We start from the raw sequence: 240,279 nt of genomic DNA, 5'->3' as shown, positions 1-240,279 counted from the left end.
ATCCCGGTGCCGCTTCAGCCGGACTCTTTGCCGCGCGGCGGCGGCTGTGGTGGCGGATCGCCCCCTCCCCGCGCGCTGCTTGGCGGAGGGAGACGGCGCGTGGTGCCGGTCTCCATGGCAGTGGGCTGCGTGGGCGGAGTGGTCGGGGCTGCAGCGCGGCGGTGAGCGAGCACGCGAGGGAGGGAGGGAGCGCGCGCCCCCAGCCCTCCCCCGCCCCTTGGTGTTTGTGTCAGGCTGCTGGCGGCAGCGGCGGAGCGGCCCCGGCCCGGCCGAGGGGCGCCGACTCAGCCCGCCGCTGAGGCCAAGAGCCCCGCTCCTGCCCCCGCTCCGCGCCGCTCCCGCCATGGGCGGCTCGTAGAGGAGCGGGGCTCGGCGGCTGGTGCGGTGCCTGTGCGGCGGCGGCCATGGCGGTGGAGACGCGGCCGGAGCTGGTGGGGAAGCGGTTCCTGTGCGTCGGCGGTGAGGAGCCGCCGGAGAGTGGGCGCTGGCGGGCCGGGATCATCCGCGCCGTCTCCCAGCGGGACTCCCACAGCCCGGACCTGGCGGTAAGAGCCGCGTCCCGGGCCGGGGTGGGGGAAGGGGGACTGCGGCGGGGCCTGCGGCGGCGGGGGGCAGCGGGGCGCCCCGAGCGGGCCCGGCGTGACACAGCCCTTCGCCTGGGGAGGCGGCGGGTGCGGCGCGGGGAGAGGTGGGGAAGTGCGTGTCAGCGCCCGGGCGGCGGGGCCGGCTGACGTGGAGCCCGCACCGCCGCCGGGGGTCGAGGCCGGGCCGAGGCGCGTTTCCCCGCGGCGAAGTGGGGGGGGAACCTGAGGCGGCGGCCCCCTGCCCGCCTCTGGCGCGGCCGCGGCTCCCGGCCGTGCAGCCGCCGGCTGAGACGGTGGGAGAGGGCCAATACCTGGCCCGGCCGGCGAGGGGAAAGCGGTCCGCTCCCGGAGCGGCGCAGCTCGGGCTGGGGGCGGCTGCGCCTGTTCCAGGGAAACGCAGAAACTGTCGTCATGTAGCGCTGACCGGCGGGGGTCTAACGTACCGGACCGCGGTAGCGAGCGCTGTTATTAAAAGAATGTCATTGTTTCCCTTCCTTTTATGTCCCCTGTCAGTGTTTTCCTAAGGGGTGTAGGAATGTGCGTGGAGGCTGTAGCGAAGGAGCCAGGATATGCTCTGTTGTGCTCAGGCAGGCTCTCGCGGGGGAGGGAGGGTGAGGGGGCGGGGGGGGGACCCGACCGGGAGGATTTCCTTGGGTTAGTAGCGTTCTGAATGCGTGATCAGGAAAAATGGAATTTTATTGCGCTCCTGGGGGCTCGCTGGTTATTTCGCGTGTGAATTCTGGTGGCCCGATCGAGCCTCTCAGCGTGTTGCTCGTGGTTGCCTCTTACCGCGTTCTTACGGCATTTGGTGCTCCCGAAAGCACGTTTTAGAAATATCACGGCTATGTAAATGGGCATTACGTAGGCTGAAGGAAAAAAAGGAATCACCGAGCTGCGCTGGGCAGTCTATATTGCTTTTAGTAAGCGGGAGGCGTTCGCAGCCAAACGCGGTTTCGGGGTGGAATGCTGCTTTTTTAACAAACTCGTCAGGCAAACAATTGCCTGCTTTGAAGAGATTATTGGTCTCCTGGTGCGAGAAGTGTGATTCACAGAAATTTAGAATTCTTACTTACATGTGTCCCGGGCTTTGAGCTTGATTTTAGAAGCAGAATGTATGCGACATTAGAAATGCTACTTTTACTATATTGCGGGTTGTGTGTGAGTTGTGTGTGTGTCCACAGGCTCTCTAGTATAATTTAAGTAGTGTGTTTTTCATGCCCTTCTTTCTGAAACGGCCTGCCTTTTCAACCTTCGGTTGTATGTGAGAATTGTCTAGAATGCTTTATTTTTAGAACCTATTTTGGATGTTCTTCTTGCAGGGTAGTATTCTTTAGAATCTATATATAATTATGGAAACACTGAGTAACGTTTAGGGAGATGTGTTTACTAACATTTACAAGTCAGAACCGTAATTTGTAAACTCCAGGGGCAGAGCTGACGCAGAGGGAGAGAAAGAGTGCTAAATCGATGCTTTCCAGAGGTGGTATCTTTCTTGGTAAATGGATAATGTGTGCTGCCTGTTGTAAGTACTTGCTCCTCTTATTAACTTTACGTGAGTACGTTTCTCTTCAGATGCTCTTGCGTTACAGTTCTTGGTTATTTAAGGAAGGACTGTCCTGTTATGGCTGGGCTTGTGAGGCAGGATGACTAAGGGTATGCCTGTGTGTCGTAGTGAAGCACCATTTGGATAGGTGTAAACTACCTGAGAAGCAGGGTGGACACTCTGGCCTGTGCTTCAGCCTGGGTGCAGTGCTGACATGGACGTACTCTTTCTGGTGTTCAGGCGAGCTGTGCAGCATTGTGTTACGCCCTGTAGCTAGATACTCCTAGTCACCAAGGAGTGCTGGAAGCTTGGGAAGGTTTTGGAAATACTGTCTAGGTCTAACGACTCTGAGACTAGTATTTAGCTACTGGAGCATTGTTGTCCCCTCCGAGGGCAATGTTTGGTCTTCGTGTTACCTGTTCTATGTCCTCAAGGCACGAACAGATATAAATCACAAGGGGAGCCAGTAGGGGAAGAAAGGATAAGGTTTCTGTTAGTGTAGCAACAGGTAGTTTGTGTGGGTTAGACTCTCCTTTTGCATTTGTCATTAACGTTAACCTCTCATCAGTTGATATTTACTAACATGAGTATCCTTTTTCGCTGTGGCTAGTGAAGGACAAGGGCATTTTTCTGTTAGCCCTGGTTCTGCACTATTACGTCTTATCCTAGACAGAGCGAGTGCTGCTCTTATTCTTCCGTGGCTTTTGTTTTGAGATGGCCATCCCTATGAATAGATCCAGACCCTTCTGCTACTTGTCAGTGGAGTGAAATGGTAATTCTTGTTGACGCTTTCATTGCTACTCACAGGCTGCAGCTTAAGAATTGACTTTTTGTCAATGTTGTGTGTTCCTGGTTCTTCTGAGGGGATGGACTTGCAGCAAAACAGAAGATGCCCAAGTCCCCAGGACGGGAGGAGGGGAGCAGTGGGTATTTTCATATTTTCATTCTGTGAAAGCTGATGTCTGAGTGGGACAGGAGAGCCCTCCTCCCCAAAAAACATTAGGGCAAGGTGGTGGTGGCATTTTGTGTGGTAGTCCTGAAAGTGAAGAGGAAGTCTCCAGCTGGCCAGCCAGCATGCACTGAGCTTCAAACCAGCTACAGCATATGCTGCCTCTTTTTTAGGACCATATAGCGATAGGTAGGTGATGGGGGATGGAGCTGATGGTATGTGAAGGTGGGTTTAAGGGCACCAGAAAGGCTCCGAGCATGAACAAAATCCTGGGACCAAGCATGAGTGTTTAGATGTAGACAAATGGAGAGTTCTATGATGTGAAGGATCTCAGGGAGACATGGGCAAACGTAGAGGGAACTGACATAATTAATGTTTAAGTGACAACAGGCTGGTAGGAGCAAATCCACAGGAAACTGAGCTTCATTAGTTCTGCTGTAAACAGAACTGCTCATTAAACCAGGAATGCCAGACCTGAAGGCTGGACTAGCTGCTCTTCACTGGTGATGAAGCAAACGAAGACTCCAGTTCTCTTATGCTGCTAAGTTTGTTTCATGATTATGGTTTCATAATGAAATTAATGAAAAATGTTGGAGTTGATATTACTGTCCTGGCAAGAAAATGAAGAAAATAACTCAGTTGTCCAGTTCTTCCCAATATATATCTCTCTTTCTCCATGAAAGAATGTTTAATGACTCTTGCCTTACACTTTTCATGACTGCAACATAGCTGATACATAGTTTTTCCTAAAAATTTGTTTGTTTGTGGTTGTTAGGTGTTTGGTTTTTTTTTTTTTTTTTTTAACAAATATAACAGTATCCAAGTGTCCTTTTTCTTTGACTTCTTCGTGGAGGTTTTGCTTTCCTCAGCTTTCCTATTAATTTACGCTAGTGGTGAGTAGTTGAGAACAAATGGCGTTGGTTGTGAATGCTGCTGGTCTTCTGTGAGATGATTGCTCTTGCCATTACATGCAGACCCCTCTTGCCAGGGTTTGGAACCCATGCCTCTTTTAGTCAGCCTGTAATGTTTAAAAATGCCTGCTATACAGGTAAAATGTGTACAATTTATGCAGTTTAATTTAGGAGGTTTCTTGCTGATTGTTGTGGTTTGAGTCACAGCTTGATAGTTAGACCTCTTGATCTTTAATTCCTGAACATTCTTATTGCACAGAAAGCATTTATTTAAAACCAAAAAGTTTATATACATATGTGTGTTTCACTAGTCTTTGAGAGAATCCTTAACTATTTTTCTGCTTAAGTAACAGTGGGTATTACTAGAGTAATCTGGGAACTCTACTTTTCCTTACTGCTGACTGCCTGGAAGAGCCTGCATGCTGCTCTGATTGTAGTGGTAACTGTGGGCAAAAAAGAAAGAAGCTACCAAGAGGAAAGAGGTGGAGTCTCACCACCATACAATCTCCCTGGTCTTTGTTGTTCTGTAAGAATTGCTTGCTGGGCCACAGTTGCAAAATGCCTGTGTGATCACTACCAAGAAGAATTGGCATGGTGATGGCAGAAGTGCTTTCCTATATTGTGCTTAAAAAGTAATTATTCAGAGGAGTAAATTTTAAAAAATGTAAATCAAATTATTAAAATCCCTTTTCTAACTGGAAGTGCTCCAGAGTTCAGTGACTTTTCATGTTCCTACAGTTGTATATTGAATATAGTCACATACTCAGCTGTATATTTTCTCCACGTGAAAGAAAATGGAAATAAGCTTTTAAACACACAATGTGCAAACCCTTAATAAAAAAGTATGGTTGTTAGTTGCAGTAATTTGTAGCTGCATATTTATTGATGCATGAGTTCTGCTGCCGTGATGTCCGTGGATTGGAATACAAAATCAAGAACTCAGTACTTTGTTAGTCTCTAACGAACATTTAGTATTTGTGCATAGGGAAATGCATAGTGGCCATAAATCACCATGTTAGATACCCTTCCTGAAAACCTTACATATATTAGTGGTATTTTGAAGTAGTTGCTTGATTTTTATTTACAGTAAAATTAGTAAGATAGTGGGGTTATAATGTATTCATAGTTTTTGTAAATTCTGCTTAGTACCTCACCCTTAGTAATTTGTAGCTGTTAAAAATTCACTGTCTGGTAGAACCATTTGAAGAGAACAGCGGTAGGCTTTGTGTGTCTGCTTTAACTGAATTTGCCCTTGCTTAACAGCAAAATGGAAGTTCATGGAATGTTATGGCATCTTACCAGTACTGTGTTAGAGGTAACATGAAAACAATTTGAAATAATTCCTGATAATGTGAAAATAAAAGATATTTTGGAGGAGTGCTCTATACAGTTTCTTGATAACAAATAAAGTGACGTTTGCCTTTGCTTGTAATTGTTTTCATCTTCCTCCTCCTACATTCCCAAACATTCTGAATGTGGTATGATTTTGTCATACAGCACAGAATTGCACTTCTGTAGGTTACGTTTGTGTAGTGATTTTTAGCACGGTGGTGTTTTCACTGCCCTGTGTTTTCCTTTCCCTAAACTAGTATTTAAGGAGAAGCTGAGTCTATTAATTGTTTGAACACATTTGAGCTGATCTGTTTAGAAGTGAAATAGATTTTTTCCATTCCTTATTTCAGAAGTGCATGCTCTGCAGCTTTTCCTTGTTAATCCTCAAATAAGCTGTAAGGCGCGGAAATATGCTTTAAACTAGTTGTGTGTAGCTTGTTGGTGGTTAATGGAATTGAAAAGTATGACATATTTTTGTACTAGCATCTGGATTAAAAACAAAGAGCAAGTTCTTGGTGAGAAGCCCATCATGTTATTTACTCCAGCTGTTGGAGATGATGCTAAAAACATGCCAGACTTTATTATGTCACTGCTACCTCCTGATTCAGACAAGGACTCTTGTTGTGGGATATGTTTTGTGTATGTTCTGAAGTTGGTTTCAGAGGAGTGAGAGAAGCTTGAAGGGCAACAGGCGTTTAGACGTTTTCTAGTTGTTTCCACTGCTCTCTTTCAGTGTTGAAGCCAACAAGAGTCTTGTAAGTTTTGGTGAGTATCAGCTGGGTAATCTTTCCTTGGCTCAGCAGTAAAGAAAACTTCCTATTCCCTTTTCATATTTCTAATGAGGTTGGCCATCCATGCCTGTGAATGTCATCTCATCTGTCTTCCAGAGTTAGTTCAGTTTATGTTCAGGAAGGAGTGTCTCTTTCATAGACCAAAAGATCAAAAGCAAGAGTGTTCCTGTGGAATTGACTACAAGGATTCACTGCTTTATACTCTGTCCTTCCCTCCTTTTTGCTTTTGTACTAATAGAAACCTGAATGTGTTGTAGATCAAGGAGAAAATACTGCTTACACTGATGGATTTTGAGGAAGATTTGTTTGAATGTCAAGACTGCAAACGTATTTTAGGTGTTCCAAACTAGGGATTGGCCAGTTCATTAATTTGCTGCATAGTTGGAAAGTATGGAGCAGTGAATAAAATATAGAAAAAGAAGGTTTGCGCCTATACCTAAATCTTTTGGGAAGCTTTAAGGAAGATGTATAACGTATTTTCTTTAAAAAGCATTCACTTTTGCCTTTTAGATGCCATGCCAACAAATAATGTATTACTCCACATTTGCATTACATGAATTTTTTTTTTCTCATTCTAGAACTTTCTGTGACACTTTGGAGTTGTCTCAAAACCAAGAAATAGCCATCTTAAAGTGTTTTGAAGAATGAACAGTCATTTTGTAAGAAGCTATTCTTTGTGTGCACGCACCAAGGTCTCAAAACCTGCTTGAGAACAGCAGAACTTCCTTTAATGTCAGATGGAGTGAAGTTTTAAAATGGTACTTTGAAAATTTGGCTAAAAATAAGCTCAACCTTCTTCTGATCCTACTGTCAGTGAATAGTAGAAACCTTTAGTTTCATCAGTGATCTTGCATCTCTGCTGGGATCAGACATGACCTTGTCTTTCAGCAGGACTCAGTAAGCTGCTTCTGCTTTTGCGGGGAAAAAAGGAAGTATTGATCATCTGAGAGGCAACACCTGATGTTGGCAACAAGGTTTTTTCTGGGAGGAGACATGGCTGTGATGTGCTGTTGCAGCACTTTGGGCACGGACATCCAGTGTTGCTGCAGGGGTGGTTGCTGTCCTAGCCTTACCGGGTAGCGACTGAGTCCTGCTCTGCTTGCAACCAGCTTGTTCTTTGAAGCTGATGGAGTATTCTTAGCTAATCGAGTGCTGTGTTGCTTCATTATATTGATTCCTCTGGGAAGTTACTGTTGTTAATTGATGGTATTCTCATGTACCACTAACATATTAGTGGTACGTTCAAGTGAGATCTGGGGAACCAGAAGAACCTCAAGGATTTTTGCTGTATTTTGCTTTCTGGTTGTTTTCTTAAAAATATTTTCATTGATTTTTGTAAATAATTTTACTTTAAACAGCTGTTACTGTTTTTCAGAATTAAGTGGAATGGAGCAACTTGATGTGCTCATGAGGAAGCTGCTGCCCATGTATGGATAGAAACAGGGTTTAAGCTAGTTCAGGTACTGTGTTCAGCGCTTCACTGGTGTCAAAGATGCAGGGAAAGCCTGAAGGTTTTTAGCTTGACCCTCCTATGGCAATATTTTTACAAGTTGTGGAGACTGTGGTTCCACAGTCGTTTCTCTTGGTGGCACTGCTGGCTTAATTTTTTTAACCCTGAGCAGTTTCCTGATCGGTTGATCATATGGCACTCCAAGCAGTTGTGCTGAGGAGGTGGAATGGGATGGGATCGATCGGAGGCAAATGACTGAGGGTAGGAGCAGCTCAAGTTAGCACTATTTCTGGGAGAAATGTCTCTGGACCATGGCCTGAATAAGGTAGTTGAAAACCAGCTTAAATGTCTTTGTGAGCGTTGCTGTAACTAGAAACTGTGTCCTAACCTACTCAGCTGTAATCAGGGATTTTGTACTGCAAGTTGAATAAACAGACATTTATCCACTGGGTATGAATAATCAATTCTTTCACTTCGAATAAGGAAATGTATGGTCAAAATAACACATAACGTGATCATTTGGCTCTTTACTTATTTGCAAAGACAAGTTTTGGAAGAAAAAAATGTGAAATGGAGTGCTTTGAGGGAAACTGAACCATCTGTATGTCAAAACGGATGCAACTCTGATGCCTCCATAAAATGTCGCACATAATATTTCTGCATAAATACAGTGATGTTTGTGAGCATTCGTTCAGCGCTGTAATTAATGTAGATGTTGAAATGACTGCAGTTAGGCTTCACTGCAAGTCACTTGCTGCTGTGTCTGACAACTCAAGCAGACACTGCTTGCTTAGTAGTTAAGATGACTCACTGGGGTTTTACTTTTTGCTAAGGCAACAAGGCTTCTTAATGAAAAGATGGTTTAAAATCTGGAGTATGGTTGCGCTGTGAAAGAACGAGCATTTGGTGAGTGGGCCAAGTCAAACCTCTTCAGTCCTGTGTGTCTGGCTAGAGGAGGGACTAGAAAGCTGTATTTTGGAGGAGTGTTGGCAGAGACTGCTCATTATCAAACAGTACTCCAGCTTCTTATTTCCTTATTTATTTGCTCTTCTTGCTGCTTCTCTTTCCGGAAACACAGAATATAGATTTAGTACCTTTCAAAAACAAACAGAACCACCAAAAAGCTGATATCAACCAATAAAATCGTTCCAGTGTCATAGGAAATACTTGCTTCAAATTGGTCAATTAGGATGGAAGATCTTGCAGAGTGAGAGGAAATTAGTAGTAAAGCCTTAGACTGGAGTTTACCATCAATCCGTAGTTTTTCTTGCATCCTAATGCTTCCTAAAGCAAAAATTGAAAGACTTTAATTGTGCAGCCTTGCTCATCATCAGAGACAGGAGCAAATGCTTGCAAGGAAGGCACGATGCGAGAAGCTTTTAGGGGTTAATGGCTTTTGGGCTACAGACCCACAGTGACATTGAATGAATTGGGAGTTAACCGTGGTCTTAGTGCCAGTGTTTGTCCAAGTTACAGAGGCTGGTGTGCTTGAAGACCAAATGTGAATGAGGTACTGTGGTCTTAGGAGCTGCTGTGTGATATTTAGCTATCCTAACACCACCATTCTGGCACGTGGCTACACCTCTGCAGTGTTTCCTCGGGGGATTGAGAGCTCAGGGAGCTCATTCTGCAGAGGGCTTTGGGGTTTGTAGCCCTGGCTGGATTTTTCCTGAATGAATTTGTAGGAAACCTTTTTGAGTCCCTGTGAACTTTTCAACATCCTGTGGCAAAGAGAGGTAAGGCTTTAAGTCGGGATTGCTTGCTGGGGTTTCAGGTGTGCTTTGGTCTCTCTGTTGTAAGGTACAAGCCAATAGTCACCCCTTGTTTGTCATTTAGATGCCGCTTGTGGTTTTTATTAGTGCTGCTGTACTGCTGTACTGCTTCATAGTCTCTCTCTCTTCATAGTCACTCTCTTGGAGTGTATAGACGTGGCAGTTTTCCTTTACTATTTCTTAACCCAAGAGGCTTGGAGGTACCTGTTCTGTCTGTCAATCCCTACCAACGCTGTCCAAAGAAATATCTCTTTGAACCAGATCATTCCAAAGACTGTGCAGTCTGTTTGCGTATCCTAAATGGCTCTCTACACTGACATGGGTATCTTCGCATTATTTCCTTTCTGCAGGTTGTTGGGAATAGATTTGATTTAATACTGTCCAGTTGAGGTTGTTTTGTTGTCTTTTTTTCTTTTTTAAACATTTGTCTCCATCAGAGTATATTGATGATTCTTTTTTATATGCCATGATAATCAAATTGTCTATTACAGGTCCATTTGCACTTGATCAAATCTCAGTGATGATCTATTTAATAAGTTAAATGGTGAGTGAAGTTCTTCATGAAAAAAAAAAAAACGCAGGGGGTGGTAATGAAAGGGTTCTTGCTTGCTAACTGTTATTAATCCAGGTGAGGTGTCCTATATACATACAATTCTTCTGTATACTGTCATATTCTAACATTTTTATGTGGGTCAGAATGTGATGTGACCGTTTTTAGACAATATCATGACCACTTCTTAATTTGATGGGTAACTTTTCAGTATAATGGGGTACTTGCTGCCTCTTGCACCATCTTTTAAATGAGTTAATAATTTTTTGACTCATTAACAGAAATTTCAGTATCTTTGTATAAGCTTGTTTGTTACTTTGTAGCATATTTTTCCTTTAGAAATTTGTAGTCTGGATTAAGTAGTACATTTTGTTACCTATAGTCTGGTACAAAATTTCAATTTAGGCCTAAGACTACATAAAGTTAAAAATCTCATTTGATACATTATTCATTGACTAACTTACTTTGTAATTCCATCAGATGGTTTCTTTTGAAACTGAATGTTTATAGCAACATTGAGCATTATAAAGATTTTTACATTTTAAAATGTAAATCCGTATCTTTTTGTTGACACTTGGAAAAATGGCTTGCTGACACTACCTATATATTTTTTTAAAATTTCTTTATTAATGCTTTGTCCAGGTAAAGTGAGATGTGTGTATAGGCTTTGGCATACTTTTTTTCCTCTGTCAAAATTTTCTTACATTGAGTGGGTTTTCTTTTATCTACTTTTGATTTTTCTTTTAAATGATTATAGCTTTCAGATACATTTGAGCACGGTTCATGTTTCACTAATATGGCATGTTGATCACTGCTCAGTGGCTGGTTTCAAATGTGATAAAGAGAATACAAATGAATTCTTAAGTTTGCCCACCCATATGGTTGTTTCCTGCTGAAGTAACGAGCAATGAAGAGCTAAGTAATGGAAGAACTTAATAGGGCTCTTCGGTTGGTACCTTTGAAGTGAAGGAACAGGGTTCTTAGGTTTGCTGGCTGAAGAAAAGGGATGGCATTTACTACCTTTCTGTATTTTTTTGTAAGTTGTGTTTTGTGTTACCATAGTCTACCCATTTCTAGGGACTCGGAACTTGTGAGTTTAGGGACATTTACTCGTATATTTGAAAGAGTTTAGTTCTTCATTGGAAATGAATGATTAGTTCTACGTATGTTTTGCTTTCCTTTCTTACAGAAGTATGGTTCTAGTCTGGAGTTTAGCATGCATGAGCTGTAAGCAGTATGTCTGAAGTGGAGAAGGTGACAGTGTGAAGACCTGCAGAATGGGCCTTAGGGATCTTGGTACAGAGTTGGACAGTATTTGCAGGAGGGAAAGAATGGAGAAGAACATTTTTTTGTTTTAATTAATTTTGGGTTTTGTTTGTTTTATAGACCTTTTGATTAGTTCTTAAGCTTTCTTTGGACTGTGCTTCTTAAGGAAAGATGGGTCAGGTACATAGAGGAGCAAGTGTACATGTCAGTCAGCAGGGAAGGCAAAGAAGACAGGACCATGATGGTTTAGTCAGCATCCCTTCCTTTGAGGCTGCTGGCTTCGGAAGGAGTGGGTTCATTCTTGACAACAAGGTATGGAAAAACAAAATCTTAAAAAGCATTGATTATTTGAAGTCAGAGCAGGGCTAAAGCTGGTATTGCTGTTTCATTAATCATAGCATGGGCCGTGGGCAGTTCTTGTTCCTAAGGCTGTTGGTCTGGCATTTCTGAGGGTTGGTTTTGTTTTGTTTTTGTGTCTCTTCTCAATTGCTTTTTTTCCTTCTTTTCCCAGGACTTCCCTGCATCTACTAATTACTTGCGAGATTTTCGCTGTAAGGGAGGGACTTGTTTGTAATCTGGCAGGCCTATGTGGCTCTTCCATGGGACTGCATGCATGGGACAGAGCCTGAATGTCAACCTTACTTTCTGGCAAGGTAGCTGGGGTAGGTAACTGTAGGCTGGTAACCTAGGGCTTACCAACTACTTCACTGATACATACTGTGGTGGAAGGAGATGTTGTGTAAAGCTGTGGTAACATAGTCAAGTTGCTGTGGAATTTGGTTGGCTGTCCTTACAGCTGATTTTTAACTAGGGCTGCTTTTGAATTCTCTTAGTTATGAGAGCTCAAACAGGCACGTAACCTTGATGGGAATTAGTTTATCAGGTGTCTAGTAAAGTGCAGACTGTGACTGCAGCTTTATCCACCCTTGGGCTATTCAAACTCTCTGCAGTGTGAGGTTATTGTCTGGACCAATGGAGCTGTGGAATTAACCTTTTCCTTCAGTGTGGAGGGTGTGTGGTTTTCCTTCAGAGCTTAGAAGACAATGATGTCTAACATAAATGAGTGAGTGTGTCACCAAAAGCTACTTTTAATTAAAACCAGGTGGTTTCTTCATTGCATCAGCGTTGGCTTTGCTGGTGTCCCACACCTTTCTTTATTGGACCTGTCAGCTGGGCAGCGGCAGTGCAAGCTTTGGAACTGCAGGCGTGCTCATTAGGCACAGCAAAGTGTATGGGTTTGCAAGGCACTTGCTTTGCAAGCCTCTTGTAAGGAATTCATGTATGGACAGAAAAACCCACATCTTCTGAACTTTGGCAGTAGCTTCAAGTTAATAAGGAATTCTTGACCAGAAAACAAGATTGGGCAAAAAAACCCCAAACCTTGAAATAGTAGTAGAAAGTAAAAAAAAAAGTGTGCTAATGAGCTAGTGTCTACTAGTATTGGCATTTATGGTGATAAAACCTAAAAATATTTATTAAGAAGCTGAATGTATCCTGTTTGCCACAGAACTTGAAAATTGTTGCTGTAGTATTTGTGCTGTGGAGTATGCAGGACTTTCCCTCTGCTATGTTGGTGTTGTTGCTTGGGGCAACAGAGCTAGGATTGTGGGCTCTGTGGTGCGCAGCACTTGTTGTAATGGCCAAGGCTGTTACGCTGAGTGCTGTGATGTTGTCCTTCGAAGTATTTTTCAGTTTCGTTATTGGTTGCTTCCTCATAGTCCTTTTAGGTGTTCCCCAATATTTAATTATTTCAAATAGAAAATATTTGCTAAAATAATCTAATGGAAGACGTTAACAGTCTGGAAGGAAGTCCTGCTTTAGCAGAGCCATGCCAGATGGTCTAACAGTTTGAAGGATGGTTAGCCTGTGACGTTGGGTCAGACTTGCAGTGGCTTATAACTTAAGCATGAATTATGGGAAATGTATATCTCTGGATAAAGATACAACAGAATTTCTTCTACAGGTTTTAATGTGTAAAAATAAATTACAAAGGCATCTTAAACGTTTTCATGGACCAGTTAATATCATTGCCATTCCAACTAAAAGGCACTGTGGAGGTGATTTGGCAGGAGTGCTGTGATGGAACACCCCCACACAGCTTGCTGTGCACTCTTTTTTTTCTTACCTTCTAATGTTAGAAATATCAAACCTCCACAGTAGCCAGAGTGAGAAAATTGGCAGTGGTGTTATGCAAGGAGAACATGTCTTACTGTCATCTAAGTATAAATAGAAGATTAGACTGTGTTCTTTCTGGATGTGTGAGTCAAAATTATTGACACTGCTTTTAATCTTCTCTCGTCCCGTAAAAGACGCTCCATCTGATGTTGTCCTAGTCCTGTTTGGCATTTCCTGTTCCCCACCTACCCCACTGATGAGCTATATTTTAATTTCTTCTTGGATCACATCTCTTGCATCTTTCTGTGACCAGAGTACTTCAGGCTTCTCATAAGCATCTTGTCCTGTCTTAACAGTTGGAAGACTTATCAGAAGCCTCCCCTCTCTCGGACAATAAGATATTGTTAGCTAATAATTTCGATTTTTAATGTGACACTCAAACCTACTGAAACTACTGATCGCTCATCTTAAAGACATCCAGGCTGCTTCTGTTAGGAGTACATGGTTACACAGGTCTGTTGGCTCTTTGGTTCTGCGGGTAATAAACAGGGCAAAGATTTATCAGTGGTGTGTTTTTGCTGAAATCTGAAACATTGGGGTGGTTAACTTTAAAAAACGATTTGTGTCCATATGATTTTGTTTGTCTGAAGGTAAGACTGAGATGTTCTAGTGTAAACAGACTGTGAACTGCAAGATAGACTTCTGCCAAGTCTCAGTGCTGCAACTGCTGAGATTACCATTTCTGTGTCCACGAACTCTCTTTACTTTATAAGACACTCTTTGACCAAGACCTCACTGTGTTAGGTGCTGTACAAACACAGAGCTAAAATTGTCTCTGCCTCACACTTTATGAAATCCAGAAGGACAAGGAGCTGAAATGAGGTTATAATGATGTGGTGTTTGTGTACAGCAGCCTAACCTTTGGGAAATCTTGTGACAGAGGAGAGATAGGAGAGGTTTTTGAGGAGTATAACCAAGTAGCTCTGCCAGTGTTTCTTGGTTGTGCCTGTCAAATGTGATGCCAGGGATAAAACTTAAAGGTGGCTGTCGTGGCAAATTGAGATGTTTTATGTTTTTAAAGGAAAAAAAAATTAAACAATTCTTTTTAATTTTATTTTTTTTAAAGAAGCCAGTGACAGAGCGTTTTATTAAGCATGTATCAGAAGCCAAACTTGGCTTATTTTAGACTCAGCTATAAGACTTTGAAACCAAACCCCAATAAGTTATGTTGATGGAGAAAGCAGGTGGTACGCTGTAGACAAGACATGCTGTTGTGACGTAGTAGAATGATTGTTGTGTAGCAGCATTGTGAGAGGATGTGTGTGGAGCAGAGTTCTGTGAAGTCCAAAGGAAAAAGAAGTGATGTTAGAAGTGAGGTGAAGACCTAGGTAAGAATTAAATAGAGGTCTGAGAGTAAGGATGCTAGAAGAGTTGATAGGAACCCTAGAAACAGTGTTGGGTTAAACACAAAAAGCTCCTTTTTAGCCATGGTGCACTTGTGGGTGGAAGCTATGCAAGTCAGTGAGTTTAAATGTATTTGTGACCATAACCACAGGGTTGTGCTAAGTAGTCTTGATTCAGCTCCTATTTTAAGTACCTTCTGGATTTCCACACCCCCTCCCAGCACAGAGAATGTATTTTTCATTTCCATCACACGTGCTCTGTTTGTTGTGGTGTGAACTCAGGAAATAGTTTCTGAAATGGATTACCCTGCGTCCAGACCATTCCTGATCTAGGAAACTTAAGTGCTGAGTGGAACCAGGGTGCCCTAAATGTTCACTTGAAATACAAACGTGAATACTGATCTCACAGTTAGAACGCTAACAATAGCTTTTTAGTGTTAAAGGCGTTGCAATCACTTCATTTTAATGTATTTCTGATGATTTAGTAGGCCGTAGTCATTGACATTGTGATGACGAGGCTTGGTGGCAACTTGAGTTGCCAGCAGACTTTTTCATATTATCACTTGTGAGTTGTTTTTAGTATTGTAGATGTGGCAAAGACCTCTTGGTTTTCATGTTATTGTAGAGATTTAAATAATTGGGAGTGGCAGAGGAGTTGAGTAATAATAAAATTAACCTGGGTTGCCTAAACATGTAATAGTTGATATCCTTCTTCTGTGAGGAACTGAGTAGTTTGTCAAGATGTCAAATTGGTCACAAGCCAAGCTAATCACTTCTGTGAGTTGCATCAAGAAAGACAGAAGAAATGCTCCATATGTTCTGATTTGTATTCATTCAGTTTTGCCTAACAAAATTTTAGGTGTTAAGTAGGGTTTGTGACAAGTTCTTGTTTTAACATCTCCAACCTGTGAAAGTGGTGAAACTTGATGAAAACTGGACAGCTCTATCATTAAATGCCCTCGTGATTTAGTTATGAATCCTTCCATGGGAGGACAACCATACAGAACTGTTGGGAAAGTGAAAGCGTGGATATGTTCACAGTCCTCTGAGGTTTTATGCTTCTTGAATTGAGAGGGAATAATTACCCTAATTTGATAGATTTGGAGCTACTATGAATATTTTATATTGACCAAGTTATTGGAACACTTAACTGTGCGAACATATTGGTTTAGTTTAATGGGGAAGAGGAGGTGGAGGTGTCTGGGGAAAATAGGCAGGAATAGAAAGAATTTTGTGTCTTGGCAGAGAATTTGAGTGCTGCTAAGCCAGTGACTCCCTCATCCTTTGGTTGTTTTTTTTCTTTGCTTTTTTTTGGGGGGGGCTCTTTGTTTTTAATTAAGCATACAGTACTGGTGTTCAGAAGAATCAAAGCTGGATATGTAAATTATTTTCCATGTTTTCAACTCCCACTCAGAAGAGTAGGTTGTAATAATTCAAGGATTCAGACTAAGATGTAGGAGTCCTGAAAATGGGTGTGCCTGAAAAATTGAGATAGCCTTAAGTATCATCACAAGATGTTAAAATAGACATTCTCTAGACTTCTCTTTCTTTTTCTCTTCTCAGTGTTCAAATCAAAATAGGAAGTCAGTTTGGTCCCAAGTTCCTAAAATGGTCATATGAATTATTGAAGTTGGTAAAGAAGGTAGACCCACTAGGTGATGTGTACTTCTGATGGTTATCATGGGGTTTTGGCAGAGAGCAGGATCAGAGGAATTGGATGTATGGATAGGTTCTGTTGCAGCAGCTGGGTCCCTGGAGGCGGATGTGCTGAACCGTGAGTGGGAGTGAAAGCTAGTTCTGTAACTAATCCTAAATTCTGCTTTTCTTCTCTTAATTCACTGTTGAGAGCCTTGGTGAGGTTTTTCTGCCTTACCCTGCTATGATGGGAGGGAATTCGCCTTTGTAAGGAGAATCTTTTTATGAACCAGATTGGTGGCAGCTATTGGATCCTCTGTTTATGGTGTGTGCATGTATAGTAGGCTGTCAATTTAAAGGGCATCTGAGAAGGAGATAATCTAGATTTGGCCAACATGTGAGGAAAAAATATGAGCCCTTGGAAGATGGACATTATTGTTTGACTGTATTAGAGTGTAGGCAAACCAAGTTTCAAAGGTAGTGAAACTATTGTTAAATGCTTGGGTGTAGGTGAGTGGGTGAACTAGACAAGCTTTTCTGCATCCAAGTCTTTGTATTTGAAATGGAAGCAATGAGGATGAGGGGATGGGAAGAGGGAGTGAAAGAAGTGCTGGAATAAGTTTGTCTTCCAGGGAAAGAAAAACAATGTAGTTTGTTTGGAACATGAAGTTGAATGGAAGGGGTGAAATTACTGGGTTTACGGCACTTTATATCTACTGAGTTCATGGTTTTGGTATTCAATGAGATTTGCTTCCAGGCTCATTTTTTCAAAGGTGTTTTGTAGGTTTCCCTTGTGGATCAGGGCACAGAGTAGAGAGATGATTATTTTCTGAGTGATGTCCCACTCCAGCAGCTGGATATTTCTGTCCTTTGTAAATGTCTCTTTAATGAGCTCCACTGTCACAGTGACTGCTTAGCTTCCATTAGGCACTACTGCACTGGACGAGGAATGTTACATTCTGAAAAATGCAGGTGCAAGATCCCGAGATTGTGATGTCTGTGTTGTAGAATGTGTTTATTGTGGTGGCATTAGATGTGCTGGCAAGTTGCTGCCTGCTGCTAATGTAGCTGCTAAGTGTTGGGACTGGAGCCAGGTTAATATTTTGTGCAGAAGAGGGCCCTCAAAAACAAAAATGTCAACTGATTTTATGATCTTTTGTGCTAAGCAATAATCTGTTTATTCACCATCAGTACTGCTTAAAATTTCACAGTTGTCATGCACTGACTGAGAACTTTGACAAACTGTACGTAGGTTGCAGTAACTTGGGGGTTTGAGTGCTCAGGTGCTGCTTGTAGTCCTGTTAGCAGATCGCCCTAATTCCTTTCTAATGTTTTCTTAGCTGGTTTTGCCTACCATTGTTCCAGGGATGGTTTTGCTAAGGTGACACTCTAGGCTAATAAATTTGATGCCAGTTAGGTACCAAAATCTGGAGTTTACGTAGGCAAATGAACTGCTGCACTGCAGATGCAAGGCAGCTGCGGATCACGTGTAATTGACACTTGCTGGTGTCTTCTGGTTTATTGATAAAACCAATCATAAAAAGGAAAATCCAGGTTTCTTGTCAGTGCAGTATGTAGTGCAGTGAAATCTTGCTCCATCATTAGTGTTCAGCACTCTTGGCAATAAAAGTAATCCATTTAGATGGTCTGGTAATAATGATCTGTTGAATAACTGAGGCTGTGAGACTTTATTGTAGGTTGTCTTGCTGGGTTTTTGAAATACATTTAACGCAAGCATGTTTTATGGAAAATACATTTAAATTTGATTTGAAGGTTCTGAATAGTGAATCCATCTTGCTTTGTTAGTGATTAATCATTGTTGTTAAAATAGCGTTGTATTTCCTATTGAGAAGCACAACAGAGTGAATTTCAAGTCCTGTGATTTCCCCTCTCGCTGCTCTGCTGCCTGCTACCAAGCCTCTGTCTAACGTCATTGTGAGTCTCCCTTTTAGTACTTGAGCAAAAGCCTTGTGATTTACAGATTGAAAAGTCTGTGAGATCTTGGAGTCCTCCAGCGCTGTCCAGAGGCAGGCTTTCAGCACAAAAGAGATGAAGTTGAGACTTAAAGTGAATAACCTTTTGTTAAAGCACAGGGCTTTTTGAAAGAAACAAGGCATCAATGATCATTGCTAGTGCTTGGCTTGGTTTTCTAATTCAGCTGTGCCTAGTGCAGCTGAGAACTAATGGAACAGATCTGCAGCCTGTTAGAAAGAAGCTCAGTTCCTCAGGTCATCTGGTAGTGTCTTCCCCAAACCGGAGCTCTTATTGGGGCAAAACATCTTTATGAAAATTGACTGTACACATTTGCAGCGAGACTTCTGTTGCCTGGAGTCTTCAGAATTAATTACCTGAGGATATCAATTCATTAGCGTTCTGCTAATGAAAAGCTGTCTGATGTGGCATTAGGTTGTTGTCATGCAGAGATACTTTTTGGAAAAAAATCTCAGATCCTGGCAGCTCAGACAGTGTTATCACATGTCTTCTCAGAAGATGATTTGTTTGGATCATGCAAATCTACCTGGCTTTCACAAACAGCAAAGAAAAGAATCACATACCTATGTTTTATCAGACTTCAGTGTCTGTATATACTACTGATTGTGCAGACGTTTTAATGCTCATAAGAAATAAAGCCTCCTTGTATAGGTTTAGGGTTTTTTGTGTTAAAAAAAAAAGTAGAAACTTGAAAGGACCCCCAGTCACGACTTTGTTACAGTAGCCTATTATTAACTGGTGCTTTCCTGTTAAGTATTGCCTGGTAATATTTACAAGTCAGAGTCACTTTTCTCTTTGTTAGTAATCTGACTATCTGGCACTAAATGGATTTTCCTTGCCTGGGTAACTTTTCAACACTCTTCTTCATCCTCCTCCATTCTTTGTCATGTTTTTCAAAATGTGGATATCTCTGATGGGTGCAGTACTTTAAGCTTCAGTCTCAAAATGTATGTGGTATAAAAATAATTTTGGTTTCTGATGTTTCCCAAAGTTTTGTTAATTTGGCATTGCATTACTTGGAGTGCTGCATTCAGCTGTGTGGCTCGTGATCAGAAATGATTTATCCACTCCCAACATCAGTTTTTCCTGGTTTTATTTTTTTTTTGTAAATGATCTCCTGTACTCTGGATATACCACCTTTCTTGTCTTCAGACGGGTGAATGTCCTTCTCCATTATGGGTATGTTACACTTTAGAGAAACAATCAATCAGTCCCTGAATGTGAAGGGCCAGACATCAGATTTGATCCTCCTGGTGAGAGCCTGCAAGCTCTGATACAACAAATTCAGTGTTTCAGCAAACACTGGCTTGTGAGCAGCAGATCGTATCTTTTAGTGGAAACAGCTCTTGGATCCCGATTTAAACTGAGCCTCTCAACGTGCTTGTGCACCCACTGTTAGTCAGCTGCAAGGACAGAAAAATGCCACCTGGCTTCTGCCGAACCCCAGACCTGCAGAGTTCAGAGCTAGGAGTAGGTATCTGCTGTCTCTTGCTACAGGGAGATGCTGTAAATCATTGATGTCTTCTGGTGTCCTGTGTCTCTGAAAATTGGGGTATGGGCTCCTGACAAGTTCTGAACTCAGCCAGAATGGGAAGGCGGGAGGAAAAAAAGGTTACCAGCATGCTTACCTTGAAATGTAAGGGGAAATAAGTAATACTGTCCCAAACACTTCGAGAAGTGGCCGGCTTCTGTTGTAGAAAAGGAAATGAAACAGTGAGCTGTGATGGTTTCTGAGGCCTGAGAAAAAAGTGGTGTGAGTGTTTTTAGTTTGGGTTTTGGGTTTTTTTGGAGGGGGGTTGTGATAGTTGATTTTTTTTTTTTAATTTAGATTTGTTAATGTTTACATTTTTAGCAGGGTTTTTACTTTTAGTCCTGGAGGTGGTGAGTTGCTACATTCAAATCTCCAAGTAAAATTAAATGGCAGAAAGAAGCAAGTTAACACTTAAGCACATGCAGGATTTTTTTTTGTGGTTGTGACTCCAGATTTATTATCTATCTTGTTCCACCCCTGTTCTAGTAAGTGGACAACCCTCTTACTGTCTGTATTTTTTTTTTTTTTTTCTTGTAGAACTGTCCTCATTGGCCTTCTACCCTGTGATATTTCTTGATTTGGCTCTGGACACTGTTATAAACAGTTCTCTTCATGTGTCTTACTGCTTCATCTCCAATGTATTTCTTCTGTGGGTTACTTTGAAGCTGTGTTGTTAATTTGTAAATTTACAAACTTAAGAATGTCACTAAAAAATCTTGTGTTAATAGTTATTTCCCTTGCCATGTTCTGTCTTTATGCAACTCCTATTTGTGTGAGCAGCCTTCCCTACTCTGAGAGGCTTGATAGACAAGGACAAGCTGTGATAAAATACGCACTCCTTATAAGATACATTCCAAACTACCAGACCCATTCGCTTGAGAAAGGAGAGCATGTAACTGGTGAGGCTCAGCACTAGGGCTGGAGTCTTTAGTTCCTCCTTGCTCCTATGAGTGGGGCGGCAGTGGAGGAACAGGACTTGACACCACCAGCAAGACCGTGGTGAGGAGAGAGAGGGCTGAGGCAGCTGTAGCTCTGCTTCCCGTAGCATCCCCGATTTGCCTTTGGCACTGGCATCCTCATCCTGATTTGCTTAGCATTCATCTCGCAGTGCTGAGACACCAGGCATTGCCCGTCATATATTCTGACAATAGGGCCAGTGTGCTCCAGCCCTTCTCCCTGCAGACAGTCTCCCCCGTTTTCCTTCATCCCTTTGTCTTTCTGTCATTCTGGAAAGCAGATAGCAGTAACTCAAGGAGGAGTGCACCTGAAAGGGCAGATCAATACTCTTTGAAATGTCTGTCCAGGGAATGGAAGAGAAGTGGGATCAGCTAAATTGATCTGCTCAGATGTGAAGAGAGGGCTCCACGTAGGCCTAGTGTACTGAACATAAAAAAAACCAACTCTGAAATACCCAACCCCCGCCCCCATCTGGTACTCAGCAGATTTCTCTGCCATGCCTTGTTTATTAATGCAGTATTAAGTGCTTACTAATTACTGGTTTTCTGAAGTGAGATGGAAAGAAGCTGGAACCACTGTCTTGGCAGAAGAGGCTGGCTTTCACAGGACTCTTTCCAGAGAAAACTTATTCATCATTTCTTCCTAGTGAAGAAATGTCGTTAGTTATGCATGACGTGGATTTTCTCTCCCTCCCTGATGTTACTGCAGGCCGAGTATGATCTGCACTTGAGTTTTATTGAGTATTGTCTGTAAATTGTTTGGCATAAAACATCCTGTCTCAGAAGGACCTACTTTTCAAATGAATGTTTAACTGGAAGGAGTCGTCTTGAATTTTCAAACAGCTCTCATCATAGTAGCTCTGTGTTGCTGGGAAGATGTGTAATGTGCTCTTCATAGATGTGTGTGAATTTCTCACAAAGTGAGATTTCAAGGTAAGGATTTTGAATAGTGGAGCTATTGCTGCTGTTACCGTAGTATAATGGTGTCATACATGGTTGTGATTTAGTAAGCTGTACCAGATTTCAAGCTGTCTGCATTGCAGCCTTTTTGTTATTAATAGTTAATGATACTCTTCTCTTGCTGTAAGCAGATCCTTGCTTTCAACCTTCCCTCCCTCCCCCTAGTCCTTAGGCTCATATGTTTTGTCCTCTTAACTGGTGTGTGTGTGTGGGGGGGGGGAGAGATAGGTACAATTGCTTTCAGAGCTGTTTTGTAGATGGTCTGGACAGATTTTGCTTGAGAACAATGCGAGCTGCCCTCTCAGGTCTGTTAGGCTTGCCTTAGTTGCAATGCTGGCTCGTAGGCATGCGTATCATCCAAACACTGATCATCTTGCATGGCAGCACAGCGTGCTGGCTTTAGCCTGCTGATGACCCTGGATTATGTTCTTGTTCATGACATGTCTGCAGTGAGTGCAAGGTTCCAATTATATTTGCCTTCAGGCGGTTCTCAAGAGATGGTGGGGGAAGGAGAAGGCAGGGAAGAAGAGAAATCATTTGTGTAACTGAAAGCCTTTGGAAAGGCTGTTTCAGGGAAGAAATCTTGAGTTTCTAGTGTAATTCTTCTCAGACACGTAAACCACAAAAATGCATAACATGAAATTACCTCTTGGGTTTTTTGTCATTATTTTTTATCTTCACAAAAGGAACACTGCCATCTTGATCTGGTTTTGCTTTAAAGATAGCTTAAGGAAAGACTGCACCCCTGAAAAAAGACAATTGTAATGTCTTGTGCTTTAGAAACGGGCAAGCAAGACAACAGTACACGGAACAGGATAGTGGAAGATGCTTTGGTCTGCCCCAGTTTGTTCCTTCTCTTTTTTTTTTTTTTTTTTAACCGATTGAACACTATCACCAAAACTGACTGGCCAGTACCTTTTTCTTTACTTCTGCCCTTGCCTGTTCTCTCTTCAGTTTCAATTTACTTCAGCCTTGCTACTGCTTTTACTGGTAAGCAATCTCTTTCAAGGCCTGGGGGCAGAGGCAGCCAAACTCTTCACAAAGCAGTGAATGGGTGATTTTGTCATGCCGAATGCATGACAACATAAACCATAATTGAGCGATCAGTAAGACTTGGGAAATGACTATTCATAGCTTGTCCTGCAAACAGATATTAAAGAGGAAGAGACATTTTGTTTGGAACCAGTTGGTCCTAACTTTCATAATGTTTTTCAGGTGATGTGTGTAGTCCCTTATTCGCATTTTGGAAAGAAGAGATTTGCTTTAATATTTTTTCCCAGGTATTTTCATTCTTATATGTAGAAGCAATGAAAAGTAGAATTTTCAGAAGTTCTTGTCCTTGCTGCTGCTGAATTAACGATGCAGTCGTCGCTGTTTGCAGATAGCTTTTGCGGGGAAGGTTTGGTAAGGTTTCACTGATAAGAGCCATAAAGGATTGTATGAGGAGCCTTCATGTCATCCTGCTACTCACAAGGACGTAAAGGACATTTTAAACTGTCTGTACATTCTACAGTGCCCGCGCAGAGGATTAGAGTGAAGTCCTTGTGCCCTCTATCTGGAGGGCTTGTTCCTGGAAACAGTGTGGCTACAGCAAGCGTGGTTTCTGCATGTAGTTTTATGTGAATGACTAGAAAGAAGCAGCCTTCTAGTCTGTGTGGCACTGCACTGGTTTAGCATACTCTGTTGAGAAGAGAGATATTTGTGCCACTGGTGGGCCCCAAGAAAGCAGCAAGATGTCCGCAAAACTTCATTTTCTCTCTATTTGAAAAATAATCTAATTTTGATTAAAGTGCTCTGTGGAAGACATACTGCATGCTGCCAATGGTCCAGAACATTTGGGAGCTACTTATAACAGATAATAAATAATTAGACCTAGCCAGTTCCCTCAGTGAGATATTATAGACTCTTCCATCTCAGATGGAACAGAGCTGGCATATGTGCTAGCCAAACCCCTTTCCATGATCTATCAGCAATCCTGGAAGGCTGGGGAAGTTCCACTCGACTGGAGGCTGGCAGATGTTACACCCATATTCAAGAAGGGCCGGAAGGAAGATTGGGGGAACTACAGGCCTTTCAGTCTGACCTCAGTCCTGGGGAAGATCATGGAAAGGGTCATCTTGGGAACTATCATGCAGCACATGCGTGATGGCCAGGGGATCAGGCCCAGCCAACATGGGTTTACAAAAGGTAGATCCTGTCAAACTAACTTGATCGCCTTCTGTGACAAGGTGACCCGTGTAATGGACAAGGGGAAGGCTGTGGATGTGGTCTACCTGGACTTCAGTAAAGCCTTTGACACGGTTTCTCACAGCATTCTGACTGAGAAACTGGCTGCCACTGGCCTGAACAGGTGCACCCTCAGCTGGGTTAAAAACTGGTTGGATGGCTGGGCCCGAAGGGTGGTGGTAAATGGAACAAAATCCAGCTGGGGGCTGGTCATGAGACCTTATCACCACCTACAATTACCTGACAGGAGGGTGTAGAGAGGTGGGCGAGGGTCTCTTCGGCCAGGTGATGGGTAATAGGACAAGGGGAAATGGCCTCAAGCTGTGCCAGGGCAGCATCAGACCAGATGTTAGGAAAAAGTTCTTCCCTGAAAGAGTTGTCAGGGCCTGGAAGAGGCTGCCTAAGGAGGGGCTGAGTCACCATCCCTGAGTGTGTTTACCAGACAAGTAAATGAGGTACTTAGGGATATGGTTAGCATAGGATGGGAATGGTTGGACTTGATGATCTCTAAGGTCTTTTCCAACCTTGTTATTCTGTGTTCTCTGTTTCAGAATACTCAGAGACAGATTTCTAAGGGTTCTCATGCAGGAGGCAAGCAAGTTTTGTGTAGAAAGCTACCTCAGAGGTGGGAATGAAAGAATTCTGATTTAGAGAGTCATAGAAAGCATATTTAACTCGAATCCAGGTATCTAGAACAGCATGCCCGTTCCAGCTCAGTGGATTACAGGGGCTTTCAGAAGCTTCAAGATGTTTTGTAGAAAGGGTGCTGTGACTGATGATTTGATTGCTTTCCTGGATGCCATTCACGATCAGCGTACTGTAATCAAGGATTCCATTTGCTTTAGAGAGACAGTCTTCAGTGTTACGATTTTTTCCCAAGGGCAAAGGAAGAACAGACCTATTAATTGCAAGTTGCATCTTGCATTGGCTAAGGTAAAGAAAACCTGATCCTCTCATGAATGTTTGCGTATGCTGTGATGTTGCAAACAGTACTACAGTCATTGTGTATTTGGAATCTCCAGCAAGAGCGCTTACTCCTTATTTGCAGTGAATTAACTTGTGATGTGCTATAATCTAAACCAACTTCATTCAGCAACAGGACATGCAGTTACTTTTTACTTTAAGCAGCTTTATATTGGTACCACAGCACTCAGTACCTTATAATTGGTGTGTGGCAAAAATGTAGTCTGCTTTTGTGGGTTTGATTCTATAGCGGTGCTCTTGTTAGCTTTCAGGCACAGCAGAGTCTGAGCCTAGTGATCTTTGCTGACTGTGGGTTTGTGCCTTGGGGGAAACATGTGGCAGGAGAAAGTCTGGGAAATTAATTTTCATGCAGTTAGTATGGAAGAGGGATGAGATGGCAAAGGCGCTTTGTATCTGTGCACTAAAGACAGACTAATTAAAAGGGATGCAAAAAATGGTAACTTGAAGGATACGATGCTGTGCCTCAGTGCAATACTTGAGGAAGAACTGGGCAGCTAAGTGACTGAACTTAAGAGTATACCTTTTGTTGATATCTTTATTTTCCTTGATGCTCTTTTTAGGAAAGGAGGTTCTTTAAATGCCTGGGTCTTGACTAGTCTTCTGACTGTGGCTACCAAAGCACGGTTTTTTCTTGTTCCCTAAAAGCTGACTGGGCAGCCAAGACTTGATTCATTTGTTCTCAGCTGTGGCCCAGTAAGAGGAGTGATATCAGTGAAACAAAACCAGTGGTTCATCAAAGTTGTTTCATAGCTTTGTCCTGACAGAGATCTCAATATGGAGATGGCCCCTGTGCTAGCTTGGTAACTTTAGAGGACTTTCAAGAGCTATTATAAAGAGCCAAGAGTCTTTATGTTCTCCTAGATACGGTGCAATTCTCCCTGCGGTAGTAGACATCGACCCAAATAACGTATCTGTATTTTTCAATTGGCTGCTTAAAATAGACTGGTTTTACCAGGCAAGTTGATATTTTAAAGCCTGCCAAAGATCTGTGGGCCACATTATCTTCTGTTTCCACATCATTGCACCACGCTAACCGCATAAATTGGATACCTTCCAAGGGGTTTGCGTATCTTTACGGTACTCTGCAATTCTTTCTAGCAGTCATGGCAATTAGAAATTAAAACAACACTGCATAAAAGAAGTTTGATAGTTTGATGTCCTAGGCAGATGAATGTAAGTAAGTTGTGGGGGTTTTTTCCTTTTGTGTCATGTCCTCCCTGTCCACCCCCCCATTTTCCAGGCAGAACAGTTTATTATTAAGCTGTACTGTCAGAATTCACTGGGGAAACAATCACTGATTCCTCTGTCAAACCACCAGGGAGCTTGATAGCAAACTTGGCCAGATTGTTCTGGGTAACTGTTAATAGTCAGAGCAATGCTTCAGTCTCTTGGTGTGGCAGGTACTGGTATTATTACACAATAGATTCCCCATCAGCAGTATTTTGTGATTCCCCAAGAGATACTAGGTGATAATGCAATAACTCTTGTTTGAACAGTCTTTATGTAATGCAAACCCAGGTAAAACTCTGGTATGGTTTAAAGTCTCAGATACTTGACTCATTGTAGATCTTTGTGGTTAAGCAGCTCACAAAATTTATGAGCTAGCTGTTGGTAGCAAAGTCTGTAGGTATAGTTATCCATTGACATGAAGGTGCCTGATCTGCCTCTCCTCAGAAGAGGCATTTGTGACTTGTTTTCCCCAGAAACCTGCAGGTCAGTGCTAAAAGGTCAAACCTGGCGTCCCAGGCTGTGTAACTTCCTGCAGTGGTTTCAGGGTTCCAGAGTCTGAAAGGTTTCGGACAAGTTGCATTTAATATGCAAAGCCATCTGTTGTTAAGCCAGTCAGCAATAGGTAGATGTCATTGCATGCCTTCGAGTGCGGACATACTTGAAACTACTTGCAAGTGTTGCATTGATGAACTGGCCAGTTTTAAGAAAAAGTAACTGTAAGACAGTTTGTTTTTAATGTTAAAGGGGAAAAAATAGTCTTGGAAATGTATTCAGTCTTCCACTGTCTGTCAATCAGTTGTTCAGCGATTGTTACATTTCACATGAGCTTTTGTGGAAACAATGAACCAGTTGCAAATGTGAAGATCCTTCTGTCTGAATCTGTGTGGAGTGGTTGAGTAGGATCAGTGTTACATGGATAGGGAGGTAAGTAACTTGTCCAAAGCGGTCTGTGGATGGGAATGCTTGATTGTAAGGCTGAAACATTCGCAGCTGTGGAGAGACTAACAAAGTAGGTGACTTTGTGATAGAGCCTCTGGTTCGTAAAAGAAGTCTCTACGACAGTCTGTTCTGAGCTTGGTGCCCCTCGACTAAGTAACCTCTCAAGTAGATGTGCTATGTCTGTGGAGACGTGTACCGTGGCAGGGCAGAAGAGGCAGTGTTGCCTGCAGATCCTAGTTTGGTGGGTGTTTTCTTTTACAGGGCTGTTGAAGGTCCAGGTAATCTCAGTAGTTCTGGAACAGACTTGCTAGTTCTGTTTATCAGACCCTGTACAAGATATCCATGGTTGTAGTGTTAATTTTTTTGATGCTTAAGGTTTCCCAAATTATCCAAGGACCAATCTTCATTCCAGTGTGCATGTCTGCTGCTTATCAGACTGAAACAAAATGATTGATTATTTGAAATGCTCTGTTTGTATAGAAAAAGAATTCTTTGCTTAATGCCTAGATTGTGTTGTTTCTTTTGGTTGTAGGAAGAGTTTTTTGCACGTGCCACTAAAGTGGATTACAGATTGAGGCATAGCAACAGACAACACCAACAAATGCTTCACTGCATATTGGAAGTTGTTCAGCGAAGTCTCAGACCGCCTTCATAGCTTGTATTTCAGTGAGGTCCCTGTGACGAGGGGCTGGAGAGAGGCTACGTGGTCTTCATGTAGGCACTAAGCAAACAATGTGCTGATGGAAGCACTGAGAACAGATGCAGTGAGAGTTAGCTCTCTGATCTTTCAGCTGAATTTCTAGCTCCCATCTCCTACACGACCAAGCTGCTAAGTGAGAGTCACATGCACGGATACTTGAGCAAAAAGCTGTTACTTAATATAACTATTGTACTCAGAAATGTTCTGTACTTGTCGATCCTGCAGCTTGCCCTCTGCTCATGCAGCTCGGGTTTATTTGCTCTGGGGCCCATGTGGCCGTGTGGGTTGCCTTGACCCTTCTGTGCTTGAGCCTGGGAGTGCGAGGGCAGGGAAGAGTGCTTGTCTGACCCCTGACAGAGCCTGCTGCGGAGAATCTCCCGAGCTTAGGTCGAATGGTGACATTTGTTATGAGTAGGAACCGTATCTGTAAAATAACCTGGACTGTGGTTACCACTTTAGCGTATCTTTGAAATAATTATTCTGTGATATAGATGGTTTTGGTAGAGATGAAGCAGAAACAAATGTTTAGTTGAGTAGATTTCCTGAAATGGCACAATTGTTGTCACATTTTCATGAAAGTAAAAAAAAAAAATCCTAGAATATGAATTCAATACAAATATACCTGAAGAAGCCTGTTAGAGTTGATACCTTTTACTAGAGTAAAATAATTGTTTCTCACTTTTAAATTATATAATTTAAGAAGTTTAAGCTGACTTTGATAAAGAAATATGGTCTAGTCCCTGGAAGTTATTTAGTAGATACGTAAGGCGATTCTGTTTACGTTGTATATCAAACATTCACAAATTTCTATTGGTAGGGAACTAAAAAACCAAATAAGCCTTAAACTGTAGTTGTTTTTATTGTTATCCACTTCCAGGTTCCTGTTTTCCCACCTTCTTAATATGTGAGCAAGCATTTTCAAAAGCAAATATCAAGTCTTCATCATCAAGTTCTTTCCACTTGCATTTGGATGTACGGTGTTGCAGAAATACATGATTTAAGTGTAGTGGATTTACTTTCTTTACTGGTTTAAATTTATTATTGCTTTTCACATCCAAAACCTGGGCATGTTTACTGATTCCTTACTCTGTCTTCTAGCATGGACTTTCCAAATCATGTTTAAATCTTTCTGCTTAAGAATTCACAGATACGTTCCTAGTCACATAGGCATATATTTTGTTCCTGTTGACTGCAATCGCATGCTTGCCTTGATTCCTAGCTGCAGGAAGATCAAACTACCAGGAAACTCCTTGTAGACTTTGCTTTCAGCTCTCAGTAAGGTAGTCTGCACGCTAAGGCAGTGATGACCCTTTAAAACGCTAGCTTCATCTAATAATAAATTCCATTTCTTCATCATAAACCTATTGCTATTATGGATATTTTTGTTCCCAGGGAGAAAGTTGATCAGTAGTTTGTCTGACCCATTTGATTGTTGGAAGAAATCTGATGCCTGGCTTTTGCCATTTTGGCAGCCTCACAAAAGGGCTAAATTATTCTGCGAGTCCTGACTTGCCAGATGTATGAAAATACCTCTCTGCACAGATAAATCAACAAGCTAGTGCAGTATTTTTGGATCTAGCATTGCTGGGCAGGTACAGTATTCCTAGGTAAAGAACCCTATGTCTTTTTCAGAAGGAAACTTGCCAGGCTGTTACCAGGCTTGTTTTTTTCTTACCTCCTGAATTTCTGTTTATCTCAGACAGCATCATAACCCATTTCAAAATGGTTTAGAGTGCTGTGTTGGAAGGAGGAAGTGACTTGTTTTGTCATATCTACATCTAGCTCTATACATATATACACACACAGATGCATACACGTATATGTGGGGTGACCTAGTAGCAGCTAGCTGTTTGATGTTTTTGACAAGGAGCAATGTGTTTTAGATGCTACAAGATGTCCTTTTTTTCCTAAAAGGCTGTAAAAGACATTGTAGCTGCAGAAGTTCAAGTTTTGTTTTACTTGGTTTCGTTTTTTCTTTTCTGAGAAAAGCGTTTAAATCATTACTTTCATTGTGCTCCGTATTTTTTTCTTGGCAGTATGTCAGAATGACTGACCACTTAAAAATGCCTGGCTCCCTCTATCACCACGTCAGTGATGGCACAGCACACGGAGGCTGTTGATTCCAGCTGACCTCCAGCTGCTGTCACTCCCCATGCTGCCCTTGCATTGATGTATCACTCACATTCTTTGTGGGATCACAGTATCTGTTGGTTGACAAACCTTTTTGCCTGCTTGAAAGGTCATAACTTGAATTTTATGGGTTAGAGGAGCCCATGAGAAGCTGGGGAAGATGCTCTGAATGCTGCTTATGCCTTTGTGTAGGCTTTGATGTTCTACAATGCTTCGATTATACCTCAAAGATGAATATTTCCAGTGAGTTTGTGGCTTTCCTGCCAAGCAAAATCACCTATCCAGAAGTTCTGATCCTGTTTTTCCAATGTATTTTCTTGTGCTACTGCTGTTCAGACATTCCTCTTAAAACGATTAATTAGATTAACTGTATCCATACTCTTCGGGATTAGAAAATGTGGAGAGACTTTTTTTCCCCTTCAGTTGGCAGAAGCAGAATTTTGAAGGTCTGCTTGCTAAAAGTATTTGGGTGTCTGACCAGGAGTTTGTGAAGAATGCAGAGAAACTCCGTTCTTCCCTGCTCTCTAAATTTTTACATAGGTGGGAGGCAGCTACTAGGTAGTAGATATACGGCCCTGAAAAACAGTTGTATAGTAGAAGAAAAGGATTTAGACCTATTATGCTGAGTTTTTTCACTTTCATCTGTTTTTACTGACATCTCAATTTGTACTAGCATGGTTTGAAGTCAAGATGGCATAACTGGGGAACATTCTAGACTTCATTGGAAAGAAAAAAAACCCCAACATGTACTTGAAGAACCTCACTGCTGTGCACGTGTTTTCCTACATAACATTCCCTCTTTTCTGTAACATTTAGGCTCGCTTTCTCTGTGTCTTCTCCAACTGTTCCAGCTTCTCTTGCTAGCTGTTTTGAAGGTAGGAATGTCTCCCCATGTTCTCTAAGGGCAAAGTTCTCCAGCAGTTTGTCTCATTACATTTAATTATTTTATGTTTGTGTTCTTTCATTTTTTTCTTTTAGCCCTGTGTTAGTTCAGATGCAAAGAAGATTGGGAGCAGGGGTGGAGAACCTTAAGCATTTCAATGTCCCTTCTCACTGATATTTGAATCTCTTGGCCATTTTCTATTAAATATACAGTCCATGAAACTATGATAACTCAAGACAACTTTTTTCACACAGAATTCAATGAAAATTAATATTTGGGGAAGCGGATGGGAATCCAAATTAATGCTTTGCTCAGAAAGGCACAGGAGACTCGAAGCAGGTGATGATTTTATTTGGTCACAAACCAGTTGTGCAGTGTCATGCATGTGCTTAAGCCACAGCCTGTGGCAACATATCACCAGCAGTCCAAGCTGAGTGAAACCATTAAAGTTGTGTTGGAGGTAAGCTCACAGGGAGAGAGGGTAAAGCACTTGGGGATTTGACCTGTCCTACGGGAGGGAACTCAATTGTGTAGTTCTGAAGGGAATTCAGAGTAATATGTTGAGAGTATTTTTTTGGAAAACCACATGCTTATCTTCTGCTTCTAGGGAAAAAAAAAAGTGACTTCTTTTTTAAAAAAAATAATTGTAAGAAAGCAGTGAGTAATGTGGAAGGTGTGTCCTATATAAGCCACTCTTAATCAATCAAAAATTCAGAAAGATCTAATCTCTCAAGGGGTTTATGTACGTGATCTGGAGAGTGCAATAGAGATTTTAAAAAATTTTAGTACCTGCACCCAAGAAACATGGTTCAAAATTGCACTGCCACAATTTTTATCTATACTGGTGTCAACTTGGGTTTTTCTGTTGAAATATCATGAGACACTTCAGGATATGCAATAACATCAGAATTACAGACTTTCAGAAATCTGTTCATCCTTCAGGAAGTCTCAGCTGTCAGGTGGTGACTAAATGGCATTTCAAATTACAGCAGCATAAACTGAAATAACACTAAATAAATATTAAGTTAGCACAGTGTCCCCCCTATACAGAGTATTGTTTCTGTTAGGTCTTTGATGCTTTTTCTTGCAGGTAGAAGGAAAATTTAAATATGTAATTGGATTTCTGTAAGAATTTAATACTTGGAATATGTCCACACTGCTTGTTGGGCTTGAGTTAAGTGCAAACACGAGCCAGGCAAACCTGCCAAGGTAGCGTCCATTGTTGTCTATGGTATACCTTAGTGTTTGCATCCATGCCTTCGTCTGTTAAGTGTTGAATGTTAAAATTTGGGAAGGTGGACTTCAAAACATCAGAGTAAAGCTCCCTAGAAAAAGCTGTATTAATTCTGGGACTTGTTTATCCTCCTCCACCACCACCGCACACACCCCCCCCTCTCCCCCCGCCCCCAATTCAGCAGACCACATGATGCTTTTTTTTGTCTTGGCTCATTTCTTCTGTGAGATTGTCATGGCAGGCCAGCCAATGAATTAAACAAGAAAGCTGATGATCACAGTTTGTAGGTTTATATGTGATGCTACTCTGAGAAATAAGTGAACGCTACCTGGGTATTTAATGAAATACAGAAAGGTGCTAATTCTGGGAGGGAAGAATACAGTGAGTGTTCTTGTCAGATTTGGTAATTGGAATGCCTTTGCCTGTCTATCAAGCAATCCTGAATATGCTTGCGTTTCTAGACTGAAGGCCTTGTCACAACACCAACAGCCAAGAGATGCTTCATAGGTACAGGATGACCTGCAGCGATTGAAGAACTACTGCATATTGGGGAAAGGGGAAAAAAAAAAGGGAAAACAGCAGGCTGTCTTGGAACTGTTTGAGTCTTTCCCCTCTACTTTCTGCTGATGAAATACTTGAGTGGAAGAACCTACGCAGCTGTAAAAGGATGTAGCTGTTGCCATGTGGACGTTTGCTTTATTAGGCTGTGAGACTCTGGCTTTGATATTGGCAATTTCCTTCAGCCTTTGGGTTGCAAGCAGTAGATCTCTAATTCTCAGAGTTGGTCTCCAATAAGTTAAAAGTATTGTTGGGTGTAACAAGTATAATAATAATAATACAAGAAATACCTTTAAGATAGGAATGTTCTTAGTTATGCTGTAGCCATTGCTAGATGGTATGTGAGCTGTGTGTAACCTCTCAGGTGTGGGTAACTTGTCACCTGAATGAGGTGTTGCTAATTGGTCTAGCAGGGTCTGTGAATTAATTATTGTCAGATAACAATGACAGTACATTGATGAGCTTTGGCATTTGCAAGCTTGGTCATGGTAAAACCTTTTCCTAGCATTTCATGGGTTTATTCCATTTGTAAGGATATATTCTTTGTGCTGTAGGAGTATTACAAAGTGGTAATTTATCTTCCTCCTCTGTGCGAGCAGAAGATGTTACATCAATCCATCCTGTCCTGTCTCCAGTGAAGTAAGAGGCAGTGTGCATATGAGGGCAGTTCTGGTTGTGCCGGTTGGTGCTAACAGTGCAAATGCAGGTTCTCCTTTCTGGGTTCTGCCCGGCTGCTGGACATGCAATGTAGTCTTTCTTTTAGTTCCCTTGGCATTTTGGGGACACTGGGTTTGGGGCTTTTTTTCTTGTTTCCCATTCTGCTTTTTTATCTTCTGATGGAGTAAATTGTTACATTATATGGCCTGCTTGATTAACTTTTACAGGCTCCTGCCCTTGCTGATAATTTGAGTAGAAATATAACTGTTTGTACACTCATGGATTAAAGTACAGTTAGGCTTTCTAAATGGATTTATTTTTGATATTTAAGCTTTCCTATAATGGAGTACTCATGTCTGTTGCAGTTGTGTGAGGCTGTGCTGCTGAGACGGTTTCTTTCAGCAGCAGTTAGTTTTCTGCCAGCCTAAACTATAAACAATGAGCAATTCATGGCCAAAGTCGCAGTCCGAGAGATAGTCGAGCGCCTCTGAGAATCACATATAGGAGAAAACAACCCAGAAGCAGCTGCATTTTGCCACCAGAGAAGTGAGTGAGAAGATGTAACGAGCTGTGCAGACACCAAGGCTGGGAAAGGGCGGGGGAGGAGGTGGCCCAGGTGCTGGAGAGAAAGATGCCCCTGCAGCCCATGGATAAACCCATGGAAAAGGCTGAGACCCCACCTGCAGCACGTGGAGGGGCTCCACACTGGATGGAGCAGGTACAGACATAGAAGAGATGCTGTGACCCGCGTTGGAGCAAGCCCCTGCCAGCACTTGCAGCCATGAGGAGAAAGAGAGACAGACATGAGTGAGAGAGAGATTTGCACTGGAACCGGTTTGCTGGGGGAGGCTGGTGACCCCACAGAGGACTGGGACTGAGAGACTTTGTGATGTATGACTGCCTGCCATAGCAGTGACCCACGCCAGGGCAGCTGGTGAATAGATAAAGCCCTGGGGAAAGGATTCATGTTGGAGAAGTTTGTACACCACAGTGCAGCAGGGGAGGGTGTGGAATGAATGCCTCCCCCCCCCCCCCCCCCCCCCCCCGGGCCGAGAAGGAAACCAACTTGCATGGGACTGACCGAAGCCCCCATCTCCTAGTCCCTGCCCCCCTGTGCTGTGATTGGGGGGAAGAAGGGAGTGAAATCATGACTAGAGTGAAGTCTGCTAAGAAGGGAGTGGTGGGGGGAAAGTGTCTGTTTTAAGATCTGGTCATGCTCTCAACTCCGGTTTCTTCACTGTTCTTTGTAGTGTAGTGTAATAAAGTAGGTAGTTTCTCTCTTCTTCACTTTGTGTTGAGTCTGTTTTGCCCACATTGATGATGACAGAGTGATCTCTCCCTGTCCTTATTTTGACTCCTGAGTCTCTTAATATATATTTTCTCCCCTGTTCAACTAAGAAGGGGAGTAATAGACTGACTTTGGGCGTCTGGCCTCCAGCCAGGGCTAAACCACCACAATGTCCTTGCAGATGGGGAAAGGAGGGAGTATTGGAAGTGCTGCGTGCAAGAATAATGAAACAAACCCCATGAAATGAGCTGACTGCGTTCATATGCTTCCCAAAAGTGTTGGAAAAGGTATGAAATTGAAGTGCAAAAAAACCCTGCAAGCATCTCTGAGATAAAAACATCTTGGCAGCTCCAGTTCAGAGCATCGTTTATGTGATTTCATATTGTCTAGTATTCTTTGTTATTCTAGTGCAAAATGTAACTAAAGGTAAAGGCTGCAAAACGAAGCACTAAACTGTCAGGAAATAGTAATGTATCAACCGACCTGAATAATCCTACCTGCTGCGTTTGTAGCTGGCATTGCAGCAAAATCTTACGGACTAGTAAGTTAAGGTACAAAATTTGATCGGTAGTTTAGGATGCTGGGAGAATGTAATCATTGCCCAAAGAACTAGAGTAGTAAAACCAGAAACTTCAGACAGACTGCTGGATAGCACATTTTAACATAGAATTCCAAGGACAGTAGAATTGGCTGTGTCTGTGGTGAAAGCCTGCGTTGACCTGGCTTTGCCAGTTGTGGTAAGCGTATTTAGTAACATGTTTTAAACTTCTAATGGTCATTTTGTGTGTCCATGCCCCGCCCCCTCTTCCCCCAGTAAAATGCTGCTTTGTTTCTAAGTTAGTGACTTGACCCAGCCTTTATGTAGTTCTCTTCTGGCAATTTCTTTGGCTTGACCCATCTTTCACACTCAGATGTAGACAGTGTTCTTACCCAGCTCATACAAAAGGAAATCCCTCAAGAGTGATTCCATGTTAAATAAAGTAGACTTTTAACAATTGGAAGGGTCAGACTGACTGGCATGTGATAGCTGTTTTATGCGTTCTGGAGCTACAAAGCAACTGGGGAATGCAGAGCTGGTTTAGACAGATTTACAGCTGCTTCCCCTCACTGACTTGGGGCAACAGGACCTGCAGTTTCTTTTCATTCTCAGTGTCTTGTGAACTCCTGAATTTTATCATTTCCTTTTTTTCACACTTTGAATTCGTTATCTGTTTCCTCCTCTTGTGTATCCATCTTGTTGGCCAATTCAGATGCAGCAGGTTTAACGATGTGTAGGACTGCGATTGATTAATTTTTAGAGAAAGGATCCTAGAAGTGTGTTTCCCTTCATTGTGTCTGCAACTTCTCATTTTTCAGTCTGATTGAAGCCACAACTGCCTGAACAAAGATGGCCACTACTTGCCTTCTGTTTTTGCTACTGGGAATGAAGCCAATTGCCCCCAGGGGAGGAAGTGGCTTCCTATCTATAGGGATATAGATGATGACTTTGAGAAAGGATAAAAAGGAGGTAACAGTTATTCTTTGCTGAGAGGCAGCCTGTGGCATCCATCCTTCTGAGAGTGTAAGTAAATGGCAGCTGTTGTGGAAAAAGGGCAATTGTTTTCAGAGGTTTTCTGGAGAACATTATTCTTCATTCTCTTAAGAGCCACAGGAGAAAATTGCTGCTAAATCTAAATTTCTTCTCCATTGCATGAAATAAACTATAAGATATTAATCTTAAATACCTGTGTGTGGAGTTGATTTGGGGAGCAATTCTGGTAGCATACACTTAAAGAGCATTTAACATCCTTTGAACCAGTGAACTTTTGAGAAAGCTAAAAAAAAATAATATTCCATTCAGCACAGAATCAATAAGTGTCATGATTCTGTACGGGCTGTCTGTAGTTATGAGTGACAGGAAGCTTTACATCTGAGGTTTAAGTGAACTGAAGTTCCTAATGATTTGAAGCTAGGATAGGGTCTAATGGTGGCCCAGTCATGGAAACGCTTCTTGGGTTAGCCATGCGCTCTAGAGTTCTCTTGGCAGCAGTTTTTAGGGAGCTTTTTTCTCTCTTCCCTCTGCTCAGTGAGCAAATTTGTGACTTCCCTAGTGCAGTTCACTCGCTGGTACAAGGTGACGTAGCCACTCAGGTATGTTTCTGAGGGTTACTACTGGTGACTTAAGGAAGTTGCCTCTTGGTTGAACAACGTAAAAGCAGAGCGACTGACCCAAGTTACTGAATAAAGCTGAGGAAGCTGACAAGTCTCTGGATGTGCGCTGTGGTGCAGAGCAGATGCACTTGAGCTGGGTTTAAGCTCTCGTAGCCATGATAACATGGAGTTCCAAGTAAATGCTTTGGCAGTTGGCCTGTGTTCATAAAACTGGTCCTTACAGATTTTCTAGCTTGCTTCTAGCATCTCTCTAACTCCTTTGTTGGCTAACATCCAAGCTTGCACTAAATCAATAATGGTGGTGTAGGTGCACTCGGTGTGTGCAGCTTCTGTGTATCAGGCATTGTAGGCACTTGCTGTCTTAACTTGCTGCTTTGTGGGGTTAATATGCTATTAAAACCCCTCTGGAAACTGGCAGTAATGGCTTAAAACCTCTCAAAAGTAGAGGTGGGATCTGCATGTATTGGAAAGCTGGAGAAATTAACCCCGTGTGGGATCTCTTCTGAAAATGAATGTGCTGGCTGTTCATAATTAGTTCCACCTCAGTGCCGAGAGTGTGATACTTGCCTTTGTCCACCCTTCTGTAAATGTGAGTAGTAGGAATGGCTGGCCAGTGCTCTGTCACAAGCCTATGTAGGGATGGAAGCAGTTGGGGCTCTTGCATGGTCTGTATTCCCATCTGGCCAGGCTGCCACTTGAGTGCCATTATACTGTACTCAAATATGTTCGTGCAATTGGTAATGTTTGCATATAAAAGCACCCAAATTCAGCGAGCCATCACTGTTACAGGGTGTTACTGATCTATGATCTTTATACTGAATTGCCATTGAAGTGTATGTTGTTAGGTTATGCTGCTTCTAGTGTACTTCGAGGTAACCCCTTTGGAAGGGCGAGTTGTACAGACATTCTGGGAGAAAACCATAGAGCCTGGTAGGAAGTTCTTTTGGTCATCACACCCTTCCCCAAAGCATTTTATACAGATGTTTTTTCATATTCTTGGCTCCTCTTGAATGGAGAGGGTTGAATGACTGAAAATTAGGAGACAGCTGGATGCTGATGGGTCTTTCTGGGGCTGCCTTGTGTTTTATTTTTTTCTAAAAGTGTGACAACTCCATACCCCAAAGTGTCCCACTAAACTGGGATCAGCCCAACCACTGGCAGCTAGATGAGGCAATAAACACTCGTGGAAAAAAGTGTCTCGAAGCTCAAGGCATTTTTCAGAGTTTAAGCAGAACTAGTACGGAGAAATAACTGTCTCCTCAAAATAACCCATAGTCCTGTTGCTACTCAGCTATAATAAAATAAATGGAAGAGTCTTTTCCTTGAGAGTCATTTAGATTCAATTTTAGTAACTTTATTTTTGTTTCTCAGATAATACCAAGTTTTATCATGCCATTAAAACCTTTTGGGTAGGTATTTGTAGAAGCAGCCTGTGCTTTTGTTTTGCTGTTAAATGTCATGAAATGCCACTTTCCAGCGAGCCTGGTGGTCTTGCTGGGGAGTACTGGTCCCTCCTCCCATGATGTGTTGTATGTTCAGTCCTCTCACGTGTGGTACGACCTTCTTTGACACACTGGTAGTTCTGCTCTGATTTGTCACAGAATTGGTGTCTCTTTGGGAGGAGCAGCAACAAAATCATAAAACAAGCTTAAAGCTGTAGTTTGAAGATTGTTTAGGGATGCACAACTAGAGAAAAAAAATTGCCCAAATTCCATCAGACTGCTTTGTTGTTGGTCCTTCTCTCTGTGTGCAGAAGGCTTTTCTTGTCAATGAATACTAGTTTATCCCTATATAAAATAATGTTTTATCTGTAAAACAGAACAAGCTCAACTTTCTAGCAGCAGCAGAATCAATCGTTTATTTCTTCTGTGTAGGTTCTTGCTAAAGCACTGGGTTTTATATTTCAGCAGTTTATCACATGCCACAGAGTATGTTGTTTTTAGCAGAGGCTAACAGTTCCCTAATCTGCCTGGATATTTGGATTATATTTCTGAGGTTGCTTAGTAAGGATTTTAGGACAGAATTTGATGATTTCAGGCTGGTTTTTAACTCTAAAATCTGTTTTTTAAACTCAGTAGGTGTGGTTTTTTTTTTAAAGTCACTGAGTTGAAGCAAAGGAACCAAATGTGTAAATATTCAGTTTTTCAAACGATGCTTTAATGCTGATTAACATTTAAATACCCCTCCCCCCGCCTTTTGTTAAACTAAATACACGTTAATTCTTTTCCTCTGTAACGTTTTCTCTGTATGTGGTATTGGCCACATACTATTTAACAATGCAGAAAAATGGCTGGAAAGCAACAGCAGACTTAAATCCCAACAGCCAGGGCCAGGTAGACAAGAGCTATATGGTGATGAGAGCGAAGACTTCACCGGTTTTGGAAGATTTCAGCCTGGGTTTCTTTGCTTATGTAAAACAGTGGTCTTTGTTTGGCACTTCCAATGGCGCTGGGAGTGTTGTGTAGCCTCATTGATTGGTTTCATGCAGTGGAAATCTGACCTTTAGCAGATGTTTGAGAAATTGCCAGCGTTCAGCGTGATCAGCAGACTAGACAGTTTTTTCCTTGTTATGGCGATGAGAACTTCCATTAGATTAGTAACGTGCATGACAGTGTTAAGCTTTTAAATGATTAGTAAACTTTCTGAAACAAGGCAGATTTCCCTGCAGTGTGGAGCTGCATTGAGTAATTTATTTTCTTAGATGCGTAGTCTTGCTAATTGGTTAGCTAATACAAATATTTTGATAATTTAAGTGTTGGATTGTGTGGTGGTTGTGTGTGCTTTTGTTTTTGGTTTGTTTTTTTTTTTGTAGAGAAGACGTTTAGATTTTAAGTTTTTAATTTGTAGTTTTTTGTAAAAGGTCAGTTTTAGCATGCTGTTACAGCGTCAATTTGGGATAAATGCTTTCAAAGAAAAAAGAACAAGCTTAAATAGGCTGGGGAGGGGGAGGCAGCAGTGAAACATATCCCATCTGGAGCATTTGGCTTGGAACAGGATGTTGCATGACTCCATGTGAAGTCTGCTCTCACGAACAGTATCCTAAGTAATGTAGGAGATTCAGCTGCTTAGTGGTGGGAGTTCAGCATGAAACAAGCTCTGTTTTCTCAAACTCCAACGGTTAGAACTACAGGAAAGAGGTGGGACTTAGTAAGAGATTTATGTGATGAATAACTCAACAACACCAGCAGTTGCCAGATAAAACCCTTTCCTGCAGGTGCTGGCTTTCCTCGGAGCTCCACAATTGTTTTTCAGTATGTTGCATGTGGGAAGCAAAATTATTTAAAGGATTAGAGGTTTAATATGAAAAAATATAATTACTAAGTCCATATTTCTGTTTTTAAACTTAAAAATCAAATTGCAAAAGGATTCGTCTTCTCTTGGCATTAGATATCTTGTGCACTTTTTTGGGGGGTGGATGCAACTTTTTCTTTTTTAAACATGTCAAGAAACCAGACTCAACTAAAAGCAAGTCTTAATTGAACAACTAGTCTTGCTGTTGTGGACTTGAGCAAAATATATCCTGTGAACATACCAGAGTTTTTAATCAAGGGTAGAAAGGAGGAGAAGCCTGAAACATTATAAAGCCTTAAAATCTTTGCCCTTTCCTCCCAGTGCTCAAGAACACTTAATTTTTCCAGCACTATGGAACTTGTCAGGTATGTTTCTTCATTTTTATGATTCCCATGAATTTATGCCAAAATTCCTTGGCAGCTCATTTTGGAATCTAATAATCTATGTACCAAATCATATTAAGGTTTTTTTTATATGTACAATATTCTGATCCAATCTTAGGAGCAAAACTAGAAAAGCTCTCCTTGCCTGTGTGTAACATTACTTCTGAACCTTGTCTGTTCAGCTGCCTTCTCCTGATCTAAACGTTGGGAGAGAGAAACAACTCTTACTGATTTGCTGAGTGGGCTAGATGTTTGTTTCTGTCTGGTTCATGGCTGATCTCCTTCCCACCCTCAGACAGACTTGGGAACGGGTTTGAGCTGTGATATTCCACCCTCCCTCTTTTTTTCCACGCAGACTTTTTTTCATGCAGAGGGAAATAAAGCATCTTGGCCTTGCTGGTTTTGTGGGGAGTGAAACGCATGGGAGGAAACCATGGCTTGGCTTTGCTGCTTTTTTTTCCTCTCTTTTTTCCCCCCCCTTCATTCTTTTTTCCTCCAGGCAGTTAGTTTTCATACATACCCAGAATCAAAATACTGGTATATGTTTTGTCTGCAATGTTGAGAACTACTATCTAGTCACAGTATATTGTAGTTGCATGATTGCAGGCCTTCCCTGCGTTTAGTGCTCTCAAAAGATTACAGTGTGTGAGGTATTTGTATCACTGTGAAACAAATGTATGACAATGTGTGAGACAGCAAACAATGACCATTATTTTGGAAGTGTTCATTGCAAATTCTTTCAGTTTATTGTAGTGTTAATGTTTGTTGAGAGTAGCAGACAGACTCCTCTGTCTTGCCTTTTTGCCTTGGATGGAAGTGAAGTTTCACGTGAATACAAATTGTCCCTTTCCACCACAAGCTCACTGCAGCACAAGGTGTAGCATAATTCCCATGGTTAAGGAGGAAAAGGTTAGCGACCTACTTGGCCAGTTAGACACTAACAAGTCAATGGGACCTGATGGGATTCACCCAAGGGTGCTGAGAGAGCTGTCAGATGTGCTTGCCAAACCCCTTTCCATCATCTACCAGAAATCCTGGCAGACTGGGGAAGTTCCACTCGACTAGAGGCTGGCAGATGTGACACCCATATTCAAGAAGGGCCGGAAGGAGGATCTGGGGAACTACAGGCCTGTCAGTCTGACCTCCGTCCTGGGGATGTTCATGGAGAGGGTCATCTTGGGAGCTATCATGCAGCACATGTGTGATGGCCAGGGCATCAGGCCTAGTCAACATGGGTTTACAAAAGGTAGATCCTGTCAAACTAACCTGATGACCTTCTATGACAAGGTGACCCGCGTAATGGACAAGGGGAAGGCTGTGGATGTGCTCTACCTGGACTTCAGTAAAGCCTTTGACACGGTTTGTCACAGCATTCTGATTGAGAAACTGGCTGCCACTGGCCTGGACAGGTGGACCCTCAGCTGGGTTAAAAACTGGCTGGATGGCCGGGCCCAAAGGGTGGTGGTGAATGGAACAAAATCCAGCTGGAGGCCGGTCACGAGTAGCGTCCCCCAGGGCTCAGTGCTGGGTCCAGTCGCATTCAACATGTTTATCAATGAGCTCGATGAAGGGATTGCAGATGACACTAAGCTGGGAGGAAGTGTTCATCTGCCTGAGGGTAGGGAGGCTCTTCAGAGGGATCTGAACAGACTGGACCTGTGGGCTGAGACCAACGGGATGAAGTTTAACATGGCCAAGTGTAGAGTGCTGCACATGGGACATAACCCCATGCAGCACTACAGGCTTGGGGGAGGTTGGCTGGAGAGCTGTCAGGAAGAGAAGGACCTGGGGGTGTTGGTTGACTGCAGGCTGAATATGAGCCAGCAGTGTGCCTGGGTGGCCAAAGAAGGCCAATGGCATCTTGGCTTGTATCAAAAACAGTGTGGCCAATAGGTCTGGGGAGGTAATTGTGCCCCTGTACTAGGCCTTGGTAAGGCCACACCTGGAGTACTGTGTGCAGTTCTGGGCTCCCCACCATAAAAAGGACCTCGAGGTCCTGGAGCATGTCCAGAGAAGGGCAACCAGGCTGGGGAAGGGGCTGGAGGACAAATCCTATGAGGAACGGCTGAGGGAGCTGGGGATGTTCAGCCTGGAGAAGAGGAGGCTGAGGGGAGACCTTACCACCACCTACAACTACCTGAAGGGAGGTTGTAGAGAGGTGGGCGATGGTCTCTTCAGCCAGGTGACAGAACATAGAACAAGAGGAAATGGCATGAAGCTGTGCCAGGGCAGGTTTAGATTGGATATTAGAAAAAAAAATTTTTACTGAAAGAGTTGTCAGGGCCTGGAACAGGCTGCCCAGGGAGGTGGCTGAGTCACCTTCCCTGGATGTGTTTAAAAAAAGGGTAGACGAGGTACATAGGGATATGGTTTAGCATAGGATAGGAATGGTTGGACTCGGTGATCTTCAAAGGTCTCTTCCAACCTTGTGATTCTGTGTATTATACGTCCAGTTCACAAGGAAGGGAGGCTGGTTGTTAGGAACAGCATCCAGTTTTTAAGCAGTCCGTACAGTGAAGCAGACGGCATCTGGTACAACAAGGTAGACATGTTTTGAAAATATATTCACTTCTTCACTAACGAATACTTCAGTTACATGACATCACATTGCTAGGAGTTCTGCAGCTGGTGACTCCTGCGGTCAAAAATATCTTCTTTACGGTGTGTTCCTTTTCCTGACAGGAACATTTGTGTCCCTTAACTTAAACAGCAATTTCACTGCTGTTTCGCAAGGGGAATGAGGACAAGTATGATGTGGGTGTGCTGTATCTTCTCTTGCATCCGTTTGTCATAATGCAATGGAATTGTCAAATGACAGCTCACTCAGGGAAGGCTGTGGTTGCCTCTGGAGTTACCTCGGGAGGTCACAAAGACCTTACTTAGTTACATGGATTTTTTTCTGGAAGTCACGTCTGTATTATCTGCTGTGCAACAGCAGATGCACAGTCTATTGCAGTTCCTGGGGTTTTTTGTTTGCTTTCAAGATGTTTCTTCATTTGGAAAACTTGAAGTAGATCAGGTGTGTTAATATTTGTTACCAAGAAAACCAAACAAACTTGGTTATGTTGATACATTTCTTTAAAGATTTTGATTAAAGCCTGAGTGTAAGTGATGATCAGAATTACAAGGAGCTCCTCAGAAGAACTTGCAAATACAGGATGAGTGCTAAAAAACTGACACAAGTTGTTCTGTGTTTTTTTGGCGTATAGTAACGGTTGAATCGGGAGATACTTAAAACTGTATCATAATTTTAAATCACCAAGATGATAATGTAGAAATAAAGGGAAGAAAGGAGATGAAGAGTATCAATCCTTGTATTTGTACTTCAGGCATCACATTTTAATTGCTTGATCCTATAAAGGATTTAAATAGCTTTTACAAATAGGTACACATCATAAGTATCATTGCTAGCAGTAAAAGCTGCCTTGGACTTGCAAACCTTGGGGTTTGTGTGTTGGGACTGGGTTTTTTTTGGTTGTGTGGGGTGCTTTTGTGTTCCAGAAACTTGCACAGATGGTGAGCAAATTATGTACACTTTGGAATTAATGCCTTTTTATTCTCTTCTCTGCCACATGCATTTTGAATGGCAGGGAGAAGGTTGTTTGGGTGTTTTTAATTCTAGTAACAGCCCTTATTGTTAAACCATTGTGCGTGAACAAACTTGTTTTAATTTAAAATTCCATTTGTTCACAAATACTATCATTGCTGCTGGTCTAGAGAATGTCTGAGATTTACACTAGTAAGTTATCCAAAGATAGATATGCTGTAATTAAGGTTATTCATCTGGCTCATTAGGCAATTTTTGATGTATACTCATTGCCAGAGTTCTTATCTCTTTACTTCTGGGATTAAGCATCAAGGATTTGATTGTGCTATCTGTTGGACCTATTGTTCTCTTGCTGTTATCAATGGATCTAGTGTTCTTCCTTAAAAAGAGCTTCCCAGAACATTCCTAGGAAAGCAGAAAGTGTGTAACATTGTGTTGCCTTCATTTATTTGTCTGTGTTGTGGTATGTTGAAGACTTCTAGGATAATTTATAATTGAAAAAAAAGAAAAATAATAAGTTTAAAAAAATTATGCAATTCATGAAGAAACTTTGTAAACATTTCTCTGTAGTTTGGATAATTGTGGTACTCAAAGTAGTTAATACTTAGGACATAAGGTTGAGTGACCTTCCTCATATCTGAGAATTTTTGGTGCAGGACAAAAAATACTGCTAGATGAGAGAGCAAAAGTATATTTTCTGAAGAACACTAGTAGGCAAACATGTTGAGAGAGTTTTCATGGGTGTAGCATGAATGATTTCTGTAAAGCTGAAGTGCTTACCAGCTCTTATTGCTGGAGTTCTGTACATCACTAATTCTATCTGAAGCAGAACTTTCTGTACTGTGCAGCCTGAGCAGCAGCAACAAAGGGGGGGATTGTTCAGAGGAACTGGTCATCTTTATTTCTGTGATCCAGCGTGGTTTGTATTGTCACACTTCAGTCGCACCTGAAAACCCACTGATGTTAGAGCTCCATCACATTTAGCATCACGTAAACGGATCATGTCAGTTCCAAAGAATTTATGGTCAAAACAGGCAATGCTGGGTTGAAGGGATTGTGTTCCAGTCTTAGAATATGGGTACTAAGGCACAGAGATATTGCGACTTAACCTGCTGCTTTAAAATGAATGCAGAAACTCCCAATTCAGTATCAGTGTCTTTCGTTAGGTTTTTCTGCACACAACAATGAGCAACAGCTAGAAGATTTCTGAAATATATTGAGAGAAGATGAACATAGACTCATAAACTGGTTTGGGTAGGAAGGGACCTCAAGGCCCATCCAGTTCCAACCCCCTGCCACGGGCAAGGACACAGCTCAGGTTGCCCAAAGCCTCATCCAGCCTGGCCTTGAACCCTGCCAGGGATCCAGGGGCAGCCACAGCTTCTCTGGGCAACTAATGTAAATCTCTTCTCCTTCATCGTAAGGTAGAAATTTCAGGTATCGGTGACTGAGACGTGACCGTTACAGCAACGAAGAGTTTGATGATGTGGATTAAGATAGTCAGAAAACCTAGGAAGCTGTGGTTCTGTTCCTCTTTCTGCTCCCAAAATGGTGCTTCATTTTGGCAGGATGTTTCCTGATGCTTTGTTGGCTTGCATGTGCCAGCCCCCACCCTCTCAGGCTTAATCTCCTCTGACCTTTTAGTAATACTTAAAGATACCTCGGTTCAGACTTAGAATGAACCTTGATCCCACTTTGTTGACATTTACGCTGTGGTGTACTACGAACTGTGATGACCCAGTTCTTCTCTATAAAGTCTAGCCTTGCAATTTGTTATCAAACAGAAAAATAAAGGAATGTCAGAGACATCTGAGAAGTTTTAATCCTTTAAAGTTTCAGGCTGTGAGTACAGATTCTATTTTTCTTACCTGATGCTTCAGTGAATCCACAGGAAAGAAGCAGACTTCTGTAAGTTTGGTTTATGAATCCTTTGTTACAAGTGTCTTCAAGCTTTTAGCTACATCAGGAAGATGATATGAGAACATCTTTGAATGAGTTACTACTCTCCAATATGAAGGACTAGACAAAGATAAACAGTGATAAGGAAATAGAGATGTTGCTTTGAAGGATGATTTGCAGAGATCAAAGCCCAAAGGGTAGAATGGTAACAAGAAGTTGTCTCTAACTGAAACAAGAACAGAGCAATTTAGCTTTCGAGGTAGCACTGAGTACAACCACAACACTGAAGGAGAAGACTTTAAGGAGAAGGCTTTAAGAGTTCAGATTTTGAAAAATAAAAATTGAACAAAACAGCAGAAGAAAAATACCTCTGCATTTTAGCCAGGAAGAACTTAGAACTGTCTTTACACTGCTCGGAGGTGATTTAGGGCTGGAAGATATGATGTGCTGGCTGGTTATAGATAGCCCATAAAGTAGAGGAAAGAGGACAGCAGGTTACTGTTAAGACAGTAAAATGTTCTTCTGTGATAAGAGATAAAGCTTTAAAGTAATTGATATGGTACATAGCTACCCTACTCGAACATTGTAGTCCTCTTATGAAGGAAAAAAAATCTGGAAAATATCCTCCAACATTTTAGTGGATAATTGGTGATAGATATTTCACTAAATTTCTTTTTACCTTCCGGGATTCTTGTCTTAAAGCTTTTTATTTTTTGAATTTTTAAATTTTTTTTCATCTACTCATTGAGGTTTGTTTGGCTTGTGGCTTAAGATTGATAGCCTTGCTTATAAGGGCAAATATTGTGTTGTCAGTGGAACTCAGAAAATTGCCATTTTCTAGTTAATAATTTACAAAAATACAATACACTGTTTCTTTTTGGTAGATGAGCCTTTCTCTTGGTTTTCCCGTTAGTGTTTAGTAGTTCTCCATAGTTCTCTTAATTTTGTAAGCTGACTGAAGAACAAGGCTTGTTGTATTCCTGCTGTTAGTGTGAACAGTCCTTGATAAAATGCCTCTGACCAGCTTCCTCCAGTCTTGTCTGTCACTGTGGTCAGGCTTTGAAGTCTTTTTGGTATCACTGACTTTATCTGATGAAAAGGAAATGGTTTGTGAGCCCACTCTTGGCTTGCTTGGCCTGCTCCCTGGAGAACGATTGTCTTGGTAGAAATGGCCTGTGCTTTAGGCACTTTAATTGATTCCCTGCAGCAGTGGGTCAGGCTTGGGCTATTCGGATGGCATGGAACATCATCGCAGCTTTCTGCCTAGGTCGTGGTCATCTCCTTAAGTTCCAGCTCTGTCCGTTCAGACTGTCACAGGAGGACTGAAGTTGTCCAGTTTCCCAGTGAGTGGCTTTACCTTCTTATCTGAGGCTACAACCACAGGAAGTTTCCTGTCTGGGGAGGTAGATTTCTGTTTGTAGGATTTTGGAGATGAGGAACAATAGCAAATCATGGTTTCTATCTAGGGAGTAACCTATTCCTTTCACCGCATGTTTTAATTCGGCCTACTGTCATGCTTTGTGTCCACTGACAACCCTCTAGACCAACTTAAATCTTTACTAAGCCTGTAAAATTGACTGAAAGCCTTTAACATTTCACAATTAATAATCAGTATTTAAAAATCTCCATTCAGTTGGGTTTTTTAGTCGGATCTTCAGATACAGGATATGTGCAGTTGAAAAACACTGTGATCTTTTTTGAATGTAGATGTAATGGTTCCTTATGAAATAACAGGTGAGGGTATTTTTAGTGTGACATTAGAAATGTATGTTTATACACATACAAATTGCTTTTAGCTAGCCATCTAATTAGCCAAATAGATAATTTTCTTAACTTTTTAGCTCACTTTCTCTAAGTTCACAAGTGTCTGATTTGAACACAAAATTCTTTCTAATTTTGAATTTAATACATAGGCTTTCTTATAGTATGGGTGCTTCCTAACAATTGCTTTTAGAAATTAGCATTTAGAAACTTAGATCTAGTAAGTGTGATGATGAATTTGCAAAAGCTTCTTGGTCCTTCAGGCTTGAAAATGTTTTTACCTAATGTCTATATTTTAACTAGTTGTTGCCATGATTTAATAATTTATGCTTTCTTAAGACACTTCTGTTTCTCATTTTGGATGAATAATTCAGTGTATTTTTGGCATCTAAACCATTTTTAAAAGGGGGCTACTTCACATTGGTTTCTTTGTAAAGCCCGGTACAGTCCTGGTTTAATTTCTGGTGTGCGTGTCACTGCACTTCACTATGACGATCTCAATTTGGGGGAAAAAATCATTCTAAATAGTTATAATAAATATTTTTCAATACATGTGTCTCAGCCTTTAAAATAAATTTGGCAACCCTGCAGAATATCTTTTTATCAGGCACAAGCCTTCTTGGAGCAACTCATGTAAAACACTCACTTGCATAAAAGACGTATGGGGGTTGATTGGGTTTTTTTTTCTCCCTTGCCATTCAGTGCAGTTCTTATTTTCTCCTTTTAGCTTTCTTTTTAGAATATGCATTTTAAAAAGAGGGCTAAAAGACTTGTGTGTTAGAAATGTTTTTCTTTATTTTTCAAGATGGTTTTGGGGCATCTGAGTAGGATGCATTGGGCTTTTTTTATTCTGTTGTCTTCCCCGCAACCTTACTTTGTACTGTGCGTGCTGTGCTGGTTGCTTAGCAATCCAGGCTACAGACTGCAGCAGGCTGTTGCAATAGTACTGGTATTTTTCTTCTGTTTTACAACCTTTTTCTTTTTTTTCTGCAAAAGCTATTTTATTGTCAGTGTTCAAGCCGGGAGTGCAGAATTAGGGTTTCAAATGTAATCGTGAACTGTACGTGGTCACAATTTCTGTGTTTGTTCTCTCATAATGTATCCTCAGACGACTGTTTGCTTGAAATAAAAGCTGTTTTTATTTGAGTGCCTCACTGTGCTTGTGGGATTTTTATGCTTCGAAGCTTGATAGAAGGAAGCTACCTTGAAAATTCCTGTTTACCGAAGCATGTATTTGCTACATCTGGGCCTGCTCCCTCCTGCGCATGGCATATAGACTTGACATGTCTTCCAGCAAGTGTGTATCTCCGGCTTATTCAGAAGCCTGGAGAGAGAGCAGGGTTGGCTTCCTTGTTCCTCAGTGGATGAAATGTCTTGAGCGATGTTGGCAGTTAGAGTATGGCCTCAGCTTGAGTGTGTCTGTCACTGTGTGTCTCGTGCAAGCGTGCAGGCTCCTCTCTCCAGCTTTGTCAATGTTGAGCACGTGATCCTGAGGCTGCGGGTTTTATTCTTCCCTCAGCAGTAAGTAGTGGCTTTGGAGGGCCTGTCTCTTTGTATCTCAGAGGGGCTGTGGCCACATGCTGTCATGTGGGGTCTCACAGTGGTTTACTCTCTCCAGCATTCCTGCTGGAGACACCCAGAACCATCGTGGGCCCCCCCCACAAAAGGACACTTCTAGGCAGTTCTGAAACAACAGAGGCTTGTTACCCTGCAGATAATGAACTGGCCTCTGTACGCTTCAGCTTCCCGGGTTATAAGCAAGGACTGCTGCTGGGATAATATGCCTCTTCCTATTCTCTTTGAATAAACAGAGTATGTCAGAATAATGAGTGTTACATTACATGGTAGTAGGGTGTGTCAAAGGGGATTTAATCCCTTAATTTAATTTGAGGAGTTGTCCTCTTGCTTTCCACAGCTCATCTGAAAGTAGCAGGGCTTTCTCTTTCCGTTTAAATCACAGAAATCACAGAACTGTAGGGGTTGGAATGGATGCCGAGAGATCATTGGGTCCAACCCCCCTGCCAAAGCAGCTCCCTAGCTCATATTGCACAGATAGGCATCCAGACGGGTCTTGAATATCTCCAGAGAAGGAGACTCCACCACCCCCCTGGGCAGCCTATTCCAGGGCTCTGTCGCCCTCACTGTGAAAAAGTTCTTCCGCATGTTGGTGTAGAACTTCCTGTGCTCCAACTTGCAGCCATTGCCCCTTGTCCTGTCTCCACAGACCACTGAGAAGGGGCTGGCCAATTCCCCCTGTATCCCATACTTAAGATGTTGATAAACATTAATAAGGTCCCCCCTTAGTCTTCTCAAGACTGAAGAGTCCCAGCTTACTCAGCCTCTCCTCATAGGGGAGATGTTCCAGGCCCTTAATTATCTTCGTACCCCTTCTTTGGACTCTCTCCAGAAGATTCCTGTCTTTTTTATACCAGGGAGCCCAGAACTGGACACAGTACTCCAGGTGGGGCCTGACCAGGGCAGAGTAGAGGGGGAGGATCACCTCCTTTGACCAGCTGGCCATACTCATACACCCCAGGATCCTGTTGGCTCTCTTAGCCACCAGGGCCCACTGCTGGCTCATGGCCAACCTGTCATCCACCAGGACCCCCAGGTCCTTCTCCACAGAGCTGTTCTCCAGTAGGTCATCCCCCAGCCTGTACTGAAACGAACGGTTGTTCCTTCCCAGGTGCAAGACTTTACACTTGCTTTTATTGAATCTCATCTGGTTTCTCCCTGCCCAGCTCTATTACCAGTACTATTGCAACAGCCTGCCCAGGTCTCACTGAATGGCAGTGCAGTGTTCCTGCTTATCAGCCACTCCTCCCAGCTTTATATCATTGGTGTACTTGCTGAGGGTGGATGCTATTCCCTCATCAAGGTCGTCAGTGAAGCTATTAAACAGAACTGGACCCAACACCGAGCCCTGGGGAACACCGCTAGTCACAGGTCTCCACCGGACTCTGCTCCACTGATCACCACCCTTCTGGGCTCGGTCCAACAGCCAATTCTCAACCCACCTCACTGTCCACTCATTGATCCCATACTCTCTCAGCTTTGCTATCAGGATGTCATGGGAGACAGTATCGAAAGCCTTGCTGAAGTCAAGGTAGATGACATCCACTGCTCTCCCTCCATCTACCCAGCTGGTGATGAGATCATAGAAGGCTATGAGATTGGTCGAGCATGATCTCCCCTTGGTGAATCCATGCTGACTACTCCTCATGACCTTCTTCTCTTCCAATTGCTTGGAGATGGCATCCAGAACAAGCTGTTCTATCACCTTTCCAGGGGCGGAAGTGAGGCTGACTGGGATCCTCCTTCTTGCCCTTTTTAAAGACTGGAGTGACATTGGCTATCCTCCAGTCTCCAGGCACTTCTCCTGTTTTCCAAGACCTGTCAAAGATGATAGAGAGCGGCTCAGCAATCATTTCTGCCAGCTTCCTCAGCACACAATCCATCTGGGCCCATGGATTTATGTACATTAATCCCTTTGAGATGCTCCTGGACCACCCCCACCTCAACCAGAGGGAAGCTCTTCATTTCCCAAACATTACTTTTTTCATCCAGTGTCTGTGGGTCCTGAGGGGCCTTTGAAGTGAAGACCAAAGCAAAGATGGCATTCAGTATCTCCGCCTTCTCAGCATCCCCTGTTACCAGGACACCCGCCTTGTTCAGCAAGGGACCCACATTATCCCTGGTCATCCTCTTACTATTCGCATATCTAAAACCTCCCTTTTTATTATCCTTTATGTCCCTTGCCAGTTCCATTTCCCAGTGGGCTTTAGCCTTCCTAGTTGCATCCCTACAGGCCCTGACAACATTCCTATATTCTTCCCAGGTGCTCAGACCCTTTTTCCACAGCTCATAGACCTTCTGCTTCCCTTTGAGTTTACTCATGAGCTCCCTGCTCAGGTTTTCTGCCTCTCTTTCCCAATTTTTTGCTCAAAGGGATACACCGGTCCTGGGCTTGGAAGAAGCGCTGTTTAAATGCTGCCCAGCTCTCACAGGCTCCCTTACCTTCTAACAGTGTAGCCCACGGGATAGCTCTATTATATTTCGGAGGAGATCCAAGTTAGCTCTTCCAAAATTTAGGGTAACTATCCTACTTTTTGGCTTGCTTCTTCCACTCAGGATCTGGAACTCAACCATTTCATGGTCTCTTTGTCCTAAGCTGCCCCTGACCTTCACTTCCTAACAACCTTGTTAGTAAAAACAAGGTCCAGTACCCACCCTCCCCTAGTAGGTTCCTGCACCATCTGTAGCAAGAAATTGTCTTTCACATACCGCAGAAATTGTCTGGACTGCATATGACTGGTAATTGAAGTCCCCCATAAGGACCAGCGCCTGGGATCTTAAGGCTACTTCTAACTGCTTATAGAATGCACTATCAACCCGTTCCTCTTGATCAGGGGGCCTATAGTACACACCAACAACAATGTCACACATACTAGCCTGCCCCTTGATTCTTACCCACAAGCACTCGATGGATGGTTCATCCTTTCCCAGGTGGAGCTCAATACATTCTAGCTGCTCTCTCACATAAAGAGCAACTCCTGCACCTCGCATCTCTAGCCTATCTTATCTAAAAAGCACGTAGCCATCCATGACAGTGTGCCAGTCATCCAGGCTGTCCCACCCCGTCTCTGTGATTGCAGTGAGATCGTGGCCCTGCGACCGCACAAAGATCTCTAATTCTTCTTGTTTGTTCCCCATGCTACGTGCATTCGTATAAAGGCATTTTAGTGGGGCAGCAGATGCAGGTATCCTCAACAGACCACACCAAGATTTCCGATAGGGGACGGGGAAAAGTGGCTCCACTGAGGAGTCCTCAGGGCAATCCACAGAATTTTCAATACTCTCATGTGGAGCAACATCCCCAAATCTGCCATTGTGCTGTTGGCATTTACCTTTTTTCGTCATCAGCTCATGTTGTGACTCCCAGAGCACTTGCCTGATCCCAGCAACCTTTGCAATATCCTCTTCCCCCTTTCTAACTAGTTTAAAGCCCGATCAATGAGCCCTGCTGTCTCCTGGGCAAGGATCCGCTTTCCTCTATGGGACAGGTGAGCCCCATCAGCAGTACTCATGCCAGAGGCATAGTACATCATCCCCTGGTCAAAAACCCCAAAGTTCTTGTGCAGGCACCAGCCGTTCAGCCACATGTTCAACTCATGGGTTCTCCTAACCTGCTCCGAACCCCTCTTCCCACAAGTGGGGATAGATGAAAATATTTTTTGGGCTCCCCACCCCCCAACAAAGTGCCCTAGGTCCTGGAATTCCCTTTTGATAGTTCGAAGGGTACAGTTTGTGATTGCATCCCTGCCTGCTTAACTTTCAATTATGGGTAGTAGTCAGAGGATCTTACCAGCCCTGGGAGCCTTCTGGTAATATCCCTGACCTGGGCTCCAGGGAGGCAGCACATTTCCTTACTGGTAGGGTCTGGCCTGCATATGGGGCCCTCTGTTCCCTTGAGAAGAGCATCTGTCTTTCCTAGTGGAGGCAGTCTTGAGGCGTGGAGTTGACTTCCTCACTCTTGGTCTCCTATTAGGATGATTGTCCCCCACCTCCCCATTTGCCTCCTCTTCAACTCCCAAATTAAATCTTTTGCCGTTAAATTTTTGTTACCACTTGCAAGCTCCACAAATAATCAGAACAGATGTGCAGATCTGAACACTTGTCCAAACAATTTTGTTTCCTTTTTTTTTTCTTTAAGTGCTGAAATAGCATAAAATAACCAACGCCAGTAATTTGTCCTGACTTCTAAGGAGCTTCTTTCTTGTAAAACATATACCTGATTCTTTCCCCAGTGTTGAGAGTTAGATGCAGAGCTCTTGCACTTTTGAAATAAGCTATTACGTTCCTTAAATGGGTGAAGGATTGTAAAAGTCCCATTAATAAACATATGCCAGGTATGTCAAGAGCGCTTTCAGGTATTCTAAAGACTTACAGTGGCATTGTGGGTGTCTACTTGCCCCTGCTAAAAATACACAATACAGTTAGTATTTCTTTGTTGAATGTGAATACTTTCTTGTCTGCAAATGTGAGTGAAATTTTTGTACTTAAGAATTAGTATGTCTGATTTGCAGTAAAAATGTGGGCTATTTTTAAGAATGTGTGGAGGCAACAAACCACATCTTTTTATCCTAAAGAATTTGGTAGTTTAAAACCAACGTATTACCATTATTCCAGCTGCTTTGGGTGGTTTTAGGTGTAAGGAGTGATGGAAATGCATTTTCAAGTAACCTTTTTTTGTTTCTTCTGTAAAGTTTTGCTTGAAGAGTTTGTAAAATGCAAATGTATAGCATTTAAATATATAAAGGAAAGGGTTCATTCTTTTATGAGTTCTTTTTAATGTGGAGTGACTATGAAATGCTAACGTGAAGGATTGTGGAAATGTTGCTAGCCTAGAACAACATGGCATTAAACAAAAACCCTTACTGCTGCCTTTGGTTGCTATTTCACCACTTATCCGTGCGGAAATGGTTAGCACTTGTATAACACAGTAATAATTTTACTGTGTTAAGCTGTTTTGCTTTATAGTAAATTGTGCTTTGATTGCATTTGATTAGTTAAAGATATATTTAGAAAGACTTGACTGCTGGGTAATGCCATTTCCATCAAAGAAATAATCTCTAAAAATCTGAGAAGGCAAGAGTATTGGGAACAGGATGGGAAGATTAAGTTTTATAAAAACACTTGTATTGGCTCCATTCCCTGTGTACTTATAACTAGCTTTAGTTTATACCAGCTAGATATTTGGTAATCACATCCATCTCAGTAAGTAGATGGAGAAGTTTTTTGGAACCTTGTGGACTTCATTTTAATTTTCAACTGCATACAGCGCTAAAAAAGCCCATCACAGCTAAGCAAGCTGTCAGAGTTGTGTGGGGTTCAGACCTCTGGAAACCTCCCTGACGGTGTCAAACCCACATCATGGCTGGGTTTGGGATACCCAGACTTGCCACCCCTCGCTGCAGCAGGGGGAGGCACTGGCTGCTCGCTTGGATCCTTGGATTTTCTTTCTTGAAGGGAGATTTTTCTCCCCAAACCAGGAAACTCCCAGTACCCTCTTTACTGGGCTGAAAATAAACAGTTGTTAAACATCCTGTAAAACGTTTGTCCCCCAGAATGAAAGTTTTCAGGTTGCAGTTAACACTGGAGAATACTTGGAGGGAAGAGTGAGCTTGGACTTGCATTTTGATGTGCTAATTCAGGAATTTCATCCTGACATCTTGTAACTGGTTCTCTTACTAACTATCTGTAAGTTGGAGGCATCAAACATGAAATTTTTTTCTGCCCTTTGATGGTACCGTGGGTTTTAAAAACAAAACACACCTACCCCCTTCCAACTTGTGCCAGATTTATTCTCACTGAAATATGCTGGGTTTATATTTGCGTATTTTTCAATCAAATTTCTGCTAAATTACACACAAGGGTTACGCTTTTGTATTTACCTATCCGTGCATCACAAGATGGGAAAATGGACTCCAACAACTAGTTTTTGATACCTGGTCACGTGCCGAGAGTTTGAGGTCTGTCTTTTAACTTGTGTAACTGAGATTTTTGAATACCACTGATAATTTTTAGCACCCAAGTTTTGAAAGTTCTCAACTGCCATAAATTGAGTATAAAGTATATGTGCATTATAATTGCACATGGTGTAAGAGTCTATCTCTTAATTAAAAAAAAAAAAAAGTCACTAATGAAACCTGGTGGGATGTGCTCTGGGACTTACCTCGAGGTCAGTAGCCAAACTTGTGTTGATGAAAGGCTCTTTGATGTGGTACAAAAGTACAGGTGTTTTCTTTGCCTTATTAAAAACCATTTAAGAAAGATTGCTTGATATTTTTTCTTTTTCCTTGAAATAAACATTTTGCTAACAGTCTTTGGGTGGAGACTGTAGAAGAGAGAAAGTAGAACTTGCTTTCTGTTAAATACAAATCAGGTCCATGGATCAATTTGTAGCACACTGGGTTGGAAGCTTGGTGAATAAATTCTGTACAGCACTCTATTTCCCTGTTACTAGAGATTACTTCACTTTAAAATGATGCAAGTTTTTAGTGATTCTTGCAGCTGTGTTGCCTGGAGCTCTTACTGGGGCAAACGTGACCTGAAGTCGGCCTTCAGGTTGTTCATGGAGTGGTTGTCTTCAACACTCGCCCAGCCCTGGGCAACACATACACTGCTATAATGTGGGGGAGTTACAAGCATCAGCCACCCACTCAGGTGGTCTCAAGGAAGAGCATGGTGTGTGGATTGTGCTTTTTAGCACTCATTAGAAGCCAGATTTGCTGGAAGCTAACATTGCCTTCGTGACAGTTTAAAGCGTTTCAGGCATATTTATTTGGAGCAGAAGTGACTCCAAAACTGGATCACAGTGCTGCATGTACAGAAATTCACCGTGCTTGTTGTGTTTTGGCTTGGAAACAGCAATATTTGTTGCAATTGTTTGGCTGACTCCATTGGAAATTAGTTTGTTGTCTTGCTTTACTTGGAAAAGCATGCTAAAAGCTTATGCTGCTTCCTGTTGGAAAATAGTAGTGAGTTACAAAATTAGCACATTCATGCCAATTATAATATCATCCCAGTGGGAATTTCTCCTTTTTATGCAAGTGAATGCATCCATGGTGAGAATACTGCAGCCGTTCTGGGAACACGAACTTCAGTATAGCTGACAAGGCAAGGAGGCAAAATCTGGCTGGAAAACAATCTCCAAATGAACACGCGTTCTTGGGGAGGCAAATGTTATAGAGTTTCTCGCCATACAGAATTTTGCCAGTGAAGCAAGAAAGATTAAATATTTTCAGCCTTTGCACTCCTTGGGGGGATGGGGGGTGTCTGACTTTGGCTCTATGTTTTATTTTGTTGGCGTAGATTGCTGGATTGCTTCCTTTTCTCCTCCTCTCCCCTTTTTATTTTTTCAGAAATTGTGTGGCTTGGGATACTGCTTTTCTCCCTGCGGTAGGTCAGTGTGCAGGAAAGAGGAAGCCTGTGTTCTTTGGAGGCTTTACTATCGCCTTGGAAAAATTCATAATGGATTTTCCTGGTTTAAGTATATCCTAACAAAAAAGAGAATGGGTGAAGGGTTGAGCTCTGCGTTTTGTCCGTGTTATCTTTGCTTTTCAAAAAATGAACTTTGAAAAGCCAGCAGATAGTTTATAGGCTTGGCATGGAAACCCGACTGGTGGGAGCTGGCAGAAGTAATTCCCAAGTAAGGTTGTGTGTGTATCATACTAGAGGAGGAATATGGTGCCCTGGGCAATGGCAGACTGGCTCTGCGCCATGCTCCATTCTCCACTTTTCTTGGAACTGCTCCTTTGAAGATCTAATTATACGGTGCCAGGAGACTCTGCAGATAGCTCGTCAGTAACTCCTACTGTCGTTGCACCAGATCTCGGTTTATTTGGGGTGCAAAACTTGCACACAAACACTAGATCATATCACAGTTATCCACAAGTTTTGGCCAGTGTCCAGAAGTTACAGTATGTTTTAGTGTGGTGGCTTCTAAACTGCTAACTCCAGTTTTGACTTATCTGTGTTTTCCAAAAACATTTATAACACTTGATTCCCCTTGCCTCCTATTTTTTGTAAATCGCTGCTGTGCGAGGTCTGGTGCTTAAACTCCTAAACCCCGTTGCAGGCTACCACAGTAAAAAGACTTTCCAGATATTAAAATTATTTGACCGGCCCAGACAACCAAGGGAATTTGCAGGAGAAGGGGGCTGGAAGGGAAGTCATTTCAGCAGATGATTTTCAACTGTACTGTCACTGAAGGTTGTCTTGAATCATTTGCAGAAATAAATGTCTCTTTGGAACGGTTCAAAGTAGCTGTAAACACAAAATACTGCTGCCACGATGATTTGTGACACGAGGTGCTTTCCCACCAGTGCTTTAAAGCATTTCTGGTTTTCCCGTCAGCTCTGTATTGATTGGGAAACTATTACTCTGCAACTTTATAGTGTGTTTTATAATAGATACAAATTAAGCTCTTTTTAGCAGAAGGTGTCAGTTCACAGTTCTTAGTTCTGAGGTTTTGCTGCTGTTTTCTACTTGCTTTGTTAGAATACCAGGCAGTAGCTCTCGTGATGAGTGATGCTGATCAGCCAAGGGAAATGAGATGTCGGAGGAGCGGCAGCAAGAAACTCCAGGTGTCTGGGTTGTGAATCCGGAGGCTTCTAGCTCTGTCCTTGGGGAGTGAAGAAGGGACAGTATTTCATGTGGGACAGCTGCCCTGCGCACGCTCCACCTTGCCCTAGTGAATTCAGAGCAGGCAAGAAGGAAAGCGAGTAGTAAGATGAGATGTGAGATAAGAGGTGGAAAGACCAGTTGGCTGTAAATATGATATTGGTGACAAAAGTGTGCACGATGACAGGGACGGTCAGGTGTCAGTGCTTGGTAGAGGAATGGTTGGGAAGGAGTTGGGTGTGCAGTGAGTGATAGCCGTGGTTAGTCAGAGCGCTGATCAGTTGTGGAGGCTGTGGGGAGGGGGGAATGGTGAAATAAATGGATAGACTTGATGAGGAGAAAACTGATATCTACCTTTTTGCTTGGACAAATTTTAGGTGGAGATGTGATAATGGGCTGTCATAGGAAAAAGTTGAACTGCAGTGAAGTACCTTCTTAATCTGATGGATGCGTTACAGAGGGGAGGGAGAAGGGAAGGAGTGTCTAGGAACAGAATGGAAGTAATATGGGTTAAAAAAAGGTGAATGAGGGGCAAAACTGGGATGATGAATTTTGATACAAGAGTGACAAGAGGCTTGGTGCAAATTTAAATTGTGTACACAGAAGGGAGAGGGCCAAGATGGGAGAGAGCACTGTTCAGTATATGTTTTGGAAGTGTGAGACAGGAAGTCTAGATAAGGAACTATGTGGAGGGCCTAAAATTAACTGAAGTTAAAAAGACAGGAATATTCCTCTGACAGTGATTAAGTTCTCAGAAGCAGACAGATGAAGAAACTCCAGTTTCAGTAGTTGTCTTTGGATATTGTTGAGAGCGGAAATTCAGGAGGGTAGCAAAGCATCTTCTCTTCTCTAATTTGTGTGACCGTTTTTTATAACGCCAGCTCATTTTTGCTATGAATTTTGTCATCATTTGGAAGAGAAAACGATCTATTATGTTGGGGTTTTTTTAAAGAAATAATATTTAAAATCAATTCTGTCAGTTTGAAATGTAATGATATTAAAAGACTTAGTGTTTGCAGGTAGCTTTCAGATAGCTTTCTGGCTCAGAGTTCCCTTTGCAAGAGGAGGCAAAAGGTTTGGCCTGTTCAGCGTGGCGAATGCAGCCAAGGGATGGCATGGCTGTTCTCAGAGAATGTCTCTGTGAGAATGGTGTAACCCGCGAAACAGTGGTATGGCACAAGATCAAATAGTCACAAACTGGCTCAAATTTTTGGGTGTTTTTAGGTTTTTTTTGTTTTTTTCCTTTGCCTCCTGCAAAGGAGTGAGGTTCCAGAAGGACAGAAAGAGCAAGAATCTGCGCTGCTTCTGTTAGGTGCTGGGTGTTGGGCTTGCTTGTAGTGGCGGTCCGGCTTGGTTCCGAATGGCTTGTTCTTTTTTTTTCCTCCTTGAAACAGTGTTTCTTTGGCTGGTTTGTATTATATGACAAGTATTTGAACTGTGAAGGAGCAGTATTCTTAAAACTTATTACCAATATGTAAATAGCTGTGTGTATTATTTGATGATACTAGTAAATAATTAGTGTTAAACTTGCCATTCCTGAGAGGAGATATAGCCAATGTTAACAGCAATGTTTTGGCAAATGTAACCCTCGTCTCTTCAGCACACATGCACCACCAAGAGAAACATCTCCTGTGGTGCAGGAACTGATTATGTAATTTCAATACTGTAACAGTCAAATGGGTAATACTAAGCTCTTGCATTCAGCTTTACAACATGTGCTTTCAAGAGCGCATGGAGTTGCACATGTGCTTTATATATGTAATAACGTATGTCTCTTCCTGTTCTTAAATTTCCCCCCAGGTATATGTGGAATTTGATGACCTTGAATGGGAAAAACGAGAATGGGTTAAAGTTTATGAAGATTTTGCAACCTTCTTGGTAGAGTACCAGCTGGTCTGGGCGAAAAGAAAGGACCCAAGCCAGACTCAGGGATCAAAGATCAAACAAATTCAGTGGCCTGCATTGGTAAGATACTTGAGCAATTGCATTTATTAAACTATTTTAATCTCTTTAATTCTGTCCTTCTTAGGAAACTGTCTGAGGTAAGGGGTGGTGGAGAGTGGTGGGCATGTAGGGGGGAGGGAGGAGGGTAAGAAAAGGATAAGAAAATACTAATAAACCATGTTGGTGTTTAAAGGGTGGGAGTGATGTGGTAATAGTCATCTTGCTTTTTGAATCGCCTTACAGCACTCCAGAGCTAATCTCTGAGCGACATAATAGAACTAATGGCACTTTACATAGTCAGAGCATCTCACAGATAGAAACTTATATCTTGCTTCTTTGGAGAATTGAAAGTAAGGTGAAACATAAACCCTTAAGCTTGTGATACACTCAACTCCCACAAACAAGGTATATAGAGTTCAGGACAGAGTTCAGAAAGATGAGAAAAACAAGCAAAGATCAAGAACCTAAGTGGTAATGGCTTGCAGGGTTTATGAGATGATCTTGTGACTCTCATTCTTTCTGAATTGGCACGCAAACATTAAAGCTGCTGAGAACTGCTAGGAGGTTGTGTGCATTTTTGGTATGCCTTTAGATAGGCCTGATGAATCCTAAGGAGCTGATGAGATAAATATAATAAGCAGTAAACATGTAGTCCTTTCTTCTCCAAAGAAATTAGCAGTGCTGTCAACAGCTTTGGAAGAGCCAAACAGATAGGACATTTCAGGAACCTACTTTATGGGATGCTTTTGCTTGGTAGAGTTTGGGAGGATTTCTTACATACTGGCAGGTGAAAGGGAGATCCAAATGAAGGGAAGTCTTAGATATGTTTGATATTAAGCTTAATGTCTGTAGCTTCAGTCTTGGGTTTTTAGAAATGTCTGGTTGTAATGAATTTAGATGACATGGGTGTCCATGCCCTGTCCTGTTGTGTGTCTGTCCCCGTCCGTCTGTCACACAACCCCTTCCCCTGACTCTTTAGCTGTATATGTGTTTCATTCCCTTCATATTCTCTTCTCTGGGCACCTGATGGACTTCCTGAAATGCTGTCGCATGAATATTGTTCTGGAGCAGTGGGTGGAACCGTTCTGCTGGAAGTCATGAAGCAGGCTGTTCAACAGAGTGGTGGAAGAGATGCGTAGATGGTTTAGGATGGATGTACCTAGTCAGTTAATATTCCTTCTTGACTCACCTTGTACGTTTGTGCTAGCGTGCTTGAGTAAAACAAGCTAACTTTCTGGATGTACAGGCTGTTTTGTATACTTGCTTGTGCAGGCAAATATTCTGTTTCATGTTAGTATATCCTTGTGCCAGAATTTTTAGTTTTAGGGAGTCATCATTTGCTCTTTGATGCCACCCATATCTCCTTGATTCAGATAAGTATTTAGAAATCTGTTGGCAACTTAGAACTTTAGCATCTGAGTAATCTGCTATTTTGTTTGCTTTTAATCTCACCCTCTAGAATAGAGTTGCTTCTTAGGTTTAGAGGAGGTGTATTTCTAGAGACTGTCCTAGTCTGGCTGCCGGTCCTGTCCCCAACTCAAAAGTACATCTTTGCTAATGCATGAAAATGTTTTAGTCACCCCTTTCTCTCAGCAGAGGCTTTTTCAAACTTGTGCTGGTCTAGCAGAAGGCAGAACCTTTTTTATCCCCTTCCATCTCCATCTTAGAATTTTTTTTTAGTCTTGTTTTATTGCTTATGTTCTTGAGGTAGCTGATAGGTGTGAGAAGGAAGGTTTGCAAAAGATCCATCTCTTGCTTTTACAATTAAAGCCTGAAAACGCATAGGCCGAAGCAAATAGCTTGTTGGGTCACAGTTAACCAGATCTCAGTATTTTTACTTAGGCTGCCTACACATGTTCTAGCAATTGTTTTCTGAGTAAAACCATCTAGTCATCCATTCCAGAAAACCCGTATTTGAGTGAAAGTACAGATACAGGATATTAAATCTAGTTAGAGCAAAATCCTTCTGTAGAGACCTCCCAAAGTTCTGCTCTGTATCAATCACAGCACTGAGCATGTTGGGCCTTAGGGAATGGGGAGTGCTCAAATTGCCATCATACTTTTGGGCTTTCTTTCCAGACTATCTGACCGCTCTGGTGAAGTGGATGACCTCTGTGAAGGTTTGGGGTTTTTTTTCTGCCTAAACAGGACTTAATAAAAACGGGGAAGCACATGGAAAAGTGGTTAAAAAAATCTGATGTGCCAACAGGAATGTCTGTACTTTTATGTGAAATTCTGAGCATGAAACCTTTTGAAAAAAATCAAGTCTTGCTGTAATTATTAAAGGAAAAGCCTCCATCTTTCCCATGCATGTGAACTATATTGGAGAAGAATCATTCGTGTACTTGACTGTCTTCAGATTATATATAAAAAAGAAAAATTTCTGCTATGACTTTGCTTTAAACTCTAATCTATATGCAGCGAAAGTCTATTTTATGTAGCAGTTCTACAACATCTTGGCCTTTAGTGGACTGAATGGAAAATTCTTGTTTATTTAGATGGTTATCACCACCTGTTCTTCTCTTTCATCAACTTTGTTTACTGTATGGTATTCAAACCTGGTCAGAAGACAAGGTCTGCAGTTACCTGTGGGGTGTTCTGTGGGCAGCCATCAGCCCAGTGTCTGTGTACTTCACAATTACTGATTTCTTTTTTTCCTGAATTGCTTTATAGGTGAAATTGCTAGAATGCAGGTTGGTCACAAATGTTTTCTATTTTTAAATTCCTGAATGCCTTCGGTGTAGCTGCTACTGAAAGCCTCTATTGATATTGTGTAGCTGTGCTCTAAGGTTTTAGGAAAGGAGTTCTGCCTCGTTCTTCTTAGTGAGAAACGTGATAACACAGGAGGGGTGGATTATCCCCTTAGTTCAGTTTCTCTTACAATGAGATTGTCTTTTCTTTTAGTAGAGGTCCTGTCTCATTCCCAATGAAGGTGAAAAGTTGGCCGTAAGTGAGCCTGAAGTCCTGTCAGCAGCAGCATGCATCATCATATCAGGGTTGCTTGGATGATGCTGGCTAGATACCTGTTTATGGGCCACTGTGCATCTCTGTGACAGAGAGCAGATGTATTCCCTCAGTGTGTTCGTGCTGTAATCAAACGCTTATCCTTCTTGTGAGATGATTTTCTGGAACAAGTGGAGAACTACTTGGCTGCCTAGCTGGCTGGGGTAACTGGAAATCACCCAGCATGGGGGGTATTTACAAGCATAGAGGACAAGACTATCAAGAAACAGGAATGGTGATAAGCGTAGATGCAGCTCAGGTATTAAAGAAGAGACTGGTAAATAGTGCCTGTTGCTTACCTCAAGTAATGGAGATACTTTACAGATGTCGATGCAGAAGAAATCTTTGTGGCTGAAGAGGAAGCCTAGGAAAAAATGAAACTATGTGTTTTGAAAACTTAAGAAGTGTAGGTAGTGGAAGGGAGCACTATGTCTTTCCACACTCAGGGGTTAGGAGAAGTAGCCTAGGTAAGGTACTGATATTGAAGGCATTTGCTTCGTTTGGTAAACAGGGGTGTGAGTGTGTCACAGAGGTACAAAAAGAGAAGTGAGGGGCTAGAATTACTTCAACAGTGAGGCAAAACTAATTTTCTAATTCTTCAGGAAACAACTTTGCAGCAATTGAGATGATGGACCAAAAAATTTTTGATCTTGGGGGTGGGGGTAAAAATGGATGTATTTTAGGAGAAGTAAATTAATCTCCCTCATATAGAAAGAGTCTGGGTAATAGGATGTTAGAGATCAGTGATAAAATCATGCCTCTGACAGGTCAGTCCGAAGCCTTAGGAATATGTGGGTATTCCCTCAGCAGCCAAGGGAGATGGAAGTAACTGTGTGGGCAGGGTGACAAATTGGAGCCATGGTTTTAATATGGACAGAATGGAATGCTTCTGTGAGCTGTCAGTTTGAATATAATGACTCTCTTTCTAATTGCATATTAAAACATCTAGAAACAAAGCATAGAGGGGGAGAGAGAGAGAGAGGACTGAAGACAGCAGCTGCTAGAGACATTTTGGAGAATCTAGTAGAATAATGTGGAAGAAAAGTTCAAGGTGACAGAATAAGTATGAGCAGATGCCATGGTAGAAGCTTAGGTAGCAATTAACTTTTTTTTTTTAACAGTGTCAACTTTCTGTGTTTAAGGCATAGGGAAGTATGGAGCAAGTACCTTTTCTTAATAATTTTGATGGGGAAGAGGGTTTTGGAAACTTCAGTAATGTGCTGAAGTGCAAATTTATCATTGAGGGTCTACAGATAGAAATGAAAGAAAGACATTTCAGTTAGGCATTTTGAAGGGGCATGTTCCATCATTTTGGAAAGAAAATAAAGGAAGAAATGTAATTGAAAATGCAATGAAGATTAAAGGAGTTTGAGATGGACAGATTTTGGCAGGTTTGTACTTTCAGGAAAAAGACCTAGGAGAATACACGAGGTTGGAAAGAAAAGGTGTGGAATTGGAGGCAAGGAAAAGTGAATGCGTTGCATGGGAGCATGCATGAGTGACTTCACTTGCAACAAGAAGGGAAGAGACTGTTGTGAAACAGAGGAAGGAAAAGTATCTTATTCTGACCTTTTGCTTTTGGAAGAAACTGTCAGTCTTGTGCAGGGTAGATGCAAATGGAGGAAGCAGATTGATTCAGTTTAATATGATGAAAGTCAGGGCTGGGGAACTGTATGATTACCTGTCAGGGCAGAGCTGCTGCTACGTACATACAGACAGGAACAATGGTCGGGTGTTGTGTGTCCTGCTGGGTCTGGTTGGTTTTGTCAAGTATATGTTGCCTGTTGTTCTAAATGAAACATTGCTGGTGGTGAATTCAGTATGAATTAATATATAATAAATCAGAAGAATCCATACTAACTCTCTGTTGGTTTGAATATGGAGACTCTGCCTTGCTAGCGTCACAGTACCCACCTTGTCAAACCAACGGATTTACCTTATGGTCTCAGCTAACACAATGGTCTGTGGCATGCAGCAACAACTGGTTCTCCTGCAATTCCGTATTTCTGAAGAGTGCGTGTGTATATATATACACACTAGAATATGCTTCATGAGAAGATCCTGGATATGCTTGTGTCCTGAGGTAGGGTAGCTGCAGGAGCAACGTGGTGTCCATGTCCCACCACTCCCCCCAGTAAAAAAAAAAAGTGTGTCTGTTTGCCTCTGTATCTGTCTTGGAACAAGTGAACTCATTGCGAAAACAGTGGCTTGAGAACAATCTTTCCTGGGACTCTGTCCAGGGCTCTGCAAGAATACGGAGCTTTAGCCAGGCTTTTGACAAAACCAGGGACAAAGCGTGGGTCTTTGTTGGCAATGACTAACTCTTTTTCCACTGACAGAATCTGGAGCTGGTTTACAGTGGGCAGTGCTGGTGGCACCTGTGGGACTGTGGGCCTTCAGACTGACCATCTTGCTACTCAGGAGGTCATCTTGCAGGAGAATGAGATGACATTTGTTCTGGGTGGTAGTGGGTGTGCTTCCTCTGGTCAGACATGAATGAGCCTGTATGTGTGACTGCATGTTAGGGTATGTGGTGGTGAAGCATGAAAGTAGAAGTGCTTGATGGACACAGGGATGATAGACTTGTCCTCTGACCTTATGTAGCCTTTTCCTCCCTCCTTCCCTGCCCGTCTGTCCCAGCTGTCAATTGCAGAATCCTTTTGCTTGACCGCATTCTGCTTCAGCTGGCTTGATTGTGTTGGATTATAGAGCAAATGCTTTGAAAGTGCCAGTTTATTGGCATCTGTGTCACGATTAAAGAAGGAAGTGTACAGATTGAACAACGGGCTTCCACAGAGAAGCTTCCAGAGATTCTTGAAACAAATCAAATTCTTTATTTTTGGCATGATGATGGAAAGTAGAACAGGTCCCTTGTTCATTCCTGTTTATACCGTGACGCACTACCACTTTTTCACTGTCTCAGGGATTTTTTTTTTTCTTTTTTCCTTGTCTTGATGGTCTAAAATTAGCATTTTTGAGTAAGTTTCTCATTTTTGTGTTCGTCTCACGGATCAGATTGATCCCCTTCAAAGTCAGGAGTTTCTGTAGGTACTGGTAACATTCCCCCTGTGTATTCAGTTACTTTACTGCAGCCCTTTCCCCTCCCTCTGCACAATGAAAAACAGAGATATACACTGCCAGATACTGTGATTAAATCCTCAGCAGACACTCAAAATACTCCAGCAGTAGAAAGAAATACGTTCACAAAGGATTACTGTGTATATGTAAAGTAAGGCAGAGAGAAGACTCGGTCTCCGGAGTCCTAAAAATATGTAGAAACTTTGAGGGTATTTCAGATGTGAGGGGAGGAAGTGCTGCAGCTTCCAGGGAAAACAATCGAAAACTAACAGTGGATTTTTTTTTCCAGCTTCACTATTCCCTACAACAGAATTCTAGTGCTTTGTATACCTTGCTGATCTGGGGTAAAGATGAAGTATATACAACAGAGGGGAAAATGCTTGGAAACTGTCAGCTTCTTGGAAAAGATTTAAGATACTTTAAGATTTGGAGAAGATAAATTTTAAGTAACTGACTCAGCAGAGCATAAATGACCTGATTTTTGCTGCATTGTGAAAGACAGTAACATGCAGAAACAGCACTTGGAGATGGTTCAAAGATTACTTTGCTGGAGACTGCATTGCTGTAATATTCCCACAGAAAATAAACGTCTCAAGCAGTACCACATCCCTCCTGTGTACTTTGGCACTTGCTTTTTTTAAACTACTGCTTACTGGGAGCCATGGCTCTCCACACAGCCTTAGAAGCAGAGGCTATTACCTTCCCATGACATGCCCCAACTGAACGGCAATAAACTGAAATCTATCTCCCCAGATGCTCCCTGGTGAAATACGAGTGTTGTCCTGTGGTTTTCCATGCTGTAAAGAGTGTTGGAGTCAAACATCTCACTGAGGTGCGGAGCTGTCTGTGGCCTCAGTGCTTTCTGTGCACTTTACCCGGCTGTAGTTCCCTGGGTCTTCCTTGCTCCTCTTCTTATAAATGGGAGTGACGTGACCCTTTTTCCAATCCCCAGGGACCTCGCCCGACAACCACGACTTTTCAAATATGATGGAGAGTGGCTCAGCAACCACATCAGCAGCTCCTTCAGGACCCTGGGATGCATGTCATCTGGCCCCATAGACTTGTAGACACTCAGTCTCATGAGATGGTTTCAGACTTGCTCTGCCCTTACAGTGGGGGGGATTTACTCCCCCAGTTCCCACCTAGAGGTCCAGGGATGTAAGGTTCTGGGACTTGAGAATTATGAGAATCCTGGCTGCCAGAGGAGACTGAGGCAAAGAACTCATTCAGTACCTCAGCCTTCTCCACATCAGTTGCAGCCAATTCTCCTTTCTCATTTACCAAGGGGGGTACGCTCTCCTTGGCCTGTCTCTTCTGGCCAATGTACCTGTAAAATCCCTTCTTGTTGTTTTTAACATCCCTCGCCAAGTTCAGTTCCATCTGTGCCTTGGCTTTCCTGATCCCGTCTCTGCAAGTCTGAACAGCATCCCTTTATTCTTTCCAGGCAACACACCCTTGTTTCCAGAGCTTGTATTTGCCTTTCTTTTCCCTCAGTTTGACCAGCAGGTCCTTGCCTAGCCATGCAGGTCTCCTGCCCCTCCTGCCCACTTTCTTATTCAGAGGGACAGAGAGCTCTTGACCTCTCAGAAAGGCATCCTTAAAGAGTAGCCAACTTTCCTCAACATTTCTGTCTCTAAGGACCACCTCCCAGGAGATCTTGGCCAACAAGTCCTTAAACAGCCTAAAGTTTGCTCTCCTAAAGTTCAGGGTCCTGATCCCACTCTTTGCCAGGCCCACATTCCTTGAGATTGCAAACCCAACTAGGGCATAGTCGCTGCAGCCCAGGCTGTCTCCAACCTTAACACCTTTAATGATCTCCCCCACATTGGTGAGCAGAAAAGATTTAGCTTGCAAAAGCATGCTTCCATAGGTAAAGTACATAAAATGCTTTTTGTTGTTAGGCAGAGTGTTTTCTAGACTTTAGCCTTAAAATAACAGTCAAGCAGAAGTCATTTTGATCATATGGGCCTGGGAGTTGCCATTTTGGCAGCTCCTCTAGAGAAAGTTCCTTTAGTATGTCACAGCATTCTGGAGGTCTCAGTACTTCAGGTTTCTTCCTGCTGATAAAGCACTTCTTGTTCTCCCAAGGATCAGACAAATCAAGAAACTAGATACTGTTCAGCATCCTTCAGCTGCAGCACTAAGCAGTACTCGCAGTCAAGTGTGCTTCTGTCGCTTGCACCTGTTCAGAAGACAGATAGGAATGAAATGCTGCTGGAAAACTGTATGTGTTTCCCTAAAATTTAGACATAAAGCTTCTTGAGGTTCCATATTCAAGGGAGGCAGTTTGAAGCACAGCAGCCATGGTTGCAGGGAGCCCAGTGCAGGATAACTGCTTGCATGTTGATTTTACAACTGATGCCGAAACTGGTACTGGTTCGGTATAGGGTTATGCTCCTGTTGATACCCAATCAGCTAGATCAAAGGTGTACCTGAACTGCATTCATGCTTCCAGCTTCAGCGTTGACGTACTTCACAGCTTCCTCAGGTACAAAAGCAAAGAGCTACGTTGGGTCCTCTGGAATTGACTGGGAAGTCTGAAGTTTTTGGCTTTTTTCATAACATTTATGAGAGCAAATTTCCTTCTGTGCTGAAGGAAATAAATCTATGTGTAGCTCTCAAGATCACCTGAACTTCTCAGTGAACTAGAAGGATCAACTCAACTTTGGAGATAAGTGGTGAGCAGAATACAGGCATGTTGATGCAGTAGGTTATTTTGGCACAGTATTTTTGAAATTCAGCTTCCAGAGCTTGGGCCTTAGGAGAATGACAGAGTGCCTGCAGTGTCTTGTGTGTATCGTCATCAGTCTGGTCACTCACTGTCTGTTTGTTGCTGTTAAATAAATTATGACTTATATTGTAAATCTGTACGTGTTATATATGGGGTATGTTTTTATGGATGTGTGAATATATAGATATACACACAAATATCTTCTTCTCTCTACATTAAAACCATTGAAAAACCCCATCTCCTGACCTGCACCTGTAGAGAGGCTGTACAGTGAGAGAATGATGCCAGCATGGTACTTGTCCTCCTTGTGAACAGTGGCTGTCCAGAGTTGAGGAAAGCTGTGCCAAAAGACTTCCATCCACAAGCTACTGCTTAGTGTTTTTCTAGCAATGGCAGGGAGGAGCAGCTGGGCTTTACACCTGTCAAATCCACTTGGCAGCTAATTTTGAAAGCCACCCACTGTTAAAATCTCCACTGCTGCTTCTCTGCATTAATGACTTGTCAGCTGTGCAGTACTGAAGCACTGCTCTCTTCATGCTGACTTGAGTAAGATGAGTTATGGAAGGTGTAATTAAGAGTTTTATGAGTTTCTTGTTCTCTCTTCCCAGAATTCCAGCAGCTTCTTCTGGGTTTCATCGTGAATCCCGTGAACGTGCCATATGAAGTCTCAATATCCACCTTAAACGTATAGCAGCATGGAGAACCCACCCAAAATGTGAAGCATCTTTTCTGAGTGTATTTCAGTAGTTTGCATGTTATTGATTTGGATACCTATGGCCTTGTGGGAATAGTCTGTTCTCCTGCAGCTGAGACATAGGAGCTTCAGGTGAAAGGAATGTCAGAATGGAGTCAAAATATTGCTGGCTGCCAAACACTCTGTTTTGCTACATTAGGGTAAAAGTACTGAGAATCTGAAGGAAGCTTTTTTGATGGTACTAAGAAAGCATATACTTCAGCTCCACCTGACTCTTGGTTATTGATATATAAACAAGGCAACCATTGCTTCTAAGGTCTCTACAGGGCACTTCTGTCATGTCAGGATATTATTGCAGTGTTTTAGTTTCTTGGACTACTGCAGAACCAGTGCCTTGTGAAACAATACTATCTTGATTCCTGGGAGTTTTTTGTAGTGCTTTACTTTTTTTTTTCCAGCAGTAGCAGCAGGTCTTGTCAGAGATTATGATCTGTCACAATTTGGAGTAAGTGATCAGGGCCGGGGTGGGGGGTGGGGGGATATCTTAAAGTGCTTCTGCATTGCAAACAGGTTAAAACAAAAACCTCGATGTGTTACGGATGTGGCTTCACACTGAATTTAACCAGTCTCTCACCAATGCTGAAAGGGACAGTGCTGCTACCTCCCCTTTTTGGTAATTTGGCTTAAACCCCCTCTCAGTTTGAGTTAGATCTGCAAGCTCCATCCCCATCCCCTAGGCTGTGTACATACTCATCCGCCCCCCGCCCCCCAAATACACAGAAATACTCATGGTTAAAGCTCTTGAGAACTGAGCAGGGATGTATGTGAGAATGATGAACTGTTGTTCATTACTAATAGGCATTGTTTGTACTTGAATAGTATTGATCACTTCTGTTTTATTATGTGTGTTAATTTTGTTCTGTCATTCTTTGGTCTTGGGGCTCAGCACTTGAAAAAGATTTTGAAATGAGGTCTTTGTAGTTAGCTACCATTAACAGAAACTTCTTTAGCTGGCAGATGTTGCAGGCCTTCAGCTACACTAAAACAGACTAAATCAAGTACTTCGAGCAAAAGGTTGTCTTTGTTGCTACAAATGGGCTGTGCGTGTTACATTTATCATGTGCAATCTGTTCTCATGTATGACAGTTCCTTGAGGATCTCAAAAAGTCAAATTTCAGCAACAACCTCTTAGGGTGCTTTTGTTCTAGCAATGATTTAATATTGTACATCTAAAATATTTACCTTTTGAATTAATCTTGACTTCTGAAGAGAAAACTGAATGTAGGGACAAAGTTCAGGAATATCATGTCAGCTTCAGGTATTTTACCTGCATGAGGAGGCTAGCTGGGATAGAATCCATGTTGTATCTTTAGCATATTAAAATTTTTAGTAACTTCATTTTTTGACAAAGTGACTGTCATTCTTGCTTTCTGAAAAACAAACTCTTGAGCAGAAAACCCGGCATGTTCTCTACTGTAATCAGGAAGTTGAGTCAAGGGCCAGAAATGGCAAACAGACTTTCAGAGATTTCTTAAAAGAAAAAGCAGAAACTTCAACTCAAGTTGCTCATGTTTCTCTTTGCAATGCATGTCCTATTAGGATGACGTCAGTGTTAAACAAATGATGAACAACACGGAAATGGCTTCATTTTTTTGAAATTCATCAGGTATTGAGAAACAACCACTTTGTCATATCTGTGTTTCTGCAAAACTTCTGCTTTTCTATCCCCTCCTGCATGGAATCGTCACTTACATGGGGGAATGACATACACTCAAACTCTGTTTTATCCCCCTCATCTTATCTACTCTTTCTTGCAGCAAAGCTTGAGGTTACTTCAACAGTAGTTACTGGTAATTCTTTAAGATATTTATCTTCTTCATCATGCAATGCATGTTCAAAGCATTATTGCATAGAATATCTTTAATACCACTAAGTGAATTGGTGTTAAGAAATGTAAATTTAGGAATAAATAAAGTTTTTGGGAACCAAAACAATTTCAGAAGAACATTCAATAGCCTGATTATGTAGCAATTAAAATAGCCTGCTATTGATTAGGGAATGGGTCTTTGAAAATAATATTATTTAGCAGTAATTAATATTTTACTAGAGAAATATGGCTGACCTCATGTAACTCTGAGGAAGTCTGACTTTGTATTTACAGATAGGTGAATTATTAACAAGGTTAATGATACAGTGTTTGGTTTTTGTCGGCCGCCTGTCATAGGGTCTACACCAGTCATGGACAGAAAAAAGTATTTTATTAAGCTTTTTGGTCTTCTATTGGCTGCTTTTGTTTTCCATCTTGATTACTTTATGGAAAAGACTTGGTCCGTTAGTTAAGCAGTTAGAAATTTACATGAAACCCTCCATATTCAATTCAACTGTTTCAGAAAAAAAATAAACTATTCTTACATATAATGCATCATTTTTAAAAACTCTTAACAGTGTATTTTAATTCAAAATTTCTCATAAATTTGGAGTCTAAGACATTGGGTAAATACCTGATTTCTTTTAATAAATGATGCAGAATTAGTTTTCTGTTCATGGCTTTAGTTTCAGATGTTTTCGAAAAATTCGTACTTATTTCATTGAAGAGTTTTGCTGGGATTTTAAGTGCTTATACCGAATTGCTACAAACTATATTAGTACCCTCACAATGGGAATAAAATACTGATTTATAGTGCTGAATGAAAGGAAGTCTTTGGAATCGCTGAAACATTTGTCTGAATCCTAAAATGAGCTGAAAAGTACTTCTTACTGTTGGTTGATGAATTTAGCTGGTTTGAAAGTATAATAGTAAAGCTATTTATTAATATGAATACAACCAAAATCCATTCACATGTGTTCCAGAACTCTATAACATTAATTCTGTATGTAAGGTTATCCCTGGCATTCTAGAGAGCAACATTCCCATGTGTTTTGGTGTATTTGTCTGGAATAGGCTGTCACTGTTCTGCCCAGGGCTCTAGTGAGGCTCTGGTACCAAGCCGAAGCCTCTTGCAGCTGCTTCCAGTATTTCTAGTTGTCCAGGTGTGGTTTTACTTATAGTACTCTTAGAAATTACAATGAGTTCAGTGCTTGTAGTAGTTTAAGTATTCTAAATGATTCATGAAACTTATTTTAACTGATTTTTAAATTGAAAACAAACTTCTTTTGTGTAAGATGGTTATGTGAAGTACTAAAGAAACGCTAGAATGTATCTTTGTAGCTTGGGGAGAGGATAGCTTAAAGATGCACCAAAACACCCTCCCTTTCGGTGGGTTGTATGGGACTGTAGTGTACGTGAAGGGGTCTCTGTGCCTCTGTAAACTACAGGGTCAGGTCCTTGCTGAAGATACTTATCATTTTAATCCTGAAGACCGAGCAGCTCTTCTGGCTTTCAGAGTGTCTCCTTCTGTAGATTACTTAGGACAGACCTAATTGATACTGGTTTAGCATTTACAAGGTAGTTTGAGAGGTGGTAAAGAATTCACTAATGATCCTTTATTGGCAAGTAAACCGATAGATATTTGTGTGCCTTCATCTTTAACACAGTGCAATTAATTTGTGTGGGGAATGAGAAACATTGGGGACAGTTTATTGATGATTATGGGGGAACTAAGCCAGGTGGATTTTTTTGAACTTTTTAATACTGGAAATAACGTGTAACTAAAATGGAATCTCTGTGTGTGCTGATATTAAGTACTTACGGTTTTATGGATGTCTTCTTATTTCCTAGTAAGATGCTAACTTCAGTCCTGGGAAAAAAGTAGTTGCAGGTCTGAGGTTGCATGAGAACTTGTTTGTAGCAGCCCAACTTCTGTCAGGCGTCCCCCAGGCAGGCAGAACTACATAACCACCGGGCTCGCTGGTGAAGGTAGTTGCAGGCACCTGCTGTGCCTGATGACTCGAGATTGGCGCAGCCCTAGCAGAGCAGTGTGTTTGGCTTGATTTGCAGGCAAGGGATTACAGGTGATTTTTGCAAGCCTCTGATGGGGGTGTGTGGTATATAGAGAACCCATTGTGACTCTCTGCTGCTATTCCTCCCCCTCTGAAATGGTCAGGTAGAAAGGCTGCTCTGCTGTTGTCTGACGTGCAGCAACACGTGTTCCCCTTAGGTGTGCATGCTCTCAGATGAGCTTTTCTGAGGGAAGAACTGATGCAGTTTTCCATGCGCTCTCTATTAACAGCTTTGATCTTCTCTCCATTATATAGATAAAGCGCGTATCGTGGCAGGTAACCCACATATATAAACGCTGTGATATGCGTAGAAGGCTATGCTCGTGGGGGTATTGATGGCATTCTTAATGAGATGTTCATATGATCATATGTTTTGGGGGTTCTATTTTACAACTTGCTTTTTTCCTGTGTTACTATCAAAATCCCCGGTGAGCTGTGATTAATCATGGTTTTGGCACACAGCTCTGAAATGACCACCACTGCCATAGAATGTCAATTTCGACATCTTTGGCTGCTGCAATTGCACAATTTTTAAGGACAGACGTACTTGGAGTTCCTTCAATACAAATGACACTATCAATACACATAAGACTGTATGCTAGAATATTTATTAAAATAACTATGGTACCTTTTTATGGGGCTATTTAAACTCCCCTCTAAATACCTAACCTAAGCTTCCTTTCCAAGTGGCAAAATGACCAATGGTGTGTAGTTAAACGTCACAAATGCATGTACAAAGTACAAAAGAGAGCAGGAAGGGCAACTGTTCCATGCATCCAGGTAAGGGAGGTTAACACTTTTGGATGCCATTTGACTGGTCCTGTATCTGCCCGCCCGTGGTAATATAGTGTAGGACATCCTGCCCGCCAAGAGAATTGTGTAAGCAGTTCCGTACCTGTCCCTGGTCTTTGTGTTATATTAAGTAAATTTTGAATAGTAGAGGGGAGAGAGTGGCTTTCCCCTGCTTTTGCAGCATTCTTAGCTCTTCCTTTTATATGTTAATGGTGTTTTAATGTACTCTTTATTATATATACTTGCACCTTGACACCGATTTATTTTTTAAAAAATCTGAATAATTTAATTGTATAAAGTAAAGACAGGTCTATTACTTAGCTATGGATTTTTCTTGTGCAGTGAGACTATGGAAGATAGTCAATAGCTAGTTACTTTCTGTTGAGGATATACTTTTCTGTAACGTATATGGACCTTACACTATCTAACCGGAGTCTTAGCATATACATTGTGAGTTTAAAGCACTATCTGCACTTTGCTTTCTCAGTACAGTTTCAATATAGTTGTTTTAACTAGTGCAATCCAGACTTTTGTTAGTTGCCGTGCAGAGTTTGTCTCTGAAATGGACTAATAGATCTGTTTATTTTCATAAATGAGAAATGAAGGTGGGAGATAATGAAGTCCTCGCAAGGTTTATAAAACACAGTGTATTGTGAATGCTGTTGTTATGTTGGCCAGCAATAACATTTTGACTATAAGAAATAAATGGAGAAAACCCAGTAGCTGTTTAGATAAATTTCTTAGGGAAAATAAGCCATTAGGCCAGAGCAGATACTTGCTTCTCTCTTGAAATTCTGTTTTCAACCATGATCCAGAACTGCGAGGAGCCAAACAATATTGGTAACCGTGTACACAGGTAAAAACAGAGATGTTCATGTAGCAGAAACTGAAGCTTATTTTCCATTTCCAAGGTAGAAATGAGAATGTGGGTATAAACTACCCAAAAATTAACTGTAGTAAGGCAGGCCAATCAGTTGTGTTTTTTTGAAAGCAGTGTTATCTTCAAACAGTCTCCCCATCAGAGTAGTGGAAATAAGAAGTTAAAAAACCTGTATGTAAAATCTTTTTCAAGCCTGTATGTTTTCAGCTGTTGTAATTTCTGGCCAGTGTTTTTATCACACTCTTGAAGTAATTCACTCTGCACTGATTTATTTTTTTCTTTTCCATACAGTGTTTTGGGTGCCCTGAGTCAGAGACTGTGGCTTGGATCCACCTTCTCCGAATCTCCCCTCACCCTCACCCTTGCTTTGTGGCTTTGATCAGTTCACCAGACCGCCCTTCTGCTCTGCAGACAGAGCTGGTGTTCTTTGTTCTCTGTCTTTGAGTGCTGACTTGCGGGTTAGTCACCCTCAGAGGGACGAGCTTGTAAGTAGGAGCTATTGTCAAGTGGGGGAAATCCTGTAGTTCCTGGCTGAGACTGAGTGATGAAACTGATCAGCAAAGATTTCAAGTTTATGCTGGGTGTGGAGAAAGGCCGGAGTTTCTACTCCATTGCTGTGAGGTTAGTAGTGCTCAGCTCTGAGATTAACGGGGTGCTTGACACACTGCAGTAATTTCTGCAGATTCACGCACGTAGAGATTTGCAGCCTGTTAATTCTAGGCTCAGTTTGCAACCATGGAGGCTGGAAATAAAATTTCATTATTGAGAAGTCATTCTCTTGAGTAGCTTTTGTGGCAGGAGTTGAGTTCAGTTGTGATTTCTTACGATCCCTGGGCATAGAAACAGTAAAGATGAGGTTTTTCCCTCCCCTCCTTTTGTCTGATTTCCCCTTCTGGTAAGATCTTAACAGGCATGCAAACATTTAGCTATATCCTACTCTAGAATTCCTCTTTTGTCTACTGGGATTGCTGCTCAGCTGAGAAAGGAGGATTCAGTCACTTCTTCCTTTGCTTCCAGGATGTGCTGCTTGTTTTCAGATAGCAGGTTGTATCTCAGGGTTTGAAAGGAGATACCGTCAGTAACAGGATAGGCATAAAAGCAGTAGAGTTGTCTACTTGAACTGCTTGCATTTGTTTCCAAGCTGTGACTGGTGCCTACTGTAATTCTCTGCTGCTGTTTGATAACAATGCAAGCAATTTTGTTTCTTCTAGAGCTGAGAGGCTTGTGTTGGGACAGAGGCTGCTGGCAAGGAAAAAAGGGAATTGGGAATTCATCAGGCAAAACCCAAGAAAACTTGGGTGCGAGGGGAACCGGGGGTGAATGCAAACATCACAGTGTAGCTGTGCTGTTTACTGTTTCTTCTGGTGGGTTTGATTGTTTCTCTCCTGTTGCAACGTAAGCTTTTGCTTGTCAAGACGGAATTTGCTAGCACTCAGTCTCCAGGAGCTGCTGGTTCACTCTCTTCCTACCTGTGGCCAGAACGAGGTATATACTAACACATAGCTCTTTCAGGCAGGTGACTGCCAGAATACAAGGTAGGCATCTTCCAGTCAGAGAACTGTTGCAGGAGCTCGCTGGTGTCAAAAGGGGGAGTCTTTGTTCTCCCTGTTCTCTCTGCAAAAAGACACTGAAGGTGATTCCAGTGATTCTGCTTTCACCACAGCACACAGATACTACTTGCTGGGATAAATAGGATGACAGAATATCTAGTGGTAGCTGTTGTCTCCATTTTACTGTTGAAAGAAGGATTGCTGCTGCCACAGAAGATTGCAGATCAGAGCAGTGTGGAGTCCAGTGAGGTTTTCCTTGTGCTGCTTTGTGGTGATGTTGTCACACTGTCACTTTTGCTATTCTTGGAGGAAAGGACGGGAGAGAATCCCTTGCCTTGATTCGAGGTGGAGTGTCTACTGCAAGGCATGTGTGTGTTTGTTTGGGTAAAGTCCCAGGTTGCCAGTGATGTACAGCTTTCAGAGTTCTCAGAAGAAAAACTGAAAGCAGGAAACACCCCATGCTACTCTGCACAGCAAAGCCTAAGGAGTTGGGGTGATGGTCACAGGCAGAGCCATGTCACTGTTTTACAGAGTCTTCACAGTATAATCTAAGTTTGGGGAATCCCTGAGCTCTTCTGCAATGCCTAGGAATTGTGATGCTGGAGGGATACACTGTTTGCCTCAGTTTTCTTCTGCACCCGCAGTTCTCTTCCTCATTTTGCCAGGTCTTGTGCAAAGAGACATTTCACACGACTTAGGACTGTAAGGAGTCCATCTTGGCCAGATTGGAGATGTTCTTCATGTAATACAGAGAAAGCTTTTCATCCCTGGTATTTCCTAACCCCTTAGAAACTGAGCATTGAGCCGCACAACCTCCTCTTAAGTGGTTTTAGAGGAGGCGAACCAGATTTCTGAGGAAATTCACAGATGTATATCACAATCTTGTGATGAGTTTCTTCCTGTGGCCATAAGAAATAAAAGGTCCTCTGGACCACCTTTTTAAATCCTGCGCCCTTAGTGCACTTTGCCAGGGTAGGGCGTACAACATGCTGTTTGAAGTCACGTACAGGGTTTAGAGTACAGCCTCCTCATCCTCTGCCACCTCCTGATCGCTAGAGCTTTGTCTTAAAACCAGTGCTTTCTAAAGCCTCTTCTCCTTAAAAGTTTCTCACTAGCTTCGTCTCTCCCTCCTCTTGTGGAAACTCTGGTTCCACAGTCTGCTGAGAATTCGGCTTCACGAACTTTAATTTTGTAAAGAAACTTGAAACCATGGTAGTCTAGACACACCAAAAAAAAGAGAGCAGACATTAGAAATGCAGACACAACATGTCAGTGTGCCATTTGTTCATTCTCCCTTAGTCCCTTAACAATTCCCAAGTGCCATTTAGTATTTATTCTGTGTCCTGGAGCCATGGTCCCCTTGGGCACTATTCAGCTGTGTTTTCCTGGCACTGGTACCTGCACTGCATGTAGGGTGCGTGCCCCTTGTATGGCTGTGCTTTCCAACTGGGACAGTGGAATGAGCTTTGCCATATCCCTGGAGTACAGATCTGTTAACAACAAACACCTCCTGTGAGGAGCCTTGGTTACACTTGGAGGACAGGACACCTCAGTTGCTCCCCACAGCTCCCTTCTGCATGTTCCCATGTGCACAGTCAGTCACAGTGGTTCTCGGGACACGCAGTGCGCAGCTGCCTCCAGAAGATGCTTTGCTACAGCAATGAAGTGCATGTTTATGTGAAAGCACTGGTGTTCTGGCCCCTGACAAGGGTGCAACCTCTGTGGCTAAAATGCAGGCCCTTCCCGTGGCTGCTGGTGTGCCTGTGTTGCAGCTTTGGCTGGCTGGTAGCAAAGCTGCTGGAGGGCCCTCAGTGGAAGGAAGTGGGTTGTGGCTGTTTGAGCAATTCTCCTAACTATAGCCCTGTCCTTAGGCAGCTGGAGAGGCTGGCAGAGACTCTCGCTTGCTCTGAGTCACAGGTGACTGCGATGCTCTCGGGTGGGGGCTGACTCCTTACAAAATCCCACTCTGGGCTCGTGGTGCAATCATCAGTGTATTGTGCTCTGACATCACAGGAATTAATTATGTCTCTGGGAGGAGCATTCACAGGAACTTCTAAGAGCTTGACTCTTACCACAAAGCCCATCGTGCTCCTGTGATGCCGAACGCAATGTTTAATCCTCTTGTTCATCTTCAGTTCAACAGAGGGAGGGCCATTATTTGGATGGGAGGGGAATAAGTTACTCAATAAGCCACTCAGAAACACTTTATAAAGGTTAAGTTCCTTGGAAGCTACTTTTTCTATGTATTGATCATTTCTCTTTGTGTTTCTAAGAGCAAAAGCATTGCAAATTAATAGTTATTACAGTAAGCAGGCTGTCTTAATTGGACAAAGTTCTTATTCATTGTAAAAACAGAAGGAGGCAGGAAGAGGCTCGGCAAGCTGAATGCTAAAGCAGCATAATGACTTACTGTATCTTGATCTTATGGAGGACAAGTTGGGGAAACAGATTAAGAAAGAAAAAAGCATTAGTAGTATACAGGTTAATATGTAAATGGATATTTCTGTTTATTAAGCCATGGAGTGCTAAAGACCTATAGGTATTGGTCGTGAGGTCGTGAGCTTCCTTTAATGATGACTACTTTTTTTTTGAAAAATTAGTTCTAAATTTATATTCATGGATTATAGTACAGACCTCAAGTATCGCTGGAGTAAACTGATGTAGCATTGTAAACTGTACACACAATTATTTGCTGATTTCCCTGTAAATACCAATCTCAAAATATATTTACTGTCCCGGTGATTTATTGCTTTAACAGGGGAAAAAAAAAAAAAAAGACAAACCACAACTTACATAACTGAAACCCAAAAGTTACAACTCCTTGCTAGTGGTACCTTCAGATTCTAGGCAGTGAGGTCGATTCCTCTAGTTTGAGACTCTTCATTATACCGTAGGAAGGGATTAATTTGTCATACATAAAAATATCAGCAGGTAATAAGACTTGATTTAACTCATGGATTTATTCTTCCTTTAAGGAGAAAATATTAGGGATAAGAAATAATGCTGTCTCTGGACAACAGTGTTCTCCCGAGAATTACTGCAAGTGATAGGTAAGCACGCCGCAGCTATTTTGAGGGGGGTGATGAGCAGTGGAAATTAATACATTTTTCATGACTTGTTTCCAGCGCTGTAGGTTAATGGAGTCGATAGTGTTTCTTTATTGTAGAACCACATCCTGTCTGGTTGAAAAGGATGGGGTTATTAGCCAAGTCTGTCTCTCTCTGACTTTCTTGTCAAGACAGGAACTGCTTCATGCCATGCTGTCTGACAGCATTGCTCAAAAGCTCTTCTGTCACGTGTCCCCCTTTCAGCCAAGGGCACTGGCTCCTTTTCTGAGGGGTCCAGAGGAACGTTAGATTCTGTGAAGTGTAAAGGTGCTTTTTTGGATGTGGTTTTAACTACTTTTGATGTCGCTGCTTTCACTACAGTCTGCTAGTAACAAACAGTTGATGCAAAACACTGGCATCTATTTAACTTCCTTTGGAGTCAGGCACCTCTGATGTTCCTTTCAGGTGCTTTTATGGTCAAACCAACTGTGTATGTTTACTGAAGGTGGTAAATTCATAACATACTTACTGAGGTTGAAAGGCAAGTTGCTATACGCAGAATTACACTAGAGGTTATTTGCATGTAATATTCCAAGAAGAGCAGAGTTAGAATTTACTGTCTGCTAATGTTGATCTGTTCTTTTGATTTTGGCAACGTGCAGGGTATGAATCATATTTAATGGCACAGAGGAGGCACTGCGCTCTGTGAGAGAATGAGGCCGTGCGTATTGCATCTGTTTGAGTCAGCAGCCAGCGCGTTCTGCTGCAGCTCTTGTTGGAACAGTCTGGAGGTTATTTGAGGGTACCGTGAGTCACAGCAGTGCCTTCTCCACTGATCGTTAGTCTACAGAGTGACAGGCATCTCTGCTGCAAACCTCTACTCGTTTGGTTGTAAGAAAACGATTTAAACTCAACAAGAAAAATGCAATGACTTGAAAAAGATTTCTGGTTATAGGTGGGGGGCGGGGGGGGGAACCCTCTGGGGTATAAGTATGTCATATTTCTAGGAAGTGAGCAACTCATTAGTAGGTGGGAAGATTTCGTTAATGTGCCCCAGGTCTCGCCATTCCGTTTCTGAGGAGCTTGCACTTTCTCTATATAAAAAAACCCTGGCTTGTACATCCCTAGTACTGTGTATGAACTTACTGCTTGAGCTGAGCAGGGATTTCTTTAAATGGAGGGTTGGAAGGTTGTAGGAAACACAGGTATGAAGTGAATTGTCTGTTAACTCTGGTTGTGGCCACCTCTCCTGTACAGTTCTGTGAACAACAACGCAAGTATCAATTCATCCCAGTTTCATACAGCCATTATGGGAAAACCGGTGAACGGCTGAAGTGAGAAGTGCCATAATTTCTCTTGCTGAAGCGGTAAGAGTGGTGAAAGCAGAAAGAGGCCAACTGGGACTGACCGTAAAAAAACCCCCAACAACATACTTCCTTTCAGAACTAAAAATAAACCCCGTGAATCCGAGGTACCAAAACTTGCCTACCAAATAATTACAATGCTTCTTAACATAGTCTTTCATCTCCTTCTAGGGGACTGATCTGAACAGTCTTCTGATAAAAACTCTTCCAGCTTCTGTGGTTGCCTTGCAGCACAGGTTTTTAGGCTCCTTAGCTCAAAAGGCATCTGACAAGGTAGGTTGGTTTTGAGCAAGGTCTTCTGCCTTTGCGTTCTGTGGCAGCCTGCCAGAGTTTCTGGTTCATCAGTTACTGGGAGGAACAGAGCTGCTTGACAGTGAAATGCTTGCTATTCAGTTTTGGAAGCTCAGGAAGATCCTCATCTCAGGCTATCCCTTTGTTTTAGAAGAGAGGATCTTTTTGAGCAAGAAGAATACACGTGGCTCAGGGGCCCCCATGACCACTGCTCTTTCAATTCACGTCATTTGGTTAGTAAGTGAAATACAAAAGTTGAAAATTGACATGTGATTTCTCTGGGATCAGTAAACTTCCACATGATGGAGTTTCTGTAATGTTGACTTCCGTTCTGAGTTCAGGAGATCACAGACCAAACTACTCCTACTTTTAAAGCCCTTATTCAGGTTGCAAAGTCAGCTGCTGAAACATTAGAAAACACAAGGCTGGAGGTTTGAGTTGCCTGTGCACATTTTCAGGCCTCTGTTCTTATACTTCAGAAATTTAATTTTTACTCCTGAGTAAAAAATTGCAATTCAAGATGAATATGTAATGAAAGGATGATGGTATCTATCCCTAATGTTCTTTCTTGGTCATCTTTCAAAATCTGTCTGAGAGATGATCCAGTTTTCCTGTCAGCAGGTCCTTTTCTGGGTGATTCACTACGTATTTTCCATCATTCTCAAAGTCTTGAGGATTTTCAAATTTTAAACAGTACAGAGGATGTATCCCCCCAGCTTCTGCCCATTAGCCTGCGTTGGGAGTTGTCCAGAACATGCTTATCACTAAAACCAGAACAGTTTACTTAATAGCTAGGGTGGGGAAGAGGCAGATGAAAATTTCTGTGGGGTTCTGCAGAATACTGTGGTGGAATATAGCAGAGAGCACTGTACAATATTGAATTTAATAACTGTAGCAGCGACACAGTTGATTTACATTCTGTGTTATATGAAATACTTTGGACTGTCTGTCTTCTAGTTGTTTTGCATAAAAGTACTTTTAAATACTAAAAATATTTGGAGTATGGATTCCTGCTATATTTTTGTTGCACTTTATGGCTGAGCAGATAGCATCTTGATACACGGTGTATTAAATGTTAATCAGGAATTGAGTTCTTCCCTTCCATCACTGGTGCTGTAAAAATAGAAATGACCAGGTATCTTTTTAATAAGCATCCCTTGCTTTAAATGTTTACTTTAGGTCAAGAGTTACATAAGTCTTATTCCTAGTACTCCTCAGACATAATTTCTGCTCTACTTTCTAATGCCCAAAATAGTTTAAAAGCATTAATTATGGAGACAGCCGTACCTTGTTTTCCTCCTTCATAAAAATTCATATCCATCATGCTGTGTGTTCAGATGAAACGGCAGTGAGGCCGATGGATTGTTTTGTACCACTACTGCCTAGAATTCAAGTGTGCTTTTAAACTCTGAGCATAAAATAAATATTCTTTTATCTATGCTAAAAGCCGCCATTGGAGAATAAATGGCAGTACCTATGGCTCTCTTTCTGTCCAAAAGGAATTTGTTGATGGATGCTTGGTGGGATGATGTTGAGGTTGGGGATGTACTCTCACAATCTAGAACTGTAGAAATGCTTTCTTTAAATGTTTGGGAAGCATCTTTTCCTTGGCTGAAGCTTATAGGGGTCTTTTATATGATCTTGAAAGTAATATTGGTATATCTTTCTCCTGCTTGGTTTGCATTTTTTACAAGCTGCTTTGTAGGCAAACATCCTTTTGAACAGCCTCAGGAAGTATTCTCATGTCAAGTTCACTCAAGGCAATGATTTAGAATGCTGGTTGGGTGTTTCTGCAGGACACCGAGGTGAGATTTATCAATGCACAGAGACTTTGTGAAGTAAAATAACAAAACTGGGCAAAGTATAGCTTTTTCTCTGGTCAGAGGTATGGATTTCTGATCCTCTGAAGATACTGTATACTTGGAGATTTCCTCCTGAGTAGTCAGTTGGTTGTGTTTTTATAGTCACATCTTTTGAGATGTTCTCTCCCCATAAGCCTTGCCTTGATCATGTTTTTTCTAACATTTTGTCTGTAAGACTATCAAGATTTTACAGTAAAATTAAATAAAGCTTTTGTATGGCAACAGTTATTTCAGGTTTTTAAAAATGCCTAAAATAGATGAACACTTCTAATGCATTTAAGCTATCCTTTTAAATACTGACAGTAACAAGGGAATTAAAACTGTTACTGTAGCCTTCTTTCCTTCCTTCTCAAATAATACAGATCTTTACACATGCAAGCTTGTTTCAGGACCCTTGAATAATGCTGTCAGCTGAAGATGTTTTGTTATTTTTGGCCTGTACCCATCTCCCAAATGAGGCGCACATTGATTTCATACAAGTGTTGACAGTGTCAAGTACTAATGGAAACACAGTGTTCTGGTAGATCAGCTGTTAATCTAAAATAACATTATTTCTCAAATTTTTATGAACTTGGAATTCCATCAAGTGAATAAATTCCTTTGTCAGACTTAGATGGAAGCCTGTCTGTGAAGTGCTCTGTCAGAAATGCATTGATGGCATTTAAAAAAAAATATTTTGGTGTTGAAATGCCTCTGTCCTAAAATAGTTAAGTCCAAATGTGCACTTGATTGTTTACTAAGCGTTTTAGCATCATTCTGTAGAGCAGGTAGTGGTCATGTGCCCTCAATTGACCTTAACTATGGTTTGCTGTTTCCATCTTGGCTTTAGCTCTGGTGATCAGCTGCATACCGGCAAGAGAGTAGGAAGAAGGTCAGAGAAACCCCCAAACTTACATCACTGCAGAAGCTTACAGTGCATGTCTACCTGGTGTAGCGAGTAAAGTCTGCTTACATCGAGGATTGTAGTACACCTGTAAAAGTAAAGAGGAGACAGTCAAAAGAAAACACTGTGTAGGTAATAACCTCTCCTCAGGAGTCCTGTGCTGTCTAGCTTGGAAGGGGGCTGATAGTGGGGGCCAGACTTCTGTGTGGCAATGGATGCTATTGCAATAGCACATCAAGAACTGTTGTGTTGAAGTACCGATGGATGCCCAGAGGAACACTGGAACAGCAGGTTCATAAGGAGCAAAAGGAAGTACTTTATCCACAAAGGGAGTAATAAAGTTATTGCCACATTGCCCTTGCTGCTGAGTGCTGTGCTATGGTGGTAAAAAATGGCTGTGGATATGGCAGACGGTTGTGCTGACTCAAGGAGAGGACGATGAAATAGGATGCAGACTCTGGCTCAGGAAGTCAGTCTGTAAACGGCTGTTTGCCAGTAGCAGCTAGATCATTCTGTGAGCCCCTTTCTGGTTTTGAGGAGGGGAAGGTAAGGGGAAGGGGAGAATTGCTGGAACCAGTGACCTAGTCTGACCTAGCATCACTACTCATGTTCTTGCGAGGGAAGAGACGGGAATAGCAGCAGTTAGCAGTTCATTCTGCTTTTTTATATGCCACTGAGACAAGATTTTGTTGGCTAGCTTCTTTAGAAAGCGTTTCTTTCTTTCCCTTTTAGGCTTCTGATTTTTTTTTCCTTCTTGTAACACCCTTTGATGCGGTTTGGGAAGCTCTATGTGTGGTCAGAGAGGGAATTATGCTGTTCCGTTCTGACATGCCTTTTTCAAGTCTCCTCCTGCCCTCTTGGAAGTTTCTCCTCATGCCTTCTGGTGCCCCTGCAATAAAGTGTGCAGTGATTTCATTCTCCTCAATGAAGACAGGATAGATAATTTTAACGGCACAATGGAATGAGGCTGTAAAGTCAAATTTCTGTGCCTTCCCAGTTTCCTTCCCTTTTGCTTACTAGCATCATAAGTTGATTGTTACCACTGCTGCAGCAGTAAATTCTGATTACCACTGATGGCTTGTAAACTCCCATCGCTCTCCCCAGTCCCTTGAGACTAGCCCAGCTTTAATTCCATAGCATTACTGCTGTGCATGGTTGTGGGCATTTGTCAGCCTGAAGTATTTCTTACCTAAGACTTCAAAGCACTGTATGCATCCCAGAGTGCCATTCTGACATACAAGTTTCATCCAGATCTTATGTGACCTGTTAGAAGTATACTTTACCAGGAGAAAAACCCAACCCATGCCCTAACCTATACAGCAAGACAAAACAGTCTGTCATTTTGAGTTTGTGATTTCCGTGGGTTTTGGCAGGAAATCCATGTAATCCCTATGTTTGGATCCGGTTTATTTGGGGCTTTGGAAATGGAAGGTAACCTTTCTGCTCTAGGATGAATTAGTGTCTGCAAGGAAAATAAAAAACAGTAAACACAAACAATAAAGCCATTATTGAGGTTTAGCTTTGAAGTTGTCATATCTCAGTCTGTGTTGAGGGCTACCACTTACATGTCTGTCAGGCATAGAGATAAAGGCAGTGTTCCATCAGCTCCCTGACAGCCTTGTGTGCAGAGCCTTGTCAGCTGTGGCCACTTGGTATGAAAGAGTCTTTGGTGTGAATGTACAGTTATTTGTTGCTGCTCTGCACACCTTGCAGAGAAAAATGGAGCTCCTTGAAGATGACTTCCTGCCATCAAGGCCTGGTAGTAGATGTGTGCGCTCAGCTACTTTGCAACTGCCAGAAAAAGCAAAAGGTTGGGTGGGGATGCCAGATGAGGAGTCATAGAATCTCCTGAGTTGGAAGGGACCCACGTGGATCATCGAGTCCAGCTCCTGCCTCCAGGAAGAAGGTACCAGGCTAACCTGATCGCTGCATTAGTTGCAACAAAGCCTTGCCAAAAAGAGGGCTTGAAGTCTCGGATGCTGAGAGAATTGGTGTGTGGAAGCAGCTTTTACTTTTGCAAAACATCACAGGTTCAGGGTAGTGCAATAATGTGATAGGCCATAAAGTTTCCTGAGTAAAGTGTTTTGTAAGCTGTTCTCGAGGAATGGTAGTCTGTGATCTTCCTATATGCGCTTGTTGGCAGTCGTCTTCAGCCTTCATCTACCCACCCAGCTGTTCTCAAATAACAGGAGTGGGGATTAAGCTTTTATGTTGTAGGTCAGTATTTTGAAGCCTTAGCTATAGAGCATAAACTGAGATGTAACATCACAGAATCACAGAATCATAGGAGTTGAAAGGGACCTCGAGAGATCATCGGGTCCAACCCCCCTGCCAAAGCAGCTCCCTAGCTCATATTGCCCAGGTCGGCGTCCGGGTGGGTCTTGAATGTCTCCAGAGATGGAGACTCCACACCTCCCTGGGCAGCCTGTCCCAGGGCTCTGTTACCCTCACTGGATAAAAGTTCTTCTCCATGTTGGTGCGTAACTTCCTATGCCCCAACTTGCAGCCATTGCCCCTTGTCCTGTCTCCACAGACCATTGAAAAGGGGCTGGCCATTTCCCCCTGCATCCCATACTTCAGATATTTATAAACATTAATAAGGTCCCCCCCCTTAGTCGTCTTTTCTCTAGACTGAACAGTCCCAGCTCACTCAGCCTTTCCTGATAGGGGAGATGCTCCAGGCCCTTAATCATCTTTGTAGCCCTCCTCTGGACTCTCTCCAGGAGATCCCTGTCTTTTTTAAGACATAAACAGGCCTCAGTTACACTTCCATACTGAAAGAATTCCCACACAAATTTGAGCACTCACGCTGAAGGAATGGAGTACTACACAGCACCAGAATCTTCCCTCTGCATTTAAACACTCTTTATTTAAATGCTCAGACATACCATGAGTTCACTGGTTAGGGTTTTACTTAGGTTATGGTGGAGGGAAACAACATCATCTCAGGTGGGTACAAGTGCAAATCCAGAGGTGTTTAAATAGAGCTCCTCAGGTGAGCACCAAAGGGTCCCCCATGCCAGAAGCTGGGCTGTGTGATTTGTGGGAGTCACCTGCAGGCCACTGCAGTGTGTGCATGGAGATCGTCAGCACTGGAAGAGCTATACCAAGCATTTAAAATCTTGCATGTACAATAAGTAAACATGCACCTGGCATGCTTTGTGTTTTCTGAGAGTAGTGTGAGTGTTTTGATTGCAACTCTGCATGTAGAGACTTGTGATGAAAAGTGGCTTTTTTTCAGCTGTACCCCAGATGGCTTTTTGTCAGTCAGAGTGTTTCTCGTATTTGAGGTTTCTAAGCAGGGACGATTACCCTTGTGGGGCTGGAAGAGGTTTCTCTGAACTAGAGCAGCGTGAAGGGGTGATGCAGGTAGTGCTCTAGTCTGCTACCTTACACCTGCACTTCTGAGGAAGATGAAATCTTTATTTCCTTTAGTAATTCTGATCAGACTTCTCACGTTTGGAAATGAAGGCCTGAAATGTGATGTAAATGTAACATACAGGGACATCTGCTTGCTGCCTCAGAGAAGCAGAAGCAGTAGACTGGGAAGTTACAAGAGGAACCGTATACAACAATAGAAGAGTAAATACTGAAACAGGCATGTTTTCTCAGGGAGCCTTGCCAGCACCACTCCAACAGACCTCTTATAGGGAAAAGCGTGCAGTTTCTTACCAGCCTAGCCCAGGACTTCGTGGCCTTTTGCAATAAGGTCAAGATTTCCTCCCATCAGAAGGGTGCAAGTAAAAAGTATGTGAATTTTTTCTGCTTACAGAGGAGGACTGCTGATACACTTAACATAAAGCCCCATGATGCTGTCTCGGAGCCTGTATGTGAGAAGCACTTCCCCAGACAGCTGCAGGCACCTAGGGTAGGACGTGACCCTGCAGCGATAAGGAGCAGCGTTGGAGGCTGGCTGTAAGGCAGGCTGCGCCTACTGGAGCAGCGTGGCACATGGGCAGGTGCGATGCCCTCACTCTGGGCGTTCTCTTTGCATTGCTGTTGCTTCATCCCGCAGGCAGGAGCTCTGGGGGCAGCCACAGCTCCTCAGGAGCACGCCTGGCATGGATCACTCGGGCCTGTGGTTTGCCTTCCCAGTGCTGAGCAGCGTCAAGCCTGGGGTTTTCTTGGCACCAAACTAGCAGGCTCACGCAGGCGTGACTGCAGTTCCTTCAGCCTGGCTCTAAGGAAATGGGAATACAGGGTCTACATCAATCAGGTGCTTCTGCTACCTTTGTTGTGAGTGACTATAATGTAAATACATGAATTTCATGGCCACACTCTTGCTGATGTATTGCAGTGGTTTTAAATCACTTCCCTTAAGAGTAAGAAAGTGGATAACCTATAGTTAAAGAAAGTAACTGGAAGCAGAAGTTAGTTTCTAATTGCTTATCACACAAATATATCTACATGGTAAGCTGTTTTATGCAGCATGTACAATAACAATCTAATAACTTCTTCCCAGCCCTGTGTTGGTTCAGCTCTCTTATAGAACAGATCTTTTCCATGAATGCTGTACTGAGATGCATCTAATACTTAATGCTCTTCAATATAACCTGTCATATTTTTCTTAATCTGTTATGGAGAAGAAAAAGGTTACTCGCTCACATACATGAGTTTTAGCTACCTAAATTAACACTGGGACACAAGGGACATTTTATTTGAATAAGTATAATATACTTATGTTGCTATATATTAAATAAGCATTTTTTTTCTCACTCTAACCATTAAAACGTTAACATTTACCAGAACTTGCTGGTACCTAGAAGAAAGCATATTATAGGGTAATTTCTTTTTAAAAAATAAACCTAAAGCTTAGTTTAATAAGTTTTGATTGGTCCAACTTCACTCCCTGTTTTTTTGTAAATGCAAGAATTTGAGTATTTAATTAACACACACAAGTGCCTCTGACACTGATGGTCATCCCTGCTCCACTTTTTAGTGTGGGAAAATCTGTAGTAACTTCACATGACCCAATGTGCTAACTGTTGCAAAACAGACTATTCATGGGAAACCCTTTTGCGAAACTTGGTATAAAAATCTCGTTGCTCTGGATTAAACGCTGCCCTTCACTGAGGACTGTGCAGACTTCAGGGTTCATGGCTGATACCCACTAAAATCCAGCACTTTCTGTTGTGGGGAGTAATACTTGTTGTTCTAGTTCATGAGCTTCACACCCCACACACACACACACACCCGCCCCCCAGTCAGCTGTAATAAAACAGTAGAAATAGCTTTTGTTTCTAGCTGAGAAGTCCATTTAAATTAGTAGGCCAAACTGGATTAGACCATCAACCATGTGAGATGGTTGAGGTAGCCACAGGAATGCTGCCCTTCTTGGCAAAACACAGAAGTCTCATGGAAACCTTCACAGGAAGGCTGTTTGGTCAAGCCGTCCCTTTCCCTGCCGGAGGCTGGTTTTGCTGCCAGCACAGGAGGTAGGAGGGAGAGGTTCAGGTTCCTGGTTCAGAGTGGGGAGTGATGAAAACTGCTCTGAAGCAGACGGAAGAGGATCTTGAAACCGGGCTTCCCTTTTCAACTGCTGGCATTCCTCTGCTCTGCTGTCCACTTGTGCAACAGACTGAAAAACTAACAAGTGATTCAGTAAATGTTAGAGACGTGAAAGTTGTCACTAAACAGTACTGATTTCCAGACAGGAATCATTTAGTATATCAGCAGGGGTCTTTTGCTAATATATAAAACCCGTAAGGATTCAGACTGTATAAACGTTCCAGAATACCCTCCCACCACCTCAGGGGATGTGGAGGAGAAGCTCAGGAGCATATGCTTAAATGGCTGGTTTGTATGTAATGTGGAAACTGGTTTGAGTGCTCCTAGGAATCTGTCAGCAAACTGGACTTCGCTTCTTGCCTGTGCTTTTTCATTCCTAAAATGAGAAAATATACTCCAGTATATTTGAGCCGCATCCTTTAGGAAGCATTCATGGAGGTTAATCTTTTGTAGGGAGTGTCCCTCTCTTGAATGTGAGTTTGCTTTCAAAAATGTCTTGGGGTTGGAGGAGGATGGGGTAGAGAAGAAATAAGTTAATTCATTGTGCTTTCACAGCTGCACTGAGTGTGGCCTGGGAGTAGCCACTGCATGCTCCGGTTAGGAGCTGTGGTGCAAGGGGTGCCGGCGCGCCACGGTTACTGTGGTCTGTCTGGCTTCTGCTTTCCAGCTGCACCGCTACAGAGTGGTGTGTGGAAGAATGGCTGTCTTTGCCTCCTGTTGTGCTCCTCCCTCTTGAAAGTCAGGTTATGGTCTACTTTGTGCAGCACAATAACCTCCCCAGCAAGGTTTGCATTAATACAAATATATATATACACACACAAATTTTTTTCTTCTCTTTTTCCCATCCTCCTCAAGCTACTTTGGTCCTCAAAACCTAATTTTTAGCACAGTGTTCGAGTTTGGAAAAGCTAGATCATGCAGCAGAGTGCCAAATACAGTAAAGTCCGCACATTAGATTATTACAACTGTTACAACCTAGAGTTCAGCGGGATGTGTCTGTGCGCTACAGAGAAAGCGTTTTTGGAAAGGGTCTGAGTGTTTACGTGTGAGAAGTAGCGTTGTGAAGTAGTACCAGGCCAGAGAACAAAAAGGAGGGGTTTCACTTTTTCTCTCAAGTGATCATCTCTAAAAGATGGCAGGATGGTTAGCGAGACGGCAGACAGGCATTTCAGTAACTTGCCAATGTTCTGCTCAGTGTTTAAACACCTCGGTAACAGGTCAGCTCTTCTTCAGGGCTGCACTGCCAAATGTTAGGATTGCACACATTTTGCATGCTCTTGGGAATTATGTTTTTTCCAGCCCAATTAATTGTTATGTTCCAGTCTTGTAGCTAATTCAATATTCTTTATACTAATCCTTCTCCCTCACCCCCCACTACATATGTATGAATCAAAGGAGTTTCTAATACCAAGTCCATAATATTCTGCAGAGTACAGCTTTGCTCAGCAAGTTGCATTTTTTACACTTACCTGACCAAGAGGATCTGGTGTTTGGTTAAAATTTTTAAAAATACGAAGTTGGAGGGACCTCAAGGATTATCTGGTCCAACAATACTTGGCAAAAGCACAGTCTAGACAAGATGGCCCAGCACCCCGTCCAGCCAAATCTTAAAAGTGTCCAACACTGGAGAACCCACCACTCCCCTGGGGAGATTTCACCATGAAAACAACCAGCTGTCGGAATAAAATTTTCCTCTAGAGTCTAATAGGAATCTCCCTAGGAAGAAACTTGCACCCATCATCCCACCTCTCTTCCATGTGACTACTTGTAAAAAGGGACTCTTCTTTGTAGCCACCCTTGAAATACTAGAACTTTAAAATACTGAAGGTGATAAACTGTCCCCTAAGCCTTCTTAAGGCTGAAAAAACCCAGATGCTTCAGCCTCTCCTCACATGGAAGGCTTCCCAGTGCTTTCATCATCCTGGTGGCCCTTCTCTGGATAGTCTCCGACCTTTTTTGTACAGCAGGGACCAAAACTGAACACAGTATTCCAGGTGTGGCCTGACAAGTGCTGAGTAGAATGGGATAATGACTTCTTTATCTCTGCTGGTGATGCCCTTGTTGATGCAGCTCAGCATCCCATTGGCTTCCTTTGCTGCAGCAGCACACTGTTCACTATTGAGCTGCTTGTTTACCACTACCCCCAGATCCCTTTCCAGAGAGCTGCTTCCCAGATGGATAGATCCTAGCCTGTGCTGGGCTCCTGGATTATATTTTCCTAGGTGCAAGGCATTACACTTGGCCTTGTTGAGCTTTGTGAGGTTCTTGTTAGCCCACTCTTACAGCCTATCCAGGCCTTCCTACAGGGCATCCTTATTTTCTGTAGTGTCTACTTCCCCACTCATTGGGAATCATCCACAGATTTTTGAGTGCACTTGATTCCATCACCCAGATTGCTTATGAAGACGTTAAACAGTGTTGGGCCCAATGCCGATGATGATGGTTTGAGAAGGAGCTCTGCCCCCATGCTGTGAATGCAGCCTGTCAGCTGGATCCCCACCCACTGCACAGACTGTAACACATCAGTTTCTCTAGGAGGAGGCTGTAGAGAACCACATTGAAAGCCTTGGAAAAATGCAGTTTGACAATGTTGACTGCTCACCCTGTATCAACGGAGCAGGCTACTGCGGCATAGGTGGTGATCAGGTATGTCAAGTGCAGTTGCCCCTTGGTGAATTTCTGCTGGCTTTTCCTAATCATGTGCTTAATTTGACTTGTGGTAGCCCCAGGAGGGTTCGTTCTGTAACTTTCTCCGGGACTGAAGTAAGGCTGATGGGCCTGTAGTTTCCTAGATCCTCCTTTAATCCTTCCTGCGAGAGGAGATCCCCCAAAATGAAAAAGTTGGATGTATTTGGAATGAGACTAGTTTGGATTGGAAGGGACCTCAAAGCCCATCTGGTTCCACCCCCATGCCACGGGCAGGGACATGCTTCACCAGCCCAGGGTGCTCAAAGCCCTATCCGACCAGGGCTTGAACATGTAGAGTTGATGGATATTTTAGATATTAAATAAATGATTTAGGGTCACTGTGATTTCTTAACAAAAACAGACTGGGATCATCTTAGTGACGAAGAAAATGAGATGGCATTAAAGGCAAATATGAAGCAGGAGTAATTTGCACGTTTAGAGCCTACTTAAAAATACTGTGTTTCACTTAGGATCAGTTTTCTAAAGCCTGCTTGGCCAAAAGTAGAGGAGTAATGGAAGTGTAAGAGTTCAGGGAGAGAGGGCGTGTGTGATGGAAGACAAATCCTCGATATTTTTGTGAAATAACAGGTGGAGTAAGGTTTGTGGAAGAGGTAATATATTTTGTGGGATTGACAGATGCAGGAAGAATTAACCTGCTAAGCTTTAATAATGCAAATTCTTCAGTTCTGAAGTAGAAGTATCAGTCTTCATCCTTAGACCTTAATAACTACATCGCTACTAGTATAACAGATATCTGGTGTCATTATAATGTTTTAATTCATTTCTGTTTGAAAGGTCATAAATAAAAAGCTGATAATGGAGTGAATAGCTTTGTCCTTTTAATTTCTTTAAAGATCTAGAACATAACTAGTTAAACTTCACTTACCATTTCGTACACCTCCCATCTTCTACAAGATTAGTTTTGATATTGATGTTATAATTACATTTGATACTCATTGTCATTACGTATAAAGTTCTTTAGCTTCAAATCTCTTTTGCCACCTGTACTCATACTCAAAAGCTTCTGTACCAACATTGAATGAGTTCCTTTGCCCTTCAACTGAAGCACGTTACTATCCTCAAAAGAAAGGTGGGACTTCTAAATATAGAAACCCCATTTAGATTCTGCTGTGGCTAGTGGTCTATTTCTTTTTTGTTATATCTATGAGAGATGTATTTCTGAAGCCCATTGGTAAGTTACTTAAGTCATCTTTTAGCTTGAAGGCAGAGAAGATGTTGCCAGTAAGAGGGAAGACACGGTTCTTGTAAACATTCTTGAGCTGACATCTTCCACAGCCAGACTCTCTCTGTTCTGTCTCCCTGGACTCAATATATATTTTCTTCTGTCGTTCAAGCCACTCCTACAGCCACTTAACACAAAAGCGCCTTTACTCTTGCCGAAACAAAGCTGGGGATGTATTTTTCTTTATTCCCTTTCTTTTCAGGATTAGCAGACTTACAGAGAAACTCAGGTATAACTCAGCCACAGAGAAACTTGGAAACTGTTCCAGAGACTGAATAATGCCTGGGAGAGGGAAATGAAACGCTTTTGTGCAGGTGAATGTTTTCACAAGGAAAAGTACTTCTAAAAGTAGCTGTGCTGCTTTATCTAAAAGTTCTTACCTTTTATATTAATTGGAGAACATCCCCAATTCTTTTTTTTTTTTTTTTTTTTTTTTTTTTTTTTTTGTACCAGAACAGGTTTTGGGGGAAAAATAAAAGGTTACATGTCTTCCTTTTTATAGGCTCTGTGATTCACAGCTGGGATTTTTGACCAGAAATGGGTCATTCGTTTTATAGATTCTCCTGAAGTAATTCAATGTTCGATGTTATAGCGCTATGAAATAGAAAGGGGAGGAGGGGAAGGGGGAAGGAGGGAGGAGAGTGACCTAGACACTTAGTGTCTAACTCCATTTGTGGGTCTTGGTCTGAAAGAGCTCTCTTGGAGAGAAAAATAAAAACCTGCCAGGGAGAGTTACTCTTGTTCCCTCCATACCTAGCTAAAGCAGAGCTTTTTCTTGTTACTTTGGGGGTGGGGAAGAGAGACAAGTTCTTAAAATAATTTTACAGATATAAAGACCTAAGAGGCTTCATTTTTTTAAACCTCTGTTCCTCGCTTTGTGTCTTGAAAAGATATCCTAAAGCTGTGCTTATTAAGTAGGGGAAAAAAAAAAACCCAAACTTTTGAATAGTTCTAGACTGAATGCTGTTATCTGATTTACTGGTAGTTTTGTATCAGTTATGCCTGGGTCAAGAAAGAATATTTTCAGAAGTCAGTTGAAATTAAAAAATGAAGATGATTAGGAGAATTGGGAAAAAAAATTACTACAGGAGCTATGCTAATTCAAAAGGTTAAAAAACCCAAACAAGATGATGTTCCTGATCCTTCCATAAGCATGCTGTGTCTTGCAAATGGTGAGAGTACTCAGAAGTGAGACAGGCCAGGAAGGAGGGCATCGTGTCGAGCAGAGCCTGGTGCGAGTGCAAGGGCAGTTTCTGCTCTGGGAGAGCAGGTAACGCTTTCAGAGATAAAGTACTGCTCCTTCCAGTTGATGTGGGGAACAAGGGATGTCCCTGGAGGAGGCCTGTTGGCAGTGATGGAGAGAAGGCAGTGGAGAGAAGCTTAACTCCTTGGTGTATCATTTAGTACACAAGGACTTTATGGACCGAAGCTGGCTTTTTCACACCAGTTGGGTTGGATTTGTGGCCTGGGCACACACAAGCTATCTCAGTGGAAAACAGAGGAGTACTGCGTGGGGTTTCTAGGTGTGTTTCCAGCATCCAAGGGGGATGTGTGCACAGAGCTTCCTATTCTTGTGAATCTGCTGCCAGCTCTTGTGCCCATTTGCTCGTTTGGGCTCTTCTGGTGGCTCTTTTCCTGCCCTCTGCACGTTCCCCTCAGTTTATGTCTTCCTTTTCCTTCAGAGCTGGGTGCGCCAGCGAAGGGGGACACTTCCTGTTCTCATCTCGGAGGCCATGGCCCTCGCTAGTCAGGAGCAGTGACTGCCAGGAAGGGAAACAGCCCCTTGCTTGCAGGCATTTCTCAGTTAAACATCTGTGAACTCCTTTATTTTTTTTTTTTTTTTAGGCCTCTCGCTGTGCCAATCTGGATAGACTTCCATGGGAATAGCCAAGCAGGCAACTCTGATGGGTCTGGTTTGTTATAAAGCACTGAGCTTCTGGTAGAGGTCAGCAAAGCCAGCGTAGGACCCTTTCCCTGGGGGTTAGGAAGCAAATCTTGTTTCTTGAAGACCAGAGATTTGACTGGAGCTTATGGGCAGCATTTGAGTGTGAGACCAGTTCTTGCTGCTAAGCAGAGCTGAGCTAAACAAAGGCTTGAAGTTCCTTTACACTGAAGGTTTCAGAAGTCAAGTGGCTGGTAAATAGTTGCTGTGTAACTGGTGAGTGTGTCAAGGGAGTTTAGTGTGTGTCCTTTTTTGGAGGCAAGGACTTGAAAGGGATGAGAGTTACTAATCACGGGAGCAGCGGAGGAAACCTGAAAAATGGCATATTTAATAAAGATGACTAAATACAGTGTGCATGAAATCACTAATACAATTCAAAAGTGAAGAGGAAAAAATGGGAGGGAGCCTCAAGATGTGACTGGTGATGAGGCTGGAACTGAAACCAGATCCAAGAATTAAGGGAAGGCTCGGGAATGGCAGACTTCTTGGTGGGACTTTTGATGTGGCCGAATGGGAAGATAAAGAAAAATGAGAAAGCTGAGAAAGATCCTGAAGGGATTTGAGTAGGAGTGGGAAGGGAAGACTCCATCATTACCCTTCATGATAGGATAAACTACAGCAATTTTTCTACCATCGTGAGTTACAGATGTGCATACCATACTGGAGAAGAAATAAAGTAGGTGATCTGATGATCTCAAGTGGAATTACAATCCCTGAAGGAGAGAGCCCTGAGATTGCTCTTGCAGCTAGGCTCTGCCCCCACTAGGCTCTGCCCCCAGGTACCTAGGAAAACCACCCTTAGAGGAGGTGGCTGGTGCAGTGGCTGGGAACTTCAACATAGGGAAAAATGCTTTGACCAGCGTATGCAACTTCCATTCAGGCATCAGCTCTCAGCAGAGAGCTGTCAGGTGAACAGTTGTTCTCAGCATATGGAGAAGTGCCAGTGGGTAGAAGATGAGTACTAATTGAGAAGGAAAAGACCTCCAAGATTAAGGAAAATTATAGTCCGGCATCACAGCTAGGAGAAGGTTTTTGCTGGATAATGAGATGTGGTTACTAAGAAACAAGTGAAATGTTGTGTATACACATTGAGAACCTGGACAGCAAAATGGAGAAATCCAAGCTTCTGATAGAGGTTGCAATATATATCTGAGTTTCAGAAGCGTGGTAGAGTCCTCTTAATAACAGGGCTAAATGTATTTGAAGTGCTTTGTGCTGTTCAGAAATAACTGAACAAAAGCAAAAGTTGTGCAGTGGTAATCTTACAGTAGACAGGGAAAAAAATAACCTGGGTGTGAAAAGGACAGATCAGAATCAGTTTGGCTCAAAATCACTTTGGAGAAAGATGACAGGAGGAGTAAAGAATTTGTTGGTAGCCCCAGGGTTCGACTCAAATAGGGATAGGGCTCTCTGTAATGTTGTTAGATAGATTTGGCTTTTTATGAGGTGGTTTACTTTCCCAGGTAGAGATTAGAGAAGAAATGATAGGGTCGAGGTATTCCTGGATGTGATTGCTGGCAAGTTTCTTTGTTAAACTAGTCACTGAAGCAACAGGAAATCAGTGTTGCTTCAGACTTTGTTTTAAAAAGCAATGAGGATATTGAAGAAAACAATTTTGGATTGAGGCTTCAGTTTCACTTCATACTTAATTCAGCTGCTGAAAGAGCTGGCTTCACTCTGCCCCCATCCAGTTGATCCTGGCAGCCACACAGCCAAGGTGCGAGTTACATCGGCAAGGTGACTCTAGAGTCAGCGGGGGGGGGGGGGGGGGGGGGGTGGGGGCGGCGGGCACCTCTGATGGATCAGGCTGCCAGAGGAGGTAGAGCCGGTGCTTGAGACTGGGGAGGTGTTCAGGACTTTCCCATTCAGTGGCAGTTTACAGTCAATCATGTGAAGTGGAACTTAACTACACGCAATTAGTTGGTAATCATGAGTTGATTCGTTTGAAATAGGTGGGAAAATACAGGAGAGTTGGTTTGGAGTTTAGGTTTTGAGTCCTAGTGGGAAAATGAAATAGGCAGAGCTCATCAGGGGTGTGAGGAGCCTGAGGACTCAATTTCTTGCAGTCACAGATATGTAAAATTTGTCTGGAAACAGAATCCCAGGTAAGGATGAGTTCTCCGGGTCAGCAGACCAAAATGGATGAATAGCCAACCTGAAGATACCCAGTACAGCTGGGGCAGGAATGCTGCAAACGATGAGGGGACGACAGCAACACGCTTAATTCTGATCTGTTTCTTACAGTCACATTTGATCTTGCAAAAGATGTGAAAACAAATAAAAAGGTGGTGGTTTAGTATGGTGGGAAGTGTAGAGAATAGCAATAATACATCACTAAAACACTAAGTACGTTTGGCTTAATTTTCAGTAAGGATGATGATAACAACAGAGGAAAAGGCAAGGTGTGTAATGAGAATAAGAGAATGGAAATTACTATAACCAGAAGGAACTTCAGGATTGTAAAATACTCGGAGCAAGAGAAATTTCCATCTCAGAATTGGGAAAGAATTAATGCTGATTATAACTATTTTAGCTAATCTTTTCTTCAGGGTGGTACCGCTGATTGGAGAAAGTAGTGCCAACATAAAGAGAGGGGAAAGGAAGAATTACACAAGCAATTAAAAGACTGTCAGTCTGCCCTGACAATATGTAAAGCTTTGGAAGGCATTCTGGGGAAAGGAGAAAAAAAGAAAGAAGCCATGAAGTAGGTGATGTTGATCAGAGGAGCTGGGCAGAGAGGCAGATGGCATAATGAAAACAGACTTAAATATAGCATTAATTTGGGTATGTGTTTCTGAGTGCTGTTTTATTTGGGAGAGGCAAGCGACTCCTGGAATCAGAAGACTGAAAAGGACCTTGAGATCATCTAATCTAAATTAAGGCCCTTAAAATTTGTTGTGTCTGCTGTAGAGATTAAGAAATTATTCCTTGCAGCATCCTGTTTTCGTAGCTGGAGACACACCCAGCTCTGTTTTCCCCACCCAGTCTCTCCAGTATGTATTCATCCAAGGTATTTTCCAAAACTCTGCTCATTTCACTGCTCCCTCTGGAGCACATACCTGTCTTGAAGAACAATATCCAAAGCTCTGCTCACTTCGAATACTCCAGCTGAGGCCTTAAGAATGCTCCAGGCAGGGTGTACTAACATTCACGTATCCGAGTATTGTGCTTGCATTTTCACAGCACGATACCATTAACTCACATCAGTTGGTAATTGAATAGCCAGAACCAGGACAGGTTGTCACTTCAATAAACGTGGTCTCTGATCCATCACAGAATCATAGAATGGTCTGGGTTGGAAGGGATCCCAAGGATCACAGAGCTACAACCCCCTGCCACAGGCAGGGACACTAACCTCCAGGCCTGGATCTACACAAGGTTACCCAGGGCCTCATCCATCCTGGCCTTGCACACCTCCAGGGACAGGGCATCCACCACCTCTTTGGGCAGCCTGTTCCAGCACCTCAACACTCTTTCTGTAGAAAACTTCCCCCTAATATCTCACCTAACCCATCCCTCATCAACAGTAAGAGCAGATCCAGTGTAGGTGACTTTGAGAACAACATTCTTTTGGCAGTGAGCTAGTGACGATTTCTGAATGTTTGGTGGGGTTTCTTTGTTTTTGTTTTTGTTTATTCCTTCTTTTTTCTTGATATGCATCCCCGTTAGTTTCACTTGGGTGTAATTTCTTTAGCTTGTGTATATGAGCATCATTGAGGGGGCAGTGTCATTTAAGTCAGGATGTGGATTGGCTTCTTAGCCCGCTCTTCTATTTGTAAGGGAAATTTACTTTGACATTTTTGAATTCATGCTTTTACTCATCATCTTGTTCTCTTTTAAGTGTTTACAACCAGACCAGCTATATCTGCTATGCATTTTCTTAATCATGGGCTATTCTCATCATCAGCATCTCAAAAAGCTATGTGATGGACCCACTTGAACAAAAAGGCTGATTGGCTTTGTTCTGAGGCAAGAAACTGCTAATAATATTGTTCATCTAGACTTTTGAAATGCATTCCACAGTATGTCAAGTGATGGCCAAGCAGTGAAAGATGGAGATCTGTAGTGCGAACAGTAAATTGGATAGGAATTGGCTTGCAGGATGTTAGCTGTGTGGTGGTGAAATAGTGGAGCAATTTAGTGGTGGAATAGGTCTGGCTACCTGATAGTTGTTCACACGTTTTAGGAATGACTTGCTTAGTGTTTTCACTAAAATGTTTCAACTAATTGATTAAATTTGATTAAGTCTGTAGGTGGTACAGAAAAGGAGGAACCCTTAACACAGAGGATGAGGGATTTTTTTATGCGACTAAAATTGAATGTCCTCAAGAAACAGAGGACTAGAAGTGGGATGGAACTTTACTGTGTAAAGCGCGATGTGGATTTGGGAGCAGGTGGCAAACGTAGACGAGAGTTTATCCAGCGGAAGCACTGGCATGGAGAGGGTTCAGGCCTTCTCTCTAGGCAGAGGAGGACCGTCAACCTGACGTGTGATGCTGAGATGTTGGCAGGTGTGACTCAAGGGCGCATGAGACTTACCTTCCTGGAGTAGAGGTGTGCTAGTGTCCCCCAGAGTGCTTTTAAGCTAACATAGCCAGTTTTGGTCAGCCATGCTGGAGAAGGAGAAATGGAAACCAAACAGGATACAGGGGAGGAGGGTGATGATAACCAGGGTGTAGAAGTACAATCTAACATGAGAGACTTAAGTGGGAGTAGATAATGTAGGCTAGTAACATTGCCATGAACGCTAGTATGGGAGGAATGAGGGAGTGTAATTAGTGCTATAAATAGACCTTGGAGGTAAATACCGTGTGATATACTACACAGATGGATCCAGAAGATCCTGAATTCACAATACAGGTCTGAGATGCAAATTTGAAAAAAAAAGCAGGGAGATTCATCGCTGCTTTCTAACAGTGAGTTTGGGCTTGGGAAAGAAATGCATTTCACATGTAGTGGGAAACCTCAAAGTGAGACCTATTTGTGTGACCTTTCAGGGACCCTAGAGAAAGGAGATGAACAAGTTCTGGATCATTTCTATTTTATCTTGAAACTCACAGCTGTCACAGTTTGAAGATGAGTGAATTTATAAAAAGTTATCTCAGAAATACTTTCAACACCATCTGTCCTGTGTTTTCCTGAAAGGGGAGGAAAAGAGTGTTTGTCCCTCAAGGTTGCTACAGGACAAATGTGTAGGAGGGCAGATGTGAAACTAAAAATAACATGGGGGAGGGGGAAATCCATTATCATATCTAGGCTATTTTCTAGTTTGTTTACTAGAAAGACTGATGGTGTTTCAACATCATTCCAGTGTTATCCTGATGCTGGGATGTATTGACTTAAAACCCCGTCTGTTCCAGCAGACTTTTTAGTATCAAGCGTAAACCTTTAACCTTGACCTCTTAGTGGCTTATGATGGTGAGGGTTTTTTTGTCTCGGAGAAGTTCTCCTGAACCTTTCATGCTGTAGAGTCAGGAATCAAAGCAGTCTGTTAGCAACTCCAGTATCTCTGTGCACGAAGTCTGGACAAGTCACACCATGATCATAAAACCTAGAAGGAAACATACAGCTCAGGAAGATTAAAAGATATTTCTGTATACAGCCTGAACCTAGACTGGATCTCTCCCTGCTTATGTGACACCCAAAGGTGAGGTGGACAGCTTGATATTTAAGTTTGAGGGGTATATACTGGTGTGTTGTCTCAATAAGATGGAGCTCTTTACAGATACAATTAAAGCACAGTGCATAGATGGTGCTTAATATTTACGCCTCATGGTTTGGAAAGATGAAAATACTGCTTTTAAGATAAGATACTCCTATGCCTAAAATGTACATGTCTAGGATATAAAAAGGATGTATCGCAAAAAACAGGGACACGTCCAAGTACGACCTTACTCCCAGTGAGCTGGGATCACTGGAGTGCAGAGGCACTGAATCCCAAATGAGTAAGCCTCTCCCGCCCTGAATGAATGGCCTTTCCCTATTAAGGGAATACAGAGATAGCAAGATAGAAGGCCTGCAGAACTGGCAAATGAGTGGGCTTCCTCTTTTTTTTTTTTTTTTTTTTTTTGAGACAGTGGCTAAGTAGAGAAGGAGGAAGGAATAGAAAAGTTCTAGCCCTTTAACTACTCACAAAAAAAAAAAAATCCCCATTCTGAATATATTGCACATTGAATGTGTTTATTCCACCACGCTTGCTCTGCCTGATGCACAGTGAAGTACGCTGCTGTCAGTAAAAAGGAGTAAACATAGAGACTGGAGGAATGGCCTTGAGCAGTCTTTTGCTTCTCAGAAACAGGATCCAAATTTATGTATAAAAACTTCATTCATATGATAATCTGAAGCAGGTATTTCTCTCTCTCAGCTTCTACAGGATGGTGGTGTTCTAAAATACTGCTTTCTGTTCTTGATGGCTTTTCCCCAGGATTTACATACTCCTCCTTTTGTATGTTTTTTAGGCTTTTGTTACTCCACAGAGCCCCAAACAGGAGCTCCTATTTAAAGTACCTTTTTCTTGATCCCAGATCTGTTTCATGAGCCAATTCTGCTCCCCGTGGAGACTTTCAACTTAACCGAGCTGTTACAGCCTACTCAAGTGACCATTTTACAGCATGATGTTAGGAGTATGTTGCATGCCCTGGGTGTGGTGTCAGGCATATGGGAAGCATTTGATATTACAGGAGTTACTTGGATACTGTCGTGGGGCTGTGGGAATGGAAAATACCGGCACGGGGGCATTCTCACCACTGCTGTAACGGAGGAAGTGATGCCTGCAGTGAGGCTGCCTCAGAACCGCACCCTGTTTGGCTTCCGACGGAGCCAGTGGCTTGTTTCCAGGAGGCGGCCCTGGACCGAAGGGCAGGCAGTTCAGGGAGCCTGAGTTGCAGTGGGAAGCAGAGCCTTCTGTGGTGAGATTGTGCCCAAAGTCTTCTGGAGAAAAGCAAACAGGAAAATGCAAACTGAAATACAGCCCATTGGAAGGATGGGACGCTGACTAACCTGGTGAGTAAGATGCCTTAGACAAAGGAAAAAGAGAATGAGTGGCAGGACAGAACTTGGGGAAAAAAGAAAACGGGGTGGGGGAGAAGGGACAAAAGTGCTCTAGAAACCAAAGTCCATAAGGCTGTAGGGAGTGAGATGGAAAACAGTGAGCCAGGTATTTAAGCTCCTGGAAAGGGACACTGTGAATCCTGGTTGATCTGGGTGACTCTCAGGAAGTGTGATGTGCTTCAGAGAGGCAATTGGGAATGTAGTATGAGAGGGCCAGGAAGCAATGGGAGGGTGAAAGGTGGAGTCCTGTTCTGTAATGGACATCACTTAGTGGGAAGTATGGGAGTGAGGCAGGGCGGGATGCTGAATCAGAACCAGAGTGGCAGCAATTCAGTGGCTGTAAGAAGCGTGAAGCTGATGCTCTCAGTCAGGTTGTTTTTCTGGAGTTCAGGCTGGGTAAATAAATGTTATATGCATAAAGTTCAGGGAGAAAAGGATTCAAGAACACCGTAGATGTTGGCAGTAGGTTTGGAAGAGGAGAGGAAAGCCAAAAAATGAGTTGGAGGGAGTTTGGCATTACTGTGAGGGAAACAAGAAGGCACAAGAAGCGTGAATACTGAAAAACATGGATAGCACCCAAGTTAAAAAGGGATTGATGAATATTGCAGAAGGGCTGTGGGTAAGAACATTATGATCTTGAAGCTATTGTGTTTGCTTTGTGGAAGGCAGAATTCAGTCCCAAGGTTAATGACTGTTGTGGCACATCACCATGACACTTGGAAACCCATACACAAGTCCAGGATTTCATTGTGCAATGAGTTGTAAAACAAATGCAGAATGAAAAGGGTTCCTTTCTCCATGGAGTTATAATTTTAGAGGAAGTCAAGGACAGATGACACACAGACAGGTAGATAGGAAATGGGAGGCGTTGCTTATGAGGGAAGATGAGACTTCCACAAAGCAGTGGCCAAGCCATTGTGAAGGTGTCAGAGGTTTTTGGTGAAAATGGGAAGGTGTCAATGAATCGGCTTTGTGCGTGTTGCCAGTAAAAGCTGTTCCTGAGAGTGAGAAACGAATGGTAGCAGGATCTGGAGACGCTGTTTGTGACGGTGCAGTTTGATGTGATGGGGCTGCTGGGGGAAGGAGCGCAGAATGGCCTTCGTGGGCTGGAGGTGTTTGTGACGGTGTTCTGCATGGGTCTGAGAGCACAGGCATTTCTTGAGGCCAGAGAAAAGGAGGCTTCGGTAATGGAAGTGCAGGAGGAGCATACACTGGTGCTCTTCAGCTGTGGGGATGGGGAAAAAACCATGTGTGAGAAAGATCTGCAAGAGTTTCGAGTAACTTGGACCCCAAATGGAGAGAGAACAGCTTACGCTTAAAGATGACACTGATGTTACGGGACTTGAGTGAGTGGCAGGGTCACGGCATTTTTGCTCAGCTGATGAAGGGAGAGGGCATAGGAAAACACAAACCTGTAACAGCCATGCTGGACTTGAGATTATGGACATCCACAAAGAGATGTCTGAGAGACTGCTCAGTATCTCTTCTTTGGACACAAGTCATAAATCTGGAATTGGAACATCCTTCTGTAGGCTCCAAGTACAAGGGTTTGTATCTGTAAATTGCATGCTGCATGGAGAGAAAAACAGCAGTGACTGGCTGGCTGCATGTGGAAACTGCGTTAGGGGAAGGTGTAGACACCCTAGGAAGGAACTAGAGGTGGCAACCATCAAAGTGCTGTTTCAGTAGCTAAGACCTGACATAGTGAGTTGAATCTGTACAGAGGATTGGGGCTTTGTAACCAGAGAAATGAAAGCAACTTTTTCTGAAATTACACTTGAAATTTGTAGTTTCTGAAGTTTGCAGGTCATTTCAAAGCTGGCAGCAACATCCAGCAAATGACAGAACTCATGCAGTACTGTTGCTTACAATGCCGGGGTGGGGTTTTTTTGTTTTCTGGTGGTGGTGTGGTGTTTGCTTTTGTTGTTTTGGGGTGAGGTTTTTTGAATGTCTTGCTTCTGGTTTGGTGTTTTGGGTTTTTTTTTCTTTTACCAAGACCATTGGTCTCTTGTTGTAGCAGGGAGACCAATTTCGTCACAAAAATAGCTCCAAGTTTACTAACAAAGCTTATTCCCAGAGCTGTGATTTACACTACTGGTATGATGAAGTAGATGGGCATGAAGTAATGGGGAAAACTGCACAGTCACGTTGATGCCTGCAGCATTAAAACCTATGGTGTTTGGCCAGGGAAGGACAAAAGTGATTTTCCAAGTTGATTGAAAATACTGCAAAGGTAGGAGCTGTACTTCAAGTTGGATTACTTTGACCTACTGTAAAATCATTTAGCACAGTGAGGCAAGTCTGCATGCTGGATTGTCTCTATACTGTTGTCCTCAGCTTCTCAATTTTGAAAAGCTATGAGTGGTGGCCCGGTGAAGTTTCTTCATGCCTGGATGTCTGGGAGTGAGACCACCTCCATAACCTAAAAGGGGAGTTTAAACCAAGAATTTACCCAGTGAGCTGGCACCTGAATGCCAGTCGCTGTGCTTTACGTGTCTCGCACACATTAATGCCTCTTCTGGACTTTGGCTTCCGCACTCAGCGCACGGTTGGAACTCGGCTGGTTTGCACAGATGCGGCACCAGCCAGTCCCTGTCTCTGCTCTCAGGCGGCTCTTGCTGCGGGGGATCGCTGTGGAGCCGCCCTGCTTGCTAAGCCAATGTAGGGCACCTCGCGCAGGGAGGCGATAAGGAGAAGGAGGGTGATTTAAATGACGGAGGCCGATTTAAATAACTTGTATTTGTTTCCAAGTTTAAATATGCAGTTATTTACCTGCGCTCCTTCCCTTCGCGGGGCCGGGGGGGGGGGCGGCGGGCAGGCAGGGAGGGGGCCGCTGCCCGCAGGGACGGAAGGCGGGGCTGCAGCAGGACCCCCCCCCCTCCTCCCATCCCGCTGGGGGCCGCTTTAGTTTCCCCCCCACGTCCTTGCGGCGTTTCTGGCCGCGCCGTGCCAGTAGCCTTCCCGCAGGGCAGTGACTCACGGCCCGGGCGCTGGCTGGCGGCCAGCCCGCAAGTACAAGGCCTGCAGCTGGCCCCGGCCTCGCCGCGCCAACAAAGGGGCTGCGGGGGGGGGGGTGGGGGGTGGAGCGGCCTCCGCCAGCCCTGTCCGGGCACCGGCCTCCCGGAGAACGCCTCTGCGTCCGGGCGCTCGAGTGAAAACCCTGCCGGTGGTTCAGACGGGGTAAAAAGCAAGAGAACAGAGCGGCTCTGGCAGCACCGTGCCGGCGCTGTCCGGCATGCCCCCCGCGTCACGGCGCGCAGCAACCGAGCGGACCGCCTCCGGCGGGGGAAGGCGAGGCCGTACCCACCAGGAATGGTTCCTGCTGCCTCGATAAACACTAAAGCGTTGCTGCGCCGGGGCTGTGCTGCTCCCGCACGCCGGAGGACCGCTCTGGGACCGCTTTGCCATGGGTGAAGTTAAGACAGCGATTTTAGGAAGGGAACGCTCGCGTTTTCCCATCGCTTTTCCCGATTATCTGTAGCTCTAGCGATTATCTGCAAAACAGGGCACGCTGTGTTACTAGTAAGACATGTATCCTGTGGCAGCCAGCCAAGATGGTAATTGAAGGTCAGGGATTGTTTGCGGAGTGTAGTTCAGTGTGCTGCCTGATCCCGGAGGGGACTGGCAGTGCCAAAGAACAAAGGCAGCTCTGTTCTGCAAGCTTATACCCTGCCTTGTTTGACAGACTTGAGGCCCGACCGTGAGATGAAGCAAACAGTAGTTGGAAACAGCGCTAAAGTAATGCGACTCTTAAATAAGCCGCTTTAAAGTGTATAGTATTTTGCAATGGTCATGACCAAGCTGGGATAGGAACCTTTTCCATTGGCTTTGGGACTCTTCAGGCACTGATTTTTAAAGTTGTCTTTGAAAAAAATCAGTGCTTTTAAATGGCAAGTCTGTGTTTTGTTAAGAAGATACCCATACATACCAAGGTAAACGCAGTAAGCTGTAACAACATAAAGGTTGTTCTATGTCACCTTGGCATACACCATCAGCGAGAGCACCAGTAACAAATTCGCTGGGTTTTTTACACTCTCAAAAGGTGTTTTCCCACTTAAATTCTTTTCGTTTTTTACTGAGAGGGTCTTTAAGCAAAGCCCTCAGAATTTGCTGGAGTAATGTTCCACACATAGCTGGTGCCACTTGAGAATTTTTAGCAAAATCCCTCTGTGGTAAGGAATAGGTGGTGCTGCACTGAGTATTAATATTCTTTGTTACTAAGTCGCAGTCTATTAATAAAGCTTTGTCCAAACGGGGAAACTTGCCTGTCCTCCAGACAGTCTTGTGATTTGTATTTTAACAATGTCTGTCTTGGAGATAATTAAGGGTTGCCCGCTTTGACAGTACCGCTACACGCTGCCCGGTTATCACAGCACTGATGGTTTGATGGTAGCATGAACTATGTTGTGCTCTGTAAAACGCAGAATTTGTTTGTTTGCCCTTCCTGAAATAACTAGTAGTGTTTGGATGCTGACTTGAGAGAAATGATAAAACCAATCCCGGAAACTCTGAGAGAGGTAGGAATGTGGTGGTGGTGGTGGTAGCATGTCTTTGGGATGTTTGGTACTTCTTAGAGGCAATCTAGGATGTGCTTTAAACTTTCCATTGAAGATTATATAGATACCGGTTAAGATTGGAAAAAAAAAGACTTTATTTCCTGACAGCTCAGCACAGACTGAGTTTGGGTTATTTCCTTGCGCCAGCTATTGCTGATAGTCTAAGTTTTATTTCATGGAGGTGGTGAGGCCTCTGAAGAACTCCCCCACTCAGTGCCGGGTGGCCCTGTTGCTGTTTAGGGGCAGGGAATGGGCATGAGCATGCTTCTGCACTGAAGTGGTAAAGGTGATGTAAACTGTGGCCCTGAACATGGAGTAAGGATGGATTTTAATCTCTGCTCCTGCATGGGCTGTCGTGGTACCAGTGAAAGTGGCTGAGGCGTTGTTCGCCCCTACCATGGGGAAATTGGACTGAAGAAGAAGGAATTGGAAAGAGGTCAGGTCAAAACGGTGTCACTAAGTTGTCTAGTATTTTTCTTTGGAAGAGAGGAAGTGCAGCCTCACCATGGCCTGGCTAGGTGCCGTTTCAGGGGAGCAAAGGGGCCTAGTGAGCCCCGTGCTCTGTCGGCAGTAGGAGGAGGCCTCTCTCTGGCTCGTGCTGAGGGCCAGTGGGTCTGTTGATGAGGGGCTGCGCGCAGAGGCAGATGAGAGGAGCAACTGTCCAGCCCGGATGGTCAGGAATAGATGGAGGCTGCTCAGGGCACTGCTGCCTCCCCGCAGCCTTGCTGCCATATAAGGCTGTTCAGCCGCCTGGGGCTCACCAGGCTGGAAGACCATTTAAAAGGGAAAATCAATACAACCAACCGCTCTGCTACTGTCCCTTCATAGCATGATCCTGCAGGTAGCATACAAAACCTGTGTACAGGTAGCCTGGTTCCTGCCGTGCGTGCTGTGCTGTGCTGCAAACTGTTGTGGAAGACAACCGGTTGCTGGAGAAAAATTTGTGGTGGGTAGAGAGCCTTCCACTTCAACTTTAATTTTTAACCATGCTGAAGTATTTTATTATTTCAGAGCTTGGTATTTTATAGCATTCCAGTACACCTTAAAGCTTACATCATTTGGAATAATTCAGGATGAGAACAGAGAGGTAGTCATGCATTGATTTCCCATTATTCTCATAGTTTCTTGGCAAACCACACGCTTTATATTTTTTTCCATGAAGTAGAAAATGTACAGCTGTTTATGTTTAAAGGGTTCAGAGGAAATAAATGCCTCTATCCCAACCTCCCTTGTGATGGGAGGTTTTTTCCCTCTCCTTTTTTTTCCCCTCCTCCTATCCCTGCTTGTGTGTGTGTGAGCTAAACTCAAGGAATGCATTGCAGGCGCTATTGCTAAATTTGTGTTGGGAAACCATTTTTTCATTAGATAGTGCACCGTGCTGGGTTATGGGGCTTGGTTTTTTTTTTTTAAATTGCCCGGGCTATTCAGGTGAATTAATGCTTTTATGTAAACTGTAAACAGCTGGTTGGTTGGCCCATTAACTTCTGCTCCACAGCAGGAAAACACGTTTCACGGCTTTTTTTTTTTTTTTTTTTTGGTGGTGGTGTCATCGAGGAGAAAATGGGCTATAGGCTGGGAATTAGAAAATTGTGCCTCACGACGCTGCGCATCAGTTGATGCTGAGGCTGATCTGAGCGAGGCGTGCTGTGACAGGCGCTGGGTTCCCGGGTGAGCAGCCCCTGTGCCAGGCCCGGCCCGGCAGCGCGGGGGTAGCGGGGCTGCCCGGCGCTCCTGGCTCCTCCCCTGTCTCTGCTCCTCCGGGCCCCGCATCAGGCACCGAGCTCATGCCTGACCCGCCCTTCCTTCTCCTCCTCCTCTGTTTTGTTTTCCCTTGCCTTTTTAGGTGAAGGCGGACCGAGTCGTACCGCCGTTCGCTGGCTTTTAGGAAGCCCACCCGAGGGCGGGATGGGGAACGGCTTTCAAAGGACGCTGGCACCGCGGGGGGCTTTTCCCGGGGAAAAAGGGCTCGGCCCATAAACGCGACTTGAGGTGCCGGGGGGAGCCGAACGGTGGCTGCCCGTGCGGAGCAGGAGGCTCTCGGCCGCCGGGCGCCTCGGCCCCGCTGCCGGGCCGCTGCCACACGTGGCTCGCGGCTCCGCCCCCGCGGGACGTGGCCGCCTCCTCGCACCCCCTCCGCGCCTGCCGAGCGCCGCCTCTTCCCGCCGGCGTGCTCTTCTCGCTCGGTTCCCGGTGGCTCGGTTCCCGGCGTTGCTGCCTGACCCAGCCCGGCTCCTCCCCGCCCCGGCAGAGCGCCGCTATGGCCCGCTTCGCGCACAGCCCGCCCGCCCTTATGTAAGCAGCGGCGACAGCGCGCCAGGACCCAGCAGCGGGGACGCGTCGGGGCCTCCACGGCAGGCCCAGCTGCGCGCTAGCCTGCGCCGGCCCCACAAAGGGCGGGCGGCGAGCCCTCCTCCTCCTTCTCCCCGACGCCACCGCCTCCTCCACCGTCCCCGCCCCCGGCGCGGCCGCCGACCCGGAAGCGGCGCGGCGAGAACCATTTTCCTTGTGAGTTCAAAGGCGGAGGCGGGTGCAAGGGTCTCGCGGGTCGCCGAACGAGGTGCGTACCGAGGGACGCGGAATCCGCCGCCGGGACCGGGAGGGGGAAATGGAGGGTGCCTCCGCGGGACTTTCCTTCTCCCTGCCTAACCCCCCCCCCCCCCCCCGCCCCGAACACGTTAACTTTTTGAGGGGCGGCCGCACGTCTTTGTTTGCCCTCCGGGGCGGCGTGGGTCGTGCCCCCTGCCCGCGGGGGTGCCGCCCGTCCCGCCCCGCCGGTCCCCGCGAAGCCGTGCGGTGGCCGGAACGCGCCCGGAGGGACGCACGTGATGGGCGGCCGCGGGGGGAGCGCGGAGGCGGGCGCGGCTTGCGGCCGGCCGCGGCTTTGTGCGCGACCCGGCGGCGGGGGGGGGAAGCCCCTGACGGGGGCACCGTAAGTACTGGGTAGCTCCCCGCCCCCGGGGGGAGCCGCGCAGGGGTGGCCTTCGGTCTGGCGGGGGGGGGGGAGAGCGTGGTTTAACGATCCCAAGTTCCGCCGTCGTCAGCGGGGTTGAATTTCTTCCGTTAATGCCGGGCGCTGGACCTGCCGTGCTCGGTGTCTGAACGTTAGCGGCCGGGAGCCCCGCCGTTACAGGGCAGCTGCGGCAGTCGTTGCAGCGCGCTGCCATGCGGCACCGTCGCCGGCGGGTAGGCGGTTGGCGGCAGCTCCTTTCTGCGGGGGCGCTTCGCAGCCGCGTCCCGACGGTCACTTCCTTCTGCCGGCCGTCTCCGGCAACCCCACCCCCCTTTACCCCGGCGAAGGGCTGAGGGAATTCCGCCCCGGAATAAGGCCTTCCCTGGAAACGGCCTCTTCCCTAGGGAACGCGGGCAGAGCAGTCTTGTACGTGAGAAAACTCGATGCTCCGTTTTTACGTTTAAATGCGTGTTAATTTACCTCCCTGCTCTTCCCGGCTCGGTAGTTCTGCCTTGGAGCACAAACCATGGCAACAGACGGGTATTGGAAGAGCTAGGGCTATTTCGGAGTTTAATGATTAAGTGTCATAATGAAAAGGTGCCAGTGTTTGCGCTATTGCGCTCGGAGCAGGGAGGCTGAAGGACGACGTGGGGGAAAAAGTTCGCTGAATATACCACGTATAAATTAAAGTTTACGCCATCTTTTATATTTCCGTGGTTTAAAGAGGAGAAAACCCCCCAAAAATCTATAAAACGGCATAAGAATAGCTTTCCAGAACAATTCTTTAGCTTTAAAAAAAAAAAAAAAAAAAGAAAAACCTGTGCTTTTACCGTATCAATTCCTCCGGAGAGATTTTAATTAAAAAAAGGGGCAAAGGCAGCCCTTGTGTCTGGGTAAACGTGGTGCCGGGGAGCTCGGGGCGGCTTCGCAGGCTGTGAGCTTCAGCTAGGCCAGGGGGCGGTTTGTACGTGCGGGCTGGGCCGGGCCGGGCGGCAGCTGCGAGCTCAGCTGTAACCCGAGCGTTCGCGGCGGCCAAGCCGCTTGCGCGTCGCGGCCGAGGTGCGGCGGCTCCCGAGGAGCCGCGGCCGGTGCCAGGGAGCTGCCCTCTCCCACGGTTGGGGGGGGGGGGGAGGTTTACCGCCGCTACAGCTGCTTCATTTGCGTCGGGACGGTAAGAAGAACGCTCCGTGGGGCTTGCTCTGTGCCGCTCGGGCAGGGAAAGCGGGGCCTGGGCCTGCCGGGGGTTGGGTGTATGTGTGGAGAAATGAGAAATAAACAGATGAGTTGTGTTACGGGGGGCGTTGGGGGACACACACACCACACAGTCCGCGAGTAATCTACCGTGTGAGTGCTTTTGGTGAGTTTTGACATTTGTTTGCCGTGAAGCAGTGGTACTTATTATTTCCCAGAAATTTGTTTGGATTTCTGGAAGGCACAAAGTGAACTTGTCCATCTCAGAGCCGTGCCAGATGCTTCCTGCTGGCAGGTTGCTTCTTGTGTGAGCTGGGGTAAAATCGTGGGGAGATGAGGAGGAGGGCAGGGTGAGGAATGCGTTTTATTCAGTTTCAGTATGGGCAGGGCAGCCCAAGTGTGCAGGGGGGTCCAGAGAGCTCCATTTGGCCAAACAGGGAAATTGGGTTGAGTAGCCACTCAGAAGAGTGAGAGTCAGATGTCACTTGAAATTGAGTGCTTGTCTCCTTTGCTTAATTGAGGTCTTCGGGGAGTTGGGTTGATATAGATGGTAAAAGGAAGCTTTATGCGTGTTTGAAAGGGAGATTTCTGTTTAGGGAAGTTAGGTTTTTCCTTGTTTCAGCTGGTATGCCTGATTCTCCCTAGGCTTGCCCTCCACTATGGGAATGGAAGGAAGGGAGCGTCTTCCTCTGAAAACCTGCAAAAGGAGCTCATTGGACCTTCTTGCATCCATTTTCATGTTGTTACATGTCTCGCATGCTTGCATGTAGTAGATGAGTCCTGTCTGCTGTGCTCTTAGTCTGGTTTTCTTTTTGCATGCATGGTGTGAAGTTTGGTCACGTCTTCTGTTTTAAGATTTTTTTTTTTCCAAATCCCTAACCTGCCCTGGTTTGGATATCTCTGTGGTGGCCTGCCTATCCCCTGGAGCTGACGAAGCCTGGACTTTGCTTCCAGGGAAGGCCTGCTTTTTTAAGGGGTGTGGTTTTGTTGTTCTTTGATAGTGGGAATGTTTCCTAACAGCGTCTGCAAAATCTCAAGTTCCGTGCAGCAGAGAGGCCATCCATGTATGAGGTGTGTGACATGGCCATAGATTTGCTTTATTGTGTATTTGTCCTCTGTGCTTGTGGGGTAGCTTACATCCCCCACATGCATGCTTTGGGGGTGTTGACCTGCCTAGAGGCTTAGATCCATGAAAGCAAATGAGAAGGCCTTGCGTTTCTCTTCTCAGAATAATCACGCTTGCAGATCTATATTTGGAACTAGCTTTTTTAGTACCAGCCCAGAGATAAACCGGTGGCTCACACATACCTTAATCTGCAGTGTTGTTTGAATCCCAAATGATAACTGCAAGCTGCATTCCACATGGTTTCGTGTCAGCTGATGATGTGGTATGTCCTGTTTGTAGTCGGAAACAGGTTTCTTGGCCTGGATAATAGCACAGAAAGTGAGGAAGAAGCTAGTGTGGAAAAAGCAGAATGGTGTATGTAAAAAGCCAGGAGGGTGAATTAGGAACTGAAAGCCTGCATGGTCGGCATTGGGTAAGAAAAGCTCTTGTCTGCCTGTGAGTTTATACAGTCAATGCTTTTCGGTTCTGTGATGAGGACTCCACCCTCTCTTACATTAGCAATACAAGATCCATTATAGGAGAGTGATGCAAGAGCAAAGGGCCTGTCTTAACCATTAGAGGTTAAATAATTATTTACTGTTCAGACTCTGTAGTTAGCATATTATCATATTCTCCTGCCCTCCCAGCCCTTTCATCTAGTTACCCTGTTGTTCGGGTGGCTGATTGTCTGATAGCATTGGGTTTTTTTCCCTTGTTTCCTTGCTTGTACGAGAAAAGTGAAGTGAAACCTTAAATAAAATGGAAACAAGAATGCAGTATGGTAAGTGTTTGTAGAGCTGGATGTATTTATTAGAAAGTATTCCATATCTCCAGTGAAGTGTTCTCTCGCTTGTTTAGTAAGTGCCAGAGCTGGAGCTCCAGAGGGATTTGGGTTATATTTAGCCTAATCACGAGGCAACACCTTTGTAAAGTAGGTAATGAAGTCTGATAAAACCTTGAGCACATCTCTTCAGAGCTGCCTGCAGACTGGCTGAGGGCAGGTCACTCACACTGCTGCTGCCCGGCTTAGGTGACTTTTCTCAAGCTGTGGGATGGCTTTGTGCCTCAGTTTCTGCCCCCCGTAAATAGGCACCCCATGATCCTGCCCTACACTCGTGAGTACTCGGGGTCTCTTACTGTGGGTCGTTGCATGTTGCATGTGAGCTGGTGACGTCCTGTTGCGATAGCAGCATCTTAACAGATGCTGGTGTAGCATTTGCACAACACTTCATGTGGTTTGACCTGCCCTTGTTTCTCCTCTTTGTCTTTTCCTCCTGCATTTTAAATTTAGAATCGGTCTCAAAGGGCTTTTTTCTTTTCCTGTTTTCCCTCGTTACTAATTTTTTTGTCCTGCAGAACAACTTTCCTCTATTTTTTTTCTTCTGTCCCTCCTTTACTTTTTCCCCCCTTATATCCTGCATGTTCTCTTTGCTCCTGGTTTCTTTTGTTCACCCGTGCCTTCCTCTTGTTGCTCCTGCCTGTCTTTGGAGCCGTGTTTTCTCTCCCCTCCATCCGCTGGGATTTCCTTTTCACCTGACTCATCCCCACTTAATCATGCTCTCAGTGCGCTTCTGTTCCAGGAATCCCAGCCAGCAGGCAAGGAGATAGCTGGTCTCCCCCAGAGGAGATGAGCAGGCTGAAGTCATGGCTCCCTTCCTCTCTCGCTTGGATGAGGCAGGGGGGTTTGGGGCTGCATGGGGGGCATCCAGGAGCCATCTGGATAATGTATTTTGCCTCCCTCCCCCCCACCCCTCCCTTCTTCATGCTTGGCTTTTGCAGCGGGGCTGGGAGGTTTCCTGCTTCCTCCCACGTGCTGGGGAAAGGACAAGGGCCCCTCATCATCGCTTCTCCCGCACATGGGAGGAAGCAGGAAACCTCCCGGCCCTGCTGCAAAAGGACCAGGACGAGGCCTGGGCTCTGTCGGCTCCGCAGCCGTTGTGCCGGAGCAGCCGGTTGCTGCAGGGAGGAGCAGCTGTGGGGGCGGCAGGCAGCAGAGTCAGAACAGATGCAGAGACGGGCAGGGAAATGAGATGGTTGACTCGAGGCAAGGTGAACAATTTCAGAACAGGAAGGGGGGAGCGATTTCACGTCTGCAGTTGGTTTCCACTTCTGCGTCCTCAGTGTAATTACCACTGTGCTGGCGAGTCCTGCAGGCAGGAGGAGAGGATCTGCGTGCTGAACTGTATGTTTGAGATATAATTGTGCTCCTGTACTTTGAGCTTCTGTGGTAAACACTGTTGTTCAAGCACAGTGAGGGAAAGGAAGAATGGATGGTGTGGTTCCCTTTTCTAGCTGGTTGTCCACCAACGGCACAAAGCAAAATTGACAAAACCCCAAAATTCTCCTTTCTCATATAATTAGTAGTTGTTACTCTCTTAACTTGTTTTGATGGAAGAATTACATCAGTGTTTATACTGTCCTGGGGGTTTGATGTGCTGAGCTCACTTTAATAGGTTAATTTTCCTTTTTTTCCAATAGACATTCAAGCCCTTAGTTGGAAAAAGTGTATACAATTCAATTACTGCAGTCGAATTCCTTGTGGACAAACAGCTGGATTTTATAACTGAAGATAGTGCCTTTCAGCCCTATCAGGTAAGAAATTTGGTTAGTGTATGAATGCTGTCTGTTTAGCTTAGTTACAAAACATATGTTTGTTATCTTTTAAGTGCATTTTACGGTCAAGTTCTGTGTTACAGCAGCAATTTCCTGTCGATTATTGGCAGAGATTGTTGCTGGTGTTGTGAAAGATCATATTGAACGCTGTATCTGATTTTAGTGAATCTGATTGTGCCAAGGAGTTCTGTCCAATGAGTATCATCGAACTATTAATTGTAGGGCACAAAGAAAGATGAGAATATCTGTCCTTCTGACACTAGGCTTTCATTTCTAGGTCTCTGCACTACTACAGTGATACCTGACTGTTTCCTTTGAATAGCGGAAAATGTATTTTTTTTTTTTTATTTTTTGAAAAGAAAACCCGCTTTCTCTTGCTGTTGTTTCCAAGCCTGCTAAATTTTCCAGTACGGTTGATTTTAATGCTACTTCTGTTAACTAGAAAGACATTAATATATTAAGGTGTGTGTATTTAGAGAATAAGAGAAACCATGATTCCAGCCCCCCCAAGAAACGTCTAAAAATCTTCTCTGACAAATAGAAAAACATTTGATACTTCAACTTGCGCTGAACTGATTGCAGTTAAAACAGCCATAAATTCTTCCTTACGGCGGGGATGATACACTGCAGCGATACAGAAATAGTACTTTGAGACTTGGAATAACAGATGGCCCTGAATAAATGCTATGTAATTTTGTCCTGACACCCCTTCTTCCCTCCTGCCTCACGAAGACAGGGGTTTTTTTCCCAATACCAAATATAGAGCTATAAAAAAAGAAGCAACTGAGAGAGAATCCTGGGGAAAAGAGAGGGAGGTTTGGTTTGTGGAAGGGCTGGTGCTTTTGTGTGTGTGTTGGGGAAGACAAATGAGTTCAATGCTTCTCGTCAGGGTGAGGTTGCATGTTATGACTGCTGGAACAGCTCGGCTCTGCCACAGAGGACAATTCCCACTATCAGACCCCACATTAGCGCCTTCAGCCTTCTAAACCAGCACAACCTTGATTTTTCAGAAAGAAGAAGCAGAATGAGGGATGGGAAGCCTGTGATGTTTGTGAGCTGAGCTGGATTATTAGCCCATGGTACAAGCCAGTGCTGTGGCTTCCTCTAGGGAAGGGATCAGGATGACGCAATGCGGAGTGGGATATCCTCCTTTGGCAGCAGCGACCTCTTAAATCAGCTGAGCTGTGAAGTGTAAATTCATCCTCAGAGTCCAGCCGCAATCTCCCAGATTCATTTTACAAAGCAAATACTTGGGCTAGCGCCTGTCCTTTGCCTGAAATCTGTCAAGATCACGTCTCTGATAACGTTCACTCCAGTAACGGTAATCAGTCTCCTCTTGGCAATGGATCATTTCTTACAAGATGAGCTGAGTGAAACAAATTGAATACATGGGAAGGACTGCTTTGTGTAAAACAGCCCAACTGCCAGGCCTGGCTGGCAGTGATGTAGCGCTCCCGTATGCCTTTTTAGGTCCTTTGCTTTGAGGACGATTTACTGATGTGATGATATCAGGCACGGAAGCACCTTCATTTGGGAAGGTGCATACAAACTGAAGGTGTCATTTATAAAAAATGTGTTGTATGACCAGCTGGCTTTATAATAGATAGCTAATACTGTAATTAACAGCACTAGTGACTTCAGTTGCAAAGGAGGTGTTGACCCAAAAACCTGCTGGTACAAAGCAGTAGCTTGTGAAAAATAGTTGGGGATAGAAGCTTGGTCTCCCTAACTCCTGGCCTTCATTTTTTTGACACGTAGAGGGCAATTCTTCTGTGAGAACTTAGATTGTTTCTCTCTCTCCTGGAGCAAACAGCTCCCTATTAAAGCCTGACACAGAGGCTGCTGATTGTTATCAATCATAACTTGTTTGGTGACGAGAGATACCAAAATTGTCTGTTTGTTTTAACATTCCAAGAAAGCTGCAGATGGAGATGCCTTTAAAGTAGTTAAGGCATCCAGAATTTGCACCTTAACTGGCTAGTGCTTAGATCTCAGATGCAGCTACATAAATTGAGCTTTCATCAAATAAATATCTCTTCATTTGAAGGTTTAGGAGATGTTTCAGAAATGACTTGCATAGGCATGTCTCTTCGCAGGGTTAGCAGTGCCTCATTGCCAAGTGTACGAGTTAATTGTACAGATAAGAACTTCAGTAAACGATCATGTTTTCAAGAGAACAGCAACTGTTTTTTAAAAATAACACTAACTGGGCTATGTACCAGTGGCGTGCTAGACAGCAGTACAGAACTTGATCATTATGAGATTGTTTTCTCCCTCCTGGAGTGGGAGGATTGTCTCTGTTCATTTGTTTTGCTTGCTTGTTGTGGTTTTTTTTTTTAACACTGGAAATCACATTCTTAGCCTTCAGCCACTTAATGTAAGGTAGGTTTTTTTACTTGTACCTTTTAATCTGGAATCACAACCTTCCTTTTCTTGGCCTTGAAAACAGGTCCTAGATAAGTCTTTGTAAACTTCCTGGGAAAATTTGGGGCTTTTTGGAAAAAGAAGAGAAACTGGCCCCTTGCACCCTTGCTAGGTCTGGAATTGTGTTAACCTGCTTTTGAGCAGAAGACAGACTGAGGAACCATTCTTTGCAGAGATGAGTTAACTTGGGAGTCTTTCTAAATGTGTTTAGTTTTGGGCTTTAGCTCTCATGGCTGTAGGTTTTCAATAGGAAGTCCTTAGAGACCATGGTGATCTAAACACTGTTTTATTGCATTTTGCTGGTAGTGCCTAAAATTGCAGTACCTTTCAGCCAAAACAAACAGAGTTTGAATCTGTGTGGGAAGAGTCCATTTCACTTCAGATACAATTCTTAACTATTGACTAATTTTTCCCGTCACTGCGTATACTTGTAGTAGTAGCAATGGGCAGCAGGCGAGCATTTGGTAGAAGTTCTGCTCTGATCAAAGAGCACGGTGCTGTGTAACTTAACAGATGGGTTTCACCAGTAAGGTGGTGCTGTCCAGTTTAAAGGTGGGGACTGCTCAAGGCAAACGAAACAGTGCACTTGGCATCCTTTCAGTCTTGGCAGGAAAAACAAAGTTTGAGTAGGCAAAGAACTAAATTACTGTCTTTAGGGAAAGTGGTTCTTCCAGAACAAGAGTAAAGAGACTTTGGCAGAGCTCACCAGGGAATTGTGAACCACGATTCCCATGCCATCTCTGCTCTTTGCATAAATAAACATGTTTCAATTGTTAAGAGATTCAACAGTCTTCATAAGAGCTAGATGAATATCATTATTAAAAGTAGGATATGCAGCTGTGTTGTATTAGCCCTATTCTATTTTTTCATAGCTTCACAAGGTTTTCTCTCCCAAGCATTAATGCTTGTTGGTGGGTTTATTCCTTGGAGCTGGACGTGCTGCACAGTTATTCCTTCCCCTGACGTGTGCTGCCCTTCTCTGTAAAAATTTCCTGGGCTCTGTATGCGTGGTGCCTTAAGCACCACCCTACAACTCGTTTCTTGTGTCTTACGTCTCTGTTGCTTCATTGAGGATATAAACAGTATTATTGTCTACGTGAAACTTGTGTGTGACAGAGCATGACTCATTCATTAATCTGGGATGGTCAGACCATTTAGTCATGTAGCTCTTTTTATGGTGGTGGTGAGGGGATCTTGAAGAGAAAGCAGATAGGAATGTTTGCTGTGCAGCTTGGCCTAGCAGTGACATGAAAATTATGTTCCTTTGAGGCAATAAACATGAGATCAGCAACGTGCTTTTTCAATGTCACACTAGTACCTGTAGGAAATGCGGTCTTGAAATGTGGGGTGCAGGTCATGTCCTTTATACTTTTCCACTTGGCGTTCACAGTGTGTTGCATACGTTTTGTGATGGCAAAAATTGACTAGGTGGGGTCTGTAGATTGGAAATGAACCATGCTTTCAGATATGGTGGCCGTTGAAATACTTCAAGCAAAGGCTATTGTAAGCCTGCACAAACACAAGCATGACCCGAATTAATTAGTACTGAAACACTGTTCTGCAATAAGAAGTTCCTTGCACCGTTCTGTGACAGCTCTGTGTCTCTGCCATACAATACACATAGCGGGTGAAGAGGCACAAAGCCGATCATGCCTTTATTTGTTTAAGCATTGTAGTTTACTTGAAGGGCTATAGATGGGGATGCAAAGCATAAAGCTCAGCATATGGTATGCGTGACCTCATCGGTGTGGTGTTTCTGTCTGGGTGGTGTTCAGCAGTACCCGTCACGGGTACTGTTGGGCTGAAGTGTGCGATTCTGATGTTACTGGCCGAAGCAGCTGGAGTCCACTGTGTTATCCTTGGGACAAGCAAATAAAGAGTAACAACAAGTGATTTATGTCATGCTTTTCTGTCATAATGCTGTTGGGGAGAGATCTGGAAGGGCTCTGCTTCGCCCAGCAGTCACTGCACCTCAGCCTTGTCTGGGTTGGGCAGAACAGGGTGTGTGACACACACCTCTACATGCGCTTTGTGTGTGCGTGATGTACCCAGAGGATTTGTGCGCACACAGCGCTGGAACAAACATGCACAGCTGAGCCAGGGCAAAGAACTCAAGATTCAGTTCCTTTACAATCGTTAAACTTCCTGCTAAGAGGGTGTTTCCCTGCTCAGGGAAGGAAGTGGAAGGTTGTGCACACCTACGGTGTGTCTGGTTGGGGGGGGGGGATTGGTGTGGGGAGGAAGAAAAGAAAAAGCTGTACTAAGGATGAATCAAGAACAGACTTCATGCCTCCTTGGATCAACCCTACTTACTGACACTCTCCTTAAGGCCTGGTGGCCCCGTGTGTCGGAATGGGTAAGGTCTGCCTGCCCCCGCCTCTGTGCTGAAGGTTGCAGATGCAGAGATAGGGCACCCAGAAAGCCCCGGTGGGAGGGAGGCATTACATGCTCTGTGATAGGCCTATGCACTTTACTCTCTGTCTAATTGTGTGTTGCATATCTGAGAGCGAACAGGTCAAATGTCTAACACACCTTAAAGGCTGTTAAAGTAGTGCTAATAAACTTTCTCACTAATCATGAAATAGGTACCTCAGATTTAGGACCTAATACTCTGCTAATCTTACTTGATGTATTACAGATTCAAGTTCCAAATGCTGTGAAGTAAGGCTTGAGAAAAGGACCTTGTGTGTCTCTGATAGTCTCATTTTCTGTTTATTATGGGCAGACATTGAGTATTTTGGGCCTGGATGCTTTTGGGTTTCATGACTTGTTTGCTCATATGAGCAAGCCAATCATGTAGTAAGGTTTGAGTAGTAATAGCATGCACATACAGAGAATTCTTTAAACATCTTGAAACAGGGATAAATAATATTTTTGTCTGCTTTTTAAGCACCCCATAATCACAGAGTGCACTCATCTTTCAGACTTCTCTTACTTTAAACTCCAGGTTTAAAAATAGTCACTGCAGCTGAAAATTGCTTTTCCCATAAGCTTGTGCCTCCTTTGACCAGGCGGGCAGGAGGTTTTGGGTTGATCCCACCCTTTGAGGTTGACAGAAGCAGCTCGGGAACTCGTGGTGCCGACCAGCTGGTGGCTGTGGCAGTCGTGTGCTCGCCTCCTGCTTTCGCTTCCTCCACCGGCGATGGAGGCACATGCAACTTTCTGCATCTTTAACTCTTCTCAGCATCACCTTGAAGAGCCCTCTCGCTGTTCTTCCCCCTGTCTCTGGTGTCTGGACCACCCATAAGCAGTCCAGCTGCCTTTGCTGGCAGCATTGTGAAGAATGATGGTCTTGTTACTGACACATCTATGTTTGAGTGTACGGTTCCAGCGTGAGGGGAAGCAGAAGGCTGCATCCAGCTAGAAGTGGGTCAGATGACTCATACCAGCCCTCGCTCCCTGTTAGCGTGTGGGACAGAAGAGTTTCATCAGAGTGCTTGCAAGGAGAGAGGAACAAGGGAGGAGGGATTGGCACCCTCCGTTTGTACGGTCAGAGGGAGATGTACATTGTGTCTCCTAAGCCTGTATTTCGTGCTTCCCTTTGAAAAAGAGCTGCTTCCCTGAGGACTTAATCTGTCCTCATTCTCAAAATAGGTGAAATAAAATTGCACCGTTCTTTTACCTTGATTTCTTAAGAAATAAGGGCTTTAGTCACCTTTTTGTGTCTCTTAGGGAGGTTTGGCGTGGGAGTGGAGTTCTTCCAGTTCTGACAAGCCTTAGGGAAATCAGCAGCATGGAGGGGAGGTCATCCATCAGTCAGCAGGTGGGTGGTGTAGCAGCCACAAATAGTGTGGCTGCTCCAGGTAGTAGGAGGGAGTTCAGGTGGAGCTGCTGAAGGCTGTGGGAAGGTATGTGAGGAGGAAGGGAAAAAAGCTGTGAGGTCCCCAGGATAAGCTGAGGTTGCTACAGCAGAGGTAGACTTCAAATCTGTAGGAAAACAAGTTTCCTTCCACTGTCCTAGGGAAACTTACTTTATGTTTCCCCAAAATTTCAAAAACGACAAGTGGTTAAATGGTTTGACTTGATTTACTCCAGGAGATTGCATGTAAAAGTTGGGAATTCATGACCAGCAGAACAAAACTTGTTTCTTTGAAGATGAAGATAAAATCCTTTCACTGAGGTAACTTTAATGTTTCTCAAAAGCGGGATTGGGATTGCTGAATTTACAAATCCATCCCGTGTTTCATAAGGAACTTCCTGTGTTCGATCACAAGTGATTACTTCATCAGTAGAAGCCAGAAAATAGCACTTGGTTGTAAGAGAAGGGTGCCTTATCCTCCATTCTGTGTCCTGAACGTTTCCAGTCTTCACATCTGATACATTAAAAATGAAAGTTCAAACTATTTTTCTTAGGTGGTGTTCTTGACCAATGCTATTTTCATAATCCAGACAAAGTCAGCTCCTAGAGAAGTCTCTATTACTTCTTTTATAACCAGATGGTGCTTTACCAGGATGTTCTTGCCTTCCCAGATAGTTGCTGTATGTTGGGATTGGGAATCCTTAGTGCTTCAGGGAGCTCTGGAGCATCGGTGAGGGTGGAGTCCTGCAGTCGTTATATGGGTGTGCTTATCTGGGGTGGGAAAAGAGCAGGCCTTCCTGCATTTTCGGTGCGTGCATGGGAAGCCGAGTTTCATCGAACCGTGTTCCTGCCAGAAGGAAGCTTTAGCTGATGTGATAAACACAGTGGCTCACTTGATGAAGTGCTCGTGGGTTTGTTTGCTCACGTTCCTTCCTCCCATAGAGCATTGCTTTGTTTGGGGCTGCCTTTCTTCAACTTCTCCTTACACAATGTGTGTTTGAAATTGCACCTAACAGAAGTACGAGTTTGCGGGCGAGGGTTAGTGCTTCACAAGAACTCCTTCCCCGCCACCAGCGAGCTGCAGTTAGAGAGCTATAGCAGTTCCAGGTGTGTATATGGAATTCCTTTCCCAGGCCAGACATCTGGGAAGAAAATCAAGTCATTTTATACAAACTGGATTTTTTTTTTTTTTAAATATTGAAACCAACTATGAATAACACTTTTTTTAAACATTGAAATTGCTGTACTAATGAACCAAGAGAGTGCAGTATTTGTTCTGGTGTACAGGGGTTGGTGTACAGTGTTTCCTGCTCCAAGTTAGTTTATCAGTATACTACACAAACAGAGTTTTCAAGTGTTTTTTTCAGTACCACTGTTTGTAAATACTGTTCCCTCCTTCAATGTAGCAAACATTTCCTGTCTTTGAATGGAATTAAAGTTAACTATTCTTGTATTTTTCCCCTTTTCTTCTGAGTGTCTGGCAGCACTACTGAATAGCATTTTAGTACGTTTGCTGAGCAAGTGGGTTTAAGGCACAATAATTTCTGTCTGTCTTATAATTAATCTGTGTTATTTTATTAATAGTGATTTTTAAGCGTATAGTTCAGAAATTACATTTTGACCATAGAGGCTCTTTTTTTTTGTCACCAGTATTAATGTTTTCTTCCTTTCTACCATCTCCTTTTCATCACTCACGCCACTTTGGGTTACAGCAGAAGAACGAACTTAAAGCAGGTTTCACTTGGTGGCTGAAGCAGGGTGCTAGACAGGCTCCCCTCTGCCTCTTGCCACGTAGTGTAGTTCAGTCTTCAATTATGTTTCTAATAGGATTTATTTTTTGTTTTGTTCGCTGTGCCAATAGGTTTATTAATAGAAAAATAATTATGAAATAGATGAGCGTTCTATCAATTTCAACCACTGAATGACTTCCAGCATCAGTTTACCCCATGGAGCTTGTTGCAGCAACAACTGGAACATCCCTGCTTTCTGATTAGCCATTTAATCTTCCCTCTTTGCAAGACCATTACACACGTGTTCTGTGCAAGGCATAGCCACTGCTTTGTTTGGAGTTGCGGAGAGCTGTAGTGTGATATACATCCCAGCTGGTCGGACCTCTGTTATTTGTGGGGGAAATGCCTAAAATGGCTCCAGCGGGTCAGAAAAGAGCTTTTGGCAGGGAAAAAAGCCCGGGCTGATGGCATGCAGTGCTCCTGATCCTGTCTTGGGGCAGAGGAAGCATTTCCATGCTTGCACAGTGAAGGGCTCGCTGCTAAATGCCCAGCTAGGCATTTGCAGAGTCTCTGCGCTCTATCCCTGAGACCAGAGAAGTTCCATCTGAATTAAACTCTACAGGAAAACTTGCTCATTCTTTTCCCAACCTGTATGTGTTGCTTTTGTGCAGTGCTACCTCGCATCCTATTAGAAATTACTTTTGAAAAGTTAATACACTGGTTGGTACTTGTTTAAAGAGTGAGAGAAATGTGTTTTATTCCGAATTACTTTTGTCTCATCAGCATGTTGGCTGATGCTGTAGGGCAGCACTCTTCTGAGAAACATGTTTTCAGACAACCCATGGAAGAAGCACTTGAAAATAAAATCTGAGTGGGCCAAACTCTACTGAAGCTGGCTTTCAAGAACATCTTGAAGATACCTGATGTAGTCTTTCTTATTGGCTGAAAAAACCCCAAACTGAAAGGTGAAGATCTTTCTGTTGCTGGGGAAGGATTCGTATTCTGCCCATCATCCTCACAAGGTGCAGGGGGAAAGGAGCTGGGAGGTTGCATGTTCCCAGAGCTCCTGCATGGTGAATAGGTTTGAGGATGCTTGCAGAAGAGACGGTAGCTGTGTGGCCGCTGGCAGTCGAAGTTGGTGGTAGTTCGAATTACAGAGCGGAGGGTCATGCGCAGGAGTGAGATACTCTGATAACACTTGGATTCTAGAGCTATCCTCAGCCTGCCACGTCCTGGGTAGTTTTACAGTTCTCTTTGGAGATTTCAATTGAGACACCTGCTCTTCAATGCAGTAAGCCCATAGTTACCGGTAGTCCCATCAAATGATACTGTGCTGCTGACTAATGCAATTGATAAAAAAGATTCGATGGAGGTAGCTACCGCGAGATAAGAGATGAACTATCTGGTCTGTCATTATCTGTGGTGGGAGTATACAGATTTCCAACTCTGCTAGTTCAAGCTGCCAGAAGTAACTTCTGCTGTCCTTGATGTGAGTAAGATCTGTCTTCTGTACAACAGTCGGTCTCCGAGCAAGAACTGGTCCCTTGGCTTGATTCCCGGGGGCGGCAGACTGCCTTTCCAGCAGCCCAGTAGTCCAGATCACTGATGATCAACAGAACGTGCTTTCTTTTTTGCTTATAGACCCCCAGTCTGTGCAGCGTGTCCTTCTGCTGATGTGATTGGGGAGTTAGGTTGGGCTGCTAGATACCTTCTGCAATATGTTCACAATTTGTAGGGGGTCTGAATCTCAGCTTAAATTTTAATATCAACGTACAAAAGATTTGTCTTCAATCTAGTCACTCAGCTGCTCTCCTTGTTAGCATCGGCTTCGCTCTGCTAATTGCTTGCTGCAGGGAACTGTCTGCACTCTGAGGTTTCTTCTCCCGTAGTGGTATTGAGATGCTTAGTGAGCAACTGGAAGGCTTGTTCCAGCATTGCCACGTGACTTGGGAGTTACAGGCTGAGTGGGATAGGACCAGAACTCCTTCTCTGTTTCTCTTAGGAGTAGACAAAAATCAAAATGAGGACAAAGCTGCGTGTTGCTGAGATGGGGGTGATAAATGTACGTAGCCTGCGGTGAGGAAGGGGAAAGAGGTGATTTCGGTGGAAAAACAGTAAATGTATGGTGCTGTCAGCAAAGCGAGAGGGAAGATGGGCATGGAGCAGTGCTGTTTGCTTCGCCTTCCGTTCGCTTGGACATGGAGGAGAATGTGAGCGGTATGGATGGGTACTGCAGCGCGCTCAGGGGAAGCCGACAGCCCACCAGGTCTGTGAGTAGGAGCCACTGGGCTGGGGAAGCCGTTAGGTCAGATGCTAAGATACATCTGTCACTCCAGGAGGTTTGGCTTTTCTGACCCAGATTGTTCCAGCTGCTCAAAGAGGAGAGTGACATAACCCGTGAGCAAAGGGTCATCTGCTTCCCCCCCTGTATTTCTTTTTTTAATCTCTTTTATTTTCAAATGCCAAACTCACTGTAGAAGTCACCAGGGCAGTTTTTCGTTTGTGTTTAGGCAATATCTGCCTGGCCTGGGTTTGGTTTTGCTGCTCTGTCGGTGACTGCTTGCTTCCCTCCTGCATGCCTGTTCTGTATGCTGCTCTCATTGCCCTCCAGCCTTTCTGTGCTAGGTTCTCATCTGCAGCTGCAGGAATATTGAGCTGGCTTGGAAAAAGCACCTTTTCCAGCATGCCCGCTTCCTTTGTGACATTGGTAGGTGCCTTGAAGGAAAGCAGGTATCTCTTGTTTATTTTTGTGCTTGTGAGTTAAAATCAGGGAAGAAAACTGACTATGAGTCAGATTTTTTTTTTTCCCCCGTATATTTGTGTTCCTAACTTTAATGTATTTTCCATGGGGGAGAAAAAAATAAATCACAATTCCAGTTTTACAATTTCAAGAGACATTTTCTGGTATTCTTAGGGGCATGAGTTACTCTTCCAGGACTGAACTAATTACTGCAATGATGCTTCCTCAAGCCTGAAATCATGACGTGGCTAAGTGTACGCAGCCCCGCTCCCCCAGTTCTCAAACCTGATAATTAATATTTTAAAATCAGTCTCAGCTCTTTAATTATCGACCAGGGGAAAAATGAGGAAGGGAGTAGGAGTGTGTGGGGAGAAGCATTGGGCACTGGGAAGGAGGAAGAACAAAAGAACATCTCTCAGTGTTTCCTGAGAGATGTTAAGGGTACCAACAGTTGGAAAACTGTGAAATTTTTAGTCCTCATCTTTTTTCCCTGTAGTTTTAGCTTTCTACTTATAGAAACATAATTGTTGTTGTTAGACACTGAAAATAACCCCAGATCTTAAATGCTTGTCATCTGAACTATCTATAAAACGTACGATCTTTTCCAAAGGAGGCATTCAGAGCTCCTTGTTGGGAAAGGATGAGTTATCCCTGTTCCCTGCCTGACCTCTGCCCGAAGCGAGAGCGTCATGGCCCATCCCTGCCTTTTCCCATGCGGCGTGCCTCCGCGCACGTGCAAGTGGGGCTGACCTAAGCTCGACTTTGTTTCTGGTTTAGGGGTCAGGGTTGTGCCTTCAAGCTTGACTTAACTGGTTCAGATGTAGCCCAGCAGCTGCCGGGTTTGAATGAGGTAAATTGTGACCGTGCGCTCAGAACAGCAGAAAATAGGTCAAGTGTGGGTTGGGTTTACATAGAAAGCGCTAGCGTCGCCTGGTAAGCCTAAGCCTCTTCTCTCTGCTCAAAGCTGTTTAAAGTAACCTGGGAAGTTACCATCTCCCCAAAAAAGCTTTCTAGCCTCCTGTAGCCTTGGTGTTGCTGGTAAGGACTGCCCTCTGATAGAAGCCTGGAGAGCAGGAGGCAGGCTGCCTGAGCTGCCAGGCACAAGGCAGGTGGATGCTGTTGCTCTCCCCGCCCCAGCCCAAAGGCATTTCTGTGCTGCTTTGTGAGGAGTAGCACTGCCGTGCTGCCTTGGGTGCGTCTGACCTCCTGCCCGGAAGCTGGTGTCCGTGTCAGAGGGAGCAAGGCACATGCTGCTCACGGGTGATGCGGGGGTAACATGGTCAGAAGGATGGGTGAAGCAACGCAAGGTCTCAGTATTGTAGTCTTGGCTAAATGGGATGGTTTTCCAGTGAGCTTTTGGGGTGGCCATAGCACCGCTTTACCCTGTGATGCCCTCAGGGGGTATCAGTTGCTGCCAGTTCTGCTGTGTTTTAGACAGGCTCTCAAATTTTGTTACCAGAAAAATGTCTTGTAGCAGTTGAAGATGTTGTCAAGATCTTTGGTATTTTGCCTATCCTGATCTTTATGTCACTGTTTTGTGATTCTTCTGTCCTTTGATGTCAGGCAATATTGAGATTGCAGGTTTGTTTAAGAAGTTAGAATCGGTGAGAGAGATTACAGATCAGTGATACAACCAGGTATGTCAGGTGACATGGGGCAAGATAAAAGAGGAAGGAAAAAGAAAAGGATAGCTAGTTACCTAAGCATGAAAATGAGGAGAGACTTGTACAGACCTTTCAAGTGAGGGGTGAAAATACCCATGGAAGTGTTTTGAGGCTGGGTGCAGGTAAGGCATTTACTTTTTAAGAATTTTTTTTTTTTATGGGACAAAAGCATCTTCTAAGAGATGGCATTAGGGGACTTGTGTAACTTCTCAGCAGTCCAGGTTTTAGAACGAGTACTTGTTGGTGCCACTGCTCTCTGAAGGCTGTTGTGGTCATCAGTGGGCAGATGTTGATGTACCTTCTTCCTCGGTTTCAGACCGCAATTTCCAAATTTAATTCCTGGACAGCTGTAAAAATGATTTGGTGAAAAAAGGGGTGGGGGGGGTGGGGGAGAATGGGGGATTTATTTTATAAGATCTGATTTTAGGATACTCATGAAACAGGAAGGAAACCGAATGTTCGAGCTTTTGAGACTTTGCTGTCTGAATTTCTCATTTGCACTGTTTGAATTCAAAGGTGGGCCCTCTGCTGCTAAAGTGGTAACAGAAAGCACAGTGCGTACTGCGTAAACATTGTAAACAGGGCTCTCGAGTTGGTTACGTACTAGTTTTCATTTAATTCATGTCCTAAATTATCAGAAAACCTCTAAGCAGCCAGAGGAAGCTATAGTTAATTAAGCCCACAGATGGTGAGGACTAATGTGGTGTTGACCTTTCTGAGGACTGCAAAATCTACTTAGTCTTTCTCTGCAAAACACTAGCTGAAATGAGTCCTTACTGATACTGAAAAGATGGCTTTGATGAATTGAAGCTGGATGCAGGCATGCTATAGCTAAGGAAGGCGCTTTCCCAAATGCTTGCAAGTTCTAGTGTGCGGCGTGGCTTGAAGCTTGGTCTTCAGGGCTCTGACTTAAGCCTTTTTAGTCCAAAAGCTGCTCTTTTTTCCAGGACTGATTTTCCAGGAGTGTTTATTGTCCGTTTTCCTCCTCTCCTTACTGAAAATGGAGACTTGACAGCTGACTGAAGTTTCTGCACCCTGTGATCAGCATGCAAGTTGGGTGATTGGGGCTGCTTGAGTTCACTTTTACATTGTTGTCTTGTGCTCCAGGGTTTCCTCTCTCACTTCATTTCTGTCCCTTGAGTTTGTGAAGAGTGACTTGGAGAAGTATTTTAAAGCGCTGAGGAAACATCTTGCTTCAATAGTGCAGGTCTTGTTGGGAAGGTAGAGACCTGTGTGCAGCTGTTCCCACCACAGGCGTGTCCAGTGGCCCAAAATGGAAAAGGAGCTTATGGTCTTTTGAGCCTTTCAGAAAGCGCTTTGTGTGGTCTTCAGGCAGTGTGCGGGTTTGGCTCACCTAGGGATGCCTCTTGGTATCTTGGACAGTATTTTGTTTGTGCATGGGGCTGAAGTAGGAGACTTCTGTCTGGATTTTGACTGGGTTTTTTTCTGTGGATGCTGTCTTTGAGGTTTCTGTTTGAATCATGACTTAAAGGAGTTCAGAAGCATTTGAAGTGATCTGCACTTGTCCACCTCTGGCTTTGAATGCTAAATGCTTATCAGAGCAAGCACTCTGCAAACATTTATCTGAACAAAGACTTCTGCTTTCTGGTTAGAGCAGCATGGTATCTTAACCTGATGGTGTGCTCTGTGGTTTCCAATCTGCTCTGTTGTTTTGCACCAGAAGAAAGAAAAGGTACTCAGAAAAATACTGGATCGCTTTGTTGTTTGGAAAAACTATTCTCAGGACTTCTAGGAGTTGAGCACATTGCCAGTGGATGAGAATTTTTACCTTAACTTGCAACCGACTCAGGTATTCTTTGAATAATTAAAGCAGAAAGTCCAGTCCACCAGAAGTTAATTCCTCTTTTGGGTCTGGAAAGAAGGAAGAATAGCAGCAAAGATCTAAAAAACCTGACCTGTGTTGGCAAGCTTCTGATAATCGCCCTGTTTCATTTGACTCTTTCCAGAAGGGCAGGAAGGATTAATCTCGGCCGTATCTTTCTGGCCCATACGCCCTTTGTCGTCTTCCCAGTATTGCACACAGTCATTTGTGGAGCAAGGGGCACTGCTCTATTAAATAGGTAACGATCTTCCTACAGTAGATTTAAAGAAGAAAACTGCAGTCCCATTGATTTGATTTGCGTTCTGATTTGCATTTTGTAAGGATTTCAAACCAGGATTAATGTCATCCTGTGGGTTGTATTCCAGGACTTATGGAAAAACTAGTCAAGGAGAGGGTAGCGTACTTAGTTTTGTGAGTGAAATGACTTTCAAACAAGGAAAAGTCTGGAAGAAAATCCTACAGGGCATTCAGTTCTGCTGTGTGTTAGTCAGTCTTGCTACTTTGACCAAGAAGGAGGGGGAAGCTGAAGGTGGTAATTGTCTGGTTCCAGCCTCTAGACAGAAATGTTGTTTCTTGAGCAATATAAATACAGGGTAAGGAAAAAGACTGGGCACAACAGAGTTGTCTGCTTGTCTCTAGTGCTAAGACAGGGAAGGGACTGCAAGCCACCAGCCTTGCCTGTCGCCCTGTTTTTGTGGTGTGTGCTAAAAGAGTGTGCTTCAGGCCATCACTTACGGTTTAACGCGTAATGCAGTTAATTTCCTGGCTTTTAGATGTTGGGATTGAAGAGGAACAGTGGGAAAAGGTCAGTTCATGGTGCAGACATTTTTTCTACTTAGGTATATATGCAATATGTACATGAACAGAAGTTTTGAGATTGCAGGGACCTTGTTTTAGCACCTTGATACCAAGTTTCAGTTGTCAGTTACAGTTCTGCTTTGCTGTACTGATCTCTGCAGATCACTGTATAGCCTGTTCCTGCCTAGAAGCAAAATGCCCTTCCACCCCACCACCCTGATGATGGTAGACGTGCATTGTGTGCACACATGTATTTAGAAACCCTGGATTGTCTCTGATACCTTCTAACATCCCGGTCAGACCTGTATGCAGTTTGTGTAATGGACCTTTGACCTCACTTGGGCCTTTTGTAGCTTACCTTTGAGATGAGCTCATCTTTTTCCAAGAGGGAGGAAATAAGTACAAAATGGACTTTGCAGTCTCCTTTTTTAAGTCTTCGCACCAGGCACTCCCAGTGAAAGGTACTTATATGTCCTGGATCTGAATAGGAGATGGAACAAAAAAGGTTCAGATGTACTGTCTGTATGACCACCAGTATCATCAGTGTAAAGTTCTAAGGAGGCAGAGATGCTTAGGAAGGATGTGAAACCTGAAACAAGAAAAGCAGCAGTGTGTGTTGCCTTCAGAAAGGCATCAAAAGCGGCTCAAGATGACATAGACTCTGAAAAACTTTGCATAAAGATCCCACCCAAGTAGAATAACCTTAAACATAACAGCTCTCACTTCATGCTACGTAATCAATGTGTATAATCATGAAAGAAAGACTAAAATTTGCATAGATAGGACCGAAGAAATTAATGAAATGTATGGGATGTGCACATTAGCTGCATTTTGAAGTCAGTCAGACTTCTAGTACTGCAGTGCCTCAGTGTGTTGATTAGGTCTGATGCTTGTGGGCCTGAGAGGGGAAGTTCTGGGTCAGGGAATTTCTTGCAGCTGCTGTGAAAGAGAGTGAATGGGAAGGAGGATGGATGAGCGATTGTCACACATCCCAGTTCCAGGGTCTCTTGGGTTCCCCTGGCAAACCATTCCCTCTTTCTGGTGCTTGGGTTGCTCCTCTATAGAGGATCAATGCAAAAATGGGTTTGCACAGGAAAGTCCAACAACCAATACCCTTTTGAGTTTGCCTCAGGAGAGGAAGGATTTTGCTAGTCTGCCATCCTTGAGTCAATTTTGGTGCAGAGCTGCTTGTGCCTTGGATAATTCTAGCAACATACTTGCTATTAGGGGTGTCCTTAACATGGTGGTAGAGGTCATGTTGATCTTCCCCTTTGCTTTGACCATGTTCCTCTTCACTCGTATCAAAAAGATCATCTTGACCATTCCTTTTGGATCTGAGGCCACATCCTTTTCCAAAGCATAAGGTGAGAGAGTAATTTTCTCTAATAACTGAAGCATGGCTGCATTGTCCGTAATGGTGCACAGCAAATCTTCAAGTGTCAGGAAGTGAGTTTTGAATTTGAAATAGACATCCTGTGATCAGTGGGTTAGCAGGAATAATCTCATCCAGATGAATAGAGAGAAATTGCTCGTGTCACTTGAGGGCCTGGCAGCAATGCACGATTCCCCAAGTGTTGCTTGTATCTTTATATTCTATGGCTAGAGCTCTTCATAATAAATTGTGAAACATCAAGGAATTGTTGGAGATCAAGGAAAGAAATGACTTGATCTCAGCTGCAGTACCGATAAAACATTTTACATTTTGTATGTGGAGAATTGCTGTGATAGTTTTAGCTGTCTGAAGTTCTCCCTGCACAAATGAATGTTTCTGCGGCTCACGGCTTTCCTTCTGCATGAGGAGTCACCAGGCTGTGGCACAGCTTCATTTCTCTGACACAGTCTCGGAGGCAGAAATAGCAGGTTTGCTCTGGAATAGAGAGAAATAGGTATTCTGAAAGCAGAGAGACAGATGATGATTTAACCTGTGCTTTCAAGGGTACACAGCAGTTTTTTCCTTGTTAGGAGGACAGTGGCAGTAAATATGCCTTAATTTCCCAGATGGTGTCCTGCTTGGATAGTGAAAAAGAATCTTAAACAGGAGAACTGAACAGAATAAAAATAAAACCAAAACCCAAAGCGGATCTCATTTGAAAGGACCTGAGGCCTAGGTATTTGGAAGTCAGTCGCAATGTTTCTCTCAGCACGTTTGTTTCTCATAAAGCATAGCGCTCTCATGCATTATCTTGGTGGGTTTTATCTCTCTGTTTATGCTCAATGTGTCCATATTACATTTTACAGATACGGAAGACAGGTTCCTTACAATTAATTTAATCGGTATTTAAACGATTCTCTCTGCATACCTGAAAACACTGACGTCTTTAGAGGGTGATTTTAGCTTGTAGTAAGACAGTATTTATGAAGGTGTGATCCTATTAATAGCTTACAAGTCTGGCCACATGTGGGATGGGACACGCCACATTCCCATGAAGAAATAACTTCCAGCAGCGTGTTGCGCTTTGTGTGTTTTTTCTGAACACGGGAGCTCACAGGCAAACCATGAAATGAACGTCAAACTACTCACTGTTGTATTCTAAAATACCTCTAGGAAAAGAAACGGAAATGTTGCGAGTGAACATAACATATGGTTCTTTTTTTAATCTCTACTTTAGGACGACGTAGACAGTCTAAACCCAGTTCTCAGGGATAACCCGCAGTTACATGAGGAGGTAAAAGCCTGGGTAAAGGAGCAAAAGGTTCAGGAGATTTTTATGCAAGGTAACTATGTGGGAATCTGTTATTTTTGTTCTGTTTTAGCTAGTTTGTGGCCATTAGATGTGTGGGACTGTTCCCGTAGTACTTGGGATGTAGTGGAGAATATATTTCTAACTTGTAAGTAATTTTTTGGGAAGCATTTCCAGAAAACAAGCTTATGTAAGCAGTTGTGCATGACTTCTTCAGACTATTCTTAACTTGTTTGATGTCTTGGAGGTAACAGCAGAAGCTGACTATCGTTAGTCTGAGCAGAGATGCTTTGCAAAATGTGTTCTGAATTTCAAGTGTGTGTGAATAGCAACTACACGCCTTTTGGCATGTTAAACTGTTCTGTGCTCTGTGTACTGTTATGTGTTCTTCACAGCTCTGTCACAGATGAAGAACACTTTGAGATCCCCACCCCACACCCTCACCCCCAATTGAAAAGTGCCTTTCAAATCACTTACAGTTTTGTAACTTCGTTCTGATGCTGAAAGGTTGTATCAAATGCATACGTCATTGTTATGCTGTAAAGTCACGTGAAAACCGGTATGAATTAGCAGGAATTACTTGTTTCAATCTATCTGATAACAAAAATACTGTGTGCATTTGCAGTAGTTTCATTAACTTTCTGCAGCACTGTTGTCCAGGCAGCTCCTAGAGGCAGTACTAGCAATGGGGGGCAGAAACCAACCTGTGGGCCTGGGTTAAAATCCCCAGGAGAAGCAGTGAAGCAGTTGGAGGACAAAGAGGCTTAAGCAGTCGTTCTGTAAATTGAAATGGGGAGGGGAGCCTGGTGAGCGCTGATGTTATATACTTGATGTTATAAGGATGGCACTGAGGTTTGCTTGCTGTCTGCTTTCTTTGATAAAACTAACGTTAAAAGACCAAAGGCATGCGGTAAGTATAACACTGAATTTACAGTAAAAAAACTTGTGTCTTCTGTAGAGTTTTTAATTTGACTAGGTGTGATTATTCTTGTGGGCTACAGGGAAAGGATGTTGAGAAAAGCAGCATGCAGAACTGAGTAGATAGTAAGTTGGTATGACAGTGTTAGTCATTGTAGATTTTATCTTAATATCCTCAGATACGACATGAGTTAATAGTCTGTTGACGAAATTTGCAGCCAAAACTGGATTGAGAGGTGATGTGAAATCAAATTAGGGCTTTATGAGAAGGAAACTAAAATTGAGCTTGTTGATTGTATTTCATTAGAGTAACAAGATGATGACGATTATAAGTATCCCCAGCAATACTGAAGTAGTCATCTAAATGAAGCTGCCAGCCCATCATCCATACAGCTCATTTACAGCCCATCACGCCAGGAACTATATTTTTGTCTTATATATATAAAATGTTATATAATTTCTTGAACAGATGTTCGGATGCTTAGAAGGGCACAAATTAGGAGTATTTTAGGTGATGAGACGAATCTAATCCAAACGTCCTTGCAGACTAGCTCTCTTTGTCTAAGGAGAAGCTGCAGTTCAAATCAACTTGCTTCCCTGGTGCGATGCAGCGTGGCCCAAGGAGAAGTGTGCTCCCTCGGGCAGTGCCGTGCCATCTGTGGCTGTTGCAGTGCCACCTCCTCATCCCTGCAGGACAGTGGTCAGTGAGCAGATACTGCTGTCACCTTCTGGGGTATCATCTGCTCCCGGTCACAGAGACTTTGCGTTGGGCAGAAACCCTTCAGTGACATACAGACAGTCCTACAGCAGTGCTAGTTGCTGTAATCTGGCCATGTTATTCTCCCCTCCACCTCCTCCCCTCCCTGCTCTAATTTTCTTCACCTTCTCTGTTATTACCATTTTCCAGTTCCTTGCAATGTAAGCAAGATTTTCAGTTCTGCCTTGTCTAGGCACACCTGTTAAGATTGTTACCATGCTCGCTTAGTTCATCCTCTTCAGCATTTCAGGACCCAGTCCTGTCCTTCTTGTCTGCAATACTGAAGCTGTCATTTCCTATCTTAGTATTTTCTACTTTGACTGTCACCATTAAAATGCATTTCATCCTAAAAAAGAGGAGGATTGGAGAACAACATTACAATCAAGTTCCAAATGTTTGAAGGGAAACATGCCAGTTTGTGGAGGGCAAACCATGGTCAGAACAGGCCCAGTTAGTTACGAGAATGAAACTAAATGGGGAAAAAAAATACTGGCCCCCATGACCTTTTGTCGGGGTGGCAGTCACAGCAAGATGCTTTGCAGGAGAGACTGTAGGTTTGGCAGCAAAGCAGTTTATTCCTTGTTGTTTTTTTTTTTAAAAAAACAAACTCCTCAGCCTGGCCAAGTTAAAAGCATTTGGGACGAATAAAACAAGTTCAAGGAACACAGTAAAGCATCTTTGATTTTAGTATTTTTAACAATTAAAATCTTTGCAATTTTTCTTCCTATTGAATTTTTTTATCACCACGATATCCGAGGCTGTGTGTGCGCATAATAATCCTCTTGAAAACCCTGAGCATGCTTCAGCCCTGAAGATATTTCCTGATAGTGCTGCACAGGCTGTGGAACAATGTCTGGCTGAGCGTGATTCAGCCAGGGGCTGGAGACAAAGCCAGGCTTTTCCTGTAATGGCTGCTTGGGGCTGGGCCGGGCTGGAGCTGAGCTGTCCTCTGTTGTATGACTGCAGTTTAATCTTTTTCCTTCCTCACACCCCAGCAGCAGCACCAGCATGTAAGGGAGGGAAAAAAAAACACCCAACCTCACTGTTTTTAAAGGTAGATGAAGTCTCTTAAAATAGATGGGATACTAGCTGGGATGAAGGGCAGGCACAGGTTAGAACAAGAAGTGAGAGGAAAGAAATGGGTGCTGTGTCAGTGCAGAGGAGCGCAAGGGAAGCTGGGAAGCTGATGAAGAAGGGAGGATGGAGCTTGCAAGCTGTGAGGACTGGGAAAGGCCTTGGAAGCCAGCTCCCTGGAATTGTAAATGCTAAAATGAGACAAGAAGCTGGGGACGGGCGAGAGGCTGGTTCTGGTTATGCGAGTCTGAAAATCATTGTGCAGTTAACGGTTGGATGCGAGAGAGGAAGAGCTGGGCTAGGAAAGTAGAAATGGGAATTTGGCATGAAGAGACGGGAGCAAAACTTTTACTAAGACTGAACAAGGCAGAGCTTTGGGACAGCCATGAGAAGTTTGAGATGGGTTGGGTTGGGTCAGACAGCCAGAAGTATGAGAGCTGAGCCGGAGGCATTTTGCAGGGGCATATGGAGTCAGGGTTGGAGAGAAGCCATCAGGAAATGTGTCCCCACGGGAACCCGTCTGGTCTGAGACCAGGAATGTGAGACATAAGCCTGTAGATTCTTCCTCTCTTTCTGCCTGCACTTAGGGGAGATTGGTAGTACTGGTGCAGTTCTGACCTTTGTCCGCACCCCTGGAAACGTGCTCCAGGGATCAGTTAGTGCTGGTAGGTAGGTAGCTCAGAGGGTTCTCTGGGTCTCAGGATTTCAGCCGTGCAGTGAGTGATGTGGGTGAAAGATGGGCGCTGTTGCAGGGTGCTTTGTCTTTCCTAGCTAGTTTAAAACCTAGATAATCCCACGCAAAAGGTATTTCAAAAGGCCTCGCTAAGATTCCAGAACTAAACCCTAAAAGCTACTTGGAAATGTCTTAAGACTGCTTTTGCACTTCTCTCAAACAGTCCTTGAGATCACACGCTTCCTCGTGCAGCAAGTATAATCGACCAAGTCTGGCTAATTAGGTTTTTTTAGTAGAGAAAGCCACCACCTGCAAAGTCCCTGGCCTGTTTGCTGCAGATGTTTGAACTTGCTTAATGTACTGGGCAGGGGCTGGAAAAAATGATCTTTAGGAAAGACAGGGGAATTCTGGCCTTGCCTGTGCAGTTGAGCAACTGAGCCACTCTTAAATCATTCAAATTAAGCTTTCTGTAGGTTGTCACTGACTGTTTTTGTTTCCGCTGCTGTATTCCTGACCTGGGCTTTGGTTGCAGAAGTAGTGAAACCCACACAGTTGGTGTTGAACTCGGTGGCAGCGTTGCTTGGTCATACAGGATGCTATATAAACCCTCAGTGCAATGAAGCAGAGAGCCCTGGTGATCGAGCGAGGCACCAAACACGGATAAAATTGTTGAGTCTTGGTTTTTGGGGTCTTGAAACAAATTACAAAAGTCCTGCATCATACGTACTGCCTCCCTGTCCCCTCCATGAGGTTTTGGGGGTGAATTAAACTGCTCTTTGCAAAGGGACAATGTCTGGGGTTTCATTGCACTAGATAGATTGGAAATGAAGAGCTAAAGCCTTCGTAGCACGCCTGTGTTTGAACGTTCTGTGTGGCTGTAACAGGGATGGAATCACTTGGCTGCCTTTCTGACTGCTGTAATGGAGAGAAACTCTGTGGTCACTTATGGGAAAGACTTGGCAGATGCAGAGCGTAACCACCAAGATGTAAATCTTTTCGCCAGCAAAGCATCTGGGCATGTGACTAGCCTGTTAAATAGCTTCTGCATAACCTGCTGCTGCCACTTTCTAGCCTTTCAGATTACTTTCCAGTGGTTGCTGTTTGTAGGCAGGAATTTTCCCATCATTTGTCATCATGGCTGCAGAAAGATTGAGTTAGATAAGAAAATTGTATGTTGAAAATGTTAGGATAATTGACCTTAAAGCATACTTTAATGTATCATTTGCATTTCAAAATGTCTTCCTGAAGGAAAGTGAAATCCTCAGGCAGTGCTGTGCCAGAGTTGCCTCTAGTTCACTATCTGTGAAGCTTAAAAAACCCCGGGAAAGCCCACTTAACACGCTTGCATGTGTGTATGTGTGAATTCATGAATGGCTTTTTTCATTTCTTCCCCTGAAGGTCCGTACTCCTTAAACGGTTACAGGGTGCGAGTGTACAGACAGGACTCTGCAACGCAGTGGTTTACCGGCATCATCACTCACCATGATCTCTTCACCCGCACTATGGTGGTCATGAATGACCAGGTGAGTCTTGTACACTACGCTCGAGGAAACAAGCTGCGACTTGGGGGTCCTTACTTTGATTGATTTATCTATTGGTGGCACCCTGAAATACCCTGAGTCATTCAGTTCCAGCAGGATGAGTCTGTTACCGAGCTGAAGCTACATCTAGACTTGGTGTTGAGCTAGCAGTTAAACCCTTCTTGAAGCTGAACCTTAGTGCAGTGATATGATTAATACCAGTTTTGCTTTTCTTCTGCTGTCGCTATTTGACTAGCAAACTCTTTGAAGTGTAGGATCTACTTTTAAGAACTGGTTTTCCCCGTCAGCTCTGTCAAGAATTTCCTCTCTGAGCGCTGAAATCTTCAAGCACTACGGCAGTGATTCCTTCTTCCAAGCAATTGAAATGCTCACTTTACACAATTTATTGAATTCAGTGTTTGCTGCAGCCCTAATTTACAGTCGGTGTGGTGGCTTTTAGTTGTGTTTTTGAAGTTGATGCTAGGAGAAGAATTAACACTGGTATTTTTAGTGGCAGCAATGAATTCTATTTCAGGAGACCAGAGTAATGACTCAACATTAATACACCCAGTGACCCATCTGCCTTGAGATGACTGACAAAGTCATGTGTGGCGATTAAGACTAGTCTAATGCTCAGATACATTATTTCCCTTTTGTTCTAATTAATTTTCCCCAACTACTCCTTTTTTTTCTTCTTTTGCTTTGCGACACGCTAGTGAAAGATGTGGTTAGCATTTCCTCCTTCCTGAAACACCCCTGACTGGTGACGCTCGGCCAGCCTTGTTTGGGGTTCTTGCCTCCAGCCTTTTCAGTTCCTTTTTCTTCAGCAGTTTTGCTTCTGTTGGAAGCGATACTCTAACGTGCTTTTGCAGTGTGCTTTATAGCGTATTACTTTTGCAAAACATATGTATATTATAATTGCTACTGAAGGGTTACTCTGCACAGAGCTCAGTGTCCTGTAATTTTAAATTTGCAGGTCAGCGAAGGGGAAGGAAGTGGCGGTGGGATGCTTTTTCTTTCTTTTTTTTTAAGTTATTCTCACAGTGATACATAAAGACACATTTGCTTTGGTTTTACTCTCTTCCCAGCCTTCGTTGAGAGTCATATGTCAGTTCTGCTATTCAGGATTAAGTAGGCTTTTCTTTGATTAGTCTTTAGCACACAAAATAGATTGGTGAACATTGAGAGAGAAAATGGGGATTGGGCTGTGTCTGAACATCTGCTGATTACTAATTTTTCTTCTTTTTTTTTTTTAATAAACCAGGTGTTAGAACCTCAGAATGTTGATCCTTCTATGGTTCAGATGACCTTTCTAGATGATGTTGTTCACTCTTTGTTGAAAGGTGAAAATATTGGCATCACTTCACGCCGACGGTCTCGTTCCAACCAGAACAGCAACACAGTCCACGTAGATACATTTATCTTTCTACCTAAGTATTTCTGTGTATTGCAAATATTTAACAAGTACACCTTTAAAGTCTCTAGTGAAAATTGCCTTTAAGTCCATTAACCACAGAATTATTTTCAGGGTCATTATACGCGTGCACAAGCGAATAGTCCCAGACCAGCAATGAATACCCAAACCGCAGCACCAAAACAGAATTCTCACCAGCAGCAGAGGAATACTCGGCCAAACAAGAGGAAAGGCTCTGATAGCAGCATGCCCGATGAAGAGAAGATGAAAGAAGAAAGATATGATTATATAGGTCGAGGAGGTAAAAGCAGTTCTTGGAAGGGGAGGGATAGCTTCTTAAAACTGTGTTAGGCTGCAAACGTGTGATACACGTGTGTTTATCTTTTACAGAAAACCCCAAAAACAAAAGCAAACACTTCCTTAGTAAAAGAAGGAAACCTGAAGAGGATGAAAAAAAGTTAAGTATGAAAAGGTTGCGGACAGACAATATCTCAGATTACTCTGAGAGCAGTGACTCCGAAATTTCAAATAAAAGATTAACGGATTCATCCTCGGAGCAAAATTCAGAAAATGAGCTAAAAAGCAAGAACACTTCAAAGATAAATGGAGAAGAAGAAAAATCCCAGACTGGTGAGGGAGTGGAACAGACAGATAGACAGTCTCCGTGGGATGAAATACAGGAGGGTAAAAAACACGAGGAGTCAGAAAGACTGAAATCATCTGGTTTAGATCAGCAGGAAAAATCTTCACTCCATGCAGCAGAGCAGCCAACACCTTACGAGCAGAATGCCAAGGATCCACGCGTTCAGGAGTGCAACGTGGAGTTAAAAAATGAGCAGTTTGTACCCAGGCCTCCTACTCCAAAACGTGGTGTTGACATTACCGGTGAAAACAACACTGAAAAGGAGAGCCAGGATAATGCCGCAAGTACCTTTGGTTTGCAAACAGTTCAGAAAATAGAATCGCACAGCAGTGATATGAAACAGCAGTTTGCAAATGCAAATTTCCTTGAGGCAAGAAAACAGGAAGCTGATCAAAGTTGGGTTAGCAGTGGTGTTAAAACGGATTTGATACAACCTGGGGTTGTAAAAACGTTACCCGTAAATGAACACTTAAATCCTGAAAAAGAAAAAGTCCAGTATGGCTCGTTTATGTCTTCGTTAAATGTAGCTTCTCTAGCAGAAGAGAGTAAACTGCATAAGCAAAGTCCAGTCCCCGATTCTGTGAAGTCAAAACCTAGTGCTTCAGTTGATCATCCTAAAACAAAGTCACCTGATGTTAAGCCTAAATTCACTCAAGCTTCTGATACTGTGAAGTCGAAGGTTAGTTCCCAAAACAGCCATGCTACTGGATTAACAAGGTCAGCCAATAAAACTGATCATGATTTGCCTAGGTCTAGTTTTCATCCAGTTCCAGCTAGAGTTAGTGCTCTAGAAGCCACTAAAAGTCCTCTTATCATTGACAAGAATGAACATTTCACGGTGTATAGGGACCCCACTCTGATTGGACAAGAAACAGGAACTAATCACATTTCACCTTACTTGCATCAGCATAATTATCCTCTGCATTCCTCATCCCACCGAACCTGTTTAAATCCAAACGCTCATCATCCTGCATTAACTGGTTCATCCCATCTGCTAGCTGGGTCTTCGGCTCAGGCTCCCTTGTCCGCTATTAACACTCACCCCCTTAGTACTGCATCTCACCATTCTGTTCATCACCCTCATCTACTTCCTGCAGTGTTACCTGGAGTGCCTGCTGCCTCCTTGCTGAGTGGCCACCCGCGACTAGAGACTGCTCATGCTAGCAGCTTAAGCCATTTGGCATTAGCACACCAGCAGCAGCAACAGATGTTACAACACCAGTCTCCACATCTTCTTGGACAAGCTCATCCTTCTGCTTCCTATAATCAGCTAGGGCTTTATCCAATTATTTGGCAGTATCAAAATGGAACACATGCTTACTCAGGACTTGGTCTGCCTTCCTCCAAATGGGTCCACCCAGAAACTCCTGTTAACACAGAGGCTTCCTTGAGAAGGGTAAGTTGTGCTTGTTTTTTAATGACTTATGAAGCCAGGGCTGGTGTCTCCCAGCAGTGGGTTTCTAGGTTCGGACTCAGTAGTTCGTGTTACACCGAGTCTGCGTTGACCTTGGGCTTTCTTGAGTAGGCACAGAACTAACTGGGAGTGGGAACTCAGTAGTAGATGCTGTCTCATGGTAGACATTTAGTGGGGAGTTCTTCCAGACCTTGGTTTCCTCTGTATTTTCAAGTAAGGCGAAATGTTCAGTTTGAGTTTATGACCAGGTGTGGTCAACCAGCTGGTTTGGGACCCCAAGCCCACTGGTTGAATATTTTCTCCCTCAGAGTATGAAAAGCATTAGGTAAGTTAAATGCTAGGTGAGGTAGGGCAGTCATCCACACAGTGAAATTTTGGGCATGCTTGCTAGCAAATGGAGAAGGGCTGAGACAGGAGGAGTCCTAAATCCAGTGGGAAGTTCTGAAGGGAAATACTCTGGCATTTCCAAATCTTTCTTGGGCTTCACACCTGTTTCTCTTGTCTTTACACGTATCTGTGTACCCTCTCTTGGCATATCTTTTTCTCCCCTTCTGTTCCTGTTGACACACATCCCTGCCTTCCCATCTGCTTTCTCCTCCTCTGTATTCAAGGCAGGGTGACTTCTCTGTGCGCTGCATTTAACTGCTGAAGTCTCCGAAGAAAGGGCTTTGGTTTTTCAGCCTCACGCCCGATGTGGCGGCAGACATGGTGGCAATTTCAGGAGAGGTTTTCTCGGCTCCTGCAGCCTTGGGATACAGCTTGCTCATCGTAGGCAACTCGGTGGAACGCTGTAAGATGAAGCATGTGGTAGCGCAGGCAGAAACTTTGGAGAGCTTTACTGCCAGCTTCAATCAAACCTCCACTGGGCATGTGCTGGTTTTGAGAGGCTTACAACTTGGCCTAATTTGGGCAGATTTTCACAGGGACCACAAAAGGCAAGTCGCTGACACAGGTCTTTGTACCAAATCACAAGCTTTTGCATCAAAGCCCAGAGTTTCTGAATGGTTAGAGGGTTGTGTTTTTTTCTTTTCCATCATGGCGAAAGCTATCCTTCCCCAGGCTCGTTCTTCGGAAAAGCCAAACCACCGTGGCTGAGTTGTTCCCAAACAGCTAGAGTTGCCCTTGTAATACAAAGTCAGTTTGATCTGAGATGCGATAAAAGTCAAATGCAGCAGAAGAGAAAAGCCCAAGAGAAAACTATAGGTGGATTTATCTTTTCGTGTTGCTGCCTGCTCCGCCCCATCCCATGCCCAAGTCCATTTTGAAGAACTTAGGATAGTCTCTGTTTCCACTTTGACTGCCTGCAGTATGCAGCCCCGCATACCGAGGCACGTAGCGCTTTAATTATGTTGATTTGTGCCAGTTGTCTTGTGGTGACTTGCCTTCTGGCTCTCACATTCAAGGCTTTTTTTACATATTAGAAACCCAGAACGGGTGTTTCCAGAGTTGGTTTGCATGGGTGCCGTGATCACGGAAAGGGGTCTGTGTTCCACTGGCCCTCTGCTCAGGGCTGAAGGAAGTGTGCCTCCAAGCTCCCCCACCCCTTTTCCTACCATCCGCAGGCGACTGTGGCAGCACCCACCTTTGGGCCGGGCCACGGCTGCGTGCAGGTGGAGTCACGCAGCTGTTCAGGTTATGCTTGGTGCACAAGCAGATGTTCTCCAGCTCTTCTAAGGAGAAGGTGACAGGCCTTTTTTGCATAATGCTTCAATACAGCTTACAGGCTGTTCGTGGGAACTCAACCATGGCGTGGGAACTCCTGGCCTAGGAGATGAGTGTGCTGAAGCCGCTAGTGCAAACCCAGGCGGTTGCATTAAATATTCACAAGTGTAGAGATCAGAACTTCAAAGTTGTAGCACCTGCAGACCTATTCTGTGCTGCTGGTGTCATGCAAGAGAGCTCTTGGCTCCCCTTCTGCTGCAGCAGCTCTTGGCTGGAAGTTGCCAAGGCTGGGAACAAGGAGAAGGGATGGGCTGGTGAGGAGCAGAGAAGGGTGAGAAGTTCTGGGCAGTGCCAGGAGTGGGGGGTAGAGCAGAGCTGAGACACTTCCGGGATGCTCATGAGAGCTCTGTTTCCTCTTGTCCCAGACCCTTCTTCCAGGCCTGTCCCAAGCACTTGAGCACCCCTTGGCAGGGTGCCCTGCCTTTCCGCTCCTCTGCCCCTGCTCCTTGTAAGCAGCTCTCGGGGGAGATGGAGGTGGGAGGGAGACAGAGAGCCGCTCTTGGTCTGTTCTGCAGAGTTGTTACCCATGTTGCAGAGAAGACAGGAAAAAAGAAACTCTCCTAGGTAGTCAACGTCACTTATATATTGTTTCTTCAATTCAGATTATGATGGTGTGTGTAGATGAGGAGGTTGGGACTGCCCACCTTCTGAGTGTTTAGGTACATGGCACACAGCCCTGCATGCCATGCATTTGCCAAGCTGCGGAGTACAGCAGCTGTGTGTGTTCATGGCTTTAATGGTGTGCTGGTCGTGAAATCACACCAAATAAAAATGTCTGGCAAAAGAAAGCAGATGGGTTAGGATCATCATACCTAATCATTTGATTGGGGGTAAGGGGAGGAGCCATCCAGGGAAGAGATACTTCTGCCCTTTACAGTGAGATTTCTTGCCAAGCTGGAGGTGAAATTGTTTTGCAGAAGTACTGAATGATATTTGCCATGAAAAAAATACTTGTTGCAATTCACTGAAGAGCTGATGGCCCGTTTGCTAGTAACTGAATGTTGGCAGCCTGTCACTGGTTTGCTCATTCTGATAAGGGGTTTGAGATGCTGCTCTAGAAATCAGCTATTCATGCCGAACGCTTGAAAATTATACAGTTCTGTGAATGCTTCTGAAATGGGTAAACTATTTGGCATGCCACAAGTCCAGGGGAACTACAGTCAGATGTCCCATTTGGTCAGAAAGTGACTGAAAAATGTTAAATTCTATTTACTGCATATGATTTGATGCTGAAAGCTTCTGGTCGTTGGTAGGACTTGATAGAGTAAGTCTTGTGGTCCCGTGATTATTCTGAAATCTGATTTTACTTCTTTGTTTTGGTTGGTGTTAACAGAATACTCCCAGCCCGTGGTTACACCAGCCCACCCCAGTGACCTCAGCTGACAGCCTTGGTTTACTGAGTCACATTCCTGTGCGTCCGTCCAGTGCAGATCCCCTCCGACCTCTCAAACTGACAACACATTCCAGCCCGCCGTTGTCCAAAAGCATTGTAGAGCATCACAAAGAGTAAGTCTGCTGTTTAACTCTGTTTCAGCTGTTGAGGTTGTCTTCTAGCCCTTTTAGTTGATCAGTAAAGGTGGGTGTCTCTGGTAGGGAGAAACTGTCAGCGGGCTGCAGAACAGACTCTGCCCTCTTGACTTGGAATGGCACTTGAGTTCCTGAGTCATCTGAAGACTCCTGAAAATCTGTGTTAATAGATAACTTCCGTTCAAAGTATGGGAAGAAAGGTCTTCGGCTTAGCATGTCACACTTCCTTCAGACTAACCTGTGCCTGCTTCACCTTTTTCAAACAGAGAACTGGAGAGGAAAGCGTTCATTGAACCTTTACGTTCCGTTCCAACTGCACCAGTAAAGACGGAGCTAGAGCAAAGCAGAGCGCAGGCAGCAAAGGAGAGCCATATGCACAGACATTTTGCAGATCCAATGTTGAACCAGCTGCCAAGGCCACCGCAGGAGACTGGGGAGCGACTGAGCAAATACAAAGAAGAACACAGACGGATACTGCAAGAAAGTATTGAAGTTGCGCCTTTTACAGCTAAAATAAAGGCACTGGAGGGAGAGAGAGAGAACTACTCCAGGGTAACGTCCTTATCTTCAAGTCCCAAAAGCCATTCAGTAAAATACGACAAAGATGCGGAGCGCTCTGTGTCAGAACTATATAAAATGAAGCACTCTGTTCCCCAGAGCTTGCCACAGAGTAACTATTTCACCACCTTGTCTAACAGCGTAGTAAATGAACCGCCACGATCATACCCATCGAAGGAAGCTTCGGGTGTTTATGTTGATAAGCAAACTAGTTGTCCTTCGACCGCAGCCAGTACCCAATCTCTCCCCTCTTATATTTCCTCTCTTTCAAAACCTCCACCTTTAATTAAGCACCAACCGGAGAACGAAGGCTCTGCGAGCAAGATGCCCGAGCAGCTTTCACAGTCGGTGCAGTCTCACTCAGTGAATTCTTTCAGAAGTGACAGCAGGAGCCCTACCCAGCTGTCCATCTCATCTTCAAATGCACTCCGGAGCATGCCTGCCTTGCACAGAGCCCCTGTCTTTCACCCCCCTGTGCACCAGAACCTGGAGAAGAAGGAAAGCAGCTATAGCAGCCTTTCTCCTCCGACTCTAACCCCTGTTCAGCCTGTTAATGCTGGTGGTGGCAAAATACAGGAGCTGCAGAAGCCCCCAACTTTAGTCCCCGAGCTGAAGGAAGCTCAGGTGGTTTACAAGGGTGCTTCTGAACAGAACTTATCAGAAATGTGGAAGGCCGGTAATGCCCCAAGTAACGAAAAAGTGGACTGGCATGCCGAGAGAATGAGTGGAAAGTCGCAGTCTGCTACAGCGTCTGTTATTGTGCGTCCTTCTTCTAGCACAAAATACGATAGCGTACCAGTAATGCAGCCTGCTTCCAAAGACCGAGCTGGTGAGAGGTCTTCAGCTGTGACAAATCAAGCAGATTGCCCAAAAACAGCGGAAGCCAGGGAGACTGGAAGGAGCGTTCTGCCAAATATGAACTCAGACAGTGCTCGCGCACAGTACGAGAAGAAATTTCCAGCTGTCTCACAAGGCAGCCTCCCTCGTGCTGTCACCCCCACCGCAACTATCATCTGCAGCACCAAAACGGACGTCACCGCCTTGGCGGCGACAACTACCAGCGTGTCAAGCCGGGGTAGCTCAGAAGTGACTTACTCCTTATCGAACACGGTCTTGGCCTGTGCGCCGCTGGAGTGTGCTACCTCGAGAGCGGCAAGTCAGGCTGTGGCGCAGACCCAGGAATGCAAGGTCAGCACTTGCACTCCGGTGACACCTGCCCCTGGCAAGACAGGCAGTGCTGCTCAGCCCAGCTCGGGATTCTCCACCTCCACCGACTTTGTCCATTTGAAAAAGCACAAGGCAGCCTTGGCTGCAGCTCAGTTGAAAAGTAGTAACACCAGTGAGACAGAGTCCAACTCTGTGAAAAATCAGACATTTTCAACCTCTCTCCCCCTAGACAGTGCTATCGCCTGTAATACAATAAACAAAGTGAACTCTGGAGGCAGTGGGCAGGCTTCCCAGATGAGTCAGCCAAACTACCACACTAAACTGAAAAAGGCTTGGTTGACAAGGCATTCGGAGGAAGATAAAAACACTAATAAAAAAGATAATTCAGGGAACAATGTTTCAGAAATTATTAAGCCATGTACTGTCAATTTGATAGCTTCGACGTCGAATGATTTGCAAAATAACATGGATAGTAAAATCTTGGCAGATAAGTTCACGAAGGAAGATAAGCACCCTAGGAGAAAAGCAAAACGAACTTATGAGTCTGGCTCTGACAGCGGAGACTCTGATGAAAGCGAGAGCAAGTCAGAGCAAAGGACTAAACGGCAGCCCAAGCCAACTTACAAAAAGAAACAAAATGATTTGCAGAAAAAAAAGGGTGATCTGGAGGAAGAAGTAAAACCAAACGGCGTTCTTAGCAGGAGTGCCAAAGAAAAAAGCAAGCTGAAGTTACAGAGCGGCAGCAACAGCAGTGAGTATATTAGGCTGGTCTGGAAGCCGCAGACTAACGTCAAGTCTAACCATGTTAATCCTGGAGGGGTTTGTCATGCATGATAGCTGGGAAAAGACTTAAAAAGCACACTCATGTAAATGAGCAGGTCTAGGTTTGTCTGTCTTGAGGCCATTTGAAATATCCCAGTGTAAGAAATAAAGCATTTCTTGCCTGTGTGTCAACAAACTGGTTCTTGGCCTAAAAATAAGCAGTAAGCAGACTGGTTTATGCTGTCTGTCAGAATTCGTCTGACTGGTGCGTGTAGTTGTGCTGCTCATATTGAGATAGATAGGTAGATATAATTTAGTTTTTAAAAGATGTAATGCGTTTATTTTTGGAGTGTTACCGGGGGGAGAGATTCTTGGTTGTTGAACTGTAATTCATCCTTTGATCAGGAAGCCAGAGGCAGTTCCTTGGGAGCCTGATGCCACTCTGTTACAATTTGGTTAATTTAATGAAAGGTCTGAGGGAGAATCATTTTACGCTCCTAACTAGGATGTGTATTACCTGGTGTTAACGTGTCTTTCTTGTTCCGGGAACAAAGGAGGACAGGAAAATACAAATTTCAATTCAAGCGTAATGCCGCAGTAGATTATAACTAGATTTGTCTGAAAAGAGAAACTGGTCTGCCAGTAAGATTTAAGAACTTGGTTTTTCTTACCGCAATTTATTCTGCTTCTCCAAGGACTGTGCTTTTGTCTTTGTTCTGGTGACTGTGAGAAAGTTGTACCATTAAATTACTTTTCGCAAGGGGTTTTTTTTTAAGCACGGGTAGTAATAAAATGAGCACTGCTCCCTGTAATTGGATACTCTGGCTTTACACTGCCCATTGCGTATAGCTTCCCTTTCTGGTATCCCAGAGTACTCAATCCCTGAGTTGTACTGGGCACTGGAAGTGTTGCAGTCTGTCAGAGGTATTCTGGCTTGCATCCAGCCATAGTAGTGTTCCCACCCCCTCCCCCAAAAGGAAGATGGAGGAGAACGTGCCTGTCTCAGTTTCACTTCTTGAAGTGAATCATAAATCTGTACGTGTAACGTGTTACTTCTTTGGGAACTTTGCATTGATACCCAAAATGCCTTGTTGGGGTGTCAGGTGTGGAAGAACTGCTTACCTGGGTTAAGGGATGGCAGCCACCCCTTGTTTTGCCAAGTGTTACCCGCGTGTAGAAACGCTGTGTGATAACACGTTCTCAAACTGGTTCATGGAAATTGGGTCGGAAATGGGTAGGAGCTGGTGTGACGCTCTGTTGTGAGCCCCACAGCCCATGTCCTGCACGTGAACGCAGGTTGGGCCTGTCCCACGGTAGCAGCAGTTTCTGCTTGCTGTCCTCTCTCAAAATCTTTGTAGACCTGGGATCTTTTCATCCATTTCTCCTACTTGACCGTTAAATAAGTCAGTGGTTTTGATACTCCTGTCATTTTATCTTGCGGGAGCTTCATTGTAATTTTTGAGAGCATGCTGGTCAGGGATTTTCTTGTAAAGAAGGACTTTTCCACATAGATTTATACAAAAACACAACCTTGAGGAGCTTCAGGAAAGAACAGGTCCCCATGGGACAGCTGCCTGAACTACCTGTAGGTGGCTGAAGATAACTGTGCTTCAGGATCTGGGAATCGGTGGCAGTGTCACAACGAGGGTGATATCTGGATCCTGCCAGGGTTGAGAACTGCTTTGTCCTGATGCCGTGTTGGAAAGCCCTAGGAGCAGTCCGTGTGCTAGCGCTCACTCAGGAGCCCCAGGCTGCAAGGCTTCCTCCTGCAAAGCAAGGCCTTCTACAGTCCTGTGAGTGGTGGGGGCCTTCCAAGTTCTGGCCACAGAGCTTGAAATCCAGCAGCACCCAGATGGACTCAGTATCTGTGGTTCCAGGCAGGGAACATTGGCTTGGACTAGTGAACCTGTACCTTGGCCTGTTCTACTCTCTGGTTTCAATCCAGTTACTATCACGTTCCTTGGGTGAGTTGGGAGTGCGTTTTGTAGGCCATGAACTATGGCACAGACATCGAAAGTCATCCCTGGCAGAATACAGATCTGAACCCAGGTACCAAGTCCAAAGTTTGCACACCGACCTCTCTATCATCCCTTCCTGGGTCCCTTTTCACAGGATGTGAGCTTCTGAGAGTAGCGGTAGATGAAATGCCAGGTACTCCCATCGATCTGCAGATAAAACTGGTGCCACCTTTGAAAGCCATTAAAATGAAAGCCTGGCTAAATAACAACAGGGCTCAGTTTCAAAACACGTGTATGAAAACTGCACGTTCTACTCAATAGATACACTCCTTGCGTTGCCCCTTGTCACATCTGCTGACTCTCACATTGAAAATCAAAATCAACTGCTCAGCCTTGCAAAGCCAACAAACTTTACAGAGCAAATGGATTCTGTCCTTCCTTATGCCAGATACTTTATGAGTTGCATATGAAAAGAGCTGCTCATCCGTAATCATACCTGTAACCCTCAGCAGGACTTTTCTAAGCTCTGATCTCATTTAAGAACTCGTTGCTCTTTTTTGCGTACATTTTCACTTGAAACAGCAATCAGACCTTTCTTGAGGCATTGTATTTCTTGGCTCCTTTTGCAAGAGTGGGATTCCAAACGTGATTTTAGGGGAATACTTGGTGAACAGTGCACCTAATAGAAGAGAAAGTAGAGTGTCGTGGGTACTCCTGGTACCTCAGCAGGTAGTTACCATGCTTCTGCCTGCATGATCAGTGGCTGTGCTTTCTAAACTTGGTGCTGGCAGGTTAACATGTGGATGTTGTAATGAAGTAATGTCATGGAGGTAGCAAATGTACTTTGGGAAATGTTGAATGCCAGCTGATCTGAGGGGGTTCTGCAAATTTGAGCTGGCAACTCCTCATCTGAATCTCTTTTGCAGCTGGTATCCCTCGCTCAGTGTTAAAAGATTGGCGCAAAGTAAAGAAGCTGAAGCAAACAGGAGAGTCCTTTCTGCAGGATGATTCTTGCTCTGAAATAGGACCAAATTTGCAAAAATGCAGAGAATGTAGGTTAATAAGAAGCAAGAAAGGGGAAGAACCGACTCACTCACCAGTATTTTGTAGATTTTACTACTTTCGGCGGTAAGTACAGCTGTTTTCCTGATAATAATGTGGTGTTTTAACTTCTAAAATAATCCTGACAGAGGACTTTGCATGCTTGCTAGCTTGTCTGATTTTTCTGGCCTGGTCAGTCTGCCTGATAAAAGGCAGCGTCTGATTTGAGGGTATTTACATTTGTATTTTGTCTTTTGGGGTCCACTTTGTTGCTGGTTAGTGCTTTACAGCACAGGCATCAGAGCAGTTGCCCAGTGTACCTTAGGCAAGCAGAAAATAGAGCATGTCACCATTACACAGGTGTCTTGACATTTGGAAGTGGAATTTTCAAAAGGCAAGCTTTGCTTACAAGTTGTGCAACTAGAGTTGCACCTAATTGTAATTATTCTTAACGTCAGTGTATGGCAGGAATGCTGCTCGAGTTTTTCTGTGAGTTTTCTAAGGACAGAGGAGTTGTGACCCCCTTTTTCACAATTAATTGCCAATCAAGGACCATTTCCCAGGCTGTGGTGTAGCGTATGTGGTACAGCACAGCTACCAAGACAGAACGAAGTAGCTTTAATTTGTGTGTGGGCTGCGTTGCCTGTATGTACCCAACTCGTTTTAGTCAGGGAATTGTTCCCTAGATAGGGGGTAATTTTTTTATAGTGGAGCTTTGGTTGGCAGAACGTGGTAGTCCTACAGGAATCATTCCAAGGTTGGACTCTGAATACCTTCTGCCTAAGACTATTTTCTTCCTAATGTGGCAGTGTTGGAGTTCTTGAGGGGTGTTTTTTTCTCCCCTCCTGTGTAAAGGAGAAAGCATCAGTGATAAATTTTTGCCAACATTTTAGAACTCAGTTACAGAGTTTAAAAGATTGGATCTTGTTCAATGACGTTGTTCAATATATTGGGCTGAATTTTACAGCACTGTAACTGTTGACAGTGTTTTCAGATAGAGGGGCTGGAATTACACGTGAAGTTTGCAGTACTGCTGGAAGTTGTTACTGCAGCTGGAAATTCCTAATTTCTTTTTGCATGTGGAATATATCTTTAGGTACAGTTTTTTGGTGCTTAGTTCTGAATTCAGGACTGGTTTACTGATGCTGCTGTAAAATTCCTTAACTGTTACAATTAATGACAGGATAATTAGGTATGTGCATCATGCAAGATGGAATAATTAATTGTTGCTGCTTTAAAATAGGCTGAATATATATAGGCAGGGTTAGTTGGAACAGCATCAGGTTGGTAACAGGAAAGCCTTCAGTTATTTTAATGGCCAGAAGTGAGCAGATGGAAAAACGTTATCTTGTGTTTAGTGATTTTGTTCTGCCTAGAAAGCTGTAAATAAAGCATTCCAACTCATACGTTTTCGGAGTGGGAGAGCAAAAGGATAGAAAGATTTATAAAATATGAGTCAGACTGAATGAGCATAGTCACAGACGCTCCAAAAATTGAAGGTAAGGTATAGATGGAACCAAATTTTGTTTAAAAAAAAAAAAGAGGTAATTTTCTTGTCTGCAATTTTAAAGCAGTACTTACTATGTATTACAGAGAGAGAATGATGAGTAAACTGAATGCAGAAAGTGCCTGAGAAGTTAGTTTTCCTTTTCATGCTTCCGTGCTGTTTTAAAACTATTTTTGGCAGCAGGATTCAGTCTTTCATTAAGATAGATGGCAGGATGCTAAAGAAGGTAAAGATAACTTATTGTAGAAGGTAAAGATAACTTATTGTAAGCAGTGAAGTGTAAGTCACAAGCTATAACAATACTTGCAGTTGAACTATCTCTTTTTACTATCTCTTTTCCTTTTTAGATTATCTTTCAGTAAGAATGGAGTGGTTAGGATAGATGGTTTCTCGTCTCCTGATCAGTATGATGATGAAGCACTGAGTTTATGGACACATGAAAACTACGAAGATGATGAACTGGACCTAGAAACTTCTAAATACATTCTAGATATCATAGGTGACAAATTCTGCCAGTTGGTAACGTCTGAGAAGACAGCCATGTCCTGGGTGAAGAAAGACGGTAAGAACTGGCAGTGTTGCCGTTGTACTCGAGTGCTCGCATTCGTCATGGCCCCATAGCTCCCCTCCAGCAGCTCACTTCACCAGGCTGTCATGTTGGATATACTGTGCTGTTCTGTAAGAGGGCCTGTCAGGAAGGGGCAGGGACCTTCTCTGGTGAGCCAGTCCTTTCTCCCTCCCTGCGCTGGTGGCTGTGCTGGGCCAGGGCCAGGCTGCTGTTGGGATTGGAGCAGCCTCGGTTCCCAGATTTGGCTTCCAGCTCTCCTGTCAGAGCAGCCAGCTCCAAGCCAAGGCCCACAGTGAGCCAGGTACCAACTCTTGCCAACAGATGTGGTGTTTCTGACTTGTCTTCCTCTGAAAACAAAGGAGAATAGCGTGACAGCATGGGCCCCGCAGAGTGTGTGCTGACACAGCTGCCTCTTCCCCACCAAAGCCATGGTTCATCCTTCTGTCCCACAGCAGATGGACACAGGCTGGAAACAGGCTGGTGGCTCCACTAATTCCTGGCAGTACAAAGAGGAGGCGAAAGCAGAAGTACTAGTCGGGTCTCCACGACAAGGCACCTCCCTCCCCTCATGCCAAATTGAATTGTCAGACTCACCAGCTTGGCTGCCCTTGAGATGAAACATGTCTCACAGGCAGTTGGGTGAAAAACCCAGCTTTTCATTGCTTGGGGTTAAAGGTGTACGTTGGAGAAATTCTTTGTACTCACAGCCCACTCGTGGGGCAGGAATATTCCTTCTGCATTACTTTAGTACGTGGTTTTTTTGGTGCTTTAATTTCTTTGTAGTGTATTGATAGTAGCGCTGCTGGGGGATGCAGCTGGCGGGGGTGTAGATGTCGATGGCCGCTCTCCTCCCCCCACACCCAAAGGGAAAATGACGAATGCTTCTTCTCTGAAGACTGTTCATTCTGTGCTTCGCATTTAAATTTCAGCCCTTTTATTCTGTTTGTTTTGTATTTCAGCCAAAATCGCATGGAAGAGAGCAGTGAGAGGAGTCCGTGAGATGTGTGATGCCTGTGAAGCCACATTATTTAACATCCACTGGGTCTGCCAAAAATGTGGATTTGTGGTCTGCCTAGATTGTTACAAGGCAAAGGAAAGAAAAAGTTCTAGAGGTTAGTTCTTTATGAACTGAAGCGCTATATGGGCTGTTTGTTCATGTTTGTTGTAGGGCTGCTGATCCACTAGTGTAACTGCCTTTCTGTGAAGTGTTAAGGTACTGTTTGTGCATCTTAGTTTCTCTTAGATCTTTTTCTCCTCCTTTTTTGTCAGTAAATGTAGAATCAGTCATTCAGAAAGCAACTGCTGGGGGGCTGCTTTAAGTCTCTGTCTGCTTTTTGGTCTTTTTCTGGGTATTGTCTTGGATTGCTTGTGACTTGCTCCTCGGGGTTAAACCTTGTTCTTCACAGAATTACTGAACACTAGGGGTTGGAAGGGACCTCAAAAGCTCATCTAGTCCAACCCCCCTGCCAGAGCAGGATCACCCAGACTAAATCACCAAGTAATGTGTCCAGGCGGGTTTGGATGTCTCTGGAGAAGGAGACTCCACAGCCTCTCTGGACAGCCTGTCCCAGGGCTCCGTCACCCTCAAAGGGAAACAGTTCCTCCTTATGTTCACATGGAACTTCCTCTGCTCCAGCTTGCACCCGCTCCCCTTGTCCTGTCACTGCCATCACTGAGAAGAGCCTGGCTCTGTTCTCCTGACTCTCACCCTTTACATATTTATAAACATTAATGAGGTCACCCCTCAGTCTCGTCTTCCCCAAGCTGAAGAGTCCCAGCTCCCTCACCCTCTCCTCATAAGGAAGGGGTTCCCTTCCCTTCATCACCTTGGTGGCCCTGCACTGGACTCTCTCAAGTAGTTCTATGTCTTTCTTGAGCTGAGGGGCCCAGAGCTGGACACAACATTCCAGGCACGGTCTCACCAGGACAGAACAGAGGGGAGACTGCTTCCCTGCACTGTGGTGCTTGCCTCGATTGGAGTGCTTTCTGGAGTCCTCCTTCAGAACTGCATGGTTTCTCAGTTGACTGAGCAGCCTGCTTTTTCTTTTTTTAAATAAGAGAGATGGGGAAAATACTTGAAGGTAGTATTTAAAAGGTGTGGTAGCAGAGGTTTCACAGCCAAGCTGCCTACACACACACTCAGTTTAACCAAATTCCTGTGCTTTAATGGAAACGTCTGGTTCCATCTCCCTGTATAACAAACAGGCCTGACTTGCAAACCTGTGGCTGTCGAGCCACCTGCCTGCTTGCAGGTAGAAAGAAGAACAGCTCCTAAGATGGTTCTGGGTCACTTAGCCCTCAGCTGTGACATCGGTGCTCAGGCTGCTGGTTGGGAAGGACAGCCTTGCCCTGGGTGGCAGGCATGGTGCCCTGTCACAGTCCTGTGGTCAGATGCTGTGCCAGGATCTGATTAGAGTATAATGCTGTTTTGAAAAGCCTTTCCATGTTTGCCGTAGCAGTGTAACAGCACAGATGTGAAATGTTAGTAATGAAGTTTAACTATGAGATGTCAAGCCTTCAGTAAACAGAGAGGCTCAGGATGCTCCCAGAGACCTCCATCAATGCCTTAAGTTTCTAAGCACCGAATGTTGGCGATTCCCAATGCTGAGAAGGGTTGTTAACGCTTTAATGCTGGGGGCTGCTTTTATGTGGCTGCAGTCTACGTGTGTGCACATCCGCCTGCCTTGGCTCGTGATACACAGTGGGCGTTATTTACCCTAATGGGAACCTGCAGCCAGAGGCTTTTTATAGTGCACATGCTAACTAGCCAGGAAAATCTTAGCAAAAAGCCTTCAAAGCCTAAAAAAGCAGTGTAGAGAAGCAGGCTGCTTTTCTGTCTTCCAACAGGGAAGACTTTCTCCTTACACAACATTACATGGAAGAGCGGTTCGATCGCTTCCTTCTCTGCAGCATTATTTCTGATGCTGCTGAAGCGTTAGAGTGAACATCTCTCTGGCGCTCTCTTACCAAGTTGGGAAACACCCACCCATCGCTGTACAACAGCATTTTGTTACACCATTTTTCCTGGAACCTGTAGTTGTTTTTACAGTTGCTGAATGTAATGGAGAACACCCTGGTTTTCCTGGGTTCAGTGGGGACGTTAAAGGTTTAAATACTCTGTATTCAGGTATTTGTCAGTGACTTCTCTCCTTACTTCACTGCATGAGTGAGTGCATGTGTGTCCATTGTTGCCTTCAGACGGTGGCACCATCAAGTGGAATGCGATGTTATGGCATTTCAGTCATAAAATAGCTGAAGTGGATACATGCTATTTTGTTGTTTGGTTTGGTTTGTCTCTAGTTACCGCTGGTTGAGGAGTTAAAAAAACTATAGGATAGCTAACAAATTTAGTACTTACCCAAAAGGAGTGTTTGGCACATCATGGTGCAAAAAAAAATGCACTAAATGTGCAAAATGCTTCCTTCAGTGTGCCCTTCAGTTTGCATTGCTAGAGCTGAGCAAACTGGTAAAAGGATTCGAAGAGTCTCTGAAACCAGCAGTGGACAAGGATACAAGACTGGGGCTGAGGGAAAATTGCATTCCGATTTCTGTCCCAAAATCACATAGCAGATCGGTGACTGGTTGCTTGGCCAGATGTTTTTTGCTCTCATTCTTCTCTGTCTTGTCTTCGCACCACGTAGTTTTCTGGCAAGGACAGCCCTCCTGAAACTATAGAAAGCCATTCTCTCCTACCAATGAGGCTGTTGTCTGTGCTGCCACAGACAATTCTCAAAGAGTACACAGAGTCTTGTGGTTTCATGGTTGCTTTAATCTGAGTTAGATCCACACTGCAGCTTCCCTCCCTTTTTGTGCCACCATTAGCACCAGTGCAGCTGCACGGTAGGCTGAACCAGAGAATCGATTTGGTTAAAAGTTCATCTTTTTGGCTCGTTTGACCCTCTCTGGGTGAAGACAAGCACTTGCAGTTGGAGCGCGGGTTATGTCAACTTAAAATAGCTGTACAGTCGCAGTCTCATTGCGTGTGTGCATGTTAAAATTCATCGAGGGGGTCTCGGTGCCTGTATGGGATCTCAGCTTGTGCTGAATTGGCAGCTAAGTGCAGTAAAGGGAGTATACTTGGAAACTTCGAGGTTTTTGGCAAGGGGCTGTTAGAGATGCAGCTGTTCCAGTGTTGTTACAGCTCTGGTTACAGCTCTATATTTCATTCCATATTGTGAGAAGTAGCTGCTGTATGTACATCTTTGTCACATGGGGTGCCGGGACACATGACTTGGGGTATGTGTAGAAAACTGTTTCTAACTAAAACCCAAAAGGTGTTAGTCAGCTCTGCCTGTGTGCCACTGTGAGACAAGTAACCCCTTGGCGATGTTATTTTGCAGATAAGGAGTTATACGCCTGGATGAAGTGTGTGAAGGGACAGCCTCATGATCACAAACACCTGATGCCAACCCAGATCATTCCGGGCTCTGGTAAGACCACCTAGGAACAAACAGGGTATGGGGGTTTGCTTCTCCCAGGTTTATCTGTGAAGAGAGCCCAGTGTTCTGTCTTCAGACCTCCTGTTTTCCGTTTAGCAGGGAATTGTGACAGATGGTTGCAGGAAGGCAAGTGGTTCTGGGCAGTTAGCAGCAAGGGGCACAGCTGATGAAGAGAGGACAAGGACTATGCTAGCAGATGTCTGAAGGGGTTCTGGGGACAGAGGACAAAGGAATTTGGGGTGTTTTTTGTGACTGTTCTGTTACTTCTCAGAGCAGAATAAACCAGCCAGCATGTACTTAATAAAGCTGACCTTAGCTGTTAAAAGAAAATCTTAGAATAGTACCACCGAGGAGCATTACATGGCAGTAGATTTTTTGGGATCTGTTATTCGCTGCTTTCCATCCCTCCCCACCCACCAAAACCCAAAAAGATTCGTGTGTGGTTTTGTTTGGACATCTGATTGAGCATCCTAAAGCAAAATGCAGCAAAGGAGCTTGTGATAAATGAGAAGCTTGACAGTAATCCTAAACCCCCACTAAATTCAGAGTTCTTGGTAGGACTGAGTAAGTTAATGAAGTGCGGTTAGGTGTGGTGGCTGTTGGTAGCACAGCTTTATTTGTGATCTCTGGCAGCGCTGGTGCAGTAGCAGAGAATAGAAAACTAACGTGCCCTTAAATGTGTGAAGTAAATTCCCAGGTTATTTTGAGCTGGAAACACAGACTTGGTCATTATTTTCTGCATTGTTGCATGTTAGTTCAGGTAGAAACGAAGGCTGGTTAGATTTCATCATATTGTGACATTCCCCAGAACAGTTTGAAACTGGTTTTAAATTTAAATTGTGAAGTGAACCATTCACCTGGAAGCAGCACAGCGAAGACTGCCTGTGTAACCTCAGGTTTGTTCTCCTGTGTGTACCCATTACCAGCCAGCCTTAAATTACATGATCACGTGCTAATTCTTTTGTCGAGACGCAGCTCACTTCTGTCTGTAGTTTGATGGTTTTATTAAACAAAGTGATGATGCACCCACTGAACAATGAGGAACAGGTAATGAATGACTGGCTGCCTTGGTGTGTGCCGTGCAGTTGGAATATGGGGTGAAGATTAAAGCATTCAGAAGAGTAGCGTGCAATTTTGCACGAGCTTTAAGGCAAATGGGACTGGTTTTAGGGTATTTTCAGTGTTAAGTTCAGCATTTTGAATAGTGTGAATTTCAGAAGATTTGAAGATCACGTTTTGCATCACAGTGTGATACTGTAGAGAGCTCCTGATGGTTTTCTTCTTGTCTTGTAGTTCTGACGGATCTTTTAGATGCCATGCACAGTATTAGAGAAAAATTTGAAATTAAATCCCATTGTCAGTGCTCCAGCAAGCAGAGCACGCAGGCTGGCAAGCTCCCTGCGATGAACGGCGTGTCTCAGGTGAGGCTCAAACTTGAGTGCACGTGGCATTCTCTGGGTTTGTATATTTCAAAAGCACCAGTTGCGTTTTAATTTGCATGCACAACACTCAGATGGCAGCCTTGTCTTCAGAGCACATTAAAGCAAAGTTAGGATACTTAAAACTGACTTTGTTCTTTCTAGGTTCTGCAGAACGTCCTTAACCACAGTAATAAAATTTCTCTGTGCATGCCTGAGTCTCAGCAGCAGAATACTCCTCAGAAGTCCGAGACAAATGGCAACACAAGCCCCAGGAGTGATGTAAGCACAGACAGCAAGTTAACGCCGCCCGAGTCCCAGTCCCCGCTGCACTGGTTAGCTGACCTGGCTGAGCAGAAAGCCAGGGAAGAAAAGAAAGGTACATTAGGTGTTTGAAATTGTCACATCATCTCCATCACTTTGGATGCACCAGCAGTACACAGTTAGATTAATTAGAAAAATTCACACCGAGTTTTCTGCTCAGTAAAAAGAAAAGATGTTCTCTTGTCCCTTGGTTTTAATTGTGAAACAGCAGTGTCTTCTCCTGGTGGCATCAGGCTGTTTCCAGAAGAACTGCAAGTGGAATGTGGGTGGAACATGGCAGTGTTTCCAGCTACGGCCTCTCATGTGTGACAGGCCTTCACTCAGCTGCATGTCTGAGGTGCTGAGGACAGCCTTTTCAGGGTCACACTGCTTGCCTGCATTTTGGAGGATCTAGTTCATCCTCTGGTGTGTGTTTTCGGGTGAATAAAGTGGTAGGGCTACAATATATTACTGCTGCTGTAACGTGCGGGATACCGGTGCTCTCCCTGTGTCCGCATCGTGGTACAACAGTGTAAACGTCCAATGGTTGTTTTTGTTGTAGAGAACAAAGAATGTCCTTTTGGAAAACATGCAAAGGAAGAGAAAGACCAGGATAATTTGGAGTCCCAAAACTGTAAAAGCTCCCCTCCTGCGTCCCAGAACAATGAGCAAGGCTCAACCTTACGAGATTTATTAACCACAACAGCGGGCAAACTGCGCCTAGGTTCTACGGATGCTGGTATTGCTTTTGCTCCAGTTTACTCCACGGGAACAGCAGTAAGTGTTCACAAGACACCTGCTTTTGATATCAGGATTTGAGAATCACTAGTAGTTATTTCGGTGTGCTGTAATTAGAGCAGCCTGACAGCTGTATTGCTTCAAATATTTGTTGTGGATGAAAACTTTATACACACATCCACATTTGCATTGATATTACAGTGATAATACATACTATGAGGAAAATGTCCATGAAGTTAGATAAAGCCTTAACCTTCCTTAACATAGTAATGGAAGGTTCCAGTCTACCAAGTTGGGTAATACCAGTACATTTCTATCTTCTCCTGTGGAAGAATACAAGCAGTTTCCCACAAAGGGACTAGATTAACCGCAAGTTTCTAGTTGTTAATGAAATGTTGCCATACTTGTGCAAAAGGAATTGGATTGGCTTTCTGTGTTTTTACATTGTTTAAGCATACATTTGCTCTCTCCATAGAGTGGCAAGAGTGGAAGGACTATGCCAAACATTCTTGATGACATAATTGCTTCGGTAGTAGAAAACAAGATTCCACCAAATAGAGCACCAAAGACAAATGTAAAATCTGAAGTAAAAGATGAGCCAAAGGATGATAAGAAATGTGTTCAGGATGACTGCAGTAAACCATGCAGTGACATTCAGTATTCATGGATCTGTGATAAGCATGTTTTGTGGCTCCAAGACCATAAAAACAGCAACAACTGGAAGCTCTTCAAAGAGTGCTGGAAACAAGGGAGGGTAGGTATTGAGCCCTTGGGTCTACAGTGAGACCTCAGTATAAACTCTGAGGGAGTTGTGTTAAAGGACAAATTTACCATGTTTGAGAGTCTGTTGTTAGCAGTGGGCAAAAGCTGCTTCATACTTCAGGTAACTGCTAATAAGAAATGATCACTACAGAGATTCAAACTCCAGAAGGATGTGTGTATGGCACCGTGCTGTTAGGGGAAGCTATAACAGCTCTGTATAGCCAAAGTCTGCAACGCTTCAGAGGCATTTGTGCTCTGCATTAATTGAGGGAGGTGTGTTCCTCAGCAGACACAAAGAATTACGGTGAAGGGAGTTACATTCAGTTGGTGGCCAGTCACAAGTGGTCTTCCGCAGGGCTTGGTGCTAGGGCCAGGTCTCTTAAACATCTTCTTATTAGTGATCTGGACAAGGGGATCGAGTGCCCTCTTAGTCAGGTTTGCAGACAGCACCACATTGGGCAGGAAAAGAAGGGCAGTGAAGATGGTGAAGGGTCTAGAGCACAAATCTGACAAGGGGCGGCTGAGGGAGCTGGGGCTATTGAGTCTGGAGGGTGGGAGGCTGAGGGGAGACCTCCTCCATCTCTACAGCTCCCTGAGAGGAGGTTGGAGCCAGGTGGGGGTTGGCATCTTCTCCCGAGTAACAAGCAATAGGACAAGAAGAGATGGCATCATGTTATGCTGGGGGAGGTTTAGATTGGGTATTGGGAGCAATTCCTTCACTGTGAAAGGTTTGTCAAGCCCTGGAACAGGCTGCCCAGGGAAGTGGTGGAGTCACCAGCCCTGAGGGTATTTAAAAGACCTGTAGTTGTGGTGCTTAGGGACACAGTTCAGTGGTGGGCTTAGCAGCGCTGGGTTAGCAGTTGGACTTGATGATCTTAGAGGTCTTTTCCAACCTTAAAGATTCTATGAAAGATTCCAACCTAGGATTCTGTGAAATGGATAAGCATTGATATTTTCTCAACTTCTTTTTTTTACAGCCTGTTCTAGTGTCTGGTATGCATAAGAAAATGAACTTCAGTCTGTGGAAAGCGGAGTCCATCAGTCTGGATTTTGGCGACCAGCAAGCAGATATCTTGAATTGCAAAGACAGTGTTATTTCAAACACCAATGTCAAGGAGTTCTGGGATGGTTTTGAAGACATTTCAAGTATGTTACTTCAAATGTATTATTCCATTGATTCTGAACACAGTTAGAACTGCAGTTAAATATGTTAAATATATTAAATATTCTAACGGCAGTTAAAATATTCTTAGTGGATCTTAAGGCTTTGAAGACACTTTAAAGGAAAGCTCTAGGTAATCCGCTTCCAGAGAATGCAGAATGAAAGACTCACCAACATACCAACTAGGTCTGACTGAGAAACCAAAAAAATGGTTGTTGTTCCTCAACTAGTTGAATTAGTTTTGTGTCTGTGTTGAGCCTTGAAATTAATTCTCTCCCATTTTGTGGATGGACAGGTTGAGAGCTGAGTTATGTTGTAGAGTTATGAGTTGAGTTAAGTTGAATAAAGTAAAACACCTACAGCATGTTAGATTTTAGTAATTTCTGTGTTACTTGCAGAACGGCAGAAAATAAAAAATGGGGAAACAGCTTTACTAAAACTGAAAGATTGGCCTTCTGGTGAAGATTTCAAGGCTATGATGCCAGCAAGGTATTTGAATTTCATATCGGCTATCCTTAGGTCAATCTCCATGCTGTGGTTGGGGTTTGGGTTTTTTTTTTTCCCCCTTCCTTTTGTTTGATTCTTTTTGTTTTGGTTTGGAGTGTTCTTTTTACTGTGGATAACAACACAAATTCAGGTGCATGCTTCTTTCTTCTCTCCTCCAGATACGAGGACTTACTAAAAAGTTTACCCTTACCTGAATACTGTAGTCCAGAAGGAAAATTAAACTTGGCTTCTCATCTGCCAGGATTTTTTGTCCGTCCGGATTTGGGACCCAGACTGTGCAGTGCATATGGTGAGTGTGCCCTAGAAATGCAGAAGTTACTTCTTCCGTGTGGGTGTGGAATCACAGAGTCACAAGGTTGGAAAAGACCTTTAGGATCATACAGTCCAACCATTCCCGTCCTGTGCTAAACCGTATCCCTAAGTACCTCATCTACCCCTGTTTTAAACACATCCAGGGAAGGTGACTCAGCCCCTCCCTGGGCAGCCTGTTCTAGGCCCTGACAACTCTTTCAGTAAAATTTTTTTTTCTAACATCTGATCTGACCCTGCCCTGGCACAGCTTCATGCCATTTCCCCTTGTTCTATCTCCTGTCCCCTGGCTGAAGAGACCATCGCCCACCTCTCTGCACCCTCCTGTCAGTGTAGGCAGTGATAAGGTCTCCCCTCAGTCTCCTCTTCTCCAGGCTGAACACCCCCAGCTCCCTCAGCCACTCCTCCTAGGATTTGCCCTCCAGCCCCTTCCCCAGCCTGGTTGCCCTTCTCTGGACATGCTCCAGGACCTCAATGTCCTTATGGTGGGGAGCCCAGAACTGCACACAGTACTTCAGGTGTGGCCTCACCAATGCTGAGTACAGGGGCACAACCACCTCCCCAGACCTACTGGCCACGCTATTTTTGATACAAGCCAGGATGCCATTGGCTTTCTTGGCTGCCTGGACACACTGCTGGCACTCATATTTATCTAATTCTGCTTTGCAAATTGTTGTAATAGGACAAGAAACAAGCTGTAATTTTTGTAGTGTGGTGGCTCTGCTTTCAAAGTTCTCCAGGTGTCCTTTGAGATACACGTGCTAACAGTAGGGATCAAGGTGTGGGTCCGAAGAGCTGAATTGTTGCCGACACCTTTATGTAATACTGCTGCAAGGCTTAGAGTTCCAAAATGTCCTTTGGACTTTGGCATGCATGTTTTCAGCTCCTAGAGCTGAAGTTACTTTTCCTCTGGGCTTGGGTATTTCTTTGGTTAAAAACTCAGCCTGCAGCCAGGCATAAAAGTGACACATCTGATTCACTGACTTTGTGTCTTCATTGTGTTCCTACTCTGCCCCGAACAACCTGAAAGGTTGAGAAGGAGCATCATGGGCAGGAAATCATAGAACCATAGAACAGTCTGGGTTGGAAGGGACCCCAAGGATCACAGAGTTCCACCCCCCTGCCACAGGCAGGGCCACCAACCTCAAGGCATGATCTATACAAGGTTGTCCAGGGCCCCATCCAACCTGGCCTTGAACACCTAGAGGGACGGGGCATCCACCACCTCAGGCTGCCAAGCCTGTTCCAGCCCCTCACCACTCTCGCTGTAAAGAACTTCCCCCTAATACCTCACCTAACCCTTGCCCTCCTTCAGCTTCACTCCACCTTGTCCTGCTAGTGTCTGCCCTTTGAAAAAGCTGATTCCCCTCCTGTCTCTCTGCTCTCTTCAGGGACTGGAAGGCTGCAATGAGGTCCCCCTGCAGCCTTCTGTTCTCTAGGCTGGACAAGCCCAGCTCCCTCAGCATCTCTTTGTAGGGGAGGTGGCCCTAATGTCATTGGTTGCTCTGCTGAAACGTGTTTTGTTCTGGCACAGTCACGACATAGGGGCAGTTACCTGGGCTGAGAGATATCTCAAGGTCTTTGTTTAAAAGAGGCATTTTCTTGGTTCTGCGAGTGCAAGAACAACACGTTTGTGGTCTGTGTGTCTCGGTGCTCTCACCTTAAAGCCTGTCTGTACATAAAAGCCCGTGATGCCTGGTGTTGGTTCAGAGATTTCCCAGTTAGCCGTTGCACATTTCTGCCTGACAGTAAATACGCAACCAACCAAATCTCCATTTTATCTTGTAACACAGGTGTGGCTGCTACTAAAGACCATGATATAGGAACCACAAATCTCCATATTGAAGTTTCTGATGTTGTGAACATCCTTGTTTATGTTGGCATAGCGAAAGGAAATGGAGTGCTTTCCAAATCAGGTAAAGGGAAGCTCGTCGTACGAGGTAGGCACACAGTGTAGGTGGGCCAGAGGATCTGCTGCCTTGGAACTGCTGCCCTGCCTTCAAAGAGGATGGAAAGTGCCCAGCAGTTCTTGCTGAGACCTGGGACATTTCTTTGTTTCATTGTGCATAAACTGTGCTGCAGCTCCTAAGTTGAGAGTCTTCTTCACAGCTTTTGCCATTGCTGTGCTGGGGCCCACAGAGCTCATGAAAGGGCGTGATGAAGGGTTTTCCCTGGAAGCTGCAGTAGTTATAACAGTTATTATGTAAGGATGATGTATTTGCCAAACCTGTTTATCCTGCTCCCTCTGGATGCACCGTGTTTGCTCTATCGAGTTTGGACCGTTACTGTAACTTTTCAGCACAAAGAGTTTAAATTGGTATGCATTGTGTTAGTCCTCCATGGGAGCTTTATGCAGAACCTTCTTCAAATTGCTTTGCTCCCTTCCCCGCCTTTGGTCTTTTCGTTCCACAATGACCAAATGCTGAGTTTGGGTGCAACTAACAGAGCTACTAGAGGGTTTGCTCACCTTTATTTGCTTTGTATTCACCTGCCTACACACCCAGCTAATAGCAGCACAGCCTCACTGGGTCAGGGTGGGGTGGGGGGGCACTCTGACTGCTTGACAAGCTGCTGCAGAACAGCACACAAACCACAGCTTTTGCTGACTGGGGAGAAAACACATTTTTCATCTTCTCGCTGCTTGGTGCTGGCCCTGCTTGTTGCATGTGGGAAAATGTGTTCTGTCAAATTGGAGAGAGGTATAAAAATAGTTTAGAAATTCACTGTCATCTTATGTTCGAAATGCAGAGTGAGAGGGTCACCTCGGGGCTTCTCTTGCATTAGCAGACTGCTCAGACTCACTCCAGACATTATGAAATGAAGGTGATGAGCTTTGGATTTTTTTTTCCCCTCTGGCTTTTTAAAAAAAAAGCCTTTTTTTTTTTGGTTGAATCTTAGGAGTTTTGAAGAAGTTTGAAGAGGAGGATTTGGATGACCTTCTGAGGAAGCGATTGAAAGATTCAAGTGAATTGCCCGGTGCTTTATGGCACATTTACGCTGGCAAAGATGCTGACAAGATAAGGGAATTTCTGCAGAAGGTATGACTTCCAACAGTGATGGTTGGTAGTAACTGGGTAAATCAAAGGGGGGTTGGCAAAAACATGAACCCCACCTCTATGCTTAGGGAAGGCAGGAAAACAAAGTTCTTTCCTTTATAGCATGTGAAACAAATAATAATTGACCTGCTACATCAGTAAACAAATAATGTAATGTGATGCATAGTCACCTGTTAGGAGTTAGAGGTAGCCTGCGAGCTTGGAGGGCTCAAGAGGGTGTGGAGATCTGTGATCTGTTCTTGTCCTTCTCGAATACAAAGGATAATTATTTAAATTTGGGGGGGGGGATCAGCATTTGTAGGGTGACCTTTTTCTGTCACTGATCCGTTCTTGCTTCATCGGCTGCTGAAATTTTTGTGAATTATCCCATGCAAGAACCTTGCAACCCAGCAGCCACCAGTCTTCCTAAGGAGCCCCCTCCAAGAAACATGCCTTGGCTCTCAGCGAGGTTGATCATTCACCCAAGGGCAGCAGACTTGTTCAGCATTAGCTGCGCTGCAGATCTTCCTTCGGCGGCATGCGATGAACAAGTTGGAGCCACGTCAGAACGTTTCAGGGTGCTGCGTAAGATGAATATCCACCACTGAGCCGTTGATAGTCATCAGTGGCATTCCACTTCGAGATACCATTTTGGGAGCAGTTCTGTGCACCCTGTCTGCAGTGTGCTTTCATGTTCTAGAAGGCAGTCTTGAGGGATGATGTAGAAATAGCAAAGTATCACTGAAGTGGTTGCTCAAGGAAAAGAAGTCTTCACTGTCTTCTGCTGTGGGGAAAAAAGTCAGATGAGTTTTAACTGGCTAAACCGAAGGGGTCCACAAACAGGCTGGTGGCCAAGGTCTCTGCTGCAAGCAGGAAGAGCCTCAGAATCGTGGCGGTAAAGATTCCCTTGGAAAACAGGGCAGTGTTCCAGGGTGGCTGTCCTCTGGTGGTTCCAACATTTGCTCTTTGGCAAGCTGATCTGTGGGGGAAAAGCAGAGCACTAGTAGACAAAATAGAGCCGATTCCAGGAGATGATGGATTACACAGCTAGGCTTTTCTGTTCTTCCAAAAAGCAGACGGTGGCTTCAGCTTGGGAAGGAGTTGTGAGCAAAATCAGGAATGGGAGGGGATAGGTGAACAACAAGTAGTATTCAGCCAGCTTCTTGCAGAGCAGTCAGGGGCTGAATTGGTGACTCAGGAGTAGGGATGGCTTTGCCTGCTGCTGAGAGGCAAAACGTTAGAAAAGTGGCAAGACACAGGAAGTTTTGAGCGCTCTGCATCACATAATTTAGTGTATTTAACACCAATATGAATAAAACCCATAGTGTTTTAGTGAGAGACATGTCGCCTGAGTCACGACAAATAGGTTGGGTATGTGTTTTTTATCTTCAGTCACTTCTTTTTCTTTAGTCACTGTGATCCCTCATGTTTGTTCCCTGGTGCTTAACTTGAGAAACGGTTGTTGCAGTTAAGTCTGCCACTAGTACCAAGTGGGGTTCTTAATGTCCATTTTTTTTTCCCAATTTCTCTGATGGGATGATAGGAAAATCACTTCTTACTACAGAGTGGTTGAGATTGGAAGAGGAGGTCTTACAACCCAGCGCCATGCTTGGTCAGGCGACCTGTATCAGGTTGTCCAGGACCCTGTGTCCTTTTGGCTCTTTTTTGCCCAAGGTGCGGTCACGGTGTTGTTGCTGATTCAAAACTGGCCCTCGTATGCTTGAGGAATTGGCAACACAGAAACTCTTGAGATCAGGTTTGATCCCCTCTATGAAGGGAGTCGCAGAGAGAACATGTGGCTTCTCGTGCCAAGTTCTTCAAAGCTCCACAGTTTGGAGCAGGAGTTCTGAGGTGTCTTCAGTTCCTTTGAGGTCCTTCTGGATCCCTAAGGAAAATTCTCCTTTGGGCATTGGGAGCAGTGTGCTGTGCTTTGTAATTGAGGTATACTTCCAGGAAAAGGTTTGGCTCCTTTTTGGGAGTGACTCAGGCACTTCTCTCTACTTACAGATAGCAAAAGAGCAAGGCTTGGAAGTTCTACCGGAGCACGATCCCATACGTGATCAGAGTTGGTATGTGAACAAAAAACTTCGCCAAAGACTTCTTGAAGAATATGGAGTGAAAACCTGCACGGTGATCCAGTTCCTCGGAGACGCTATCATCCTGCCAGCGGGAGCGCTTCATCAGGTAACCCGCAGCTGCCTAAAGACACACGAGATCCAGTAACGCGAGAGCCCTAACCACACCTGTGACCCATATCCTTCTCTTACTGGTACCAGTCAGCATGCACTGGCTCGTTTAGGTGACGAGCCACTATGAGCAGGCAGAGGTTTGAACGCATCGCTGTTCCCTCCTTCCCTTGAGAAGGAAGAATGAGCGGCTTACAACCAACCACCACTTCGCTTTGCATTCCATTAGCGGGTTTCCACATAAACTGGTACCAGTAATGGCAAAGTCTGGTTATTGGTCCTTCTAATCCCAAAATTTCCTTGCCCCCAGAGAGACAGGGGGAGGAACCCAAACAGGTTCGCTTGCTGGTTTTGTCTTCAGCCACAGGAGAGCCCTTGAGACAGTTTGGGTGTAACAGGGTTCCTTAACGGGCTTTGGAGGCTGTTTCCCTGCTCCAGGTTAAGTTGTTTGTTACAGAAAAGGTAGATCACTCGCCAGGAGCCATCACTGTCCCTTCAGCAGCTTTGCTACCATCAGCAAGAGCAGATACTGTCTTTGTAGCAGCTGGGCTGAGAAATTCCTGGCCACCTCAGAAATCCAAGTGCTGCCAGTGAGGCAGTTCTGGAAGAACAGCAGGAGCTTGCCATGGGTCAGCCCTCTCCTAACACGTGGGCTTTCGTACCCAGTTTCGTTGGCATTTCGGCTTTTCCCCCTGCACCCCACAAACTGCTTTTCTTTGGTGAAAAGAGAAAGAGCACAGTAGCTTGGAGGTGGGGTTTGAGCAGTCCTAGATTGACTCTTCACCCAGCGAGCCTTTTCCTGTAGAAACAGGAAATGGAGCAGGACCTCTTGCTGTCTTGCCAGCTGTCAGGCACTGCTAACGTGGTAGCTGGCTGCCAAGGAACCAGGAGCATCCACGCCCCGCAGCAGGAGCTGCGAAAGAGATCTTCGATCTCCAGGCGGGGCCAGGCCAGGCCTTTTGGAAGAAGAGGCTCTTGTTGGAGAGGAAGCAGTGACTTACCCATGTCACTGTGACCAAAGCAGCGGGGTTTGTCTGTGAAAAAACTGACTGGGCTGTAGTGAGAGAGATGTGATGGCCCTCATCTGGTGTCTGGCTCCGCCAGTTGCTGGGGCATGGGAAGCAGCAGGTACCTTACCTAGAGGAGACTCCTTTGTCATTCAGTGACGTTCTTTAGTTGGGATTCATGCGGTGGTGTGGAATTGTTTTCTGGCTCAAGCAGAATAAACAAACAAACCCCAAGAGACCAAACCCAGGTGACCAGGTCTTGGGTGGTTGTAGGTCGCTGTGTCTCCAGGTGAAGGACTGACTGGTGTTGATGGTGTTCTGAGCTCCTGGGAGGCTGAAGCAGGTAGGGCTCCTGGAGTTGATCAGACTGTGTTGCATCCTCCAGTAACCCTTCTCTGATCTCTCGAAACAAGGGAGGTGTCCCATATACAAAGGCAAACAGGGAACCCACAAATATTTCACACACAGTGGGGAATGCGCTTTCTATGGCATGTGGTGTTATATAATGACATGCAGAACATAAACATGAAGGAGTGGGACTGTTCCAGGCTTCCCCGCAGTTGTTAGGTTTAAGGACCGAAAATAAGACCACTCTTATCTTTACCTCCTTGGCTTTAAACTCCAGATTGCTTTTGAAGTGGTAACATTCTAGCTTCTGGCACCAAGGAGTTAATGACGTGGTGTTTTTAAACAGTAGTGGGTGGAGCTGAGAACCTTTTCATTTTCAGTGAGAAGTTCCTATGCATCTGCCACGTAGGAGGAAAGGGAAGCGTCATGTTCTTTCATGTATGCATGTAGTGCTCGCTCTATGGAGACGCATAAACGCTGACCTTAGGGATCAGCACCAACACTTCATATGTACAAAGCACATCTAAACACTTGAAGTAAGCCTGCACAATAACATGTACCAGGTTCAGCTCACAGAGTGAGTGCTTCAGACTTACATGCACAGTGTGAGCCTGTAATTCACACAGGATGACAGCTGATCCTAAATTTACTGGTAAACGACCGTTGTTTGCTCATTGGTCATGTTATGGAGTAGAGGAAATGGGGCTGAGGTCACTGTGGTAGCTCAGATGCTGTCAGGCTGGAGCCAGTGAGGGTTGTGGTGTCACTGCTGCTTCTGCTGTGCTGCCCTGGAACTGTACTGCTCCAACCTGGAGGAGGTTGGAGCAGTACAATACATACGTCCTTCAATACATCCTTTTTCCCTCAGCCCCCATGGATTTGTGTCTGGCTTTTAAAGTAACTTGTTCTTTGTGGTTTTATGGCAGCGTAAAACATTCCTCTTGCTTCCCAGGTTTCCCACTCCTCCCCGTGCACTCACAGACAGTGGTCACACCACTCTTGTGATGGTCTCGGCGGCAATGTCCGACTGTTCCGTGGTGGGGTGGGAGGGAGAGCCTGTCCTGTGAGCTGTGACGATCGGAGCAGCCTCGTCAGTACCTCTTGGGAAGGAATTGTGTTCTCTGGGGGAAGCAGAAATAGATCCATGTTGGACTGGTCCCTGGAATGTACCTCAAGTGGCAGGATGGCATCTCCTTCCCTTAGGGCTGTACGAGCAGGGCAGCTCAGAAGCGTCCCCCACCTCACTAACGCCTGGGCCTTGTTCTCCCATGGCACTTGCAGCAGCAAGCCCTCAGCTCTCCTTGGAAACTTCCCCAGCGAAGGGAAGGGCTCTGCTACTGTTCTGACTGAGCAGCTCCTGCTCTGCTATGTGTCATCCTGTATCACCGTCATCCTCTGGTATGTGCTCCCTGGTTTCAATTCGGCGATCCCAAATTCATAAAGCATTTTAGTGATCAATTAAAGGAGAGAAATGTTGAGTACTTGGTGATTGAACCGCATTGTTCAGGCTGCATGCAAGACTTACTCGCTGTGGAACAGGTTATTACAGTGTTGTCTTTTACAGTGGTCTTATCTTGATCTAACAGCAGGGTTGTGTATTGTAAAATAACATGCTGGAGGTGATGCGACATCCTGGCGATGGTACAATAAGGATGTAGGGTAAAGGTCTGGGAGCTGTGTGTGCAGTGCTGCTGGGCCGAGCACTGGCTGTGAGGGCAAGCTCTGCAGGACATGGCTGATCCGTAAGGGTGGCGGGGCAGCAGCCGTGGCGGTGGATAGCCCTTTCCTTCCTTCCCCCTCACCTGTTCCACCCTGGCCCAGGGCTTTCCCGACGGACTTTTTCCTCTGCCCTTCTCCCAGGCCCTGCAGGAAACCTCAGCTCTGTGTGGACAGAGGGTGAAGCTGTTCTCTCAGCTCAGCTGGAACTGGCACAGCCCTGGGAGTGCTGCAGTCCTCACCCCAGGAACCTTGGGGGAGTTGTTGCTAAACACATTTATTTGTGTGTGTTGTGTATCAGCTGGTGTTAGAGATCTCACCAGTGGAGCTGCCAGCTCCCCTGATAGGTACCCACCAGGTAACTCCAGCCTTGCCCCTCAGACGTGCGCACTGGCTGGCTGGACAGCCCTGGAAGGGAAGGAGGTTTCAGGCAGGGCAGAAGGGAAGATCTGAGGGCAGCAAACACTGCCCACGCTGCCATAGGAGGGGGAAGCTGTAAAAACTTGTCCCGGAGAGGAGAAAGTGAGAGTGGTGTGGGATTTGCATGGGACAGGAAGGGAGAGAAGGGCAGGTAGAGACTTGAAGCAGGTGAGCAGCCTGCAAAGGAAAAGAGGGGGCTGGAGCCGGCAGCGCAGAGGCGGTTCAGTCAAAGCGCTTTGAAATTGCCCTCGTGCCAGTGGGGACCTCGTGGTGGCGCTTGTGTGGCTGTCCCCTTACTCGTGCCATTCTGCCATTCGCACGTTGCGTGGCATCAGTGAACCCCCTTTGTCTCTGCCGTGGCTCTGTGTCTTCCAGTTCATTGGCAGGAGGCATCAGCACTGCTTTGCCCTTCTCTCCAGTTCCCAGGCCTCAGAGACCCTGTGCACAGCACCGGCCGTAGCCGGGGCTACCCTCTGGCATTTCGCCTGCCAAAGGACAAGCTGCCTTACAACCCCAGGCTGGGGCACTGGCTTTGCAGCAGCAAATAGTTTTTAATCCAAGAGCCCTGTCCTCAGCTGTGTTGGCCTTGACGGTATTTTGAGTGTTGAGTATCTTAATGGATACACTAAAAATCCTCCACATTTTGCTTGGTTCGGGCTTAAAATGTGCTGAGAAGAGCGGGACCAGTACTTTGCCAGGGTGGCGATGCTGGATTTGGGAAGTTTGCAGAACCGGCACCACACAACTTGATGAGCAGGGAGAATTTGGGGAAATGAGGCTTTTGGCACTCTGGAGAAGACAGCATGATTGATTGCTCAGGGCAGAGGGGAGAAAGCCTTGTGCCAGGTGTTTCTGGAGAAGGCAAACAGGAGTTGGTAGGTCACAGCAAGGAAGTGTTTTTGCTTTCCCCCATCCTCCAGGCACAACCTGGGCGGTGGGAGATGGTGTCCGTTTCTCCTGGTGGGTAAGAAGTGCACATATTAAAAAGAAAGGGCATTTTCCTCTACCCTTCTGTAACTGCCCCTCCGTTCCTTTTCATTCCTTTCCCCTTTAAATGCTCCTCAGTGAGTGTGGCAGGTTGTGCGTGGCAGAGCGTGGGTGCAAGCTTCCAGCATGTGGCCTGAGGTCCCACAGTGCAGGGCTGCTGCAGCATCGGCGCCTGCGCGCTGCTCAGCAAAGGGCTGCCTAGTACGTGGCAGCAGCGCCGGTGCAGCTGGTGGAAGGGTGGAATAACACGCTGGAGAGTGCTGGGCTCGCGTGGGAGCCAGGCACAGGGAGCCGCGTAGGCAGATGCACGCTGTTCGCGCAGTGCCTTTTGCCAGAAGCAAGCTTGGATAAGGCGGATGCACTTAATGGCTCCCTTGCATACAGCTCGTACAGGCACCCATTAGCCCTGGTTAACAGCCATGGTTAAAGACCTCTCAAGGCCCACTCTGTTCTCAGGTATCTCTGCCAAAAAATAACCCTGGAATCCTAATTCTCAGTCTCCTCCTCTTGTTTTGGATAGGTGCAAAATTTCCACAGCTGCATTCAAGTTACCGAAGACTTTGTGTCTCCGGAACATCTTGTGCAGTCATTTCACCTAACGCAGGAACTGAGGCTGTCAAAGGAAGAAATCAATTATGATGATAAACTGCAGGTAGGAAATGAACTGGGCTCTGGAAGCTTTTGGGAGGCAGGGCATGCTCTGGCTCATTGGAATGCGGCACAGCATGCGGAGCTCCTTCCTCGCTGCTGTTCACACAGAATAACAATGAGCAGCAGCACCAGTGCCCGGGGAGCAAATGCCTCTCCCTTGAGTTTGCTGCTTTCATTAATTTCACGTTTAGGCTTTAAAACATGTAGAAAAAGGTGTTTCCTTTCACACCGGCCTGCCCGCCCCATCCATGAGGCTGCGGGCTCGTTGGCCTTGCTAAAATGTGTCTGGTGTTCCTGCAGGTGAAAAATATCTTGTATCATGCGGTCAAAGAAATGGTGAGAGCTTTGAAGATCCACGAAGGTGAAATGGAAGATATGGATGAAAACTAAGCATGCTCGGCTTTCTTTGCGTTAACGTCAAACGGGGGGTTATCTTTCCTAATATCCCAACGGTATGCACACTAATTTAAGCTTCACAAGCCATCAGTGCCAAGAAAACGTAGTCATCGCATTTACTCATTAATGACACTGCAACGGTAGAGCTTGGTATCACAGCCACTGTGATTACACATTAGACTTGCAAAACAGTTAAGCAGCATTCTGCTGCCCTGTATCATAATGTACATGAAGTTTGTGAAATGTCAAAGATTTAAGATGATGTATTTATTTTTGGAAGAAAAGAAAAAAACAACCACAAAATTCTATGCTATATTGTTGATCTAATGTAAATGTGACTTGTACAGTTTGCTAAAATCCGATATTTTTCACTACATTGAGACAGTTACTGTGAGAGTAGGACATGAACACCAGCTATTGCCTGCATTTGGGATCTTGCTGAGTCCGCACAGCAGTCATGTCATAATCTGAAAATTACTGCCAAATAATTGTAAACTTTGTAAAATATAAAGTATATAAAGTAGATATTAAATACAGACACTTCAGTATTTTATTGAAGCTATTCAGTGTACAATTAAACGTTTTCAAAAGGTGTAATTTATTTAAAAATTGTCTCATTTTGGTAAAATTTATGTGAACTTTTAAAGCTAAATATTAAACTTAATATGCTATGTAAATATATACATATATACATTCAATGATGTATTTTTTTAAAACATTGGCTTGCTTTAATTTGTTAAAAGTGCAAGTGTTACACATGCTTTGTACATTGAAGTTGAAAGGGGTTTTACATTTTCCATTAAAATGACTTTATCAAATCTTGTCTCGTCGTCTTTGTTCCTTTAACGTTCGGGGCCATGCATGGCGGACAGCAGGAGCCCATTGGCAGCGCAGGGACAGCACCTCCCCAGTGGGATGGAGGCACGGGGCATGTTGAGTTTGGGACAAACCTGTGAGGGGAAAGCACTGGAGCGTGGCTCTAGTGGGGTGGAGGCTTTCCTGAGTAATTGGTTTCAGCATTGCCCAGGCTTTGTCTTTAATTATCCCAGCACTTACTATGGGCAAAGGGGGAAAGGAATTTCTATAGAACCAATTATCTTACAGCCTCTTGGCTCCTTATGGTTCAAGTAATACAGCAAAAAATGGATGGGTTTTTTATGAAGATGCGACTTGTACCTGGTTGTATTTAACAATGGTGGTAGTTGAGCAGCACTCCAGCTGCAGGAGTTAATTTGAAAAGTTGAAGCACCTGTGGATTTAAAGGACCAAACCTGATGAAGTGTTAAGTTCTTGGTATCTACTGTTGAGAGCAGCTGTTAGCTACCCCTGACATCTCCAGAAGGGTCAGTGACTCCTGGTCACTGCTCCCAGTCAGATGCGGGTTTGTGTTGCATGTGCGTGCACACACAAAGTGCATACGAGTTACCTTGGGACATGAAAGCAGCTTGTGGTTCCCACAGAGAAGTTCTTTACTTGGTTTGAACACTTTGGGATTCGTTTGAAACACACAAGGGTTGGCTGGCACTGCTGTGCTTGGCAGTGGATGCTCAACTTTGGACCTGGTTAAGTGCCACGTCTTCCTTTATGGTGTGTGTAGCACAACTAGTGCCTCACCTCCAGATGCAGAACCTGCCATGTAACCCCTAATTGCACATAGGCATGAGCAGTGCACGCTGCCTCTGGGCTGAAGTTCAGCACCTGTAAATGAGCCAATTCCGATCTTAAGTCTAAATGTTTCCCCTCCTGTCCCCCACCCCCCCTCCCGAGTTGAGTTTTGGTGAGGTACCTTGAACATTTGTGCAACGTGTGGAGGTTGCTGAAATATACATTCCTGCTGCAGATGGCCATGCCCCGCCTCTCCCCACCCCTGGGCCTTTTCTACACAGAGTGGTTGTGCAGGGTGTGAGCTGTGACCACAGCTTGCTCCACATCGTTGTAGTCAAATTGAAGAGGAGTGGGTCGGTTTGCCCCAGGTAGCCATTAGAAGCGCCCTGTTGTGTCGGTCCTGGCCAAAGCCTGGGGTTCCTGCTCTGCCTCTTCTCTGAGGTGTTCAGGTGCTTCTAGGTCTGAGCTTTAGTAGTGGCTTGTGGCTCCCTGCAGGGCCCTGGAGGCTGCCCTGCCACCCAGCAGCACTCACAGACCCGGGGAGGGGGGGATCCCTGCCCGTGCCTTGAGGTTTGGAGGGGTTTTGTCTCCTCAGGCAATAACTGAAGGGCTTGTTTGGCAGAGGCTGGTTTCCAAGTTCCTCCTACTCGAGCTCTTCCTTTGTGACCTTTTCCCTGCCACCTTTGCTGATGAATCCATAAGCATCTGATGCAGCTGTTGACCTGCAAAAACCTTTGGGTGAAGCGAATGGTGAAGCAGCCAGAATCCTCCCAAAGCAAAGCCTGGGAGACTGATGGGATTTTAAGACCAAAAGTCTCATTTTAGAGAGGCAAAGCTGATAGGCTGGAGCTGCAGCGTCGCATGCTGTGCTGCACAGGTGCTGGGGTAAGGAGACTCTCGCTGCTTGCCTAGCAAAGATAGATCGGTAAGTTAGTTTGAACTGGATAAACGGTCGCTGTAGCGTTCTCCCTCTGACTTGGTTCAGTTAAACACAGTAAACTGATGTATTTGCACCTGGTGCTGATTTTAAACACTCTGGCTAATGGGATCTGAGGGCCTCGCAATGGGTGCAAACATAACCTGCTGCATCATGCAGATCGCTTCTGGAGCTGCGGCGCTGGCAGACGGGACGGCCTCATGACCTGCCTGCAGCAGTGACAGCATTTCCGGGCACCTAATCGGAGGGGAAGAAACCAAAAGTGAGCGAACGAGGGAAACGTGGCACAGGCTGAGCGTGCTGTAAGGTCACGGTTGTCACCAGCTCGAAAAGCCTCTGCGTGTCACACTGCCTGTGTTCCCAGACTGCACGGGTTTGTCAGAGGTAAGCACTTCTCCAAACAGCACCAGAGAGTCCAAAAACTCCGGCGTTTTTACATACTTAGCATACCAAATCCAGCTTGTTCACAATCTGAACGTTTCTGGCTCCATTGCAGAGGCTCATAGAATCACAGACTGGTCTGGGTTGGAAAGGACCCCAAGGATCACAGAGTTTCACCCCCCGCCACAGGCAGGGCCACCAACCTCCAGCCTGGATCTACACAAGGTTGCCCAGGGCCCCATCCAACCTGGCCTTGAACACCTAGAGGGACAGGGCATCCACCACCTCTCTTGGCAGCCTGTTTCAGTGCCTCACCACTCGCTCTGTAAAAAACTTCCCCCTAATATCTAATTTAAACCTTCCTTCCTTTAATCTATTCCCCCTTTGTCTTGCCATTGTCTACCCTTTTAAAAAAGTTGAATTCCCTCCTGTTTCTCTGCTCCCTTCAGGGACTGGAAGGTTGCAATGAGGTCCCCCTGCAGCCTTCTCTTCTCCAGGCTGAACAAGCCCAGCTCTCTCAGTGTCTCTTCATAGGGGAGGTGAGAGAAGTGGAGCTTTCCCCGTGGGAAATGGTAGCGGGAAGCTGGGTTGGCACTGTGCTTGCTATCAGTATGACCGGTGCTTTTCACAGCCTGTGCCTGAGACTAGAGGGGTGTGTGGGGATGCCTCTCATGTTCGGGTTAGTTTTTCCCATTTGAACCTTTCTGTGCTCTGCGAGGCAACCCTGGGTGTGTTTTCCCATCTTCCTTGCCTGAAGACTCTCAGGGAGGCTTTCTGGTCTGCAATCTCAACTATTTCAATGTAGCCAGAAGCATTCGGTAAGATTGACTGGAGCTGTTTGGGTGCAGGAACACACTCAGCTCACAGAACAGGGATGTGAAGTACTGTGTCATCTTTTGCCACCTTCCTATTGAGACCAAACTCTGCCTTGATCTGCTACACTCTCCATCAAACTCTGCCTCTCCTTGTTCCCATCCTTTGAATGCTCAAATCTCAAAAGTCAGCAAAACAGCAAGCCCTGGCTCCTCACACCTCTCCCCCTCCTCCTTCCCTCACCCCTTCCCAGCTCCTCATCTCCATCTGCTGTGCTGCCATACAGCGAGTGACCAGGGCGATTTTTCTTCCTGTTGTAACTGCAGAGGTAATTAACAAAGGGTGAGTAGCCAGCAAAGAGTAAAGCGGGACCGCAATGACCCAGCGTGTTTCAGCATGGCTGTGCATACAGTTTAGCTGAAACAGAAGTTCCTGGATTGATGGAACTGCCGGCAGCAAAACTGCGGTCCCCGTTACACAGGTCAGGTGGAGGGGGCTGCAACAGCCTGATTTTAAAATAATGTATTCCACGCTTCCAGCTTCGCAAATTGTTCAGATCGGTGCATGTGAAGCCAACCCCCATCCAGCAGCACTACGTTCTCATGCTCCCTGACCTTTTCGGTAGGTGGTAATTTCGTTCCTACCCTCTCCCGTGACATCCTGTCAAGCCCTCTCCTGCTCTCACAGCTGACAGCCTTCCCCGCCCCGCTCCCCTGTAACTGGGAATTTCCCTTCCTTCCTCCTTCCACAGCCACTGTCGCCCTGTTCTGCCGCTTTCCGTGCAGGATGTTTGTGCTCTCCCCCAACATCCGCACCGGACGAGCCACCTCTCCCTGTTGAGGCTCCCGGGCTGAGGCTTTGCAGTGCTCACCCCTCTGAAACCCCAGCTCCACCTCAGCACCAGCTCTCCCCATGCTCCCACTTTCCACCTTTTGACTTGGGCTTTGTTAGCTGGCATCCCACTTCTCCTTCTCCGCCTTTGTGTTCCTGTGTGTCCGAGGAGGGCAGGGGAGTGCTGGGCGGCATGGGGAGCTCCTTTCTTTCCATCCCAGCAGGGTGACCCTAGGGAACTCCAGACAAGGAGCAAATAATGGGCAGCGTTGTGCCTCAGGAGCACATGCAGACTGACCTCTGTACCTCTTTCACCTGTCCATGCACGTTTGGCAAAGGAAGTTACACTCTATCTATATATATAGGAAAATGTTGCCTCACTGAACTGAAGACGTGTTTTATCTGATGTGTTGTGAGCAAACTGCATTTTAAACATGGGTCTTTCTAAAGCTGGGTGGTGGGCTGGAGGGTTTTCTTCCTGTTCTGTTCCAAAGTGAATATCTATGGTAACCCCCCAACCATAATGATCCAACACAGTCCTGACACAGACACCTGTTTCTTTTCCCCATCCCTGGGCATGGGGTTTTATTGTCACTCTGTATTTCTGTACTGGAATTAAAGAGCAGGGTTTAGTAGCTCTGAGGCAGGAAATCCTGTATTTTCACAGTTCTAAGGATTTCATATTGTTTGATGTCAATAATACCGTAACTCCTGCAGCAAACAGGCCTGGGGGAATACTGCACATGATCACAAGACAAAAAGCCTGGGGAAGTTTAGGCTACTTCTGATAATAAACATAGGAGAGAAGAGTGGTGGGTGGAAAGGGGTAAGAGCACCACAACGCTGAGGCTGTAGGGAGCAATGAACTTCTCTTTTATACAGCTGATCCACAGGCCACATAGTCAGGCAGAGAGGTCTGGCAACTAGCTACTGTCCAGCCTACACCCGATTCACGGCAGGCACACTGCTACTCGGACTACTTCCGAACCGATTTTGTTTTCTACTGCATTTTTAGTCTGATCCTGTAAGGGATTTGGTCAGCTGTTGTGGCTGTACTAGCTTTTCTCCATCCATTCATCTAGCCTGCTTTCACAGAACTGTGCAGCAGCCCGGGTTGGGATGGTTTGGGCCGACCTTTGATGGGAAAGAGACGCCATGAGGAGGCATAGCTCACGCCACTGAAAGCAGGCCCACAAGAGCTGCAGGTGGCAGAAGAGCTGCTGCTCACAGCAGAGTAGGAAGGAGTTCAAGGCCAGAGCGCCTGAAAACAGACATGTTCTTAGAGGAAGAGATCATGAGATCCTCTTTTCCCTTTATACAAAGCCAAAATGCAAACCCTAATGCTTCAATATGTTGGCTTTAGCTGTCAATGTGAACAGCAACTGGTGCAGTCTGCAGAGCTCCTTCCCAGGAGTCCCCACGTTGCTTCACTGCTACCCTCCTTTGGTTTCTCCTCTCCTCCCGTGGAAATGCAGCCAGAGACTGGGCTGTTCCCAGTTCTTCTTGCAAAGTATGTGTTGGCTGTGTTCAACAGGGATAATATTACTGTGCTCCCAGAGCGGTTTCTGTGGTAAAGCGAAGCCTATGAATAGAAGCCAGTGTCTGGACACATTTAAAACTGGTTCTCAGAGAGACACTGGGAAATAACTGGCTGCCACAGTTTGCAGGTCTGTCCTGTACAACGTGACGCAGCCCAGACTTGCTGCCTGCAGGAACCTTCCCAGGCACCGTGCTTTGGTTACAGGCCGCATGACACCCCCCCCCCCCCCCCCCCCCCCCCCCAATCACTTACGGCTTCATCGCTGCCACTGTACTTGGCACGGACCGTCCTGCTTTCCACAAGGACATGGTACAGGGTACGGGGCCTGCCCGTGTCCCTGGCTCCCAAAAGGCCTGTGAACCAACCACCACTCCGTAAGACAGCCACAGCAGCACGGCTGTGCCTGCGCTGGGGGCTGTGCCTGGGCTGGGGGCTGTGTGTCCCGGGCTGGGGGCTGTATCCTGGGCTGGGAGCTGTATAGCCCAGGCTGGGGCTGTGTATCACAGGCTGGGGCTGTGTCCCGGGCTGAGGGCTGTATCTTGGGCTGGCGGCTGTGTATCCCGGGCTGGGGGCTGTGTCACGGGCTGGGGCTGTGTCCCGGGCTGAGGGCCACCTCCCGGACTGGAGCCGTGCCCGGGTCGGGGCACTGCTGCGGCCGGAGCCGAGCACGGCGCGGCGGCTCCGCCAGGCGGCGCTCGGCGGCAGCCCAAGGCGGCTCCCCCGGCCCGGGCCGGCGCTGCGCCGCGGCGGGAGGCCGGCGAGGAGCGGCCGCTGGGCCGGCCGGTGCCGCCCGCCGTGCCAGGGCGCGGGCACAAGAGCAACCGCCAACCGTCCCCGTTCTCCGCTGGTGGGGCGTAGAGCGCTGCAGGCAGGCGCCGGGGAAGGATTCGCTCCTGCCTAGCCCTAAAACCTGTCCGCCGGGAGCAAGGACTCCGTGCGACTCCCTCTCTAAACGCGCCGTGTAACTGCTCTGACTTCGGGCTGAAGGATTCCTTAGGAAAAATCAAACCACCTCACCTTACTCCCTACGCTCAGCTTTTACCCTGGAACGCAAGTAATTCTGTAAGGCAAAGCCGTTATTCAGGGGCCTCTCAGCTGCGGGGTGCTTTAGAAATGCCCGGTGCCACTGGTGAGGGGGTGACCCTCCCTGCTCCCACATGCCTGTCTCTTCGCAGGCTTCATTCCCTACTGGCTGTGCTGCAGCCTGGGGGGCAGGCAGAAGGGCTGGCAGTGCCAGGGTCTCCTTTCAGCAGGACCACTAGGCTGAGGTCAGACTTTCCACTGGTACCGGCTGTGCCAGCTCTAGGACAGGCTCTGTGTCACGCAGAAATACTCAGCCATCCATCCACATGCCCCTCACAGGGCTTGTGTAATGCCAGCAGTAACGCCAGCAGTGCTTATTCTGCGGCTCAGCGCTCCTCGCCTGTGGAAGGGAACGTGGTGGCACCCATCCTCCTCCCTGCACCTCTCCCAGGAGCGGAAAACACTCAGGCTAAGCTGTGCTGCCCAGAATATGATTTCGGCAGCAGTCGTGTGGTGAGTAGGCAGACTGCAAGCACACTGCAGGGGAGGGAAAAGGTGTAACATCACTTCCACAGGGAGCAGTGTGGGGCTCTGCCCCTGCTTGGCTATCTTCCTACAGAGCAGCAGCTTCCTTCGGATCTGGTGTTTTGTTCACATGGCTCTATACGAAGGGACAGCTTAGTTTTAAAAGCAGAATGTAGAGAGTGCAGTTCCCCTACCCTGCCTTTGAAAAACCCCAACTCTTCCACAGAGGTACCTGGCTAGACATCACTTCCTTCTCTCCTACAGCTGCTGTCACAGGGAAAGCTGAACTGCCTGTCTATAGTAACAGCCCCAGGCTGTCACCCCTGGCAGCCACACAAGAGCAGTGCTTGAATACTTTGTGTTTCCTTCTTGTGAGCACACTGTGTTTTCATCGCCTCCCTTACACAAGTGGGTACACCATGCTCAACTACCTCGTTACTTGTATGAGCCAGGCAGGTGACAGTGCAAAATGTAACCTGCCCTTTTCTGGGAGCAGTGAGCTGGGCTGACCTGGAGCTGGTCCCTTCATCACAGCTGTTCTGCGGGGCCACCTGCTAAACTGCTCTAACTGAAAAATAACTTCTACTTTTTCCAGCAAGGTGAGTTTCCAGCTGCAGTTGAACACAAGGGACCTCCTCTAATGAACTCATTTTACCTTTGTTTCCATAGGCTTTTCCTATCCTCCAGTCCCTACGCTACGCTCCTTCAAGTAAGCACAGGAGACACCGGGCATACAGAGGTAAGGGGAGAATTTGCACAGCGGTAAGGTGTTCTTGCTGCACTTCCAAGTCTATTCTGGAAGGAAAAGGTATCCTTAGAAAGCAAGCTTACCTTGTAACAGCACCAGATACACTTAAACTGAGGCAGCTTGCAACACTTAACACTTTTTCATTAATCAGTAACAGCTATAGTTAACTAATACCACCACTTCACACTGTGACACCCCTCCCTGGGAAAGCTGGGGTTCTGGGAGCACTCCAGTGCAGGGGGTAGGGCTGGCTAATGCTCCAGGCAGGTCTGAGCATGAGGAAGGGTGAGCTCCCTCCTCAGAAATCAAATCCCTGAATGGGGATTCCTTCAGGTCCAGGCAGCCTGTCCTCAGGCAAAACCATCATGGCGTTCACTCTGGCACTGCAGCACTCCAGAGGCATTAGAAGCCAGCTGTAAGCCAACTCACTTCACCAGGCAAGGGCCTCTGAATTCATCCCCATTGTCCCATATTCACTGGGTGATGAACACAGAAGTTCAGGTCTATGTGTTTACTGACACTGTTAGGATAAAAGTGGGTTGTTTTTTTTTTTAATACTCTGCAACATTGTAGAGATTTAACATGCATTTGGTGTTCAAAACACTTGGTTTTTTTATTTTCATATCCTTTTTGAATCAGGTTAAGCTGTAAACAATTTCTTTTTCAATCAAATACTGCCAGCTAGAATTACTTCCATTCATGCATCACTGAAAACAAAAAGGGTATTTTTTCCTTAAGTATAGATTTTTCTTTTTAAAACAATGTCACTTTATACAGAAACCAATAGCTAGATTCGATGCACCCTGATTAGTGATGTAAACAGATAACCCAAAAAAACCCCAACCTCGTCAACAGAACTAGTAAGTTGGTTCCTTCATAGAATGGAAATTAAAATTTCTCCTGACTTGACGTTAACAGGGTCAGGAGTATAGAATGTGGCACAAAAATCCATCTAGGAGGTGTATAAATTGCACTGTATCTGAATTAACAGAGTTATGCATAATGAAATGCACAGTTTAAAGTCATGCTAGAAAGCATTTTTCAATATGAAGTGGCAGCCTAGTGGCAACCATAACAGTTAGGTTCTGCACCATTGCTTATGGCATTATAGGTAACTATTACGTATAGCATACTTTAAACCCCTGAAGGATTGTTTTACTTGAAAAGCTCTCCAGGCAGTCATTTGGTTTGAAACATTGGGAGAAAGACTAAGGAGCTTGCCATCTTATACCGATTATGGTACCTTTGACTTCTATGAAGTAGATCAGATATGATGTGTATTTCACAGTAACAGAGTTGCTTTAATGCCTTTTCTCCAACAGTAGGATTGTGTTAGATGATTCTGCCCTCAGATCACCATTGTCCCGGCGTTTTTCCCTTTTTTTGAGTTGGGGATAACTACACTGAGCACTTTTCCTGGATTTTAACTGTTCATCAGTCCTTTCAGCATATCTTCAGAGAGTTCCATCAGAGGGAGTTCAGGGGAGGGGATGTCCAGTGGAGGAAGGTTGGGTATGGGAATGTCCTTTGCTTTCCCACCAGTTGTTGCGAACTTCTGCCACGTCGCGGCTGAAGAAGCAGTTTCTGAGGGTTGCTGCAGACTCCACAACTCTGACTTCTCGACAAAGTCAGCATCTACATCCAACTCCTTGTCTACTGGAGATTTTTGGAGTCTAGCTCTTTCGGCTTTTAATTGCTTATTCTCTCTCTTTAATCTCTCATTTTCAGCTACAAGAAATTCTATGTGCTGTTTCAAATCTGCAATTTTGGTTGCCTGCTCTTCTATTATTGTTTTGTCATCTTTTGGAGCTTTACTCCCAATACATGCTTCCATTGGCTCCTTTTTCCTCTGAAGCAGAAACAGCAGCGTATCCGGGTCCCTGTCAAAGACACCCTGAATATCCTTTGCATGTTTCTCCGTGGAAGGGCTGTATTTCTGAGTAACAGGAACCAATACATTTTGATCATCAGAGTCTTCAGCAGATGGCTTATAAGAAGTCTGAAGATGTGCGGCTATTTCCTTGTCAGCATTCTGCTGGGCTTTCAGCTTCTCCCTCTTTGCCCTTTTCCACCTCTCCTGGATGAGCAGTAACTGTTTCATGTGACTATCCCTTTGTAGTTCCAGTGATAGCTGAGCCTGAGTCAGAAGAAGATGATATGATTTTAATTGGTGATGCTTAATCCCACCTGAATATTCACACAAGCAAAGCTACATGTATTAAAAATATTTACATAAACAGCATTGCAGTGCACCTGAGGGAAGGGGAGGAGCTTTTGTTATTCAGAAACTAATCTAACAAGAAGGGCTCTCTGCGTGTACAATGCAACAGATTCATACACGTCACCCAAATCTACTGGTATTGAGAAGTAACAAGCTAATTTTTGTCTTGTTGGTAGGTTGGCTTTTGTTTTTAAGTCACTGATGAGGCTACAACACTGCTGAGCAGCAGCACCAGGAGTTTAACAGACCTATGGCCAGCCCCAAGAAGGAAGGGATTCACCTGCATGCACAGCTACGTAATACAAGCTACTTGTATGCTTCTGTGATGGTATCTGCACAGACGTATTGATAACGCCCAGCACTAGGCAGAGAAGTGCTCTGGGGCCCAATACCTTCCCAAACGATTCAGCCCTATTTAATGAAGGGCTCGGCATGGTGATTAATAACCCACAGGAACCCCCTGAGTAAGAGGTTACCGTTTTTTTGAAAAGAAAGACCCTGTGGAGTAAAGATACGTGTCTGATCTCCATGGGTTACTTGGTTTGATAATATTGGCTAAACTCAAAGCCCGCTGCTATAAAAGCACTGAGCAGACCCCACCAGCACCACTACAGTCACAGACAGATTTCTGCAATGAGTGAGGAAAGGAGTAGGCTAAAGTGCTGGAGATTCCCCCAGTTAGGATGAATAAAAACAAAATTACAGACTGTAGATGAGCTGCTTAGCTTTGTGTCTCCGCGAAACAGCCTGAGTGCCTCATGGCAAAAGCTAAATATGAAACTAGTTTTATCACCTACTTGAAGATGCCCTGTAGACTAGAAACCACTGTTGGAAAACCCTTGGATGAGTCAGTAGTTCTTTTGTCCCTGCTCCATGTAAACTTGGAAAAACTCTCAAGGAAGATGAGCATCACTGCATTTCTAAAACTCCTGCTGCAGTTGCCATGGGTTCAGAAAACTATGCAGAGGCTAACACCCAGGAGGGGTATGATCAGTCAGGGCACAAAATGACATAGAGGCACACAACAGAGCTCATTCTGGCATCTGCTGCACTCACCTGCTCTGACTGTGTCAGCTTCATAGCATCTGTAAGGTATGCTGCAGGAGAGAAAATGGATAAACACTTAAGACAGGGTTACAAAACCTGAACGTTTCCATGTAAGCTACAAAAAGGCTTCAGACCTTCTGCGTTCCGAGTCCCTGCTTAAAAGCAGCAGTGCAGAAGCAAAGTATTTACCGAGTTACAGTGGCTGGAAACACCTGCTGTGTTTCAAAAGTGTGAGAAAAATACTGTAAGAGCATGTAACACATGCTACACCCTTGCCATGGCATCCTGTTGGCTCAGGTTGCTCCAACTTGTTTGTCAGAGGACAGGAGCCATTTCAAGAAAGTTCCAGAACAACAACTTTCCCGTGATGGAAGGAAACACAGCTAAGGAGCAGGCTTAACATACAAGCATTGTTAAGACAAAATGTGGTAAGTAAAATCCTCTTGCCCATGGCACACCAGCATTATGAGGTCATGCTTTTTAATCATGTTGTTGATGAAGAGGTATAGTCCATAGCTCCCATTTTTTTCATCACCTTCCCCTCCAAAACAGAAAAGGTGTTAGCTTACAGTCAGAGCAGCACTTTAGACTTTGAGCACTTCTTGCTAGCTCTGAAGATGACAAAATATAAGAAATTCTTAACCAAATTTGGAGGGATAATGGCATAGACTCATCAGACGAAGAAAAGCAGTAAGTATTCAGTGCGTTTCTGGGTTTTGTCTTGGTATATGAAGTGAGCAAAACAAAAAATACAACACTGCATATTAGAAGTTAAGCAGTATCCCTCGTTGCAGTATTTGTAAATGCCAAAAAAACCCCAAACCTGTTTCTCACTTTATGTTTTTTTCTAGTATTTATGAACAGAGAGGGAGACTGCCTGGTATCTAGGTTACCATGTTCAGAATAGCCACTTATTTTGTCTCCACACAAGCTCTGTCACTGGAAATGTCCTACTTGTTGCATCAATTAAGACCTCCTCTTTCTTCTTCTGCCAAGCAGTTGCCACACTGTCAGTCAGCTGACCCAGTCCAGCAGAACTAATTAGGGGGCTAGTTAAATGGACAGGTAAATGCCCCAAGTCTCAGTTAGGAGAGGCTGCCAATTACAGCGTGAAGGCCTGCCACGCAGTCTGCTGTTCTGCCTGAGTTCTGGGAAAGCTGAGCTCATCACCTGTTCTTAGCCTCCTTGATTCAGACATTAGGAAAGGGAAGCAGGCAAACTTTTGTAGGCAAACATTTCTCTAAGTATTTCCTTTAACAACAGAGAAAGCAGGCGACTTCAGCTAGGAAAGCAGTGAAATACATGGTGTAAAGTGAAACTAGCTTACTGCCTTCACAGTGATAACCACCCCCCAATCGAAACGACTCTGGAAACATCTGGCTTCAGCTACTTGTATTAGACAAGAAGTTCCCAAAAGGATGCTTATCTGGGTCCAAAAATAGATTTACATTTTAAGAATAAAAGGTGTATTTTCCAAGTAACTAGATATTCTACCTATATGAATGATGTGAATCTAGAAATTGATTTTAAGAGCTGAAATGTGAGAAATACCTACTCACCAGCAGCTTTTTTGTGACAAGAAATCGCTTCTTCATATTTCCCTGCTGCCAACAAACGGTCTGCTTTTCTGCTCTGCTGGTGTGCCTTAAAATAAAAAGAGCATTACATCAATGAGGGTTAATCAACAAATAGTTTTACCTGTTTTAAAAGTATTCAGTACATCTAAGAAACTGTACTGATTCCAATTCTTGGGCTTTTAGGCTCCTGTTCCCTTCCAATCTTTAGAATTTGATTTTGTTTTAATACTACCTTACAAGAATGTGTACTGTACAGGTAAGAACTGAAGTTTGTTAATGCAGCAAAGATGGTGTGTACACAACAAAACCCTTTTGAAACCGTGCATGTTCTCCTCTATAGGCACACACTCAAAAAGACCAGTAAAGCCCTAAGAATCTCTAAGACACTGTAAGTATTTAGGACCAATTTACCCAGTAGAGCACAAGATCTGTGAACTGTGCTTCAGCTTACAGCTGGTTTGACATCTTCTGCCACCCCATGCCCAAAAGGCTTTGCCTCCTGGGTGAAGACTGCAAAAGATCTTGGGTTGTTTGCAGCTTACACCAACTAAGGGAAGCAGTGCAGCCATAGTTAAAGATATCAAAGTCACTTGTTTGCTGTACAACACATAAGTCTATACTAGCATTTGTAAGCCACTAATGAAAACCACTGAGGATGCTGGGAAAAAAAAAAAAAAGAGCAAGCAATTAATGCAAATATTTGCATATGCTCGGTGAGAAATGTATTGCATAACCAGCACTGCAACATTCATGAAAGCAAGTCTTTTTGTCACTACTACAAGACGTGGATTTTGCAGTCCTTTCTCCAAGAGAAGCTCTGCAGTATGAAAGGCTACAGCCACTAACTGGCAAGGCTATCAGTAATGCAGACTGCTCCCAACTGCTTTATTACATGTTCAGTCTGAAAATAGTGTTTGTCTCTTTGCTTTTTAAGATTACTGTGTCTGAAGAGAGCCTTTACCAAGTCCATACTGACTGAACCCGCAGGGGAAACAGAGCTGAAAGCCTGAGATCTGACTCTGCAATTCTCTCTCTGACCCATACAAATTCTCTGTTCCCTCACTTCACCCAAATAAAGACATAAAACATATCAGACTTCGGATGTTTGATGAATATAAGTCAATGATTCACTTCAAGCATGTTCCAGGATCAACATGAGGGCATTTGTCCACATCCTAAGATGCTGACTTGCCCACAGGCCAAGCTTGGAAGAAGCATCGAAGGTCGGATGATCCAAACAGGGCAGTAACACGATTCTATTGGGACTAGCATGATAGTTACACTAAAACCCATTTTAAAAATAAGTCACCTTCGTCTTCCAAACCGACATATCACCTACAATGTTACAGTAAGTTCAGTCTTCTACCAGAATTCTAGCAGCTCGGACACCACAGAAGACAATGACTTCCACAGAAAACATTTAGACATTTGGCTTTACTGAAACTGGTTTAATGTGCTAATAGAGAGTGTTCTAAAAAAACCCAAACAACAACTTGCACCCCCCCTTGACTTTTCACAATGAATATTTCAGTTATACTCTTTATCTTCATACAATCCTCACAGCATTGTCAGCATTCCCTGTTTCTTCTGCCCCGAGATTAAATGATCTCACAAGAGGAAATGTTTTTTTCTGTTGGAAAATAATCTATTTTACGGCCTTTTGTCTATGGACTCCTACAAATGATACTTGCTGGAAAGATAAACTTCTTTCCCACAGGAATGAACAAACAGTATCAGTTCATATAGAGCCATTTCCTTGTGGCAGTTCATCCAGCAACAAATTAGCTATGTCATTGATGTAAAAGTACCTGAGCTAGCTCTTTGCAAAACAATTTTTCAATAAATCAGTATTGATAGAACTACTTCTGCAATCTGCATGGGCAGGTCTAAAAAAACACAGGGAAAGAGGAAACGGGGAAGCTACAGACAGAAGAGCTAAGAAAGTGATTCAAGAAGCCAGGGGCCTGCTTCCATTTCTTAGTTTCTAATTGTAAGAGTTTGGGTCTGATTGCTTTCAAAAGTTATTTTTGTACGTTTTAAACTACTGTGGCATGGTCTGACTCAAATTACTTAAGCACATGCAGAACATTTGAGGACAGTCAGTTGTTAGTTGATTGAGCAATTAAATTATTTCCATTCTCCACTAACTCCCAGTGAAGCTAAAGGGAGTCAGAAGAAGTTGGGCTAGACCATGAATAAAATTAGGAAAGCAACAGTCCAGAAATGTTAGCAAAAAGAAAAACTAGGATTCTCTGATTACAAGGTCAAAGTGCCTTTCTTGCTGTTACGTCAAGACAGAGCTGTCAGGCCATCTTAGCCTGATGAACAGCAGTAGAATTCCCCGGTGGAAACAAGAGGAATCCCAGTTGGGAGAAAAAAATGAAGATGCTTTGGCAAAGCATTGTGTGAGAAAGGCAGGTGTTTTCCAGCCAGCCATGGGGAGGAATTCCTCATGTTGTGTGTTTTTCTGCCAGTTTGACAAGGAAATATTTACTTGTTTATTTTACCCTGTTTGTTCCAATAAGTTGACTGTGTGAGGACCAAGGAATTTCTCCCATCTTCATGGGAGATTATTCATCACCAGCAATTTGAAGAACTCAGCAGTACTGTTTCCTAGCAGCAACTGATGAAGCTGCAACAGAAGTACTCACATGCTTAGCAGTCACACATCATGGACAAGCTTCCACATCCTGTTGCATCTGCTGGTTTATTCTTTATGCTCAGTTGTGCTTAGCAACTCAGCATCCAACCACTGCTAGCAAAGCAAATTTGAGCCCAGCGTGGCCTGTATCCCACTATAAACCTGGCAATGGAAGAATTAGTCCTCTATCATAAAGTGAAAAAAAAAGGCTCTGAAGTTTATCCCAGGTCTGATGTCATGTTAGAGGAAGGTGTTTACACCAACAATTCTGGAGCTGCTACACTGGTTCCTAACAGATTCAAGGAGGATGGCTTTGACTTTGGTCCTGCTGCTGTTACAACTACAGTAGCAGCTGCTGCGTAACTGCAGTGGGTTTATATATCTGACTTCTCTTTCCTCACAGTTGCAGTGCCGGAAATAAATGTAGGATGTGGTGTAATAATAATTATAATTTATCAACAAACTATAGAACTGAAGGGGGAGGCGTGGGGAAGAGCAGTTTGACAACTAGTTCCAGCTGTCCCTCCCGATCCAGAGGAGCAGGAATCCCCAGTAGGCAAATGGACCGGTATAATAACTTGACTCTCCTAGCAGGATGCAGGTGTGAGCAATGGATGACCAAGCTTAAAAGCTTCCTCATGTTACTCCAATGTGTTAGGTACTTGTGGGTTTTGTGGCTGCCTTATTGTGTTACCTCAACCATGCTGGTTCAACTGGAGAAGCAAGTAAGCCAGACAGCTTTCCTCAAGCTTTTCAGCTCTAGTGAGATGTTAAAGGGTGGTATCTGTGTTTGTCAGCTTATATTGTTGTTCTAAAGAAATGTTCCTATTTGATTCTCTGCCCAAACTATTACCTACTTAATTTCTGAGCAACAGACCAAATAACAATAATGTAAAGCAGAAATGTAGCTCTCCTTTTTGCCTAAAACTTCCTTTAGCAGCCCAAAAGTTAACACTCAGCTTCTTCTCCCTCTACAACATAAGCTACATAATAATGTGACTGCAGGCCCCGAGAAATGAAGCTGGAAGGTCTGCTTGTTAGAATACTTACTGCTCCCTCAAACAAACAACAGAGATGGCTTTCTTTCTAGAGATGGTGCGTTGTTAGAACATTAAGGACTTCCACCATATGATCCTGGCTTACCCAGAGGGAGGGAAAAAACCCAACCCAAAAACCTGCTGGCTCTCCCATATGATTTCAGTTGATGGCTGGCTGTTACAGAACAAAGAGTAACAGGAAAAAAGCCATGCTTGATCCTACAATATTTCTAAAAGGTAGATAGATGTAACACACTTTCAAACAAGGTAAGTCTGCTACCCTCTCCTAAGAGCAGTAATTTGCGACAGTCCCTCTGACTGTGATGAGCTGAGATGGCTAGTCTTGTGTATGTTTTCAGTTCCTCTGTTCCCTTAATGGAAACATTACTTTGCTCGACAAAGCCTTGCACAACATGTTAAACTTATAGCCTTTTCTGTTCCCTGTAAGGGACTCTCCAGGAAGTGAGATATATATTTTAATAGGATTATGAAGCACAGATTATTGTGTCTTATTAATAATAAAGTTACAAATGAAGACAGGAAAGCCCAGCTGTGAAAATGATTGGGCCTAACTGCAAAGAAGTTCTGTCTGATGTAACAGTTTGTAAGTATTTTAAATGATGCTGCCTGCTTGCTGTGAACATCAATCTATTTTATGCTGTTGACTGTTGACACCAGTTACCTTTGCCAGAAGGGACCAATACCTATGCTGTCTTGCTGATGAAAGCAAAGATGGAGGTCTCTGAGAGATAAGGGATCTATCTGGGGTTTTGGTTCCCTAAGGTTACAGGGCTGTTTGTCCAAGAAAGCATTTGGGAAAGAGGAAGAGTCAGAAAGTGCACAATGCATTGCCTCCATACCATACGAAAGAGGGCTGAGTATCTTCAGGGGAATGTTTACAACAGCAGGCCCCAGAAGGTGGGATAAGGTGGTGTGCCATTGTTGCCCCCACCCTGGGAACATTCTCAATGCTACAGACACAGAAGTCTCTTTCAAACCCATTCTTACCAGGAAATAGTGAAGTTAGAAAGGTTTGACTGTGTATGTGTGCATATGCATTGAACAATGGAATGACAGAGAATACAAGTGGAAGACTTGACCTGAGAGGTCCAAGAATAAACTGTAGCTATCCTTTTTTTAATTAAAAAGAAATGCAATCATGATGAACAAAACTCAGGATGACTGTGGAAAATGCTTATGTTTAGAGGCAGTTACACTAGAAGGGAAAATAGAGTTGTACTGTAACTTATGCTAAACAATAGTAATATATATGCCATTAAACCTAAAGCAATGGCAATGTGTAGCTTTATGAACAGAAGCAAGCCCCCTTAAAAGTACTCCTTGTATTCTGTAGAGTAAGACAGAGCTGGCTGAAGGAGACACAAAAAAAATGCAGAACCCACTGTGGCTGCTCAACCAATACCACTAGCCATATTAGCTCAATTTTCTGTCTTTGAAAGCCTGTACTTAGCAAGGTTGACAGAACAATGACTCAACTGGAAATTACAAGTTAGTGTGACAAGAGAGCAAAACAAGTCTGTGAAACTCTCATGAGAATGTATTCTCAATATTACAGGCTCCTCACTCACTTTGTATTGAACTGTGAGGATGTTGAAGTTCAACTTGCTTGTAAGGAGTAGTACTAGAATTTAAATACATGGGCAGACAAGCAGCCAGTTGGGCCAACCAACATTAATTCACTAAATAGCTGTAATTGACCACACATGTGTTCCCAACCTGTTCCACATTTAAGATAAAATGGTTAGTCTCAGTTCCCCACCATGCAAATGCAATTATGAGATCTGGAATTAAATCAGCTCTCCACACTGCTCGGGTTAGGTAGAGTCTTTAAAACCCCATACAGCCATAGCTGCAGCTCTTTTCCAGATCAGCTGCAGTTTCATGAGTTGTACCCATTTACCTAATGCATAGTCAAATCAACCTCATTCTCTCCCTTTTAATCCAGTTGGTAAGATAAAAGCACTAAATGCTTCAACTTGTCAGAGCTGTTCTGTATACCTACACTTCTCAGCTGCTTTGGTGATGCTTTTCTTATGCTTTTCTTGTTGCCATGTTTAGTGCTGCACCTGGTACTATGCAAGTCTTCTGAACTGGAGGTTATAAGCTACATGAGAACAGCCCTACCACCCTGATAAATCACAAAGACCACCTGGGCTCCCATAGGTAGGCCTAAACCACATGGCTCAAGCAGTGACAGCAACTGAGTCAGTTTGGGCAACTGAACCGTCACAGCAAACGGTCCAGTAACTAAACTACTCCAGGAGAACAATTTTGAAGAAGTGGGGCAGAGAGGCTTCAGCCACAGTTTCAGCCTGCTGCCTCTCCAGGCCTTTATGAGACAGCTTCATTTGGGTCTATAAACTGTTAGGCATGTTTATTCAGAGCTGAAGTGCACAGCTTGGTAATACGCACATAATGCCAGTGTGATGCAGCAGATTGGTGCTGCTGGTGGGTACCCAAACACCACAGACACCAGTGAGGAAATGGTGCTTCTGCCAACCACCTGTAGCTTAGCTAGCTTGACTGGGAGCTGCTGCAAGTTGTTATATGTGCAGCATGGGAACAGTTTTGTATTGTGCTTTAGTAGTAGTTATATGTCTGAATACAAAGTTGTTCAACTTTTCCATGGAGGCTGCTACTGATCTGGGTGTCCAGCAGAGTATGTGATACATCACCTTGGCACTACCAGTTGCTTTAGTCAGAGATGCCACAAACACTGTGATACAAACAGACTTTGTGTCAGGCATGTCTATGATGTTTCCACTTTAACTACCTAAAAGCTTTTTTCTCCTCTAGTTTGAGGTCAGAATCAAATGCATCTGCTGTTTTTTTAAGGTTGGAAGAGCAAGTATAGCAGCTTTCAGCTTAAGCTTTATGTAAAAAAAAAATAAATCAAAAAACCCAAACTGGATTCAGTGGATGTTTCTGCAAGTTAACATAATATTCCTGATTTTACAATGAAAATAAGAGATGCAGACTGGCATTAGGTCTCAAACACAATGGCCCACGTGGTTTAAATCCTTTGGACTCCAATAAACTTTCATAGATGCATTCTATTTCCTCCTACTACTCTTCCATATTGTGTATTTATTTGGCTTGCTATTTTGTCCTCACATGGATGTAGTATTCACCACACTCCTAAACTGCTTCTTAAAGCAGCCTGTTAATTAGCTTGCATTAATATGGTTGTTACTGATGTATTTCAGTGTTAATGTTAAAAGCCTCTGTTATGAGACATTCTCAAAACATACTTTCTGTTGTGTTACTCTCGCTCCAGTCACTGGTCTGTGCTCTCTGTTTTTATCAAAACAGTAACTGTTTAAGCTGGATTCTATTTCATTGATACTATTGAACTTGTATTTTTACTGTGTTACTTCCAAGCTTCTGCTGGTCAGCAACTTGCCACTGTACTTTTTAGGTATGGAAAAACTTCAAAGGTATCTGGCTGATACCTTGGGTACAGGAGAAAAAGGTTCATATTATGGCTGGATGTGAGATCAGAATTCTTTGCCTAAACCAGAAGGTGGTAGGAACTGCCCCTGCGGTAGGGAGCACAGAGAAGCTCTTAGTTTTGGGGTTGTGTGGTGGGGTTCTTTTTTTTGAGCATCTTGTCTTATGAGATTGTCTTGATTCTTTTGCAGTAAAAGTTTTAATCTGTTAATCCAGAGCCACAAACTAATACATCTCAACATTTATTTGTGGGGTTGAAGAACTGGCTTCCTTAATAAGTAAAAGCATAAGGGTCAGGGCTTTAACCCATTCTTTCAAGATCAGAAGATGTTTTTCATCTGCAAAGTATACAGTACACTCAGGGGGGAGAGGGAAGGAGGGAGAAGGATGAGAGGAAAAGACAAAATGAATCCTCAAGTGTCAGAGCTGCCCCAAAATATTTTCCTATGGCTCCAACATCTCAGAGGATGGCAACAGACTTCGGAACAGTTGTTTAAATTTATTCCTAAAATGAAGTATCACTGGATACAATGAATACCTTGAGAACAGCTCAGTGGAAAAATCAAATCAGCGGTTAGTATTGTAGCACAAGTCCTAGAAAGGTTAAAAGAAGGAAAGATGGGGTTAGACTTGGCATGATCACTTGTTAAGCATGCAACAAAGGCACAGAAGGCATACAAAAAGATGTGAAAATAAAAGGAAAAGAATGGGTCTAAAAAACAGAAGCCCAAATTCTAAAAAGATTGGCCCATTTTTCATTGAAGTCATTAGACCTGAAAGTCAATTATTAAAAATTCTATTAAACAAAAACCCCACTGTAGTTATAGATTTAAAAAAAAAAAAAAAAAAAAAAACCAAAAAAACAAGACCAAAACTAAACAAAAAACACACCACCAAAACAGATCTGGGAAGCAAATCAGTATTTGTCTAGTGCCATCTAGAGAAGCAAACTGATGAATTAGGGAAAGCCAAATATAATTAAAATTAGACTACCAATGATATTTCTTTTTCTTAATGCATTTGGATACAAACAGATAAAACCTTATTTTTGTGGGAATGTACCTTTCAGGAGGTATGACTTGCCACCTGTAATCAGGAAGGCTAAGCAAACAGTAAAATACATAAACAGTTGTTGAAACTGAAAGCCACTGGTACCAGTGCCTAAGAGCTGAGAAATGGAGACACAGAGATAGTGCAAAACTACTAAAGATCTTTCTTTTTGGTCAGATCAGCTCCCCAGGGAAGATAAGGACAGTATCCACTAGATGTTCAAATACACAACTATTGAACACGTTTTACAGGATAAAACACCATCAGAGAACTATAGCAAATTCTAATGAAAGTCTAACTAATGAAAAATTTAATTTCACAAAAGTTAGTAAGCCATGATATACTGAAAGAAGGAAAATATCTTGTACTCAAGTCTCTGGTAGCAGATAAAAAAAGCCTAAAGATTAGTGTACCCAAATCCACTTTGATTTCTCTGGTCTGAAGCAGCATGATGCAGACAGTCCCAGAAACGCTCTGCACAGTTGGCACAGACCTAAACAGCCCATCTTCCTGCTACACTGTCAGCCCTAATTCTGTGGGTGGCCTGCACGGCCAATTTTACAAGCCTTTCTGAAACTAGAGAGAGAAATCCACAAATACCTGACTGCCTCTGTATGGAGCAGGCAAGGGTTTGTCACCAAAGGTGATACCAAGGCAGAACAAATAAGCTTTTATTAAAAACTGACACAAGCCTCCAAGGTTTGCACAGCAATGTCTAAACATTTTCTGGATCAAACTCATTCCATTTTGTGGTTGGACTCGATCTAAAGGATCTCTTCCAACCCCAGGGGATTCTGTGGTTCCTGGAAGCACTAGAGCTGTATTCCTGGTGTGGTGCTCCCAGGTAATTGGACTGCTGGACCAGAGCTGTTTTCCTCAGGGAATGCTCTGTGTTATTGCTGCCTCAGCGGCATAGTCAGGATACAGCTTTGATCAAACCCACGAGGCAGCAGAGAATTAACTGTCCTTGACCCTAGACTTTGTCTATGAGACAGAATGCCTACCAATCTTGGCTGCTTAAAATATTGATTAGCTTTGCAAAGATGTTTGGTTGTTTTTGGGTTTTTTTGCCCCCAGGTACCTGTGTTTCAGTCCAAGTCCCTTTAGAGATTCAGTTTAAGCAATGTAATTGCCGATTTAAGGTGCAAGGCTTTAAAAATCTTCTGAAATTAAGATGCATCTCAGCCTTGCTAATTCTCTCAAACTTCTTAATGGCTCTGGGTGGACGTGGTCTGTGTCATCGGAAGGTTTTTCTCCCAGAACTTCCTCCATCCCGGGTGCTTGCGACTTGGGCCAGACTTAACAGAGGAACACACACGCACCCCCACCCCAAAACTAAACACGCCGTCACACGCACCCCTGCGCTGTTTCCTCTGGCGGTGCCATCGCTTTCCCCCGCCTCCCAGCCGCCGGGGAGAGCCGCTCGGCCCCGCTGTCCTCCGGGCAGGCCAGGGCCCCGTGCCGCCGAGGCAGGGACTGGCACAGGCTCCGAACAGGTGCTGGGGGTGGGGGGAAGCGGCCAGAGACTTGCTACCGTCCAAGTAGCGCTTCTCCGCCCGGTGTCCCACCGGTAGGAGGGGAGGGGCGCCACCCTGTCCCCGCCCCGGGCGCTCGCCGCCGGCGGAGGGCCGGGAGCGGCGGCGGGGCCGCCTGACAGGACGCCCTCCCCGCCGCCCCCCGCGGCCGCGCGCTCACCAGGTTGAGGGGCCCCTCCATCACTTCCATGGACGGCGGGGGCTGCGGGCACATGGGCGCGGAGGCGGCCTGCTCGCCGCTCCCGGTGCCGCCGGCCCCCACCGCCCGGTCCGGCTCCCGGCTCCGTCCTCTCCCCGGCGGGCCGTAAACACAGAGACCGCTTCCGCCCGGCTCGGGCGGCGCCTCGCGAGAGCCTGTGGGCCGCGCGAGACTCGGGCGGCGTCGCCGCGGCAACTGGCGCCTCTCCTGACACCGCCCTTCCAGCGGCCGTGCTCGCGCCGCCTGAGCGGGCGTCTCTGCCTCGCTGGGGCTGTGCCTCCGGGGCGTGGTACGAGCGGTCGCGAGCTGGAGAGGGACCAGCGGGACGCCGAGCGGCGGATGAGCCCGACAGCTGGCTCGCTGGCAGCCCTTACCGGCGGGTGGCAGGCCCGAGGGTCGCGGGAGCAGCCCCGTCATGGTCCTCACAGCTGGGTGAGGCGGGTTGGAGGAGAAAGTAAGATGGTGCCAACCTCAGGCGTCAGGATAAAGGCAGTTTAATACAGCAAAAGGCCGCGCATGGAAGTAAAGGAAAGCGAAGGGTTGATTCTTTGCATCCCATCAGCAGGCGATGTCCAGCTGCTGCCTGGGAAGCAGGGCTTCGGTGTGCGTAGCTGCTGCTCCAGAAGACAAAGTGTAAAAAAAAAAACAACAAAAAAAGAGAATGCTCCCTACTTCCTCCTCCTTTCTCTTCATTTTTATTGCTGTATGGTGTGGAATATGCCTTTGGTGAGTTGGGGTCAGCTGTCCTGGCCATGTCCTCTCAGGATCTCACCCACCCTATCCTGCTGCTTGGGGCGGGGGGGGGGGTGTGATAAATGTTGGAGAGATAAATGTGTGAGCGCTGCTCAGCAGCAGCAGCCAAAGCAGCAATGTGTTGGCTCTTCCCAATGACACCTTGCTCGCTACAAACTCACAGAACGAGGCAGGCTGCTATGGTAAAAGGGACTCTGTCTCTGCCAGACCCTGCACATCGTAAACCATCGTGCTTTATGATAGCTGTAGAGAAGAATACCTCCATGAAGTCATCATGTAGAACTTTTTTAGGTGGAACTAAGAGCAGCGTGAGTTCACAAGAGCATGGCAGTAATAAACTGAATGGGGAACAAGGGCAAGGAAAAAAATCAGTAGAGTGAAGAGGATAGAAGGTAAGGCATAGGTGGAAGACAGGAGATGAGACACCTAGAAAACAAAAAAGTAGAAAAGCTAATTAGCCATAAGTAAAGGAGGCCTGGGATACCCTTTGTAGCCTTCGTGGATGTGATCCCTCAGACGTGAACGGCATCTGTGGTCTCTGAGGGAGCCTACGTGGCCTGATATGCCATAGCTCTCAGCTATCCCTGTGCCATGTGTGATATATGTCCATCTGATTCGTGTTAATATGAAATAATGTTGGGGGTGCATAATACCTTTGTATGGCCATGGGCCTGGGAGGGACAGTTTAAGATTTTTGCATGTACTGAATGAAGTATGTTGAAGCAGCAACAAACTATATAGATGTGCAAAGCTTTGCCTAAAGGACCACAATGTTAGTACATTGTGTGCATTGTGATACCTCAGGAGAAACAACTTGTCTCTGAGAAGGAGGTGATAAAGAGGAAGGAGGAAAGAAGAATAGGAAGGATACTCAAATCTGCCTCAAGTCTGCAAAACCAGCTACCTGACTTTGTTAGCAAGACAAAAGCTAAAGCTCACCTAAAGGATGTCTTGTGGGGGTCGCCTGGCGGGCACTCCAGTCTGTCAGTTTAAGCCGGCGGGCGGTGCTATCCCTGGAAGATGTATAAGCCAGGGACTGGAACTGAATGGTGTGTGTCCTGGTGGAGCAGAGACTCACGGAGCACCCGGCGCTGTCTGTGCACCCCAGCGCCATTTGCTTGCCTTTATTCTTTTAATAAATTGTTCGGTTTGGATATAATCCTGTTTGGGACCGAGTCATTTATCACACATGGGTGCTAGCTTTGCAGCACAGGAGTGCTGGGGGGAGTTTTCCTTCAACAGAAGTGGTTAGACAAGATAGTCTCTTCAGGCAAAGAGCTTCCAAAAGATACTTTGCTAGTACCTGTTTTCATTTGCAAGACTGTATCTATCACCTGGTTTAATTATCTAGCACCAAGTCAGATTCTGAGTAGTCCAGAGTGGTTTTGATCTAGAGCCTGAGATGGAAGAGTAGATAAGTGAAGTTTCCCTGTATAAGTCATTGAAGGGATAGAGAGGTCAGCCAGGGTGAAGACGAAAGGCTACTTGGAGCATTGCTGACAGTACTTAGACATACGAGATGATACAACTTGTTTTGTTTCACCAAAGCTTCATGTTTCCCTTCTTCCTGTTAGGTCAGGCACGCACACTCATGAAGAGGTAACATTTTTCTGTCATCTGAAGGAGTACAGCTCCCATCTTGACCATCCCATATCTGCTGTCTCTCTTCAGTAGTGCTATGTTAGGGGAAAAAAATAATCTGCCTGAGGTCTTTACCTATGAGCACAAAACTTAGGTTTTTTTTCTGATTGTTAAGGAAGTTAAACTGAGTCAATGCATCACAATTTACTGATTCTCTTGCATCTGTGAAATCTTACACACTTAGCTGTTGACTATTCCTTGCCATACTGCATTAATCCACGAGCAAAATTTTATGACCTTGCTAAATATTATGTAGGATGAGATTTTAACTACACAGGCAGTTAAATTGCATACTGTCGAGCTATTCTTTCTAGCAACTTTGACTCTTTTTTTTCATCTTTGGTGGCTGAACTGCAGACTCGCTCGTTTATTATGTACTTAAACTCTATTACTGATCTGTTTGTCTAATTTTTAATTTTGCATAAAATGTTTGACTTGTGACAGGTAGCTGCATACCTGGTTTTTAATATGTGCTTATCGGTTCTCCATAAATCATTCCAATTTGCTAAAATAGATCATTAGGTCAAACACTTTCTTAGAAATAAAGCAAACTAGTTCTGAGAAATGTTTTCCACTATTCCTGCCACTGGCTTGGGAAAGGCATTTAATTTATTAGGTTTTAAGAGACAGTGTTCACTTCAGGTCACACTGGTGAAAGAACAAGGAGTAAGAAGGTGGGACAATTTCCCGCTTGTGGAATGGGAGCTAAAGAGATGGCAAAAACTGTCAACAGGATGAAGGTTTGTAAGAGCCGTGCGGTTGTAGCCAATGTGCTACAGCATGACTGTTTTCATGTAACGCTGCTGTTCCTCCAGCCAGGCTGGCAGTGACTGAAAGCTTCTCTGGGGACCTGGCCATGCCTCCTCTCATCCAGGGGCTGTTAGCAGATGTTTAAATGGGGCATTTTCCTTGACTCCTGTGCCTGTGTTTTGATCTCATCAAAAATTGAAGGCAAATGAGAAGAAACCTATCAAGAATATTTTTTAAAGTCTCGTGTTTAGAAACCACTAGTGGTGTGCAGGATTTGCTTCAGAAGCGTCAGTGTTGCCATTTGCAATGCAGTGTTCAACTCCCTTCCCTCTGTTTCTGATGTGATTTCCCTTCTTTGCCCCAATGGATGGGTAGCGCTTTTCAGCTCTGGCAAAATGAAAATACCATTGTGCCCTGGCCATTCAAGATGCTTATTCCTGAAACGGCAGTGAAAAACATGGAAAAACTGGAACGTTATCTGTGTGACATAGGTTGCTGTGTGAAATAGTGGTGTTATTGCTAGTTCAAAATCCAAATTTGAATGGAAGTCCTCCTTTACTCAGAGAACAGTCTTGAGGCAGGTTGTAGAATTATTTTTATTTTTGTCCAAATTTCCAAGATCCTGGAGTGTTGGATGTCACACGTTCATTCCAGATGGTGTGCTAACCTCCATTGAACTGGACTGAAAACAGCTGCCGTTTTCTACCAGTGTCTGCAGAGTTGTTCTAAGTGATTTCTCCTTCAGAGAAAATAGGACTGTAGTAAATAGACTACTACATTATCTGTTAACTCATCAATGAAAACAAGTTGATTATTTCTTTTCATGTGCTTTGCATGTTTTGTTCCTCCCTAGGGACTGCATGGGAATAGCATGTTGACTGTATAAGTATAAATTAAGTGCTTGTCTAAAAGAAGAACTATTAAAATGCAATTCTGGGCAGGATGTGCCTGTCAGCAGGAAGCTTCCTAAAATACCCGGTGTTTTAAGAGTGGAATTTTAGAGTAGGAGGGAAGTGTAGAATTGCTATTTACCTGTCTAATGCTGCTTTTGACACACATGATGAGCCAGCTTCATTTGACTGTCACCTCCTTAGGAGGCAGAATTCCTCAGCCCACACTTTGCTTAGCATTGACTACTTCTTTATTTACTCTTTGTGCCTTTGCATTTTATCTGGACTGTGCATTTTCAGTGAAGCTCCAGTTAAAGGCAGGCTTCTCAGTCATGGCATTGTAGGAGGGCCCACAGAGCCTCCCACACAGTGCCTTCCTCAAAGAGAGATGGGGATGTCTGTTTCTTTGAAGAAGCACTTTTGAAACAAAAGGGATTCCCCTATGCTTCTGACAATTTATTTCCCACCACACATGTACAGAGCCATCAGACTGGTGGGCCTCCTTCCATTTGTCAGATTTTTCAGAATAATCAGATTGCAGGATCTCCTCTGAGATGTGTCTTGTCTCTTTGGGTTGCCTCTGGGGAATGCCTGAGAGGATCTGTGGGCAAGGCAGCACATGAAGGAGGGCTTTGACAACCGGGGCTGAAGTAACCTCTTTCAGAGAGCTGGGAGGTCCAGGACAGAGAATTCTTGGAGAAAGTGTAAACTAAATTGCAACCTCTTCCTGCCACCTTTCCCGCTTCTTTTGTGTCTTTTTGGATTTTGGCTTCTCAAGGCCCTCTGTGACCTTTTCCTTTACAATTACCTGTGGTCAGCAAGCAGAACCAAAAAAACCCACGCGAGTCTTTGCACTGGGCAGAAAACTTGCAATTGGAAAGCCTTGGAGTGAGAATTTTGTTTCTGAAAGAAGTTCAGCACACCTTAGAAATCATCAGAGTTTGGCACTTTCCTTACCTAGCAGAGCAACTGATAGAGTTAGAAACCAGTCAGATTTGCAGGGAAGAAAGAACACAACCAACACCATGTCTGAATAAATTTCCAGTCATCTGTACATAGACTATTTATTGAGGAAGATAAGAAAAGAAAAAATAAATTTTCATAATCCTGATTACATGCAGAGGATTGACCCAGATGCATGATTTTAGCTGTATTTGTTATATTTAAACACAATATATGCCTTCACATGTGTTTACTGAAAAGGAATCACAACCATTTAAATTAAATGTGGTTTTAAATATTGCTGTTTAAAAAAGAAACTATTGGATTCCTGCATACTAAGAAGTAATGTATATGACTGTGGTGCTCTAGAATTAATTAGGTCTTTTATTTTAGTTTTGGAATCAAGAATAAATTTTCTCATTGCTTGAAGAATAAAATAGCTAAATCCTCTGCTTAGATCTGAAAGTAGTTTTGCCCACAGCAATAAAACTAATATTTTCTTCATAGCTCATTCTCTCTGTAAGCTTTCTGCTGATTTCATTAGGCTTTAGATGAGGTTCCAAGTAACTAATTACATTTATAGTGTGATTTCTCTGCTTAGTGCAACTAATTTAGGTAAAGAAGACTTGGTGGGAATGGTGAAAGGCTAAGTAGTATTTCTTTGCATTACTTTGTCCAGGTGTGAGATACCAGGAAAACTGTTTGTCTTTGTATTCATAAGCTGTCATCACTAAGTCGAGCAGAAACTTTCCTATTGTGAGAGCATAATGACGAACAGTTGATACACTGATTTTTTCCTTTCTATCAGCTAGGGCTGACTGAATTTTGATGGCAAAATTGGGGGTCAGAAAGAGATGACTATTTGAAAGTGGTGATGGGAAATCAAACTTGATAAGTGAGGATGTCCATGGGTTTTGCTCATGCTCCACTGCCCCAAGTTTCTTTCTAACATTTCTGAATACACGTTGTCTCCTACAGCTCTATTGTAAAGTCACCGCCCTCCCTTTCATCATTTTTCTACTCTTGCCACTAATCCCTCTCACCTATAACCCCCAGGCCTGCCCCTATTTCTCCAGCTCAGACCTGCTGTTCCACTCATGCTCCTTTGAAAGGGCCAGTGCTGCCTTGTTGCTTCTGTTGCTGCCTTCCTAAATGCTGCCACAGGCAGCCGAATAATGCTTCTCTCAGCTGGTCCTATCCACAAAAATAAAACTCCCTTCAGCTGTGGTTTCTGGGGATTTAAAAAGCTTGGACAAGAGCAGGTTTGTTTAGCAGCTTTACTTTGCTAAAGGGTATGAGGGATCTGTTCTTGCATTACTAGCACTGATTCCTTTCTCTTTTTCTAAACTGGTGCTCTTATCCTAACTCCACAGCTGTGTTTGTCTGTCTGGACAGAAAATTATTCCCTTCCTTGCCCGTACAAATTGATTCTTTTTCAAAATCCAATCCACATCACCTATCCTGTATTCACAGTCATAATTTTTCTGTTTTGTTTTTCCTCTCTCAAACTGAATTGCAAATAGGCCCATTTCAAGTGGACTTTCTGACAAGAGGTGTGGTGTTTGACACAGCCCTGTAGACTATGGGATGATGTTGGGTCTTTAAAAGCTGGACCTTGATATTAACAAAGGATTCTAGCAAAGCAAGGAGGTTTTTTGGAGGCCTGAGCTGTAACATCATGCTCTGTGATCTAAAGTTTTCTAAGGACCTCGAGTTACCTCTTTTTTTTTTTTTTTTAATGTTTCTATTCCTGAGAAAAGCAAGAGCTGCAAGACTGATTTATCATATACTCATTCAATTAATCAAGTGAGAGTTTATCAAACCTTTCCAGGCAATTTTGTTTGAAGTGTCTGCACTCTTCTCTGCATCGCATGAGGTGCCAACACCAGTGGGAGTTTGCCTGAGGTAAGAGCTGTGGGTTTGGATGTATTCTTCCATTTTTATTAGGTCTTACACTCACAGGAATTTTGTGCTTTTTAATCTTGTAACTGTACAAAACTTATCTGGATATGGAGGAAGATAACTTAGTGATTTGCTTTAATTATTCTCATAACTGTTCACATCATGTTATATGAGCTAGCCGCATGTAAAAAATTCCAAACCCACATTTACAGCAGGAAGGTGTTTAACTGAAACTCTTGTGCCATAGCTCTAACCGATATGAATCCGGTAGCTCTATGAAGCTATTGAAATGTATCAACACTCAGACCACCTTCCCAGTTGGTCTTGGTTGGTCATTAGTTTATTTTTATCCATTTTATTTTCCTTTTCTCTCCCTGTATTGTCTGTATGCTTTCCCTCACAATACTTTATACGGAATGACATCCAGGAAAAAGCAAGCTGTCAAAAAAACCCCAGCCCCAAACACAACCGAAACAACCAGCTAAGCACATGAAAAATTTGTTGATCTTATCCAGATAATATCCAGATGTTGATAATATCCGGAGTATAGCTGCAGAATTGACATTTCCCTGCTGGTAAGCCTGTCCACACAACACAAGGCAGTCTTACACCCCTTACAGTCAGTCTTTCAAGACAAGAAAAGAGATTGAAAGTGAAACCAGAACATGGAGACAAACAGATTTTGGAAAGGTCCCATGGCAAGTACTATGAAATGCACTAAATTTTTAATACAATTAATTAGGCAGTTAAGCAGGACTTACACACTACTTCAAATACTCAAAATAAGATCTGATGACGTCTGGTATTTTGGCATTGGAATCTACTAAAATATGGTCATATGACAAGACTGTTTTCATTACCATTTTTGAGGTGCAAACAAATGAAAGAGAGCTGTTTAGTCTGTATCATGGGATTGAAATTCTATGCAAGCATAGTAATTATAACTCTGGAAGATTAGAATTAACCCCTGAGAATATATATTTCTAGGATCTCTAAATTCTTTGGAATATTTTTTTTTCCAGTACAGATTATTGCTTCAATCATTTTGCTGCAGTCTTTTAGCTAGTAGTCCCTCCACTATTGGTATTCAGGATTCATCATTTAGCTTAAATGGTTGTATAACTCATAAAATGGAATTTATTCTCTGTGCAAATAACTTTTTCATTATTTAAAAAAGGATACTTCATCAAAACTGTAAGTTGAACCATTTGGTTCTGGGGTGGGGAGAAGGTGGATGTCCAAGGCAACGTAGGGCAACATAAGCAAATCTCACTTGGCTTTTCAGTAGGACAAGTATAAGTAGATAAATACAACTGACTCTGCATTTCAAACACAGCAGCAAAAAGCTGGCTTGGTGTTTTATTTCCTTGCCAGCAGTTAAAAATACAATAATTATTGAGACATGTAGGTTCCAGATTTTCAAATGAACATGTTCATGACTGACTTAAGGCTGAAAAGAAAGTGGCAGAGGCAGATAGTCTGATTTTCAAGGATGAAACCATCTTAGCCTATCTAGGCTATGAACACTAACTCCCATCTACCTCCTTGTTCACCTTCTGCAAAGCAATGACAGTGTCATTTGGGTAAAAATGAACAGACCAAGTGCATTTCCATGTACCTGACACTCTGCTTCTCAGCCTGGAGCAAAGTTTTAAATAAATTGGACTAATTTTTCCCAATTAGAGTGAGGAACAATGGTGGGGCTTTTTCACTACGCAGGCTCTCATCTTTTGGGAACGGCCCTTGCGCAGAGTATATGTTAATTCATGCTTTTGAAAGAACGAGACAACTTGCAGTAGAAGAAAACAAACCATTCATATCAGTTACAGACACCAGAATACTTTTGATGGATCTAATATTCAGCCTTTGGCTGGAAGGCAATTTTAAAAGAACCAACTAGTTAAACTTGAGATAGTTCTATTTCCTCATAAGATTTACTTCTCTTCCTTAATCTGTAACTCTCCACAGTGAGTTTCTGTAACCATCAATATGACAGTACAGCAATATTGCCTCATCAGTCATGATTTACTTAATGTTTTCTGAATTTAGTAATATTTGATTAAAATTTAATGTGAACATATCATATCATGCCACATATATTATTGCATCCATTAATCAGGTAACCATAATAATGAAATGTCGGAAGATTGGATGAAAAAGGAGCTGGAGTCTTTGATAGATGTTTGGCATGGGTTTGTGAGTGATTAACGAAAAGATATCCAGTCAATTGTGTAAAGCTTCATTAATATACATTTACAATCATCTATGTGTTGTATCATCAGATATTTTTAACCTTACTTAAACTTGATTTTTTAATTTACTGAACGACACTAAAAATTAATAATCCTGAAAAATATATCGTATTGTATTAACTCTCATAATGCCAGAATGATTCATAACGTGTCTTAATGCTTTTGTAACAAAATATGTACTAAAAATATTGTCAGAGTTAATGGATCAGTTTTGTTATAGGTGGAATAATAAATGCTTTATGCATGGCTCTATAAGCTTCAAATTACACAATTGTATTATAATAAATGTAAGTCAGTATTTCCATCCACTTTTTTAATATGCAAAGGTAACATGTGTCCTAACCTAGCAAAGCATCTACTCCAATTGGGAGAGGAGGTATTGACAGTAAGACTTGAATTCACACTTGTAAGCATTTTGTTAAACATATAAAGACTTTCCAGATTTAAAACAAACAAACAAACAAACCAGAAAATCCAGCCTTTACATCCTTATGCTTCAGCTTGTGAAGCAAGATAAGGACATGTTCTCCTGGTAAACTTTGAAAGATGTATTGTTGTTTTCTTGCTGCAAGAAGCAGCCACGGCACTGATCCTCCTGTCTGGATCTGTAGGAAATTCTTCATTGTGCAGTGGATCTCAGTGGAGCTGTTTGTAGTGGCAGGGCACACACGTGTATCTTCAGCCTTGTGAGTTCAGTCAGTGCTGGACACAAACCAGATCAGAACACGTGTGTTTCACTTGGAATATGCAGGTGGTCCCAATGACTCATGGTATATGTTTCTTGTACATAACATGAAGTGCACTTTTAGAGTGTTTTCTGGAGTCCCAAGCCGAAAAGCTGCAGCTGTTGTGTGTCTCTAATTGTTCTTGTATCTTCTCCTACTTTTTGTGAGAATTTAATTTATTTAATTTTCGTTTGTTGATTACTGAGAACAGTGGAGAATGCTATCATTTTTTTGTTGCAGCTGTGGGTAGATAAGTTACCCACTACAATGGGTTCAAAAACAGGCCCCTTCAGCATATCTTCAGAACAGAGTTGCCATGCGTTTTTTAACATGGCTTGTGATTTTCAAGTGTATTTGGTTGGAAGCTGTACACTGATCTCTAAACTGAAATATTGCCACTTTGGAGGCCTGGTTGGAGATCAAAGTTGAGTGGTGTTAATCTGTATAAGCACTGTGCAGCAGTATATCAGCATCCAGTCTGTATTTTTATCCCACAGTGTCTTCAGCTGATGATTCAAGGATGACGTCTTCAGTAGTGTCTAGTGGGCAAAAGCAGTCATAGGCTACTTGGATAATGTGTGGATGACTGTTCACATCAATCTATTGATAAAGGGCATTAAAAACAGTCAGGCCAGGATCCCTCAGTCTTCTAAACTGAATTTGACCAAAATAAACCCGCGCGGCTCCATCTGGCACCTATTCTGTTAAGAAAGGTGAAACTATTCCTTGAAGAAAAATGCTGAGGGAGGCTGGTTACTACTGTCTTGGGTGGATGTATCTGTGAACAATCTCACTGAACACTCAGTTCTTTTTCCCCTCTACCCTGCTTGCTTGGAGATTGACAGAGTAACAATTATTATTGCACCTACAAATAAAATGATCCACGTGTGGTAACAAGATCTTCACTTAAAAAATAAACAGGTGTGAGTACACCAGCTTCGCATAGTGATGCACCCCTTATTTCACAGCACTTAGTTGACGTGCTACCTTGAGCACCAGTAGGTCTCAGCGTGTCTTGAACATGCAGATGAGTGATGAAGAAAAAGTCATTGTGTACTTTCTTTATGTAGCTGTGAGGAAGAATTAAAAAGATACACAGTGCAGAATTCTTTCCTGGGCTTAGGTGGACTTCTGAAAATGAATTTGCTTCTGAGCTCCTGTCAGTTAGGCTAGCCATAACTCATTTTCTGTGGCTGTTAATCCTGCCTGTGAGGGGGTAGGGATAGTCATTTTCTTTGTAGCTGAAGGCAGGAACAGCATCATAACAAATAATGACTTTAGGATAAGCCTAAATGGATGAACTGCAATTGCAGTTTTCCTTCAAAATTAAGAACGAGAGGACAAAAAATGCAGAAAATACGATCTAAACTAATATTACTTTCAGCTTTTGTGAGTGCTTTCTAGCCTAGGACTTGTAAAGACTTGCAAATGCTAAGGAAATGGATGTGGAAACATCTGTATTAAGCATTTATTTAGTAACAGGTGGAGAAATCAGAAGCACAAGTGTCCCTTGCACAGCTCGCAGGAACAGGAGAGTGACTTGTACCCCAGAGACCTGTGCTCTGACTTTTAGACAACACAGTTCACCAACGTAACAGTGTATTGCACATAATATGCATTTCCAGTCTTCTCTGCAAAGCAGGCCTTTCCCTTCTCATTCACAGATCTAGGGTAGGAGAAAACCCATCAGAGATCTGGTGGCTTTAAACAGCGTTTCATCGTTTCCTCTTTAATTATAGCTGGGCAAATGGTGTCAAGTGTAGACATGGAAAAACGGTGGAGAGGAACTCCTAAGAGACTACAGCAAGATTCTGTTTTGGCTGTTTTTTTCAATGAAAGGGCTGTGAAGAGGTTGTCTTTGGAAATATAGCAATTGCTGCGGAGCACTTAAAATTATTTCCTCCTAGTAGCATCTGTTTTTCAGGAGAGAAAAATGTGGAGATTATGCTACAGCCTGGAGCTCTAGCATGACGATGAAGTAGAGGTACAAATAAATTAACTGTTGTCAGGCTTTGATTCAGTGACTGGTATTTTAAGCGGTTGGCGAGAATATGGTAGTATTTGGAAAATTGTAGCCTGTTTAGGCAAGAAGGAAAATGAGCAAAACAGAGGCTGTTTCTCATGCCATTGAAGTGTTTGAGAACTTGCCTTCTGCTAAGATGGAAAGGAACTTCCTGCAAAATTAAAAGTGTTTGTTAGATCCATCCAAAGCGTGTGGCCTTTTTCCTGATGTAAGAAGCTTTGCACGGCTTCGATCTGCTCTTCTGGGCTAGGGAGGTCTGCCTTTTAGCAGTCAAAGGGGATTGCTTTTTGGAATGAACTCTGATAGTTGCTTAGTTTTGTGTTGCTGGATTATGTAAATATTGATGTGGGGCTTGAGGAAAAAGAGCAATGTGAATTTAGAAGTGCTAATGTTCTCATCCTTTCTCTCTGCAGCAGTCTCTGATATGATGAATGAAGCGTTACAAATACTTTTAGTTGTTCCTTAGTATTTTGTGTGCATAAAAGGGAGGGGGAGTCATTTATGGCAGACTGCAGCTTGCAGGTTGAGAATGATTCCCTCATGTTCGTGCTTCTGCCTTTTTACATTCAGATCTAGTGGTTCTCTGGTGGGCCTATAAGAATGATGGGGAAACGCCACTTACACTAGGCTTTGCATGTGCTGATGAACTGTGTTCTGTTCTACTGCCTTCCATTTTTGTAGACCAGTGCGTTATGGTTTTCAGCACAGTACGTAAGTGGTTCTTGTCGTGCTTGTATCTAACTGGGAGAGGAACTGCATGCAGCATGGGTTCTTGTGTATGGCTGTAGATAGGTGCTCTTGGTTTTTAGTCTGTTTATTTGGAAATGAGAGTGCTGCTGCATATAAATCAGGGAGACCAAGGTGATGAAAGGTTACTTAGCAGAGGGCGATTTAGTTGGGATAACTCGCAAATAATAATTCGTGCCACACACTGAGAACGGTCCATTGAGAAATTTGTCTTTTCTGTACAAACACACAGCCACTCGGTAGAGGTCCCTTTGTGCAGTGCAGAGCTGAGTTACAGTACCTGAAATTTCAAATGACAAAGGAATCTTGCTGTCAGACTCTCTTCTGAGCTGCTGATACAAAGAGCTGTGGGAGTCGAGTAGGAACACCAAAGCATCTTCAATTGTTATCAGATAGCTGTTCACAGAAAGGTCTTCCCAGAGTTTGCTGCATAGAAAGCACAGCCCACACATCATTGTTATTCATTCACTCAGTTTAAGAGGCTTGTTTTTCACAGATGTGCTCTTCCTGTTTGGCATTTGTAACTGAGGATTGTTGTTAGTTGAGGAAAAGTGTCATCCAACTATGAATTGAGATTTTCAGCTGATTCATGAACACCTTTGTTAACTACAACGTAAAAAAAGAGAATGTCTGAGTGTGAAATGTAGGTTAAGCTGTATTTCTACCCCAGTATATTGTACTGCTCTGGAAGGGTGAAAAAGAAATCTTAATTAACAGTTATGCAAAAATTTCTTGTCCATTTTTATCTCTAAATTACTAAAGCAATTAGAAGAGGGAGGTAATTGCTAAATATTAACCTCTTATTTATATGAAGTCTATATATAGAGATGTGTGTATATATATGGATTTTAAAATAATTAACCAAAATTACTGTACATGGCAAGTACAGTAAATAATCAGTATGTTTTAGTAAGGCTTTCATGTCAGAAAATTGGCCAGACATGCTAAGAAAGGGCGTTAAAACCTGGAAGGGGAGGAAATTAATTATCTCTGGCATATAATTTCTGCAGTTTACAGTAATGTGAATCTCAAAAGTTTTGATATCTAAGTTAATGCTACAGCAAAGTATAGCACAGTCACAGATAAGCAGCTGTTTAATTGTTCCAGGGAATAATGATCAGATACAAGTTATTTCTGCCTAAATTTCCTTCAGTGTATACATATAATCTCATTTCTAGCTTTGGTAAAAGCATCTAGATTTTTTTTTTTTAAGTAATAAAAGTGCTTAAAAAAGTAATTTTAAAAATAGTTCTTCTAGTGTAACTGTGAAAACAGATCTGAATTGTCAGGTCTGCTTTGACAAAGCAGCTTCCTTTTGGCAGATGGATTAAGTGTGCTCTCTGACAGTCCCAGTCACATCTGCATCTGCCTGGGTGCTCCGTCTCTAGGAATTCACGTCCTTCTGAAACAACATTAGCTGTGAATCTGGATGCTTTTCAGAAGGCTGTCATAGTGAGCTTTTAAATGTTAAGGATATCTTCTTAATCCACAGATGTTATCCTAAAAATTGATTAAGCACAGGGAAAGTGCTCATCATTAAAACAAAATGGCTGGATATCAGCATTTGCCAATGAGAACCCAAATACACCCTTTGAAAATCAGTTTACTGAGTTAAGTGTAAAACAGTTATTCTGGGTTATTCAATTGACTTTGCATTCTCAAGGCTGTATTTTACTTTTGCAAGATTCTTCTCTAGTCCAACAACAGTGATCTGATTTCATGTAGCTGAGCATCGTCAACACATTGAAGAGAATCACCCAAATGGTAATCATAAATTTATGCACTCTGTAAATTACTGCTCTATTTAAGAGATCTCGTATTCTTAGAAATCTTCCTTTTCTGTGAGTTATCACTAAGAAGGTAGCAAATCACTTTTAGTGGTATTGAAATGATATGTGTTTAGCTGGAAAGAATGAGTGGAAGAGGGAAGAGACATCTAAATGGTGTTACTTCTGCAAAGAAAATATATATACTCCATCATGAAGAATTAAGCACCAGAGTGACTTCTGTGATGCTGTGAAAAACTGTGGTTGTTCCTGAGCACAGCAAATTTCTCTTCCGAGACATGATTTTTAAGATCTCTTCACTACTAAATCCTAACATATCTCACAAGTGCTCTCCTTCAGTACTCTGAAGGTGGCTTGCCTCAGGCTCAGATGTACAGGCTGTAATCTTTCCAGTAGCTGCCCCCTACTAAGGATGTCCTGTCTGTCCGGGCTATGAAGGGCACTGGCCATGTGTCCTTAGTTCCATTCAGTCCTCCCGCTACCCAGCATGGGGTATAGCTGCTATGCTTCTTTCCCAAATGTCCACAGCACATGTCTGGGTCTCATCCTGGTCTAGTGTAAGGAAACAATCCAGGTGTGCTCTCATGCCTGCAGCCCATAAGCCAGGATGGCCAAGGGACTCATCACCCTCAGGACAAAACCGAAGACCTCTCTTTGCATCAGCTTTTCTCACAAGGACTTTCTCGAATGTGCAGAGCAACAGGGAGCCCCAAAGCAGCCTGGCTCCTCATCCCTTTCCAAAGGCACCTCCTTCAAGGATCATCTCGTAATGGGGTTTGATTGTCTGTTTGATGTCGGCAACCCTCAATTTCACACCAAGCAACGCTGTTGCCTCAGGGCCACCACAATACCACTTGTGACTGGGGGTATTCATGCATAACACAGATTCCCTCACAGTATCTGTTCTGTAGTTAAACACCTTAAATAACCCTTGGAAATTATTCTGGCTGTATTCAAAAGTGGTAGCCTAGCAACTGATTTTTTTTTTTTTTTTTTTAAACCAAACAGTAAAGGAAGCAAGTTCTAATCCTCACGAGGGTGCTGTTTATTAAAATTTCCACCATGGAAATTACAGAGTGTCTTCCTCTTTCCCGAAAGAATTCTGAACTAGTTGCAACAGAAATACTTCATTTGGTCAAGATGTCAGAAATAGATGTTAGGGATGGAAAACAAAGAAAACTTCTCTTTTTTTTTTTGGCCTAGAAAAATAGAAAATACATAAGAATGAGATTTGTTAGTGCATGTATCAAATAATGACTTTATCAAATGAGGTTAGACAGGAGAGGATGCAGACTATTTGAGTGCTTTGTATAATGGGTTGAGAATCCGTAAGGGGAATTAGGGTGCCTTGTAAATGTGTTTCAGTCACATGGCCAAGATTAAATGAGATTGCCCGTTCAGCAGTGCAGTGACAGGGAGTTGATGTACTTTAACCCATTCTGGACTGCCCTTTCCTGTGGTTGGTGAGGACTGCAACCCACGGGAGGTGATCTGCTTGTAGCTTATGTTGCTGGAGCAGGGGAACAAGGTGAAGGTTAATTGGCATTTTAAATTTCACCTTCTTAGATGTCCATCTTAGACATGGGCAATTACACACATTTTTCTTTTTTTTTTTTTTTCTGCTGAAGGTGTATGTTCTCTTTTGCTCTTTTTTAATGTAAAATGTCTTGTTCTATAAAACATTTCTGCACAGTGTAGGCATTTAAGACTCAATCCATTAAAGGACTTCATCCTGGCCACAGTATCCCTGACTTCAAAAATGCTTCTGGCTTCGGAGGTAATACACAAAAAGCTACAATTAAATCTGAGTATTTGTGCTTTACTGCGGTGCACACCGAGAGGCTGCCTGTGCAAATATGTACTTGGCTATGTACCTTGAAATTTATTGTTTCACACCTGAATTGATGGTGTTGAATCATTTTCACTATATGTGCAAGGCATTCAGAGCTGTATTCTGTTAACGACGGGTTCGATGTCTGAGACGTGGAAGCTAATTAGAAGTCCGTGTATAATTTTTGCATATGTTTCAGACTTTGGTGATCCTGAAATGTTCCAATTTCATCAATTAATCACTGGTTTAGATATCCACCTTCTTTTCTACAATGGTGTTCCCTATTGCAGAAATTCTGCATTGATGTTCACTTTACTCAACATATTGTGACTGCGTTTCCTCTCCCTTGCATCATACCCATTGGCAATAAGTTATTCAGAGACTGCTTTAGGGAAGGAGATGCCAGGAAAAAGTAGTGAGAGATGAGTGACAACAGAAATGCAAATGCTCAGTGGTCCCTTTTGAACTTTCAAATGGAGACAATTACATTAATCATACCTACAGTTAATATGTTAAACACCAGTAGCAGGTTAATTGTATACAGTTGTATCGATTATCTGTTGATAGCCGAGTCATGCCCAAATGCATGGTAATATCCTTGTTACTCTGAGAGCTTCTGTTACACTTAGGGTACCCCATCTTCCATGGCACTAACAATAGGCATCCAATGTGTCAACCTAGACAGGTTTTGGATAATCCTGTCAGTGAAAGTAAAACAGGAGTAGCTGTGGCCCTGAAATGTGGAGATGCACACAGATATGCAGCTGTAACACAGGACATGGTAGCACAGACAGCCTGGAAGCCATTGCAGACCCTGTCTGGCCCCAAATACTCACACCTGTGCCAGGTCAAGGTACAATTTCAGGGTTTCATTGCAGGATGCTGGTGCTTAAACTTAAGTGATTATATAGTTAGCAATGTTGCTATGAATCCTCCAAAATTGTGTTGAAGCTCTTTGGTGTTTCAAGGCCACACTGCTTCAGCCCTTATAAGCCCAGGGAGAAATTATTTTAAATCTTCCCATGCACAAATTCCAGATTTAAGTGGAATGAATTTCAAAACTGCATGCAGGTGTTTTCTAGGATTAGAACAGGGTTTTTTTACAACAAAACATTAAAATTATTAGAAAGTAACTATTACAAACTAACAAATAATTTTAAACTGGCTCGAGACAGGAGAAATCCAGAAATAATGCATTGGCTAGTGCTTCAGAATCAGAAAATGTGTCAAGGATTATGGTTTCTGACAGGCTTTGCTGTTCAAGAGCTCAAGGACCATGATCCATTAGGACTAAGAAGAAGCTGGCATAAGACACCACTACCTGAAAAGCAGGATGCGACATGGTCATTGAACCACCCACCCAATCAGCAGGACAAGGATGTATGTCGCCAAGAGGGAAAAAGAGGAATCTTTCCTCTCTCCCTTAGCAATGGTTCATGCTACTAGTTACTGAGAACAGGCCCTTCCATTTGCACATCTCCATAGCTGCACGATAGATGAGAGCACAAGTTAAAGGAGAAATCTTGTTCTGCCATCTCAAAAGCAAATCTGTCATCTGCACATCTTGTCTTCATAACACAAGCATAAGAGAAATTTTGTAAATGCTTTTCATTTTAATAATTAGAAGTTTATCTAAGTGAAGGAAGGCATTTTTAATAATGATTCTGCTTTTTGAAGCTGCAAAAAGGAAGAGAGGAATGCACCAAAGGCCAAATCAATGGAGTTTGTGTGTGAGTAAAAGAGGCATGAAGGATTTGATGGTCTCGCCTTACCAATGTTACAAAACGTGGGGCAAGTGCTTGTATTAGGAGCAAACAGCATCCACTCAGTATAGGACAAGTCATATTGAAAAGGGAGGTGATTTATTGTAAATGTGACCGAAAACCACGTACTCCTCAAAAATGTTTGAACTTTAGAAGAATGCATTAAGCTGTATTAAAGTTACAGAGGAAAGTGAACCCCATTACTGAAAAGTACATTTTGCTGCCTATCCCTGTAATGACACAAGTCAACCTTGGATTTATCACATAAATACCACATAAGAAAGATTTTTAAACCATGGGCAATTTAATAAATATGTTTCATGTTAAACCACATGCTGAATTTAAAAAAGGAAAAGATTGCGTCCATGAAGAGGCTATGAAGAACAGGAAACTTCACAAATTCGTGTGTTTAACATTACTTTTTAATATCCTTGCATTAAAAATGAATGATTACTTTTTAATATTACTTGTAACCAACTATCCCCTACTGTATAGATACATTTCTGGTATGATTTTATTATATGCTCAATAATAGTACCTATAAGCTCAGATTTCTTTTGAATGTAAATGATCGGAAACAATATCTACCCTAAAGCATCTTTAATGTCATTATAGATGGGTAGGAGTAAATTAAGCGGTATTTAGCCACCAAAGTCTTTAATTTCATTGCATTTGAGTAGGAGTTAGACATTATGAGGTCCAATTAAAAAAGTCACTAATGTTTTTACATCTGAGTAGGAGTAAATTAAACAAAATCACTCCTGAGCTGCTAATATCATTTTAATTGAATGTCATTCAGTTTCTAACTGCTGTTACAACACAGTAGATAATGAGTCAAGCTCAACAAATCATCTGAGCTCCAGGTACCATGGCTACTAGGGATGAAGGTAGAGTTTAGGGATGGAGAGGGAAACTGTTGGAAGTTAGGAAGCTGACAGGAATGATAGCAGACCTGACATCTCTTGGTTGATGAGACCTATGTTCATCTAAAAATATCACCCTAACAAGAACTAATCTAGCAAGGCTGCAAGCCAGGTCATTATTTCTAGTGTTCAGACATTAAAAAAAAGAGAGAGAGGGGAAAAAAAAGCATTTATCCAGAAGATGCGATTTACAGAGTGAACACTAGAAAGGCTAATTCCATTTATTCACACCTCATGAATAATTCATTGTTTGGTTTAATGTTAATCTTGATGATGAGACAATGGTGAAACAATACTAGACAATATATAGTCTCAAATATATGAAAAATAAAAAATCATATCCCATCACAAGCATTATTATTTTTTGATCTATAACAGATAATATTGCATTTTCCTCATACCTGGAAATCTTTTCACTTCGGTAAATAGCAGGTTTAAGACAAGCTGTGGCACTTCATATAGAGACAGTTAAAGAGAATAGAGTGAAAAATACCCACCACTGAAACTCAAATTACTATAAAACAGTAGATATTTCCCCCTAATAGGAGTTCAGCCCATTACAGGATGCTAGGCTTCCATCAGGAAAAACTGTAGGGTTTTAAACCTGTCATTAATTTGTGAGCATCACATCCGTTCAGATGTTGCAGTATGTTTACATGCCTGACTGCAAAGAGCAAATGTTGCTTTAAAATGTGCATTTAATGTTAGACCTGAGAGACCAGGGTCTTCTGAATGAGCTCAGCACCTTGTTCCAAACTCGAGCTGGGTGTTGGCTTCACTTACAGTCAACACGCTTCATTTGGCCTGTGTGCTCAAATGCTCCTGTGTCTTTACAGAAGATGGTTAGGGCAAAGATGGTCTAAGTGTGCACGTGTACTTGGAGCTGCTTCTTGCTCATATTATGTGTTGAGAAAGTCCCTGTAACTATCTCTTGGCTACATAATCAAAATCATGCAGAGGGAAATTTGCAATGCTAACTGTTTCTTTCTTACATATGGGACAACTTGGAGGAAGTCCATTTTAGCAGATAGCATAGACCTGCCTTTAGCAGATACCACAGACCTGCCTTTCCTTTTTCCTTTCTTCAAGACTGAGGCCCCTTCCAAGGATCTGAGACATACTGCTTGTTCTTACTCTGTGGGCAGGGAGAAAGTCAGTGCTGAGGAAAGAGAAAGCGACTGCAGAACTGCAAAATATCTTTCCAGGGACTTGGGGACAGCTTGTTCTAAAAGGATGGGTTGCTTGTAGCTACAGCAGCCCCCTCATCCTCAGGGCTTCTCCTGCAGTCCCTGTCTCCAGATAACTGGATGCACCAAGGCAGGACAGTGGCTAAAGCAGTCTCAAGAGAGAGGTCCTGTGGCTTTTCAGGATGGATTGTCCCCTATTCTCCATCCTAAAGGTTAGCTACTTTGCCCAGGAACTGCTAGGTAGATTCGAGGTAAAATCCAGCAACGTGCTTTTGGCCATAGATCATACCCCAGTTTTTGCAGGGAGCTGCCTGTCATGCTATTCTGGTAAGGAAAACATTGTGCTGGGACCAATCCTGTGCCAAGGGATGATTCTAAGCATTGCTCAGGCTCTGAGAGCAGCATGGCTCTGTGGAAGTAGCCACACAATTTCAGTAGTAGGGATAGGAAAGTTACAGTTCCCTCTTGTCAGGAAGGACAGGATTTCCTACTGCCAAGGACACTGTCTTTTCCACTGCTTCAAATACAATGCTTTGACAAAAATGACTGTTGTCAAACTCTGCTTCTTCATGAGTATTTCTCTTATTTAATTGCGATATTCTCCATTGACTCTTTCAATTATAACCCGCTATGTGTCAGTCTGTAATTCTAATATCTTTTACCTGTCTTGCAATAAATGAACGACATTCTGCACAACGGGAAAGAAGTAGATGAAGAAACAGTAACTGTCAGTGGATGTAAAGGGGGAGACAATCCACTAGGCTCGGAAAAACCTCACAAACGGAAGGCTAGAGTTTGGGTCAGGTTAGGGAAAATGGATTGTTCGTTGATGTAGGTTTTACTTTGAGGACTGATTTTCAAATGAGCAAACACAAGCAGAAATTCCTGCTCAGGATTCAAGTCTGGCTGCTTTTTTTTTCACTCACCTTCCATGATGTGGAACACCAAGAAGCCCCAGTCCTGAATTTTGCTTCACCATTCCCAGCAGGCAAGAGAGCAAGCTCTGTGAATTAAGACTTAAGGCTTTTATGAGGGGTGTGTGAAGAGAAGTTTGAGCGTGGGCTAAGCTCTCTGTGTAAATGTATTGTTGCAAACATGCTCTGGGACATACCAAATTATATTGTTACTTGGGGGAACAGTGATGAAATGTTTTGACGTAGCCTTTTGTCTTTGCCATGTAGATTGCACTTGAACATGTTACAGCTTGTTCTAACTAATATGTTACATCAGTTGATTGTGTCTCGTGTCTGTGAAGTTCCAGTGATAGAACTGCAAAAAATAATTGCTAAAAAAAAAAAACCAAAACCCCTTACAGCACCTACTTTGGGGACACTAATGACTCCTGAGGAACTTAATGACTTCTGTCATGTTAAGGTTTACTGAGTAGGTAAGATTTTAGTCAGGATACAGATCTCACTTTGGCATACTGCTTAATGCTGTGGCTGTGGCAATTTGTGAAACATTTTCCATCTGCGCACAAAGTTATTCCAGTTGGTGCCTGTGTTTGTCGACCATAGAACAGCAAAACTTCTTCAAGAGTTCTAAGAGTATTAAAACTCAGTATTAAAATATTAGACCTGGATGTTACTTCCCTAAAAAAAAAATTAATAATAATTTTTAAAAAACTCTCACTTCGGTCTTCTGTTGCTATTTTTCTCAGTCTTCAATTGCAAATCCCAGAGTGAATTGCACTCAGATGCATTATGGAACCAAGGTGAGTTGCAAGGTAAAGAACAAAGATCTCTTACAGACCCCAGCACTGCTAGGGTAGAAGATTGCATGGCTGATGCTTCTACCTGCAAGGAGAGTAGTTTGTGTCAGTGACAAAAGTTGTCACAGTGCATTAGAAGATACAAATAATAAATGTTTGCAATTTTTTTCATTTTTCTCATGTCAATCCTGATTTCAGTGCTTGCTTCCCTGAATTTCTTTTAGTTGGTATGGGCAAGTTCCTTAGCTATTGAAGTGTCTACTCTCTCTGGTTTAGTGGTCCTCTTGAGGGCCTATATGTTAAGTGTAAAAAGATTGATTAAAACCATCTTTCCTTTCAAATAGGCCACTTTAAATCAAAATGTATATATTTCTCAAAGATTTCTAGGTGTAGATATGGTTAGGCTTGACTTATGTAAATTTAGACAACTAACAAATCAGTCTTTTACCTCGTGTTGCTCTCATAGTCAAGTGCTTAAGTTTCCTATCTCAGAAATATTTCTATCCTTCATAGTTGCAAAGTCAAGTTTTGCTCAGTGTGTGTCAGTTCCGAGCTGAGGAACCCTTTCCCCTATGACTGGAACACGTAAGCTATTCTCAGTATGTAACACACAAATACCTCTGAAGTGTGTGGGCACAAAACTAGGTAGAAGAGCTCTTGAAAATGCATCTGGTTTTAAACAAGGAACTTTAATTTTTTTCTGTAACCAGAAGTTACGGAATGAGTTTGATGGTAAGAGTTATGTTTACAGCTTGTTCTTAGTTCTTGCTTTGAAGTGTGGCAGTAAACATAAAAATCAAACTACTCTTTGAATTAATCGCACGTGAAGCCAGTTTGACCTTTTGCAAATGGCAGGACACTCAGTGCTAGCTGCAGGCTGGAATGGTGATCTTGAGAGAGCTGTTTGTTCACAAAGTTAGAAGGAAATCACAGAAGTAGCTCTTTACGCTCTCTGCCCAGCCGTGGCCAGCAGAAAGCTGAAACCACAAGGTACTGGGGACTCGGTGCCTCCTCTGTAAACCGATGTGCCAGAGTGACTGCAGGATTTGTAGTATTCTGACAGATGAATAAAATCATTCCACATTATGATATCGTTGCCATCTGCACCAGGCATGCACTTTAGACATATTTCAGAGCACTAATGGAGCCACATTAGGCCAGCTGGAGTTTCACCTGAGCAGTCTGGGTCTTTATGTGCTTGTGAGGTATTTAACGAGAAACCTGGGCTGTTAAAGGTCTCTTTGGGAAGGACCCAGGGTTGCTACTTTTAAGGGGTTGGAAGGATAACCAATGCCTTCCTCCCCCTTCCATTCTTGTTGGTCCTTGCACCCTGCCTGCTTGGGCATGGCAAGTGCTGTCTGTGACCCGTTGTCCTGGCTGAGTCTCAAGGAAGAAGAGATGTTGTGCCTTTGCCTATGCAAGCAGCTAACAGTTGTAAGTGGGACCTTTACTTTCTTTAGGGGTACTCAGGGGAACATGTGTGCTCCACTTACATCCTAGATTTGAGCCCAGACAGGCAAATTTTCTGCATATTCAGTTGAAGGAAGATGCCCTTAGAGTACAATTTATGGCATTTAAGTCAGATGCTTAAAATTAGTCTATGTGCATCTTAGTAGCATTTCTCTGTCTGTGTTTTCTATACTAACCTGAAAACCTGCATGATAGGAATCTAACGCTTCCTGAGCCTGTGGGCAAGACTGGCTAGATGATCCACTGCATGGGTACTCACACACAAATGCACTGTATTGTCTTTCATCAGCTCTGCCAGGGAACAGAACCAAGACTTGTGAAGTCTGCTGCCCCTGCATCTCTGGCTTTCCCAGGCAAGCAGTCATCAGAAGTACTACTCCTCATCTAGGACTGCTTTGCTTAGCATTTTACAGGATGCAGAGAAGAAAAGCTTTGCCTATAATTTGCTACACCATGTTTTCCTTAGCAGACAAGGGTTTGTGATCAGCCAAGGGAGTTTTGTATGACATAGTGGTGCTTTTGGTTTATGGATCTCTAAACCTATAGAAAAGGAAGAGAAGCTTTTGTCCTTGTGTACTTCTAAAATAAGTTGCTTATTTGTACCCCTTTAGATAAAACTGCAAAATGACCTTTTAAACTTGAACAAAGGAGAGTACAGTGTGGAGCAGGACAGTCTGAGCACAAGTTAGATTAAATCCCGAGTTATTTAAACAAAATCAATAGTATATCACAGATTAAAAAGAGTTTTTTAGTAAGTAGATTTCAAACTAGAGCTTCAGATTAGTTTAACAACTTGCATAGGAAAATACCCACCCATACTCGTTATTTTCCTCTTGTAGGATCTCAGATTTAGCTGTTTATATACCTGTGTGATAAACATGGATAGATACTGGCAAAGCGGCATCACAGCACAAGTACCCTTCTCATTTTCATGTGGTTTAGATAGATTTTTGTTCAGACTGATAAAAGTTGAGTTCAGGCAGTCAACAACTCAAAAGAAATGTAGTTGTCAGAATGGGTTTCCAAATATAGTCTTCCCATGTACTACACACGAGACTGAACTGTTCTGGCATCCAGGTGGAATATGTCTGTGGTTCCCTGGTATAAACCGAGCACAATACATTGCTTTTAACATCTTGTTCTGAGTATCCTGGATATGTTTAGGAAATATTGGTGCCAGCTGGCAGATTTCTGGTGAGGCTGAATATGGGAGACTGCCATGTTTTCAGTGTCGTTGCGGCCCCACTGTTCCTTCATCCATTCTCCCGATCCCTGTAATTCAAAAGAGATGCTTTATCTGAACCTTCTCTTTTGTTGAGTTTCCCAGGCCTAGCTTTCTTTATCAAACTTCACCTTTGTTGTAGGATTTTTTTAATTTTTATTTTTTAAAATCAAACTCAGGCAATTTCTTTTTTTTCTTTTCCCCTAGCTAATTGCTTTTACGTTAGTCTCACTAATCCATAAGTGCCAGTAGTCTCTGAGATACTGGATCTCATTTAATTTCCAAAGAAGAAGAAGAGATCTAAAACAAGAAAATGTCACAGCATAAACACACAACAGAAGGGAAGAAAAAAACTAGATAAAACAGTTTCTTATCCTCCTACTTTACATTCATTCACTCAGCCATATCACATGTAGCATCGGAGCATTATCATCTCTTGAAACTTACTTATAACAAGGAGAGTGCTAAGTAGATCCCCTTAATTTGCACAATTGCTCAGTCACAGAGCCTGAGGAGAAAGGATTATCTTCCTGTCCAGTAGCTATTGCACGTTTAAATGTCCCATTGCTTGTTAGTAGAGGCAGTCAATTATATTTCAACATTTTTTCCCCAGTAAATGAGAGCATGGAATCAAAGCTGGGTTGTTTTATGATGGGTGTTTTTTATTGGGTTTGAGTGGGGTTTTCTGTGTGGGGTTTTTTTTGTTTGATTGGTTTCTAGAAAGGTTGATTTTAACACAGTATTTGTTTAAAAAAATACAGACAGAAAGCTTTGAAACTATGGAAATGTTTCTTCGGATATTTTTTAAATTAAAAGTTACGTTTTTAGTCCAAATGACTTTTCACTTAGGAATTTAAATTGATTTCAAAAAATCAAAGTGCAGTGTTTAAAAAATCTTGAAGGAATTTGATTGACTTAATCTGTGTTGTATCTGGGTCTCCATTTGTGGAAAGTTTCATCTTTTTATTCTGATTCCATTATTTTCTAAAAATAGAGGGCATATTGAAGAAACTTAAGTATTATAATTTAAGCCATAGAGAGGAAGACTTAATACTCAGACTCAAAATTATATTACCCCATTTACTTGAAAAGGTACCAAAAATATTAGTATTCTTCACAAGTTCTAGTTCATGGGAGTACTTGGTTGTAAGAGTTAAAAAAAAAAACACTTCAGGTTATGTGTATGGCGGTTTCCACTGAGAAAAGAAGAACACAAAGAATCACAGAATCACAAGGTTGGAAAAGAACTTTGAAGATCATCAAGTTCAACCAATCCCATCCTATGCTAAACCATATCCCTAAGTACCTCGTCTACCCATTTTTTAAACACATCCAGGGAAGGTGACTCAGCCACCTCCCTGGGCAGCCTGTTCCAGGCCCTGACAACTCCTTCAGTAAAAATTTTTTTCTAATGTCCAATTTAAACCTGCCCTGGCACAGCTCTGTGCCATTTCCCCTGGTCCTATCTCCTGTCACCTGGCTGAAGAGACCATCGCCCACCTCTCTACAACCTCCCTTCAGGTAACTGTAGGTGGTGATAAGGTCTCCCCTCAGTCTCCTCTTCTCCAGGCTGAACACCCCCAGCTCCCTCAGCCACTCCTCATAGGATTTGCCCTCCAGCCCCTTCACCAGCCTGGTTGCCCTTCTCTGGACACGCTCCAGGACCTCAATGTCCTTGTGGCGAGGAGCCCAGAACTGGACACAGCACTGGAGGTGCAGCCTCACCAATGCCAAGTACAGGGGCACAATTACTTCCCAGACCTACTGGCAACACTGTTTTTGATACAAGCCAAGATGCCATTGGCTTTCTTGGCCACCTGGACACACTGCTGGCTCATATTCAGCCTGCAGTCAAACAACACCCCCAGGTCCTTCTCTTCCTGACAGCTCTCCAGCCAGCCTCCCCCAAGCCTGTAGCGCTGCATGGGGTTGTTATGTGCCATGTGCAGCACTCTACACTTGGCCATGTTAAACTTCATCCCGTTGGTCTCAGACCATCGGTCCAGTCTGTTCAGATCCCTCTGAAGAGCCTCCCTACTCTCAGGCAGATCAACACTTCCTCTTAGTTTACTGTCATCTGCAAACTTACTGAGGGAGCATTCAATCCCTTCATCGAGGTCATTGATAAAGATGCTGAATAAGACTGGACCCAGCACTGAGCCCTGGGGGACGCCACTTGTGACTGTCCTCCAGCTGGATTTCATTCCATTCACCACCACCCTTTGGGCCCGGCCATCCAGCCAGTTTTTAACCCAGCTGAGGGTCTTCCTGTCAAGGCCAGCGGCAGCCAGTTTCTCAGTCAGAATGCTGTGAGAAACCGTGTCAAAGGCTTTACTGAAGTCCAGGTAGACCACATCCACAGCCTTCCCCATGTCCATTAAGTGGGTCACCTTGTCATAGAAGGTGATCAGGTTAGTTTGACAGGACCTACCTTTTGTAAACCCATGTTGACTAGGCCTGATCCCCTGGCCATCACACATGTGCTGCATGATAGCTCCCAAGATGACCCTCTCCATGATCTTCCCTGGGACTGAGGTCAGACTGACAGGCCTGTAGTTCCCCTGATCCTCCTTCTGGCCCTTCTTACATATGGGTGTCACATCTGCCATCCTCCAGTCGAGTGGAACTTCCCCAGTCTGCCAGGATTTCTGGTAGATGATGGAAAGGGGTTTGGCTAGCACATCTGCCAGCTCTCTCAGCACCCTCAGGTGAATCCCATCCGGCCCTATTGACTTGTGGATATCTAACTAGCCAAGTAGGTTGCTAATAATTTCCTCCTGAACCATGGGAACTTTGTTATTCTTCCCCTCCCTGTCAGCCAGTTCCTGAGGATGAGTATTCAGGGAATATCCATCTTTACTATTATAGACTGAGGTAAAGAAGAAATTAAGGACATCAGCCTTGTCCTCATCCCTTGTCACTAATGTTCCCTCTGCATCCAATAAGGGCTGGAGATTCTCCTTGACCCTCCTTTTACTGTTTATATATCTAGAGAAGGACTTTTTATTATCTTTTACAGAACTGGCCAGTCTAAGCTCCAGTTCAGCTTTAGTCCTTCTGACTTTCTCCCTACATGATCTCACTACATCCCTATAGTCGTCCCAAGACACCTGCCCCTTCTTCCAAAGCTCATATTTTTCCCTCTTTTCCCGAAGATCTTCCTGGATCTCTCTACTCAGCCAAGCTGGCTTCCTTCCTCTCTGACTCTTCTTCTGACAGACTGGGACAGCCTTTTCTTGTGCCGCCAAGATTTCCTTCCTGAGGGGCAACCAACCCTCTTGGGCTCCTTTGCCCTCCAGGGCTGCCTCCCATGGAATCTTATCGAGCAGCTTTCTGAACAGTCCAAAGTCAGCCCTACTGAAGTTTAAGGTGATTGTTCTGCTGTCTCCCTTCCTTACTTCTCCCAGTACTAAGAAGTCTATCAACTCATGATCACTATGCCCCAGGCATCCTCCAACCTTCACATCCCCCACTAGGCCTTCTCTGTTTACAAACAGCAAGTCCAGCAGGGCACCTTCCCTGGTGGGTTCATTCACCAGCTGGGTCAGGAAGTTGTCTTCCAAACACTCCAAGAACCTGCTAGACTGCTTCCTCCCTGCTGTATTGTGTTTCCAGGAGACCTCTGGTAAGTTGAAGTCCCCAATAAGGACGAGGGCTGGTGATCGTGAGACTTCTCCCAGTTGTTTAAAAAACAACTCATCAGCTTCCTCCTCCTGGTCTGGTGGTCTATAGAAGATAGTGGCCTTGCTTAAGGCACAAGTCCCTTTCAGCCAACACTACCTCAAAATTATTACTTTTTTGGAAAGGTGCTTTCACTAACTTCTAGATCAGCTCCAGATTTCAAAGCAGATTGGGATTTGGGTTTTGCTTTCAGGAAGTGGGTTAAAATTTGTTGTTTTCTACTGGTTCAGTAAGAAGACTGATCTATTTTATCCATCCTAATTGTAGATAGCCCAACTCCAAAGTTATTTGATAGCCTAAGGGGAAAAAGAGATAGTAAAGGAGAATCAACATTTTGGAGTGTAACATTTATTAAGCTTTGCCAAAAGAAGCATAACTTCAAATTTCAATTCTTGCCTCTTAATAAATTAAACTAGCAATTTTTTTACAGTCAAAAAAATGGTACCAAATTATTGTGCAACTGGAGAAATAACATGATACTTTTTTCTGTGTCAGAGAGTTGGGTAGGAAAATTTCTGTTTAAATAAACCAAGTCAGATGATACACTAGAATCTTGTGGTGCATCTTGGGATGCACCACATTGACTGAAGCAGAACTCTGCAATGGGGAATTCTGTTTTCAAGTTATCATGTGATATAGACAGTTTTGGAACTTGTGCGTATAGTTTTGCAATTTATTCAGATCATGTATGTTGCATCATGCTATTTAGTTGCACGTACCTATATTAGCCAAGTATTCATAGATTAATATTTAGAATATCGCAATTTCAGGTGTGTTATATAATGTAATTGTCCCCCAGGCTATAGCCTATATGAACAACACTTAGAATAATTAAAAAAGATCTGAATAAATTATTGAAGAGGAGAGTTATGAAGCTTTGAATAAAATATTTCCCTTTCAAAACCAAACCAGGTGAATTGGAAGCTGTATGATAGGTAGATATGAACAACTTTCTTATTCTTAATTAATACATGTTTGTTCTGAAAGTAAAATAGTCTGTCTTACAGACTGGCAAGTTCATCTCTGCTGTTCAAAACAACAAAAAAAGTCAATTCAAAACCAAACATGAAGTAAAATTATAACAATAAGATGCTGTCCTTTTTAGAAATTAATGGAATATTACAAATGGCACAGTGGTAATTTTCTATTTTTTTTTCTCTCTCAGAAAATGTGTCAAGATTCTGGCATTTTGCTTGCATTTGAGACAGGAATATATTCTCAAGATGGAGAAAACCTTTCATTCTGGGTAGAAATTATAAATGTAGTGAGGGTAGGTCTGTGATTTATCCTTCCCAGAAGCATTGACCTGGTGGATGAATCTAAGAGTGAAAACTTTAAAAGATATCAGTGACAGCAAATGTAAAGACAGTTCTTTATCTGGACATTCATCTCTGAACATTGGCATAGTAGAGAAACTATTTGGCTCATGCCTGCTTAAGGCTTACCACATCCACTGTTGCCCTTGATGTTTTGTTTGGTATTTTTCCAAACAATGTTAGCATGGCAAAATCAGCTGATACACAGAGTTTCAGAGATGAAAACTAGGGACAGTTTCTGATAAATCAAAAAGGTAAATGCCAAAGAGCAAGTTGAAATATAACTCATAGTATAATTCTGAAGGTAGTTCTCTGACTCTGGATCTATAGATTGAGTTTTTGCCTGCTGTGGATATATTCATCACAACAGAAAATTATTTTATAGTCAGACTGTTAATGCTCTAAGAACTGCTGAAGAATCATAACTCTAAGGACAGTTGTTAAGCACCTACAAAACAGAAGATATTTGTGTTAGCAAGCCTTTACTCTCACAGAACGATGCTAGCTGTAGTATAGTACTAATTATTAATACAGAGCTGCTTACTTCTTTCATATAAATAATAGTATAAACAATATAAAAAATACTGGTTAGAAATATGCTGTCTTTGAATTTCCTTCGGTGCTTGCCTACACAGTGGGTAGCAATACTAGCCCCAGTGCCCGAACGGATGGTCCCCACATAGTGATTATATCTAATAGCATGGCATGGAGAGAATTAGGCCATCATAGCAAAGCAGACACTTTTGTTTATCTACACCTGCAAGAAGATGTTTAAAGGCCCCTCAGTCCACATGCTGTTGGACAGATGGTCAAACTCATCCTCATCTCGCTACTCTAAACAGAGGGTTGGTTTTATGGCCATCCTGCAACGGTTGCAAAGGTGGTGCAGCAGATGAACACAGAACCAATACCTTGAGGGGGAAAAAGACTGCTTCTCCAAGAAGCTGAGTATTCCCCCCGGCCTGAGAGCGGTTCAGGGTCTTTAGTACCTCACAGGAACATTGCAAATCCAGCTAGTTAACATTGCTCATACTTTTGAACGGGTCAGCTGAAAATGGTGATTATTTGTACAGTAGATGAATAATTGATAGGCTTGCCGGTTTTAGTTTAGAGCATATTTTGTGGCTTAATGGTTTCTGACAAGCAATATGAACAAATGTTAAATTGAAAAAGGCAATAATATATGGGAGCTCACAAATGTGAGTGTCAGTGGCAGCAATTCGTTCTTTCTTGTTTGCTACCCAGCCACCTCTCATTATGTTATTCTTCATGTCTTAAAGTCGACCAGTTCTAGGAACAAATCAATACTAGGGAAATCCTTTTGTCTTCTTCTAAAGCATAACATGTAAAGAAAGCTCAGTCAATATGTCTTTTAATAACATCTCATGGAAATGGCTGGATTTCCCTTCATGCTCTATAATTAATTGAGCTCCTTGCCACCCACAACGTATAGCTGTTCCCCTCTATAATTCTCATTTGGCTTAATTGTCATTTGTTTTTCTGTTCTATTTGTCTTTAGCTATTTGTTTTTGGTTTGTTTTTTTTTTTTATGGTGTTGGATGTGCTTTGTACTTAGTTTTATCTTTCTGTGCTTTTGCTTCTAAATGTCAGCATAATTTTTCTGCCTTATAATATTGGAGATGTTATAACCATCAATCAGTCCAATAGAAGAGCAGAAAAGATTAGATACCATTTATCTGTATTGGTTGCCCATTGTAATGACCCAGTGGACAATGTGAACGGATAATCTGTTGCCTTGATGGAAACTAATTATTCTTAAGAGTGACAGCGTCGAAATAGCTTTTGTGACATTGTTTTTAAAAATGATGACTACCTAGTCATTGCTAGTGTAAGACTGCAATTCCGTGCTGTTCGTCAATGATTTCCCTATATAAGCAGCAGGAAACCTAGATTATTCTTTTTTTTTTTGAAGGAAAGAACCCTATTTGCAGAGACAAAAATATCTGACATCCCATGTAAAATGCCTATTGAATTTAATACAGAAAACACTGTGCTAGCTGCTGAAAAGTAAAAGTGCACTGCTATCTTATTTCTGTCGTGTGTAGTTGATCTTGTTGCTCTGTGAATATGAAGCCTGTTTTATTTTGACAGCTAATGGTTCTGCTAGTGTACTGTGCTGGCATTTCACCTCTTGAAAAGAAAGTTTCCTGAAGCTAAAATATATGTCTAATTGAATGATGGAATTAAAAGCAAGTGATACAGTTAAAAATAGCTGCTTCCATCCTTTCCAGGCACATGTAAATCACACAACTTTTATTCCATGTCAATTAAAGAACCAGGGGGAAAAGGCAAAAAATAACTGTGCCTTGCAAAAACTTTCAAGAACCTCCTTAAAAATTGCCTACGTGAGGACTTGGTAAATGGCAGGATTCTTCAGTGTATCCTGAAATTCAGCATGCTCAAGCTGTTGTTAACTCAAGAGGCATGAGGGAAGAGCATGGGAATGAGGTATCCTCAATTGTATGTAGCCTGTGTGTGACCATGTGTGCCATGTAACGGGTAGGAAGTGCTTGCATGGCAGGAGATGTGCGCCTTAGCCAGAAGACAGTAGCTTCTGGAGTGTCCTGCAGCTGTCACTAAGCTTGTGAAACTGATGGTCTTTGGGGCAAACTGAATAGGGGAAGTGCTTTTCGTTAGCTTTGCTTTCAGTGGGCTCGTTGGGTGTGAGCTGCAGCAGCTGAAGGGCTGACACTGCTCCTGAGTGTGTGGTGGGCACCTGGAGATGGCAGCATTTTCATCCCTGCTGTCTGGCAAATTATTGACGTGTGGGATGTCAGTAATGGGACATGGGATGAAGCAGAGCAATAACCCTGTCTTCCTAAACAAATGAAGGGAGATACTAAACTGAGAAAGTTAAGATGAGTCCTTTTAGGTAGATGAGTGCTTTTTCAGTCCTGTCATTTGATTTCTTTGGTCAATAGGAGTGGGATGTCTGGAGACACTACTGATGGCCTGGCCTGGTCAAAATGTCTTGTTGGCCACTTTCATGGTCAGCTGTGACATGATGCAATCTCACTTGGGCTGTTGTAAATCAAGGTGTCAGTTCCACCATGCAGCAAACCCTTCTAAAAGGGACCATGAGGCTTTGGTCTCTGCCCAGTACTAAGTGCAGATCACTGGCACCAGTCTGTGCTCTTCTGAGGTCTCAGTGGGCCCAACCACTCCTTGAAATGGTTGAAGAAATTTGGAGGCTTTGAGGAGGTATCAAGGCTTGAGTGCTTTGCCCTTCTCTGCAATGCTTTCCCAAAAGGATGGAAAAAAACAAAGGCTCAGAGGTCAGGAGAACAGGCTTGCTAATTTGAACAGGTAAAATTGATGCATATTTTAAATACTCTAGTAACAAACACTGGACTAAAGTTGTTTTAATAAGCACTACTGAACATGTCTTACTTACACAGTTTTTGGAGTCAGGAGCAAGGGTTAGGTATAAAAGTCTAGATTGTATACTAATTAATAACCTAAAATAGCCTAGATGCGTAACTGAACCCCATAAAGAAGATTAAAACCAGAGCTCCTAGAAGCATCTGAGTCTTAAATTGTGGCAGTATTTCAGGACGGAAAGAGTCAATAGTACAAAAGATTTCAAGTGGGTTTGCAGCAAAAACTCAGCATGCAGGAAATATGTATTTTAAGAATTGCACTTACTTCAGTGTTGTTTCTGCAGCCAGTTCTCTGCTATTCAGACCAGTCCATCTCTGCTTTTTCTTCCACAAGTCTCTCTTCTTCACTCTGTAAAAGCAACATCAATCTATGGACTGATGAATTTTGCTGATTGCTGGAAACTGCCTTTGCAGAAGTTTTCAGCAAGGTATGCTTTAATCCTGCATAGGTTTTTTATTAGAATTACGTCCAACAGAGACATCTCTATACACATTTCAAATGTGCTTGTGTGTGTGTGTATTTTTTAAAAGATCTCATAGAAATACCACCATGTCTTCCTATGTTTTTCACCTTCTTAAATTGCTGTGGTGGTAGAGCCTGCTGTAATCAGCCCTTTTTAAAATACACAAAGTGATCTGTCATCTTCTACGCAGCGTTTCAGAGCTTTCCAAAGTGTCTATCTTAGCATCACTGAAAGGAAAAAAACAACCCCACCCTGATGTTAAGAATTGCAAAGTTAATGGTTAATCAACAGTGTCTGGTCCCCATCCATGGGACATCTTGTAGAACAATCAAGCCCTGCTCTGTCATAGTCCCAAGCAGTGATTGCTTCTGCATCCTATGAAGCATGAGGCACTAGGGATGAAGATGGAACACCACAGTAGCTAATTAAACATGGCAACTTACAACTAAAGTACATGCCCGGCTAAATAGGCTGGAGTGCAGAGCCTGTCAAGCTGATCTGTCTTTTAGGTGTTTTGCACCCTTCACTGTACCCGGTTGAACATTAACATCCCGAAATTGCTGATTTTCACCAATATCCTGCCACATGCAGAGAACTAGCTGAAAGGAAGCTGGTATTTTTTGTAATGTGGTTCCTTGAAGCATTATCCTAAAAAAGACATCAATCTTCACGGTTGCAAAGAAACAGCACAAGATGTTTTAAACATTTTGAAGGGAAAATGCACTGTCTGTACTTTCCTATTTCTCTTCTACTATTTCCTCACTCACTTGAATGTATGTTTTTATAAGAATTTGGAAAAAGAAGTGTCTAAAGAAAGCAAAGGAACAGTAACAAGGCAACTTATCTGTTCTTCTTGGCCTCTTCACAAATTTTTTAAACTTGTCTGTGGCTGAGCCTTTTAAAATTGTCTTATCTGTACATTTCAAAGGTCACCAAAACATCTTTCTGAAGAGCCAGTGAAGAGACCTATGCAAAATAAAAAGCAGAAATAAATTCAGAGAAAAAAACTTTTCCTCAAAGCACTTTATCTCCATCTCCTGATCCTGCCTGGATCAAAAGAAAATCTAAAATACAAAGGATATAGGCAAAATATTTGTTGGAAATAGACATTGAAAAAAGGACTGGAGAGGATGACCAAAAATGCAGATGTAGAAGCATCAATGTGGGGGGGGGGGAAATAGCATCAAGAAGCTGCGGCTAGTGAGACTCTGAATAGCAATTGTTTCTGAGGCAGGACAGCAGAGATCACAGACTGGTATTCCAAAAATCTGTCAAAAAGTCTGTGCTGGAATAGAAAGATGTCAGAGTAAAGAAAAAATATTTAGCAAACTTGGCAATGGTTACTAGTGCCTGGACAGAGCTGAAAATGAAGCAGTTGGAATATACAATATTGGGGACCCTAGAGTAGTCTGATATGGAGGTAAACTCCTGTTCAGAGTTAAGACTTCTCAGAATACCTGGGGAGTTCAGAGGTTTGAGGTGAGTGCCCAACTGACATGGGAGAACTTTGACAAGATTTAGCGCTGGCTGCACCAGTGGCAGAGTAGGAATGGGTTTGAGAGGAGGATTTTGGCCATCTATTGTGAGTGATGTGAATTTTGAGATGATGGTTAACATGAAACATGAAGATGTTTGTCCAGGTAGCTGGTGATAACGTGCAGCATAGCTGTCATGAGGAACTCTTTGGTATGGTGAAGAAATGGATCAAAGATGGCAGGCTGGAAGTAGAAGAATTGAAAGCATCTGCACAGGAGCCCTTCCAGGGTATGCAGCGGTGTTCCCAGAGAATACTGGCAGTCCTGTAAAATCATAACTAAAGGCAAGTAACATTTCTGCAAGTTCATGAGCGCGACTGGGAACCAAACCCTGTCTTCAGAAAGGGTTTAGGCTCTGCAGCGTCTGGGCTGAAATCAGGTTGTCAAACATAGTACTGACAGCTAGTCCTTGAGTGGTGACTGGGCTCCAGGCCTCACTTCAAGTGCCCTGCTGCACTGCTCTCACTTTTCTCTGCTCCTCTTGCAAAGCAACTTAAACAGGAGAGCTGAAAGTGCCTGTACTGCTGATGAGGTGGGGTGATGGAGGCTTCTCAGATGGAGCTGAATACCGTTTCACGCACTTGGTAACTGCAAGCTCGTTGCATAGAAGTGCATGGTATTGCATGTAGTTTATCTGCCTCCTGTGGTGAGAAGAAATATCATACAGAAGGTATAGTCTCTACACTGCTTCTTACAGAAAGATGCTCTGAGCAAGTCCTTCTCTGGGCACTTTGACAAGATCCCACCTTTGTAATGATAATAGCTTCTGGGTGATTTTTTTTTCCCCTCCAGCCCCCAGGAAATGACTTTGGTTTTGTATAAATGTCTCAGTTATTACATGTCTGTTTCTATATTTATTTATTTATTTTTCAAAGCTAAGGTGTTTCTAAAGCTGCCTTTGATGACAGAGACCTTTTATAGAAAATGGTAGGGCAGGCTAAGTTTTACTAAACCTCGGGCCAAGGAAATACACAATAAAAATACTGACATAGACTAAAGTCTGGAAGTGCATATGCACCATCGCAGTAACTCTCATCTTAATTGTCTGCTTTCTGTTATATCAGTGAGAAAATGCAAATTGCCATAATTGGAATAAGATCGGACTTAATTTATATTCTACAGAGCTGAATTAGTGGCTCCTGAATGTTTTCCTCTACAAAAAAATAAAGCTGCTTTTTGAGATGTAGAAAATATTCACAGCAATTTTCAGACATGTGGAGATATTGCTGCTTTCAGTGCAGTAATTCAAAATGGAAAATGCTCTAACCAAATCTGAAGCTAAAATAAAAGCATCTGGGGTTTGATTTATCCACGTATTTCCCTTTCTCTTCTTTTTTACTTTTAGGAAGAGGTGAAAAAATTGCAAAAGCATCAATTTTTTTTTATTTGTTTAGTTTTGTTCAATCTTAGGATTGTAGCACAGGTACAAAAGAGGATTTGAATCAATCACAAAATAAGTGGAAAATTATTTACTCCTATTGACATTGTTCAGATTTTGTTCCATCCAGTGCAAAACTGGCACAAGTCTGAGCCCAATGATCTTTCTTCAATCGGTAGAAAGCATTTTTCCCATGAGGTGATGTATCAGCCATGTTCTCAGAGGCAGTAAGGTGCTCCTGTATCTCCTGGCAGGTGTGAAGATTTACCTCATCTTTTGGCATGAATGTAAATAACTGCCCCAGCCACCATGAAGAGTGAATCTGTCTCAGAGCTTAATCTTGTACCATGTGCATTTCAGCTTCAGGGAGCATTATGTGTGTAAGGAGAGAAGCAGTGTCCCAGTTGTAGGCTGGAGCTCAGTTTGGGTGTGAGTACTGGATGTGCAGACTTTGGCTAATAGCAGTCAAAGTTTTCTCGTTACGTTGATGTTCACTGGAACACCTAAACTAACCCTGAGTTGATAAAATTAGAAATGGAATCAGCAGAATGCTGCCAGACAATATTTCATTTCCTGCAAATGTTTTTCCTGCTAATAAACATCTGCCAGAAAGGACTCCATGGGGGCAAGAACATCTGAAAACACAGAAAATTTAAAGTATTCTTCCGCATTGCTAATGACTTGGTCAACTGAGAGTGTGAAACACAGCTCATTTTTGTTTGTTGTTAGGCAAAACATGCGTGATTCCTAAGTGCAGAAAATATGAGCTTTTGATATCACTACTTAGTCTAATTGACTCATCTGAGTCCTGTTTCAACCCTGTGATTCATCATTTTTCAAATTAGTAGGGACATAGGTAGGATAATCTGTGGATATAATCAGTAAAACATTCACAATGCTTTCCACTGTAATGGATTATCCTGTCATTTATGGTATCTCTTATTTCTGTTATTATTGGGGCTTCACATCCCAATTAAAAGCCTCATTAGTTTGCTCCTGAGGAAGCTGCCCCTCTGCATTGCTGCTGACAGCTGAAGGAAGTGTGTCAGCTTGCTGTGTAGAGCATTATTTGCTTGAAGTTGGCAGCTCACTTTAGCATAGCCATCCTCCTGCTACATAGGAGATACTTAAGTGTCAAGCGTTTTCAGGCCATCCATCTTCTTTGGCCATTCCACCCACCCATGCTCGAGCCACATCCACCAGCACTGGTGCCCCTTTCTGCCTTCCCTTTGTCTTTATGTCATTGTCAGTTGTTCAGTTTATTCAGTGATTAATCATCATTTGGAAGGTTCTGCTGGGAGTAAACAGAAAAGGGGGTATTCCTGCAGGTGGTTTCTCTCTGATTAGTTAAAGCCACAATGGCTGGCTGCTGAGCCTTTGTTTCGGTTTCTTCTGAAGATTGCACGGGCTTTTTCCTTACCAGGATTTAACTGGGCTGGTAACCGTGGGCCTGCCTTGGGTATCCTGCGGGTGTATGCTGATAATGAGACCTGTTAAGCTCAGCGGATTTGTGCCGATCTAACAGGGAATCTGCTCTTTTGCAGAGATTGGTGGAGGGGTTTTGTAAGGACCCCCTTGTTACATGTCTGTGTTGACCTCGTCACAGGTTAGCAGCAGAGCTTTACCCTGTTTGTTCGGGAACACCTGCCCGGCTGCTTTGTGTGTAAAGGATAAAATGTCACCCAGAAGGTAAGGGCAGCCCAGAGTCTCATTTCTCCTTTGTAATTACACCAGCTATTTGATGAAGTCAAGTAGTAATAACCTTCAATAACCTCTGAGAAGGGGGAATGATGATATTCAAAACTGTAAAGCAACGGGGTTCTCCTAATCTTTGCTTGGGTCTTCTGAACAAAAGCTTGAATGCAATCCTTCCACTATGCAATAAAGCATGTTTAATTTTGCGCCGCTTTAGGCCACGTGAAAAGTCACAGAAGTATTTGATATGGTGTCTCTACTTCTGCATTCCTTGATAATCATACTTACTGAAACTTATGTTCGGTAAGAAAGCTGGTTAATGACAGTAACAGGTATGCCGTGGGTCCAGCTCTCTTAGCTTGCCTGTGGATTAAATTGCTCTTTTTATTTCTCCTGCCGATTAATATTTCTTTTTATGCTGCAGCAGCTTTTAATGTCATCAAAAGAAGACGAGATGAATAAGATATGTGTGGGAGGATGAAGCAGTGGTCACTCAAAGTATCCTGCTGTTTACTCTGGCCGTAGAGTTTATAGTCCCTCCCACAGGGCAGCTGGCACTGGGCTATGATTTTAGTACTTGTGTTATTTGCAATTCACAGCCTCCAGCCATGAAATGGCAAACTCTGAACATTCAGGTAAACTTGCAGCAGCTGCATTCTGACAGGCAGAGTCGCGAGTGTGACAGGGTGACTCTGGGTGACATGGTGAAAGGGTACTTTTTTTACACGCTTGTCATTTGTTTTATTCGATGAGCAAGAAGGAGTGGATGGGTAACTGTGGGTGGAAGCTCTGTGAAGAGTGGCATGGCGCGACTTGCTGAAACCTGAAGAAGGCGCAGTCTGGGGCTTAGATGCTTGTATGTTTAACTAAAAGGACTCTCTGTGTTTTTCGTGCAAAAAGCCCTTCTTTGGGTGGTTTTTAGCATGATTCATAGGGGTTCTGCCTCACATCTTCACCACGTGCAGGAAGTGAAAGGCAAGAAATCCAAGGCAAGCAAATAGTGGAGGTGAATGAGATAGCTTTAAGAAGAGTTTTGTCATGCAGACCAGCTATTCTGGCTCCACTGGGTACAGCCATAGTGAGCATTCCTCTGCCTGGGAATGATTCTCCGGGGGTGTTTCAAAGAGTAAAAAAGCAGCCTGCATGCCCTTTATTGTCCCAAGGCCTAAGCTAGGACATTTCGGGGGAGGGAGGAGAGATAAGACAGGCCAGCATGTATAAGTCTGTACACAGACCCGTGTCCGCACCAAGTATGCAGGCATGGGTGGTAGGTAATGTGCCAACAACTGCTGTTCTGAGCTGCCCCAGCATCTCTTCTATTCTGCTGAAATCATGAGTCAAATGAAGGTAAGAAAAAAAGAGAGAGAGAGAAAAAAAGCAAGGTTAAAAATAATAAGGATTTGGAAAACAAGATGAGGGTTTATTTCCCATGCTCCTCAGAGCTTCTGTAAAGTGTCTAACATATCTCACCAAGGCCAAATTTGCTACCTAGCAGCACTTATAAAATTGAGCACAGGGATTTTTCCAGAACTATATGCCTCTAAGAGGGAGCAGAGCCTTGAGGAAAAACACCAAATGCTTTTAATGAGATGGTAAGACCTGGCAATATCACTACCTGTCACCATGAGAGGACTGGCCTACCTGGTTGAGTATGCAGAGCCCTCTTACAGTTTGTGCCTGTGCAGCACCTCTTACTCTTGTCTCCCAGTGTACCCCCAGGGATGTGGGTGGGCATATGCAGATGGGAATCCTTTGGCTTTTGCAAGCCTGATTAATTGTATGGTCCGAAATGGGAGGCTTGGACTAAAAGTCTGGCAGGAGGAAGCTTTGAGAGCCAGGTCTCACTGATCAGCAGGACTTCAGGAGAAGGAACCTTCTCTGATTTGGTTAGTCTTGGCCCTTCTTTGTACTTACTCCAAGTTATCAAGAAAACCTGGCTCTAAAACACTTGTCACTCATAGTTTTCATGTTTTGCCAATTAATATCTGACTCATGCTGTATCCCAGCTGTTTCAGAGTCTTTTGCAACTACTCATTTATCAGTGTACATAAAATTAAAAAAACAACAACAAAACAGCCATCTCCCCCCCCGCCCCCCCCCCCCCGAATTATAAAAAAGCCTAGAGAGTATGTGAACAAAGTGCTATGGGAAAGAACAGAATTGCATTTTAAGGGCTCATGTGTGGGGGTTCTTCAGATACAGTTCACAAGGCTGGCCACAGGTTGTTTTTCATGAAACATTAAAAAAATGGCCAAGCTGGTGGCACAGTGCAGCTATCACAAGACCCCTTGCCCTCCTGGTGCTTCCTCTCCCTTGTCATCCCACGGCCAGCATGGGGGAGCAGCAGTCAGCAAAGGCCAGGGGCCAGGGACTCCTGGGTGTACAAGGGACCTTTCCCCTCTGGAGCAGCAGGCATCTTTTCTTTCTCCCCCTCTCCCAAAGCCAGATCCTCCAGGACGTGTAGTCAAAAGATCTCCTAGCTGCTGGGGTCAGCATGGGGTGCATTTACTTCTTCTACACCCAGTCCTGTGTTTGGTAGAGTGGTGGTGGCTCCCCAAGGCAGAAGCTGTCCCTCCACCCCCGGGCCAGGCAATCCCTTGCAACCTCGGGAGCTGGGAAGACCACAATAGCTCATTATTGCTTTTGTGTTGGATACTTTTTAACATTAAAATTTTCCCTTCATGATTATTTTTGTTTACTGAAGCTCTACTTAGCACATTTGGCTTCACCAAAACTTGTTACAGGCATTTTTTTTAACCAAGCTACAAAAACAGGTGGACTTTGTATGCAAGAGTAGGCTTTCCTTTTTTTTCAGTGAAAGGTAGGTTAATCTTGAAAGCATGGAAATTAAGTTGGTGTGTTGTCCATAAAAAGCACCTAATTTGCCAAGACTTTATTTGAAAAGTAGTATTATTCTTTTAATTCAGGATGTAATTGTGAAAGGTTTTTCTAAAGGCTTGATTTAAAAGAAAAATACTTAAAAACAGACAGAGAAAGGGAGATCAATGAAACAAGCTGGCTACATGCAGTAGATGCTAATTTAAGAAATAGCAAGTTATCATTAAATTAAATACACAAAATAAAGTACTTATGCTCTGGCCTGTGCCAGAGAATCTGTACATACTGAGGGATTTCAGAAGGTGATTGTTCTTGTTTGTTAATGCCCACGGTATGCCTGGTGCTGTACAGTGAGCTCTACACTGTGGTTAATGGCACAGCCTCACCAATGTAAAGACTATATGGAATTAACGTATAGCTGCAGGTGACTGGGCATCCTGTTTTTACATAAATTAAATACACACGCTCTGATCTGGCTCCTTTCAAAACCCTTAGATGCTTTTCCTCAGACCTCCTGTCACTGGAGCCATTCTGGGAATGGGGCACGATGCTGTGATTAATTCTGGTTCAAGCAGCTATTTTTAGCATTTGCATATTTCCTATAGAGCAGAGCCCAGGACTTCACTCAGAGAGCTGAAATGTGAACTGGTCTGGTCACATGTGATCTGTGTCTGAAGGATGCTGGAATACTAAAGGAGTGTCACCCTTCAAAATGACAGAAAAGTCACTGATCCTAGTCGCCTCTATTTTTAAACAGGATTAAAACAAATATATATGTGTATTTATTAACATGCGCACATACATATAACATGGAAGGATATCTTTTTGTGTTATTGTTGGGGGGTTTTTGGTTGTTTGTTTGGGTTTTTGGCTTGGTTTGGCTTTTTTTTTTTGTGGTTTCTTGTTGTTTTGGATTTTTTTTAAGATCTTGAGAGCCAAAGAATAACATTCAAATTGTATGCCACCCTTCCTATTCTGGTGTGCTTTTTGGGAAAAAAGATCTTTTCAGAAAGAGGATTTAGCTGGTTTTGTTTGCTTAGACCTCACAAGGTGTTAAGGTGACTTTCTGTGGCAGTGGGTCAGCAGTGAGGCTGCCTTATGGAAGACCTGAGGGTCTTTTCCTCTGTGTAGGCAACGCTCCAGTCCTCTCACCGCTTACTCTAAGCCAAACCTTATGTTAGAAATGGCACTGAATTTTCCACAAGTGGGAACATTGTAATCAATGCACTGAAAATTTTAATCTATTAACATTTTGCTTCAGGTCCCATCCCTTAAACCCCCCTTCTTCCCCCTCCCAATTATATTCATTGTTTACACGTATCTTTTATGATCATGTAATGGTTCTGTACAAATCCTCAAGTGAACTCATTAATGTGTATCGGGTTCATCAGCACATAAATAGCTTCTCCTGGTGTAGCAGACAGCCCGTGTTTGTGTGCAGGGGCAGGCAAGTCATGTCGGTGGTCTTTCTTCTTTCTCACACTCCCTTCTTAGTGCTCAGAAAGCTTCTACTTGTGTGTTTTGCCCCTACTGATACAAATCTGACTCAGGTGATGAGTGAAAGGACAACTTTTGGTTTCTCAAATAAAACAGGGAAGAACAACAATGGGTTCACTAGGCACAGTTATCCTTATGATACATTAATTATTAAGGAAAAGATGATATGGATCAAAAGTACAAAGGCTTTGTAATTAAGGGCAGTTAACAGAGCAGTTTTCTGGGAACAAGAGAACAATGAAATGTAAATGTGTGTACAGAAATACGCACCAGCAAAGGTTTACAAATGTGCTCGTTGTGGGGGGAAAAAGCAAAGTGTGTTTAGCTGAGAACACGACAGACTTTGAACTGCTCCAGGACTATTTCTGTAAAAATCCTTTTTCCTCCAACAATGAGAAGGGAAACTGGCACTGAATGGCACTTCTTTTCTAACCCAGGAAAACTGATGGAAGCTGCCTAGCCAAAACCATATCCAGACTGGAAAACAGAGTTTTTATTCAGGATCATTTTTTTCCTTGGGAAGAGGGTATAGTTTTTGATTGAAAATTTTCATATTGTTTACATGTAAGAATTTCAGTGCCTTGGATATTTTGTACAGAACCAATGAATACATGTCTAAGTCTTAACTTCACTCCCCCTGCCCCTTTGTGGTGACTTTTTCAAGGCACCTATCTCCTGAGACTTCAGAAAAGTGATGAGGCAGCAGAAGGCAGAAAAATTAGATAATTTCTCTTTCTGCATATCTTAGCAGTTGATAGCAGTGGAAAAAACAGGTTTTTTGCTTCTGTAGGTTCAAATGCCCAGCTGCTAGGCCAGATCCACCCTGGCCCCAAACTGGATGTGCACAGAGAATGGCCTGTAACAACTAAGGAGCTAGAATAAACAAAAAACTAGCAAAATTAAGAGAACTACCTGATTAACTAAGAATCATTCATACGGATATATGTTGCAGCTCGGGGTACTGTCCCTCAGCTGATAAAATGTTTTATAGCCATGATCATAAAACTACATGTCACTTCCTTTGTTTATATTCTTGTTGAGCTTTGAGAATACGCTCCAGAGATCTTGAATTGTGTCTCCCGAAATGACAAACCTACACAATTCCAGTGTTGTCATACGATAGGTGTATGGAAGAGCGGAAATCTTGTGGATCCCGCTGGCAACACTGATGCCAACAGCGTTGGCTGGAGGTGCAAATGTTCCTGCCGGAGCTGTTGCGGTGGAAATGTGCACCAGATGAACAGCTGCCCTCCTCGCTCAGCAGGCAGGTTCGGCCTGCCGAAATAGCTGCTACATAAAGCATGGAGAGAAAAGAGCAGCTAACCACTATTTCAGCTGTAAAGCACAGGAAGATGTGTTTCCCATTGTAGCTATAAAAAGTCTTTTAATATTTATGGACCATTTATTCTCATGCCTGTGAGTGGGGGGTTTATGCAGATTACTTGCTGTACATGAAGATAGGAAAATACCCCAAATATTCCATTATGTTATTTATTCCTCCACAAGCATCCATTACGTGGTTTATTTTCCAATTAATCCTTACTATCAAACAAATGTTATTTTTCTCCTCCATCCCCAACAGTAACTTCCTTCTTGGGAAACAGTTTTTTTCAGTGGCTGAATTAATGAAATGATGCTTGGCGATTTTGTTGCTGTTATAAGAATAATTGCATAACAGCAACTGGGAACATGCTATTTAAAGAGTATTATTGACCAAAAGAGAAAATGAAGTAGTCTTCAGAAGGTTCATTTTCATGGCAGATTGTAACCCTAATGTGCGTGTCTGAATGAGGGTAAGTGGGAGATAAAGAAGTGGAAGTGATTTGTTATCTCTCCTCTTCCTCAGTTTTAGACTTCTTTTAGTGTGGTGACCCCACAAAGCTTTCTAAAGAAAGTGAACAGTGAAAGATGGAAGCTCTTCACGTGGATGAACAAGTTATTTAAAGGTTGAAAACAAGAATAAATGATTGGGTGTCTCAGTGGAGAGATGTCGCAGGAGAACCCTTTGGGAACTACTGCTGGACCCGGCCTGTTCTATGTCTTCATAGGTAATTGCTTGTAAAGTGGGTGGTGGTGTAGTGAGCATGTTGGATGAGGTGACGTTATTTAGGACAATTAAAGAAAACTATTGAAAAGTGAAAGGCTCTAAAAGGCGTGTGGAACAGTTTCATGGTATAGAGTATTTGGGAAATGAAACAGGCAGGTAAAATTCAGTATAGATTAAATTAATGTGCATGAGGGAAATGCCTGATAGTGTGGGCACAGTAATGGGCTCTGAACTGATGACTGTCACAATGGCGTTATTACAGGTCTCAAAAACATTAGTTGGCGCTCAGTAGTGGGCAAAACCCAAACAAAACTAGGAAAAGAGAGGGAAATAGAAAGAGGAAAAACAGCTTGATCATTGCAGTCAACCATGAGTGCAGTTCAAAGGCTAGCTCTTCTCTGCACGGAAGAGGGATAGTGGGAGAAGAGATTATAGAAGCCTGCAAAATCCTGACAATCTTGGAAAAAGTGCATAGGGAATTACTACTCCTTGTCTCCTATACAACTGCCAGGAGGCATCAAAAAGAGAAAGATCAGATTGCAGATAAAACAGGCAAAAGAAGTTACTTCTCCACACAGTGTGCAGTTAAAACTCTGGAAGTCACCACCACAGGATGCTGCAGATTGCAACAGGCTTACATGGTTCAAAAGCAATTAGAGAAATCAATGGAAGAAAAATCCATCTGCTTGATGCAAAGATGTCCTGCCTGGCACGGTAAGCTCCGAAGCTGCAAATTGCTGCAGAGTGAGAA

The 240,279-nt window shown here is 43.7% G+C and overlaps 2 protein-coding genes across 3 annotated transcripts; one reads left to right on the top strand and one right to left on the bottom strand.

Annotated features, from left to right (window-relative positions):
• Positions 1-404: 404 nt before the first annotated feature.
• Positions 405-172,788, top strand: JMJD1C (jumonji domain containing 1C; the record flags this gene model as incomplete). Of its 2 annotated transcripts, XM_084265399.1 has the most annotated exons (26): positions 405-545; positions 59,587-59,751; positions 114,556-114,669; positions 132,298-132,403; positions 137,190-137,314; positions 138,576-138,719; positions 138,840-139,026; positions 139,116-140,764; positions 143,838-144,010; positions 144,298-146,507; positions 149,403-149,604; positions 151,372-151,586; positions 152,552-152,704; positions 155,933-156,022; positions 157,325-157,452; positions 157,615-157,828; positions 158,315-158,529; positions 158,966-159,244; positions 160,230-160,398; positions 160,813-160,903; positions 161,080-161,210; positions 163,024-163,146; positions 164,129-164,268; positions 166,273-166,449; positions 171,450-171,581; positions 171,881-172,788. In XM_084265399.1, 26 exons carry the CDS (start codon positions 405-407, stop codon positions 171,968-171,970), a joined length of 7,563 nt encoding a protein of 2,520 aa, XP_084121525.1. In that variant the 3' UTR covers positions 171,971-172,788. The 2 variants fall into 2 exon arrangements, with proteins under 2 accessions (XP_084121525.1, XP_084121526.1); XM_084265400.1 differs by lacking the exon at positions 114,556-114,669.
• Positions 172,789-180,907: 8,119 nt separating this feature from the next.
• NRBF2 (nuclear receptor binding factor 2) lies at positions 180,908-195,238 on the bottom strand. The gene is made up of 4 exons (XM_084265165.1): positions 195,119-195,238; positions 185,207-185,291; positions 183,657-183,697; positions 180,908-182,516 (listed from the first exon to the last, which is right to left on the bottom strand). The coding sequence occupies exons 1-4, from the start codon at positions 195,170-195,172 to the stop codon at positions 181,803-181,805; spliced, it is 894 nt and encodes a 297-aa protein (XP_084121291.1). The 5' UTR covers positions 195,173-195,238; the 3' UTR covers positions 180,908-181,802.
• Positions 195,239-240,279: the final 45,041 nt, after the last annotated feature.

The sequence above is a fragment of the Gallinula chloropus genome, assembly GCF_964237585.1.
Source record: "Gallinula chloropus genome assembly, chromosome: 5".
NCBI lineage: Eukaryota > Metazoa > Chordata > Aves > Gruiformes > Rallidae > Gallinula > Gallinula chloropus.
The sequence above is the reverse complement of the archived record's forward strand: the minus strand, read 5'-3'. Positions and strand labels throughout refer to the sequence as shown.

Bases quoted from the DNA above. Each gene is read 5' to 3' on its own strand.
- NRBF2 (XM_084265165.1), bottom strand. From the start codon at position 195,172: ATGTGCCCGCAGCCCCCGCCGTCCATGGAAGTGATGGAGGGGCCCCTC. The intron at 183,698-185,206 runs GTGAGTAGGTAT...TCTCTCCTGCAG, and splicing joins TTGTCACAAAAAAGCTGCTG to CATACCTTACAGATGCTATG. The intron at 182,517-183,656 runs GTGAGTGCAGCA...CTTCTGACTCAG, and splicing joins AGCTGACACAGTCAGAGCAG to GCTCAGCTATCACTGGAACT.